Source organism: Lepisma saccharinum, chromosome 29, assembly GCF_977018435.1.
Source record: "Lepisma saccharinum chromosome 29, izLepSacc3.1, whole genome shotgun sequence".
Taxonomy (NCBI): domain Eukaryota; kingdom Metazoa; phylum Arthropoda; class Insecta; order Zygentoma; family Lepismatidae; genus Lepisma; species Lepisma saccharinum.
In genome coordinates, this window is record NC_139257.1 from 33,978,218 (window position 1) to 34,249,876 (window position 271,659).

General features: G+C 38.3%; 3 protein-coding genes across 3 annotated transcripts; 2 read left to right on the plus strand and 1 right to left on the minus strand.

The window, feature by feature from the left end:
* Positions 1 to 7,021: 7,021 nt before the first annotated feature.
* On the plus strand, positions 7,022 to 7,597 carry LOC145981460 (histone-lysine N-methyltransferase SETMAR-like). The gene has a single exon (XM_083114690.1). It carries the CDS (start codon positions 7,022 to 7,024, stop codon positions 7,595 to 7,597), a length of 576 nt encoding a protein of 191 aa, XP_082970816.1.
* A 43,085-nt stretch (positions 7,598 to 50,682) lies between these two features.
* LOC145981334 (solute carrier family 23 member 2-like) lies at positions 50,683 to 141,926 on the plus strand. Its single transcript, XM_083114548.1, has 14 exons — positions 50,683 to 50,921; positions 97,742 to 97,894; positions 107,529 to 107,686; positions 109,713 to 109,918; positions 110,919 to 111,045; positions 116,345 to 116,465; positions 117,571 to 117,712; positions 117,862 to 117,975; positions 121,441 to 121,580; positions 126,919 to 127,066; positions 128,231 to 128,310; positions 134,306 to 134,447; positions 136,493 to 136,610; positions 140,871 to 141,926. The coding sequence occupies exons 1-14, from the start codon at positions 50,880 to 50,882 to the stop codon at positions 140,956 to 140,958; spliced, it is 1,779 nt and encodes a 592-aa protein (XP_082970674.1). The 5' UTR covers positions 50,683 to 50,879; the 3' UTR covers positions 140,959 to 141,926.
* Positions 141,927 to 145,026: 3,100 nt separating this feature from the next.
* On the minus strand, positions 145,027 to 238,298 carry LOC145981580 (solute carrier family 23 member 1-like). The gene is made up of 14 exons (XM_083114930.1): positions 238,219 to 238,298; positions 201,667 to 201,819; positions 187,935 to 188,092; positions 186,663 to 186,868; positions 184,110 to 184,236; positions 181,542 to 181,653; positions 179,292 to 179,433; positions 177,746 to 177,859; positions 171,118 to 171,257; positions 162,062 to 162,209; positions 158,654 to 158,733; positions 155,412 to 155,553; positions 149,769 to 149,880; positions 145,027 to 145,469 (listed from the first exon to the last, which is right to left on the minus strand). The coding sequence occupies exons 1-14, from the start codon at positions 238,255 to 238,257 to the stop codon at positions 145,400 to 145,402; spliced, it is 1,743 nt and encodes a 580-aa protein (XP_082971056.1). The 5' UTR covers positions 238,258 to 238,298; the 3' UTR covers positions 145,027 to 145,399.
* Positions 238,299 to 271,659: the final 33,361 nt, after the last annotated feature.

A 271,659-nucleotide genomic window follows, 5' to 3' on the forward strand; every position in this document is an offset into this window, starting at 1 on the left:
GGCCAGTGTATTGTTTTACACAAATAACAAAATAATATTGCACGTTTATTTGTCTTTTGATGCTACGAAGAACAGAAAAAAATTTAAACAAATTTAAACATACATTTTCAAAAAAAAAAACATGCAAATAACCACAAACTATGAAACATCATGTATCAAAATGTGTTTTAAACAAGTCTGAAAAACATGTTTAAAACACTTTGTTTTAAACGTTTTAAACATTTGTAAAAAAAAACAAAGCCATGTGTTTTAAACTTTTCAAACAAGTTGTTCTCGAACACATTCAACACTATGCGGCGCTTTCCTGAATGCAGAGTTCCCCTAGACTTGCGAGCTGACATGTTTACTACGGAGCTACTGGACCGCGAATGAGCAGTCAAGTCGCCCCATCCCGTGGATGCCCCTCCCCTCCGCATGTTCATTGGACGAGGCGCACATCCTTCAATATGCGCCAAGAACGCGTTCGCGTTCTCTTACTCCAGAGAATCCGGGAAAGGAATATAGTACATCCTGGACTGCATTTTGACTAACCAGGCTCTGCCGACTGGCCCTATGATCAGTATAATTTTGTGTGTGGCTTCCTGTGTTTTGTCGCTATATGTGCTGAGTGCCTCTTTACAGACTCAGCTTTTAACCGGTCAGAAAATTTTAAGATTTTAGTTACAGCACGGCATTACAGTTATGCTATTTTAGTTATGGTACGGTGATGGACCCCGTATAGCGTGACGGGTGCAAAATAGCCTCAGTGCTGACGCACTCAGAATTTTAAATCCACAATCAAATGAAATCAATATTTTGAAAAAACTTTCAATTGATTGATTTGGTGTTTTAAGTCCACTTTATGCACAGTAAGGCTAATAGGGACTGGGCCTACAGTTTAAAGTGAGATTCGAACCACTATGTGCCTCCACCGGGTATTGAACCCGGGACACCTTGATTACAAGGCGACGACGCTACCACTGCGCCATCGGAAAGGCCCAGAAAAAAATTAATTGTTGCAATTCTAAAGTATTAATATCGGTAAGAGTATCGGAATTGTTTGAAAATGGTATCGGCTGAGCCCTAATTATTATTATTGTAAATTGACAATATTCATTTATTACTAATAGGGCGCGAAAATTTCCACATTGCCTCGCAACTTTTCTTTTCCGACTATTTAATTTTTTGGTCGATCGGCAGCTTGAGCGACCGCCCCGCTCCCCGTAGATATCGACTATTGTAAATTTAGAAAATTATTTTTACCTTCTATTTAGATTGTACATGTACCTTTATTTAATGGCCTTGTTGGTACAATGGCCATTTATTTAATGGCCTCAGTTAGAACCCACGTGCCAGACTTGATTTGAACCCCGAACCCTCGCGTTGGCGTTAATTTCTCCGATAACGCAAGTGCCAGATGAACTTTGAGTTTCTTGTTACTGGTATGAACGTAAGTGGTTGTGTCTCATCAGCAGGAAAAAGGTTATTTTAATTGAAATATCTGTTCGTTCGACAAGTTGCTTCAATCTTGATTGGTTACAAACAGTATATTTTAATTGGTTGAGGGTTAAGACTTACTAAGTGGTTAATGGGTAGCACATGGTCATCGCGTCGAATCCCATTGCCGCTGTTTCATGGCTTTCGAGACCGGAGTCCGCGACTGTTTCTTACATGTTGCTTCCGAGTTGTCCTCACGATGCTGTATCAAAACCCAAATTTTTCGAGCTCTTACCAGGAATCGAACCCAATTTTCCCAACTGCACGGTAGCTCCTGTGTGAGAGATTTAATTGATTGAGTTGGTGTTTTAAGTCCACTTTATGCACACTAAGGCTAATCGGGACTGGGACTTCAGTTTAAAATGGAATCCGAAGCTCTATGTGCCCCTACCGGGTATTGAACCCGGCGGCACACCTTGATTACAAGACAATGACGCTACCATTACACCATCGGGGAGGCCTCTCTGTGAGAGAATATGTATGGGCTCTTTGTCTCGTATGCATACAATTTGGCAACTTGCTGTATATAATTGTTATTTATAAAATCTCAAAGTAACGCACATATAGGCTACTGGGGGAGGAGGGACAAGGGAAGTTTGTCTTCTATTGGCAGACAAGGCATAGCGCGTGGACAAAAAGTGGCAAAAAGTTTGGGGGTAACTGCTACCTTGGCCGCATAATCGACGCCACTGACAAGGAACTATTATTATTATTATTATTATGTAGTTGAACTACGATAGTCCTGTTGTTCAGGATTCCCGCGGGGACACGGGTTTGATTCCGTGGTGGGTGATGTAAGATCGGAACTTTTACGGCCTAAAGCGGCTCTGCGGTTCATCCAGTCTAGAATAAATGGTAAAATGGCCGAGATCGAGAGTGTGTGAGGCCTACCTATGCACCCCCTTCTCCGAATATGTAATCTTCATGGTACAGTGCAATAGGGCAAGGGGGACTTTACCGTTTACTATTCTGTAGAGTACAACATCTAACATACAAAATAATATAATTTATATATTTCATGTAGACTTTAAGAATGGACTCTTGTAAGTGATCCTGGTACGTTTTTGTTCGAATCCTACATTAAACTATAATTAGGGACGTGAAGTTTTCGTTTTAACGACAACACCGAAAAGTTTAGGAAAGCAAAGTAAAGTGTTTAAAATGTATTTGAGTGGGTAAAGGAGGCAAGTTTTCTTTGTTTCGGGTTCGCGAAATAACGCGAATTTCGCCATTTTGCAGAATAACACCGAATTTTGCACTTTAACGCGAAAAACGCCGCGAAATATGCAATTTAAACTGGGGATAACACTTAATTTGCTCGAAAATAACTACCTGAAGCGCTATGAGATCTATCATTTCTAGTCTAGTTGATGAGAGTTCGATTCAAAAGAGATTGTCATGCTTCATTTATTGCAGTTTGGCGCAGAAATGACTGACAGTGGTTTGGCCTCGTCCTGAAATACAATTCGCTGCGGGGATCTTTCCAAAAGGGAAGTTTCGTAGGAGCGGAAACATTTTCAGATAGAAAAACCTGAGTAGGTTAGCGGTGTGGGTGTACAGTATATGTGTATTTTGAGGTCGGAGGGGGGAATTTGGCTTCGTTAGGGAAATTTCAGTCAGTCAGAATCACTGAAGCTGCATGGTTTGTGCTTCGTCTTGAATTTCCATTTCCGTCTGTGGTGTACTTCGAAGCATCCGAAAGCCAGCAGTAAATACGTTAGTTGCTTTCTGAAAGACTTTATGCTTCAGATAGTGAAACAAAGTGGCAACTTTCTGTCGTTGAAGGCTTCGAGAAGCCTAAAAAAAGGAAAGAAGGCAAGGAGTACATCACACTTCGAACTGTGGAAGACTTTGTTAAAGCAATTATTTCACTTCCATGCACTGGAGTGAATAGAAAAAGAAAAATGCTATCTTTCATTAGAAGTGCGTTTTGCGTAGGAAGTGTTGTGAGTGAATACTCTGATATGTGGAAAATCATCAATGTTATTGTAAACTGAAAAGAGAATTTAAGACAACATTTTTTGAAAATTTTATTCTTGGAGAGTGACAAGCAATAAATTTGGTCATTTCTCACAAAAGTAAGCCTTAAATTTAGTTATTTTTGTCATTAAAACTAAAGTTTTCCTAAATTTTCCAGAACTAAAGCAATGTGAAAATTTTATGCACAGAAGAAACAGCAAAAACGCGTGTAAAATAACATCGATTTTAAATTAATAACACCGAATTTTGCCCTAAACCGCGAAAAGTAACACTGAAATTTAGGGAAAAATAAAACTAAAACTTCACGTTACTAACTATTAGTCCAGTCCCCGTTAACGTGCATGAATAGGGATAGACAAGAAAATAACGGTAAAATCACTTATTATCGCCTGATTTTATGCATTGGTAATTTTCTTATCTTACATCTCTATTCTTCCACTTTCGGCTAATCGCGACAATGACGAAGAACTGGTGATTACATGAAACTGATGAAGGGACAGTGACAGGACAGGACTCGAACCATTAATCTGAAGTAGTGAGATGATGTGCCGGTCACCGATTGATTGGTTCATCGATTTGTTGTTTAAAGTCCACTTTATGCACAGTAAGGCTAATCGGAACTGGACCTACAGTTTAAAGTGGGATCAGTGTTGCCACATGAAGAGAAATTTCCCTTTTGCAGGGAAATTCGGACCCAAATTTTAGCCAAAAGGGAAAAGGGAATTTCGATGAAAAATGCCACAATTTCAGGGCAATTTTAAGACATCTGACTACATTATTACAGTTAATGGTAAGTTCCAGTTTCATATTCACATTTTCATTGTTTCTGTTCTTTTTTCTGATCCCTTGAATATAGCTTGTATATATTTATATTTCTGTTAAGTACATCTCTTTTCTGCACCTTCGGATAATAGTAACGATGAAGATTAACGATTAAATGGATTCCTTACCAGGATCCAAACCTGGGACATCTGATCAGGAAGCGATGAAAGTGACATGCATGTAAAAAATTTAACATTTTTTTATTCACATGGACATGAACCAACGGAAATACTAGTACTACTGCTTCCAGCACCACTAATAATAATAATAATAATAATTACAACTACTGCTACTACTACTAATAATTCTTCTTATTATTATTATATGATTTGCTTAGGTGAAGGGAAAAATTGGTCCAAAAAGGGAAATTTTACTCCTTGGAAAGGGAAATTGTACCCTCATATTGTGGCAACACTGAGTGGGATCCGAACCACATGTGCCTCTACCGGGTATCTAACCCGTGACCCCTTGATTACAAGGCGACGACGCTACCACTGCGCCATCGGGGAAGTCCTGGGTCGGCGGCGGCGCACTCTGCTACCCTTTCTTCCAAAGGGTTGTTTCGTCAGAGCACTCCACATTGTGTTTGGAAGTTATCAAACAAGGGTTATCGCCAGCTACTCAGGGTCACGTGACATCTTCATTCTCTTCTCTCTCATTCGTACTTTGGATGCGCAACTGTCCGCTTTGCTTCCTGTTCCTGTTCTTGATTAAAAGTGAAGGCAGTGAAGATTAGCGACGATACTCTCATAGTAACTCACAAAAGGCTGTAGTTGAGTTCATAGACAGGCTAATCGGTACTGGACCTACAGTCAGGGTTGTTGGAGGTCAATCCTTAAACTGATTAGGAAAACGTTTCCTGGAACGTATTTAAATTAATCCGAAAAAAAGTTCCTGTACCGTATTTACATTTATCGTGAAAGGAGGTTCCTGGACCGGATTGAAATGTATCCGAAAAAAAAGGATCTTTACGGTCCAGAACCCAGTTCCTGGACCTTTAACAACCCTACCTACAGGGTGGGAAATAACCTTTTGCTAGGGGTCCACAGTAAAATGTAACAACAATTAAGAAATTACGGTAATACCAAATGTTTACTATGACAATTGTGGTTACAAAAACAAAATTAAAAGTTAGTATGCCCGCCGTTTGCTTCTCTCACAGCACGAAGACGATCAGGGTAGGAGCTCAGAAGATTCGCAAACAGTCCGTATTCCATTCCATGTCACGGAGGACTTGTTCCAGATGTGCAAGGAGTGTTGCCCGGGAATAGCGGTCCGGTCCGCGTTCCCCTATCATCAAGGACTCAACTGCGTCCTTCAGAATAGCCCCAAAGTGCTCCGCTGCATTCAGGCCCGGTGATGCACCCGGCCATTGCTGCTGAAGTAGTCAATGCCACTTCGCCGAAGAAGGTCTTGGGTAGCATTTGCCTTGAAGCAAGGTGCTTTGTCGTGAACTAACTTTTAATTTTGTTTTTGTAACCACAATTGTCGTAGTAAACATTTGGTATTACCATAATTTCTTAATTGTTGTTACTTTTTCCTGCAGACCCCTAGCAAAAGGTTGTTTCCCACCCTGTACAGTTGGGACCGAACCACTATGTGCCTCCACTGGTTACGAATCCAGGATCCCTTGATTCAGTGGCGGATCCAGATGATACAGTTGGGAGGGGTGAATTCAGCCGTGTACCTCACTTCACCGAGAATCAATTCTAACATACATTTGCACTGTTTTATGTAAACATTATATAATACTGTAAACAGGAAAAAAGGTGGACTTCAATCAGGCTTTTAAAAAATTGTCGAGTCTGTTATACTTGGTGATAAATGACAGAACATTTGAGTCTTCAAAAATATTAGGCAGTTGGGTGGTGCGATCACCTCTTCCGCCCCCCTCCCCGTCGATCCACGCCTGAGACTCTCGACTCACGATTGAGATCGGGCAAAAACTAATGTCGACCTCTGTTAATGGGGTAATTAGCCTCCACTGCTAATTACCCATTTTACAACTTTTTATTGTGCGCTCGGAAGAGTTTAACGTTTACGGTTGTTGAGTCTTCAAAACGTCGGAAATGGCTCATTTGTCAAATTAGCAGTTTCACTAAGAACACGTAATTTTAACCGGTTTCCGTATATTGCAATTATATGTTAGGTCTACTACCATATTAACATCAGTACACGTTATAAACTCCATGTGATATATGAATTTCAGCGGTAGATATTGTCTGTACATAATTGATCCCCCGAGTGAATGAGGAAGAATTATTGTCTGGTAATAAAGATACTCCGGGTTCGAAAAACACTGGGCTTAAATTCCCAATTAAGTTTGAGGTCCTATCCCGATTGGGCTGCCTGAGCATAAAGTTAGGCACAACTTCACAGATGAGGAACTTGTCTTGTCTCAAGTTGCAAACTCCTGTCTCCTCGTCTTGTTTCAAGTCTAGAAATGATATACAACCTTTGTCAGAAAAGTTCCAGGACTGATTCTTTTATTCCTTACCCGTAATATTCAAACACAAGAAATGGGTGTTATTCGTCACCTGATATGTCACCTGATAGAAATGGCTTTGGACGTGTTTGCATGTAAACACACTAGGTGGCAGGGCTGTGCTTAGCAGCCCACTGTTTGGCTTGTTTGCGCATTTAGTTGGAAGTTACACAAGTGTCGTGATGGACGTGCATTCCGAGCAGAGAGTTAACATTAAGTTTTGTGTTAAGGTGGGAAACCCCTAGTGAAACATGGAATATGATACAGCAAGCATTTGGTGACAAGGCATTATCGAGTAGCCGTATCTTTGAATGGCACAAAAGGTTTCGGAAAGGCAGAGATTCTGTGCAAGATGATCCAAAGACAATGTTGATCCCATTTTTTCATGCTAAAGGTTTGGTGCACCATGAATATCTGCCTGAAGGACAAACGATAAACAAAAACCTTTATATTGACGTCCTGAAACATTTGCGTCAAGCAATTCTGCGGCGCCGTTCTGATTTGTGTGCATCTGGGCAGTGTTCTTATGGCACGACAATGCAAGGCCACATACTGCTATATCTGGAATATCTGGTCAAGCATCGTATCTCTGCTTTACCACATCCCCCATATTTACCCGACCAGTTACCGTGTGATTATTTTTTGCCTTCTCCCCGTGTGCAAACACCGCTGGAAGGGAAGGGCCATGAAGATATTGGTAGCAATCCAATCGGTTTTGTGACAGATGTGCTGAGAAGCATCCTAGATGAAGCTTTCCCTGCTTGCTTCCATGGTGTCCAGAAACGGTGGCAGCTGTGTATAGATAGCCGAGAGGACTATTTTGACAAAACCTAGGACCATTAGTTTCTAAGTTGAATAAATTCTTTTTTACGAGCTCAGTCCTAGAACTTTTCTGACAAAGGTTGTACACCAAAAATTAGAAGTGTTATACAAATTAACTAAAAACACAAGTTTTTGTACATAAAGGAACACGTATCTGTATCAGATAGTCCTTCCCTTAGCCCTACGCCTGTCTCCGTGGTGGAGTGGTTAGCACTGCGCACTTCGATGCCAGGAGTCCCGGGTTAGAATCCCGGCATCGGTGTACCTTGTGAGTGTTCCTTCAACAATTTCATCATATCATCACTCATCCTCATCCTCGCGATTAACCATAAGTGGCAGATGTGCGAAGTTAAATGTACCAAGTCAATCAATCGACCTTAAAACTGCGTAGAAAATTATGCGAAAAAACGCGGGCTCGACCAGGTCTGTGGCATACAGTGCCATTGCTCTTCCGCATGAGTGAAACAAAAAAAAAATCAGGCGAAACCAGGACTGGCTCGGTAGCTCAGTTTGTAGATCAATGGCACGGTGTGCAGGAGACCAGGGGCTCGAGTCCTGGTCGAACCTGCATATCTCATTGGAATTTCTACTTAGTACATCCCCAATGTGCTTGAATAAGTAGCATAGTAAATCAAATTTTGACTTAGCTGGAATGTTTACTTTCTAATTTATCGACGTCTAAATCAACAGGAGACTTTCAGGACACCCTGTCTCGATTTTGTTTTGATTTTACAGACGTTTCTCTCGTTGTCGATCTTGCCTCGACAAGTCTCGATTTTTAATTCCCGAATGAAACCGAGACTCTACTGTTCGGCCACGGAAGACGGGCCTAGCTCGAGTGAACGAATCCAAACACGAAAGGGAAGAAGTTGCATGAAATTACACTGTAAATTTCAGATCAGTATTTCTCTTGTATGAGTTTAGTTGTTATCGCTCGATATACTTTATATATATATATATATATATATATATATATATATATATATATATATATTATGACTGCCATAGCTAATCTAACAAGCCCTCTAGTAGTGGAAGAAAGGAAATTTCAGCGTTTCACTTATACCCATCACCCCTATGTTGCCAGTGGACTGATCTATTGAGCGCATGCGCACTTCCGTCGTTGGTCGCGACTAACGCGTAGATAAGCGAAGTAGGCCTACATAATACTACATTCATTCATTCATTATTTATTGGATTTAGCTGTTATACCAGATCTGCACCAAGTATCCTAAAAAAATAAGTCATACACTGTACAAAAAAAAGGTAAAGTGCTCCACTGTGGTTAGCACCACGCCATGAAGGCGTATAGGGGGTGTGGGGGTAACCCCCCACACTTTCTTGATCCGGTCGTGAGTGGGGGTGATGTGATCAGCATCACGCCCCTGACCGCCTTTACCCCCCAGGTACCCATGTTATTCGACGCTGGGCCGCTACCAACATGCAACATAATATTGTTAACACTGTTAAGCCTTGCTTCCATGTTAATAAAACATTAAAATACTGTGTATTGGTCAGTATTTTAATGTTTTAATAATATTGTTACATCAAATTACAGATTTTGAATATACACTGCTCGCCATTAAAATTGCAACACCCAGAAAGAAATGAGATAGAAACACGAAACTTGGCAAATATGTAGTTCACAATAAGATAAGAAAATGATTACAGTTAGAGCTCGGTGGTGTGACATGTGACACGTAGAACATGGTTGCATAACCCCAAGGAGCTAGTAGCGTGTACAGCCTCCACGGGCGGCAATAACTGCTGCAACACGGCGAGGCATGGACAGAATGAGTCAAGTCTATCGATGTCTGCTTGCGTTATGGCGTCCCAAGCGGCTTCCACACGGTGCCAGAGGTCTTCAACATTACGTGCCGGAAACCTGAGTTGGGCCAGCCGGCGACCCACCATGGACCAGACATGTTCAATTGGCGACATATCCGGCGAACGTGCTGGCCAAGGAAGCAGGGGCACGTGGTTAGCTTCCAGAAATGCGAGGGCATTCCTTGCAACATGGGGGCGAGCGTTATCCTGTTGAAAAGTGGCATTATGCAGTGCATGGATTAATGGGACAGCAACAGGGGTGAGAACCTGTGTGATGTACCGTTGGCTGTTCAATGTCCCTTGAATGCGTACGAGACGCGAACGAACACCTATGGCGATGGCACCCCATACCATGATACCCAATGAAGGCCCTGTGTGATGATGTATGATGCAGGCGTCATAAAGCCTAGTGCCACAGTGCCGCCACACGCGTGTACGTCCATCATGTGGTTGTATACAGAAGCGGGATTCATCAGAGAACACTACAGCATTCCACTCCGCCATCCATGCACGACGGTGTTGGCACCATCTCAGACGCAAACGCCTATGCTCTAGCATCAGAGGAATCCGCAACAGTGGGCGCCGGGGAAAAAATCCCCGGTTCGCCAAACGACGAAGCACGGTTCGTGGGGACACTGGACGTTGTAAAACATCCCGTACTTCATGCGCAATCCGCGTTGACGTGGCCGTTCTGTCTGTAAGGGCCATGCATATCAGACGTCTGTCCTCTCGTTCCGTCGTCCGACGCGGACGTTGTGAACCTCTACGTCGGTCTACAGTGCCTTCCTGGACCCACTGGTTCCATACACGAATCACTGTGGATGCATTCCGTCCTACACGGTAGGATAATCCGCATTCACGGTATGCAACAATTCGGCCGCGATCGAACTGGGAAACCTGCTGGAATCGCTGCCGTATTCGACGACGTGGCATTGCTAACCGATTTTAACACACTACACTCACGACCATGCACTTTCACTGCTCTTCTGCACCTATAGCCTGACAAGTTAAGTCCCGATATGCGCAGATCGCTGCGGAGCACTTCCTATGACGTCATCCTCCCCACCACTCTTCTACTCACTGGTCTGGCGTTGAGAGTACCAGTGGTGCCAACTCAGCAAAATTAATCTAAAACAAATATGACAAACAATTTTCACTGTTTAGCGTGACGGTGCATGCAGGCTCCTATTATATCAGTGGTTCATTTTATTTAATCCGGCCTTTGAAAATGCGTGCGGTGCGCCGATCGTAAACTGTAGTATTACGCACGTGCGTTAAGGTTTATAACGAAGAGAAACTACAGGGCGAATGACTTCATTTTCTGAATGCGACATCGAGCAGTGGCCTGTTTTTTTGTTGTTTTTTTAAACCGACCGAGTGGGGTGGTGGTTCGTTTGTTTATCGTACAACAATCACTACGAGAAGGCAATCTGATAACACGCTTGCCTGTGTTCTTTTCTAAAGCATTGAAATGTTCTTGCTCTTTACTCTTGGCTGCAAGATTCTTACTTTGAAAGAGATGGACTTATGGACGAGCGTGTAGATGAAGTGAAGCCGATTCAGACACGGACACAGATTCATCGGTAGACACAGACTCGGATGAGTGGGAGAGTGAAACTGAAGAATGAGAACTGGAAAACATTTAGAAGGTGAGCTCAGTTCTATCGTTTATATATTTTTCATTTTTCTATCGTTTTATTTCATACATTTCTTATGCTGGTAAGAAATATCCCTAATACGTATAACTTAATTCATTTAAGGTTTAAAGGGAAAATATCAAAATGTATTTAGAATTTAGCGCAATCAATAGGTAGGGTAGGTGCCTTTCACATTCAAATTTCGTTGAAAATTCTCAGAGGATTCAGCTCCCTCCAGTTTGCAACACTGCGAATTAAAGTCGCTGCAGACAATGGAGTGGGGAAATGTGATGTGAGGTGCGCAAACAATGGATTGCAGCGTCTTGTTTTTAAACTTGTCAAGTTATATCTGACCTGCTACAGGTACCACTTACCAGATGGCGTAGCACATGACGCATGACGGCCTTGAACACCTAATCATTTCCTTCTGCACCTCTCCTCTACACACTGTGCACATTTCGTCCGATTCCGATTACTCCTTCTGGGTGTTGCATTTTTAATGGCGAGCAGTTTATATACAAGTAGTTTCTATATGTCTACCTTAATATCATGAAAAAATCTAATCGGGAGACATATTATATATATATTTTTTATTAGATTCTTGAATAAGATGTCCCTTTGATTGGCATAGAGTGGACATTGAAATATAACATGATGAGCATCTTCCTGATCTAGATTGCACTTGCACACAGGTGAATTACTAAATTAATTTTATATAAATTGTGATTTAATCTTATGTGACCTGATCTCAATCTTAGTATTACATTTAAAAACTTTCTGGGATGTATAAAACCACGGAGACTTACTGTTTACATTTAGTAAATTTTTGTATGAATGACCCATATATCATAACATAAATTTTTGTTTAACCCATATCTCCTAATCTTGTTGAATTTTGATTTTAACTCTTGGTAACAAATCTGTGTATGATAATAATATATTCGTCCTGTGATCCATTATTCTTGCTTCTTTAGCATTTTTATCTGCCAGTTCAGTATAATGGAACCCTGAATGGGCTGGTATATATGCAAATTGAATTATCCTTCCCTCTGTTTCAAATTTCCTTGCAATTTGTTTCTCCATGGTGGTTTTTGAAACAATACTCCATTCTTGCTTTTCGGTATCTCGTTGCATGGCAACCATGATTTCATTGCATCCGAAATTCGGAACGTGAAATACTGCATTTAGATGAAATAAATATGTCTTTGAACAATATGAATCAGCAAAGGAATATTTGTTCAGAGTCTACCAAGTGTATAGTGACGACAATCACCTCACAAGAAGCGGTAATGTTCCAATAGCATTTTAGTTAAATCTCAGGCCAATGGTGGAGAGTGTTGGGAAATTCACCAGTTTTATATAATATTAATATTTTTTCTAGCTAATATTATTATTAATAGGCCCTCACACCAAAGCAAGAACTTTATTTCGCGCGCTGAGTCAGTGTCGGCGCCAAAGGGGGCAAGTGGGCGAACGACCTCACCCCGCCCCCTCCCCCCAGTCAGCTGCCAGAAAACAAGGAATAGATCTTATAACCAGTGTTGCCACAATGTGAGGACACAATTTCCCTTTCCAAGGGGTAAAATTTCCCTTTTTGGACCAATTTTTCCCTTCACCTAAGCAAATCATATAATAATAATAAGAAGAATTATTAGTAGTAGTAGCAGTAGTTGTAATTATTATTATTATTATTAGTGGTGGTGGAAGCAGTAGTACTAGTATTTCCGTTGGTTCACGTCCATGTGAATAAAAAAATGTTAAATTTTTCACATACATGTCACTTTCATCGCTTCCTGATCAGATGTCCCAGGTTTGGATCCTGGTAAGGAATCCATTTAATCGTTAATCCTCATCGTTACTATTATCCGAAGGTGCAGAAAAGAGATGTACTTAACAGAAATATAAATATATACAAGCTATATTCAAGGGATCAGAAAAAAGAACAGAAAAATGAAAATATGAATATGAAACTAAACTTAATATAAACTGTAATAATGTAGTCACATGTCTTAAAAATTCCCTGAAATTGTGGTATTCTTAATCGAAATTCCCTTTTCCCTTCTGGCTAAAATTTTGGTCCGAATTTCCCTGCAAAAGGGAAATTTCCCTTCATGTGGCAACACTGCTTATAGCACAAATATCCATTTTTTCTATAGTTTTTAGCAGTGGCGGAGATTTGGGGGGGCGAGTGTGTCAAATCCCCCCTCACGTTTTGCCACTTTTGCCCCCCGCACTATGCTAAACCTTATGTACAGTCAACGGCAAAGATAATGGTAGGCAAATTGTCCACCGCTATTTTCATTACATTTTATTGTACGTACATCTTGTGTTGTTTTAAAGAATGAAACTATGTTGGTTCGAAGCAGGCATTGTTCTTTGCTTATTGAAGTCATTATTTCAATTCATTGTCATATCGTGTAATTCAGACCAAATGAAAATGGTAGTGGACAATTTGCCTACTGTTTCTTTCGCCGTTGGGTGTACAAGGGAAATTAGACTGCCCTTGTGTCCCTAGTTATGGCACCTTGCCCCCCCAGTTTCGGTACCCAATCTCCGCCACTGTTTTTAGGAGTATATTAAATGCGTGTCTCAGTAAAATATTGCACCCCCGGTTTCGTCGCTTATTTTTTCACTTCCTTGAATGTTTCTGCGCGAGGGCCCACACACTTCCAGGTACGCCCCTGATTAACTCCCCCACCCTCTGCCCTAGGATACAAGAGCCCCTGAGATCCGATCAAGATCACAGATTCTGCCATAGAAAGGAGTATTCAAATAAGGAAATAATTACGAATAATTAATCTCACTGTTTAGTATTTCAAAGTTTTTCTTGATAGCCTGGGGCATTCGGGTCACTTTTGCACGAGTATAAAATCTAAAAGAAAAACAACAACAAAGTCGTGTGTTATCTTCATTGGCAGTTTTATTGTTCCTGAGAATATGACGACGGGGAAATTCACCGTACGGATTCAAGATGGAGGTTATTCCTCCCAATGTTTGCCTTTGTTTTCAAAGAACGTCGCGCACTTGGCTGCCTTCCTTGAGATAGGGAACCAGTCGAAGCCTGTCAGGAGATTTTGGTTCCATAAGCCAACATTCGGCACCGAGCATGAGCGTCGCCTTGAAATTTTGTAGGGGGTCGGGGGCAGGCCATCGATAAAACTCGAACAATAGAAATAATAATAATAATGGTTATGATTTTTATCGTACAATAGTAACCATTATAAACTAAAAAATAAGGCAATTTTATTTCAAATTTATCATCATCATCATCTTTATGATATCCTTGGAGAGATTTTACTACTCAATCCGCCAGATGAGCGAAGATCAAACACAACTGTCTCCTTTTTGTTGTAGTTGTTTTTTTTACATTTCATATAATTGATTGATTGATTGATTTGGTGTTTTAAGTCAACTTTATGCACAGTAAGGCTAATCGGGACTGGACCTACAGTTTTAAGTAGAATCCGAACTACCATGTGCCTCCCCCGGGTATCGAACCCGGGACCCCTTGATTACAAGGCGAAGACGCTACCACTGCTCTATAGGGAAGGCCAATATTTCATATAATTAGTGCATTGAAATGCATAGTTATGATATTTTGTTATTAACTTTTACACGCCTCATTCAAGAGAAAGTTTTAAAAGTTATGGACAATTTTAGTTAGTGTTTACGTTGTGTGACTTCTCCAAGGGGAAAAAAAACTTATTTTTTGGAATTTTGAAACAAATGAAGCCAGTTTTTCTTTGGTTTAAATCAAGGGCGCCCACAGAGGGGCACTTGTCTGCCCCCCTGAGACATCTAGGAAGACTTCATTTAATTCGTATAGTGAATTAATTTTAGCGTGAAAACATGGACAAGGTGAGCCACGAAAGACAGCAGATTAAGTTGTTTCTGATATTTGCATCGTGGAAATGTACAAAAAGACAAATAATTGTTCATCAACAAATTGATATACCCTATCCCAGCTAACTGTAGAGCAGGGCCGCGGATATCGGCAGAGGAGGAGGAGGAAAATCGAGTTGTGAAAGCGCAGTGTTGCCAACCGTACGGTCCAGACCTTAGTCCGTACGGTAAATGCACGGCTTGTCAAAATTTGCCCTTGCAGTTTTATCCCTAATATTTCCCTAAGAAATTCTTAAACCAATCGTACGGTCCTGGAGACAAAAATACGGTCCGTTTGCCATGTGCGTTCGGTATTATCCTTTCCAAAGTTTGCAACGCTGCATAGCGAAGGAGGAAATCGGGTAACTCCCGTCGCCATTACACAATCTCGTTTCTCTCACTGTTCATTGGTGGAGCCGTCTCGCGTCAATACTTGCGCAGGGACTTGTTCTCGTTCGCCTGGTCTACAGTTAGCTGGTACGGAGTTTAGATGTTTATGGAAAGGAAGAAAGTCGAATCCAGTTTCTATTTACAAAGTGGACTCAAGTCTTGAGCACAGATAAACGTATTATAGGTCAGTGTCCACTATGTAAACATGTCCACTATGAACTTACAACAACGCCAAGGTATTTTCAATCCAGTTTCGGTTTTATATTTGTAAAACAACAAAAACAATAATAATAATAAAGATAAAACATGAGATTTATAACTGAAGGACAATGTATGAAATAATACCCTGCCTCCCTGTGCTCAAAGTGGAAATTCCTAGCTGCTGCTCAGTTTGAGAGAAGGTATGTGGATGCGTGTATGGATCAACAGGTATAAAATGCAGAGGGTGATGATTGCGCAGTTTTGATTGACTTTTTTTACATTTCTTTATGGTCCTTTTTAGTGTTGTTTCAAATAATTCTATTAGAACATATTTTTAAAGCAGTTGCTTTTATGCTGTGTAATTTTAATTGTGTATCATAACTTCGTCTTGTCAGCATGGCGTTTCTCTGCTACGCGATACACCCAGCTTCTCCTCGAAGTTGATTATCACAAGTGTCCCTGCATAAAGCGGCTCTGGGTGTCACCCAACCTCCAATAATAAGTACTGTGGGGAAATAGGTGGATGGAGGATGGTGCTGATCACATCACCTCCATCATGGCTACTTCATCTGTGCCTCCAGGGAACAGTACAATATTTTTGTATCTTCTAATGTCTTATGCAAAATAAAGTACACAGTAAAATGTCACGGTACGTCAAGAGGAATTAATGTTATTTAGATAAAGGTCTATATATAGGTTGCCATCAATAGGTTGCTTCCATGGATAGACCTTCGACGTATTTCCCCAACAGGGTTAGCGCATGCGCGAAAACAGTTGAATTATCTTCCTTTCCTTTCCGCCAGTTGTGTTCAGGAGAAGGAACACGTTGGAGCCATGCCATCGCGAGCTAAAAATTCAGGTAAGTTTTCTGTTTTCTGACTCAATGTTATAACTCTACACTTGCTCTCTGTAAATGTTTCGCGAGTAATACATCATTTATCAACTTCACACATCAGTGAAGTTAAAGAGCGCTTTTTGTACTACTAAATCCGATATAGGATGTTTCGTTTTAGGCATTGCTTCTGTGCCTTCTAAAGAATCCAAAATGGCGAGGTTGCCATCATTGAACCACTTCGTGTTGCGATGAATGGACCGGTTTGTCCAACGCCTATGCTCATTTACTTGCTAGAGCGTGTGAAGACTTCGAAGATGGCTCACCACCTGGGACAGTGTTTGTCTTTAATCCCGAGAGTAGCTATATCATGAAAGATATTTTCTGCGAGTGGTTGCGCAATTTTATAAAAAGTGTAAATCCAAACGATGAACTCTTTTGTGATGGACATTCTACACACACATCGAAATGGCCAGAGCTAATGGAGTCATTACGTTGGCTCTGTCCAGCCACACAAGTGCAAAGCTCCAGCCACTTGATGTTGCTTTTTTCAAACCTCTATCGACGTACTTCACCATGGAAATAGAAAAGTACCTTAGGGTGCATCCTGATCGAGTTGGGAGTTACAGTTCGCCGATTTATTTGGAAACGCATATGCCAAAGCTGCAAAAATGACTACTGCTTTCGGTGATTTCTAAGCATCGGGACTATGGCCGGTCAACAGGGATGTGTTCCAAGATCACCATTTTGCACCATCTACTACTGTCTTTGAATCCCAGGCTACAACAGAGCACAGTGGAGACGTTACTCCAGAAGAATTTCCAGCAACCAAAATAAGAGTCAACAGCCTCAAACTGGCACCAGATATTGTTCAAGATATGAATGCTGATTTGACTTTTTCAGATTTTTCGTAAGTTTTGTTTTACCTAATTATGTATTTCATTGTGTCTTGTTATCATGTAATAAAACCTAATTCTTTGATACAGTTTTCCTTCTTTTGACAAATGGTCCATTGACGGAAACTCGGTGTCCATTCATGGAGCCCTGTTGCCATCAATGGACTATTTATTACAATTAGATTTTCATTTTTAGAACAATAACAAAAGAATACATCAACATTGTAAATGTGCATGGCTGTTTAGAAAGTGGTATACAAAATACTTCCATATACAGAGTTCAATTTAGGCCAAACCTACTATCGGAAAAACTTAAATATTTTTATGTGGTCCATTGACAGCAACCTTCCCCTATATATATATATATATATATATATATATATATATATATATATATATATATATTCAGTATGACGTTTTAGGGACCTGTATACTTTAGAGGAATAAACTTAGTTATAAGTTTCTTACGTACGCACCAAGTCTAGTACTTGACCTGTTTATGACTCGGAAGTACGTCACAAATACTTGCACTAGGTTACGTGAATGTCAACTTGTAGATTTACAGTGTATCGTGAAGCAAGGTTTTGTTTCTGAAAACTTAACCCAATGCTACTGTGCAAATTCGGGTTACGCAACATAAGAAACGTGTGTAAAGACTAGACGTAATATATTGGACTGATTTTTAACGTTTAAGAAAAGGGTTTCTGAATTTACATAACGCTATTTGCCCTTGCGCACGATGGGTACTATCTCCGACAGCTAGAAAATGAGCTAGGAATGTTTAACTATTCGAAAAGAAAGTCAGGGTAAGATTTCGTTGTACAGAGTGTTCCAAAAGTCACGAGACCTCCTTTTTATATCTATATTGCAGTTCTTCATTGTAAGACTTACCCGTTGAAATAATTTAATTCCCGACATCTCTAACTTGAACAGTTTAATATTCAAATCTATGAAATGGAGGCACATAGTGGTTCGGATCCCACTTTAAACTGTAGGTCCAGTCCCGATTAGCCTGACTGTGCATAAAGTGGACTTTAAAACACTAAATCAACCAAATCAAATCAAATCAAATCTATCAAAACTGAGATATCGAAGTAAACGATACCTCAAAATTTGGCAAAATTATCCAACTGATTGATTTTGTGTTTTAAGTCCAATTTATGCAGAGTAAGGCTAATCGGGACTGGACCTACAGTTTAAAGTGAGATCCGAACTACTATGTGCCTCCACCGGGTATCGAACCGGGACCCCTTGATTACAAGGCGACGACGCTACCACTCCGCCATCGGGGAGGCCTCAATTAGCCAATTAAAGAATACCATTTCAGAGGCATATAATTTAAACTGGAAATACAGAAAGGCTTCAAAAAACTGTTCACAGGCTCGTTTATATAGCATTATTGCTGACAACAATTTTTTACAAAAAACGTAAGTCTGAAATATGCCCTGCAATTTCGGTTTTACACATACTTATAAATTTAGTTGGATCTGGCAACCCTTAGAACACATTTTGTGAATGTCGATACCGGGTGTAATAGAAATTAAGTAGGGTTGCCAGGATTGTTTCTGAAGTTCAATAACGGTTTGTATTTACGATTTAACGATTTTTTATTGCAAGTAGCAAGAACACTGAGGCAACATGGCGACATATGTGAACAACAGCAGTCCATCATCGTCCAACGCTGGTTTAAAGTAAGCTCATTTTATTCGTTGGAAGCGAATACGCCACAAAAAAGACACGCGTGGAAGGGCAGGCTTTTATTGTATCTGCCTGAAGAGATAAGAGATAAGCCGTACAAGAACAAAGAGTTCAAGGCCAATAACAAAATTTCACTTTCACTTTTCTTATCATTCTTCAGAATGAAATGCCTCAAATGTAAAAAAAAATATCATAGTGTGTAGCCAAGACTAAATATGACAGATTTTTTAAAATTAATCTCTATAGCAAATCTAAAAAAAATACTTTTATACTTCATTCTCTCATTGAAAAATCTTTTATACTACAGTCCAGCAGAACTAACTTGAGAGAAATGGCCGCTCTGTGAGTGATGGAACTGCGCTCGAATTGGCTAGAGCGGGGGATTTCCCGCTGTAACGGACCAACGGAAACTCGACAAACTCTAGAGTAGAGTTTGTCGAGTTTCCGTTGGTCCGTTACAGCGGGAAATCCCCCGCTCTAGCCAATTCGAGCGCAGTTCCATCACTCACAGAGCGGCCATTTCTCTCAAGTTAATTCTGCCGGACTGTAGCATAGACCGTTGTAGTTTCTTCTTAATCAACCAAATCCTATTCTCCCCACGCTACCACATGCGTTGAGTGATTGACTCACAATCTCGCCACGGAGGGTCCAGGTTCGAATCCTGGCCTGGAGAATCCTGGAACTTCTATGCAAAATTGAAAATCGACCATTTTGCCACCAAGGCGGGTACAAATATATGAATATAATTACTAATTTGAAAATATTTGTTGTTGTTGCCGATTGCTGGATTTTTTTCCTTCAAAGGAATTCTATTTCTTTTCCTCAAGTAGGGTGGTATAGCAACGTTCACCCTTCCAACAACAATCGCATTTGATAATATTAGTTCACATATTGTTGCATTGTAACAAATAATGTCATATATGTATACTGCACAGTCAGGGGTACCTCAAGGATCCAACCTAGGACCATTGTTTTTCATTCTTTTCATAAATGCTTTACCGTTACATGTTAAACATTCATATTGTTTAATATATGCTGATGATGTAAAGTTATATAAACAAATTAACGAGCCCCAGGATGTTATGAAACTACAAACAGATTTAAACAGCTTACGTGCGTGGACTGTTAAAAGTAACCTTGTACTCAATATCAAGAAATGCTGTTTTATGATAATATCAAATAGAGAACATACCACACATTAATGAGTACTTCATTAATCAGGAAAAACTGAAACAAGTGAAAAGTATTAGAGATCTGGGAGTAATAATTGATTGTAAACTAGGCTTTCATGAACATGCGTACATCTTATATAATAAATAGTGCGTATAGATCTTTGGGTTTACTAATAAGAAACTGTCTCAATTTTAGCATGTACTACTTCTATCAAGCTTCTTTATAGTGCCTTAGTTAGAAGCAAATTAGAATATGCATCTATTGTTTGGTCGCCAATTTACAAAACCAACATAAAACAATAGAACAAGTGCAAAGAAAGTTTTTGAGATATCTATATTACAAGAGGTTCAACATGTCTGCATACGCAAACAGAGTTTCGTATGGCTTTTTACAGCACGAATTCTCATGTGTGACACTCAGCAACAGAGGAGAATTAGGACAACAGATATTTCTTTATAAAATAAAAACTGGGTTGTTTGGTAATAGAGAGTTTCTTCACTAAATATGTTTCAATGCTAGCAAATGTAATTTAAGAAAAAAAAATATTGCTATATAATATCCCTAAAACTGAAAAGTATAAACAATCACCATTAATTAGAATGAGTAGTATGTATAATAGAATAACATCCACAAATCCAAATATTGATTTTAATCTTAACATTTTGGAATATAAAAATGCTATAAAAGCCACACTTAACAGAGGTAGTCACAAATGGTTGATTATTTATTGTATCTATATGTATCCCTATATCCACATATAAATGTGTGTGTATACATAATGTAAATATATGTATGAGATATCCTTTCTCTGTACAAGGCAAATAAATAAATAAATTGGAAGCCTTGTGATTTAGTAGTTGGAAAGAGATGGATCAGAGATCGCTTCAATTGCGTTCGGCCTACATCGTTTATATTTCCGTGTCCCAAAATGCCGAACGCTGGTCGCAGAACCAAACAAGCTTGAATCTGGGAAACTCCTTGTTGCCAAACTTACTGTATTTGCATAGTTTTCTCCCTCGCGCAGTTGTAAATGCGAGGGTCGCTGAAGAGCCCTTTTATGGCCGGCCTCTGTGGCGGAGTGGTTAGCACTGCGCGTTACAGCGCCAGGGTTCTATACCCTATATTATATAGAACACCATTTTGGGAGGGTGTTCTATATAATGTCAGACTGCTCAGACCAGCTATCTGTCACAGTAGTCTGTCCTCTGGAGCAAGCGATCGAAAACAAGTCCACTGCGCAAGTGCTGACTCGAGAGACCTCGACCAATGAACACGCGTGAGGGAAAGGAATTCCAGGAGGGGAAAACGCGAGTGCAGTTACCAGTCGTTTGCAGCAGCGCGCACTGGTCTCATCCGCTCACTCGCTTTCTCCCCTACTCTACCGTCATGCGCGGCGTTGCTCCAGACTCCTGGGACGTAGCGTAACATAACTGTGAGGCTACTACAGAACAATTAATTGCTGCTCAAAATTAAAATATCCCTCCCATAATGACGTCCCAAAAATCTTCAAGGCCATGACCTCGCCTATAAATATTAGCTCAATATCTTACTAGACAGATCGATCATATATAACATGACCTGTATGGTATATACTCACTGGACTGCTCCGAATAATCTACAATGCTGTTTAAAGGCCTAGTTGGTCAACACGGCAGAAGATAAGCATTTAATCAAAAGCGCCTACATAGTCTATAAATAGAAAAATATAGTCCACTGAGAACTCTCCAGCTTATACATTCGTCACGTTTTGGAGGAATGAGTACGATTCAGTGGCGAATCCAGGTTGTGGCGGAGGGGACAGTGTTTTCGCCAGATTGCGTAAAAATGTTAGAATAAATAATTAGCAAGGAGGAAGACGGTCGGAGCGTGGTGCTGATCACATTATATCCACAAATGGCCATGTGATCGTGTGGGACCCTACATCCACGTTCCCCTTATGTCCTCGCGACATGTGGCAGTTTTACAACTTACAATTTGTGGGAGAATAAGGGATATTGTTACTGAGACATAATTCGAAGTTTTGTGAATAGCGCCGACTAAGCCGTAATGTGCAATTTACGGAGTCCAGAGGCGTATATTCGGGGCTACCTAGGCTATCTGCGAAGCCCAGACTCAGTGAATAAAATACAGAAAAAATATCTCTCAGAAAATGTGCATAAAATTGTTCATTTCAATAAGAAGATGAACCTGATTTCTTAGAAGTTGGAAACATTGCCCGCTTTCTTTGAATTCGCGAGACGGCTGGCCCAGCTGGCGGGCAACTCCACGGGGGTGACGGGTAAGCTTGACGGGCTCCGATCAATGTTGCAAACCAATTTTTCCCACCATGTAATTTCCCCAGGATCGGGGAATTGTGGAGTCAAACTGTTACAGGAGAGAGAACAGGGTTGCATATGGCGGGGAAAAAACCCTCTGAACTTCCTCAACAGTCTGGGTCAATGTTGCAAACCAATTTTTCCCAGTATGTAATCTTCCCAGGAATGGGGAATTTTGAAGCCAAATTACCGCGGCCAAAGGGGAAAGTGTCATGTGGCAGGGACAAGAACATCATTGCACGCTTGCAGAGGAGTTGAAAAAGAGGTTGTTGACCTTCAAACAACTAGAGATACAGTGGGGAATAGAAAATTGTTGGCTGAACGGGAATGGTTTACCGAAATGACAAGGACCAGTTCTAGTCTAGATCGCGTCGAGTGGTCTTGGTGCGTGGAATTTATTTAGAGGCAGCGTGTGAATACAGTAGTGAGTGGATTGTATTTTTGTGAATGATATGTGCTGTGTGTTGTGTAGTGAACTGAAATGAGGGACATAATTAACAAGCTGTCTCTTCGGCTTACGAATGACGATAAGCTCCAAATCGTTGTGGATTTTTCTTGTATGTCCACTTTATGATCAGATAAGCTAATGGGGATCGGACCTACAGTTAAAGTGGTATCTAAACCACCATACATCGAACCCGGGACCCCTTAGTTTCAAGACAACGACGTTATTACTGCGCCAACAAGGAGTACCCGAACTTAAAATCGTGAAAATAGGTAGGTTGAAATTTTATTTTTATTCTCGTATATAGGCCTACATAATATTTCATAATATGGGCCTCTCATTTATGCAAATAAGAATGAAATTCTTGAAATCCTTTCCTTAGTGACAGTGTATATTTCCATGTTTTATTTATGAGGTATAAATTTTTAATCCCAGAGTCGCGTCACTTCAACCCGCCACCCCAAATGAGTTAAAAAAAAGCAAAAACACCCCCAACAGCAAATGTTTGTCCATTCGAACACTATGATATGATGCGATAGCCCAGGTTCTTAACCCAGTATACGCCACTGACGGAGTCATTAGTCATCTGTTCAAATACAGCCACGGAGGTCTTAGACTTCAGATCTAATTTTAGACAAGTAACTAATTTTAGCACTGGAACTTCTCTACATTAAGCTAATTTTAATCCACACATATTTCCTTTTGATCCGCAAGACCTGTGCTATTTTTACTATTGATAAGATGTTTGCTCTGATCATCATATTAAATAGCTGATAGTCTATGATCATTCGTGTCAAATTAAATATCAGTGATAAAGCAATAAAATATAGAGAGGGTAGAAAATCATCTTGGCGCCTCATTTGGGACAAAATGTTATTCGTCAGCTGGATATTTTTTTATGGCGACATCGCATGTTAATTTATCCATTGTGATGTCCAGATACCCAATATCTGAATATCGGTCATCCTGATATACGTGTCACATAATTATTACGATATCAAGATCACTGGCGGATGGCAGCTAGTATGATGGGTAGTGCAAACGTGATCAAGAAATCGAAAAATATTCGCTAGCATATGTCACAGAAATCTAATGAAAGAGGTAATATTAATGGAACTTTGTTTACTAAAATTGCAGACAAAAAATCAGAGTTCCTAAGATTGGTTTATTTTACTTGGCATTTGTACTACTTTTGGCTAATCGCGAAGATAAGGATGAGTGAACACTCACAAAGAACACCGATGCCCAGGCCGAGATTCGAACCCGCAATCCCTGGCGTCGTAGCATGCTGTGCGGAGGTCGGCTAGAGTTTCTAGGAAATAAATGCGATTATTAAAATTTCGACGCCTGTCACCTTTACCATTTTTTTGATATTTTTAAATAGAATTGATGTTTAAATCTGGCGTGGGACAGCCAAGTTGTATAACTTTTAATTTAATATCGCATAGTACCTTGGAAAACGGTGTATGTAATAATGCTCTAATCTGACTCATCTTTACTAACTACCCTTCCCTTCACACACCATCGGACACTTTCACTTCACTAAAAAGAAAAACACTGAACAATTAGAGAGACAGAGTCGATTACGGTATTCTCGCCTTGCTTTGTTTATAATTTGCAACCCCAGCACGGCAGACGGTACATCAACGATCGGTGTTACTAACAACTGAAATATGATTATCTGCTAAATGAACTGTAGATCTACAATTTTTAGAATTCAATGCAAGAAATTGAATTATATCTCCAAGTGAAATTCTTATACTGATAGATTTTCCGTGTGATTTTTTACAAATATTAAAGTAAAAAATCCCCTGGTGATGCGAATTCCCTTTAATATTTAGGCAATTCTTTTGTACAGAAAATGTCTTCAATGTTGTCAACGTCAGGTGCAACACATGAGTGTCTGTGTGCGTGAGAGCAAGGGATATATCTTTTCTTAAGGAAGAAGTCGATAACAAAAAAGTCTGGATGGCTCTTTAGACGCATCTATCTAAATGGATATATAAATTTGGGGAAGATATTGCTTTCGCAGGAAAGTATCTTTCTCGCAAATTACTTCTCCAACGAGTATTACAAATCGGTCAGGATTAGTCACTTCTCTGTGAAGTTTGCAACTATGTCAACACAATGCGAAAGCTCTCGCGTCGTGCCAACCGAAAAGGAGCACGGCTGGTTGTCTTATGGCTACCACTGGGCTAGCACCTCCTCGCTCGTTTCCTGTGGAGACTTTTTCATGCCTCCGCGCATGCCTCTGCGCACAGGCCAGACTATGCTGGCCCAGAGCAAGTGAGAGAATTGAGGCGGCCGTAAGGTCGAACGCTTACGAGATTCGAATCTCCTCGTTCTTAAATGTATTAATTTAACTATATTTTGGCAAAGCAAGTACTTTTTCTTTTTCTGAGGGTAGAGCCATGCCACGGCGGCTCTCCTCTTAGAGCCGCCGCTGATCAAAATTATTATTTCACCATTCTTAACACAAACCAACAAAATGTGCAACAACCGGGGATCGAAGCCTGGACTCTTTACTTTCTACATTGTAAAAATAAATCAGTAAGGTGTCAATTTCCGTTGCCATCCAACTATCGTAAAATATGACCAGAACCGTTTACAAAGTATAAACAGCTGTTGCAGTTTCTGTGATTAGTTAATTTTAATTATTATGTATATTTTAAATATTTATATCTGTCTTATCTCTGTGACGGAGTGGTCAGCACAGCGCGCTACGACATTAGGCGTCCCGGCATTGGCTGATTTAGCGGAAGGCACAGGGGCATGTGCCCCCCCAAAAGCCGTGACTAAGTTTTATGAGAAGGAATGACATTGGTAAATACACACGATCAAAAAAAAAAAAAAGTTCGCGCAACATAAAATCCATCCAAACTGCCAGAGAATACAAAGATACAGTTGTAACGGTCGGATTGACCATTACTGGTTTTGGTATATTGTAATAATTAATTGCTGGCCAGCTACAAGGTGTAGGGTTAAGTAATATGTTTCCATGAGTGTACTTTTATGTTATTATTGCATGTAAGTTTATATGCTTATTGGATTGTGCTTTGCTGGATGTTAGATTCCCCTGTTTTTTACCTCCCCGGTTGGGGGAGCTAGCTGTCTTACAAAGGACCGTTGGCAGTGGAATTTTCCAACGCTACGGGGTCCACGTCCACGGACGTTTACCCCGACTATAAAAAGAGCCAGTGGGCTTTAGCAAAAAAACAGTGTTTCGCCATTGATCGACGAAAGAGGAACGTCTCCTCAAGTTTAGTCCACTTATGGTGGCTAAACTGGATATAATAATGTAGCATCTGGTTATGCCAGCCCCTGTTGCTGTCCCAAGTCCCCTTTTAGAAAAAGTTTTGATTATGTGGATATTTCCGTATTTGATTAATTGATGCCCAAAAGAAGGAGTGAAAGCGTAAGGAAACGCATTTGTAACGGAATATCATTTAAGCTGAGGATAGGCCCACCGAGATAGTTATGCTAACTCTGTGGTAAAGGAAGTGCCGATGGTTATGCCATAGGTGCGCATATATATTATTAGAGGTTTGGTAATTTGATCTATGCAAGACACTCACGGAAACGCTATGTAAAATATGTATATATATAACTACGTATAATAAACCAATATATCCTACTAGAATGTTATGATTTAAAGAACTACGGTACTGTCCATTTAACCAGTTGTATATTCACTTGCTGTATATGTGTAAACGAACCAGGGACATAAAAATATAAATTGTTATGTGAAACCCCCCCTTTTTGTAATTCCGGCGCAAATATAATCTGCTCGCTTGGCACCCAGAGTGAGGTGAAAGGAGAGATTGAGGGATTAAGACAGGAAGTAATCCAGAGGGCCGGATAGAAACGAGGGCTAGGGGGGCCGACGCTTTCACACAGTTTAACAGAAATAGGTAACCGCTACTGATCTATTTGACATAGGGTACCATACGTCCCGTTTTGATGGGGACAGTCCCGTTTTGATCGGGACAGTCCCGTTTCAGAGGCGTGACCCGGCCCATATTATTAAAAAGTTACTTTTCGTCCCGTTTTGTAAAAGTATAGGAGTTATCTTGAAAACCAAGTCTAAATTTGTCAGACATTTCATGCTAAAAAAAATATATGTTTTGTGTGTGTTCAGTTATTTGTAGGGTAGTGAATAAGCATACAGTTCCTTTACGGAATTGCAAAAATAATTAAATTTTCTGCGTCTTGACACAAACTCAAAAGAACAATGTAGAGTTGTGTGTTTGATATGTGGGGTAAGGTTTTCGGGGAGATTTATAAACGATTAATGAAGAATAAAGCTGCTCTCAAGAAGATTGGTTCTTTGGCTAAATACTTCTGGCATTATTCAACTTGAGCATAAAGGTTGATCAGAAAGGATGGTTGGTTGATTGATTGATTGATTTGGTTTATTTTACATAGCTTTTCTGCCACTTTTGGCTAATTGCGAAGATGGGAATGAGTGATGATATGATAAAATTGATGAATTGACACTCAAAAACACCCATTCCTAGACCGGGATTCGAACCCGGACCCCTGGCGTCTTAGCACGATGTGCTAACCACTTCGCCACCGATTTCAACTAGATAGGACGAGGGATGCTATGTAAAGCCCATATCACACGGAACTGGATTTCTAGTAGGAATGCCCTAGTTGGCGCTGAACTCACTTTCTAGGTAGACATCATGGCCGCCTGGCTGACTGGTTTGGAGGAATAGGACATGTTCTAATTGCTACTTGCTTTCCTCGACTGGATTCTGTGGAACAGCCAATCAGAGCAAAGTTTCGCCATGTGAAGATAATCTGTGAGTTTGCAAGGGAGCGCTTTTGTCTGTGGTTTCCGAGTGTTACTCCAGCAATGTATAACGTATACAGCATGAAGGCGCGTTGAGTTACACCATCTATGCTGAGTGCACGGTGTTTACATTTGAAACAACTAAAATATTCTTCCATACGTGTAAAGTAAACGTTGTAATGTATGTATTTAAGCGGTGCCATTGTTTTGTACCTAATAACATTTTATACGAAACTTTATTTCTATCGGTTGAATAGTTATGGGCTTTTAAAAATGTGAAGTGATACATTGTTCACATCTCACGCGGCTGCCATTACAACTTCACTCGTGACCTTTAGATGGGAACAAAAGTCTATCGACAAGTACGCTGATAAGTATCGTGTGAGGCGAAAACTAGCAAATGGGTAGCAAGTCCAGCGCCAACTAGGACATACCTACTGGATATCCAGTTCCGTGTGATGCGGGCTTAAGTCATACAAAGATTATAATGATTAATACATTTTGACAATGGGAGATCATATTTCACTTATTGTTTATGATTATCATTTATATGATCCATCCTTTAATAAATAATAACAATAATTTTATGATTAGGACTAACCGACTTTTCAGGGAAGGAAAGGTCGGGGGGTGGGAGTATCTGATCTCCTTGGGATGTCCCGTTTTGGGATAAAAATATTATAAAAATATTATGGTCACCCCAATTTGACATTGCAGTCAGTATGCCACCTCTCAAAACCAAATGTGGGACATCTTGATTACAGGTCCATACGAATAACGTTAATAAATACCAGCAAGAGCAATTTCTTCGATACCAGTTATGTGCCTCCCCTCTTGCATAAATAAGAAAGCCTTACATAAATCGAGTTTCATAACTTTTCCCTGTAGTTTGCACTACGGTAGATTTCTAGACATAAAAATTTTAACAAGATTCCAACAACACCATTGATATGCAAGAAAAATTGAATAGATGAAATAATATTATTTTAAATTTTTTTCTATGTAAGGTAGAAATTTTCGGACTTCGCTAAACATAGAATCTGAGTCTACCTCGGACATTATTTGTTACAGAGAGAGTCTCTTGCATCACTATAGGCACTGTACTGGTTACGTATACCCTGTCCCAGCTAACTGTGGAGCAAAGCCGCGCATAGCGTCAGAGAAAAGAGGGTAATCTATTGGTCAGAGCGAAGCAGAAGACACAGATGGAAAGGCTGGTAACTTCAGTCGCTTTCCTCTTACGTGTTCATTGGTGGAGTCGTCTCACGTCACTACTTGCGCAGAGACTTGTTTTGGTTTGCCTGCTCCAGTTAGCTGGGACAGAGTATAGTTCATTTCTGAAAGTATTTTGTGCATTGTTACAATTGTATTATTGCTCAAAAACAATTGTTTGGCGCTCGACAAACAAATAGGAACCCCTTGAGTAGTGAATGATTTCTTCAATTTCCCGAATCATTAATGTTTCATATTAATTTCCAGAGAGGGGAATTTTAAATGTTATTAAGCAATCTTTGTTCCATAATGACAAGTGGTACGAAACCAACTGTTTGTCACCCCCTTTACCCAGAGACTGTCAGAAAAGGGAGGTAAAATAAACCAAATCAATCCATTAATATTTTACATTTTGACGGCATGTTTAGGCCTACTTCTAATTCTACACTCTTTATCGGGAATCTGTGGAGCAAGGGTAGAGAAGGGGAGCAAAACTGTGCGGCTGGTAGCTGCAGCCGCGTGTTCCCTTCCATGCACTCACGTCCCCTCTCACGCGGTCATTGGATCGATCCCTCGTGAGTCAATACTTGCTCAGAAAGTTGTTTTTGTTCTATTGCTCCAGTGATGCCCGAGACGGACAAGTGCGGAACAGCCGAGAATGGAAAAGTGTATTATGCTCTTCCCAAGTGTTAGTGACTTTGTTTTTCCAGAAGAGGAATAATAACAGCATTAAGAGGAACTTTGGCCGGAGACTGCAAAGGCGGTGTGGGCCAGAAAAGGAAGAACGGAACCATGGAGATATGAAAGGGGAGGAGAGTAGGTGGAACGGTAGGTTCTGGAGCCATCCTTTGGCCTACTTTTTATTTTACGACGTTTTACGCACTAAACTAACCTACAATGAGAGAAAAATGGACAGAAAAAGCTCTGGCATCACTTTTTAAGCTATTTTTTACCTCCTGCAAATCTTGCTCTTATGCTAACTCGTCCTTTGACCTACTTTTGAAATGACTTACGACATTTTCCTATAAGGAGGCTGCCTCCTCTTACTGTAAGGTCCCCCTCAGTGTAATCAACTACAACCTGCTAATAGGCTTCTGCTCTCAGCGTAATCCGTTTTTTACGCACTAAACTAACCTACAATGAGAGAAAAATGGAGAGAAGAAGCTCTGGTATCACTTTTTAAGCTATTTTTTTACCTCCTGCTCTTATGCTAACATCGCCCTTTGACCTACTTTTGAAATGACTTACGACATTTTCCTATAAGGCTGCTGTCTCCTCTTACTGTAAGCTCCCTCAGTGTAATCTACCACGACCTTGCTCTCAGCGTAATCTGCAACGATGTTTTTTGTTTTTTAAAACTCTCAGGTGTGATCTTCTACAATGTGTGTGTGATAATCAAAATTTATTTTTGTTAAGGAAATCCCTGGCCCCCAAAAAAAGAAAAAATATCCCGCCAGGGGTGCGTGGTGCCCAACACAGTTCTAATGGCCACGGCTAACAAAGCCATGCCTCTGTAGAGTTTCATGGGTTCTTTTTTTTTTTTTTAAACACCCCCATGACTCCCTACAGAGGACCTCCGTGTGTAATGTGTGTGTTTTATGATTGAAGAGAAGAAAAAATTTTGGTTAAGAATGGAATGTGTAAGAACTAAAAAAGTTTCCGTAGGGTGCAGCATCTGAAAGAAAAAAAAATATCCTCAAAATAGTGTACATAATATGATAGAAAAATATAAAAAAAAGTGTGAATGCAAAAATTAGTGTGAATGATTGTTTTTTTTAAAAAAAAATGATAGAAAAATATAAAAAAAGTGTGAATGCAAAAATTAGTGTGAATGATTGTTTTTTTTTAAAAAAAAAGTGGTGCAAGAAATAATACGTACTTTTTTGATGCAGAAATCTAATGGTGCGAGCAGATTTCTTCCTCGTCATGGTATCCCCATTCTCGGGTGTGGATGTTGCAGTCCAGTAGCCTCAATTTGGTGTCGTGGGGATCAAGCGCCACTTTGTTGATCGTGGATGTACGCAACTGGTCGATGGTGCTCGTGATCCGATGTTCGGTCATGCGTTTGATTTCTTTGTTGAACAAGCACGACTTGTAATCTTCTACGGTTAGTTTGTTTGTGCTCGAACGCCCCACCCCCTTTGCCTTCTTTATTTCGGTCTCATCCTGAACTTTGATGGCGTACATTTTCGCTCGAAGACCAGCAAACTCTGTGATGATGCGGCCGTTGACTTCATCCTTCATCTTCCCGATCGTCATTTTCTGGCTGTCGTCGAAGAGAGCGTGATCTTTCGGATAATTGGAGAAATCGAAATGCTGGCTCATGCTTCTGAGATCTTCGTATAGATCATCGGTGTGGATGTTGTACACGAAGCTGTCCGTGTCGGTGTACGCCACCTCGATCCCCTCTCCATAGCGTGGTTTCATGATGTCGTAGTGAAACTTGTACATGGCCAGCTTCGACAACTCGAGGATCGCGACTCCCACGGCGATTGGTTTGTCGAATGTTATGTGGCGGAGAGCACGTTCGATCAATACCAACGTGTCGCTCAGTATCGTGAAGTTCTTGTACGTGGGCTGAGCGACGAGCTTGTTTATTTTCTTCGGGTCGGAGACCAAGTTGATATTTCTTCTTTTCCTAACATCTTCCATGCTCTTGCCGTAGATGCTGTTGTTCATCAATTTGTATAGGTCTTTGTCTGCTGAAGAAGAAGCTGATGCTCGACGTTGAGTGTTGCCGTCGATATAGGGTGCTAGCCACCTGGTCTGTCTAAACTTCAATCCCGAGTGCACGCGCTTCAAAACCAATCCATGCTGGAGGTAGAATTGTAGGAGACGATAATGCACCACGTAATTCTCTTTGCTCTTGAAGGTGAGCATCAGCTTCTTCTCCGGAGCCGATTCCATCACAGGTGCCATCGCAAATCCATGGTGTTCTCGATGAAGCGATGCAGGATATTCCAAATCTACTTTCAGGAAACATCCATTTTCATGATCTTCGCTCCATTCCAAACAATCTTGAAGTTCCTGCTCGCTCATCCATTCGTATTCTCCGATGGGCAGAGTCTCGGACATGGCATAACCATACAGGTTGTTCATGTCCCAGTATGCCAAGAAGTTTGTCGGTTTCCCTGCATCGAAATCGGCAACATATGGATTGTTGGCCTTGACGTATCGAAGGGGACACTGGACGATTCCACCACGTTTTGCCTCTTCGACAAACAAAAGTTGATTGACGTCTTTGATGAGTTCTATCTTCACCTTCGTGGATTTTAACATCGCCTGCCAAGAATAACCCGGTGTGGTGTAGCTGAAAGCGGGGTCCAAACCATATGCTGCCATTCCTCTCGAGCGATGGAGATGAAAACGGTCGCTCAATAGCGTAACATCCAGTTTCAAATACAGATCGTGATAGTCGGCCATGGTTTGACAAGAGAATGTAGACCAGACGAGCTGAGCATGATGGTAGTCCTCTTCGGTGCAACAGGTGTCGCTAAGACGACTGTAGAATGCTTCTCTCGGTGGTAACGATGTTTCTGAGAATTTGGAAGCATCCGTCATGTATTCGTAGGGGTAAACACCCTTGCGTCTCAACAGTGCTAAATGTTGGTCGCCGAAACATTTCCTGGTGGCGACCAAATCATCGTCGGTGAGTTGAGACGCGAGTGTTGCCAAACTCGAAGACAGAAAGTTGTAGGAGTCCAAGAAGCGAATTTCTACGTGATTGCCATTTCCAACGTCCACCTTCTTGCTGAATGAAATGAATTTCTCGTTGGTGCGAGCTATGACGCTAATGGGTTGAGCGTCGCATCCCATCTCCTTTATGAAGATTTTGGCGTCGTAGCCCTCCAAATTGTGAATGAATACAGGAATAAAATTCGGTTTCTTGATTTGTAGATTACAGTTGTTACACAGGGGGGCCACATATTTTCCCGTGTGATGGTTATGGTGGCGAACTTTGACATTTTCGAGGGTGAAGTTACTTTCGCACACACCACACTGAGAGGCAAGGTCGTATGCTTCCTTCTCTTCCTGGGTAAGAGGCTCCATTGCTTTGTCTTCTCTTAGTAGAGGAGCGAATTGTATGGCCATCTGTTTCAAGGTTTGAACGAATTTTTGTGGAGCATCATTGCCACGATGTAAAATAACATTGCCTGTGTTGTTGACCATCAATCCAAAAGCGCAGGCTTCGTGATGTAGAATTTCGGTGGTGCTCGATACGCTGGGATTCGGTTCGCAGATGGCGAGTGGAAGTTGGAAACTTTCAAAGTCGGCGCATATCACCACGGGATGCCAGAGTAATGCCTTGTAGTTTGAAAATGTCATGTCTCGAGAAGGCATTTTGATAGCCGTAGCCGGATGATTACTACACATTTCATGATGATCTTGGAGTTCTTCATCAGCATTCTTTTTTCCTCGACCGTAGAATATACTCAGGCATCTGTCGCATACTCGAATTTTATGTTGATGTGTGGTAATTTGACTTCTTATTAATTTTGGAAGATTCTGAATTAGACAATAATGATAATTATCATCATCTTCGATCAGGAGTAATCTGATGACACGATTACTTTTAATGTTGCTATGTCTGAGAACGTAGATGGTGTTGTTTTTGTCTAATCCAAAGATGTGTACTGCTATACTTTCGTTTTTATCTGTCTTGTACTGTGTCTCAAATTTACTAATGTCTCGTAGATTTACAGGGTAATTAATGCCAGCCATAGGTTTTTCAAATTCTGAGAGATATTCTGGCTTGTTGTAGTGGTATAAACGATGTTTGTCATTATTGGCTGGGTGATGATCGGCAATGATGCACCACAAAAAGCATCTGTTATCCTCATTTTGAATGTTGATGATTGCTTTCTTACTGGCTATTTCCGGAGGCAAATTGATGTAGCTGGATCCCCCCATCGGGTTGTATCGTGCCACCTTCAAAGTTAAAGTGTGAGGCGAACCGCAAAGTGTCCAACCCGATCCACGTTTTTGGAAAGTCTCGTGCTTGTTCAACAAAGCGTCAAACATCTGGTTGCAAATGGCATCCACCTCATCGACGTCGGCGGCGTGGAGGCTCTTTACACCAGTGTAATGATGGAAAGTTTCTCGCTCTTTTTTTACGTTTTCGTAAATGACGGAAACGATGAGGTGGATTTTCAACGAGCATTGCAACAAAGCTTCGGTGATAGACGAAATTAACTTGTTTTTGACCGAGCGAAAAAAGTTGTTTAGATCAGATGTTTCTTCAGATCGGAAAGTCTCCTCGGTTAAAATATTTCGAATACTTTCGCCGGCACTCTTCTGCTTCTTTCGTGGCGCTTGATCGTCAACATCGAGCTCTCTCTTACTTGATCCTTCCCCATGAACATTCTTCCGATGTCTACTCAAGTTAGAAATAGATATATATTTCCCACATTGGTTGCATGCATGTTTCGCTTGCTTCTTCTCCATTTTTTGCTAAGAAAAAAAAAAGATGAAGTTACTAAAAATTGCACATTTTTTTTTTGTGGTGTTATTTATATTAGACCCCAAAAACCATAAATGATCTACCATAGATGAAGTTACTATTTGTGGTGTTGTTTATATTAGATACGATCTCAATTTTTTCTTAAATAACCAGCATGAATCTTTTTGGTTTCCGAAAACAAACCAACATGGAGACTGTACACCGCACGACGACAGATCTACCCTCCATGTTAACTAAACTCAATGGTCTACTGATTGTTCATCTCAACAGTATTTGGACGAAATTGGATGATGAAATCGGCAAGATTTTTTACGTCTTCAACAACAATTTACATTTCTACGAAATTCCGATCGACGGGAAACTTCGCATCACCGTGAATCCGGACAACGAAGGACGAAATATTAAAATTTCTACCGGCAAGAACATTTTTCGAATGAAGCACGACAAGGTGGTTTCTAACATGGCGTACGATGTTTCCGCAGGAGATTGTCTTTACGTGGAACTCCTCTCTTCGTAGAATTACGAATCGTCTATCCTATCATAAATAACCGTTAACCAAAAAATGCCTAACGACATTTTCGGCAACACCAAGCGTGTAGACCACGCAGAAGAGATTCTCATGTTGGATGTCCGAATTAAAAAGTTGAGAAGCGATTTGATCTCTTTGCAGGAGACCTTAAACAAAAGTTTAGAATCGGAGATCGCTACGCTCCAAACGCAATGTCTCGAACCCATTCTGAAAATCGATTCCGAACTGAAGACGCTCATAAAAAATTATGTCGACGTACCTTCTTACGACAACGTTCAAAATATACAGTTGAGCGTGGATTCGCTTCAAAATGATTTGGCCAAATTACAGCAATTTCAATCGAAAAATGAAGATTTGGAGAAATTGAAACTCGAAATCGAAGAACGAACTTCCGCAATAGAAAAGAATTTCTCTGAACTTGAAACCGTCGTGAAGGATATCGATGCGGAACGCTTGCACGTCGTCGTTTCCAAATTACAAGAAGAATTCACCGGCACGTTGGAAGAAATTAAATCCAAGTTACAGACTTTGGAAGATACCATGACGAACCTACCATCGTCAGACGAACTGCAGGTCATCGGTAAAAGCGTCGCGAACATAAAAATTCAATTGGAGGCTTATCAAGATTTCGAACACATTCAAACCACCATCGCTACGCTTCAGGCGTCTCTGGAGTTGATCAACGAAGAAATTAAAAATATTCACGCTGAAGCGAACGTGTTGACGAGCATTCAGGACACGTTGAGCACGGTTCAGCAGAAGATCCAATATTTAGAAAATTTGAACGTCGAATCCAATCTTGCTCATTTTCATCACGTACTGGACAACATACAGGGTGACTTGGAATCGTTACGGACGAGCGTGCCTTCGAGCGAAGATTTGGAAAAATTGAAAACGGCGGTGACGGCATTATCCGAATCGAGAGACATCAAAAGTTCGTTGAGCGATCTCGAGAGTAGGGTGGCCAATCTCCCAACCTCCAAAGAATTACACGCTTTGAAAAGGAACATATCACGTATGCTGAAACGACTGGAAACGGAAACGGCGAACGTGGAACAGATTCGAGACGAACTTGCTTCGCTGGTGTCGACGCTGCCCACTTCGCAGAGCGTCGCGGATCTTCACACGCAGTTTACCGAGATGCGAAGCATCGTGAACGATCTCACCGAGAAAAGCTCGAAATTGAATCAAGTCGAGAACCTTCAGAGTATTGTCGTCAACATCAGAGATCAAGTTGGAGTGCTGGAATCCACGCAGGAATCGACGCTGGCCTCTTTCGGTGCCAAGTTGCAAGAACTCAACGAAAACTACAAGCAGTTGAACGTGGAAGTGAAAATCAAACCGTCATTTTCTACAGTAACGGATACCATAGTCGAGCATTTGTTGCCCGTACAAAATACACTGGGACAGCTTCACAGCAACCTCGTTAGCGTCGATACTAAATTCGCTAAACTGCATTCTCTGCAAGCCATCGAAATCAACAGCGTTCCCAATCAACAGAGAATCTCCACGTTCGTCGAAGGTAACAAACTGTACATGTTGCATCCTTATCATCCGTACTACAAGTTTCTCCTCGATGGCACGATTCAGGTAAACGAATTTTCGTACTGGTCTCACGGCAGAAAAGCTAGCGTTCCCACCATGACCTTAATATCGAATCGTGGCGTCCAGAAAGCAGGAAACATTCCTCTGGCACGTTGGAACGAAACGCGCAACATATATGAAATACACGAAGACGAAGATCTTACCGTTTTCGACGTGAGTGCCGGCGATAAGCTGATCATTCAAAACACGAGCGAGGTGCCACCCTCTTTGAATCCCATCACGCTGGTGCTTCTCTTCAAACGTAATCTCTAAAAAAAATGTCTAGGCAAGCCATCGTCCAAGAATTGCATAAACCTGCACGCCGCAACTACGAACGTTTAGCGGTGGTGACCAAGGGCATCGATGACCTCTGGGAAAGCGACCTCGTGGAGATGAGCAGTGGCAAGTTAAAAAACGTACATAAATTGAACAAGGGCAACAAGTACCTCCTCACCGTCATAGACACATTTTCGAAATTCGCATGGGCTCTACCTTTGAAGGCGAAAACAGGAACGTGCGTCACGGAAGCATTCAAGACAATTTTTCGCGAAAGTGGCGGCAGACGACCACGGTTTCTGCACACGGACAACGGTAAAGAATTCTACAACGCCGTATTCCAAAAGTTTATTCAAAAACATGACATTCGACATTATTCGACTTTTAGTCACATCAAGGCCAGCATCGTGGAAAGATTTAATCGAACCTTGAAAACACACATGTGGAAACGATTCACGCTTCAGGGAAACTACAAGTGGGTCGACATCCTGCCGGAACTCGTCGACACCTATAATGATACGGTACACAGAACGATAGGCATGAAGCCAGCTGACGTTACCAAGTCTGACGAGCAGCGATTAATTTCTAGCGTTTACTGTCCAAAGTACACGCCCACGACAAAGAAAGCTAAATACAAAATTGGAGAGCAGGTGAGGGTCAGTAAATTGAAGCGAACGTTCGACAGGGGTTTCACACGAAACTGGAGCACGGAACTTTTTACCGTGGTTCGAGTTCTACCCGGGAACCGTCACACGTATATAATAAAGGACAGTGGCGGTGAAATTTTATTGGGGCGCTTCTACGAGGAGGAACTCTCGAAAACTAAATACCCCGACACGTACCTTATCGAAAAGGTTTTGCGTAAGAGAGGCGACAAACTTTTGGTGAAATGGCTGGGACTTCCGGACACGAGTTGGATCGATTCAAACGAAGTGATTCTATGAGTGCGTGGAATGTCGTGAAACGTCTACCTGATTCGGAAAGTCAAACGAAGAAAAGGAACGGCGAATTGCTCCCCGATAGCATACGCTGTCTGATCGTAGGACCTTCGGGGTGCGGAAAGACGACGCTGCTCATTGATAATTTTATCCTCGCACCCAATTGGTTAGACTGGGAAAACAGACACCTCTACGTATTTTCGAAAAGTCTCGAACAACCGAAATACCAGCAACTTATGAAACTGTACGAGGGACTGGGCATTGCAACTTTCGCATCTGAAATCATGCCACTGGACGATTGTCTCGAGAATTCCGTTGTGGTGTTCGACGACATGATCTTGGAAAATCAAAACGAGATTCGTAATTTTTTCACTCGAGGTCGTCACAAAGGAATGGATTGTTTCTACCTGGCACAAACTTTTTCCAAGGTTCCGAAACAACTGCTACGCGACAACGCTAATTTCATATGTTTGTTTCGACAAGACCACACCAATTTAAAACACGCACACGATGATTACGTAGGGGCTGACATGAATTACAATCTATTTTCGGAACGCTGCTCCCACTGTTGGAACAGTGACGATTTCGGATTCGTGACCATCGACATGACTCGAAAAGCAAACCATGGAAAATATAGGAATAAAATAAACGTTTATCTAGACGTCTCAAAGGCTAACAAGAGGAAAATTTCAGATTTGCAACAAGAAGAAAATCCCAAAAAAAAATCAAAAGGTCGTGAGAATCTAAAAAAATAAAATTTGAAAAACGTTCTTTTTTTTTTTCAAACGTCTGACAAGCATATATAAATAACCATTACAACAAAAAGTGAGTGTTAGAAAAAGTGGATAGTCTCAAGCAGGTGACAGCAAGAAAACTAGGAGAACCGAACGTATAGGCTGAGAATTCGACGTTTCAAAAACGTTTCAACGTATATAGAAAAATGTCAAAACGTCAATTTCAAGAAGAGGACAATCTCAAGCTTCGCGATTACCTCGTGAAACGCTTCAAAGGTTGGAAATCCGAGAATCGCGGATCCTACGAAGAGAAGAAACGTCAAGATAAACCTGTGATCGACGCCATCAGCGGTCTAGGTAAAGAAATTAAAAGCGTCACGGAACAAAATAAAAATTTGATCAACGAACTCGTACCGCTCGCAGCTAAAAGTTACGCCGTACCCACGCCCATTTCGAGCATTCCTTCGACTCCGTTCGAACTGAAGGACGTACCGGCACGACGTCGAGCCATAGGTAGCACGTCTTCGGATAAAATCGAGTTGGGACCTTTGGCACGAGACTACCTGAGCACGGGGAAGTTCGACAAGGACGAAGTGTTCGGATTGTATCCGAGCATGGAGAGCAACGAAGGCGGCGGTGTGGTTTGGAAGATTGGAAAATCGAAGGTGACCTTCGAAGGCAACGACATTAAAGTCAATTTAGGCGATAAGGATAGTTGGACCAGGTATCCGGGTACGGTGGGACTGTGGGAACTCGTTGCCAAAAAGCAGCCGAAAGATTACACCGACGAAGATTACCAAAGTTACAAGGAAATTTTGATCATGACGGATGCCTTGTACCAAAACAACGACGCCTCGCAGAATAGGGTGAAATCGAGCAGCGGCGAGAAGTACAGGAATCTCATCAAACCGATTTGGAACCAGGTCAAAACAGGCAGCGGCGTCAAACTCTACAACACCCTGCCCAAAGAATTCGTTTGGGTGGACGACGTGAGGAAGCTCATAGACAGATTGTTGGTTATTGCAGGAGAGGAGAATGCAGGCAATCGTAATTTCTACAACGAGAAGGTTGGCATCGTGGACATGATCAGCGCCAAACTTTCCAACTTCATCGTGAACGATGACAAGGGCATAGGTTACCTCATCAAAATCATCAACACGCTGCCTCCGAGATTCTGGAACGTGGCCGAAGGAAAGGGACTCGTGAACGACATCATCAACAAGTTACCTTTCGAGATGCATTTACCTGGCTACCAGTACTGCGGACCGGGTACCAAACTCGAGAAAAGATTGGAGAGAGGAGACAAGGGTGTGAATCCGTTGGACGCCGCATGCAAAGATCACGACATCGCTTACAACACCACGCGCACGGATCTGGATGCACGTCACGAAGCAGACAGAAAGTTAGAGCACGCAGCTTTCGAAAGATTCGTCAGCAGAGACGCATCGTTGGGAGAAAGAGTTGCAGCACTGGGCACCACCATCGCCATGAACACGAAACAAAAATTTGGGTGGGGTGTATAAATAACATACAGTAAAAAAAAAACATGGCTCGTATAACTAATTTGCCGCACGAACTGCTGTGTATTATATTTAAACACGCAGTAAACGGAGATGTTAATAAACTTTTAATCATAGCAAAAACGACGCCGGAATTTCGCATCCCTTGTGAAATGGCTGTCAAGGACCGTCTTCGGGAGATCAGTGGCATGAGTTGCGGTGATCTCGACACTCTTCTTTCGGCTGCAGGGGAAAAATTAAACAAGAGAATGGACGAACTGCACGAGGCGAGGCAGGGGAGAAGACGATACACGGATGATTGGCGTAAGTAGAAACAAGAGACGGAAGATATCATCACGCACATCATCGCGTTTTCCGAAGCACGGACTTTCTTCCTCTGTTAAAAAAAAAATCTTCGATACAAAAAAATCTCGTGAAAAAAGTATATATAAATAACACACATCGTGAAAAAAAAATAATCTTCGGTATATATAAATAACACACATTGTGAAAAAAAATTAAATTTCTCTAACACACACACTGAAAATTTTTCTCCTTCGATATGAGTGAAAAAAAATGAGTGATCTCCAAGCATTAAAACAAATGCTAAATTTGTCAGTCGAGTATGTAAAAATTCAGGAATTGGAAGTCGACAAACCTTACATGATAACTTCCGGTTCAATCGTTTCTACCCAGTATGGTCCCAAGGTGCGTCTGTTGCTCAACGGACAATACAGTCTATTTTTACCAGATCGATACGCTAACATGTTATCCGACGAGAAGCTATCTATTTTAATCGAGAACAAAACTCGAATCGTGTACAAGGGTACAAAGGAACTTCTTGGTAAGAAAACAAAGCACGTAATAGAATTTGTTTAATCACAGACACCCCAACCCCCGGAATATATATATATATAAATAACATACCATGAAAAAAATGACAACTTGTATAAGTCAACTTCCTCCCGAAGTGTTGCACAAAATATTTACGTTCACGTTCGACGGGGATGTAACTAAACTCATAGACTTGTGTAAAGTAACGCCAGAATTTCGTTCACCGTGCAAAATGATTTTCATGGATCACCTCCGAGAAATAAGCGGAATGAAAAAAATGTTCCGATCCCCAGAGACTCTCTTTCGAGCCGCAAACAAAAAAATTGACGATAGGTTAGACGAGCTGCACGAGTGGAGGCAGGGGAGAAGAAGATTTACCGAAGACTGGTACGCGTCGAACATTGAAACTGTCGATCTTGTAAACCACATGATAGCATTAGGCAAAGCAAAAACTTTTTTCTTTCCCAGAATACATATATATAAATAACACATCGCCACAGTTGTTTTGAGTGAGACGATATAAATAACACATACCTTGAAAAAAAAATTACACGAGACAAAAAAAAATCTCAGAACATTTATATATATAAATAACATACCGTGAAAAAAAAACAACATGAAGCCCAAGGGTGTCGTGTACCAGATACCATATTCGAATCTCAAAAATCTAGGTGCCCTGGATGGGTTACTCACCAAGAAACAACGCGAGAAGAAACGTTCTTGCTTGACGAAAGGACACGGAATGAAATTACTTCTCAGCACACCTCAATTGAGACGCTTGCAGCGTTCGCGGAAACAGCAAAAGATCGGAGGTTTCATATTCAGCATCCCGGCCATCCTGGCAGCATTGGGGGCCGTTGGAAGTTTGGCTGGGGGTAGCGCCGCCATCGCGAAAACCGTCATCGACTCGAAGAAGAACAAGGCGGAATTGGAAGAACAGAAACGTCACAATCTGGCCATGGAGAAGAAAGGGGGGAAGGGCGTGATGAAAAAGTTTAAAAAAAAGAAACAGCAGCACTCACCAACCGAGACATTGAATCTCTGATCGAACCATTACAAATCAAAAACTTCAGAGGAGTTTTCATGTCCGACTCGTTACCTTCAACCGTTAAAAGAAGAGAATGCGGCGTAGTCAACTTGGACGGTCAAGAAAATCCAGGCACGCATTGGATATGTTACCACAAAAACGACAATAACAAAGCATTCGTTTTCGATTCTTTCGGAGGCGTTCCACCTACAAATTTAATTCATTATCTGAAAACGAACAAAACCTCTATACACTACAACGACGAACGCATTCAAGATTTCGGAGACGTGAACTGCGGTCATCTCTGCCTCTCCATGCTCGCGTTTCTCTCTAAAATAAATAAGCCTACGATCGAAGATTTCCAGAAAGCATTGTGGAATCTAAAGCATCACGACGATGGGCGTGTTCCATCTCACGAGCGAATCTTCGATCTTGAAACTCACGCTGCACGACGACATCGTCTATCCTAAATCCGTAGCTCTGCGTGCATTCTACAGCATGTACCTCATACCTAACGTCACGCAGCACAACAACAAAATTAGCGTCGGAAGCGAACATATCGTCGTCACGCCAGGCCAATACAATCTTTCTACTTTGCAAGCTCAATTACCCAAAGGCACGTACCTTTCTCAAAATTCGGTCACGCACAGAGTGGAAATCGTATCCGCGACGGAGACCGTGGACCTGGGCACCATGGGTGAACTTTTAGGTTTCGAGAACGACACAAAACTCGAAGCTGGCATCAAGCACACGACAACCAACATTCCTAAATTCTTAGCCATAGAGACTCTGAACGTACACTGCAACGTGGCCGAAGGCATGATCACGAAATCCTCGGACGGATTACTAGGAAGTCACAAGCAGACGGGAATCATAGCCACGTTCAAACCAAGTTCCGAGTTCATGGAACCGATCATCTACACACCCTCTTCGCCGATCTATTTTCCAGTATGTCGCAACCGCATAGACGACATAGAGTTGGTGGTGACGAACGAGAAAGGCGACGTTGTGGATTTCGCAGGTGCAACGACCACGGCCGTCGTGGAGATCAACGTATAATAAATAACCATACATAGTGGAAAAAAAAATGGAGCAAATCGAAAGTTACGAATTGCAATCTTTTCCTCCCAACCGTCGCACGTTCGCCAATCTCAACGAATCGAACAGGGAGATCGAATATGACGTGGACGTCGGGGATGGGTTCGTTCATCCTCACAGAGCGGACCTCTACCTTCAATTCGACGTGGTGAAGAAGGAAAGCGGAGACGCGTTTCCGCCCAATGCAAATTTAATACTCGTGGACAACTTCGTGCCTCACCTGTTCTCGCAGGTGGAGGTGAGGAAACACAACACCGTCATCGACAGAATAGATTATCCAGGCATCACGTCGACGGCAGTGGGAACGTTGAAATTATCCAAAACGGACGCAGCATACTATCAAGCGGGGGGGTTCGAAGCGGGGACCAAAATATCGACGAGAAATCACACGGTGCTCTTTCCCATGCGTCTGCTGCCTGGATTCTTCTCGGACTACAAGGAGATCATGTGGAAGGGAGGACTGAGGATCACGTTTCGAAGAGCGGCCAACGACAACGACGCACTGATGCGATACAGTAACTTGAATGCAGACGGCACCACGCCACTGCCCAACACTTTACCCGAAGCGGCGAAATGCGTCATCCGGAGCATGGAGTTGAGAATGCCGGTGGTGGAATACGAAACGAACTACGCCCTCAAGTACAAAGCGGAGATATTGAAAAGTCCGCAGGTGCCGATTCACTTTCACGGTTACCAGTGCGTGCAGAAGTTAGCGTCGGGGAGTCACATGGAATTCGACGTCACGACTCAGTTCAACAACATACAGTTCGACATGCCAGATTTCGTCGTAGTGCTCTTTCAGACCGGGAGGGACAAGAATCAGGAGAAAGATTCCAGCAAATTCGACGACTGCAAGATCAAGAACGTTTATCTCAAGAATGGCAGGAACGAAGTGTTCCCGCGCGAGAATTACAACCTCGACATGACAAAAGACGATTACCTCAAACTTTACGAAGCTTACACGGCTTACAAGAGAGTAACAGAGGGAAGCGTGGACATGTACTACGCGCCCAGCGAATTCAAAGCACGCAGGCCGATGTTCGTCATCAATGCCACAAAAAGAAAGCAGGTGGTGGTCAACGATCGCACCAACATCAAGATCGTGTGCGAGTTCCACGACGCGCTGCCTGCCGATACTCTATGCAGCGTCATCCTCATTGCAGAGAAGTCCTTCGCGTACGACGTGAAGAACGAGAGGGTGACGGAACAGTTTTAAATATATCGCCAACAAGCAATAATAGTTTTTTCTACAACCCCTACAATTACAAAATTTTTAATCTAAAACACCCAAAGCACTCCAATAGGGTTGCAGAGTTTTTTAGGATCAAATCGAATTTCTTGAAAAAAAAAATTGAGGAGGAGGGCCGGCGCTTGCTTGTACTCTCTCCCAAGCTCTCTCTCTCTCTCCTATTTGTTCACTGAACATGTGTGTGTGCCCTTCACGCGGCACAGTCGATTTCAAATACCGCTACAATACCATTTTTTTTTTTTTGCATCATGAGGAGGAAAATATCGTAGCAGGGGGGAGGGGGGGCAAAAACATCGTAGGAGAGAGAGGTGTCCCCCGGGTTTAGGTCGTGGCAGTGGGGGGGGGGAGGGCACACACATTGTAGAAGATCACACATGAGAGTTTAAAAAAAAAAACACATCGTGGCAGATTACGCTGAGAGTACAAGGTCGTGGTAGATTACACTGAGGAACCTTACAGTAAGAGGAGACGACAGCCTTATAGGAAAATGTCTTAAGTTATTTCAAAAAATGTAGGTCAAAGGACGAGTTAGCATAAGAGCAAAAAAATTTTGCAGGAGGTAAAAAATAGCTTAAAAACAAAAAATGATGCCAGAGCTTCTCTTCTGTCCATTTTTTTTCTCTCATTGTAGGTTAGTTTAGTCCGTAAAAAACGGATTACACTGAGAGCAGAAGCCTAAATATTAGCAGGTCGTAGTAGATTACACTAAGCAGGTCGTAGTAGATTACACTAAGGGACCTTACAGTAAGAGGAGACAGCCTCCTTATAGGAAAATGTCGTAAGTCATTTCAAAAGTAGGTCAAAAGGCGAGGTAGCATAAGAGCAAGATTTGCAGGAGGTAAAAAAAAAGCTTAAAAAGTGATGCCAGAGCTTTTTCTGTCCATTTTTCTCTCATTGTAGGTTAGTTTAGTGCGTAAAACGTCGTAAAATAAAAAGTAGGTCAAAGGGTACGTCCAGAACGTTGCGTTCCACCTACTCTCTAAGTAGGTCAAAATAAGTAGGTCAAAGCACGTAGAGGCTCTCGTGTAGTTTAGCACGTAATAAATGAATAGGTTAAGTTATATCACGTAAGATCGTGATATACCTACCAAGGGCGAGGTGGGAAAAAAATAATGCATTGAAAATTGTACTAAAAACATCGCTAAACGCTAAAACGTCGACAAAAAATTGTCAAAATATGTCAAAAAGTGATATTCAATTGATAAAAAAAGAGGATACCTACAAAGGGCTGCGTTGAAACAACTAATAAGTACTACTGAGGAGTAAGCCTAGCGCGAAGTTCCTGAAGCCGGGTCACGTGACAGAACCGCAGAAGTCAGACCAAAACATTCGAAGACGCCGTAAGAAAGCATGTAATTTTGTGTACTTTTGAATAAGATTTAGGAAGCAATGGTGCTTTCTCAACACACGGCTGTACTAACAGAAGCGACAGGAAACCTGAAGGAATAATATTCCATATGCAAATTACGCTAGTTATAGTTTGTTTTGTAGTATTTAAGTGTAAAGTAGACCTCGAGTTTTCGTTTGTGGTTGGAACCTACTTCCATGCTCCTTCCAGCCCGCGTGCGCTTGCAGCAGCCGATGCGATGTTCTTCTGTCTGTTGAAGTCATTGGTTGAAGTAGATGCGGCCATCTTACGCAGACAAACCTAACCACCGCCCACTGGCTTCAAAACGAAGCAAGGAGTGATACGAGACCATGGGCGGAGTTTGAGCTTTTGCTTTGGGGGGGTAGACTCTGGGAGAAACATATGATGTACCTGAGGGTTATTGAATATCCCCTAGTTTATAAGGGGTCCTGAGGCCTTCCCCCCGGAAATTTTTTTAAAAAATTATGCCTTTTAGACTTGAAAATGTTAAATTTCCTCTCTTAAGTAAACAAATATTAATTAGTATATTGGTTGTCAGTTATAAAAGAAGCAAAACAGTACGATTATTGCATTTTGCATTTCATTAATTTTTTATTGATATAATACTCGTATTACTTTAAAAAAGTTACGGTACAATAGTAAGCTTCAGAAATTTTAGAAAAATTAAATTGAAAAGTTCTTTTGATGTATCAACAATAACTGTTGACTCAACACAAACTCATTCTACGTTTTTCTTTCTTCAAACTGTACACATCAATCAAATCGTCTAAGTTAATTTGTTTAACAACATCTGATTCAGAGTATGATCATTAAAGTGTTCAATCTCTCTTGACCCATTGTGCAACGCAACCGGTTGTGGATTCGCCTCATAGCAGAAAATGTCCTCTCACAAGTGGCACTATTTGATGGCAGGGTAAGAGCAATTTTAAGAAGAATGCTAAAATTTGTGTGTGCTTCTGTATGTTTGCTCAAAACTGTGTCCACTATCTTTGGATCAACATTCTTCAAAGGCGCACTTACCAAATTCAAACCTGAACTTCCCATTCCATTTCTTAAAATGGTCATTTCTGCCTTCAGCATTGTTGTGTCAATACCAGGAATGGAGTAAATCTCAATGAAACGTGCAACTCCTTCTTCATCCAGACGAATAAATCTTTCACTGGCTTCAGCAACTACCAAAGTTTCACCACTAAATCTTCTTTTCAGTTCGACAATCAAAATATCTAGCAATAAATAAAAAAAAATCACACTTGTATTTTTTTTCTTCCAGTTTTCTTCACTTTGAAATGTAGAAAGTTTTTCAGCAAATGTATTTTCTCTGGTCCTATGGCCAACTGAAGAACAAACCAGATAAGCATCTAATTTGTTTCATATCAGTCTAGGCCGTTTTGGATTTGTACCTTCTTTCATCTCACCTCCACCTGCAAAAATGTTGTGACCTAATTCTTTTTCAACACCTTTTATGCCATTCCATTTTCTGTCCCAAGTGTTTTCGTTTCGCTGGGACTCAAGCTCCTTAATCACTCCGTTGGCTACGCTGGAACTTTGAGCTATTGAGATATCAGCTTTCTGAAGGGACTGGGTTAAAACATTTATGAGGGGGGCATAATCAGAAAATACTGATAAACATACAATGAAATCCAACGATTTTATAGCTAAAAGCAGGTTTTGGGCTTCAGGCTTTTTAGAACGTCAAGATTTGCGGTATGGCTTCATAACAAAAATGTAGTAACTGAACTTAATCATGTGTTATTTTTTAGTCATTTTTAAGTTGGGAGGGGTCAGACCCTTCTGGCCCCTCCAGAACTCCGCCTATGTACGAGACTGCAGGAACCTCAACAGAACAGAACAGATTCCCGAGACATAATTGTAGCCACAACGTGGAGGCGTCGACATGAATACGCTTGCGCTCCCGAAGAAACGGCTCGCATAAGTTGTTTTTTTTTTGTTTTTTTTTGTTTATTTAATGTTAAATGTTAAATTATACGGTAAATTCTAACAGCGTACTGTTGAACAATAACTGAGAACACGCCGAAAAATCACACAGCACTTTCATTTTTAAAACCTAAAATAATATGTCAAGCGTCGACACAGCGAAGCGATTAAAACCAACCAAAGTTCAAGCAGTAAATTAGCCGGATGATGCTTTCGATAACCTCTAGAGCAGACCCTTCTGGATGGAACCGTTTCTTGTGCCCGATTTCACATAAGTATATTACACACGCCTCTTTCACAACAACAGTATTTTTTGTACGCCAGCCGACAGCCATCTACTTTTTCACACATCATAAGAAATCTGTGTCGTCCTTCAATCTAATGGAAAATTACTCATTTATGTTCACCGATAAGAAATGCCAGGGACAAATTGCATAACGCATTTATGTTGGAAGATCACGCATAGAGGTTACTGGGGATATGCCTGAAACAGGACAAAAACTGATATTATTATGATTAGAATATGTACATTATTGTGCAATAAATGTAATTTGTAATGTTTTGAAAGTGTTTATAACCATTTATCGAGAGGTTTGGATACTGCACTGTAAACACTTCACTGGTGATATAACGGTTTGCCTTTCAACTAAAAAATACCGCGACAATTTTTGAAAACATAAACAGCTATTGTATAGTTAACTATAATTAATGTAATTTACAAAATATGGTGAATACAGCTGTATGGTATGTATATCTCTATGCATTATAAAATATTCCAATTTATAGTTGAAAGATTTTTCTTATTTGACTCAGTACTGTACTATATAACGTTGATGTTATGTATGTCTGTATATACTAGGGAGAGTCGGGCCTCCCAATGACGTAGTGGTAATGGTATGTCCTTGTAATGAAGGGGTCCAGGGTTCAATGCCCGGTGGAGTCACATAGTGGTGATCCCGCTTCAAACTGGGTCTTGCTTCTATTAACAATTTTGTGTATAAAGTCGACTTAGAAACGAACCCGGCCACCTCAGTTCGTAGTCAGATGGGTGGAAAGAGTTTCCCAGTGGTTCATAAATGGCTGCACGTGCATCCAAAAGGTTCATCTTCTTGAGGTCTACAGGTACTAACTAATCATTACCAGTGCGTAGTTGGGGATCGGTTAGTTCATCGAACTCTCCAGCCTAACTAAAGCCCCTATCACACGGAACTGGATTTCTAGTAGGAATGCCCTAGTTGACGATGAACTGACTTTCTAGGTAGAAATTATGGCCGCCTGGCTGACTGCTTGACTGGTTTTGAGGAATAGGACATGTTCTAATTGCTACTAACTTCTTCGACTAGATTCTGTGGAACAGCCAATCAGAGCAAAGTTTGGCCATGTGAAGATAATCTGTGAGTTTGCAAAGTAGCCTTTTTTGTCTGTGGTTTCGCAGTGCATACAGCACGAAAGGCATGTTCACAATTGAAAAAGCTAAAATATTCTTCCATACGTGTATAGTAAACGTTGTAAAGTATGTATTTTATCAGCGCCATTCTTCTCTACCTAAAACCATTTAGTACGAAGCGATATTCCTCTCGGTTGAATAGTTATCGTATATTAAAAATGTGAAGTGATACGTTGTTTACATCTCGCGCGGCCGCCATTATGGGAACGAAAGACTATCGACAAGTACTTTATAACAAGTACCGTGTGAGGCGAAAACTAGCAAATGGGTAGCCAGTCCAGCGTCAACTAGAGCGTTCCTACTAGAAATCCAGTTCCGTGTGATAGGGGCTTAAAGCCTATTTCTGGGGGAGCAAGAAAAGGTTTTATAAGCTCTTTCCTTGACTCATCTCACCCAACAGGTTAATAGGTGTCGGGGCTTGCCCGAGTTGATATTTTCCTGGAGATGAGGCCTGCTCGAAAAAGTTTATATATATATATATAAGCTACAGGTACCGTATCATGATATGACTCGAATCCGGGACCCCGGGCGCCATAGTCCGATAGTCTAATTATTTCATAAAAAGCGCCCGAGTATGAAAGAAGCTGGAAAGAGCTTCTTTCAAGCAAATGCCACCTGCGATCTTCAGCGGATGTAAAAAACCGCTGATACGAATTCTTCCGGAATCGCAGGGAACATACTGCAAACACAGCTTTACGCTGAAAGCACCGTTATTGAGAGACGCGGTCTCTCAACGGCCGAACTTCGAATTGCGTTTAAATAGCTCGGGAGAATATTTCTTACCCCCTGACGGTATCTGAAATCTATCGCGTGCACAGTTAGTGCCTCGGAATTATACAAGTTGTTGAACTAAGAAAGTTATGGCGTGAATAGTTGTTACCGAACGTTACAAAAGGAGTTACAGCGAGGAGTAGTACAATATCGGAAAGGAGTTTTATTTCAGGAGAGTTTCATCAACGAACCAGCGAGTCGATCGTCACTTCCAGATCTACAGGTAACGAACGTTCCTCTATCCTTGTCTTTCATTTTCTCACACCCTTGCCAGACCAGTCAATTGTAGTGTTTAAAGTTAATCGTGAGTGTAGTTCTTATTTCACGGGGCTAGCCCCCTTGCTTGGTTAAGTATAGACGTAGCTTTTCAGAGCTATACCCCCTCTTACGATACACCTCTCGCAGCCAAATAACTTCGAATATCAGGCTTCACATAGCCTATCTCCGATCCCTTAATATAAACGATCGGGAGATTGTACGGTACTAACTCAGACTTGAAAATATTTGTAGACCAGCAAAGGTTCTCTGCTAAAATGCAACAAACTTGTGCAATAGTACATGCAGAAATTTAGTAGATAAAACACAAATTCAAATTAGGTTTTTCAATTGGATCTCGTATGTATGAGACTGGAACTTCTCCCCTAATGGAGAATATCACACCGTGACTGTCTTTATACGAGTTTCTCAATTTTTTGTTGCAGCCTTATCGTTGAGATAGAAAATGGCCAATCTGTATTCCGTCATAGTGAGAGTTCTGAAACGTAGGTTTAGTCAAACGACGTCGTTGTGGATATCAAGAAAAACCTTGGCGTCATATCATCTCAAATGAATCGGGGAAGATATATAACATCAAGGACACCTACCTAAAGCCTAGAAGCGAGCGAGTAAAAACTGCCACAGATAAGGCTAAATGCAATATTTTCATACGGAAAATAATTTACAGTGGTTACGAGACAATTAAACTCCCCACACTCTTCCCGTTTCGGGGTAAGCCCTCTGTAAACAGTTGATAAAGAAAATGTTGAGAAGATTTCGGTGGCAACTGCTCTTTCTTCTAGGCACATTCCTTGCAGTGCCGGTGTCTTTTGTAGGATCTTGTGGTAGCTTCGATACTTTTGCCGTATTAGCTGCGTTGTGATGTGAATTCTCTCTACGCAGGCTAGGCTGATTGTGCGTATCAAGGACTCAGCATTGCGTGTGCCCACGACCCTTCTCTTATAATTACTTAGGGTCGGAAATGTCATCGACAGAGCAAGAAGTCATAGAAATGCAGAAGGAGGTAAGTAGGCTTGTTATTACTATGGAAATGATTTCTAGTTCCATACCTTCCTTTTCTTTTTTTACGCCCTAGACGTATGCAAGGACGTATTTAGACGAGGGTACAGGGGGTCTAGGACCCCCGAACGACTTACCAGGAGTTAACATTAAATAATGAAAATGTACTTGTTTAACATTTGTTGTACAGTCAACGACAAAGATAATGGTAGGCAAATTTTCGAAACAGGCATTGCCCTCTGCTTATTGACGTCTTTATTTCAATTCATTATCATCATATTGTGCAATACAGACTGAATGACAATCGTGATGGACAATTCGCCTACTGTTTGGATATTTATTTCCTCTAAACTTATTGTAAAGCAAGAATTATATTGGGATTATAAGGACAGTACCAAAGAAGATTTATGTACACTACTACTTATAATAATAAGCATAAAATATTAATCAGGAACTTCACTTTCCGTCAACTGGAGCTACCATCCTTTTTCATTAAATAAATATTTAATTCTTGGCTATTTGACACCAATTTCCTTGCCAGAACACTTGCTTCGATACAAGTTTTGACGATGTTAACTACACGTAAGATAGAAAATGAATATGTGCTGTTGTATCTCTATTCTCATACCATCTTTTAACCTATTCATGTAATAATAACAATGCAATATTAATTAATTTTGATATTTTAATGAAGGTGTAATTTAATTTTAATTCATACATTATTATTTCTGAGACACTTAGTTCGGGCCCTCGCCCCTCCCAAATATATTTTTAGATACGTTCCTGGACGTATGCTAGACATTTGCGTTTCCTCTACATAGCACCCCTCTACTGAAGTTCTATAGGATCTAAAACGACTAAATTAACCATAAATTTTAGAACATAAGAATCCGTTCTCTAGTTTTAACTGCGCCAATGGAAAGGTGTTCCAAAAGGGATATTGTCGTGACTGGGGACGGCCGACTGGTGGAGTGGTTAGCACATCGCGCTACGACCCCCAGGGGTCCCGGGTTCGAGTCCTGGCCTAGGCGTTATCTGTGACTATCCCTTCATCAATTTCATCATCTCATCCTCGCAATTAGTCAATATTTTTTGCAGTTTTCTTTTGAATTTTAAAAAGGGCAGTTGCCTTAAAGACAAAGGGAGAGCATTGTGAAACTTAACCGATATGTATTAAAAGGTTTTTTGTGTCTTGTTGTAATTACATCTAAACAATTCCTATTTCTGGTTTGATAGGTATGCGAACACCCTATAACTCCTCATAAATGTGAATGTTTTCTTTTATATAAAGCAGGCATTGGAATACAAAGATAGCAGGAGCTGTCATAATACTTAGTCTAACGAAACTTAACTTACAGTGATCACGGGAAGACCACACATAAATCTTACACATATCTTTTGCAATTTTAATAACCTTTTATCGAAGGTTGATGACCCCAAAGTAGGGTACTATAGCATAAGTGACTGAGTATCTGTGCATAATAAACAGTTCTTAGAACATCAAAGTTTACACACAATCTTAACCTACGCATTAATAAACCCCTTTGCTAACTCTGGATTCAACTCTACTGATATGATCCTCCCATTCCAAATGATTATCTATTAAAAATCCCAAAAAGGTGACAGAATTCTTTTCATGCTCTGTATTATGATTGTTACTATTATATGTAAGTTCCAAGTTTTGGATCTTATCAGTGTTTATGCAAAGCAAGTTAGCAGTACACCAGTCCTCAACAATATCAGAAGTAGATTTTAATGAGGACCTTTAAAGATAATTACAATCTGAGTTAAAACAGATATTGATATCATCAGCAAATAGGTAACTACTAACCAAGGGTGTTGAAATGTTATATGGCAAATCATTTATGTAAATAATAAAAACAATAGGGCCCAGAATAGATCCTTGAGGTACTCCATGTTTAACAGGGAAATTTGACTCCTTTTCTTCAAAAACTACTCTCTGAGATTTCCCACTTAGATATGATTGCAAAAGTGACAGAGCTCCAGCCCCAAAACCATAAAATCTTAACTTTTTTAGCAGAAGATATATATATATATATATATATATACAGTAGCGAAAGCTTTGGACAGTTTCACATTAACAGCTTTTTTACTGACTTGACTTACTTGACTTCATTCCTTTTGCTCTATCAGGAGCATAGGGCTTCAGTGAAATACCTCCATTTGGCTCTGCGACGTGCCAACTCCTTGACCTCTCACCATGTTTTTCTTTTGCTGCTTGTTCTACTGTTCTCTTCCATGTCTTCTTCGGACGTCCTATTTTCCGGGTTCTTTGGGGGTTCCAGTCTAAGGCTGCTTTCTCTATTGCTCCAGTTGGTTTTCGTAAAGTGTGTCCTCACCAACTTAATTTTCTTCTTTTTATTTGGGTTGCAATTGGCTGTTGTTTAGTTTCTCTCCATAGTTCTTCATTTGATATTATTTCTGGCCATTTTATATTGAGGATACGCCTGAGACAGCGATTAATAAAAGGTTTGTATCCTTTTCATGTTAGCTTGTGTGGTTTTCCATGTTTCGCAAGCATACAGTAAAACTGATTTTACATTTGTATTGAAAATCCTTATTTTTGTGTTTCTAGAAACATTGCAGGTTTTCCAAATGGGATACAGTTGTATAAATGCCACATTGGCTTTCTTGATTCTATTTTGTATGTCTTCATCTGAACCTCCTTCTTTTGTTATGACACTTCCTAAGTATGTAAATGACTCTACTTGTTTAACCAGCTCATGACAAACATTCAATTTTTCTTTTCCTCTTGCATTGACTCTCATTTCTTTAGTCTTGTTCGCATTAATAGTGATTCCTGCTATCTTTGCTTCCTTCTGTAGTCTTTTTAGTTTCTCCTTCATGTCGCTAAGTCTGTGAGCTAATAAGCAGATTCATCCGCAAAATCTTAATCTTCTAGTCTATCTTTGAGTTCCCATTGTATTCCTCTTTTCCTGCAACCCATTGCTGTATCTAGTACTAGCAGAAATATTGTCGGAGATAGAATGCAGCCCTGTCTCACTTTATTTGTAACATCTATGTATTCTGTAAGCTGTCCTTCATGTAGGATTTTGCACCTGAAATCTTCGTACATATCTTTCATTAGGTTTAATATCTTCGTTGGAATACCATAGTCTGCTAGTGTCTGCCACATGACTCTTCTATTTAGTGAGTCAAAAGTCTTTTCAAAATCGATGAATGTAAGATACAAGGTGGATTGCCATTCACTGTTTTGTTCCAGAATTATTCTTAAGAGTATTTATTAAATCGACACAATTACATTGTCTGCGGAAACTAGCTTGTTCTTTCCTCAGTCTTGATTCTACAACATCTTTCACTCTATTTAAGATTATTCTTGATAGTATCTTGCTTGGTATACTTAGCAAAGTAATTACCCTCCAGTTTTTGCAGTTAGTTGTATCTCCCTTTTTTGGTAGCTTTACATTAAACCTTCTCTCCATTCTAATGGAACTTTTTCTTCATTCCATATTTTCTCTAACATCGGTTGTAATAGATCAATGGAAGTTTCCACATTAGCTTTAATTAGTTTCGGATTTATGTTATCCATTCCAGGAGCCTTGCCATTCTTAATTTGTTTTATTGCTAGTCTAACTTCTGCTCTAGTTGGGGGCCCTAATTTAATTTTGGTAACTTTTCTATTTCCTTCTGTTCTTGTTCGGTTACAAGTTTCTTCTTCTCTTTTCCCATCTCTAATCAATATGTCTGAAAAATATTATTTCATCTTTCCATTTGTTGTTCTTGGGTTAGCAATAGATTTCCATTTCTATCTCTCACCGGTTTACTATTCCTGAATGCTTTTCTGGATAATTTTTCAGTTATATCATATAACTGTTTTAAGTCACGTCTCTTTTCTGCCTCTTCTGCATTTTGTGCTAAGTCCTCTACCCATTTCCTCTTATCTCTCCTCACACATCTCTTCACCTTTTTATCTATTTCCGAGTACTCTGTTTGGGCTGCTGCTTTCTGTAATCTTGTTCTACTTTGTTTTTTTTTGTTTGTTTGTTTTGCTTGTTTCCTATTTGTTATACTTCCCAAGTGTCATCAGACATCCAGTCTTTTTGTAGTTGATTTCTAATTCCAAGTACCTTCTGTCCAGTTTCAAAGTAGATTCTCTCACATTTTCCCAATTTGTTTCAATATCTGGTTCATACTGTGTACTTTCCGAGAGATCTTGGAATCTATTATTTATTTCTAATTTATATTGCTTTTGTTTTTCTTTCTCTGTCAATCTTTGAACATTAGTTTTCTTTTTTTCTTCCTTCAAACTTCTTGGATTTTGACATTATTTTTATCTTAAATTTGGCTACCACAAGATGATGGTCACTGGCTACATCTACTCCTCTTTTATTTCTTACATCCAATAGCGATCTCCTAAACTTCCTGCTTATTGTTATATGGTTTATTTGGTTTACTGTAATACTATCTGATGAAACGCAAGTTACTTTGTGACAGTTTTTATGAGGGAAGATTGTTCTTCCAATGACCAATTCGTGCACATAGGTTTACCAATCTTTCTCCATTATCGTTTATCTCTCCCAAACCATGTTTCTCCATTATATGTTCCAATCCTTTATTTTCCGAGTCTACCTTGGCATTCATGTCACCCATGAGGATCAAAATATCTCTCTTCTTCACAATTTTTATTGCGTCATTTAGTTGTTGGTAAAATTCATCTTTCCTCTCAAATTCTGTCGTCTCTGTGGGAGCATAGCATTGTATTGTAGTTATATTTCTAAAGCGAGTTCTAAGCCTAGCTGTAATAATTTTGTCGGAGATAGGTTTCCATTCTATTAGGCTCTTCTTTGCCAGTCTGTTTAGGAGTATCCCTATGCCATTCCTGTGTTCTGCATTGTCTCCTATTTGTCCTGAGTACAAAATTGTATTTCCTTCTTGTGTTGTTATTTCACCAAAGTCTACCCATCTCACCTCACTCAACCCAAGAATTTCTAGTTTGTATTTTTTCATTTCTCTTTCCACTTGTTTTAGTTTTGAACTTTCTTTCAAAGTTCTGATATTCCAACATCCTATATTCGTTTTCCTTTTAACATCAAAGGTTGTCGTCAAAGCATCCGTCCGGTTTCGTTTCACTTTAGTTTCTTTAATAAAGCAATTTAAGATGTGTAGGTTATTGGCCTACTGCACCTGAGCTTGGTGGTGGGGCTGTCACCTGAAGTTTTCTGTCAGGGTTGTCTCCCTTAGTCTTTGAAGATCCCTCTTCACCACAAGGCAGTGGTTCTCTTTTTATTCAACCCCAATAGGGAGGGTTGCCTCTTTCGCCTTCTCCGCCGCACAGGGACGTCGTTAGGGGTGCACGCGGGTGCACTGGCCCCGACAAAAGTCCACGTGGCCCCGGGAAACTGTTCTGTATTTGCTGGAAATTTTACTTTGATGACAAATATTGCAAAATAATTCTTCAGTAAATTTTGCAAGCAGTTTGAAACACTTCTTCAATTTTCAGTAGCACGAACCCAAGCAACTCATTTCTTTCTTATTTCCCTCTTTCTTGCTTGTTGAACACAAACAGACGTATGCAGTTATTGGTTTTGTGGTCCACCCCGGTCAGGGAAATCTGACACCTATTAAAAATGCAATTTTTCTCCCTGCTGCACACCAGATCCAGGATCCCCCCAAAACCCACACTTTCTCTTCGTTTGGCCCTGCACTGGCACCATGGGCACCGAAAGGACGACACAAACAGGAAGATTTAGTTGCGGGTGGCTATAACTTTCTGGGTTCATTATTTTATGGTTCAGAAAAGATATCCCCATGCGTTTCAAATTCCAAGAACATAATTCTATTGCTTGTCCCTTTTTCGGCACGGGAATGAATGACATAGCGGTTCTTCTTACATGCACTCAACCCTCCTGCTAATGACCTGCCCTGCAAAGGAGGGGAAAGGCCACTTTCTGAAAATTCGGAGAAACATCGAAGCGGTCGGTTCATCTGTTGATTTGGTGAACAATTGATATCTGTCAGATAGTTTGAAGTAGGGTTTGTGGTCTGATCGGTGGTTAACTTCTGTAAACGCGAGAAGATAGAATCACGAAGTGTTTGTGATCTCGTTTTCCTACATCGCGAGTGAAATGTCGAATGATAAGCTGCCAGATTGTCTTCCTCTGGAAACAATGGATCAGGATCGACTGATCGACCAAATGTCCAACATATTGGCATTCTAAAAGAGTTTGACTACCACACAAGATACTGGGTTCGACTTCCAGGGTGGCTGATCTCATGTCACGAGCCGGAAATAAAATGCTGTGTAATCAAAAACGCCAGCAGTCCCCGGGTGACGAGAGGTCGCCGCGAGAGTCTTGATCGAGGGAGCGAAGCGCGAAGTGTGTTGCGAGTGACAGTGTTAAGTCGGTCCATTTAAAAGGTTTGGGCGAACCCACTGGGGACACCTTCGATGGACCGATGGAGCGCCACGTCGTGACTCAGCCGAGGAACCGCGGAGGAAATCAGGTACAGTGGTGACACTTTGGGTTTTATCATTGTCAGTGTTACGTTTAGGCCGTTCGCCGGCTTAAACTGCTTGGCTGCGAGAGGATGTGTGTATGAAGAATGGAATAAATTACGCTCATTGCTCCTTACCAATATTTAATAGAATCGCACAAGTGAGGGGGGGGGGGAGAGATTACGCACGAGCCAGCAAGATATCTAAACACTGACAATGATAAAACCCAAAGTGTCACCACTGTACCTGATTTCCTCCGCGGTTCCTCGGCTGAGTCACGACGTGGCGCTCCATCGGTCCATCGAAGGTGTCCCCAGTGGGTTCGCCCAAACCTTTTAAATGGACCGACTTAACACTGTCACTCGCAACACACTTCGCGCTTCGCTCCCTCGATCAAGACTCTCGCGGCGACCTCTCGTCACCCGGGGACTGCTGGCGTTTTTGATTACACAGCATTTTATTTCCGGCTCGTGACACTCATGTATAATGAAGAATGAACCACATTTCAATTAAGGAAGAAAACTAGGCATGTAGGAATTTTATTTACAGCCGTCTGCATGCTCTATAAGTATTATGTTACAAAATTTGTATATATTTCTGACTTTCTGTGATTTTTCTTCATTTAGCCTCCACCTGCAAATGCGGGGCAAGATTGGCTAGACATACAAATTTAATTAATCCCTAGTCATACAGCGAATAATAGTTATATAATATAATCATGAGTTATGGAGAAGCAAATTACTTATCAACCATTTTCTGTTTCTATTTGTTGTGCTATGGTTAACAATGTGCACTACGATTCCAGGGGTCCTGGGTTCGAATCCCGAACTGCGTGTGTGTCTTCTTTATGATGGTCCTCTCATCAATTTCACATCACTCATTTTCATCTTCATCTTCACGATTAGCCAAAAAGTGTAAGAAAAGCGAAGTAAAATAAACCAAATCAATCATTTATATACTTCTATATTACGCCGCTTTTCTACCTCTCGGGTTAAATGCGACGATGAGGATGAATGAAGAGCCCAAGGAATGCCGAACCTTGGACCTCTAGTTTCGTAGCGTGTTATACTCAGTGGAATTCTTAGGAAGAAAAACTGTAAAAGTAGGGTGAAAAGAAGCAAAATTGTACGATGCATAAAAAGCCATGTTTGGGTCTTCTAAAACCTTACAATTATCAAGTTCGTGTTTTAAGTCCACTTTATGCACAGTAAGGCTAATCGGGGATCCGAACCACTATGTGCCTCCACCGGGTATCGAACCCGGGACCCCTTGATTACAAGGTGGCGACGGTACCACTGCGTCATCGAGGAGGCCCAGAAAAACTTACAATTTGTCAGTAAAATTAATATTGAGGGACAAGGCCTGCGTAGAGTTCTTTCATTCGGTTGCTCGTGGTCATCACATCGAGTCCCATAGTTTCGAGAGAAGAATTTGCTTCCATATCGCTTTCAAGTATTTCCCAAATTGTCCTCACGATGTTGGAACAGCACAGACATTTTGGAACTAACACAAGCAGGCACGTACCCAGGGAAGGGACTCGGGGGCTGCAGTCCTTTCCCGAAATCCTACAAATATCTGATTTTATTTATGTATAGTAGTAATTAAATTTACTTCATTAACAGGATTAAACATCTTGTATATGGTTAGTTGCAATATACCAAGAAATTCATCTTCAGCCCCCAACCTTTTCGCCTTTAGATGGTGGCTGGCGATAAGGGATAACCCCCTTCCCAAATCAAATTCTGGCTACAGGCCGGACCACCAGGGATCGAACCTTGAACCTTTCAATTGATTGATTAATTGAACTGGTGTTTTAAGTCTACTTTATGCACAGTAAGGCTAATCGGGACTGGATCTACAGTTTAAAGTGAGATCCGAACTACTATGTGCCTCCATAGAAAATTGAACCCGGGACCCCTTGTTGAACCTGCCGAACCAAAGACGAGAGCGTAATCTTTTGAGCGTGTGGGAAATTTGTTTTATCCAGTGCCATCATATATTCAGTTTTCCACACACAAATAAGATTAATTTTAAGAAATTAGACGTGTGCATATAATTAATTTCTTATCGTCATCATTTCCCAAGTGAACAATCAGATGCCATAGAAGACTCGGGTCCGCCCTTTAGAATAGTGCTTAACGCGGTCGCCTTGAACTAAGACATACCACATTCGATTCCAGTATGAACTGTATACATGAGAAATCTAGATTGAACTCATTACGCACACATTTCATATTTGCACATACTTGTAAACCTGGTTCCAGCATTTTATATCTAAAACCATGGAAAAGGGTTTTATCTACTTCTCAATTTTCTTCGAGCAAATTTACAAACCTAAAGACTAAATAACATTGTTCTTGGTGTAACAGCCATTAAGTTAATGAGTTTATTCTGAATTTAGTTTCCCGAATAATGTCTGTGGATTTCGCGAGAGTATATCCGTAGACTGTGGGAGCTACAGAAGAAAATGATGTTCCTTTCCAATTTATTGATTAATTGAGTTGTTGTTTTAAGTCCACTTTATGCACGGTAAGGCTAATCGGGACTGGTTCTACAGTGTAAAGTGGGATCCGAACCACTACGAGCATCCACCGGGTATCGAACCCGGTACCCTTTGATTACCAGGCGACGATGCTACCATGCGCCACCGAGGAGGCTCTTGCTCCTTTCCTTTCCAAGACTAAATATATAATGTATGTATACAGTATAGGCCTATATGGTGTATAAATAGTTTGTTAATTTATAATAGTTTGATAGAAAATATCTTACGTTTGGGCCCCCCCAAACTTATCAACCTAGCTACGTCCGCCGCACCAGCCGTTGAGGTCTTCGCCGTAACCCTGGCAAGGGGCCTTTACAAGGTGCTACCATCCGGAGCCAGATGGACCAAGGTTTTTTTAAAGAGGTATTACTCCTCTTGTGTCTAGCACTAATATACAATTTTTCAAGAATAAGACAGCAGCCTTAACAGTACCAAGCCCAGTTCTGTAGCCAAATTGAGAGTTACTAAACAACTTATTTTGTTCAAAATAATCAACAATCTGATTATTTAGGACAATCTCAAAAACTTTTGAGACGACTGGAAGCAATGAAATAAGTCTGTAACTATCAGGAAAAGACTTATTACCCGTTTTAAATATGGGTATCACTTTTTTACTAACTTGAAATCTTCAGGGAAAATACACCCAATAATACATGAATTTATAATATGAGTTAAAGGTTCCTTTATAAAATTTAGTCCATATTTCAATATGATGGAGCTTAAGTTATAAATATCCTCACATCTACTACTACTCATTTTGGTATGATTTTACAATATCGGACAATTCCCCGATTTCTTTCATATTTCGCATACTCACTAATTTAGACCTCTTAATCACGTATCTGCAGTTAAAATTTGGCGCTCAGGTGTGGAACTTGCAAAATAACGTGTAGAAGGTTGCAATTTAAAATACAAAAAACAAAAAAAAAACGCATAATTTCGTTAATAATTCGAATAATACGGGGACATTTGCTCACTAATTTAGGACACTTGATCACGATTCTGTGGTTGAAATTTGTCGCTCAAGTGCTACGAAACTGACATTTATTTAAGGTGCCTGGTCGAAATTAGCATTAAACCTCTCTAACGATGCACAGGTAGCCCCACGAACCATTCTCGAATAGCCCCACAAACCATGCACGGCAAGGTTATGTTAGGCAAACATAGTTAAAATTTGGGGTTGTAGTACAGCGCGCATCACACGGAACCGGATTTCCAGTAGGTATGCCCTAGTTGGCGTTGGACTGGCTACCAATTTGCTAGTTTTCGCCTCACACGAAACTTATCAGATTACTTGTCGATAGACTTTTGTTCCCTTACGAGGGAAGTTGTAATGGCGGCCGCGTGAGATGTAAACAATGTATCACTTCACATTTTTAAAAGCGGATAACTATTCAACCGAGAGGAATAACGTCTCGTATAAAACGTTATTAGGTACAAAACAATGGCGCTGCTTAAATACATACTTTACGACGTTTACTGTACACGTATGGAAGAATATTTTAGTTGTTTCAAATGTAAACACAGTGCACTCAGCATAGATGGTGTTCCACAGAATCCAGTCGAGGAAAGCAAGTAGCAATTAGAACATGTCCTATTCCTCCAAAGCAGTCAAGCAGTCAGCCATGATTGCTACCTAGAAAGTGAGTTCAACGCCAACTAGGGCATTCCTACTAGAAATCCAGTTCCGTGTGATAGGGGCTTTATATCAGGAATATATATTTCGTTCTTTAAGTATTCGAAAAGCAAAATCTTGCGATAAATAATGAGCAATTGTGCATTGTCGGTTGCGGTCACGGACCCCCTTAATTTGCAAGTTTTACACGTGAGCGCCAAATTTTAACTGCAGATTCGTGATTAGGAGCCTTAAATTATTAAGTATGCGAAATATGAACGAAATCGGGGAATTATCCAGTATTGTAAAATAGCTCCCTCATTTTAATTATTACTCTTTCAATGTCTTTTACTTCAACAAGATGGAAATTAAAAGTAATGGTAGGTTTTGTTAATCCATTTAAATAATAACTTGAGTCATTTTTACTTGGGCAAGATGAAACTTTGATCAGAATTTCTTCAACTTTATTAAAGCCCCTATCACACGGAACTGGATTTCTAGTAGGAATGCCCTAGTTGGTACTGAACTAACTTTCTAGGTGGCAATTATGGCCGCCTGGCTGACTGCTTGACTGGTTTGGAAGAATAGGACATGTTCTAATGGACATTTCCACTCAATTTTTTTTACAACAATTTTAAAAACTACACCCTGGAAAAATGACCCCTGCAAGTTCTCGCGTTTCTCTGCGTTCAGTTTAAGGCAGAAACGAGACTTCCAAAGTTGCGAGGCTAGCGTTGCGCTGAAAACACGCCGCCGCCATGTTACTACGTCACTCCTTAGGGAGAGCTCGTTTGTCGTCTGCTTCGAGCGTCCAGTTCCGGATGGGTAGCCCACGGTGAACGAACACGTGCAGCAGTTTTACAATCTGTACCGATTTAAAAACTGGAAGAAGGAGCGATAGGAGAAAGGAAAGCTATGCATTGTAATGATCATTCTTCTATGAAATATCCGTGCTGCTCACGTGCAAGGTAAATGGAAGGGTTCAGTTGCGTGTGTGTTCTCAGGCCATGCGAAAAATATTGCTTATAAAATTGGTTGCTGACCAGACACTCAAAAATATTTTTTAAACTTATATATATATATATATATCGATATTTACCGTAACCTATGTAGTGCAAAATAGGAATTTTCACATTCTTCACTTTATTTATAAAGCCTATTTAACTTTCTTTTCCATAAAGCAATTTCAGTTTGTGTTCCATTTCTGTTGCGCAAATTATGATCAACTATTCTTGTGCAGATAAAATACACTGAGAAGATTACATTAGTTGCACAGTACATATCTATACTTAGTTTATGTATAATTATTACAAGGAAGTAATATGTATAACCATGGACGTATTTAAGGGGGATTCAACGGGTCCAACCCCCCTCTTTTTTGGTTCACTAAAATTACCAGTTTCCTTGTCCTATCCGCTTGTTCATAAAAAATTCCGGAATTATTTCATTCTCTTAAATTAGAGACGTATAGGACGGGATACGGATAGGAAGGAAATTTCGTAATTCCACACACCAGATGGGACTGCAGACCAATATCTGCAATTTCCTGATAGTTTCGGAATTTCTGCGATAAGAAACTGCACTGAGACTGTGTAACGTTCTACTCGCTTTAGTTCACTGGATATTTACAAGCTACCATAAAATTAAACAAATGAGAGAGGCCGTAGATTAAGTAAGCGTTTGTCAGTAGAACGTACAAATTACTGGGTTGGAGGCTTTTGCCACGTTTTTCGCGACGCCTCAAATAATACTGGAAGTTGATTGGTACTGGGCCAATAATCGTCACAATAAAGTTTACTGTATGAATAGTTACTTCACATCTAATATAATTTCAGAAAGAAACAGCTTTTCCAAAAATGCGTCACACAATAACAAATCCATTCTTACAATCTACTCCCCTCTACCATCACTAAATACATACTACCTGCAGAAATACTGGACACTTTTTTGAATGTTATAATCAATTTCAAGTTTTTGGCAAATATCAATAAATATTCATAGTTGCATTTATTTTTGATAACATATCTTTTATTGTGCGTATACTTGTCTACAATTGTATCAAACAATTACGCAAACAATTATGGATTTGCGAAGCTACGCAAGTCGGCAATTCAACAAATCGCACTGTATATGTGTATATCCCACTCAACAATTCAAAATTTAAATATTCGTGAATTTATACGTTAACAATTTATTTGGTTTATGGTATCTTACATATATGTATAAATATCACAGAAAGTATGAGATACCAATGTATCTAAAGAACATTTCTTTGGTTTTATTCAACAGACTCGTTCATACCATCACTAACACCTCAATTAAGCTGGAGTGTAACTAACCCTTCACTTTGACTACAATGCACAATCGAAAGTTACTTCTCTCGTTTTGACCAGCAAAACTACTTCAATATTATACTATATCAATTATACTTATCGTGTCGATTACGATTTTAACAAACTCGCGTAATTTTCAAAATTCCGTAATCAACCGTTGCATGTCTTCAATTTACAGTTACAATGATAATATCATTTTATAAGTTGCTCGTAAAAAAAGGGGAAGCAAATTGGTAAGCTAGGTAAAATATTGGGAGTCGCACTACAAGACTGTCCCGATTTTTCCAGATTTACATTTTTTGCAACCAATAACGTGTTTTTGCATTCGTATCAAAAGCACGAGATGCATGTCATGGATTTAACACGTGCCGTTTCTAATCATAAAGTACATATCCTAATATCCGGTGGTCACTCGTAACCTCCTTACGTAACACAATGCAAAAATTATCGGCAAATTACAAACCATCAAATTGTTCCGATTACTTCTTTGCTGTCACGTAATCCAACACTATAAAGTACGACTGCAAAATCAAATTACGCGTACTTGTGCTATTTCGGCATTCGACGCAATTTTCAAAGGGGTCAAAATGGGTACTTGTCAAAAACACACACGTTGCACTATAAAGTTCACTACTCATACCTGTATAGAAATGTGACGTGTACTAGGCACGAGGCTTCCAATTTTCCACGTATCAGCAAAAATGGTCAAATGGCTTCCTTCGTGAAATGAAGTCCCAAATTACGTCTTCCCATCGTAATTTATCCTGGCTTCTATCCGGAGGAGCTCTTCCCAATTCTCCTTTGCTATCTTCACCAAGTGTCATCTAAGTGCTTTCTTCACCAAGCACATCCTCCATGCTTTCTTCTCCAAGCATCGTCTACTTCGGGCAGGCGAAGAAACCATTCCTGTTGATGCAGGCAACCTTCGCAGTTTTCGTGGGGGGGGGGGGGGTATTGAAGAAACATAGCACTTCACTGCGTGTACTCCTGTAATCAAAGTCTGCAGGGGCAGTTCATTCCGCAATGTTCCCAGTCTCGTAGTGCACATGTTGACTCGTTGCGTGATGGAAGGTCGAGTGAGTTTACGAGCTGCCGTAACCCACTGGGAAATCGTCCATCAGGTGACACTGTTACGTCATACCTACTCTAAGTAGCCCTAGTGCTGCCATCTCGTATCATTTCAACGAACTACGTGGTCCATATACACAAACTTGGGAGCAATCAGGCGACAAGCGCCAGCGACAAACTTGTAAACGTAATTTACGTAATAATAAATGCGGAAATACGTTACAAATCACCCGCAACTGGCAAAAAAAAAAAAATAATAGAGCCTATCCCTGAGCAACAATGATAAACATTCCTTTAAACCAGGCATGATACTAGTAAAGTTTTTTCCGACATCCACATAATTATACGATTATAAAACCCTTAAATATAAACCTTTTTCCTAGGAATTACCATATCACCGCATACAAGTAAAAGATTACAAAGAGCATAAATATATATCATCAGGTAGTTGAAAAATATTATTGATTAATTGATTACAGTAAGACAATGAAAAGTTTTGCAATAAATATTAATACCATCATTTTATCAACCTATTAAGATTAAGGAAAAATCATCAATTTCCAATTCAAGAAATCTAAATAATTCACTAATATATGAAACAATGCCTTCATGAAAAAATAGGCTCTTGCATATTGATATTAAGAATCGAAGAGCTTCAGTTGACATAGTAGCCTGATAAGGAACGTGAAGTAAGTAAAGATGTGCAGATCCAATTCCATATGAAGCCAGATGGGACGGCAATTCTTAATGGACGAATTTTTTCTCGAAAATGACATGAAACAAAAAAATAACGGAAAATTAGAATAAGGAAGAGAAGAAGTTATAGGATAGAATGAGAAAAATTTAATTTCAGTCATGATAAGAAAGGAAAAGGAATGAGCAACTTTACATCAAGCACAATAAGTTTTTCTAAGGTAGCAAGAAGGCATCTCTAATTGAAAAAGTTAATTTCTTTCCATACAAAAAAATATATATATATATAAGCATGACGTACTGCCTGAAGGCATAGTCAAGAGGAATTTAGTAATTATGAATTGAAAAATTTTGAAAACCTGAATATAAGTTAAATAAATAAATGCTGTAACATTTTCAAATAACATAGTAAATAAACATGTGTACACCATCAAAATACATGGGAAATACCTGAATCAATCAAAATAAGATACACGTTATTCAATATATATACTACCAAAACCTCAACAGAGCCTTAATTTGTAAAATTCATTGGCAATGTTGATTAGATTGTAAATATAATAACAATCATGAAAAACATTATAGAGAGATTCAATATAAGTTTTCAATATTTATTAAAACCAACAATAAGGAATAATACTATCTCATGATTATGGTTGTGTATGCATTCTGGAATTTTTCTTCCAGCAGTATTGGACCAAGTGTCCTGGCAAGGAAAATGAAGCATTAACCTGGGAGGAAACTATTTAGTTATCTTTAAGAGGATATTCATGAAGTGGCGTTTTTGCAAATTTTAAGGGAATAAATGAATAATGAAAACGCCCCCTAAAATTACAAATGCACAATCAAAAAATGAAATTTATATAAAATAGGATTGATGTTGGGGATCTTAAAGAATGATGGCCAAAAATAATAGCAAAAACCATTTCCAAAATCAAATTAAAAAATTCACGTCTTAACGTTACAAAATTCCCAAAAGGTACAAAAAGGGAGGAAAAAAGGGGGGTATTGAATGAGGAAAAAAAAATCTAGCTCACCAATCCTAATATTCTTTATACAAATGTCGTTTTAGAACCGTCAAGGTCAAAAGCAGAAATAATTGATGTCAAATTCAAATGTATAATGGGAAAAAAAATCTCAAAATTCCAAAGATCAAAATTAATTCTGGCAAAAAAATTATCAAAACAAAAAAAAAAATTGACTGCCCCTTCCCCCTCCAAAAAAAATTCCACTGTGCATGTTACATGTAGGCAGCTCAAGTAAAAGAACCTTGCTCTGGTACCATGAATTTTGTAACGTTCTACTCGCTTTAGTTCACTGGATATTTACAAGCTACCATAAAATTAAACAAATGAGAGAGGCCGTAGATTAAGTAAGCGTTTGTCAGTAGAACGTACAAATTACTGGGTTGGAGGCTTTTGCCACGTTTTTCGCGACGCCTCAAATAATACTGGAAGTTGATTGGTACTGGGCCAATAATCGTCACAATAAAGTTTACTGTATGAATAGTTACTTCACATCTAATATAATTTCAGAAAGAAACAGCTTTTCCAAAAATGCGTCACACAATAACAAATCCATTCTTACAATCTACTCCCCTCTACCATCACTAAATACATACTACCTGCAGAAATACTGGACACTTTTTTGAATGTTATAATCAATTTCAAGTTTTTGGCAAATATCAATAAATATTCATAGTTGCATTTATTTTTGATAACATATCTTTTATTGTGCGTATACTTGTCTACAATTGTATCAAACAATTACGCAAACAATTATGGATTTGCGAAGCTACGCAAGTCGGCAATTCAACAAATCGCACTGTATATGTGTATATCCCACTCAACAATTCAAAATTTAAATATTCGTGAATTTATACGTTAACAATTTATTTGGTTTATGGTATCTTACATATATGTATAAATATCACAGAAAGTATGAGATACCAATGTATCTAAAGAACATTTCTTTGGTTTTATTCAACAGACTCGTTCATACCATCACTAACACCTCAATTAAGCTGGAGTGTAACTAACCCTTCACTTTGACTACAATGCACAATCGAAAGTTACTTCTCTCGTTTTGACCAGCAAAACTACTTCAATATTATACTATATCAATTATACTTATCGTGTCGATTACGATTTTAACAAACTCGCGTAATTTTCAAAATTCCGTAATCAACCGTTGCATGTCTTCAATTTACAGTTACAATGATAATATCATTTTATAAGTTGCTCGTAAAAAAAGGGGAAGCAAATTGGTAAGCTAGGTAAAATATTGGGAGTCGCACTACAAGACTGTCCCGATTTTTCCAGATTTACATTTTTTGCAACCAATAACGTGTTTTTGCATTCGTATCAAAAGCACGAGATGCATGTCATGGATTTAACACGTGCCGTTTCTAATCATAAAGTACATATCCTAATATCCGGTGGTCACTCGTAACCTCCTTACGTAACACAATGCAAAAATTATCGGCAAATTACAAACCATCAAATTGTTCCGATTACTTCTTTGCTGTCACGTAATCCAACACTATAAAGTACGACTGCAAAATCAAATTACGCGTACTTGTGCTATTTCGGCATTCGACGCAATTTTCAAAGGGGTCAAAATGGGTACTTGTCAAAAACACACACGTTGCACTATAAAGTTCACTACTCATACCTGTATAGAAATGTGACGTGTACTAGGCACGAGGCTTCCAATTTTCCACGTATCAGCAAAAATGGTCAAATGGCTTCCTTCGTGAAATGAAGTCCCAAATTACGTCTTCCCATCGTAATTTATCCTGGCTTCTATCCGGAGGAGCTCTTCCCAATTCTCCTTTGCTATCTTCACCAAGTGTCATCTAAGTGCTTTCTTCACCAAGCACATCCTCCATGCTTTCTTCTCCAAGCATCGTCTACTTCGGGCAGGCGAAGAAACCATTCCTGTTGATGCAGGCAACCTTCGCAGTTTTCGTGGGGGGGGGGGTATTGAAGAAACATAGCACTTCACTGCGTGTACTCCTGTAATCAAAGTCTGCAGGGGCAGTTCATTCCGCAATGTTCCCAGTCTCGTAGTGCACATGTTGACTCGTTGCGTGATGGAAGGTCGAGTGAGTTTACGAGCTGCCGTAACCCACTGGGAAATCGTCCATCAGGTGACACTGTTACGTCATACCTACTCTAAGTAGCCCTAGTGCTGCCATCTCGTATCATTTCAACGAACTACGTGGTCCATATACACAAACTTGGGAGCAATCAGGCGACAAGCGCCAGCGACAAACTTGTAAACGTAATTTACGTAATAATAAATGCGGAAATACGTTACAACTGTCAAATCAGTTATTTTTCCCCCCTCGAATCATATTAAAGAAATTTGGTTCTTAAAAACGTAGTGACACAAGATGAACAGAAAAGTATCAATACTTCGTGACTACAAACACACAACTTTGTCGGGTCCAACATCCCCTCCCCCCCTCCCCATGCTCCCCAACAAGCTTCCGGCCAGCAGTGAGTGTCCTGGATTTTCACTTACGAAATAAAGCAACCCTAATCATACCAAAAGTTGATCCATCCCTCCCCCCCGTGAACTATATATACGCCCATGTGTATAACAATATCCCATACTGAAATAGTACGATATAATTATTTTGAATTTTGTACTGCGAAAAAAGCCGCCTCATCTCGTTACCCCAAACGCATTAATTGGTTGGTTCACAACTTCACCACTAAGGATCCTATCGAGACGAGACATGGCAGCCTTGGTCTCGTTCTCGTTGAGAATTGTAAATGTCTGTCTCGTGTTTATTTGTAAATGTCTCATTGACAGTCTCGTCTCAATTCATAAACATCCGTCTCGGTTTGGGAGGGCAATTCTCGTTCTCGTCTCAAGTCTAGAAAAATATAGAATTAACAACGTATGCAAAGGCTTATCAATATAAATACAAAAAGAACTTTCTTAATATTTTTTTTTGACTCCTCGTTTCGACGGTACAGCCCTCGAAAACTAAATATTATCCTGCTTAAATATGCAAACCAAACTGCAGATTCAGAATTACCAGGAATGAACTGGCGTTGTAATTATTATACACAAAATTCATGATTTATCTGAGGAAGTCGCATGTTCCAGGTTTGACTCTCGACCTGGGCATGACTGTTTCCTTGTGAGTGACATTTCATTGAACTGGAAATTGTTACATGGGAGGATGTTTGCTCGAGACTTTGGGGACAGCTAGGGGGATGCTTATATTGTTAATGTTAGTGTTGCTCACGAGACGAGACATTTTCTGTCTCGTCTCATAAAAGGAGATGGGACAAGTAAATGTTTTCGAAATGAGATGGGACAGAAGAAAAAGGCCGTCTCTTATCATGGCAGGTTGGGTGATACTTAGATTGTGCAGTTGGTGGTAGTGTGTATGTGTGGGGGGTGTACTCCTGCACCCCGACTTCGAATACTGCTTGTAGTTATTCATCTTCATTGCAGCGATTAACCAAAAGAGGGAAGAAATGTGATGTTAGAGATGATACATAATAAATTAACCATGCGTTCTCATCGTTGCGGTTAAACAAAGTGAACGGAAAAGCGACGTAAAAGTAGGCTAAATACAAAAATTTGCAATATATATATTAACTGAAGAAAACTGTCATTTACTGCAGGAAATTTAAAAACTCACCGTACCTTTTTATACCGTATCACCTCTTATATTGCAGAAATTGACGTGTAAACCAGTGTGTTCTAAAAGTGTTATCTTAAAAATTGTGAAGAAAATATTATGACGAAAATAATTGTAATTCCAGAAAAGGCATTCCTATAACATTAAGTTCTTGCCAGTCAGAACTAACCTGTATTTGGAATGAACAAGGCTGTTCACGTGTTCAGCCATTGACTGTTACAAGGTTTGCTTTGTCACCCTAATGGGAAAACCCTCTACCGAGTGGCTGAAATATAGTAAATACTACTATACTGCTAGGGCATAATTCATCTCCAAGAAATGGAGCACAGATTTTTGCGCTGGAAGTTGTAAGATACTTGTTTTACGCAGTAACAAGTGAATATGCTGTCGCTTCCGCGGCTCATGCTAAGTTGACGGGACGAGCAGAAGCTCCGCCTGCTTGCATTTCTAAGTGATGACGTCAGAGGACCTCCTGTCTGTGGAGAGGACGTTTTCAAATCCGTGACGTAGTAGGTGAATTTCAGCGGTGTTTGAAGGCGTGTTTCTCGAGAACCGAAACAAATATCGCCGAGATATTTTGCACATCTCATGTTTGTGTCATTATCTGTAAAATGAATGGATTTAAAACGTTTTTCATGTGAAAGTGGAAATGTCCATTGCTACTTGCTTTCCTCGACTGGATTCTGTGGAACAGCCAATCAGACCAAAGTTTCGCCATGTGAAGATAATCTGTGAGCGTGCAAAGGAACGTTTTTGTCTGTGGTTTCCGAGTGTTACTCCAGCAATGTATAACGTATACAGCATGAAAGGCGCTTTGAGGTATACCATCTATGCTGAGTGCACTGTGTTTACATTTGAAACAACTAAAATATTCTACCATACCTGTACAGTAAATGTATTTAAGCAGCGCCATTGTTTTGTACCTAATAACGTTTTATACGAGACGTTATTCCTCTCGGTTGAATAGTTATCCGCTTTTAAAAATGTGAAGTGATACATTGTTTACATCTCACGCGGCCGCCATTACAACTTCCCTCGTATTGGAACAAAAGTCTATCGACAAGTACATTGATAAGTATCGTGTGAGGCAGTAGCGAAGCGTAGTGTTACGAAGGAAGCAAGCAATGTTTCAGTACAACAAAACATGTAGTACAATGGCACGCCAAGAGGGGGATTAAAGGTTTATAGCCTCATTGGCCCGGTCGCTGGATTTGTCAAAATATCATAATAAAGTGACGGTTCTAAAAATAAACCATATGATCCTCAAACGTCACATTTACTTTCGAAATTCCAGGTAACGTTATTCGTATGGTAGTAAACGTCTTACATATGCGAACTTTCCGCATACGACTAAAGGGGTACGTAATTTCTTATTTATTTATTAGTACTTTTATTTGTTCATAATTTTTTAATGTGGACAAACGGTGACCAAACGGATTTAGGTAAAATAACTCATTTATTTAATTTACACTGCGTGATTGTAATTTAGGATTTGTGGGCACCCTAAAAATCGCATTCGGAGTCAAACATTAAAATAAAAAGTTAAACACAAACTTTAAAAATTTCATTTCAAACCAAAGAAACACATGCATAGACGATGTACAGTGGGATCCATGAGTATTACCGTGCAAATTGTCCATCACCATGTTCCTGCACTTTATTTGATCCAATAAGAGCTTCAAGAATTAAAAGAAAACTCAAAACAAGCTGTTGACAACTTCTGCACCTTATACATAAAAATCCATCGGTTAAGAACACATAGGATGTAAGAGAAAAATTAATGAAAATAGTCATGGACAATTTGCACGGTAATACTCATGGATCCCACTGTACTCACCACAATAAATTCCAAACTCCTTTGCATATATAGGGAATTTCCCGCTATCGAACAATTCAACAAATCTTAGGGCCTCAAGGTTCTCAAAACGTGAAGACACTCCCACGCTCTTTCCACAACTGGAAAGCATCCACGCAAGATCACTTTGGAAATCTCTGAAACGACCGAAAGTGATACCAACCTATTTCCTTCATTTTATCCCTCATGGGAAGGAAAAATGTATTAGTTTGGAGATAGAAATTAAGCGGTGAAATCAGAATAATTACAGCAGAAAGAGTATATACATAATATTTAAGTAATAAAGTGTCATACAGAGGCGTGCCCAGGGCCGGAGGAGGGTTGGTGGGAGACATACCCCCCCCCCCTCCTTTGGCCCAGTATTCCTAAGAAAAGGAAAGTCAAAGGCAGGAAAAGGTGACAAAATGAGGAGACTACTACAAAAAATCCTGGGAGCACCACTTGTGTCATAATAATAAAACTTAAAACATGTTCTTGTGTTCATCATGTGTACAATGTATACGATTTAATTGTGCTGTGTAAATATCAGTAGAGAGTTCTTTTTAGATAGCTTTACTTTCACCCCAAGTTTTATTCAAAAGCAGTCAATTTATTGAATGTGGTTGTAAAATTTGTGAAACAGCTCACTTGAATTAGGTGTAAATAACTTGGCAGTTGCAAACACTGGTGCGGTCAACACTTTTGACGTAATTTGAGCTGGACCGAGCTGGACACAGGGTGCAGACCAAGGTCCGTCGAATCTTCCCTCCCTCCCTGGGGAAACTCTTCACGGGGTTGCAGACATTTGACTTCCTGAAACACAAACCCCCGCCCTTTACCATCTCGCCCGAACTCCCAATATCCATTTTTTTACGCGTTTTACAATTCGCGAAATCTAAAATAAATTGTAATATAAAATGATATATATATGGAATTTAGAACAATGATAATAACTTATTTTAGTTATTTTATGACTAAGAATTATTTTTATATTCGCGATCTTGTTTACGTGTTCATGAAGACACAAATTCTTTACTCGTAGTTTTTGGTGGCAATATATCCATCCTTCTGCTTTCGGTTGAGCTCGGCTATTTTCGGGAATAACGCAAGCTCAGCAAGCAGAGCTTTTGGTATAAGCGTTGTGGACGGGTTCCACTCGAATTTCACGCTTCGCCATGTGACTCCTTCGGGTGCGTTATTTTCCCGCAGAGCAGCCGCAAGCATTGAGGCTGGTGCTTGCTACAGAACTGCTGAGGGAGTTTGCGGCCGTAATTTTTCGCCAAATCGAGTACGATGGAAACGAAATAAGGCTAAAACATTAAGTACATTAAATGATATTCGAATAATGCAAGCAGTGCTTGCATTGCTTGTACTATATCTTCGCCTCTGGTGTGAGGTGAAAACTAGTAAATTGGTAGCCAGTCCAGCGCCAACTAGGGCATATCTACTGGATTTCCAGTTCCGTGTGATGCGAGCTTAATAAAATAATTGTTGAGTTCAGACGTGCATAGTTGGTTATTAAAATCTTTTCTATTCACATGTATGGAATTACTTTTTTACAGTATCCCACATAGCTTTTTACCTATTACTAGAGTTATTTATAAAATTATCATTAACCTTAATCCAAGTTTCCCTAACTAATCTATATAATTTCTTTTTACGATTTATATACAGATTCTTCATGCCATTTGAACCAGTAGTAATATAATAGTCATAATAACGTTCACGTTCTCCTTTGAGTTTCTCAATTTCTTTACTTCTAACCCTTGTAGGTTTCGGTTTAGTAGGTTTGTCTACAATATACTTTAGAGGAAATGCCCTTTCAGCTGAATTAGACATTGCAGACATTAAAAATTTCACTTTGTTATTTATATTATTTACAGAACGATGCATAATTTTCCAGTTGCTAAGTGATAATTCATCATGAATTTTAAAATGTTTTCCTCTCTCATTAGTCCCACCCTTACCTTGCAGATTTTGGTATCAATTTTAGATGTGACTTTAAAAAAGTTAACCTGAGACTTTAGCAAAACTGCCCAATGATCAGATACAACAGTTTTAACAATTGAGCTTTAAATTATTCCATCCATTACAGTAACTATGTTATCAAGGCAACTATCACCTCCAAATTTGGGCCTAGTAATTTCAGTTGTAGTTATAGCTAGATTAAAGGAGGAAAATAGATTATTTAACATAACGCCATCTAGATTCTTTACTAACCTAAAGTCAATATTGAAATCTCCACATAAAATAATGTTAGCATTAAATTACACAAATGTTCTAAGAGATTTTGCGTTCTATCAATAAATAATTTTAAATCTTTACACGTAACATTTGGCTTATATACCACAACTAAAATTGTGTTTATGTCTACAACAAAAGATGCCATAACCTTAAATACCATTTCAATGGACATGCTGTTTACGCTGTCAACATGCCTATGAGAAAAGGTTTTCTTCATGAAAATAGCACATCCTCCATGTTTTCTAGTGGGTCTACAATAATTACTACTTAAGTTGTAGCCCTTAAAACCATAAAGATCAATTTCACTGGAACGTAGCCAGTGCTCAATTATACATAAGAAATCAGGATTCAATGTAGAACAGTAAGAAATGTAGTAAATCTAGAAGCAGCAAAAACACTATGCTATGGCATAATTCACTCTGTATTACGGTACGGCATCATTTTCTGGGGGAACATGAACAAAAGCATTACATTATTCAGACTACAAAAAAGAGCTGTTAGAATTCTAGTAGTTGTATTTGTGGTATAACCAGGACGAGAAAGGAAGAGCTCCCCTCAAGCAGGTTTGGCTATACTTAAAACAAGCTCAACATGCCCATATGAGCTTTTTGCTCTAGTGTGGAACCCTGCCTAATCCAAGATTTTTGTAAAAAAGCCATCATGGATTCCATGAGAAAGGAAGAGCCTCTCAGATTGATTTGCTCATACTTACAAAAGTTGCATTAGCCAAATTTTTGTTCATAAACTTGTCAAAAATTGATATTTTTTGGCCATACCAGAAATTAAGCTAAACCCATACCTACCCATACATATTTACTTCAGGTTTAAGTTCAATTGGATACCAGGTTCAATCTAATATTAAAACAATGTAATTCTTCTAGAATTGCTCTGTGAAAAAACCCTCGGGAAATTCTTGTAAAAAACAAATTTCCGTGAAAAATATGCCCCCTCGGAATTTTCTGTGAAAAAACCCTCGGGAAATTCTTGTAAAAAACAAATTTCACGGGAATTTCCTGGCTGATGCAATTTCTGAGTATTGAAGCTTTGCGTGCAAACAAAATTGCATCAGCCGGGAAATTCCCGTGAAATTAGGGTATATAAAGAGATTTTGCATTACATCAGCCAATATTGTGAGAGTGGCTGAGGAGAACAGATGTGTTTTTACAGTGCTCCTCATACTTACAGGCCTGTTTGATTTAATATTCATATTAAATACAATATTTTGCCTGATATTTGTTACATCTAGCTTATTTGTTGTAATCTACTCTTATTTAGGGTCAGGCCTATATCTGTTACAGCTTGTTATACAAAAATCAATACATAACACTCAGTGCTGGGTCATTGCCATTCAAGATATGCATGTTCGTGCAGGCATTTGTGCTAGGTCAGTGTGAATCAATATTTATTCTCTTTTTCCACTTGTGGGCTATTGGCCTTACAACCTGTCATAAGATAAGCATAAAGATTAGATTTAAAAACCCAGGAAATTTTATATAAATACCAAAGCGAGAAATATTAACACACATACATACACACACACACACACACACAGTACAGTGCTGAACCCAATTGATATTTTTTATTCAGTATAAAGTTTTGAATTGAAACCCAGGAAATATATATAATAAACCAACAACAAAAATGCCAAGTCAAAAATATTGTAATCAATGCAATAAGAATATATTTAGCTCTAATTGGGCCAGACACCAAAAGATTTGTAATCCGGACAAATACAGAACTCCCACAAAAATTTGCCCCAAATGCAATAGAAAATATAGCATGGAATATTTCACATATAAACATAGAGATACTTGCTCTGCACAGTCCCTACAAGCATCTACATCTGGTCTGAAAAGAAAGCATGAAGCACCTCTTAATGCTAGACCTGCAAAGCAGCCACGCTATGAACCCATCCATAGCAGTTTTAATGCCCAACTTAGAGATTACTGGTTTGTATCAGAGCCAAGATGTGGTATTAACAATTTTTTGAACAGTATAAATTCTGATCTGCAGGCAATTCTAAATGCACAAAATGGCTCTTATAAGCTCTCCCTCAAATTGTATACACAATATAAGAAGCCAAATGGCACAAAATTTACACAGCCCCACATAACAGAAACTGTACCGGTATATTCAAATGCAAATTTGGACACAATAATAAACAGATTGATAGATCAATTGAATATTAAACACTCTGAATTTGCGGCAAAAGAGTCTGGATGGAGCCTATGCGGCTCTCCTCACAAGTTATATGTTAATATTTCTGAATTCAGCCCATTACAAGGTTCTACTTATTTACCATTACCTGATAATATTAAAAACAAACAAGCCGTGGTTAATATAAAAAATAATGATGAGAAATGCTTTTTGTGGTGTATTTTAGCTGCTTTGTATCCAGTTTCAAGGCATCCTGAGAGAATAACTTATTATAAACAACATGAACATGATTTTGATGAGGCAATGGAGGGTTTAGAATATCCAATGTCTGTTCAGAATATTGATAAATTTGAAAAAAGGGCCAGGAATATCAATAATAAACAATTATCTATTAATGTATTTACTTGTTCCACTGGCAATTGCCCGATAGCACCTCTCAGAATCAGTACATTTGATGATGATTCTGATATTCCAATTGATTTGCTCTTAATTGAAGAGGATGGTACAAATCATTATACTCTGATACATAATCTTCAAGCTTTGGTGAGAACACAACTAGACAAATCCAATACAATATTCAAGTTGTGCAGAAGATGTTTAACTGTATTTGATGGCAGGAAAATGGTAAATGGGGTTCCTGAAGAGAATACAGAAATTGCAAAAAATAAGTTAATTGAGCATCTGAAATACTGTAAAAATCATAAACCTGTTCATATGGTGATGCCTAATCCAAGTGAGAATTGCAAATTCAAAAAGTTTGAGGCCTTGTTGGAACACCCAGCATATATTGTCTGTGATTTTGAATCAAACCTCAAATCTCTTGCATTTTGTAGCCCAGATCCTGAAGAATCTTCTATTACACCATACCAGCTACATGAACCTTCCAGCTTTTGTTATGTGGTTGTACAGGATGGTGTTGTTACTAAAGAATATTCATACATGGGGCCAGATGCCATCAAAATATTTGCACATAGAATAGAAAATGAGTGCCGTGACATAGCATCTAACATCTTATTAAAATCAAAACCCATGTTGCCTTTAACAGAGAAACAGATTGAAGATTTCAACAATGCAGAAAAATGCCCGGTATGTGATTCTGAATTTTCAGATACAAATATCAAGGTGAAACACCATTCTCATACAGATGGTAAATTCAAAATGGCACTGTGTAATAGCTGTAATATTAAGATCAAGAGACCAAGATTTATCCCCATATTTTGCCATGGAGCATCCAATTATGATTTCCATCATCTAATCAGGTACGAGGGGTTTGAGAAGCAGAATTTAAATATTTTAGCAGAAAATGATGAAAAATATATATCTATTAGCAAAACAATTAAAGTTAATGGTGTTCCTATTCACATGAGATTTCTTGATTCTTACAGAATTTTATCTGCTAGCCTGGATACACTGGCCACTCAATTATCTGATGATCAATTCAAAATCACACGTGCATTGTTTCCAAATCAGGATCTGAAATTAATTAGGCGGAAGGGTGTATATCCTTATGATTATGCTACAAATTTTTCTAAATTTGATGAGTGTTCCCTGCCTCCACAAGAAGAGTTTTACAGCAAAATCAGAGGATCTGGAATCACAGATGAAGATTATCACCATGCCCAATTGATGTTTAACAATTCAAAATGCCGGACATTTGGTGATTATCACATGGCATATTTGAAACTTGATGTGACCATCTTAGCAGATATAATGCAGACATTCAGAAAATCTTCTATGCAAAATTATGGACTGGACCCAGTGTATTTTTACAGTGCCCCGGGCCTAGCATGGGATGCAATGTTTTTAAACACTAAAAAGCAATTGGATCTTATCCAAGATCAAGATATGTACCTGTTTATGGAGAAAGGTATAAGAGGGGGGATGGTGCAATGTTCTCAGAGATATGCCAGAGCAAATAACAAATATATGCATGATTATAATCCAGAATTACCATCAAATTATATAGCGTATGTAGATGCCAACAGCCTCTATGGTCATGCCATGATGCAAAAACTGCCATATGCAGGGCTTGAGTGGGTTAAAAATTTTAATATTGAGGATCTTCAGGGTTTAGATGACCGTGAACATGGCCTCTACTTAGAGGTTGATATGACAATTCCAAAAAAATTCCACAAAAAATTTTCTGATCTGCCCCCAATTCCCGAGGTTCAGTGCTCACCTGGCTCTAAACAGAAGAAGCTCATGATGACACTGGAGTCAAAACAGGGCTATGTCATACATTACAAGTACCTCCAGTTCCTGATGAAACATGGTGTCCAAGTGACCAAAGTTGGAAAAGTTTTGAGGTTCAGGCACTCAGAATGGTTGAAACCATACATTGATACAAACACGGAGCTTCGAACATCTGCAAAGAGCCAATTTGATAAGGGCTTGTTTAAATTGATGGTTAATTCTGTATATGGCAAAACAATTGAAAATGTCAGAAAACATACCGATGTTAAAATAATTACTGACCCCAGTCTGAGCAAAAAATTGGTTGCAAAGCCTAATTTCAATTACAGAAGAATTTATGGTGAAGATATGGCACTTTTCAACATGAAAAAAACAAAGATTAAGTTTGATAAGCCTATTTATGTAGGGGCTGCAATATTGGAATTGTCCAAATTACATATGTTAATATTGTATTATGATGTGTTCAAACCTTTTTATGGTGATAGAGTAAAACTGATATACATGGACACGGATAGTTTTGTTCTTGATATTCAAACAGAAGATGTTTATCAAGATATGTCCCAGCCTGAATTGTTTAAATATTTTGATACCAGTGAATTGCCAGGCCATTTGAATATTCAACCCCACAACAAAAAAGTGCCTGGCAAGTTAAAAGATGAGACACTTGGTGATGTTATTGTGGAATTTGCTGGGTTAAGTGCCAAGGTGTATAGTTTTAAAACATGTAATGCTGTTGTCAAAAAAGCCAAGGGTATTGGCAAAGTAGCTGTGGAAAAAGAGCTCCAATTTGAAGATTATAAAAATTGCCTCAAATCCCAGAATTTAATCAGAACATCAGAATCCAGAATTCAGAGTGAAGATCACTTATTGACTTCAAATGTTGTAAAAAAAGTGGCTCTGGACCCACATGATGATAAGAGATGCATTTTATCATGCGGCATACATACTTTACCATGGGGTCATTGTGATTTGAAAAATGGCAATCAATGCCCAAGTACAGAGCATGATTTGAAATAAATAAACATGCCTATGAACTTATTTGGGTTTAAAAAACAAGGTATTATGGACCTGCCAACACCACAACCCTCTTCTGATATGCTGTCTAAACTGAGTGGCTTGTTAATTATTCATCTGAACAGCATACTTACAGATATTGATGATGAAACAGGCAAAATATTGTACATATTTAACAATAATTTAAATCATTACCAATTACCTGTAGGTGGGCAATTGCAATTTATTACAACCCCTGAGGGTGATGTTAAAATTTCAGTAGGGAGAAATATTTACAGAATTAAGCACTCAAACATGGTTTCTGGCACTGTATATACTGTTTCTGCTGGTGACTGCTTATATATTGAGGTCCCTGGATCCTATGATAAGCTTATACCCTTTTTTATAGAATTAAGAATCAGGTATTCAATAATAAATAACTACTAAAACAAAAATGCCTAATGATATTTTTGGCCATACAAGACATGAAGATCACAGTGATGAGATTCTGATGCTTGATGTCAGAGTCAAGAAATTAAGAAGTGATTTACAAGCTTTACAAACCACACTCAATGCCAGTCTTCAATTAGAAATTACAAATTTACAATCACAATGCATGGACCCTCTTCTTAAAATTGATTCTGAACTCAAATTATTGCTTCAGAAATATACTGACCTGGCTACATTGGATAATTTTCAAAGTTTAGAAGAAGCTGTAGCAGCTCTTCAAGCCAAATTTAAGACCCAGGCTAACAACTCTGAGCAATTGAAACAACAATTGGAAGAACAGATAAATAATGTCCAGGCACAGCTCCAAACAATTGTCAAAAGCATAAAATCACAAGAAGATTTTGATCTAGTGATTTCCACTCTAAAAGAACAGATTCAGTCACTCCAAATACCTAATCTGGACCCTCTGAACAATGCCATAGCTGAGGTTAAAGAAAAAATTGAGACACTTGAAAATTTTATGAACAATTTGCCATCTTCCGATGCTTTGAATGCAATAACTCGGAGTGTAGCAAATATTAAGCTGCAACTTGAAACATATGAAGATTTTGGAAAAATTCAAAGTTCCATAACCCATCTTGAAGGTACAATAGCAGCAGTGCAAAGTGATTTGGCAAATGTACTAGAATCCAGATTGCCTGGGATTGTAGATACCCTTCTCAGTGTCCAGCAACAAATCACAAAGCTTGAAAACCTCAACACTGAATCTGAACTGTCTCATTTTCATCACTTGATAGATGATATTCAAACAAAACTTGAAATTTTACAACAATCCACACCCTCTCAGGCAGATATAGCCCTGCTCCAAAATGCTATGCAAAATGTGGCTGATGCTTCTGAATTACACAATGTGAAATTGGCACTTGAATCTTTGCAAAATACAGTATCAAATCTTCCTACATCACAGGAACTTAAAAATATTAAGAGGGCAGTGAATAGGATATTGAAATCAGAAGATATCAAGAATATCCAGGCAGAGATCAAACATCTCACTCAGACAGTGGCCACTCTACCAACTAATCAACATATTAATGAACTGCATGCCCTGTTTGAGGATATCAGAAGACAGGTCCATGATCTTACAACTCAAAATTCAAAATTGGCAGTTGTTGAAAATTTGCAACAAATTGTAGCCAATATCAAGCAGCAGCTAGGGACCATGGAATCCAATCAAGCAAATGCTCTGTCTGTTTTTGCCACCCAGCTACAAGAAATTGTGCAACAATACAAAAAACTTGCTGTGGACATAAGAATCAAGCCTGGGCACGATGAGATTGTTAGGACCATCAATGAGCACCTTGAATCTGTAACAAGTAGATTGCTTACAGCAGAAAAAGAAATAACAGGCATAATCGAGAATCCAAAACATTCAGTAATTCTTGAATTGTACAGCATCCCCAACAAAGAATATGATTCTCCATTTACACCAGGAGGCAAAATATATATGCTGTCCCCTGCACAATTTTATTACCAGTTTTTTGTTGGGGGCACATTGAGACCAATCAAGATCAAATATTGGCTTCAGCCACAGGCACACCACTACCCCACCTTATCAATAACAAATGCTAACAACAAAGTGAAAATCACCAGTGTAGAATTGGAGGATTTTACAGATCCCAATACATTGGAAACAGCCTATACTGAAGATGATGGCACTCTGGAATTTAAAATACAGATAGGGGACAAATTATATTTAGAAAATCCTGTAGTCTCAGCTGCTGAACACCCTATAGTTGCAATATTCTTGTTTACATATTATGTCTAGACAAATTATTGTTGATGAATTACACAGACAGGCCCGACATAATTTTAAGAGACTCCCAGTAGTCACAAAGGGCATAGATGATTTATGGCAGAGCGACTTGATTGAAATGGCAAGTGGACAGTTGAAAAACTTAGACAAAATCAACAAGGGCTACAAGTATCTACTCACTGTAATAGACACATTTTCAAAATTTGCCTGGGCTATGCCACTCAAATCCAAGACTGGAAAATGTGTTACAGAAGCCCTCAGGACAATCATCAATCAGAGTGGAAGATCCCCGCGCTATTTGCAAACAGATAATGGCAAAGAATTTTATAATTCAGTGTTTCAACAATTTATTAAAAGCCAGGCAATAAAACATTATTCGAGTTACAGTGATCTCAAAGCCTCAATTGTAGAGAGATTCAACAGAACCTTAAAAAATCTTATGTATAAACAATTCACACTTCAAGGTAATTATAAATGGATTAATATTCTTCCAGAACTTCTACATAAATATAACAACTCGGTCCATTCCACAATCAACATGAAACCCTCTGAAGTAACTTCATCTGATGAGCAAAAATTGATCAGCACTGTATATTATCCTAGATACCAGCCAACAACAAGAAAGGCCAGATACAAGATTGGGGATCAAGTAAGAATAAGCAAATATAAGCACTTATTCAAGAGAGGCTTTACAAGAAACTGGAGTACTGAATTATTTACAGTGGTTCAAGTTAAACCCGGGACCCTTAACACATATATAATAAAGGATCACCGAGGAGAAATTCTCAAAGGCAGGTTCTATGAACAAGAGCTCAGCAAAACTAAACAGCCTGACACATATCTCATAGAAAAAATTATCCGCAGAAAAGGCAACAAGTTACTTGTCAAATGGCTGGGACTCCCAGAACACAGCTGGATCGATGCAAACTAAATAATAATATGAGCACCTGGGATGTTATAAAAAGGCTCCCAGAACCTGAACAACAGAATAAGAGAAATGGCAACTTGTTACCTGATAATATTAGGTGTCTTATTGTTGGGCCATCTGCTTGTGGTAAAACTACACTAATGGTTGATAATTTTTTATTGGCACCCAACTGGTTAGACTGGAAAAACAGGCACTTGTATATCTTCTCTAAGAGCTTGGAACAATTAAAATATCAGCAGCTGATGAAGCTATATGATGGATTGGATATTGCCACTTTTGAACCAGATGTTAAGCCACTTGATGAATGTCTCGATAATTCTGTTGTTGTGTTTGATGACATTATATTGGATAATCAAAACAAGGTTAGAAACTTTTTTACACAGGGCCGGCACAAAAACATTGATTGCTTCTACCTGGCACAGACTTTTTCAAAAATACCCAAGCAACTGATCCGTGACAACAGCAATTTTATATGTGTGTTTCATCAAGACCATACCAACCTCAAACACATACATGATGAATATGTAGGTGGGGACCTGAGCTACAATGATTTTTCCAAGTTTTGCAGCAAGTGCTGGAACCAGGACAGTTATGGCTTTGTCACAATTGATATGACAAGAACACCCAGTAGTGGCAAATATAGAAATAAAATCAACAATTTTCTAGACGTAGAGACGTATATAAATAAACATGAAAAGGCCAATTATTGATGATCTTAAATTAAGAGATTATCTTGTAAAAAGATTTAAGGGATGGAAATCAGAGAACCGAGGAATTTATGAAAAACACAAACAAACAGAACAGCCTGTAATTGATGCTATTAATAATTTAGGTAAGAATATCAAAACTGTTACAGAGCAAAATCAAAATTTGCTCACAGAGCTTGTACCTGTAGCTGCTAGGAACATATTAGATTATCCATTCACCCCACTTTCCAGTATTCATACACCTAGTCCTATTGCTCCTAGAAGAATTGAGGCTAGTCAGGATCCTATTGAATTGGGTCTTCTTGCTCAAAAATATTTAACCACACCTAAAGACAATAAAGATGAGGTTTTTGGCTTATATGCTGACACAGAGCTTGATGGCAGCATTATTCATAGAATTGGCAATTTCAGAGTAACATTTATGGGAGATGATATAATTGTATATTCAGAATCTCGACTTGGAGAAAAAGGTGCTTTTGTTAAGTACACCGGCACACCTGGATTGTGGGAATTGATGACTAGGAAAAGGCCTGGCAGCTATACAGATCAAGATTATGAGGATTACAAAGAAATATTAATAAAATCAGATGCTCTATACCAGAACAATGATCCCACACAAAAAAGAGTCAAGTCGAGCAGTGGGGCAAAATACAACAATTTAATCAAGCCCATATGGTCACAGATCAAGACTGGCAGTGGAATCAAACAATACAACACCCTGCCCAAAGAATTTGTCTGGGTTGATGATGTCAGGAAACTTGTAGATAGGTTATTGGTGATAGCTGGGGAGGAAAATGCTGGGAACCACAATTTTTACAATGAAAAGGTTGGAATTATGGACATGATAAGCACCAAATTGTCTAATTTTATAGTGAATGACACTAAGGGGATTGGATATCTCATAAAAATAATTAATACTCTACCACCTAAATTTTGGAATATTTCTGAGGGTCGGGGCCTTGTTAATGACATTATAAACAAGCTGCCATTTGAACTGCATATTCCAGGCTATCAATATTGTGGTCCAGGCACAAAACTGGATCATAGATTAAACAGAGCGGATCCTGGTGTTAATCCTTTAGATGCTGCTTGTAGAGACCATGACATAGCATACAACACACATTCTGATCTTGACAAGAGACATGTTGCAGACAAGAAATTAGAAGAGGCTGCATTTGGCAGATTTGTAAGCAAAGATGCATCTTTGAGTGAAAAAATAGCAGCATTGGGAACCACCATAGCCATGAGCACCAAACAAAAACTGGGGTGGGGGTTGTAAATATGTATATAATAAACCTACAATGAAGGCCAAGGGTGTTATGTATCAAGTACCCTATGCAGGTCTCAAATCTCTTAAAACTATTGACAGTCTCTTAACCAAAAAGCAGCGCAAGAAAAAAAATTCTTGTATTGCAAAGGGGCATGGTATGAAATTGTTGCTTAGTACCCCCCAATTAAAAAAATTACAGCAATCAAGAAAAAAATCACATGTGGGGGGATTTATATTTACCATCCCTGCCATCTTAGCTGCTCTCGGGGCTGTGGGGAGCTTGGCCGGGGGATCAGCCGCCATAGCAAAAACAGTAATAGATGCCAAGAAAAATAGGGCAGAATTAGATGAGCAGAGGCGCCATAACCTGGCCATGGAGAAACAAGGCAAAGGTGTTAAGAGAGCCATGAATAAGTTTAAAAAAAACAAGAGCCGCTTACAAACCAAGATATTGAAGCTTTAATCAAGCCACTGGGCATCAAACATTTTAGAGGTGTGTACATGTCTGATTCTTTGCCAGAACAACCACTCAACAAAGAGTGTGGCATTGTTAATTTGGATGAGTACAAAAATCAAGGCACTCACTGGATCTGCTATCTTAAATATTTAAAAAATGAGGCATTTGTGTTTGATTCATTTGGAGGTGTTCCACCTGAAAATTTAGTAAAATATCTAAATTCAGCTAATCTTTATTACAATAATGCCCGTGTTCAAAATTTTAAAGATGTTAATTGTGGACATTTGTGTTTATCTGTTCTTAGATATATGTCTCAAATAAATAAACCATCAATTGAAGATTTTCAAAAGGCCTTGTGGTATCTGAAACATCATGGGGGTATTTCATCTCACCAGCCAAAATTCAATATTGAAACTCAAATTGCATGATGACATAGTGTATCCCAAAACAATAGCTCTCAGAGCATTTTATGGCATGTACCTAATCCCTAATATTACACACCACAACAACACAATTGCAGTAGGGGATGAAAAAATTGTCATCACTCCAGGGCAATATAATCTGTCCACTCTAAATGCTCAATTACCCAGAGGTGTAGTGTTAAGTCAAAATTCTGTCACTCACAGAGTAGAAATTGTATCTGCCACAGAAACAGTGAATCTGGCTACTATAGGAGAGCTGTTGGGCTTTGAGAACAACACAAAACTTGAAGCAGGCATCAAACACACTGCTATGAATATACCTAAATTCTTAGCCATAGAAACTCTGAATATCCACTGTAATGTGGCCGAGGGTATGATCACCAAATCAAATGGCATAGGCACTCACAAACAAACAGGCATCATTGCAACATTCAAACCTAATTCTGAATTCATGGAGCCCATCATCTACAATCCATCCCCAACATTATATTTTCCTGTGTGTCATAATAGAATAGATTACATTGAATTGATGGTCACTAATGAAAAAGAAGAATTAGTTGATTTTGCTGGAGCCTCAACAACTGCAATCATAGAGATTAATATTTAAATAAAAATACATACAATGGAAAATATTGAGAGTTATGAGCTACAATCATTCCCTCCAAACAGGAGGACATTTGCAAATTTAAATCAACCCAACACAGAAATTGAGGTTGATCTTGATGTAGGGGATGGCTTTATACACCCCCACAGAGCAGATCTATACATCAAATTTGATGTTGTAAAGCTCGATGGAACAAATTATCCGGCAAATACAAATATAAGACTTGTAGACAATTTTGTGCCGCATCTGTTCTCTGAAATTGAGATCAGAAAGCACGGTGTTGTTATAAACAGAGTGGATTATCCCGGCATTACCTCCACAGCTTTGGCCACACTGAAATTATCCAAAACCGAGGCTTCATACTACAAAATAGGCGGATTTGAAGCTGGTGATAAGATATTATCTAAGAACCACACTGTGCTGTTCCCTATGCGCCTGTTGCCAGGATTCTTCTCAGATTACAAAGAAATTATGTGGAAGGGTGGGTTAAGAATCACATTTAGAAGAGCTGCAAATGATAACAATGCTTTGATGAGGTACAGTACAATAAACCCCACAGGAGAAGCTCTGCCTAATACCCTACCAGATGCAGGCAAATGCATTATTCAGACCATGGAGCTAAGAATCCCTGTTGTTGAGTATGAAGCCAGTTATGGTCTTAAATACAAAGCTGATATAATAAAAAATCCACAAATTCCTCTACAATTTTATACATATCAATGTGTACAGAAGCCCGCATCTGGTACATATTATGAATTTGATGCTACAAATTCATTCTCCAGTATTCAATATGACATGCCTGATTTTGTGGTAGTACTGTTTCAGACTGGGAGACACAATAATCAGGAAAAAAATTCAAGTAAATTTGATAACTGCAACATCAAGAACATATATCTTAAAAATGGCAGAAATGAGGTCTTTCCTAGAGAAAATTACAATTTAGACATGTCCAAGGATGACTTCCTCAAATTATATGAGGCATTTACATCCTTCAAAAGGGTCACAACTGGCAATACTGACATGTACTACACACCAGATGAATTCAAAGCACAGAGACCCATGTTTGTAATCAATGCTTCAAAAAGAAAACAGGTTGTGGTGAATGACAGAACAAATATTAAAATTATCTGTGAATTCCATGAAGCATTACCTAATGACACCATATGTAGTGTTATTCTCATAGGAGAAAAATCATATGTTTATGATGTAAGAAATGAGAGAGTCACGGAGCAATTCTAGAAGATATTTGCTCTATTATCCTGTTGTACAACACACAAACCTCAACTGTATATCAGCTAGCAGTGAATATCTTATGTGTAGGCAGTTGTATGTATTTCAATCTTATACAGGACTCGAACCCAAAGCCCCTGATTACAAGGCCACAATATTAACACGTCTCCAAATAGAATATGCCCACATTTTACTGGGTTCTGAAGACCTTGATACAGACAAAATTGGATTTTGTTTCTGTCATAATATTCTCCAAGTCTTGCCTAGGCACATATTATCAGAACAGAATTGCTTTCAACATGAAGAGGGGCAGTTCATTGCCACTGGGTCAGAAAATGTGTATCTTTGTCTCAATCTTTGTTACATTTTCCTTGTTACATTTTCCCCTGTTGCACGGAAAGATTAATGGCCCCTTCAGTGAATCGCACAGAAAAATCCATTAATGTTCCGTTCTAGCGTGTAGATTTTATCTTTTGCGTGCCGGCAAGAGCAAAACATTAGTCTTTTGATAGATTAATATCAATTCATGCATTTCCGAGCTATAATTACTTACCCCAAGCAATGGAATTGATCAGAACTATGGACAATATGCCAAAACAATTATAACAGCAGTTAGTGGCTGAGCTGGTGATCCCCAAATATAAAATAATTTTGCTCTGTTGTATAACACTTTTTACCAGGTTTTCAGATCTGGGAGTTGTATATCAACTAGCAGTAATTATTCTCAAAATCTCACATATGGAGATATTATTTTGCCACACATATTTCAATCTATCAGGACTCGAACCCAGAACCCCTTGTTTACAAGACATTTTGCCATCAGGGGAGGCTTCACATTTTACCAGGATTCAAACCCGAGTTTTTTGATTACAAGGCAATGCACCACACTCTACTGGCTCTCAGAACCCAATAAATATCAATTCAAGATTCCTGGGATTTTGACAGATAAGCAATAAAATAATAAAAGAACTTGGCTTAGTTTTAAGTATGAGCAAATCAATCTGAGAGGCTCTTCCTTTCTCATGGAATCCATGATGGCTTTTTTACAAAAATCTTGGATTAGGCAGGGTTCCACACTAGAGCAAAAAGCTCATATGGGCATGTTGAGCTTGTTTTAAGTATAGCCAAACCTGCTTGAGGGGAGCTCTTCCTTTCTCGTCCTGGTTATACCACAAATACAACTACTAATTCTGGCAAATGCTCCAACAGATGCACCATGCAAACCATTATTTCAAGAATTACAGATATTGCCAGTTCCATGCATATACCTGTATGAAATCCTAACAGGCATGAAAATTTGTCAAAATACACACACAGCAAATAAGGACTACCACACCTACAACACCAGGGGAAAGAATGACTTACATATGGAATTACACAATACCACATTCTACCAAAAAGGGGTAAAATATAATGCTGTACACTTATTTAACATGCTTCCAAATGCATTCAAAAACATAAAGTCATTTCCAGTATATAAGTTACATCTAAAAAGATTCCTAAAGGAACAGTGCAAGAGTACATTGACACCATAAATGGCAGGAATAACAACAATAATGTAACATAGTAGAACTGCCCTATCATTAGTTTTTGTTTTTCCTTTGCTGTTAGATTCCATTTATCTAGATGTAAGTATAGGTTACTATTTAATGCTCAATTTATGTTTGTGTGTGTGTGTGTGTGTGTACATATATATACGAGTATATCATAATCTCATAGCAGATGAAGCGAACATTGAATATAGAAAACAAATTTTTTGCCAATTTGTCTCAAGAAAATAACATTGAGCATGCATTTATTCTCTTTTATTTATACGATATCTTGTATCTCATACTATTTATTGTATTTTATATTATTATGCCTATAATTTTATAGATGTATTCTAAATGTACATGTACAATGTGACAATTCTAAACTTTTGTAAAGTTGAATGGATGCTAATAAATCAATCAATCAAAAGTCTTCAACAATAGTATATTTATTTGAGAAGCCTTGGATATTCCAGAGATGAGTTACAATTTCATTAGGCTTATATTGATTATTAAAGCTACTACTAACAGCTTCCACAAGCCTGATTTTTGAATTTCTTGGATGATCTTCAAGTTTATTAGACATAGGCCTATATTGATTGTTAAAACTAGTGAGACTACTAATAACCACTTCTACTGGCTTGACTTCTGAATTCTTTGGATGATCTTTCGGAGTATTAGACATAGGCCTACCTAATGATCTAAAAAAGTATCAGTATTGAAACTTAGCCCCTATCTTAAATCTGCCTTTGCCAACCATGAAGAAAATACTACTTCTGGCTGTTCAGAGCTTCCCCAATAATATATTGGCCATAGATAGCAGCTTCTAATCAAGAATCACTCTGGGTTCTACTCAATGATGTGCTAATTTGAGTCTAACTCTTAACTGTGTACTGAGTTTTGCATGGATCTGAAATTATTCCACTTCCTGGACCGGAATCCAGAACCTTCAACAAGATCACTAACACAAGATAGTGAGTAGAACAGTGTGTGCTCGACCAGTTGGGTTAGCTGCTCGATAACTAAAAACAAGTCTGGTGGCTTGAATCTATTAGAGTATAAATGTATGCATGTTAGAGGGTTTTTCAACGGCATCCAGTATTCTGGAATCCCTTTTCATTAAGTAACACGAAGGGGTTTCTTAGGTTCGTGTATTGGGATATGAATTTGCAAGTTGTGATTAGGACCAAAACCACATGTTGAACAAAGAACATATTTAACTGACAGCTGGATGTAAGCTTGAAAGATAACTGACATTACATTATAACTTGACACAGGAAGACAACAGTAGATATACGCATACGTCTATTGTTTCTCTTCTTTCACAGAAGGTCAACCCACCAACCTTGTACAGTGGAATGCATGAGTATTACCATGCAAATTGTCCATCTCCATGTTCATGCACTTTATTTGACCAAATAAGAGCTTCAAGAATTAAAAGAAAACTCAAAACTGTTGACAACTTCTGCAGCAGCATACATAAAAATCCATCGCTTAAAAACACATAGGATGTAAGAGAAAAAATCATGAAAGTAGTCATGGACAATTTGCACGGTAATACTCATGGATTCCACTGTACTAATACCAGGGCCATATCTTAATGCATATTAGAAACTTGAGAATGGTTTCCATTTATGATAATTAAAAAAACAACATTTAATGCAATACTTTTGTGCATCTGTATGCAAATTACTTAGTAAGCACTGATTTATTTACTCACAGCCACATTTTTCACTACATTGCAATAAAATTTTCCATAAATACCTAATTCTAATGTATGGTCATTTCAATGCTAAATTTTTCTTTGCACTACACCCCCTTCCCCTCCCCCATCCAAAAAACGTCTTTACTAGGGTACGGGACTTTGTCTAATAGAACTGGAAAAAAAGTATGTAATTATCAGTGGCGGATGAGCATTTCGGATGGGAACGTCAAGTTAGAAGGAAGGGTAGGCCCTTTTTTTTTTAGCTTAAGAGTTTACTTATGGAATTAGCCGACATATGTATTGTCTATTTAAAAATCACAATCTCATTGTGTTTATTACATTAAGTCAGCCGGGTTCCGATAAAACATGATCCATGCTTGTTTTATGTAGAAAATAAGATGCCTCAGTGTGCAATAAATGCTTGGAGCACTGGTGTTTTATACCATTTTTAATTAGATTGCTCAAGTCAGAAACACCGCACACCATTCGGAGTATTTTGCTCCACACGTAACACATGTGTAGTAAAACAGTATTTTATAATCAAGGAAACCTTTCGGCATGACGCAAGTAATTAAAAAACCTACCTCAATCACAAGTGTCTTTAGAACAACAGTAGACTTCATTGTTGTGGATGATACAACTATTGAATGATTTGGTTTATTTTACTTCGCTTTCTATCACTTTTGGCTAATCGCAAATATGAATATGAGTGATGATATTGATGAAGTTGATGAAGAGACACTCACAAAGAACAAACATGCGTAGGCTCGGGATTCGAACCGGAAACCTCTCGTGGTGTGCAAGACACACTGACACGAAGGGGGTTGGATGATCCAACAATCGTACACTCTACTGACGTAACAGTGCCTGTTAGTAGTAATTCAGAGTTTCAGACCACTGTTTATTGTATCTTGAGAATGCTGATAAACATTTTAAAATAATTTTGTCAAGAGATCATACAATGTTAAGAGTTTTGAAACGAATACTAAACATTTCCACTGGCACAATATTAGGCAGTTAGATACTAACGAAAAAATATTTTTTAAAATAAATAGTTTTTCGGGTTAGGTGGTAGAGCAGCCACAGGCTGAACTTCTACCATGAGGACTTTATCAACTTGTTTGACAAAAACTGTTTTGTTCTTTTAGTTTTTAATGCACTTCACTGTTCTTGCGATAATTACACGATGCAGTGGTCATTAAAGAAAGATACGTCAGTCAATATTGCTTATTGTAGCATCACACAGCATGAGCAGAGGCACGCGCGCGAAAAACTTCTGTTGTCTGCATCGGAAGTACAGCGCCTTGAATCGGAAGGCAGGAAAGGTCACATGGCCCCTAGAACCAATCAGGTCTCCATACGCCCGCGTATGGCGAGAGCATTTCACCCATGCTGTAGAGATCCAAGCCACAAGCTTTCCCTCCTTCTCTCTGCCTCCAGGCAGGCATGGTCCTGTACGCCAAACCTAGCCGACGTCCGGCATTCAAAGACATTAGAGAAATGCTACAAGGAGAGCTGTTAGTGGAGCGTTGTAGACGGATCGCGAAAAATAGCTTTTATAATGCCATTATGCTCAAACATGTATATAATTAGTCACGTTTTACTTTATATTTACAGCATTTACACATTTTTAAAATTTTAAATCAGGGAACGCCGGGCGTATGGGCGTATTAGGATGCTACGCTACTGGTAATTATGTCATAAAAACTGCAAAATATGTCATGAAGAATTAAAAATATGTAAAAAAAATGCAGAAATATTCCCAGTAATGCCAAAAAGGGATGTCAGTATCTTCCGGGAAACATCGACTGGGGGAGGGAGGGCTATTAAATGAAGTCCGAATCCCTTTAACCAAAGAATATAGTGGGAAAATACTAAAAATATTGTAAGGTTCACTGCAATTATCCTAAGTTTAATTTACTATTATATCAAATTTACACCTGTGTGGAAACTAAAGCATAATTGGCAGCTCTCTATAGCATTGTTTCTCAACCTACAGGGCACGACCAACTTCTGGGGCCAGGTTGGGCATTCGGTGGGTCGCGAAGTCGGCCTCGAAAATTTATTTACTGTGTCTTAAAAAACTAGTTATTTAAGGGGAGGAGTTAAAGTTACACATTTATTTCAATATCGCCTGCATGGGCACTGCCACAAAAAAAAAAAAAGACATGGTTGTATCCAAAAAGGGCATGAATTTCTCTCCATGTTGCAAGTGGAAGCATTTTTTTATGTTATTTATTAAGCCGGACACGATGTTTGAAAAATATGATGTATAAGAATTTTCTCAATCCCATGTATTCCTTATGGGGATTCAACTTCAACATCAAGTAACGGCTACTCAAATGGAAGTTTCGACTTTTCCGCTGGGGAAATGCATCTTCAAACTTCCTTCTTCCTGTTGATATCTTTTTCTATTCCATCTAAAGTTTGATATTCCAAAGAGATCAAATCAAATAATACTCCCCATAAGCCTCCTACAGCCATCCTGGCAGTGTTGCAAAACCTGATGTGCACAAAAGAGCTAAATTCCACATTAAATGGAGATAAAACTGACTATCATGGAGCTAGATTTACAAAGGCTGGATGAAGTGCCTCCTAGGGTAATGTTACTTGTCAAAGGGATGGGGTGCTGCTATTACCGTTAACTCTAAATTGATGACAATTTGTTCTTAGTTTTCACCATCTAGATCTGGCAGCATCATCCATCTCAATAATCCACCGATGGTGGTATGAAATCGAAAATAAAGGATTCCCGGATAACAATATTATGTCAATTTCATGTCAACACGGCGCTATAAAAAAGTAGCTGAGGATATAAGAGGCGGTGGGGTGACGCACGCAATATAACAATATCACGTCACGTGCAAAATGTCTAATCATGGCAAAAGTTGGTCTATGTAGGCCGGAACCAGTGATGGTAACATAGTGGGGCACAGAGGCAGGCACCCCAGGTCACAGCCAAAGGAGTGCAGGAAAGAGTAGGGTGACCTCTTTTATCCAGACATGTCCTCCTTCTTAGGTGTCTGTCCAGCATCCGGGCGGATTTTTTAGAAATCGGTAAACGCCCTCCTTTTTTGGAAAGAGTATAGCATTGACCATAGCAAATGTGCTGCACACAGAATGCTTCATTTGGGGCACGTTAAATATTTGAGCAATGCTCACCTACCATCTGGGAGCTCAATACGATCACTTTCCCGACTGAGTCATTAGTAGGCACTAAAAATCTCTGAAATAGGCAGTCAAATAGGCACCCAAATGATGAAAATAGGCACTTAAAAAGCACCATAAACTAAGAAAAAACATGAAATAGGCCCTTAAAAGGCACCCTAAAATTAAAAAAGACATTAAAATAGGCAATGGATGTGAACTTATTTAAATTTTCTTCTTACAATGCACAGTTACACTGTATTAGCACTTCAGTTTATACATAAAAGTGTGCTAGCGATTAACATACTATATTACTCTTTTGATCGAAATTCACATTTGCGGGGAATCGTCTGTTAAAGTAATTCTCACAAAAAGATCTTGTGCTAACGACTGCGAATTTGAACAAATGATGAATAAACAATTTGCACCATTGTAACAAAAAAATATTTAAAACAATGTTCTAATTCAGACCATGAAATCTGGCGAATTCCAACTTTCAGTCAGTACAACATCAACAAAGCCTTACGTCTTTCAATATAGGGAAAGCCAAATGCACGTAAGAAAAAGCTTAAGTATGCAAATATTGCAGAATATCCATTTTTTTGCACGATTGAGCAAATAGGCACTAACCATCAAAATAGGAATTTATAGGCACTATAAAAATGTGTTTTCGGAATAGAAACTCCATGAAACGAACTTTAAAGTTTAAACATGAAAGCCTATGGTTTACTACAAAGGAATAAAAGAGGTAAATAGGCAAATTTCCTCATCCCAGTCATTAGTATTAAGCGCTGAGACTGCTGGAACTCATGTAGTCTGTGCAGTTCCTTTTCGGTTGATTGATTTGGTTTTTTTACTTCGCTCTTTTGCCACCTTTGGCTAATCGCGAAGATGAGTATGAGCGATGATATGATGATTTTGATGAAGTACACACATGCCCAGACCGGGATTCGAAACCGAGGCCTCTGGCGTTGTGGCGCAGTGTGCTAACCACTCCAACACAGAGGTCTACCAGTTCCTTTTCGAGTTATACATATGCGATACAGAAATGCGTAGTGAGAATTTTGATTATTAAGTAATATTTACTTTCATGAAATAACGAAGCCAAAGAAAATATCCAGTTTTAAAGGATGGAAGAAACGAATATGGGGTAAGTGGTTGCCACTTTGCCCTGCTGTTGAAAGAGTGCTAGAAATGTTCGTGGCATTGAAATCATATTTCTCTACCCAATCCAAACTACATAAAATTTTAATTTGGCTTTTCGAAATAAGTTAAGCAAATCTTACTTGTTACATTTGCATTCACTTGTGGAGATATTTCAGTCTAATATCCAAAAATTAGAAAAGGAGTAAAATTCTGTGCTTCAAATTATAGATATTCTTTGTAATTTGTTAAAAAAAAAACAGATTAGGAGATTGCTTTCTTTGCTTAAAGGTAAGATGAAGTTCTTGAAAAAGATCTTCTGAAAAGCATCTGTGAGCAAAATGTTGGTAAGATTTTTGTATATTGATTCAATTATGAGTAATGACAAATGTATAGCCATTTAAGTTATGTCCTCCTTTTTCGCCATGCTGTCCTCTTTTTTTAATGTATGTGTCTGGTCACCCTATGAAAGAGCCAGATCTGGCTCCAAGGGAGCTAAGTTGGGAACAATGCTACAGGGAAAAGAGTCCCGTTGAAACTGTCCTGCATGCCCTTAAATGTTAAATTATAGTAAATTAGTCTTTTAAATTACATATTTTCTTTTTCTAGAATGAAGTATATGCGTAATTTGTTTAAGCAAAAGTAAAATAGGGCTTCTTAAAGTACTGGATGTTAGCAAAAATATGATTATAAACTGGTGCATCACACAAACACAACTTTTTTAGGCAGATTTCGATGTTTCGGCCATGTCTAAATGCTGCAATAATGCAGGCATCTTCGAATATCCTACCCCCCCCCCCCCCTACTACAGAATCTTGTAGTCTGTGGAGGAACAAATACATCAGTCCTAAATTCTTTGACATAGCTCTTCAGTCCCGCCGAAATAGATTCCTTTGCAGGAGGCATTCTATTCCCTCTCACTGCTACACTCTGATATGTACCTGGATCAAATGACAAGTGATCTTGAAACTCCCGTACTTGATTGCTGATAGAGATGGGGCTGTAATGTACCAAATGTTATTTTTGCTTTTAACTGATTATTGTGAGAAGTGAAAAACAGGTAAAGAAATTAGAACAATTGAAACTTCTTTGCTTTCCATGGCTGCACAACAATGAGAGAAAACATTTTTCCTCAATAATGTTTGCATGGCTATAAATTGTCGGCGGGAAAAAGAAAAGGGGAGGGGGTATTATTGTTCTGTACTTGTTTGTAAGAAAAGACTGTCTGCTTTTAATTTCTTCGTTCCCAATTTCCTTATCCTGCCATCGATAATATGAACTATCCATTGTGCTAAAAGTACAAAGAATAAATTGTAAAATAACCGATTATATGCATGACAATTTGACACGTACCAAGTTTTCATTAAGGCACACAAATACTTCACGCGTCGTATTATTTTACTATTAATATTAACTTAATAATACTCAGCGGTGAACAATGAGACTCGGTGAAGTACACAGACTCCTCTCAGGTACAGGGATAGTGTTGGGCAAAGACAATATTCACAGCACAGAGAAATAAACCACATTACTGTCGTATGTATAAACTGAAAAGTTTTATTCTTTATTTCTTGCAATTATAATGCAACTATACTTGAAACGAAGGCGAGGATTTCGCTTTGTTGATGAATTGACTCAATTAAAACGCATAAAACTCAATGCGTGGCTATCGGCAAGCCTATGATCACATAGACCTAGCTTGCGCCCCGAACTACCACACCAAGAGATATGCAATGATAACCGAGCCAATAATTGCTCTTTAGCCTTTTATTTCCAAATTAATCTTTAGGCTAACTTTATTATTTGACGTAGAATGGTTGCAGTATTGTGCATATCATCAATGCATGGCCATCGGCGTACCTATGTTCACATAGGCCTAGCTTGCGCCCCGAACTACCATACCAAGATGTATGCACAACACCGAGGAGTTCTTTTTAGTTTTAAAAGCTTCGACGATCCGTGGCGAAAGTGTGTTATTTCTTACGCGATATCCTCGCTTTTATACTGTTTCGAGAACACAGATTCAAGTACAGATGAATCACTCACTATTTACAAAAGGTTACTATCAACAAAACTGACATCTATACATCTTTAGAAATACAAATTCGTATAGAGCACTCTTGCAAACAAAGATACATTAAACTACTCATAACACAGCATAAAATACAACAAACATTAAACAAAATATATACATTACTAATAAGGAGCAATATTACATAGAATAACAAGGAAATTACGCTTTCTTTAACAAAATAAAAATATTACTACTTGTTGCGTCACATAAAATATGGATCATATCAAATTACGAAATTATACAGAAATGTCTTATTACAAGCAAATTGAAGAAATATGTTGTAAAAATGCAAAATTGATAAAATATGTCAAAATATGCCTTATCAAGCTCGTCTATTCCGACTGATTTTCATCAGATATGTAAAGATCTCACCCCAATATTCGATGAGATGCCAAATAAAAAATAACATAAAGTCTTTGGCAGTAATCATTACATCTCATTTGAATATTTTGGATAAATCCCTGCCTATGGGTGCAAATGTTCCTCAATGAAACCTGCGTTCAAACTATTGTGCTATTTTTCTTTCCAGTCTCTGCTGACCAATCATGAGCCTCTTCCTACTATCATAAATGGCAAGAAGAAACCAGTAGAACTCACCAAGGACGATGACAATCTTCTGGAGCTCCACTACGGACTTGAGGATATACCACCATGGTACACAAGCATTCTTTTGGGACTTCAGGTATACGAAAATATATATTATACTTTCAAGGAGTGAAGCCAAGAAAAAGTTTTGGGAGGGGTTTCTAGTAGAGCCTCTCATTCAAGGTCATCAATTTATCATCATTATTACAATAACAGTTGCAACAAATTTTGTTATTTTTATTCTTTTTACAAATATTTGACATGGCAGCAGTACATTTATACCTTTCAACATTAAAATTTAGTCTAATATTCAATATTATTGGTTGTACTATATATATATTCCCTCTGTTGGGAACGAATTTAGAATTGTACACCTAGGGAAGGAAAATGTAAAGAGGTCAAATTCCCTTGCTTTGCAATGTATATTGCAGTTAACCAAAAGTTGCAGAAAAACTATATTAAATAACAAAGAGAACAATATTATTATTATTACACTGAGGAACAAATTAAAACTTTTTGTTTTGCCGCTGGATGAAAATAGGTGATCTTTAATAAATCGTTTGCGCTGATTTCAAAAATCATAACAAAAATGCTGTATCACGTACCATTTCTGGCGGAAACCATTTTGAAAAATTTTCACCACATATTGAAAGAAGGGTAAAATATAGAAGTTTGCTCCAAACCTTAATGTGGTAGTGTGATTTTTAGTAATACATTGGGTTCATAGAAAACCAAATATGATTGTAAATGATGTAGTTACGACATGCACTAAAATTTGCAGTTGCAGTAAAATAGTAAATAATAAAGTAAACAGTAAAAGTAACGCACCATCAAAACGTATTTTTCTGTATGATTCCCGCTTATAGCAGGCGTGTTGAACATCTGAGACTGTGTTCCAGCATTAATCCGCTAGTGAACTGGGAGACCATCTGCCTTTATAATGTTTTTCCATTTTTGCGATTTGTTGGTGAAAGAGCTCGCCCTTCTCGTCACTCACTGCACCCAGATTAGAGGGGGAAAAGTCTAAATTGGAACACAGAAAGTGTATCTTGAGAGACATATTGCATCCCATTTCTTTGTATGTTGCCAACATAGGTTATACAAGTTCAGAATAATTGTGAGCCCTATGGTTGCCAAGGAAATTGCGACACACACCCTTGAACGCACACCATGCTGCTTTCTCACATTCACTTAACAGTTCTTCAAAATTGGGATCGTTCATTACCTCCCGGATTTGTGGGCCAACAAAAATTCCTTAACTTATTTTAGCATCACTTACACCAGGAAATTTGCTTCGTAAGTACTCAAACCCTTTTCCTTCTTTGTTCATGGCCTTCACAAAGTTCTTTATTAACCCCAACTTGATGTGCAGTGGGGGGGAGTAACACATTGTTGGCGTCGAGAAGAGGTTTGTGAGAGACACTTTTTTTCTCCAGGTGTGTAACACACTCTGGGAGGCCGGTTTAGTTTTGTAATGCATGTCCTTTGCTCGGTTGTCCCATGGACAGAGGAAACAACAGAATTTCGTGAAACGTGATTGCATCCCCTTCAGATCAGCACAGATTTTTCACTGGTGTATATCGTAGCTAACTCTTGTGAGAATGAAAGCAATGGTTTCATATGTGTCCTTCATTTCACTTGCATGAGCAACTGGCACTGAAGGTTTCTCATTTCCATTATGCAGAAGGACCGTCTTCAAGCTAGTTTTTCACGCATTGATGAACAACATTCATTAGTCTGATTTATAGTTTTCTCTCAACTTCTGCATTAATCCAGTGACATTGTTGCAGTATACCAGGGACTCATTCATAGAAAGAAGAAAATTTTAGTTGACATTTTCTGAATGTAAGACTTGTCCCTGGTTCCAGCAGGTTCCACCCTTGCAGTCTTGAACCCAGCAATTCCGCTTCTTTCTTTGTAAGGTTCAAATCACATACTAAATCATTTAATTCTGGCTGGGTGATAAGATGCGGTGTCGCCATTGACTCTTGAAAGTCAGGATCATGTCCAAGAGAAAATATCTGTTCATCTGAGAAAGTTTGTTTCCTCTTCCAAACACCATTCCAATGGTGGCTTTGGACCAGGTAATGTCTCATCATGTTGCACTGGTCTTATTGCAGAAGGTAAATTTGGATACTGTAGGATATATTTGGACTTGCTTGAAAATCCCGTAACATTAGTTAAACAAAAGTATCAATCAGTAATGTGATCTCGAGGTTCGCGCCATACCATGAGAACAGCAAAGGACATGGATAGATGTGTATCATGTAACCACTCTCGTAAATATCGCGAGCATCTACTGCAACAGACATGAGGAGCCCACCCTTTATCTTCGTCTCCGATTTTGCGCATCCGAAATATAGCTCGTAACCTTTCTTCACTATTGGTGTAATTGAGTTTCGTTGGAATTTTGTCGTGAACTCACCACTCAGATAGCAAAACAGATTGGGTGAATTTACACAGTTACGAAGCATCACTGCACTATTTTCAAATACCACACAAAACAATCGCAATGAAGCACACAACCTACACTTCCAGCAAACAGAACTCAACTGATAAAGACACAGTACAATGCATCACCTTGCCTCTTTAACAAGGACTTTTCTCTACTCTTATTTTATCGGGTAACAAAATAAACAACAATATTTGCCATTTTTGTTGTTGTTACAATGCTTTCTTCATATTATGCAGGAAAAACAGCCACACGTGTTGTTCTCTTGATGAATCCTTGTATATCATATGGCAGAAAAAAAGCTTTGTTACATTTATTTCAATTTCGTGTTATTTCAAAAACTGGACGTGGTGGAGAAAAAAGAACATCATTTTCGTGTTCAGCAAGTCAAAAAACATAGAAATTGGATGTTTTCCGGTCGCGGCAAATTTCATTGTTCCTCAGTGTTATTATTATTATTATTATCTCAATAGGGTTACAGTTAAGCCATACAACATTTCATTTAGATCCAGAGGCGTGGCATACATGTAGCCAGTGTTACCGCAGGTAACAGCAAAATGTAAAGAATTAAAAAGTTGTTTCAATATAATGACAACATTGTTAAATACATTAATGAACACCGTTGCCGTCAAGTAGATATTGCGTAGGACATTTTTTATGCAGCCGATAGAAGCGAAGAGGGAGGCCGTTCCGCTACCCTGAAGAGGCAACAAGGGAGAAGAGGGCGCCAATGCAAGGAAAGAGCTGGGAAGGGCTTTATGGGGTTATTCATATGCCTGTTAAGGGGCCCTATTGCCGTTCAGACCTACCGGGGCAGCCAGTGTTGTCACATCGAATTGGCAGAAAAGAGCTAAATCCCTCCTAAAATTGGAATACAATTTCTGTGAAGCAACTAGAGGTAGACTGCAAAGCCAAGGCTGGATTTAACTACAACTGAGACCAGTTAGGTAATAGACGAAAATATAGTTCCTTGGTGTGATTCGTGATTTGGACAAACCTTGCTCCAAAATACTAAGTTTGCAACAGTAGTACGTACAGCTGAGCGCTTCCCTTCCACAAAGGAGCGGAGTTCTGTCGTCTGCTCAGTGCTCACCACACAAACGTCAAACTGACCTGAGAAAAGTGTGGATCTTCTTCTTCCCCTTCGCACTTCATTGCAAAGAAACAGAGACAGATGAAGAATTGACAAGGGTCTACCACTATTCATTGGATTTTCGTGGTAACTGTCTCATGTGTAGACCTCGGAATTTAGGTTTTTAATCTATTTTTTCCTTTTCAGGTATGTAAGAAATAATAAGTTATGTCAGCGTTTCGTTAAAAAATGCATGCAACGACTGATGAAGTTTTATAGTGGCTAAAAAAAACTATTTTGTTTGTTAGAACCTATTTTAGATTTATGAACCTAAATCAAGCCCTTTTCTATGTTTTTATATATTTTCAAAGGTTTTACAGGTTTTTTATGTCACACACAGACATTTACTTTGTTTGGTCACGAAAATATTCAATGACGAACATGTATGAAACGTACTTACTCTCTGTCGATTTCCCTTCCTTCAAGTCCATGGTGATTTTTCAAAGCTCTAAACAAAGCAAAATGTCTGGTGTGATCTGAGTGGTTTTGCTCACTTACGCGTCACTTCGATGCTTTGTGGCATTCACGCCTTGCAAACTGGACCTTCCTGATAGCGCAGTGGTAGCGTCGTTGCCTTGTAATCAAGGGGCCCCGGTTCGAAACCCGGTGGAGGCACCTTAAACTGTAGGTCCAGCCCCGATTAGCCTTTCTGTGCATAAAGTGGACTTAAAACACCAAATCAACAACAACAAGCCTTGCAAACTAACATTTCAGCATTGAAGTTTGCACCACTGACTATGTTTTTGTTGAAAGATTATTATCAGCATAAAAGATGATCCTCACAGACAGAATTGCGGAGTTTGACTGTGGAGAACATGAAAAAAGATTGTTGCCTAACTATACGGCGAAGAATGGATTTTAATAGCAGATTTCCAAGTTCTACCATCGCTGCAGGGTTAGGCAACACACATAACGTTATGGAAGTGCGTATTTCAGAATATAGGTGTCCCATTTTCATTGCCGGTGACTATACCTAATCAGCATTTTTCAGGAATTTTGAACTATTTTAAGTTTTTTTTACCTACTTCAGGATTCGAGCCTTACTATAGATTTTTAGGACCTATTTTAGGATTTTTAGAACCTATTTAATGGTTTTTAGAGCCTAGTTTAGGATTTTTAGAGCCTATTTTACGAACCTAAAAGCACACTTTTTAGAACCTAAAAATCCAAGGTCTACTCATGAGTGGTAGTTCTTTCTAGGAGTATTTGTGGCTAAATCACTGTGCTGATTGCAAAACAAGAATGAAATGAACAAATATCTAGCTCGAAGACATGTGTTCTTTACCGGGGGGGGGGGGGGGAGGGGGGCTGATAACGTCTAGCAGGCATAATTGTCGTACTGATAGCCGGTAACACTTTTGAAAAGTCACTCCACGCCACTGTTTAGAACAATATTTATACAAATAATGACTTGATGCCCTATGTTGTAAAAAAAAAATATTTATATACAAATGCTACATCTAAGGAAGATGAGATGAATTTACATGAGCATGTAGAGTGTTACATATTAGTAGGGGCATGCATATTTCGTTTTTGACGAAAAAACGAAATTTGAAAAAACACATTGTAGTGTTAATTTTTCATGTTTTTGAAAGGTGTGAGATGCATTTTGTGACCATGTTTTGTCACGAAATAATGCGAAATGAACTTCAAAAAGCGAAATTAACTCTTAAACACGAAATTTACCATTTATATACCGACGCGACACTTTCTGAAGTCTGAAGTATCCTGTGAGTTATGCAATTCCCGGAAAATTGATTAATTCTGCTGTTAATATTGGAGAAGCAACAATGGTCTCCTTTACACAGAAATAAACTTAATACTCTTATAACTACATAAATGTGCTATTAGAAGTGAGATGTTAATTCTGTGGAATAAGTGTAGTTTTTAAATCAAATTTAGGATTATATTCACAATTTTAAAACCAAAATGTCTTTTTATATACCACTTTTCATCCAATTTTTCACCACTATAACACCAATATTTCATTTTATTTACCGCTTTTGAACCCGAAATTGACTCAGTTTTTGTACCGAAATTTTGCTTTTTTATTTACCAAAAATATGTGCCTCTACATATTAGCAATGAAACAAGGAAAGTTTGAGTGTTATTTTAAAGAAAAGAAAGTGTATGGATTATATATGTTTATTCAAATTTTATAAGTTAGCAATTTCAACATCTCATTTTATATTTGACTAACTTTTTATAGATTTCCTGAGAAATAATAAAAGGTATCTGTGTAAGGTGAAAAAAATATGTTCTAGGGCGATACCAAAGGTGGGCCATGCCCCTCCCAAAATAAGGCTGAATGACCTGTTGACCCATCCTATCCAAAATGTTAATTGACAACTTTCATGGTAATAAAATGAAACTGTAAAGATAAATGATAATAATGTGATGGGAAAGCATACAAGGATCTCTGGTTTTAGAGCCCACTCCACTAACCCCCTGTATATTTTTTACTCCAATGTTTATACTTCCCTTATAGATCCTTGTTCGGACATGTAATATTTTAGTGTTACATCATACAGACCAATATCACTCCTGTCACCTCTGTCTATAATAATCTGTGAAAAAATCATTAAGAACAGATTATTCAGATTTACATCTCCGCATATCAGTACTGCCCAACACGGGTTTCTTCCAGGTAGCTCTTGCTTGACTAATCTTTCAGTTCTCCTTTCACATGCCACTAGGGCTATTTCCAAAAATTCCCAGCTAGATGTGATATACTTGGATATGTCAAAAGCCTTTGACAAAATAAACCATGCTCTTCTTATTCACAAATTAAAAACTAGATTTAACATACATGGCAAATTTCTCTCCTTAATCCAGGATTATCTACACTCACGGATACAGCGTGTCGCCCTTTCAGGCGCCTCTTCTGATTTTCTTCCTGTCCTGTCTGGGGTGCCACAAGGGAGCATCTAGGGCCCTCTCTTGTTCATCCTATACATGGACGATCTCCCTCAAAGATTTTCCTCACTTCCTGTCAATATACTCATGTTTGCTGACGACTGTAAACTTTTCAAAGAAATCTCAACCACGCAAGATGCTGTGATTCTCCAGAATGCTCTTTCCGAAATAGTCACATGGTGTAAGCAGTGGAATCTACAACTTAACCCGCAGAAATGTTCCTCCCTCACAGTCTCTTTAAAAAAGAACAAAATACATTCTCATTATGTTCTTGAAAGCAATTATATTACCACAGTTGCGACCCAAAAAGATCTTGGTGTTATCATAGATGAAAAACTGAACTTTAAGGAACACATTGCAGCTACAACTGAAAGTGCAATGCGCCTCTTAGGCAGATTCACTGAAATTGATACTCCAACTTCTCTTAGCCTGTTTTTCAAGTCATTCATTTCTCAGATTCTCGAATACTGCTCTCCAGTCTGGGCCATGGCTTACAATACAAATCTTTCTAGCATGGATTCCGTCCTCAGCTTCTTTACCGCCATTGTTCGTCATAGAATTCCTTCTCTGCGGCATCTTCAGAAACCTGACATCCTGATTACTTTGAACATCCAGTTACTGCAGACCCGACGCGATATGGCCAATATGAAATGTTTCTATAAAATCATCAATGGAAAATTAAGATCTGAATTTCTACTTACAGAATTCAACTTCAGAGTTCCCTCTCGATCGACCCGAAACATTGAATTGTTCCACAACTCTACCGCTAGGCTTTCACTTATACAGCGCTGTTTGATCCACAGCCTGCCACAATTCTATAATAAACTACCTACAAACATCGACATTTTTGCCCCTGAAGGTATTTTCCAATCTTCTCTAAGAATGAATATGTAAATCTTTTGTTTGTTTCCTTGTTTATGTCTTATCTGTTTATATGTATCCCTTTTTGTTTTTACCTAAAACCATCTTGACTTGTTCTTGTTGATTTATTAGAATTTTCAGTGTAAAATGGCCTTACAAGTGCTGTATCTGAAATTTGAGTAAATAAATAAATATCAAAATGTATGGCCCACCCAAATCTTGGAAAGTCATCCAGTTCCCCCAACCATGCCAGATATTGCACCCCTCCTGAATAGGTGTAAAGGAAAATGGCGAAATCTTAATTTGAAGAAAAATATTGATACTTAAGAAAAACGTCATCTGATGTTTCTTTATTGCAGTGGCCCAACACTTAAGCAAGTTTTGTATTGGGCACATTCATTGTTCACGTTTTATTGCTCAAGTTGCTGAATCATAAACATTCTGAATGATACTAAAGTGCTTCCCACCTTTTTGATCAAGTAGAAATTAGGCATAGGACAGAGGGTGTTTGGTTTTGTGGAGCGGTTGAACAATGCTCATAGTAATGGTGAAACCAAAACAACCAGAACAATGGGTTCGGCATTCCTTGGTGTCGAATCAGGAGTTGTTGCCATTGATGGACATAGATTGGTGAAATTGCTTTAAACCAATCGCAGTATTGTGGTTGCAATGGCTTTGGTGATGAAAGAAGATGTGTACAGTCCAGCTCCAGACTCAGAGAAGTAACACTTGCGACAGTTCCAGCGGTTGACAAAAGTCCAGTTTGCAAGCGCAGAAGAGTAATACTCATGAAGTGAAAACTCCTTCGATTGTCAATAGTTTGCTCCCGTCGTCCTGAAATGTAACACGTAGCATAAATCATGAAAGTACACATACAAGTAATTTCTTTAGAGTGGTTATTGGATGTGATTTCTACCACCATAATTCCCCACCACCCTCTCCGAGATATGAAGATCTGAAGAAGAAGAACCGTGTAAGGAGAAAAGTTGACTTGTGGACCATCCTTGACGATTAAGTTTGATGTGTAAGTGAATAAGAGGTTTTGTTTCTAAATGTAAGGGTATAAAATATGTAGTACCTCTTTATTTGTTGTTTCTGTATCGTGTGAGCTAATTTCTTAAGTCTATTGTTTATTAGCTAAAGCCCGCATCACACGGAACTGGATGCCCTAGTTGGCGCTGGACTGGCTACCAATTTGCTAGTTTTCGCCTCACACGATACTTATCAGCGTACTTGTCGATAGACTTTTGTTCCCATACGAGGGAAGTTGTAATGGCGGCCGCGTGAGATGTAAACAATGTATCACTTAACATTTTTAAAAGCCGATAACTATTCAACTGAGAGGAATAACGTTTCGTATAAAATGTTATTAGGTACAAAACAATGGCGCTGCTTAAATACATACTTTACAACGTTCACTGTACATGTATGGAAGAATATTTTAGTTGTTTCAAATGCAAACACCGTGCACTCAGCATAGATGGTGTATCTCAACGTGCCTTTCATAATGTATACGTTATACATTGCTGGAGTAACACTCGGAAACCACAGACAAAAGCGCTCCTTCACACACTCACAGATTATCTTCACATGGCGAAACTTTGCTCTGATTGGCTGTTCCACAGAATCCAGTCGCGGAAAGCAAGTAGCAATTAGAACATGTCCTATTCCTCCAAACCAGTCAAGCAGTCAGCCAGGCAGCCATGATTGCTACCTAGAAAGTTAGTTCATCGTCAACTAGGGCATTCCTACTAGAAATCCAGTTCCGTGTGATAGGGGCTTAACTTAAGACTTGGGAATGACTGGTCTGTCTGGTACTTTAAACCCAGAGCTCGTAAACCGAATCAGGTCAGATAATTTAATACACTAGTAAATAGTTATATCTAAATTTGAAATAACTTCGTAAAACCAAAAACGATTGCAAGGGGGGGAGAATGTATTTTGTTATGCGGGCATGTGTGGCTTAGCATTTTCTTGCAAAATGGGCCTCCTTGATCTTGCACATTTTCTTCTTCGATTCCGAGCAAAGTTTTTCAGAACAGGGACAAGTTAACCAGCAAATGTACACATGGTGTTCTAAACTGAAATCCGACTCAAAGATGGTGCAGCAATTAGAGTAATTGCTTGTAAAATGTAGCTTTATGATATTAAATAGTGTGAAGATGTCATAAAAAAATGTTTATCGCAGATTTTATTGATGGCACTTTGATGAAACCTCTTCAAGAAGAGCCGAGATATTGAAACTTTATTAAGTACTATTTATTCGTTTTGTGTTATTTTTTAAAAAAGGAATTAGTCAGTCAATTCACATACTTTCTGGTTCTTCTGTTACTGAACAGCATTTCTATACTGTTATTTGTTCCCCTGCAGCATTACTTGACGTTCGTTGTTGGAATGGTGTCCGTCCCGCTGGTGATGTGTCCGAAGCTCTGCATGCTGGAAGATGACCCTGCACGAGGGTACATCGTGTCCACCCTTATCATGGTGTCTGGTTTGGTCACTTTGCTACAGACATTCTTTGGTGTTAGGTGAGTGCCTGTTCCATCTCTAGAGTGAAGAGCATGTGAGAAGGCTGGTGACAGCTGGCTGCATAGGAATTAGTGTTACAAAATAGAAGACAATGGGAAAACACAGATATTGTGTACAAAGATTCAAGATGGATAGAATACAATGTTTATTTAATTCAAATCTTGATCGAAGTACCGTGCCATTCAACTTGCGACTTGCTCCTTACTGAAGCTCGCTATTTTGTAATTATAAATTGAACAGAAATAATGGAAGAAAATTGAAAGCATTTAGGGTGAAGAGGAAGGAAGAAGAAAGCAGTTAATGTAACTGTTTACTGAAACAAGGAATCTCCTGCTCTTCCTTATGAAACACAAACCTTGTCTTTAATTTCATGACACTACTTCCTAGAATCTTAGCTTACTAAACAACACTATAACTCCAATTCATGACAGAAAATAAACTGAATAAATGTGATTGAGTGAAGTCAAGTGCCATTCCCTTCCTCTGCACTTCCTCACATCACCTGCATTCTTATTGGTTACTTACTCTCTCCTTACATTAGTTCAATCATAATTATATTAGCAATACTAAAGAATAACAAAAAATAATTTGTACTAATTTTGTGATGAAATTTAACAAAGTATTAATTAATGTAAAAATTCAACAATTCTTAGTGACTCTCTAAGAGATGACCTTAAGTAAAATAAAAAGTAGCAACCATTGTCCTCTAATTGTAGGACTGAAAACTCTGCTGCACCTAAGCAAGGGCAGCTGATTTCAAATTATTCTCTCCTTTCAACAAACAGCTATGATATTCCAAATTCTGTAAAATTACATCAACTTAGAATTTCTTCTAGAGATTCACGTGAATATTTGTGTGGTTTGCTTTTACTGTTGTCTAGATTATAAAATTGTTTAATAGGCTTCCGTAGTGATGAAACTATTGATGCAACATTTCACTGCTCTCCTAACAACTCGAACTGCCTGAAAACTTAGTACAAGTAAGGACATAGTTGCATTGTATTAACATATACTGAAAAAATATAAATATGCTGACCAAGGCAGTAATTTATTTTATTAAAAACATAAACTAAACGTAACATATACTGTACTTTGGAAACCATAGTGATATCAATGTCGATGAAATGTGTGGATGTTGCCTGTCTCAGATGCTAGCAACAAAAGAAGAGCATCCACCAAAAGGAGGAGATATATGAACCTTAAGTTCTAATCAAGAATCTTTGCAGAAAAAAGATTCAGTTGAAAAGCAATGGCAAATCCACAAAATGTTCTGCAACTGGGCCAGGATGTTTTTTTTTATTTTTTTACAGAACAATGATAGATACTGTGCTCTACTATATATTCTCAGGAAGTAACCAATTTCAGAGTAATTTAATATATATATTCTCAGGAAGTAAACAATTTCAGTGTAATTTAATATATATATATTCTCAGGAAGTAACCAATTTCAGTGTAATTTACTATATATTCTCAGGAAGTAACCAATTTCAGTGTAATTTTCTGCTTCTCCAACCAAAAGATGTACAATAAAGTCTCGCTTATCCGACATAAACGAGCCGGCAGAACGTGGGATAAGCGAAAATGTCGGATAATAGGGAGATGTTAAGAAAACGCCTATTAAACATCAAACTAATGTTATAATTTTACACATTATGAACCTAATACAGTAATCATGTTTTACAACAATACAGAAAAAATTAACTGGAGAAATGAACTTACAGTTACAAAATTGTCTAAAGTTAAACACAGTACGTACGTACAGTACTTCAAAAGTTCAGTCCCATGATGATTGCAATTCTTGTTGCCGATTGATGATTTTTTTTCGGTGGTATGTCGGATAAACGAGACACTACTGCATTTACTTAATGCAAATTATTTAATGCTCATCATGTAGGATGTTTACAAATTTTCTTCTTAACTTTCCCCCGATGACAGACTTATGACTAAAATTAATATATGTTGGAGAAAACATAATGTCTGTTAGCCCTATACTCTGAAATCTAATGCCTTTCTTGTTTGTTTCAGGTTACCCATTGTCCAAGGCAGCTCCTTTGGGTACCTAGCACCTGCGCTCGCCCTGCTCAACCTCCCCAAGTGGCACTGCCCTCCCGAGGACGTCATCGCCTCCATGTCTCACGAGAACAGGACCCAGCTATGGCAGGATCGCATCAACGAAATATCTGGAGCAATTGCTTTGGCATCACTCTTCCAAGTTGTCGTCGGGTATCTAGGTTAGCCACTTCATATTAAAGTCAACTGTGAGTGATGTTGCTATCAAGTTCAAAATGTGTACTCTGTAAATTACCAAATGCTCCTGCACGCGGACATCTTTTAGTTTAGAACGATCAGTGCTTTCGTCTTTTGTGTGAGCGGTCCCTCCCTCCCTCTAAATAATTGATTTTTGACTCAGCATCCTGAGAACAATTGAGGAGCTCTTAAAAGATGTAGGGGGCTTTGGTTTCGACAGCCAGATAACACACGAGGTGGGACTCATTGTGCTGATCGCACATCACTCAATAAAAGGACACCTTCAATGCCATTGACCCCATGGTTCTGCTACTTTAGTAGTGGTTGGTTACTTTAGTTGGCTAAACTAGGTTATTAACTCTTACTTTTCATTTTTCCGTGCACCTAGCACCCTAGCACCAAAATGTCCACACCAAAATGTCCGGCACCAAAATGTCCGGCACCAAAATGTCTGGCACCAAAATGTCCGGCTCCCAATTGGACCATATGTGTTTGAAGAAGATTGACATTCAGTAACAGTAAATTCTGAGCGTTACATTATCATATTGAAAGATTTTGTCTTGTATATCACCTCACTCAGTCCTAATAATAATAATAGTAACAACAATAATAATAATAAAAGTTTACATGTAGGGAAAAGATATGAAATCTTACTCTGCCTCCCTCTGAGAAAAATACTGTGGGTACCATTGCATTGAATCCATCTGATGGAAATGCAGGAGCTTATGTAGTGTGATGGCTCCGTGGCACACATCAAGCATCTGTGAGATAAGCTCACAAATATTCTGGCAAGTATTATTGCAGGAGCTATTAAACCTGTAGGTGACTACTTGCTCTTTTTGGAGGCATAATACAACCACTAAGAGTGCAGTTACACTGTTTATAATCATGGGGTACACTTGTGTACACATAGCATGTGTGTTATGCTTGACTATCAAGTACCTTATATTTCAGCCAAGTTAATATTTAATTTTTGCATTTCAGGTTTGGTGGGTGTCGTACTGCAGTATATCACCCCGTTGACAATTGCTCCAACAGTAACATTAATTGGTCTAGGCCTGTTTGAAGAAGCAGCGAAACAAGCAGCTGGGAATTGGTGGGTTGCCGTAGGGTAAGGAGAAGAAAAACTTTTTTATATTTGCGTATATATAGCAGTGGCGTAGTATGGACATTTCGGGTGGGAACGCCAAGTCCGAAGGAAGGGTCGGCCATGAATATGAATATGAGTGATGATATTAATGGAGGGACACTGACAAAGAACACCCGTGCTCACGCCGGGATTCGAACCAGGGACCTCTGTCGTCTTGGCGCACTGTGCAAGGCACTCTGGAACGGAGGTGGGTGGATGATCCAAATATCGAACACTCTACTGACGTAACAGTGCCGATTAGTAATTCAGACCATTGTTTATTGCATCTTGGAATGTTGATAAACCTTTTAAAATAATTTTGTCCAGAGACAATTCGATGTTAAGAGTTTTCAAATGAATGGTAAACATTTCCATTGACACAATATTAAGCAGTTAGATAATAACGAAAAAATAATAACAATAAAAAAAAGAATAGTTTTGCGGGTTAAGTGGTAGAGCAGCCACAGGCTGAACTTCTACCACGAGGAATTCACCAACTTATTTGACAAAAACTGTGTTGATCTTCTAGTTTCTAATGCACATCGCTGTTCATGCGATAAATTATACAATGCAGTGGTCATTAAGAAGCAGTATATTTGAGATTGGTAAAGTTACGTCAGTCAATATTGCGTATTGTAGCATCACATAGCACGAGTTGCATGAGCGCGAAGAACCAAGTAGGAATTCTACCGCTGTCGTCTGCTTCAGAAGATAGGAAGGGTCACATGAACCAATCACGGTAGACCTCTGCTGCTCCGTACGCTGGCGTATGAGAGAGCATTTACGCGTGTGCTGTAGACATCGAAGTTTTTCCTCCAGAAAGGCAGCAAGGAATATGAGTCTTTTACGCCGAACCTGCTCGGCGTCTGGCCAGGAAAGGCATTGAAAAGAGATGCTAGAACGAGTGTTGTTAGTGGAGCTTTGCAAGCGGATCACGAAAAATAGCTATTATAATGCCATGAAGATCAAACATATATGGAATTAGTCAAGTTTTACTTTATATTCACAGCATTTACGCATGTTTGCAATTTTGAATCTGGGAACGCCGGGCGTACGGGCGTACTATAACGCTACGCCACTGATATATAGGAGTATACAGTTTGCTGTATAGGATGGACAATGAACTTGTGGCCATGGAGAGTCCTGCAACTGCAACAGCCAATCGACATTCTTTGTAATGATGCTCCTTCTAGCGAAGGCATGACTGTCAGGAATTCTGGTATCATTCTTGGCCTGTGTGACGATTAGTCATCATTAGAGCCCAGATTTCAGGCAAAATACCTTTTCGTTTCCGACACTGGTAGACAAAAATTGAACACAAAAGTACACCGATCGGAAGGTTCTTAACATTCTGAACAATACTTTACGTTGCCTTTTTTGCCTATTTCACCTTATGCTGCCTTTTCAAACATTTTTGCCTCTTTTGTCATTCCGACAAGGCAGTATGTTGCCTTTTTTGCCTATTTCACCTTATGCTGCCTTTTTCAAACATTTTTCGCTTTTTTTTGCCTCTTTTGTCATTCCGACAAGGCATTTTTTAAAATTATATTTCTCTTCTTCTATTTGATTTCATTTTCCAATAACCCTTGTTATTCAAATTATTATTTGTAAATACATTTTTTAAGTTTTAAGAAGAATTTAAGTCCTTCTCTTCAATTTTCACTGCCTCTTTCTGAAACTTGGCTGCCTTTTTTTTGACATACACTGCCTTTTTTTCAATTTTTTGTTGCCTTTTTGCCCGCCATTTTTAATACTTTTCAGTGCCTGAACATCCGGGCTCTAGTCATCATATATGGTGAGCTGTCTAGTAGTTTGTATAAGTTTGCTGCAGTATGGTGAAGAACGACACCAGGAAAAGGGGAGAGATAGGGGGGCAGTCATATTTAGTATATCACTCTAAGGGCTGTTTTTTTCATGTACGGTTAAAGTCTAGGCTGCAGAAGTTGCTGCAATTTTGAAAATTTTCATGTATAGTTAGCTCCCCAACTGAAGGTTGAGTGGCACTTAACTTAATCCATGATTTACGTTGTATTTGATGGCCAGCAAGGTGGCTGTCTCATCGAAAGATAAATCCCCAACAGACAATTTCTCAGTTTGATTCAACAGGAAGTAATTCTATAAAAAGTTACATTTGTGTAAAAATCAATGCTTTACTTGGCAGAGTTCAACTGATGTGTACAGTGACAGGTTATACAAAGGACTTTTATTTGTGAACTCATGCTGGAGACATTTGTCCTATTTTAAAGCAAGCCCTGCAAGTGATAAGTTGGTGTAGTGGCTATAGCTGGTTTACCGATGGGCTATATGCAGTAGCTTGGAATATGTGTTCCATTTTACATCACGAGTTCCAGTCCTGCCGCTGACTTTTAAAAAAAAATTTTACTGTGTATTCCAAATGGTAGTTGGCTAATCAAAAGTTGACCAGACATTGAAAAACCAGCTCTCAATATCATGCAAAAAATACATATTTGAGCTAAAAGAGAATTTATTAATCAAGTTTTTATTATTACCTGGGTGGTAGGAAGTAGACCGATTGACTAGGTGAATTCTCCCTCTGGTGCCGTCACTAAAAGATACTAACGCAAGTTCCTATTTCTGTTTGTAAGTAAGTATATAAATATGTTTATTTAGTACGGTGGGCAGAGTGAAGATGAAATGGCTAATGTGCAAGGGTACAGTAACCCCTAAGGTCATAAATCCAACTTGTACTCAGTATATCATCCCATAAATTTGTCTGACAAGTGACAAAAGCTAGAGTTGAAAGGATTAACACAAGAGTACATAAGAGTACTGTCTGGCTGCCTTAGCCGAGACCATGCACGGCGTGTGCCAACCGGATGTGTTCAGTGCTTAAATAGGGGTGACGGTCAGTGGCGTAGCATGGGCATTTCGGGTGGGAACGCCAAGTCCAAAGGAAGGGTCGGCCCTTTTTTGCTTAATAATTTACTTATGGAATTAGTCGCCACAGGTATTGTTTATTTGCCTGAAGTCAGCTGGGTTTTCAATAAAACATCATCCATGCATGTTTTAGCTAGAAAATTAGATGCCTCACTATGCCACAAATGTTTTGAACTCTGGTGATTTATACTTTTCGGTATGACGCAAGTTATTAGAAAACCTACCTGAATCACAAGCGCCTCTGAACAACAGTAGGCGTCATTGTTATGGATGATCCAACTACTGATTGATTTGGTTTATTTTACCACAGTTGGTTTATCGCAAATATGAATATGAGTGATGATATTTATGAAGTTGATGAAGGGACACTCATAAAGAACACCCGTGCTAATGACCGGATTCGAACCAGGGACCTCTGTTGTCTTGGTGCGCTGTGCAAAAAACATTGACACGGAGGTGGGTGGATGATCCAACTATCGTACACTCTACTGACGTAACAGTGCCGATTAGTAATTCAGACCACTGTTTATTGCATCTTGGAATGGTGATAAACATTTTAAAATAATTTTGTCACAGACCATTCGATGTTAAGAGTTTTCAAATGAATGCTAAACATTTCCATTGACACAATATTAAGCAGTTAGATACTAACGAAATAATAATAATAATAATAAAAGAATAGTTTTGCAGGTTAAGTGGTAGAGCAGGCACACGCTGAACTTCTATCACGAGGACTTCACCAACTTATTTGACAAAAACTGTGTTGATCTTTTACTTTTCAATACACATAGCTGTCCGTGCGATAAATTATACAATGCAATGGTCATTAAGAAATGGTATATTTGAGTTTGGTAAAGTTACATCAGTCAATATTGCGTATTGTAGCATCACATAGCATGAGTGGCACGAGTGCGAAGAACCAAGTAGGAATTCTACCGGTCATCTGCTTCAGAAGGCAGGAAAGGTCACATGAACCAATCACGTAGCCCTCTGCTCCATATGCTGGCGTAAGAGAGAGCATTTGCGCGCGTGCTGTAGAGATCCAAGCCGGTCCAAGCTTTCCCTCCAGAAAGACAGCAAGGAATATAGAGTTCTTTACGCCGAACCTGCCCAGCGTCCAGGCAGGAAAGGCATTGAAAAAACTGCTGGAACGAGTGTTGTTAGTGGAGAGTTGCAAGCGGGGCGCGAAAAATAGCTATTATAATGCCATGAAGGTCAAACATATATGAAATTAGTCAAGATTTACTTTATATTTACAGCATTTACGTATTTTTGAAATTTTAAATCAGGGAACGCCGGGCGTATGGGCGTACTGTAACGCTACACCACTGGTGACGGTACTTTGAGCAGGAAGTGGTTTCCTTGAAAATCGGCTGCTGTGGAAACAACAATGAAGTTTCAGTGCAGTAACATCGCCGCCAAAATACATAGAGAGATGTTTACGAATTATGTAAGGGTTCAGAATGAAATTAAAACCATACATATGCTCTATTAGCAAACAGAACATATCAGGACAGCATTCAAAACACTTGTAAACCGTAGCTTCATTTCAGATAATTCAATTAATTGATCTCCTTAGTAAATATTTTAATTAGTACAAATGTACACATCACTAATCAGGATAGTATTCACTAATAATAGTATTAATGTGTTATAAATATAAATGTAGTAACTGAATGGTTTATGACATTTTCTACTATAACAAGGGTGTTTTGTAGAATGTGCAACAGGGGGCCAAAACGTCCCAATTTTTTTCATTCAACTTCGAAACGGTTTCTTGCGAATTGTAAGAGCCATCACAAATCACAAACACAACACAGCAAGCGGTAATAAACACAAGAAGCGAAATACCACAGGGTAGTTTTGGGGAGTGCATCTCCCTGCTCCCCCTCTCACATTTGGAATGGTCCTTTCCAGGTAGTTTCGTCTTCCTTGGCCGGACTGTAAATGGTCACCCCTGAAGATGCCTAAGATTAGCAAAAAAGCTTCTCTGTACTAAGAAGGTGCATACCTTTTTAACATGTCTGGTTTGATCCTTCGTGGAGGTACATTACACAGTGGTTTGGATCCCCTTATAAGTGTAGATTCGTTTTCAATTAGCCTATTATGGACTTAAACAAGGTTTGACATAAAAGTTATATGTGCCATGCCCTGTGCATTCTATGGTACTTGAATAGACTTCTCACATCTTATTTCAGTCCTCAATTTGGAACTTAAAATCTATATTTTTCTTTACATCCTCGTGTGACATGAACCATAAAATGGCAGCCAAAAATTGACAGCAACATATTACTGGATAAATTTTGATAACTGTTGGAAAGTGGAAAATATTTTTATTCTACCAACAATATAGTGTGTAATGGCTTCTGTGTGTTTCTTCCAGAACGATAAGCCTTATGACAATATTTTCACTTCATATGAGAAATATTGAGATACCTCTTCCATCATTCAGCAAAGGCGAAAAGAAGGAACCTATGAAGTTTCCAGTCTTCCAAATTTTTCCAGTAAGTTTTAATATTAAATATAGTGGGTTTGGAATGTATGCAAACTTAATTTGGTGTTTTCAACATGAAAAAAAATATTTTATTTAATGAAAACAGTTTGGTTGAACCCTCAGGTAATCATTGGGGCCTGGATTTTTATGTCATTACAGTTCATATCTTGCCTTTGTACATAGCCAAGTAAAAATGGCAAATGTCAGTGTCACGAGGGATCCACTTGAATTTTATTTTACAAATTTTAAGGTATATGTGGTATTTGTGCCATTTCTATACTTTTCATTTAGTAATGCAGATATATTTGTGGGACAAATATTCACTGTATGATTTCTCTAAAAAATATATAATTTTTATCTGATTGTAGTAGGTCCACCCTTTTCACTTAATCTTGTTTTAAGCCATCAAAATAACACTGCAAAAATTGAGACTCCATGTTCATCCATATTTTATTCTTCACTACTGCCACATTTTGCTGATTCTGTAGCAGAAGCAATTTCAGGTAGTACAGCTGACAGAATTTCTGAGAAATACACTAGGACCCCAAAAAGAATAGAAAACTATGGTAATATTTTTATTTGTGCAGTACAGTCAACGAATTTAGTAATACTATAATTCATACAACACAATTTTGATGCACTGATTTTAAAGTTTTGTAAAATTAATTAATTAGAAACGTTTTCATTTTCACCAAGACCAATAACACAAAGTAATAGAAAATTCTACTTAAAAATAATTGAATAATGTTGGTTCAAGTGCACATTGGACAAAAATATTGTATAAAGAAGTGAAGCGAGTGTACATATTTTGCAGCTACATAAAAATCCAGGCCTCAGTAAATGCAGAGTAGCTTTTAATAAACTAGGTAGGTTAGGATTGCCAAATTATTCAGCCCAAACATATGCTCCTGGTTTCGTCAGAATTAATAAAACATATCTGTGTTATGAACAATTCTTTATTTTAAAAGACAATGTTTGGCCCCCAGAAAGTATATTTTTTAGTTCAAACTATTCTTTTCTTCTGCACATAGATCACAGTCAGCTGTTCAATCTAAATGTAGAAAACTGGCATAAAATTTATTATATTTGTTGGCTGATATTTTATCTTTTTCCAGGTGCTTCTCAGTATTGTATTGATGTGGGTTTTTTGCACCATCCTGACTTCTGCAGATGTGTTTGGTCCTGCCAACTTAGCCCGGACAGATCTGAAGATGAGAATTCTGCATGATTCACCATGGTTTCGATTTCCATATCCATGTAAGTAAAATAAAGCATTTCTCCTCCACTGCTCCGATCATAAACTATTTTTTAAGATGAAAATAAATTGTTGTACATTAAAACTTCATTAAAAAAAGTGAGTTTCACAGGGTTGTGTGTGAAAATTCAACACAATTTTCTTGTTTTAGGTCAATGGGGGCTTCCCAGTACCAGTGCCGCAGCCGTTTTTGGGATAATGGCTGGTGTTATTGCAGGAGCTATTGAATCTGTGGGCGACTACTATGCATGTGCCAAATTTTGTGGTAAGTGTGTTATGTTGTTGGGCGATATATTGAAAAAATATCATTCAGGCAATATCAACTAGACGATATATCAGCAAGATATTGTCATGATACTTTGGTGATATATATAGTATCATGATATATCGTCATGATATTTTGGCAATATATATCGTGTCGGCAATAGTAAAATCACGATATTTGGTGATACACGATATTGCATATATCGCAATACGGAAAAATATATCGTATTGTCTGTGATGATATTTTCTTGACGATATATCGCGATATCAAATTTCTGATATCATCCATCCCTAGTGTCTAAGACAGTGAACACAACAGAAAAATAATAAGTGGAGAGGCAGGGAGGGGTGTGGAAATAATAGGGGACCAGTCATATTTAATATACAGTAAAACTTCTCCTAACGGACAACTCTAAATTATGGACATTTTCAAATTCCCGAGCAGAAATACATGGGGTTTAATGGCAATATTACTTCTTAATAATGGACCTGGACACTGAAAAGTACCTCCCCAATGCAAATAAAACTTCTTAATAATGGACAGCCTGAAAGAAAATGGTCGCAGTTCCTGGAATTCGACAGAATGGCTAGTATTTTGAACTAGCGCACATTGTTTCATGTTACACTGAACGTATTTCTTTTTAAAAGTGCAGACAGTGGACATTATTCTTTGTGGTTATCTTGAGAAGTGGCTGTCACTTCTGCTACGATGTCGCAGAAACGCAAACGACTGACTTTAAAGCAAAAATTTGAAGTCATCAATTTCTACGAGAGAGAGAAACTTAGTGTTCGAGACATGGCCGTGCGGTTTACTGTTGGAAAAACATATATCAGTGACATTTTAAATTATGTTTGTAGAGTATGTACTGAAATATGCTTATCCTATTGTGTAACATTCTACACATTTTTCTGAATAATGGACATTTATATTTTCCCCAGGCCTGTCCGTTATTGAGAAGTTTTACTGTACTTCAAAATACACATTTTTACTAAAACAGGATGTATTTATCTAGTTTTCCTTGTATACCATGGAAAAGGGAGCTGATCGCCCAAGGGGCATCTGTTTCCTGCCATTTAGGCACCATCGCTGTGTACGATTTTCATTTCAGTTGCATCTTTCTAATTTAGTGAATGTCCCTGGACCCTTACTACATAATACAAGGGTTGGATAAAAAATAATGGCAACACTGGTATAATTGGTACTTGACTGTATTGGCAGAGGAGCATGTGTTATATTCCTTCAATGTAATCGCCCCCCCATCTCTACGACCTTCTGCCACACGTATGGAAGGCGTCGTACACCGTCAGAGCGTCCATCTTTGTCGATGTCCCGCAGTGACCGCCCTATAGCACGTATGATGGCTTCGCGCATGTCGTAGTGCTTCACGCCCAATGGTTCCTTCATTTTGGCAAAAAGGTCGTAATCACACGGTCTCATATACCGGTGAATACTGCGGATGTTCCAGTACCTCCCACTACCAGTTATGCAGGAGCACCGTTACAGTGTTCGCAGTTTGACACCTTGCATTGTCAAGCATGATGATGGGACACCGTGCCAGAACTTGCCATCGCTTCCTTCTTAATGTGAGACGAAGGTGGTGTTACAAGAAGGTGCAGTAGTAGGCTGCGTTGACCGTCTGCCTGAGAGACATTGTTCTTCTTGCCTAAACATATTGTTAGGGCGCTTGCACTCTCGTCCTCTGCTTCAGAGCACTGCTGTTTTTGACTGAATAACATACGATCGCTCCCACTCACTCTACTTCCTTGTCTGACATTCCTTTATCAGCCACGAAACATTTGTGGCGCTGTGACTCACCCCTTTCATGGGACAGCAGTGTTGCCATTACTTTTTATCCAACCCTTGTAGAAACACTGCATATTGAGGTACACATAATGTGATGTACCCATCCTCCTTTTTTGGACTGCAATAGTTCCAGTCAAAAATGGAAACACTGATGAACTCACCAGTTACATATTACAGTCCAGCACAAAACAACCTCTAGAAATTCTAAAAAATCTTGTTCAGTTTTTTTTTATATACAATCATTCTGCGAGACTACTATTCTCCGTTCCCTGTAAGAATTTTGCATTTGGCTTCTGAGAAATCCTATTGGTTGTTTGAGTGGCAGCTGTGTAAGAATTTCTCATGTAGAAATATAGTTAACAGGGTTCTTTTATTATGAAATGTGCAGCTATGAGTAAAATAACATGTGGAAAAGGAATTATTTTTAAGAATTCCTATAGTGGATAGAGAATAACTACTTCAGTGCCATAACATTATGTTACCAAAATTAAGAAATTTGTAAATTCACAGATTTATGTGCAGAATAGAATTAATTATATCCAAATCTCAACCAAAGAATGAACTTAACAACAAGAAAAGTAATTACGTGCATTAGACACAGATTAATAGAATTTACATTGGGGTCATGCACTTTTACTCTATGTAGTGATTGCTGAAATCTTTAAGTAGAATTTAACTCATCAGAGACAGTTATATTTCAATTCCTGCCTTCCCATAGTACACTCACATAATCTGCCTACAGAACCTCCCCTGGCAGTGTTACCACAATATGAGGGCACAATTTCCCTTTCCAAGGGGCAAATTTCCCTTTTTGGACCAATTTTTCCCTTCACCTAAGCAAATTATATAATAATAATAATAATAATTAGTAGTAGTAGTAGTAGTAGTAGCAGCATTATTATTAGTGGTGGTGGAAGCAGTAGTAGTACGTAGTTAAGTATTCCATTGAATTCGTTATTTGAATAAGAAATATTTTTAGAAAATTCACATTTCAGTGTCATCACTTCCTGACCAGATGTCTCAGGTTTGAATCCTGGTCAGGAATCCATTTAATAGTTAATCCTCATTGTTACTATTTATCCAAAGATGTATAAAAGCAACGTACAATAAACTTAAAGGAGCAGAAACAAGTAGGAAGAGCAAAATAAATAACATAAAAATGTGGATATGAAATTCGAAATTAACATAAACGTAATAATGTAGTCAGATTACCTTAAAATTTCCCTGCAATTGTGGTACTTTTAATCGAAATTCCCTTTTCCCTTTTGGCTAAAATTTCGGTTCGAATTTCCCTGCAAAAGGGAAATTTCCCTTCATGTATCAACACTGTCTCCTGGGCCTCCCTAATGGCATAATAAAGATGCTGTCACCTTTTAACCAGGGGGTTCCCGGTTTAATCTGCTGCGGAAGTACATTGGGTAGTTCTTTGTAACCCACTTTAAACTTTATGCACAGCCTCAATTAGCCTACCTGAGCATAAAGTGGACTTAAATCAAAGCCACGTTGTGATCATTCTGATTACTATTAAAGTTAATAAAGAGACTTTAAGTTGCCATGTAACATCATCTCTCTCTGTATGGAAATGTAACGATATCTGCTTAATCAAAAATAATAATCAATACAACTATGTTGTGTAACAATAATATTTTTTCCCCCGAATAGGAGCTCCACCACCGCCGATACATGCAGTCAATCGAGGAATTGGAACCGAAGGCATTGGGTGTCTTCTGGCTGGACTTTTTGGGACTGGAAATGGAACCACAAGTTTCAGTCAAAATATTGGGGCAATTGGAGTAACTAAGGTAAGTGAAAAGTCAACCATACTTGATATGTGATGAGTGTAGGCCGGATTTTAAAGGGGAAAATATTGCCAAAAAAAAAGGGCAATGAAACTATAGTTTCTTTGCACTCCACTAAAAATATTATTCTAAATGAAAGTGCAATATATACCATATATCATAGTAAAAAGCCTGGAATATGAGCAACTTCAAAAGAATTTCATTTCAACAACAACACAACTAAACACCTGGCTAAACAACAACAAGCTTTCCCTGAATGTTAATAAAACAGTTCTAATAAATTTTAATCCAGTAAAACAAATAAAAAAACTTAAATGTAATTATTAACAATGATGTCGTCAAAGAATGTAATGCAATAAAATTATTAGGAGTATGGATAGACACAAACCTGTCTTGGGACAGGCAAATTACTAATTTAACTCAAAAGTTAAGCATGATGAGAATTTTGAGAAATGTTTTAACTTTGAATGATTTAAGGACAGTATATTTTGGACAGATTCAACCTGTACTTACATATGGTATCTCTTTCTGGGGCAGTTCACCCAAAATGCAGAAAATTTTTATTTGGCAAAAATGCATATTAAAATTTATGAAGAATGTATCCCTCTCAAACCCAACAAAACAAATTTTCAATGAATTTCAAATATTACCTCTTCCATGTTTGTACATATTAGAAACATTGTACTTTATTCATACAAATTCTAAAATCGTCTCAAAAAATCTGGACATAAACAAGTACAGCACTCGTATGCATAACTCCCTCCACCTTTCTACTGTCCGCACATCCAAAACACATAGTGGTCTAGGATTTCAAGGTGTAAAACTCTATATCAAGCTGCCAGAGTAATTCAAGAATCATAATCCAACCAAATTTAAAATAACAGTAAAAAAAGCTTGCTTATGAAGTATTTGTTTTATAGCACAGAGGAGTACTTAGATCATATTTTTCATTAATAGACATAACCTTTGATTTTTCTTCTATGTTTATGTTATTTTATTTTTATGTTCACTAATAGCCATAACCTTTGATTTTTCTTCTATTTTTATGTTATTCTATACTCTTTTATACTTTTTAATATGCATAAGTATGTGTTAATTCCTTTGTACTCGAAATTATACATGTAATTGACCTATTTGTACTTATATGATCAAGTGGATGGAAATAAATCATATCATATACAAAAAGGGATACATTATTTTTTTATTAATGTATCACTTTTTATGTATGAATGGTATATATTGCGCTTTCATTTAAAATAATATTTTTAGTGGAGTGCAAAAATAAACTAGTGTCTTTTTTCATTTCCCTTTTTTTAAGGTAAAATACAGCGAATAATCTTACCATCCATTTTGATGAAATCTTCCATGCAACAGCTTATCACATTCCATAGCTTGCTTCACTGACGCTCAATACTGTCGTCACTGTCACACAGTTAAGTTAAAACTTCACAATAAAAGTCTATATTTAGCAGATAAGTACACTTTCAACCCAACAGGTGTTCCGCTTGCAATGCATTTGTTGCTGGGTAAGCCCAGATTGCATTGTTTCAACAATCACTGCAACTCTCAAGGAGGGAAGGCAAGGTAGAAGGTGCTTGTTCTTTCTTTCCTGTAAGCTCCACCAAATGGACAATTGTTGAATGTTTTGTTCAGAGAAAATACAGTCTTACAAAATATTTTATATCTTGTCAATAAAGGGACCAAGGAAGATGTTTTTTAAAAAGGGAATGTAGGCTGAAAAAATAGTCAATAAAGGGACCACAAAGGAAAATGTTTTAAAAAAGGGAATGTGGGCTGAAAAAGGGAAAAAAAGAGAAGTCAAAACCATGTAATCTTGTTAGTGGAAGATAATTATCATTCCATGATCAATGTTGAAAAATAATAATAAAAGGACTTCCCTTTAAAATCTGGTGTCTAGTGATGAGCAGAGGTGTATATGAGAGGATGAAGCATAGTAGTATGATAATGTTGAGAAGAGAAACTTAAAAATAACCCAAAATACAATAGCAAGCATAATGAAACTCCTTAGTCAATAAAAGGACAATGGGGCTGTTTATTGCCAAACTTTTCCGGTGGCAACGCCAATCCTGTTGTATCCCTAAATAATTTTGTTCATCATTTTGTTGCCGTAAGCTTTACATTGGAATGTGATGGGATGGCTATTAAAACGTTATTTAATAAAAAGGTAAGAATTTCTCATATAAATCGATAATATAAATGGGTGTAGTAAAGCTTTAAGATTATGTAGCCAGTCATAAGTTTCCGAAAATTACATTCTCTTGAACCTAAGGATTAATATATTAAAGCACAAAGGAATGGTTGCGAAAACGAGCTAAATATAGTATGTTTATGCACAAAGAGCACTAAACTTGATGTCATATGGGTCGTCTCTAGCTGCCATGAGTCGATAATACAAAAATTTAGAGTTTTACACTATGCTTTGCTTTTTTCTGGTTGCAAGCATGTGTAATTCAACAGCGGGAGTAGGAATCGAAGTAACTCCCAAAATTATAAAGAAAAACTGTATTAAGTGCGTAAACGCATGATATATATTATTATACACTATGACTGGCATTATGCCCTATCCAATAATTTAATATTAACGTATGTTTTCATTGTATTAAGCAGATATTCCCCCCCTCGTATTTTCATCCTTCTTTTTCTCGGTAACAAAAACTTTAAAATTAAAATTCCTGTAAATAAGATAGCCCTAGAGGTTGCGAGACATGAAACAGAAGAAAACATAGTTTTTGTAATAACTATGATGATAAATATGCGTATATAAAACAAAGGACCATATTTATTAGATACGTGGAAAAGTATGATATCACGTGAAAAAAAAAGTCTGTTATTAAAAACAACTATAAAAATAAAACTACAGTCGCATGGAATTATTATGCATTATTCTTTACCGAATTCACAACAATAGATCACTTAAATTGTGAAAATTGCAAGTGAGGTAAACAAGTGCTGTGCAAATTTGAAGGCTTTTTTGAGTTCCGATATCTTTTCTGTTGTTGACGATCGTCTTTTACATACTTTTATGATACTTTTACAGCACTCATTATTCAGTTATCATGTTCAGACATCATTTCTGAGGTTAAGATGATACTAAACTTGCAATTTAATGTAATAGCAGCACGTTCAGCACAAATTCCTCATGTGTTTAAATGGGAGAACAATTGCCCATCAAAAGTGTGGGGACACAACAGGAGTGCTGCCACCTACAATAGTTTGCTTTGGCCAGGCCTATTGGAAGGCTTGAATTATTGTTAAAAAATATTGTTTTTTTTATTTTTAAAATGGTTAGCCTCGAAACTGTTCAAATTATGTTTAGACGTACATATGTAACTCCTAGTTGCTTAGTAGTAAATTAATGCATCAATAATTCATAAATTACAAGAAAACAAAATCAAAATTTTTTGTTTTAGACATTTCTTGCGCATTTTTTAGTATGTTTTAGATAACTGCTAACAGAACATTGAGCTGAAATGTTTTTCTGTATTGAAGAATTAAATTGGGTCAAAAATTAATTGTTCATTATTTAGAAAATAGAATGTAAACAGGTAATACAGTATTAAAGTAAGTTTAAAATAGAATAGAAAGTTATGAAAGTTGGCTTGCTTATTTGCAAGTTTCCTATTGATCATACAATACATAAATTAATCATTCTGTTGTATTCAAAGTCTCAATTTGACTTTATTTGTTCTTTGATATTGTTTATTCAGTGGCAAAACTCCAATACCCAGGGAAAGCATGTTCTACTCCTGTCTAAATGATGAGTGGTCAGCTGCTATTGAGCATTTTTGTCAATGTAGTCAGTGTGAAAACAAAGATAAACTGCCACATGTGTTATTTATTTTATCATCTTCCCTTCTTTCCTAATTATAAAAGAGCATCCAACTCACAAACTATGAATAAATGGCATATTAAGCTAAAAATAAGGATTATTCCTTATTAATGATCTTAGGAATGTTACTTGATACATCAACATTTCTGTTGTCATGATTAGCACCTCCTTGATGACATAGTGGTAACATCATTGCCTTGTAATTAAGGGGTACTGGGTTCGGTACCCGCTGAAGGCACAAGTGGTTCGGATCCCACTTTAAACTATAGGTCCAGTTCTGATTAGCCTTCCTATGCATAAAGTGGACTTAGAACCAAAAGTCAGTAGTTGTCATGATTCTATTTGCCATATAGAAACAAAAACTTTGCATATAATAAAAGCAATGAGTAAATTGCATAGTAGCTGAAATTATTTATGAGAGTTTTAACATTCATTTAATGCAAGGACGTACCCAAAAGAAACCGGAATTTGCCAAAAAAATTGCCAGAATATGCCAAAAAGGATGAGTTTTATTAACTTTGAGTTACAAATACCTTAGTCTCCTTCAAAGTATTGTCCATTTGATGTGATGCGCTTATCCAAATGGCATTCTCATTGCTTGAAACATTTTTGGAAGTCCTCAACTGGGATATTATTCAAGGCCTCAAGCTCTTGCTCCAGAACTTCAGCCACATCGGCAAAGCGTTTGCCTTTGAGCTCGTTCTTCATGCGGGGGAATTAAAAAAAAATCACAAGGTGCAAGGTCCGGTGAATATGGAGGGTGAGGAACAACGGGGATTTGGTTTTTCGCCAAAAACTGTTGGATGCACAGCAGTGTAGGCTGGGGCATAGTCATGGTGGAGCAACCATTCGCTACGCTTCCACATTTCTGGATGTTTTTGCCGCACATTTTTACGCAATCACTGTTAAAATTTGCTGGCACAAACTCCCAAGACAAAAATGCCACCTCAGCAATTTCTTCAATAGTACGATGACGATCTTCGTAAACAGCATTTTGCACTTTTCCAATGTTTTCGTCATTTCTTGCTGTGGCAGGTCGTCCAGATTGCGGTTGGTCTTTCACTGACATTTCCCCCTTTTTGAAACGTGCAAACCACTTGTACACTTGCGTTTTACCTAGGATGTCTTCTTTAAATACTTCTTTAAACATCACTACAGTCTCAGCTGCAGTTTTCCCTAATAGGAAACAAAATTTCACACACACTCTCTCTTCCTTATTTGTTTGCAGCAAACATTTGTCAACACAAAGAACGAGCGGCACAAGGCAACTGCACTCAGCACACTGGCACGTCATAGTGTCTCCTCACTACATCTCGCGGTGGAAGTTGGAAGTACGTCAGGCTTTCCCGCCAGATATGCTTTCCGGTTTCTTTTTCAAATTTTAGTTACCCCCCCCCCCCCTTTCCTCTTCCTCGTGTCTTCCTGTTGAAATACTCGACAAAATAAACCTTTTGTCACATCAGTATGTTTACCAGCATTTTCGTGTTGCAGGTAGGAAGCCGAAGAGTTGTGCAGTATGCTGGCCTCATCATGATTGTGCTCGGTCTGTTCAGTAAAGTAGGCGCCTTCTTCATCATCATCCCAGGGCCAGTCATTGGAGGTGTTTTCTGTGTCACCTTCGGTATGGTGGCAGCCGTCGGTAAGTGTGAAGTGTTTGTCTGCAGATAATGTTGGTTTGACCTTAAATGTTACTGAAATTCAAGAGTTTGACAGAGCATTTGATACTAAATTCTGTTTTGAAATAATTGGCAGAGTAGTTTTTTTCCATCTTTTGTTCATATTAAACTACATATGTTTGCTTTATGTTATGATTTGTTGCATTTTCCTGTATTTGATTTCAATGAATACTCTTTTATGACTGAGGACACAGTCAGAGGTTCTTTGCCATAATTAGAAGCAAATGTTCACAGTCCAATTTAATACACAAGACAAGTGTATATATGCTCTATATTCAGTGTATATTTTACAAATATGTTCACTCATGCTCCCTACTTGCACGAAATTGACGAGATATTTTGCACTATTATCGTGTTTATATTAAAGATGGTACTTAGACTTTGCTGGCTCTCCAAGTTAGAATGCAAATTAGGCTCCTGCGTAGCAAATGGTTACTGCTCTTGCCTTTGGTGCAAGAGGTCCCAGGTTCAATTCCCGATGGAAGCCCTCAAAATTTCGGCATTGATCCAACATTATGAGGACAATTGTGGAGCTTCTTGAAAAGAAGAAGGAGAAGACTTTGATCTCGAAAGCCAGAAAACAGGCGATAGGACTTGATGCGCTGATCACGCTCCACCCAATGGAAAAACTGCTATGACAGCCCTTGGCCCTTAGGGCTATAGAGCATGCAGTTTAATTTATTAGAATGCAAATTGTGAAATTTTGCTTAAAACCATTTACAAAAACTCAGTTTGAGCTTTCAACACTGCTTATATTGAACTCCTATGGATTCGGATAATATTAGTCTACTGTATCTTAAGTTCAATACAACTGAAATGCCTTACTTTAAGTTGAATTGAGGTTAGTAACAAGGGGGGAAGTAAAAGACCTAGGGCGGAAATTTGTTTGATTGACACATAATCTATAAATAAAACAAATACAGCACAGTAACAAACATCAAATTAGTTCTTCGTACACTCGAAATGTACCTTAAAAAAGTCTTATCTGTGGCTGCTTAAGGCATACTGTTTTTATGAACATTTATTCTAGATCCTTCTCACCAATAATGTTCGCTTTATTTGTATACTTTTTATATGATTTTTTTGTAATGGATATACCAAATTCAGCAAAACTATTTCCTCCTCAGGGATATCAACATTGGATTTTGTGTCACTGAATTCATTCCGGAACATGTACATCATTGGATTTTCTATATTTTTTGCTCTGGTAAGTACCACAAAAGTTTCACACCGGGACTCTACTTTTGAACATTTCCACAGGATGAACTAATTGTGTCTACAAAAGTCAGTTTGATGAATTGTTAGCGATAGTGTAATTACAATTAATTCCAGAATCACAAATAACTTATAGCTCACACAGAATTTATATTTTCTTATACTTTTAAACCTGCATAGCTGCCATTTAACCTGGGATTTGAATGTGGTATTCTATTGCTATGACCCAATATCAGCAATTTTGAATTAAACTGTACTTCACGGCAGCATCCGACATACATGAGGTGGCTGATCTATTCATTGCCATAGCTGGCAACTCTGTCCCTAACAGATCTTGAGGGTGAACTCTGTACTGGGAGTTAGGGGAAGGGGGGGGGGGTGAAATCCAGATTTTCCTGAAAATAATCATTTGAATTGATTTAATATTTATTATTTTACGTTATTTTTCTGTCACTTTTGACTAATAGCAATGATGAGGATGAGTGATGATATTAAGAAGTTGATGAAAAGTCACTCAAAAAGAACACCCATGTAGGGCTGTGCGATATTATGATATATTGATATAGAGTTGATATTTTTAAAATATCAAAGCGTTGATATAGTAAAAATATCTAAGTCAATATCGATATCTATTCGATATTGATGCCTCCCCGATGGTGCAGTGGTAGCGTCGTTGCCTTGTAATCAAGGAGTCCCGGCTTCGATACCTGGTGGAGGCAGATAGTGGTTTGGAGCCCACTTTAAACTGTAGGTCCAGTCCCGATTAGCCATACTGTGCATAAAGTGGACTTAAAACACCAACTGAAACAAACAAACAAACTCGATATTGATATTATCGACGCATGGTGGTGTTGCATTTCTTACGTGCAAGTTAAGTCAAATATAAGGATGTTAACATAACATGTAAAGCACTCAGCATGCAGGGACAGAACTTGGAAGGTGAATGATGAGAGATTGCCTCTGATTAACATGGAAAGCAAATACGTGCAACAACCAATAAAAAGCGTAAGGTTCCTACTTTATAGAACTTGCTGGTTAGCCTTGTGTGTCCAAGATACAATACGATAGAATACTTGCTAAAGACTTGGTCTCAAGTTGTAAATGATTGTCTCGTTCTTCGTCTCACCTCCATATGCACAGCACAAAATATTTTGTATTAACATTTTTCTGTTTGATGTATAGTTTCGATGCTACAAGCAGGGACAAAATTTCAAAATGAAAGATATAGATGTGTCTGTATTGTCACAATCCTCGATATCGATATTTTCAGTATTGCCGATATAATTGATATTCGATATATCAACTCGATATTGCACAGCCCTCCACCCACACTCAAGATGGGGAAAATTAATATGAATTTGCTTTATCGTGCTGATATTAACCTGAAAATAAGCTGCAGCCTCAAAATTTGATGGGAGAAATAAAAGAAAAGACAATAATCAAAGACTGAGGGGCAGGGGTGCCTACGTGCCTGCATCATGGGAATTTTTTGGGGGGGACAAAATTTTATACCAATTCTATGTATCTTCACACAAAAATGGGGGGGATCGTATAGTTTGATTGACTTGTTATTGATTTTTAGTTTTGGTTATTATGTATAGTTTTTCTATCTACCTGTGGATGATCACGGCGATAGGGTTGAAATGAAATACCACCTCTTATGTCTTTTGAATCAGTTTGGATGAAGAGGGAGGATGGTATTCACAGTAATACAAGGTTAATCGAGCAGACAAATGTGCAGAATAAGGTTGATTAACAATGGCAGTGAGCCTAAAGTACATATCTAAAGTAAACATATATTACTCAAATATGTCTGTATTATAGTGACGCAACCACAGGGGAGGCAGGGGGTCATTTCCCCCCTCCCCCAACCTTCGACAGAAGTCAATTCTAGGGTAGTAAGGGGGACAACCATTGATGCCCAAGGGCACCTGCAGGGGAGTACAGAGGAGCAATTACCCCTTTGATTTCAAATTTTATGCAAATAAAAATACATTTTGTAAAATTTTCTTGCTTGCTTAGCTTGCATTCTGCTTCTTTTCTGTAATGTAATGTATTTAAATAATATGTGTTGTATATTTGTATTGAATAAGCTTTCAATATGTACACAATTTAGTGTTAGCTTGTTGAATATGTATTTTCTATTTTATGTCGCATGTGTGTAAAGCATATGTTGTGCATGAAAGTTACACATGTATCTTCAGAATGCATTTATCATTCATTTCTGCCATTCAAAAATACAGTTTGTGTGCTTGTTTTCCATTATTAGCTAATGTGAAATTAACGGTTTTGAAAAATGTTTCATATCGTTTGTTCCAAACAAATGCTTTAGCACATACTTCTATCCCCCTCTTTGCGTAATTTATGAGGATAATAACATCTTTGTTACTACTACTACTACTACTACTACTGGTAGTAGCAGTAATAATAATAATAAAGCCATTATTAATGTTATTATTATTAGTACGTTTATCCTGGTACTTGCCCACCCCCTTCCGGACAAAATTCGTGGTTGCACCTCTGGTGGTATATTTTTCCACATATTTTGTTTGACAAAAATAACTTGAGTAATTAATTCGGCATAAACTGGGAAGGGGAGGGGAATGTTCTACCTTTTTGGGGGGAGTGCATCATGGGCCTGGGCACCCCTGGTGAGGGAAGATAAATTACCAGTTGAAATTCTATTCTATGTATGGGCAATTCCATTGTGGCGGGTGTGAAATTCATATAAATTTACATTCATTGTATTATAATTATTCTAAATCTGCATAGTTTTCACTTTAATTTCATGTATAGTAAGTGTATAGTTTGAATATAAATAAAATTAACCTTGTTTGTCCACTTTCACATGGAATGGCTCATATCCAGTATTTGGAGAACAATAGGTAACTACAGAATTTCCCTTCAACACATTTCTTTTCAGACACAGTATCAATCATTATTAACTTCAGTAGTTACAAGTACGTAAATATTTTTCTTTACATATAGTATGCCAAGACAATGTTGTTAGTATTGGGTGATTCCCTCGTAGAAGCTCTAAACTTTTGTCTATAAAACTGCCACTTACTTAAAGTTTGTCTTGAAATTTTGTATGCACATACCTTCAACAATGTAAAACAGAAACTAACCCTCGCAATAGATTTGGACTCCAGCGACCTTCATTTGTTTTATTCCGTGACAATGCATCTTGGTAGTGTTGGCTCGAATGTATTGGTATTACAATGTGCACAATCGAAGAGTGTGTGTTCCTTGTTCATAAATACTGGCAAACTGGTTCATTTAAAATGCCAAAGGGTATTTCAGACTGAATTTCGTGTAAGACGTGTACCTTCAAAGTGTTGTATCCAGAAATCGGTAAGAAAGTTAGAGACAACGGGAAGCATTTGTCACACAGCATTCAGGAGGCCGGAAAATGTCTGAAGAGATAAATCAGGATGTAAAGGAGCGATTACTGGCATTACCATCAAAATCATTGCGAAGACTTTCCCAAGAAACTAATCTCCCATATTCCACGTGTCAAAAAGCTGCAAAAAAATCAGAACTATCGAACAATCGCAGCCCTGAAAGAAGCTATACATCAAGAGATTGAAAGTCATTCCCGACGCCACTTTAAGAAAAGAATTCCAGAATTTGGAGAGACGTGTACAAGAGTGAAAGGGGACCATTTCAGCATTGGATATGAGCAGATCCTGTTTTACATTGTTCAAGGTTCTCACTTATGACATTTATTGTTTAAATGCAAATAAAATGCTATTGGTTGAGACCTACCATCGTAGTGCATATATTTGAACTTGTATGGGTACGTTACACACCAACCTACGTATAACGCTGTATAGAAGACACCAATTTTTCATAAAATGTTAAAAAAAGGCATCAAAATGCATTTTCATCACACTGCCTGTTCGTCAATGTGTCCTCCCCTTGATTTGATGACAGCTTTACATATGAGTGGCATTCTTGCTGTGAGTTTTTCTAATGTCTCTGTTTTCATACCTTCCCAGGCTTCCAGTAGACACTGCCACAGCTCCTCCACAGAGATTGGGGTTCTTGCTTTTGCCTTCCTGTCAAGATCCTCCCACAATAGCTCAATTGGTGACAAATCAGGTGATTGTAAAGGCCAAATCATTGACTGCAATGTTCCTTCTGCTTCCTTTCCTGCGACATATTGCTTACACAATTTTGATGTGTGTTTAGGATCATTATCCTGTTGTAGAACAAATCCTCGACCAATTAATTTTTCCCGAATGGTACACCATTGCGTGAAAGAATACGATGATACTGTTTCTGTTCCAGTGTTCCTTGCACTCTCACTAAATCACCAACCATATTGTTACCAAAACATCCCCATACCATGACACTTCCTCCTCCATGTTTCACTGTTGGAATAATACAAGCTTCCAAAACTCTTTCTCCAGGGCGGGGACGAATGTATTGGCGGCGGTTAGAACCAAATTTTTCATATTTTGATTCGGTGCCCACCCAGCGTTGAATGACATGGGTACCTGTGGGAAACCCTGGGGGGTAAAGGTGGTCAGGGGCGTGATGCTGATCACATCACCCCCACTCATGAGCGGATCAAGAAAGTGTGGGGCGTTACCCCCACACCCCTTATACACCTTCATGGTGTGATGCTAAGCACAGGGGAGCACTTTACCTTTTACCTTTTACCGTTCAAAGTACTTGCTTTCATTGTTCGATGATCCAGTTAGCATGATCTTTGGCCCACTCCAGCCTTTTATGCTTGCGTACGGCTTTCAACAATGGTTTACAAACTGCTACTTGACCAAATAATCCAACTGCATGGAGACGACATTTCACTGTTGTAACAGACACTGGTTGCTCTCTTGTTTCATTTATTTCTGCGCATATGTCCACTGCCGAACACCTTCTGTCACGCTTACTGAGGATCACAATGTGGTTGTTCTCGACGATAGACGTCTTCCTTCGACGCCCACAGCTTGGCTGATCCTCATGACTGCCAGTTTCCTCTCTTCGTATAACTGCTCTATGGACACTGCATTAGGAAATGTTTAATTGTTTTGCTATTTGTCCGTTTGACCATCCAATTTCCTTATATGCACATGCCTTGGCCCTAATTTCTTGGCTTATATTAGCCTTTTTCCCCATAGTGCTGGTAAATGCAAACTTGTTCCCGCCTTTACGTCCAATTGGACACTAATACTTTACAAGTTTACAAATAGCACGACAATAGCAGGTACTGTAGGTTAAAATTACACACAATCACTTCTGGTGAGTCAGTAGGCTGATACAACCACTCACAATCAGTAATATCATTGCAACCTTGAAGATTAACATAGCGAGAATGTATTAAAAGACAGTGAGAACTCGTTAAGAGCATACTGATAACAGAGGAAAACGTTTATAGAAGAGGACTGTACACTGATATTACATAAACATCATTCGATAAATAGATCAAAATTTCCAAGACATATCAAAACAGCTTTAAAAGCATTCTATAAATATCAATAGTGAAATTCCAGCACAGTAGTGTCACCTGTTGTCACATTTTAAACTTTACTTTCAGTGAATTACAAATTTTTACAGGTGAGTCTAAACTTTCTGCCGCTAGTGTATGTGCATACAAATTTTCAATACAAACTTTAAGTAAATGGCAGTTTTATAGACAAAAGTTTGGGGCCTCTAGCGAGAGAATCACCCTATACCTAACACATTTGCATGATTTAAAAATGAGAAATAAGCACCATTTATAAACAGCATACGCTATGATGAAATGTTGTAAAAGCCAAGGTTGCAATATAAGCTGCACCTAACTTTACACAGTGGAAATTTGGATAAAAAGTGCAGGTTATTTTTGGTTTTGAATTAGTGGTAGGCCTATCTGAATTGATTATAGGTGTCGTAAATATATCAACCTTTAGTACTCCATATAAGCACAGTTAGTTTTGATGCATGTTAGACCATCAGCACTAGTCCATATTATCACTGTTAATATCCTTACCTTCAAGGTGCTGCCAAGGTGGATGACAGAAAATCCAGACGTTATAAAAACAGGAAGCGAGTTCGTGGACCAACTAATCACAGTCCTACTCAGCACCAGCATGTTCGTGGCTGGTTTCATTGGATTTATCTTGGACAACACAGTTCCAGGTAATCTCACTGTGTCCTTATTTGCTTTGCATTTTCTTACCAGATTCTGTTTAGCAAAGGTAATAGTAGGCAAATTGTCCATCATTATTTTTTTATTCTACATCCTGTGTTGTTTAAATTAATTAAATTCTGTTGATTCAAAATAGATGTTGACCTCTACTTATTTATTTCAATTAATTGCCACCTCAGTGTTGAAAATAGTGATGAACTATTCTTTTGCTGTTAGGTGTACAGTGAGATGTTGAAGTATTATGAAGCAAATTATCCATCACCATGTTCACACACTTTGTTTTACGCAATGAGAGCTTCAAGAATTAAAACAAAATGATACACAAGATGATGACAACTTCTGCACCAGCGCACACAAAAATCTAGTGCTTCAAAACACGTAGGATGTTAGAGAAAAATCAATGAAAATAGTCACTGATAATTTGCTGATCAATACTTGTGCATCCCACTGTACACTAGTTGAATAATAGTCTTGTTAGAAATTCATTTAGTAAAAATCTATTCTTCCCGGTGGTGTAGTGGAAACGTCATAGTCTTGTAAACAAGGAGCCCTGGTTCAATACCCAGTGAACTCACATAGTAGTTCGGATCCCACTTTAAGCTGTAGCTCCAGTCCCAATTAGCCTATCTGTGCATAAAGTGGACTTAAAACAATAACTTGATCCAATCCAAAGTAATGATCTAGACCAGCAGTTCTTATAACCTGTGGTACATGTATGACCCCTCTTACAGACAAAATGCCTTCCCAGGTAGTCGATGAAGACAAAATATTGCAAACTTTTATACTTGTGATGAAGGTTTGTGGATAACAGATTGTGAATTTTTAAATAAACTGATTTAAAAAGATATATTTGCTGAAGATGAAAATGAAGCAATATTTTTTATTGTTAAATTAATGTCAGAGATTGTAATACAAAACATCTTAATCTACAGTTAATCAGGCAAATTACCTTCTAAATTTTCATGTTTGCTCACAAGGAAATTTTCTGGAAATATCCCAAAGGGTTCTATTGAAACTGATGCCTTTCATAATGACATATTTGTGTGGAGAATGATTTTCTGCCCTCCTTTATCATAAAAATTGGTATAGAAATAATTTGCTAAATGTTTGACCAGAATACAAGTTCCAGCTACTAAGCCTAACATAACAAGACTTGGAAGTGAAATGAAAGCACCAGGCTCCTCGGTAAAGTGGTATTTATTATTACAATAAAATACCAGTATGATATAAATTGTATTGCGTAATTGTAAAAATATTTGATGTGCTTTAGAATTTCAAATATTAAGTTAAGGCCCGAGATCAAGAACAACAACAAAAGCTCTATAAAGGTGGTGATTGGTAAATGAAAGATTAAGAACCACTGATCTAGGCGATTATTGCTGCACTGTTAAAATAACGTAAGGTTATTTTAGTTTCTTGTTCATGCCTTGTAATCAAGGGGTCCTGAGTTCGATAGCCGGTGGAGGTCCATAGTGGTTCGGATCCCACTTTATACTGTAGGTCCAGTCCCGATTAGCCTTACTGTGCATAAGGTGGACTTAAAACACCAAATCAATAAAACAATGATGGATGCAGTAAACGTGGATAGAGCATTACCTACGTAAAGTTTTGTGTTTCTGCTTTGCAAAATTGGAGAGTTTTTCCAATTAATTTCACCCTTAGTGAATGAAGGCAGTGAACCTTCAAAATTAATTGGAAAAAACACTCTGTGCAACGCAGAAACACAAAACTTCACGTAGGTAATAGTTTCTTGATCTCTAAAATCCTCTCTTTGCTGCATGCATCACACACAAGTATATATTAAACAACCTCGATTTTGTTTCCGATTTTAAGAAGCAGATGTGTGACTTTGTCTGCATGTGAATTACATTTTAGAGAATATCATTCATATATTTATTCCAAAGTAACAAAAAATGAAAATGTGCCACATGTATCCACACAAGCCTTGCATTATCTCTGTATGTCTGAACTTAAATTTAAGGCACAAGCCAAAGTTATGTCTGAGCATATTTAACTTTGATTCCACTCTTCGCAGGCACTGACCAAGAGAGAGGTTTAACCAAATGGCGTCAAACAGCCAAGAAGGACTCGAATGAAAAAGATGATGTTCAAACTTGTTACGATTTACCGGTTGGCATGAACTTCATCAACAGGTAAGTGGAACGAGGTAAAGATCTTGTGATGTTTTGAGCAAGATTAATTTAATATCTAATAGGGATGGGACAGATTATTTGGCACTCTTTCAGTATCCGCCGATATATAAGCATATCTGTAAAATTACCGAGCCAATATATCTATAAATATCTCATAATTTAGTGCAAAATTCTGCCATTTTGTTATAATTTTTATGGATAAGTAAATGTCTAAATATGCAACTTCTTTTGCACTGCAGTCACCTGGAAACAAACATTTATTAAGGAGGTCAATGATTCATTCAGGTTCATCAAGGACCATTTGGAATTTTTTATCGGATCAGTAGAATATCGGTATCGGTAAATTTTATATCGGTACTTTATGGGTGTCAGCAAAAATGTCATGTCAGCCCATCCCTAATATCTATGCAAAATTTAGCTGTAAAGAATATAAGGGTTAAAAGTGCATAATGCTACATCCATATTCCTCATGTAACATACATTCAGGAATGTAGTCCAGGGGGTCTGGATCCCCCACTGAAAGAGTTTCAAAGTTCTAAATTTAAATAAGCATACGTATCTGTACGGTGGTGGTTGTTGTGTGATGTGAAGTTACTTTTTACAACCAAACTTACGTAAATAAGGAGAAAATAGTACTCACTGTATCCGCAAAACTGTTTTTTTCTTCTTTGTTCTATTAATTTCAGGGGCCACTGCCACCATCCTCGTTGGAACTTGCACTGTTGTTAACTGTATTTCTGCATCCATGTCGTCTGCTATTTCCCAGTGTTAACTATTGTAGTAGGGGAATTCAAGTGTGGTGTGCCTGTCTGCTATCGATGTTTAGCTCATGTGGGAAGTGCATTATGGCATGTGTTTCCTTAATTTTTGTGTATACGAGTGTGTGGGCGGTGTGCTTGACTTGTACCTTTGAATTTTATGGCTATTGTATTTGATGTGTTTAGCAAGACCAGTAGTGGGTTGGGCTTTTTTTGCATCTGTTAAGTGTTGTTGGATTCTTTCATCGACAGATCTGATGGACCTGCCGATGTAATGTGCCTTGCACTCACACTCCGCATCGTATAAACCTGGGTTATCAAGGGGGGAGAGTAGGTACCATTTGTGTTTGAATAGTATATATACTACCGCATCTCTCTTCTCCCAATTATGAAAACTTATGTAAATATAGGATTCAACTGTTATAAACCTCTTCTGTATTTAATGCATACTAATAATAATAATATGCAAAAAAGTAATAATCAGGGACTTTATTTTTTTGTTAGCTGGAACTAACAGCATTTTTATTCTGTAAATCTTCCATTTAATCAGACCAATTGCTTCAATTTCAAATTTTACATATTTCAATTAGAAATAAGCTGGAATGCATGCTGCTATATCTCAATTTTACACCATATTTTTACCTATTCATAAAATGGTAATTATTAACATAAAATGGTAATGGTATTTATTATTACTAATAAAATGTATTATTATTAATAGTAGTAGTATTACATAGGAGGTGTGGCTAGAAAAAAAAAACGGATTGATGTTGCTGTCGACAAACTGCAAGTGCGACAAGGTCAAGCGGTGCATGAGTGCACAACGTGATATCCTGCCTATCAACTGTGTGATTGCCCAGGATGCGCGGTGCTCAGTTTCGCTGTAGCTTGTGGATGAAGTGAACCTTACATCTGTGCTCCGTCAGAAAAAATGTTAAGTGTGAAAGTGGAACAGCTTTCAATGTGAAGTTTCTTATGATACTCGGAAAATCCACCACAGAAACTTACGGTTTGTTGAAGGAAGTGTACGGAGATGAGTGTTTATCATGCACGCAAGTGTTTGAGTAGATTCAAAGGTTTAAAGAGAGATGAGAAGTCATCGCGGACGATTTTCATCCTGGACGGCCTTGCACATCAAAAACCAAATCAAACATTGCAAATGTCGGTGAATTGATTCGACATCCGTCGGATTGTGTACGTTAATTGGGTACCCGAAGGTCAAACTGTAAACCAACATTGTTACATTACAGTGCTGATGACCCTTCGTGAGTGAGTAAGAAAACGTTGACCTGCTTTGTGGAAAAGCAAGTCATGGATTCTTCATCAGGACAATGTTCCTGCCCACACGGCATTGTCTCAGTGAAGGCTTCTTTGGCCGAGAATGGGATCCCAGTGTTAGAACATCCACCCTATTTGGCGGATCTTGCTCCGTGCGACTTTTTTTATTCCCAAGCACTGAAAGGAACCAGATTTACGACCGTAGAATCTGTGAAAACAAAAGCGACTGAAGTCATGAACATGGTTTTAGAAAGTGATTTCCAGCACTGCTACCAGCAATGGAAGATTCGTATGGAGTGGTGGATCGATAGTGCAGGGGAGTGCTTTAAGGGGATGATGTTCATATTGTACAAAATAACCAATAAAATATATTGTAGCTAGAGTCCGGTTATTTTCTAGCCACACCTCGTATAAGACATTTGGTTAGTTTGTTAATACTTCCCGAAATACAAGGAATATTCAGAAAATAAGTTCCATTTGCACATATAGCTGCTGCAGCACTGTGGTCACAATTGTATGCATGCATGCCATGTTCCTTGAAAAGGCACGGATGCCATTTGCAGACATTCGGACAGCATCAATACATCGTGCTGTATAATTCCATGCAGGTAAAACAGCAAGAACGAAAAGTTAGGTGAAACCAGGGTTGGCTTGATACCTCAGTTACACAGTATGCCAGAGACCCAGATTCGACTTCTGCTCAAGCCTGCATTTTTCACTAAAATTTCTACTTGTATGTTGTAATGTTTAGGAAAGCCAAGAAGGCTCTTTAATGAATGATATGGAAATGTTCATAGTGATGTGCAAAGCAGCTTACTGTATGTGGTACGTAAACCTTTGGTTAGAAATAATGTAATCATGCCCTACATCCCAAGTGATTTTCAATTTAAAATTCTTCCTTGCTGATTTGTGATTACACAATGGGGTACAAAAACAGGTGCCCCACTAAGGTGGTAACCATGTTGAAAAGTAGTACAATATGTACACAAGTGACATAAGTGGCTTGTAAATATATAGTTTTGTTTTGGAACTTACTTTCCAGATAACACTCATATATTTTTAAATGTGTGTCTGATTATACAGGTGATCAAAAAGGATACAACCTTATGGGAAATGATTTATTGTGCAATATTTACAATCAGTGCTGGAAGTGGTCGCCATTGTGAGATTCACACAAGTGAATACAATGAATCAAGTTTTTAAAGTTTGCTGTGAAATTTCATTAACAGTGTTTTGAATATTTACTTGCAATTCAGGAATAGATCTGGCCATAACCCCCTCAGAGATTACTTGTCCATGAAAACAATGTACCAAATATGCCATTACGTTGTTGGCAGTAGCACTGTCTTGTTGAAACTACATATGCTGTAACCTGTCTGCATGTATAGTGTCAACAAACTCGTCCACCTTCTGTATGTATCTGTCAATGTTCACTGTGCCATAAAAGAATGTTATGAAGATGTGACTGCATGACATTAACCTCTTGTTTACCAAATATCTCGATCGAGATATTTCGACATGTTCGTAGATTTTACGTCATAATGTTGCTATTATACGCTGGAATTGCAATTTTCTTCTTTTATATTATTGTTAACACATATTCTGCACTGTCAAGACTCTTGCACGTCTTGTTCTTCCATAAAAAGGGAGGGGGGAAATGGTGGGAAGATGGCAGCTTCCTTTGAAATTGAGTCAGTGGTGCATAGACATGTTTGGGGGGTACAAGTTGTGTTCTATTGCTCGTATGATAATAGTGCATTTATTTTCTTGTTCCAGACATGCCAGCGATCATTTCCATGCGTATCTTGACAATGTCCTGTACTTTGTTGTCCAGGGACGGAGGGGGGAAGGGGAATTTTTCATCCCCTGCATCCATATATACACTCAATGTACATAAATTTTATATAGTCCGATTCTATGGTTCAATCCGCATATAACGATATATCATTCGTCTGTCTAGGGCAATTAGCCTCTGATCTAGACATCTAAATGAAACTCTGCATTTTGCTTAAAATTGGCCCATTACCAGGAGCTTACCTGGCAAAATGGGCTTGGTAATCAAAAGGTTAACATGGCTGAAGCATGTCAAAGAGATAACAAAACAAAAGTCTACAGCAACAATTTTGCCTAAGGTTTTTTTGATCACCCTGTATTATGAACTATTGATCTCTTGTATTTCTTAATCGTTCCTACGAGCCCTGACCAATTGTTCACATCATTCCAGGTGGAAATGGAGCAAGCATATTCCTTTTTTGCCGCCATATGAAGGGTTAAATCTGAGAGTTCTGTTCAAGAAGGAAGACGTCAGATAGATCCAAGGATAGAATCCAGTGACAGTGTAGGTACATTTGACTTTGAGAAGGCATGGTCGAAAGTGTGACAGGAACTGCCAGTTGTGACTTTGGTCTACTTCATCGTGGATGTTGTACATAATTGTATAATGTGTCCATTATTGAGCATTTGTCTTTATCCTCTATTTTTTTAAATAAATATATTCTATATTGATTTGCAAGCTGAAGTCGACACATCTCATAAATAAATCTGATGCATTTTTCTGTACATTGGATAAGCTAATTTTGATTAGCCAATTGGAATGTACATTTAATGAATTCAAAATAAGAAAAACTCTACCAGATGTGGAAACCACAGGAATATATAATATAAGTTGTTCATGTTCAAAGGATTATGTGGGACAAACAGCAAGGAAAATGGCAATAAGATGGCACAAACACGATTTGGACATTATAAATCTAAACCCAAGAACTGGTTTGTCAGCTCACATCATTGAAGAGAAGCATTTGATTAAAAAGAGAAAGGTTTTAAAAAGATTGACGGAAAACATAGAGTTGAATGTCTGTGAAGCTTCGTTCATTGCAGAAGAACACTGGAATAAATGAAATAATGAAATTGGTAACATAAATCCAGTATGGAGTCTTCTTTTTTACAAATGGATTAAGCCACCATCTTTAAAATTTAATGTAACAGAAAACATGAAGAGACTTTGTGAAAACAACGATGACTTTGAATTACCTGATGATACTTGGGATTCATAATTTTTCAATATTTTAAATAAAAAATAATGTGGTCAATTTTTTTTTCTGAAATAAAAATAAAACACTGTTTCTTTTCACAGTTAAGTTGCTATATTACAACAATGTAACATTGACAACATCCATTATATAAGGGATTCTTTTGTTTAAAAAATTGCTAACCATTGTTATAACTGTATCTTTAGTCAAACTAAAAATAAATGTCTGATGAAGTGTGTTTTCCTGAAACGTCACAACGAAACTGTTTTCTTATGCTTGTAATAACCGTAAACTACAGGAATATAATTCTACAATGCATGCAATGCGTACATACAAGAAAAACTCAGTGCTTAATCCATAACAACCATAATTGATCTTCATCCTTGTGATTTTCCCAAGGCGAGAGTGAGCAAATTAATTTTTGTATTGTGCAGTTAAATTTTTGTATTTTCATTAACAAAAGTTACAGTATCTAGGATAGATATGGTAGTTCGGATTTTTCCTCTGGCAATGCTTATGAGTGTTCATTGGTTGGAGGTTGTGTGGAATTTTTGCTGTCCAGGGTGCCAAATGGGGTGGACTCATTTGTTGTCAAATTTAGTGTCAGTTTCTGCTGGATGTCTGTGATGATATTCTCTGGCAAGGAGGCCTGTTGGGTCAGAGATGTGTTGTGGTGAAGAGCCTGGTCTTGGCAACTCTAATACTTGCTTAAGCACTCTATTTGTTCTTGTACAATGCAGGGAAGTTAGCATTGGCATGTGGCCTTGTACACACCAGTGGATGCAAGTTTGGTAGGCTCTTCCAATCTAGATTTTGGTTTGTGTGCTATACTGATGTTGTGGGGTGGTATGGGAATGCAATCCATGTGGGTTTGGATCATCTCTGCATTCTGAGTGTCAGAAATGGACTTTGGCTTTCATGCACAGCTGTCACTCTGTGTATCCCTTGTTCAGTGCTATCTCCACGATTACTGTTATTTCATCTTAGATGTCCTCCTCCATGGAATTGTATGTGAATGCTCCCATACGAAAGTCAAGCCACACTCCAGCTTTCTGTTTTGGGGAGGGGGTGGATGGGCTGGTTTCCTGTATGCAGGAAATTAGTTTTCTCAGGATATCAGGCAGGTGATTTCCGGATAGACTTTCGAAAGCTAATATCACATTCTCCTTCAGGGATTGAAATGCCGTCTCTACAACATCTGTACTCCGAGGCTGGGTCCAGTTCTAGTCCCGTGTCCCTGTTGAGGTTTTCCTTTTCACCGTGGATGGTTATTGCTTCTTTGATGAGTCTGTCCCAGTAATTGGATGATTTATTGATGATCTTGGTGTTTGTGAAGTCTATTCTATGGCCCTTTTGAATGGAATGTTCTGCTAACCCTGATTTTTCTGGATGAAGATTTTTGATGAAGCTGGCATGTTCTTTGCATCCTTGTTCAATTGTCTGCCCAATGTAGGCTTTACCACAGGTACAGACAATATGGTAGGTAAACCCCGGGTGTCTTCTGTCCTAGGTCGTCTTTGGGGTTTCAAAGTCTGGTTCTGACTTTCTGTGGTGGTTTGTGGATCGTCTTAATTTTGTGCTTTGCAAGAATGCGGCTGATGACTGCGGAGAGATTTCCAGATGATGGCTATCTTCTTCTTTTGTTGGTTGTCCTTATTGTGTATTACTCGCTCTAGAGTCTTGTTCATGATGCCTTCCGTGTATCCATTCTGTCTGAAAGCTGTGCGCAGGTGTGTCTGATGGAGATAGCCCAGTGAAACAATGTAGAGAGTACTGTTGACCGCTGGGCTGGGTGGTGAAAACTGTTGGTGTTAAGGTATAGTCAGTGAGTAGGTTTCCTGTATACACTGTGTCCTAAGGTCCCGTTCGGTTTGCGGAAGGCTACCATTGGTCTCCATAGTGAGTCTGATGTTTGGGTGCTAGACATGCTTCCATACGGCGAAGCAGCACTACAGACGTTTCTGGACCCTCTTAACAACCAGCACCCGAACATCAGATTTACCATGGAGACAGAAACCAATGGTAGCCTTCCGTTCCTGGACATCCTCATCACACGCAAACTGAACGGGACCTTAGGACACAGCATATACAGGAAACCTACTCACACTGACCTATACCTTAACACCCTGAGTTTTCACCATTCAGCCCAGCGGTCAACCATACTCTCTACGTTGTTTCTTCGGGTCATCTCCATCAGCGACACAGAGCACCTTCAAGATGAAATAAGACACCTGTGCACAGCTTTCAGACAGAATGGATACACGGAAGGCATCATCAACAAGACACTAGAGCGAGTAATGCACAATAACGACTACAAACAAAAGAAGAAATAGCCATCATCTGGAAACTTCTCCGCAGTCATCAGCCGCATTCTTGCAAAGCACAAAATTAAGACGATCCACAAACCACCACAGAAAGTCAGAACCAGACTTCGAAACCGTAAAGATGACCTAGGACAGAAGACACCTGGGGTTTACCTACCATATTGTTTGTACCTGTGGTAAAGCCTACATCGGGCAAATGGGGAGGACAATGGAACATGCAGCTTTTGTTGTAAGAACGGCCCACGAGGCCGAAACACGCCCTCTCAATAAAGACAATATTATTATTATTATTATTATTATTATTATTATTATTATTATTATTATTATTATTATTATCAAAAATCTTCATCCAGAAAAAATCAGGGTTAGCAGAACATTCCATTCAAGAGGGCCATATAATAGACTTCACAAACACCAAGATCATCAATAAGTCATCCAATTACTGGGACAGAATCATCAAAGGAGCAATAAACCATCCACGGAGAAAAGGAAAACCTCAACAGGGACACGGGACTTGAACTTTACTCAACCTAGCGATAGTGGACTGGGAGTGTGGACATGGCACCTGATTGACCTGTCACCTACACTGTAACCCCCCTGCTTCTCACACACGTATAACCATACCCTCACTATTCTCTGCACTTCAATCCCTGAAGATGAGTGTGACGTTAGCTCTCAGAAGCCTGGCTGATATCCTGGGAAAACTTCATCATTCACTGCCAGGAAAGCTTCAAAGATTACTTCAATAGATAATGTCGTCAGTAACATTGAGACATTTGGCCCTTTCAGTATGCCAAATTTCAAGTGAATCAAAAAATGCAAGGTCGAGGACCTTGATGATTTGACATGGAATTACCCTTTTGGCTAATTGCGAAGATGAGGATGAGAGATGATATGATGAAGGGACACTCACACATAACACCCAGGGCTCCTGGCATCGTAGCATGCTGTGCTAACCACTCTGCCATGGAGGTGAGTTAACATTCAGACAAGTAGTTAGAAGTAATATACACTTTTGTATTCAAAATTGCATTGTGTATTATTTATTTACAGTAAAAAACTTTTCTCCAAAAATGTATAAAGAGATGTAGGGTAGAAGAAAAAAGGAACATACATGCAAAATTGAATCCTCAAGATTGTAATAGTTTCCTGAAAAAAATCAATGAACCACTTGAATATTTCAGCAAAATAGTATGAAATTTTAGTGAAATTCATTGAAGATTCCAGAAAGATGCTAAAAGATTTATCATTCAGCAGAGTTACCTGAAGATTTCTATTTGGCAAGAGTAGCTTTTTTCACAGATGCTTAATACTGCTTCAGTTCAATTGGCATGAATGCCTAGAGACCTCATATATCTGGAAACCATTGTGGGCACATCAGTCACAATGGAACCACTTGATCATTTTCTCCAAAGAACTCCCCATCCTTCAAACGTAGGTGATATTGGAATGTATTTTGACCATCTCCATCTGCAATAAATGTTAAATCAATAATAAAGAACTGCATTTGAGGGAAAATTTTATGGAAGAAGAGTGTGCAGCAATGCACCATTGATTTCTTATGTCTAGAAGATTTATCTGAAGGACGGTTGAGTGATTGTCTATTTTGTTATTTACTGAACGTGGCAATCAGAATGTAATATAGGTTAGAAATATGAATTGGAGTTATCCAGACTTAATATCTACAACAACTTAATTCTTGACTAAACTACCTAATGAAATAGCTTTTATTATCCAAAGGATATAACTTACTGAAACTAAAACTAATTTTCATAATGTAACGGCCAAGGCATGCCAGAGTGACTTTTTCATTAGGTGACACATAGTCAACGCATTGAGTCACATTGCCTATGCTTTCTGCTTTCGAGGTGGCTTCTATACAAGTAGCACACCAAAGAAGAGGTCCATAAACAATTGACTGTGCAGGAACCATAAGTTACTAAAAAGTTATGTTAAAACTGTGAATCTAGCAGGAATCAAACCTGGATCTATACTTTTTATTCCATTGCCAGTGCCCCTTAACTATACACAATGTTTCCGTAACCATGTTACAAACTTTCCGGGATGATGGAAGGAGACAAAAGCATCAATATGAGATAATCAACCCCTTTCCGGAAAAGCCTTGTTGAGAAGTTACAAACCAAAACCATAGTGACGAGAAGAGTATACCAGCATTGTGGGCTCACATAAAAAGTGTTGTGTACGAGACACCTGTGGATAATGAACTCCTGGCAAGAATCCTTGCTTCCAGGGATGTTAGAGTGTATGCAACAAAGCTTCTTGCAATGTTGCCATGCCTGCATCGATACTGGAGGATGCAAATATGAACAACTGCTATAAATGCATTAATCTTGGCTCGTTATATATGATGTTGTAATGGTAGAAGACAGTAATTTATTTATCAAAGCTGCAACTTTTTTTTTTCATAACCATCCCAAATCTTGGTTAAACTTTGGGTAAAAATTTATTATGCATCGGACACCTGTAACTCCTTCGTTTCGTCAATTTTTGACATTCGTACTTACCTATCTGCTTCGTGGAACATTCTTTAAGGTGTATTCACGTTTTTTTTCATGAAAGTTATGTCAATTATTCACATTACGAGTACTTTTCCATTTGCGTTGTCTTGCTTGCGTATCACACATTATGGTGCATAAACCTTCCTAAATAATCGCACGCCGTGCTAGTCTTTTGTTCATTATGCAGTGTTTCAACCTTCGGAACCCAAGAAATACCCGTGAACGAAGCTGATGTAATTATTTTAACTATGTTTACCTAACCTAACCTAACCTTACGGAAATGGTTTGTGGGGCTAACGCCAATGGTTTGAGGGGCTAACTTCAATGGTTCATGGGGCTAACATCGATGGTTTGTGGGGCTAACGAGGTATTAGCATAATTTCCAATCCGGCCACGAAATTAAGTATTTTTGGTGAATTAGGTTGAAACACTGCATTCACACTCCAAATCGACAAAACACTGTCACATTGCATGATCAACCAGTAGGCTATCGCCATATTGCATGTTCTGTGTTAGAGAACTGAGAAAACGAAGAAAGAAATAGCCATTACATGAATTTCCGCTATCATACATTCCCACATCACACAAAACACCTTCTAGATGTTAGACAATGCTACAGGAACTTATTACCATAAGTAGTTTCTTCTGTGAAAATGAAGAAATCTGTCCGATGGATAGTAAACTAGTACCAAACTTTGGTTTTGTTGAGACTATTTTATGCTCAGATGGGCTAATCGGGACTGGACCTACAGGTAAAGTGGGACCAGAGCCACTGCGGTAGTTTCGCATCCTAAAAAAAGGGACTGCATGGAACCTTCTACCTCCCAACAAAGGTTTTGATTTATAACTCTTGACTGGGGCATTTTCGAATTGAGATTTCTTATCTCTTATGTCCATAAACAAACAACGTATCTGCTAGTTTCTCAAGGTCACATTCCCTTTCCTTTTGTTGGATTCCCCTACAAGTTTGTGGTTTGCATACCTTTCATGTCAGAATGGTTTTGGAAGCCTTGAAACTTCTGAATGAGGCATTTCTGGACAGGGGTTGCTTATCTCATATTGATGCTTTTGTCCCCTACCATCATCCCTGAGAGTTTGTAACATGATCACGGAAAAACCACCAATACAGTAATTCACATTAGGGATGGCCAAAGGCCTCCCCCATGGCGCAGTGGTAGCGTCATAGCCTTGTAATCAAGGGGTCCCGGGTTCGATGCCCGGTGGAGGCACAAGTGGTTCGGATCCCACTTTAAACTGTAGGTCCAGTCCCGATTAGCCTTACTGTGCATAAAGTGGACTTAAAACAGCAACTCAAACCAAGGGATGGCCAAATCTGGATAAAATTTTATCTAGATATTTGATAAATTTCTGTCTGGATATCCAATATTCGGATTGTCTGAAAGTTCCGGATAATCTGAATGTGTGCAATATCCAGAGAGCAGGCGCGGTTGGCCCTATAGCGCACAGGATCAGTGAACCCCCAGTAATATACGATAATCACCTCGAGAATGAACAATAAACAATGTCTTTACATTTTCACATTATTTCGCTAAAAACTCTACACAATAAGTCATGTATTTGTGCCCGTAATACGGTGAACTCTTTTGCTGAGAAGAAGAAACCGCGATTCGGCCGCCCTGATACAGACCCTCAGTTGAACCCCCACAGGACAGCTCTTGCCATTGTGAAAGCTTCGTGCGGGAGCAGAAGCTCGAGGAGGGTATAGGACAAAATACATGGGAGATGAGATTTGCAGAACCTATGTTCAACCCAACGGTCATGCGCAGTTCGTTCTCTCGCAGAAGGCGCGGGACAAGGCTCCGATCTCGCTGCTTTCTCCCTTCCAGTGTTGCCCTGTGGGGTTCAAGTTTGAAGCGCACGCATTACATATTCAATCTTCTCTTGTATCATTTTTGCACCGAAGTTCTTGGAATAAATGCAAGATTGTGGCAGAGATGGATGAGTGGAAACAAATAAAAGCTGGAATTAGATGCGATGAATTAAAATAAAGGAGATACATTACCAAAATAGCTCGTGCATGCATTCAGAGGTTTTTCCTTAAAGGTGGAAACACTTCGGGTTCGCGAGAGAGAAAGAATGGCGCGAAGACGTGACTCGCTGTCGCTCGGTGTCAATCGTCTCAAGTTTGTTAGTTTTTGAAGTGCTTGGATACTTGTTGGAAAGTATTAAGTGATGCTGCGAGTGAAGCGAGGGATGGACTTTACCTAGGTTATGTCACATGATGCAGTGTAGGCGTTGCTGTCCGCGCAGGTAAGAAATGACCGATAGAAATGCACGTAATTAACGTAAACGAACTTCCTTGTCCACTGAAAAAAAGCATGTGCTGGTCGACCAGCCCCAAATTCGAACAAAGCTATCTTGTATCAATGAAAGGGTCTCAGGTTCGATTTCTAGTATGTGCATGCCATTAGTTGCCATTTCCCTTCAACAAATGTAGGACCAGTTCTGATTAGTCAGCATGGACGTCCGGAAGGGGAAAAGGGGGCCGCTCACCATGGAAATTGAATGTAAACCAAAAATTATATATTACACGCATATAATTTAATTTCAGTCACAGTAATTTTTGGTAATTATTATAAAAGCGTTGCAGTAACTTCAGACTGAAGGAGTGTTTTTTGCTCCTCCTGAGGAAAAAATATATTACTTGCCCCTACTTGAGGACGTCCATTCCAACAAAACTCAACTTTTTTCATAAAGGCACAATTTATTGTAGTTTCAGCCCTAAATTTATTCGCACGCCCCTAATACAAAACCTTATACTCCCATATAAAAAAAATTCTGGACAAATCTTTTAAGCCCGCCCCCCATCCTTTTGTTAGGCGAAGGAAGTTTATTTTGCGGAAACTGAATATATGTCACATGACTTCAGTGAACCCCCGGGTAAATAATGCACGAGCCGCGCCTGCCAGAGAGCATTATGTTTGTCCATTTTACGGGCTATCCACAATATTTTATTCATCATTTTCATATTTCACTGCATGTATTTTCACAAATCCTTCATCAAATCTATTCTATCCGGATATTCGGATTATCCAGATTATTTGTTGCATCCGAAATGGATATCCATTATCCGGATTTTGTGGCCATTTCTAATTCACATCCAACTATGTTTTACGACAGTTTAAGGTGAGTAACAAACTCATCTGAAGGAAGCCCACACATTTATAGTCAGAGATCTTATAAGCTTACAAAATAACTTTCATGACCATAGAAAAGTGATGCATCTAACCTTTTTAATAAGGGGGTGATGTATGGCAGATCATAGCATGCCTCTGTCCTCCTGCTGTCTTCAGTCTTGTATTGGCCCTTCCACTTCACAAGACCACGTTCCTCAGGTGTTCCTGGAAAAACAATGCATTATAAGGATAAATGCGCTAGAAATAATTATCTATTACGATTGTGAGATACTTAATAATTTGCAAAATGTTGTTGTTAATGGTTCTAAATTAGCATGCAATGTCTATTGCTTTTAACTACTTATTCTAGCACTATGTTTAGATACAGCAGCTTGTGTGGAAAATGACCCAAAAAGCTGGTACCTGAGGAAGATGACAACATAGATGGCAGTGTGATCATTATCACTTATGATTTTCTTATGAAAGTAATGCAGCTTCGTTAGCTTTTAGAATATTGTGTAGATTTGTGTCTTCAAAGGCCATAAGTGAATTTATGGAAACAGTTATATTTGTGGAGTGATTTGCAGTCACAAATTGGCATTAATTTGGAAAGAAAAGTAAAATAAATAAATAAATAGCATGCGTAACACCAGAAGAAACTTTGCAATGTGATTCTGGACATCAAGTGTTGAATTGTGTTTATATAACAGTTGGGCTGAAAAGTTCATAGGCTGACTCATAGATGGCGTTACTAGAATTAAATCCATGTGATTTTTACTTAGTACTAACCTTCAAAAGATACGTGTATAAATTTCACAGCTGCCGGATAATTAGTTCGTGAGATATAGCATTGTGAGTGAAGCAGCTTTTGTTATTGTGAAAAAATGGATAAAAAAGAATTTCGTGTGTTAATAAAGCATTGCTTTTTGGCGAAAAAAAATACTGTTGAAGCCAAGGCTTGGCTTGATAAACATTATTCGGACTCTGCACCAGGAAAATCAACCGTTGAGAAGTGGTTTGCTAAATTTAAACGAGGCGAAATGAGCATCGAAGATGATGCATGCAGTGGACGCCCCAAAGAGGCTGTTACCGACGAAAACATCAAAAAAGTCCACAAAATAATTTTAAATGATCGTAAAGTGAAGTTGATCGAGATAGCTGAGACTTTAAAAATATCAAAGGAACGTGTTGGACATATTGTGCATGAATATTTGAACATGCGAAAGCTCTGTGCAAAATGGGTGCCGCGCGTGCTCACAATCGATCAAAAGCAACAACGTTTTGATGATTCGGAGCAATGTTTAGCGATATTCAACCGTAATAAACACGAATTTTTCCGTCGATATATTACAATGGATGAAACATGGCTCCATAACTACACTCCAGAGTCCAATCGACAGTCAGCCGAGTGGACTGCACGTGATGAACCGAATCCAAAGCGTGGAAAGACGCAACAGTCGGCTGGCAAGGTTGTGGCATCAGTATTCTGGGATGCGCATGGTATTATATTCATCGATTACCTCAAAAAGGGCCAGACCATCAACAGGGATTATTACATAGCGTTGTTGGAGCATTTAAAGGATGAAATCACGAAAAAACGGCCCCATTTGAAGAAGAAAAAAGTGCTGTTTCATCAAGACAATGCACCGTGTCACAAATCAATGAAAACGATGGCAAAATTATATGAATTAGACTACGAATTGCTTCCCCATCCACCATATTCTCCAGATCTGGCCCCCAGTGACTTTTTCCTGTTTGCAGACCTTAAAAGAATGCTCGCTGGAAAGAAATTTAGCACTGATGAAGAGGTAATCGCCGAAACTGAGGCCTATTTTGAGGCTAAAGAGAAATCGTACTATAAAAATGGCATCGAAAAATTGTATGACCGCTATAATCGTTGTATCGCCCTCAAAGGCAACTATATTGAATAATAAAATCGAATTTTGTCAAAAAAATATTTTTTACTATGTTAGCCTTCGAACTTTTCAGCCCAACTGTTATGTAGAGTTTATTTTTCTATGTTATTACAATATAAATAGTATCCAGAGAGATATTTCATACCACACGTGTTGCTTGGAAGCGAGAAGCCGGTAATCAAATCAATACAGCATCTCGAACCGTAGGGACACAAACTCAGACTGAACAGTTTTCTTAGGAAGATTTTAGACAAAAGCAGCATGCGACAAATGGCATGGGGATTTAACACCAAAGTGACACGGGTCCTTCGGTCCAAAGTAGCTTTCAGACCGAAGGAACATGTGACACATGTCGCTTGGGAACAAGCCAATCAAGAGCAATGTTTCACACTGTAGCGGCATGACAGCGTTTTGTTGGTAAAATTATCAAGTGTTGCTTGTTGCTTCTGTGGGAAATCTCCTTAAAGCAAGACACTCATTGCGCATATGCGAACAACAAACTGCGGCAACATGTTGCAACGTATTAAGGAAATGGCCCAGTTTCAAAGACAAGCAATCGACAAAGAAACATGTGCAGCTTATTGTGTCACTTTGGTTTGTGTTGCCTAGATCTGTTGTTCGCACAATTATCAGTAAAAGCTTGCTGATTACCAACCAAAGGCACCATGTTGCTTGTCACTTCGTTGTGAACTCCCCCTGTGGCACATCACTTCATTCTGAGTACCCTTCCTTTAAGGAGCTTTCCGACCAAACAAGCAGCACGCGAATACGACACATGAACGTGTGTTAAACGTTTCACTTGCTGAACAGTTTGCTGGACCCTCATGTGCAATGAATAATATTTTATAATCTGAAAGTGTGTGTCACTAGTCACATCAGTGTGAACATCCCATGTCGCTTGTCCCATTGGTCTTACACTGATCAGTTATCATCATCGCTGCGATAAATTTCAAGTGGAAGAAAAGCGACAGTAAGTATCAAAAATACAAATGCTTCAGTGTGTATTTCTTTTAAAAATTGTGTATAATAATAATAATAATAATAATAATAATAAACCCTTTCGTGTAATTCATACACAAAAATTCAGAGTTACCAAGAACATTCCATGCGTATATTTTCTCCCGTATATTAATGAAAGTCACGATACCAGGACATGGTCGACTGTTTATAATGTCGGTTAATATCTTCACGGCCACTGTACCAAATATGATAGCAATTATCATATTCATAGAAATGCTCCAAGTAAAAGATCAGACGTTTCAATGAAAATTCCATTTACTTCCATTATAAGCGGATGAATTCCACATGCATGTGTTGACACCAGTGCCTCTAGCGGACATCATAATGCAGAGGTACTGCCAGAGTGCAGAACCATGCCGTGTTCCACACTATCTATTCAAGGTTCGGTAGTTTAGAGATAGCATCTAATCTCTCATCTTCAGGTGAAACAATTTTTTTTTGCTGGTGGTGGTGATCGAACCTATGACAGACCTGTTATTTTACTGTAAATCTGATGCACTAACCAACTTACCAAATACTAAATTTAAATATGAAAATATACTTGTTTAGTATTTGTTGTATAATCAAGGGTTATTTATTTCTGCTGATCTTATTGGAACACAAGGATTATATTGGTATCATGCAGCTTTGAATGACAGTACCAAAGAAGATTTATGCATGCTACTACTTGTAATATGCATAAAATATTAACCAGAAACTTTACTTTTCATCAACTGAATCTAAGATCCTTGTAGATCTTTCGGAGACAATACAAATGAGCTCATATTCTTGCATAACTGAGTATCTTGATGAGTAATTAATACTATGTATTAGGGTGGATCAAATGAAAACGGAACATGGGCCACAGAATGAAATACAACAAGGCTTATTTCACAGCACTTGTCCCACTGTTTCACCAAGCGGTGAATACCCTGCTCATATTGACCAAGATCGGAACCAGTTGCGAACATTGTCCAACCCTTCAATGCCTTTTTCAACGGACCAAAGATATGGAAGTCGCATGGTGATAGATCAGGGCTATACGGTGAGTGTTCCAACACTGTCCACCTAAACATCACCAACGTGTTCTTTGATTGATTGAATGAATTGGTGTTTTAAGTCCACTTTATGCACAGTAAGGCTAATCGGGACTGGACCTACAGTTTAAAGTGGGATCCGAACCACTATGTGCCTCCACCGGGTATCGAACCCGGGACCCCTTGATTACAAGGCGACGACGCTACCACTGCGCCATCAGGGAGGCCGACGTGTTCTTTGTAACAGCTGACGTATGTGGCTGCACGTTGTCATACAGCAAAACCACTCCAGAGAACAACAGGCCGGGCCATTTTCCTTGATTGCTGCTTGGACAATACTGCTGCCCGACCACCTATGCATATCACGTGCTACTATCTAGGGCAAGTCCATTATGCAGTAGGGGTTTCCTTCCTTACCTCCTGATCTACCTCTACACAAGGTTGTTGCCACACACATACATAAATATAACCCAATACATCCACTGTTTCGTTTTCATTGGATCCACCCTCATATAAGGTATATTAAACATTAACCAGAAATTTGCAATAAAATCTCCAGTAACATGCCAAGATGAAACATCAAATGCTTGTTTACTTGAGACCCCTATATTAATGGAAGAAGCTCCGTAGTATAGCAAAATGGCACCATGCATAAAATTGGAGATGAAGTTATTTGTTTCCTGCATGCTAAGGGTATTGCAAATGTAATTATCCAACATCATCCTCACTCTCCAGACTTAGCCCCTATCAATCATTGAGTCATCACACCTCTTAAGGAAGCCCTTTCTGAGAAAACACTTCACATTTGATGAAGTTCAGCAGCTGACAGACTTTGGTTAATACAGCAACCAAAGGCCATCGACTCGCTGGCGGCACATTGCCAGAAACATCATCAATGAAGCAACTATGTTCGACTGTGAGTAGTGCAAAATTCTGGTTATATACAGTGGAACGCCAATTTTATGTTCCAGGATTTTAAATATTTTCAGCATGATCCCCTGAAAAACAAAGATGAGGTTCCACTGTATTGAACTAACTTGCAAAGTTTTATTGAGTAAATTATGTTAAAAAAGACTGACATGTTTCAATTCTCAGTGAAAAAAGCTAAAATATTTTGTTCATTTACCATTCTTAAAAACAAAAATACTCGCTAATATGGAACTGAAGATAACTAACTATTTCTGATAATAATTAGAGGCACATATTTTTGGTAAAAAAAAAAGTAAAATTTCGATACAAAAACAGTCAATTTTAGGTTCAAAATTGACTGTAAATAAAATAAAATTTTGCTGTTATGGCGGTAAAAAAGGGGTATTTATAATTAAATTTTGGATTTAAAAATGTGAATATAATTCTAAATTTGATTTAAAAACTGCTCTTACTAGACAAAATAAACATATCCCTTCTAATAGTACATTTATGTCATCACCAGAATTATAAGTTTATTCCTGTACAAAGGTGTCTATTTTTGCTTCTCAAATATTTACAGTAGAATCAATCAATTTTCCATAAATTACATAACTCGCAGGATAATTCTGACTTCAGAAAGTGTCACGTCGGTAAATAAACTCTAAATTTCGTCTTTAAGAGTCTATATCGCATTTTGCAATTCATTTCGCATTATTTCGTGACAAAATAGGGTGGGGTAATGCACCCCACACCTTTCAGAAACAAAAAATTAACATTACAATGTGTTATTTCACATTTCATGTTTTGGTCAAAAAATAAATATGCATGCCTCTACTGATAATGATTTAGAACTCTCAGAATACACATAGCATCTTTATAAATACAAGTGACTAACCAGGTACAGTGTTATCAAGCACAAATCCTAGGAGGCCTCCCACAAACATATTGGTTGATAGCAAGACGGTGAAGAGTTGATCTGCAAATTGGCTTCCTGTCTTAATGGCATCAGGATTAGCTGATAGCCACCTTGGTAGCACCTACAGATCAAAAACATCACGTTAATGACAAGTAAGGAAAAACGTATTCAATATTACAAGATTTGGAGCTTTATTAGCAATCTAAATTCTATTATCTCAACACATAAGTAAATGAAAAGGCAGGTTCATCACCAATTTTGTGTGATTTCTTGGATCATAGTGGGAACCAAACACACTAGAAATGGATGACAATCAAAAATGTGCAGGTGTATTTGTGGGATCTGATGTGGTCAAGTGGTTAGAGCTTTAGCCTACAGGCAATCCCTGGTGGGTGCTAGCAAACGTTTGCTTTTGACCCATCATGAGGCAATTGGAGAACTACATAAAAAGATGTAGTAGCTGGCTCCATTCTTCAAAGCTGGTAGACATCATCCACTGGAGTCTCTTATATATCCAAACAACTTTCAAGGTGTACTGACCTCACAAAATGCCATGCTGCCACCACCGGTTGTGTTCTATTGGACCACCGACATTGTGGATCGTCCTACATTGGTTTCCATAGTAGCAGTGGACTATTGGGCCAAGTTTTACCTTGTATTTTTCTTATTTTATGTAGTTTTTCCGCAATTTTTGGCAAATAGCAACAATGAGTATGAAATTAATGAAGAGACACCATTCCATGCTGGGGCTCAAATCTCAAAGTTTAAGTGGCAAGTTCGTGAGTACACTACTCAACAGAGGTAGCATGTATAGGTGTATCAATAAACAGTTCACTGTTCACAGTGAAAGAAAATTACACGAAAATTCACGTCAATGCTCTAGAACAGGCATGTCAAACCCGCGGAAAGCGGGCCACGTTTACAAAACAAGCAAAAAACCAAACTTTATTGTGGTTTGTGATCTAGTTGTGTGTTTTCTGAGGTTTCCTAATGACGGAGTGAATCCAAACCATCACTTGTGCTCCAAATGCTAAAATAGATTACATAATGAAGAATACGAACCACCTACTACTGTTGCAACTGAAGATGTCAGTGACACACCCCTTGTCTCTGAAAATGAAGAGTTGCAACAGCTAAACACAACAGCATCAGCAGTTGGAGTGTCACCTGTTAGAAAGCCTGGTTACCTGCAAGGCAATCCACAATCATATGTAAGAAGAAAACGAAAAGAGTTTGTAACAGCAGTAGATGTGTCAACTGGAAGGAGCCTGTCCAGAATTTTTCAAGCTGACTCGACCTTCCCTTTGGCAGAACATAATGTTATTCCACAAAGTGAGTGTTGTGAAAATTATGGTTAAAAAATATAAATACAGATGCTGAGTCATGCACAACTTACAACCAAAAGGTTCAAGTTATGTCTATTGTTCCCAGATCTGTTACTAAACAGCAGATATTAGAACACATCCCAAATTCTACCAAACACATGATTGATAAAATCACGAAGACTGGTGGTGAAGAATGGAATTTTTGGCATACCAGACCCCTACTGTGGACATCCCATTTGGACAAGGACTTACAGACAGCAGTGCCATTTTACACAGACGATTAATGGGACTGTACAAGGCAGAGTGCTAATAAAAAGGATGCTATTACTGTGCTAGAAAATGGTCAAATAATTCCCAAAATAAAATGCTATATGACAAGGAGTATTAGTGAAACATGATCTCCAAAGTATAAAGACTGGAATGTTTGTAGCCTGTGTGTATGAAGGTGAATGGTGAGTGGCAGAAGTTACATAGGTCAGCAATGAGTTACAGGAAGTTACTGTTAACTTCATGTTGCTTCGTGGCCCATCCAGTGGGTACTGCTTTCCTGACAAGAACCAGCAAGCTTATCACACATGTTCTATCCAGTTGCATGATATTCTAAAGACAACTGATCCTTCTGTCCCTGTTGGTGCATCAGCAAAAGTTCATTCCATACTAGATGCTGACACTAAATCTATTCAGCAACTGTTCAGTGCTTATAATGGACTAGGATAATAGGTGCACTGTGTTTGTTATATTAGAACTGTTTTTTTTTAATTGCTGCTCTCTTTGTTTGTATTAGAACTGTTTTTTTAATTGCTTCAGCAAACAGCATCTTATATGCATCCAATATATTGCATAAAACAATTTATAAGTGTATTATTAATGTGACATTTCCTTAGTTCCAAATCTGTGCGAAATAGATTTTTTAAAAAAAAAATCATTAAAAATTCGAGAAGCAAAATGGCCTGCTCCCATTTTCAGAATATGTAGTAAGTACCTTTAGATATACAACTACAGTAATATTTTTAGAATTTTTGAGATTTGTGTTTTTGAGAGAATCATTTTTTTAAAAAAAATGGTTTATTTTTTAATTGCTGTTCCAATGTTGGTTTTGGAGATATTATTTGTTTATAATATCTAGAAACACAAATACTTAAAAAAAAGATTCATCCATTTATCTCTATTTGTTGAGAATATATTGCAATTTAAAAAAAATTGACAGATCCAAACTGGCTGCCGCATGGTCAAATTTCAACAGCTATATCTCGAGTGAAAATTAATTTTTTTTAAAAAAATACATATTTCTTGTATTCTCTCACAGTTTCACATATTAAAATTTCAGGAAAATCAGATAATAATTTTTCCAGTTTCATTTTCACTGCCTGCCTGGAAATGGATTGGGTGAAATATATTTATCAAAAGGTCCCTATTTTTTTACTATTAACATATTAATTTATTATATCAATACACTGTCGTTATAACTTCTAACAAACATATTCCAAGGTAGCATGAACAGTGTGTGTATCTTTCGACATTATGTATACATAAAAAAAAACAAAAAAAACTGGATACCAGGTACCCAGGTTTGTCTTAAGTGTAATTTGTTTTTCGATGTGTCGGTTATGTGCAAATGATTCAATAATTGGAAATAAATATGTTCATGCATCCAAGAGATGCAAGAAAATGCCTAAACTTGGCAATTCGTTGAAAAGAATAAGAGATACGAAGTCACAAAAACAGTGACAGAGAAAAATAGTGGGGATGTAGTGGGAGGTTTAATATTTTCTGGAGAAAGTAAGTCAGTTTTATGCACTCAAAATCGTACAAAAAATCCATTTTAGAAATTCTGACCACCAGTTTCGAATATTGCCTTTTTCATAAAATTGAATTGAAAATGTTTCTTAAACTTACCAAAGAAAACAAAATAGACAGTCCGAGAATATAAAGATTCCTTGATGAACTCAAAGAAACAAACTGAAGTGTGGAAAGTCCTAAAAACAAAACAAAAAAGTAAAAACAAATAAATAATAAACAAAGTAAAATAAATTATTTGATTTTTAAAATAAAAACCTAATTCTGTTTCAATAATGATATCACTGTTCTACACACATTTTTTTACAGAAATGAAAGTAGCCAATCTTTACTAATCTGAGGATGCTGAACACTGAAATGACATTAAAAAGTTTGATTGGTTCTCGTTTTGGCGTAACAAAGGGGGATGGAGGAGAGTGACCCAGATCAACTCTAGTATATATGACAACACTGCTGATGGCCTGGCACATCGGATTCCATTATATCACGCCATCCTTTGCTGTTTCAGATCCCCTCAACATTGGCCAGTTTGCACTCCTATGCAGTGTTTCCAGAGTATTGTTAGATTTTGTATATACAGTGACGTGGCAACACTGGTGGCTATTTGGCATGTAGCATCCCAACAACAGCACTCCATTCCAACATGTCATGCATTCAGGGAAGTATTTTACCAGCTTTGGCTGCTAGCGAACCCCACAAGATAACTAACTCTCTAGCCTTCTTAAACCCAAGGTTTATGGTTGCAGCAACACAAACCTTCCAACTGTGCCCATCCTGGGCAAAATCAATCCCCTCTTTTCCATCCTTAACGATTTCCTTTAGGACCATCTCAATGTTATCCCTCCATCTTAGTCTTGGCCTTCCTACAGGTCTCTTACCATCAGGTTTCCCAACAAGATTCCTGTAAACCACAAGATAACACAGGCCGAATTAAATGACCTAATCAGGGACTTAGAACTTCCCAAAAATAAAGCTGAATTGTTGGCCTTACGGCTGCAACAATGGAATCATCTGGCAGATGATGTGAAGGTACTACTTCCTACAAAGAATATCTTCCATTTTTCGAAACAAAAGGAACCTGACTGTGTGAAATGACAAAGGCTTCTTTGCATTGATGAATATATCACATAAGACCGAGGACTGAATACTTTGTATTTATTCCTCCAAGTTCTCTCAAAGCAGTTTTGCTGCACAATGGTAATGTTCTATCTTCAATTCCTGATGTGCATATAGTTGACATTAAGAAAACTTATGAAAACATGAAAGAAATTCTTCGGTGATGGTGAGTGAACTGCATGGACATCAGCACTGGAGTTTTCTGGCGAACAGGAGAGCAAAAAAATATAAACAACTCTTGGAGAATCTTGAGACGTCTTATGAGAAGACTGGATGGGAATTCAACATTCACTGTATTACTTAATTACTTTTAATTTCTTAGTGCTTTGCTGTTAGTTCTTTTTACTGTTCAAGGGATCTATTTCAGTAAAGAAAGCGTACTTTTTACACAGCAGAAAAACATTCTTGTCGAGGATTCAGTGACCATTTATTACAAGGCCTCCCGCAGGATTTTTTGTGGGGGGGGGGTTAAAATGGAGGAAACAGTGTTACGCTTTTCCCCAGTTAAGAGAATGATCATAAAGCATCACCAGCAGTACGTTAATTTGTACAGACGCTTAATCTGTCTTTTACGGCACCTATCATCTATGTTCTCATGGTATACTTTCATAATTATACCTTGGCCTCCTTTTGTGGGCACTCTTAATATATTTATCAAGTTATGCCCACATTGCACATTGATTAAGCTATGCAACATGGATTATGCTTATCTTGAAAATAAGAGCCAATGCATTGCTTATGGGTAACATGAATTATGCTGTAACTTCAAATTAAGAGCCAATCTTAGAAAATGAAATGCATATTTGTGTTCAGGTCAATTTCAGTAAGAAACAGCTGCTTTTATTTCCGCAATAGAAAAAGTGAAAATTTGTAAAACAGTGTAGTCAGTTCACAATAGTTCACCTAAAATTTTATAGTAAGTACTCTGTAACTGCCTTCATAACTTCCATTCAGTTATTATTATTATTTTTTTTTTTTTTTTTTTGCCGTTATCTGTATTAACCACAGTAGTGATAAATACAGAGAAACTAGTATTCAAAAAAATCTTTATTTTTTCTGGGCTTTGAAGACAATGCTAAACCTTATAGTAGTCAGTTTCATTTCAGTTAGAACCAGAAAACTTTTTTATTTTGCATTTTTCGTCCTTTTTTGGCTTTCAGGTCATTTTTCAGTATTTTTTTCTGTTTTTATTGCATTTTTTATCATTTTTCATGTTTCCTATTTCTCTCTCAGTTGATTAATGAATTTTAAATGCATTTGCTACCATAACTACATATTTGAATTCCTAAACATGGTCTTTTTGGCAAGTATGCCATTAATTGTAGATACGGTCAATACAAAAGCACAATATTAATTTTCAATAAATTCTTGGCAATGGATTTTGTAGAATTAATTGTGATAAATTTACTTTTCTTCAAGCAAACTTAAATTACTTTAGGTGAAGCCTACTTGAGAGTTTTCCTTGTTGGCCACTACTATTGCTTTAATTCTGTTATTTTTCAAGTAAAATTAGCCACTACATAACATTTATATAATCTGACGCACATGAAGCAAAAATGTATTTTCAGATTCTAACTGTATCGTGCAAGGCCTAGTTAGAAAGGAGGTGAATGAGTTGCACAGAAAAACCTTGCGGAGTATTTTATGCAACCTTGAAGTAAAAACATAGAAAACTACAGTAGCAATTAACTGCTTTTTTTCCTTTGCTTTGATAGTTTAAACCACCAAACAGATTTTGTCAAATTATTCAATTACTCTTTTGTAATTTGCGAAAAATCAAGCTTTCATTTTAAGGGTGGTGAAAATTGTTTTTAAGTCATTTTTTGAAAATTGTAGTCATTTTATAATAATTTTAAGGTCATTCTATGGGCCATATCTTTAGATTTCTTTTTGGGTCATCAACTTCCGAGCGCTAATAATAAGTCTTGAAAATGGAGTACAAAATGATATGTACACAAAGCTGAAGAGATTTAGTGAAGGAATATGAGAAAATTAGGGATGGGACAGATTAATCGGCACTCTATCGGTATCGGCCGATATAGGCATATCGGTGTATCGGTAAAATTGCCGATTATTTTACCGATCCAATATATCTATAAATATATAATAATTTAGTGCAAAATTATACCATTTTGTTATATTTTTTATGAATAATCCCCATGTCATGCTTCTTAAAAAAGTAAATGTAAAAATATGCAACATCTTTTGCACTGCAGTCACCTCGAAACACGCATGCATTAAGGAGGTCAATGAACCATTCAGGTCTTCAAGGAACAATTGGAATTTTATATCGGATCGGTAGAATATCGGCATCGGAAAATTTTGTTTCGGTACTTTATTGGTACCGGCCAAAATTTCATATCGTCCCATCCCTAGAGAAATTGTTCATACCGACTGCAGTCACCATTCCGAAAGTAACACAGAAAACTCCTCCAAAAATAGGTGCTGGAAGGGTCACAAATAGAGCACCAAACTTGCTGAAGGTTCCAAGAATCATCATTATTATGGCAGCTGCTTGGATAACACGTCTGCAGCCTACCTGCAAAAAAAAGGACATTCTCATGTTTTTTTAATTATAATTTTTTGGGTGTGTCAGTACTATATGGGGTCCAGCCCCTTATCATAACAAAATTAAAGTATATCTGAAAAATAAAATTTCCTTACCTTGGTTAAAAGCTGAGGCTAAAACGGGCACTCAGCACAAATAAGGACAAAACACAGGTAAAAAGGTAAAGTGCTCCCCTGTGTCATTCGACGCTGGGTGGGCACCGGAGCCGCTTCCAACTTTAGAAAAGTTCCCAGATTCAAACCAGCTGGGGATCGAACCTGGGACCTTTAGCATGGTAGTCAGATGCGTTACCAACTGAGCCACCTGGGGGAAACCCTGGGGGGTAAAGGCGGTCAGGGGCATGGTGCTGATCACATCACCTCCACTCACGACCGGATCAAGAAAGTGTGGGGCGTTACCCCCACACCCCCTATACGCCTTCATGGCATGGTGCTAAGCACAGGGGAACACTTTACTTTACTTTTACCTATTGTAGTAGATTTCTACATGAAAATAGTTCAATTTTTACTGTAAAAACTGGTAATGGTCAGTATATTAAACTGAACTATAGTTTGTCAAAAGTTTTAAATTTCTTGCTTGTCCTTTCTAAGTTCAATGCACTACTACAAAAATGATTTTTCCAGAAAAACAGTAAATTTTCCTGACATTTCCATGACTTTTCCAGACTGATAAGAAACGCTGAACCAATATTTTCAAAACCTGATTGTTAAATTTTCAAGTTCTGTGCCACTGAAAATTTTGAAATGTGTTAGCATTAGTTGGATGGGTTAAAGTTACAGTGGTGTAGGTCACTTTTAAAAAAAGAGACTTAGACACAGAAACCAGTTCGAGAAACAGAAACGTGTTAACAGAAAACGTGAAGGAAGTCAGAGATTCATTCAACTGTCAACAGATGACAGTTTAAGGTCTAGTGATGAAGGAAACAGCTGTTGTGTTGATCAGCAAAGTGCTGTGAGTCAGACTTATTTTTATTTTTAAGAAAGTGACATACACCACTGTAACTTTAACCCGTCCAGTTCAAGAGGGGATCATATCAGCCCCAAAATTTCCAAACATCCTCTCAAGGACTAAAATATTCATTTCATCATTTACACAACTAGTTTTAAGAAAATTACAGAAAAATTACAAAATATTTCTACTTAAATCTCCATGCTTTAAAAATAACATTGTTCACTCTGTTGTTTTCAGGCAAACATCTGCTGTACAAGATCACACCAGGATATATGAAGGACAGTTCACTCCATGACTTGAAATTCTACAATTAGTTTCTTGTACTCCAATCAAGCAATAAGCCAGTCACGTTCATCAATGTTGGTTTTTAGGAACGCACAGTTTTCATCTCATGCAAGGCTCATAACTGTATAATGCTACAGAAAATTAATTTGTAACAAACTCTTTGAAGTGAAGCTTCCTTCTCATTGTGTGGACATTGCAAATTCTTCCTTACAATTAATGTGCCATTTTCTCAATAATAGTGTACCATTTAAATGTCACCTTACACAGCTGCGAGAAGAATCTTTTTCCATTACAGTTGTCCAATGGAAATAGATTTTAGTGACTGTTATGCAGGAAAGTTACTTGAAAAACGTTTGCAGAATATGACAATTGATGATGGTATAATTGACTATTTAATGTTGTTGAATTTCTTGAATACAATGTCTCTCATTTCCTATTATTGTTGTCTTCCTGTTTACACATAGTGTTTTATTAGCTGGCATAGTCGAAAATCTGTTTAAAAAATCATTCACATATAAAGTTGTTATAAGAGACTAATTTATGTCAATAAGAAATTAATGCAAATGTTACCCTTCCATAGTGTAACATTTTTTAGTTTTGTTATTTTAAAATGTAACTTGGAATCCATAGAACTAGAGTTTCAACATTTTAGAAGGCCCTGTTGAATATGAACTCACAATGTTGCCTTTGAGCAGTAAATAAAATATTGTTAATGTTTCCAATGTTGAATGCATAATTTTTTGTGTGCATATATAATAAAAGGAAATAAGTGAAGCTGTTTTCCAAATTGTCAGTTATAAAATGTGTAGATCTGTTAATTTTCAATTAAAAACTTTTCTCCATGTGGTTAATATCCTTCAATAGCACCCATAATGTCATCTCGGTCTTGTTTGTGCTTGCGTGGTGGATGCTTGCTTAGACTGTTTGACCGATGTCACTTGTCACTTCAAAGTGACTCCCCCCCCCCAAACTGGCATGTGTTCCTTTGGTCTGAATGTTCTCTATACTTTACAAGATTGTTAGCTACTTCATCGAAATTAAGATTAAAATAGCCTGTAATACGCAGAGAACAAATTACAAGTACTGTTGTTGGAAAAAGGCTGGCTTTTTCATAGAAGGTTCCTTTCATAATCATGAATGGGCCTCTGGAGTGGAATAAAGTAATGCTGTTGCCTTGTAATAAGAAGGGTTCTCATGTTCAATCCTCAGTGGAGGCAGAGTGCTTCGGATCTCATTTCAAACTGTAGGTCCAGTTCAGATTTCTTTAATAGATTTTTTCCCCTTTTGCGGCCAGTCTTGTTTGCTTCTGCATCAGTTTTAGTGCCAGTGTTTTTCAACCGCCGGGCTGCAAAAGGTCCGTTGCACCCAGGGGTTGACGACTAATCTAAATCTAATTTTATATTTCACAGCAAGTCTATACATAATTTAACTATGATTATGCCATAGTTGATATACAGTATTAATATTAATTAACAGTGCACATTAATTTCCATATAAACTTTAAAGGTCAGAAATGTATTTATGAGTGAAATTTTTGGGTTCAGGGCATCGACTTTGTAAGAAATAAATTTACTGGGCTGTGGTCTCACAAAGGTTGAGAACCACTGCAACAAGCAGCCAAAATACATCACTAGTTGCTCCGTGACCAGGTGTAGCTGCCATTTAACCAAATTATACATGATGTACTGCAAAGCCAGAATACAAATATATTTTACTGAACATAAAATTTAATGTAAAGAGATTTGATACTAGATTTTCAAAAGGTAGAGCAGTATTTTCTTTTTTGCTTGATGTACGTGTTCATATAACAAATTCAAACATTGAAAATCATATCATACTATTAGGTTCTATTAAAAACACATACAAAACTACTCTAGTTATGTGAATATGTTTATACTACGTAGATATATTTAATAAGCCTACCAAAATGTGAAGATAACACTTGGAAAGAACAGCCCATTCAAAAAAGCCAGCTTTCTTGAAAACACTGTTTATGTCTAGCTACGAATTTCATATTGTATATTGTATTTTATATTTAGAAATGAGTGTATTTTTAAGTAGGGAGATAAACGAAAACCATGGAACAAGAGAGATGCAGCCAACTAATATATTTTCATCAGGCGCGGAGCGTCCATGTAAGCCATGTAAGCCGGGCTTACAGTTTAATACATCCAGTAAAATGTATGTAATTATGTGGCAAAATTCGTAAACAAGTTAAAAGTTCAACTTGGGTCGACACCAGTGTTCAAGATCCTGTTTGTTAGATTGCTACACTTCAGCACCAGATAGCACATGGGATCTCCCGCCTTCTGCCTGTGGGAAGCTGTAAGCCTTCTGAATTTTGCCTTACAAGTTGCTGACCGCGAGCGAGCAGTGCCTACCCTCCTTCTCTCTGCCTACCCTATCTGCGTGGAGAAGAGCGGGCCAGAACCCTAGGTCTGTAAACCTTCGGTCAGAGGCTTACAGCAGTGTTGCAAACCTCATGTTTAGAAAAAGTGTTGTTCAGGGACGTCCGCAGTATTTCTTTCCACCTGGGAGGATTAAGCAAAGTATTTTTTCCAGGGGGTGGGGGTAAACTAGGCATTTTCCTCCTTAATAGAGTTGCCTCCTCAAAAGATACTAATTCAATTTGAAGTTTAACATTTTTCTGCAATGCCCTTACAATAATTAACATAATTTGCTGTGACTGAAATGAAATTATATGTGTGAAATATATAATTTTATGGTTGACATTCATTTTCCAGGAGGGGCCTCCCCTCCTTACCATTACCGAACATCGATGGTGTCGTTTATACTCTGAAATTATGCTACATGCTACTATATTGTTCTAGGCTCTATATATTATTAATATTAATTTATAAAGAAAACTAGAATTTATTATTTTCCTAAGACTAGTTTCAAGTTCAATTTATGCATCTATTTTAGAGTTTTAAAATTGCATTATTAATTAGCTACATACTATAGTTAAGTAAAATATGCAATTTCTTCCGTATAATATAAATTAGAATGGTTCAACCAACGGGATGGGTTCGACGTTAACGTGAAAAGATTGAGAAAATTCAACCCCTACGAACAGCGGCCCTCTTGTTTTATTATATCTCCAACTGTCCAACGACTTCTTAAACTTGTGCGAGATTTAGCACCATTATGCTTGGGTGGCATCACTGGCTAACCGTGAATACGGTCCAGCGAGACACCGATTGCCCCGCAAGAGGAGGGAGCCACAGCGTTGTCGGGTTTTAGCCAGGAAACAGTGGAAACTGGCCAGATGTGCATTCTGTAGTAAGGCGATCTTTATATTGCTGGCGTTTTAGCAACTCTCATTGTTCAAGACCACACTTGACAAAGACCAATAAGCACACCCCCCTGAAGGAAAGATCAGAAAGCTAGCAACCACCGCACCACCTCCCCTACTCACTTTAAGAACTGTATGCAGTGCACTCAGTCAAAGATTAGCAGACGACTTTCCAAGTCTCTATCGTAACTGCAGCATCTGGCAACTATGTATGAAGAGGAGGTTGCAAAGGAAATTTGAGACGGTGGTGTTTCAAGGAGGTTTTTTTTTACAGGAAAAGGGAATTTTGAAGCAAAGAAACTAACAGGAATGGGAAAAAGAGAAACACCTAAAATGAGCAAAAAACGAGAAAATGATAAAATATAACAATATATACATTAATGTGCTTAATGCTTGTCTTTGCTTGTAGGATTAGTATATACATAGGAAATATTAAGATCTCTGTTTTAATTTGAACTCTGCTTGTAATAATTGAGCTAAATAGTGCAAAAAGTTGTTTTTTTAAGTTAAATGTGTGATGAAAACTTAAGATTGAACCAATTTTACAAATTATCATATCAAATGTGAACGAAATATCATTCATTAATTACATAGTCCGTAATTTAAACACTCCGAAAATGCACGGAAAGCTTATTTATGGTCTGTCTCTCTTTTACACTCCCCTTAGAAATCACTTACATCTCCTTTGATAGAAATTTCTGGATAAACTTCTACAATTAGTGAGCATTTTTTTTTTTTTTTTTTTTTTTTTTTTTTTTTTTTTTTTTTTTTTTTTTTTTTGCGAATTCCATCTATTCAAAAGTGGGCGGTGTGGTGCAGTTGTCCCTGTACTGTGGTGTGATACGAAGTGCATTATGGAAGAAAGCGAGTGTGATTGTGTGGTGGAGAACTTGTTGAAGACGCCGTTTTCCAGCAAGTATTTTGCTGCAAAGAAGAAACTTGTGGATGTACAATAGGTAGGTCCACTCCTTCTCTAGCAGGCATGGTAACGGAAACAAAAAATAAAGTGCGCCGGTTTTGTGACTCATGGTACGAAGCTGATACTTGGTTATGTGGTTGTAAAAAGTATTCAGCACTTTTCTGTTGGCCCTGCCTTCTCTTTTCAACATAAAAAACTGCTTGGACAACAAAAGGTGTCGGCGACGCTAATAATTATCATTTATTAAAGAAAAGACATGAGATCTCCGTAGCACACGTAAATTCAAAGATTGCGTTGTTGAAATTTGGAACTACGCGAATTGAAGATTGTTTAAACCTTGCCTTCAAATTAAACCGAGAGAAACACAACGAAAAAGTCAAAGCAAAAAGATACATCTTTGGTTGTTTAATCGACACGGCTTGTTTTTTGGCGGAACAAGAGCTCCCTTTCAGAGGTCATTTGGAGGGTTCAGAATCAAACAATAGGGGTAATTACGGAGAAATGCTTCATTATAGGGCAAGCTATGATGAAAAACTACGTCATCATTTGGAATCATCTACAGTTTTTTAGCTGGCACTTCTCACGATATCCAAAATGAGTTGATTGATGCAATTGCAACTTTGATGATGAACAAAATAAAAAGTGAAGTGAAAGAAGCATTATTTGTGTCTGTCATCGAAGATGAAACAGTAGACGCCTCTCAGAAATCTCAACTTTCATCGGTGCTACGTTATGTAACTTCAAATGGTAACGTAGAGGAGCGGTTCATAGGTTTTAAGGATGTCAGTGGGGATCGCACGGCTGCTGTCCTGGCAGACCATGTTTTTGGTGTAATAAATTACTTCCAGTGTGGCGAGAAATTAGTCGCTCAAACCTATGATGCAGCAGCTATCATGGCTGGAGAACACAATGGTTTGCAAAAGTTGATAAGAGACAGGTATAAGACAGCGCTGTTTGTCCATTGCTATGCTCACAAGTTAAACTTAGTTCTCAAACAATCTGTGGAGGGCATCAAAGAATCTAAAGTATTTTTTGAAACTTTGTCGGCTTTTGCAGCATTCTTTTCTAAATCTTCAAAGAGGAAAGCAGCGCTGGACAAAATGGTAAGCAGACGTCTGCCATCAGTTGCTCCTACTCGATGGCTCTATGCAGAGAGATTGGTTGAAGTTGTTTCCCAGTTGAAAACAGATCTAATTAATTTCTTTGAATCAGTGATACAGAACCAAGAGGAGTGGGATGGAGAAACGCGTCTCTCTTCTCGTGCATATTTTGCAACTCTCCATGATTTTGATTTCAATTTTATGTTAATTGTATTTTCGGCCATTCTTCCACCAGCTAAAATACTTTTCGAAATTTTGCAAACCAGAGTGAATGACATCGGCTACTGTACTCGAAAGGTACAAGTATCAAAGTTTCTTGAGTACTAAGAGGGAAGACTTTGAAAAAGTGTGGTCCGAAAGCGACAGTGCCAGGTTGGGAGAAGAACACTTAAAGGTGCCAAGCAAAAGACAGAGAATTGTTCTCATCAGTAATGAGAGGAAAGCTTCTTATCGAAGACTTCACTATGAAATTATTGACACAATGAAAGTCCAATTAGCCAACAGATTCTCCGATATCCAGAAACTAGAATTGCTCCCCTTGCTAGATTTAGATAATTTTCAAAATTATTCTCTGAAATTTCCAATAAATGCTTACGAATCATTATTGAAATCATATGGACGATATTTTGATCCTCTAATTTTGAAAACAGAACTTACTGCTATTTATTCGTCGCAGGAGTTTTTGAAACCTTCAGTGTTAGACCTCCATAAATATTTAATTTCAACAAACCTGTGCAATGCTCTTCCGGAAACAACAAAGCTTTCTGCCTTAATTTTAACCATACCTGCAACTAGTGCATCTGTTGAAAGAACATTCTCTGCCTTGAAGAGAATACACACCTACCTGCGCAGCACACAGACCCAGGAGAGACTTACTAAGCTATCGCTGATGGCAATAGAGAGAACACTCTTGAAGGATTTAAAGAAGAGCCCTACCTTCGATGATGCTGTGATTGACATCTTTGCCGAAAAAATCTCCGCCTGGATTTGAACTACAAGTTGTAATGGAACAGTAGCATGTAAGAGGTATGTTTATTTTAAAATTCATTTAGATAAGAGGTTCTGAATCGAACTATTTTGTTCTATATTTTATCTAACTTTGTGTATTTTTTATTGTTAGGTTACTCATAGTGATAGGAATACTGACGTAATTATTAGTTCTCCTCTCAATGTATTCGATACCTGGTGGAGGCACATAGTGGTTCGGATCCCACTTTAAACTGTAGGTCCAATCCCGATTAGCCTTAATGTACATAAAGTTGACTTAAAACACCAAATCAGCCAACCATTCCTCTCAATGTAGAACAACACAGCCTAGCAATGAAAACACCACGCTCATGGATATTTCCAGAACTTTTAATCTGGTGTAGTGTCACTTTGTTTTCAAGGGGTGTAAGGTTAAATTTAGTGCAAAAATTAGGCTTTTCTGAACAATTCTAGGGAACTGAAAAAATTGGAAAAGGGGGGGGATCAATATGCCAGCCCCAAAATAAGCACAACGGGAAATAGTCTTCATCATGCTAGGCTTACACTGTTGGAAAGCTCACGCTCCGCCACTGATTTTCATTGATTTGAGACACTTTTGTGAAAAAAGCAGAGACAAAAAACTATTCTTTTTCTGACCACTTCCAGCTCTAGTGTTGTGTGTCGTCCATGTCTGTGACTGTCCCTTTATCTATTTCATCTTATTACCACTCATCCTCATCTTCACAATTATCCAAAAGTGGCAAAAACGTGAAGTAAAATAAATCAAACCAAATCAAATCTTAATCTATGAAAATATAGCCTAGTCAGATATGAGTATAACTAAATATCTAGCAAAATATGAAAAATCTGACTTTCATCTGTCATCTTGAAATGTGGTGACTGATTTTTCTCAAATGCAATGCAAGACCAGTCCTCCAAGGAATCTCACAACTGTAATAATTGCAAATAAATTTATAGAAGTTACATTTTGAAAAAAAATGTCCAATAAAAACCTTGTGACTTGTACTACATGAATTATTTGGAGTGTTGTAAGATCTACCAAGCCTTTTTTCCAACTTTCGTCAATCTGTTTACAACCGTTGACCCTCAAGTATTTAAAGCAATAATTTACAAAATTTTTGGAAAAAAAATTTTTTTTGGAAAAAAAAAAGGACTTTCTGACTGTGTTTTCCAGAGAATGGCTGGACCCTATTGGGCCAACCCTGGCTGGTAGTGTCCCACACATTCTTGATTCAAGAGCTTCTTCTGCTGAAAATGAAGGATTATTTGAAACTGTGTTATGTTGATGAAAATGTGGTGGTTATAACATGGAATATTGAATATTTTTTAATCACTACTCACTTTTGTGACTCCAATAGCTCCAATATTTTCACTGAAGCTTGTTGTTCCGTTTCCTGTTCCCCAAAGACCAGCTAAAACACATCCCAGACCTTCTGTGCCTACACCTCTATTTATAGCATGAACTGGAGGTGGAGGAGCACCTAAATCGAAGAATATTTAAATATAATTTTATTTTCATTAACCAATCTTTAGAAAATTAGAGGCTGTAACCATAATTTGATTCCAAATCATACATACAATATCAGTATACTCATTTCGCAACATGAAAGCCTGCAATAGCTGACTTGGTAACCAAGCACATTATGCATCTTACTTTCAATTCTCGCCACCAAAGGTACTGGGTTCGAGCCATTGGTGATTCTCCCTTCATTATTTTCATCTCATCATCACTCGCCCTCATTGTCACAATTACCCGAAGTGACAATAAAGTAACACTATATAATAAAAATACAAATCAAAGTCTTCAACAAAACAAGCTTCTTTTCTCTGAAAGAACTCTCATATTGGGAGATTAATAGTAATTCCACAAAAGATACTCAAAAGAGAAGGAAATCAGATGGTAATTAATATAAAGGACTAATATGCACTAATATAAAAATATGTGTGTATATATATAATGTTCATATACACACTGAAGTACATACATCAGTATTACTTATAAATAATGTATTCTTACAGTACATGGTATTTTAGAGCACTTGCAAATTATGCAAATAATTTGTTGTAATACTTAAAAAAACATGTCATGGTAATTAGCTATGTGAAAAAGCTAATGTTAAGTACTGTGTACAATATAACTAGGAAACGGATTTCTAGGTCCATACCTATTGTTTTTTTCTACATCCTAGACCATAGGCGCCGACTCCATGGGGCTTGGGGGGCTCGAGCCCCCCCCCCCCCCCCAATGTTAACGATTTGGGGGCAGAGACCCCAAATAATTTTGCTTAAGAGGATCTAATGTATTATTTTGCTTCTCTTGTAAAGTTTACTCTGAATTGTGCCACATGAACTTAACTTTAAATACACATTTCAAATGTTATAGACCATCAACTTGGGGGCTGAGACTGCTAAACCATCAACTTTGAGGGGCTATGACCAGAGACAGCAAAACATGACTTATTACTATATACTAAGTATATAATTATGAGTATTGTTAACATTTTTACTAAAAAGAGTTTCAAAAGACAATGTGCATGAACTCGGGGAGTGGATGGGAGTTCGGGCTAGAAATGGCTCTCACATGACATTCAGAATGAGATCGTTGATATATTAGGGAGACCTGTTTTGCGCTTTGTGGTAGCAGATATTAAAAATTGGGAATATTTTGCTATTATGGTTGACGAAACTTGTGATATATACATCTGTGAACAATTGACATTCTGCATTCGAACTGTGAATGAAAATTTTGATATTTTTGAGGAATTCATTGGCTTTTACGAGATTCAGAACACTGAGGCCAAAAATTAAAAAAGGGAGGGAGTGAGTCATTCATTAATTTATTTCAGTGATCAGAGCCCCACCCAATAATTTTGACACACGCTATTTAGAGATCTTTGCATTTCATGTACACAGCACACCTCTACTTAAATTCTATATGACCTAAAAATTACTAAATGTACTATAAATTCCTATAAATGACTGAAAGCCCTATTTTGACATGAAAAATGCCTTTTAAACCGTTTGCTTAACTTTAAAAATAACTCAAGAACCAGCCTTAATTTCCACCACAAAGGTTTGAAACAATTGAACAAATCCGAGAGGCAAAAGAAGCACTGCAACAGCAAGGGGTGTCAGCTTCCTCTCTGGGCAAATTTCTGTCATCTTCCATCTTGCATCACGAGATTGGACAAATGTGGAGGAAACTGACTGGATGAGGCATTCTCCCAGGCAATTAAAGGGACCGTAGGTATAGCATACCAAACAAAAATGTTTTGGGATGGAATCCTAGCTACAAAACCATTCAGTTAAAACAGGGTCGGCATTATTCCCAGCCTCCAACAGTATAAAAGTGTGGAATAAAATTCCAAGAATACCTACGTCTGATTGGCTGTTTTGAGTGCCTGCTGTGACGAGTAGCTTAGTTTAGTTTAGTTTAGTTTATTTGCGTCCAAGGACTACCGGTGTGTACAAATTACAGTACATGGTAATATAGGACATGTCAATACTTACATTACAATACAATATTACATTAATAGATTTTACAAATACAAAATATATAGCCAAAAATTGTAAAAAAATGGGTCTTACTCTGCTATTATATCAAAATCACAAAAAATATAACATGAGAAGATATACTAATTACCCACTTTCATTTGACATTTAATTTACAAGAATAATATGTGATTATACTACATTATGTACATTTGTCTTATGTAAAAGTCGCTTCCATGTATTCAGCTATAGAATAAAAAACATGCTTCAGAAGCATTGATTTTATCTTGCGCTTGAATATCATCAATTTTGGTTCTTTCCTCACATCTTGTGTTAGTTTATTGTAGAGATCTATGGAAGAATTTAAGGGACCTTTCTTACATAAGTTAAGGCGGCAGTGTTTTATGTGAAGTTTGTCTTTATTTCTTGTGTTTAGGAAATGTATTTCCTCATTTGTGGCAAAGTTGGAAATATTTTGCTTAACATAAATTAAGCATTCATAAATATATATGCAGGGGAGTGTTAACACATTAAGTTTACGGAAAAGAGTTCTACATGAATAAGTTTTCTTTACTCCAGCTATGATTCTTATAGCTCTTTTTTGAAGCATAAAAAGGACATTGGAGTGGCCCTTGTTACCCCAAACCATAATCCCGTATCTTAGTAAAGCATCAAAGTTTGCCATATAAAGGCACTTTACAGTTTGGGTGCTTGAGATGTCTACCATTTCTCGAAGGGCATAGCACACACTACTTAATTTTGATTGTAGCGTGTTTGTGTTCTGTGTAGCTAAGGTGTTCATCCAGAATGATACCCAGTAATTTTGAATTTTTTTTAGGCTCTAGTTGTGTATTCCCAGATATTAGATTGAGGCTTATTTGGTTTCTGGTTTGGATTGTAGAAAATGTAATGTAATTTGTTTTTTTGCTGTTGAGGAGTAGATTATTATTTAAAAACCAGTCATCTAATTTGTTTAATACGTTATTAGCCTTAGATTGTAGAGCATCTTTGGAAGTGTCTGTTACTATAATATTTGTATCATCAGCATATAGTATTGCATTTGCCTCAGGTATAACCTTTGGTAAATCATTTATGTACATAAGAAACAAAAGAGGGCCAAGAATACTTCCCTGAGGCACCCCACATGTTACACTTTTCATGGTGGAGTGTTGATGTGTTACGTATCCTTTTGCTGTGGTGTGAGCGATTTCTACAATTTGCTTTCTATTGGTAAGATAAGATTGAAACCACTTTTGTGGTAGTCCACGAATACCAAGTTTTTGAAGTTTCCACAGCAATATCTCGTGATTTACAGAATCGAAAGCTTTTGATAGATCACAAAAGACTCCTACCGTGTGATTACAATTATTCAGAGATTGTGTGACACATTCTACTAAGTCTGCTAACGCTGTTTTTGTGCTTCGTTCGGACCTAAAACCATGCTGCGACAAGCTTAAGATTGAGTGTTTACTACAGAAATTTTCTACTCTCATCATTATTGCATGTTCAATAATTTTTTAGAAGACTGAGAGTTGCGAAATGGGCCTGTAATTTGATAAATCCTTTGGGTCATTTTTCTTCAGTAATGGTTTAACAATAGCTATCTTTAGCCTGTCTGGGAAAATACCCTGTTCAATGGAATTGTTTATTATATGTAGTAATGGTTGACATAGGGAACTATAACATTTCTTAATTAGGAAGTCTCGTATTTCATCAATGCCGGAAGATCGTTTGTTTTTTATACGCCTGAAGATTATCTTTAATTCCTGTTCAGTAATGGGGGAAATGACAGACAGCCTGCAAGTAACCAATCATGTCGCCTATTTCCTCCATTGACACAACAGTTAGGTGAAAGGGGAGGGTTTGCGCTGTAAACTACAACTGACATAGTATAGAGAAGACCACTGCGAACTTGCCTGCGGTTTGAGTTTTGAGGTTGAGTTTTACGAGCACACTTTATGCACAGATAGACTAATTGGGAGTTGACCTACAGTTTAAAGTGGGATCCGAATCATTATGTGTCTCCAACGGATATCGATCCTATGACCTATTCATTACAAGGCAAAGGCTTTACCATTATGCCTCGAGGAGAACCAAACCTTCCTTGGGAATCAGGAGCAGTTGCATTTTTGAAGTTAGCACCAATATCTTCCTGCGGCGTAGAGAGAAGGTTCTCCATACACACTTCTGGGTTGTAATGATCACATTCAAAGTTAATAAGATTGTTACAACCCAGAAGTGTCTGTGACTGTACAAGCACCCTCGCGGACCACTGGAAGAGCTTCACCACAGAGAACATTGATAAGCATATGGTGCTGCAGTGATTCAAAATATGATAAAAGTTTTTACATTGGACAAATTGTTTATTTTTTTAAAATCAAAGACTAGTATTCAACACACAAAAAATAGTAACTTTTGTATACAAATTGCATCTAAAACCAGTTATTTAATAAAATTATTATTAATTAATAATTGTGCCTATTAATTTATAATAAGCACATAAAATGTAGTTTATAGAGTCCTAAATCCCTCTTTTTTAGCACCTAAAAATCAATTCCCTAGTTATAGCAATGTAGGAATGGCCAATATATATTCATGTATATTGTAACTTCTCTTATACAGCAGAAAAATATGTGATCTATACAGAATTTGTATAAAATAGTCTTACTTACGTGCATAGGTGTGCGCACGGGTGGGGGCAAGGGGGGCAATTGGTCCCCCTAATCATGCACGTTCGCAGATTTTTCCCTGGAGGAACAGGCAAGGTATTTTTCAATAGGGCATATTTCCCCGATAATTGTGTTGCCCCACAAAAAAACACCACTTGAATTTGAAACTATCGCATTAATGTAAATTACTGCAACTGAAATCAAATTATATGCTTGAAATATATTCTTTTTGGGTTGACATTCGATTTCTAAGGGGAAGGTGTGGCCATCCTTGCCCCCTTCCAGAGGTCCATGTTCCTACATTATTATACTTTCACCTAGAAATTTAGTGTTGAGGAATCTTATTGCCGTTATTAAACAATATTGTACTCTTAAAGAAAAAGTATTTTCAAGCCAATTAAAGTTCAAAGCAACTATGGGGGAAGGGGGTGTAGTGGCACAACCACAGGTGGGCAATGAACATGGCCCTTCCCCACCCTTGGATGGAAATCAATTCTAGGGGGGCAAGGGGGCAAACATTGAGGTAAAAGAAAGCAAGACTAGTAGAATCTAAGAGTAGCAGGACAAAAGGATACTCAAGATGGAATTAGTTTTCGCGTCTATCTTGCATTATTTCTTCCAGATGGCCAAGAGCACCTTCAGGGGGTCACAGAGGGGCAATTACCCCCCTCGATATAAAATTTAATACGAATTTTCTTGCTCGCTTCGCTCGCAATATATGCTTTTCTTACAGTCTTGTCAAGTTCAGAGCCGTAGCTAGGGGACAGCAGAAGTTGGCCCTGCATGCCGAACAATCTAAACAAAAAATGTAAAAGAGAATGCCATGGTGCCCCATGATATTTGTTGTGCCATATTAAATCAATATTGTTTGCAGATTTTGCAAAAATTTTGTTCAAATCTAAAGATTTTCTTGCTCACTCCGCTCGCAATTTTATTGTTTTCTGTAATACATTGTAAATCACCAGAGAGAGAAGTTATAACTACTAAGTACTTCAGACTTTTGCTGCTAAACAGTTTTGTCTTAAATGCGTCAACACAATTGTTTGGAGGAGCAGAGCACATTTCAGAGACAATTGATTTATTTATTCGTTATGTGTGTGTGTGTGTGTGTGTGTGTGTACATACATACACATATATGTATACCCATCAATGCAGTGAAACTAAAAACAATGAAATTAAGTGAGGTTTTTCTTTCCTGACTGAACTTTTATCAATGTTTTTGCCCCCCCACCCCCCACCCCTAATCAGAGGGTCTGCGCACGCCTATGCTTATGTGAGTGAGTATAGAATTTCGAAACTACGTTTCGGGGTTCGACTTTCCCCTTCCTCAGGTCCTTTTCCCTCTAGGCACAAATCATGTTATGCTGTGTCAAGAATGTTAAAAGGATTAGGTTAAAAAATCCTGCTTTAAGGTGTTGTTCAATGTTGTTCTGCAAGCAGCAGAAGGGAATGTGTTTAGTCAATTTAACAGGACCTCGGGAAAAGAGGTCTTATGGAGAATGGGGAATGCCTTAAAGCAGGATTTTTAACTGGGGTTTTAAAGGAATGGTGACCTGTTTTTAACAAGTGTTTTTTAACCAAACCTTTTAACCTAATTAACACAGCATAAAATGATTTGTGCCTAGAGGAAAAAGGACCTGAGGAAGGGGGCAGTTGAACCCCAAAACGTAGTTTCGAAATTCTATACTCACTCACGTAAGTAAGACTAGTTTATACAAATTCTGTATAGATCATATTATACAGTGAGAAACTCGCACAATACATAAATATTTTAGAAAAATATCTACATTTCAATGTTTTGTACTCACCACTGAGCCTAGCGCATGCATAGTAGTCTCCTAAAGATTCAACAAAACCAGCTATGATTCCTGCAACCATGCCAAACACAGCAGATGCACTGACTGTTGGTGTCCCCCATTGTCCTGAAAAATACATACGGGTGTACCTAAAATGTACATTATTTTGCACTTGTATACGTCATGCAATTCTTTAGCTGATCATCCAAAAATTATATCTAGAATTTGTAAAATTTGTGACAAGCAATCGATCAATTGTGAATTCAGGAGCAGCCAACTTTGAGATAAAATGATTTACACTCTTGCACATTACATGAAGTTAGAAATTATAAATACATTATAACACGAGAGAATATTTATGATATTGTGGGCTCATATTGAAAACAGGGCAATTTAACTGTACTGATTCTACCTCAACCTAGAGGAAATTGCCACTAAGTTTCAACACAAGGAGGCAAATTTTTAGTGAAATTTGATTTACAATTCTTTGCAAAACACTGAACAATCCTCAAAATACGTAATTTCCATGATTTGTGAGCAAACATGTTCAGATAATGGCATGGACGTCCGCAGGATTTTTTCCTGGGAGGGAAACATTGCTTAAATTTGAATTTATGGTGTTCATGCAATAATTAACACATATTATTGTGGCTAAAATGAAAATATATGTGTGAAATACATAATTTTTGGTTGACTTTCATTTTCCAGGGGGGGGCCACGGCCCCCCCTTGCCCCCCCTTCCGGACGCTAATGGATAATGGGAAGATGGTTGTTCTCAGTCATCAATGTGCTTCAAAAATTTCTCTCCACTAGAGGAAACAATTATAATAATAAAAATACATAGAGGCATGCATAATTCATTTTTCACAAAATCACGAAATGTGAAATAATACATTGTAATGTTAATTTTTCATGTTTCTGAAAGGTGTGAGGTGCATTTTCATACCCTGTTTTGTCACGAAATGATGCGAAATGAACTGCAAAATGAGAAATAGACTCGAACGCGAAATTTAGAGTCTATTTACAGATGGGACACTTTCTGAAGTTTGAATTATCCTGCAAGTTATGCAATTCACGAAAAATTGATTAATTCTGCTATAAATATTTGAGAAGCAAAAATGGACCCTTTTATACAGGACTAAACTTAATACTCTGGTAACTACATAAATGTGCTATTAGAAAATGTTTATTTTGTGTAATAAGTGCAGTTTTTAAATCAAACTTAGGTTTATATTCACAATTTTAAAACCAAAATGTCATTTTATGTACTGCTTTTGCTCAGATTTTTCACCCCTATAACACCGAAATATATTTCATTTACTGCTTTTGAAACCAAAATGAACTGTTTATGTGCCGAAATTTTGCTTTTTTATTTACTAAAAATATGTGCCTCTAATAATACAGTAATACAAATTTATATTTCCCACGAAAAATGTTATTTCCTTGCTACTACATGCATTTCTTGTTTACACCTAGATCTAGGTATGAGTAGCAGCCCTCCAAAAGTAAAAAAAGTTAATTCACGTACTGCAGTTAACACATTTCAGTTTTCTTTTACCTGGATATGGAAATCGAAACCAAGGGGAATCTTGCAGAATCCGAAGCTTGAGATCAGTTCGGGCCAGATTCTTCTCTGGGAGTGCATTGATAGCTGTTAGTATAGCACAGATTGCCCACATAAGGAGGATGGTCAGCAACATCTGTAATTGTAGGACTTGTAAAGTTTATTTCTTGGGAAATTAGTAAGTTTATAATTTGCACAACAGGACCTTTTCCTTACAATGTAGAACAGAAATTGAAGAGTAGAAGATGAATTTATTGCTCAATGTAACAACATTACTAGTTTTGAAGTAAATATGGAACTAGTGTTTACACTCTTTGAACGTTAATAACAGGAACACAAACAAGAGCAAGTGAGAACTTTTTTGGTACCACATACATTTAGTTATATATCTTAAAAATGGCCTTTATTGGGACCAATACCTTGTCTGCAATGCTAAGCACAGGTAGTCTCAATCGCATGTCTAATATCATCCAGTGTCTGTGGCATAATGTGGCGTACACATTATTCTTCACAGTTGCCCACAGGTAGAAATCTAATAGTGTTAAATTTGGAGATCTGGGTGGATATTCAACACTTCAAATGGAAATTTGCTTACCTCTGCCATTTTGTGTACACTAATGCCTACTGCCTGTGCGTGAAATAAGAACAGAATGTGCTCACACACAATCAATGTACACATTTCTGCTTCAAATACATCTAGGAAATCGTAGCATAGCATGCTATGATAAAGTTGAAAGTGAAAAAAGAAAACAACAAATGATGTATGAGAGAACTTGATGCTCACTTGCAACACAAAGCATTATGAAATACAGTCATTCAAAAGTCCCTTAAAACCCCCTATAAAATGTAAGGGGGTTATGCTGGGTACAAATCTCTCCCCAGACAGCAGTATGATCTTAATGCGTTCCTCACCCAATTATTGGTAGCATTCTGGCACTGTTTTCTCACACCTGGAAAATGAGGCATTTGTTAAAATCATGTAGCCATGACTTTTTACTGGTTAAAGATATGTCGAAAAACCTTCACCATTGCATTTCTTGTGAAATTCTACCCTGATTACATATATAACATCATCCCCTTCCCATTTAAAAATTCTGAGTTAAATTCAATATGGTAAACGTCCACTTGGAACACACCAATGTGGTTCCCCTATGACTAACCTGTTTCTATCATGACCCATTTGTACCCAGCCTAACACCTTTACATTTTATAAGGAATGTTAAAGAACTTTTGAATCACCCTGTAAAGCTAGACCAATTGAGGGAGGTTTAATGAATTTTCCCCTCATATTCTGTGCCATATATTTGGTGCATACAACTATAAAAATGTAAAAATTTAAAGGGCTCCCCTGTGCTTTGTACCACACCATGAAGGCGTATAGGTGGTGTGGAGTTAGGGCCCCACACTTTCTTGATCACGGCCAAAACAACTATTGATAGGAGAAAGGAAGTCGCAAAGAGGAAAATAAATTCAACAAAAACAAATTATAAAATCAAACAGTGAGAAGCTCTATCATCTAATAGAAAAAAAAAGAGTTGAATTTCTGAGTTTTAACCTTGCACCTGATTTTCATCATTTTGTTTGCCATAGACCATCCATTGCTTTCAAGATTTTGTAGTGAATTAACTCAATGTGAAAAGGTAGGTATAGTAGCTTTTATCTACAGTATTTTAAACTTTCAAAACTACATAATATTTGGATAAATCTTGTTTCATTTGCAAAAGAATGTTAAGGTTGTGCAGCATTTCTCGTTTACAGTGTTTCTTAAATTTACTATTGTTCTATCCAGGGGTGCCCACAGGGGGTTTCATGATGAGCCTGTGTCATGGAAATTTTTGGGGGACAAAATTTTATACCAATTCGATATATCTTCACACAAAAATGGGGGGGGGGGTCATTTCGTTTGATTGACTTGTTATTGGTTTTTAGTTTTGGTTATTATGCATGGTGTTTCTACCTACCTGTGGGTGATCGTGGCAATAGGGTTGAAATGAAACAATGGAAGTGAGCATTTCATGTTAGCAAACATAACAGCCTAAAATACCTAAACTAAACATATATTGCTTAAATATGTTTCTATTATATTGTTCCGCAAATCTTGTCTGACCAAAATAATTTTGAGTAAATGATTCGGCGAATGTTCTACCTTTTTGGGGTTGCATCGTAGGCCTTGGGGGGGATGGGCACCCCTGGTTCTAACATAACTGGGTAATCACAATAAAAACAAAACAGTTAACATCTTACCGGAAACAATTCAAAAATTGGTAATCTAGTAGAGCTTTCTCTTCCACACTTAGGCATCGGAACCTCGACTTTTCTCAAGTACTGTGACAGGACAGTTAAGAGTACAATTGTGCTGCAGAGGATTAATAAGTGATGACATATATACACATTAAAAAAGTACCATAATGATTAGAATAAGATACATCATCCTTTATTTACTAGTTAGTGAAAGTTATTCTCAAAGTACAATTCATATCCAATAACTTTAGTATAATAAACCTGTCAAAGGTGACGGGACAATTATCTAAAAAATTACAAATTTTAATAATCAAAAGTAAAACCCTGAATAAAAGTGTTTTTCATTACGTCATTATAATCATGACAGACTAAATGAATGTAATGAAAGAGCTTAATAAACTCCTATCTGGAATATTATGTACTTATTTTTCCATGTTTTGTAGTCATTTTGGTTCCATAGTTACATTACTAATACATTGTTTTTTGAATAAACCATTTTCTATGTTCTATCCAAAAACAGATTATAATTGCATTATTCATGCTAAATATCGTTCTGAAACCATGCAATAAATATCCGCTAAGACTCCAAAGTATGTGTTACATGTTAACAGACGTAATGAGAAATTAGGGATGGGACCGATTAATTGGTACTCTATTGGTATCGGCCGATATAGGCATATCAGTGTATCGGTAAAATTACCGATTATTTTACCGATCCGATATATTGATAAATATCTGATAATTTAGTGCAAAATTCTGCTATTATGTTGTAATTTTTATGGATACTCTCCATGCCCTACTTTCTAAAAAAAAGTAAATGTCTAAATATGCAATTTCTTTTGCACTGCACTCACCTTGAAACACACATTCATTAAGAAGGTCAATGAACCTTTCAGGTTCTTCAAGGACCATTTGGAATTTTATATCGGATCGGTAGAATATCTGTTATCAGTAAATTTTATATCGGTACTTTATCGGTATCGGCCAAAATTTCATATCGGCCCATCCCTATGAGAAATTAAACCATGTAAAAAACGCCTGTGCACCAAGATAAATTAAGAATTAAGCAAGCGGAACTTGAGGCGTTACATCTGTATTTGCAAACATTACTTATTTCCTCTGTCTTAGCAAATTAATTGAAGTATGAAGTAGGTGTGATTGATTGATTTGCTTTATTTTACTTTGCTTTCGTGACACTTTTGGCTAATTTGCGAAGATGGGGATGAGTGATGATATGATGAATGGACCCTCACAAACATCCAGGGTTCCCACGTAAACTCGAACTGCATTTTCCCTGAGTTTTCCAGAGTACCCAATACCCAGTACATTACTATTCTATGTATTTTACAATGGCCTATGGTGCATCTGTTTTATCAGTAATATTACAGATCTAAAATAAACAATGTTAAATTGTATTAAGTTAGTAGTTTACACTATTTATGTGAGTGAGTATGAAGCCTTTTTTTTTTTTTTTACCACCAACGTTTCAGGGTCCAACTGCCCCCTTTATCAGGTTCGTAAATATTTTCCTAAGCACTGAACAATGTTCCAAAAATAAAAAAATTAAAAAAAGGCTTCATACTCATTCACATAAGTAGTGTAAACTAACTTAATACAAATCTGATATATATTTATAAACAATCTGTAGTGCAATATTCTGCCATCTTGTTATTTATTTTATGAATAAGAACATGTAATTAATATCATGGTTTTGCAAAGTAAATGTCTAAATAGGTAGTTCCTTTTCAAAGGCAAAATCCATCATAATCACCCGGTTATATACATTACTTAAGGAGGTGAACCATGAACCATTCATCGAACATTCAAGGAAGACTTGCAATTTTATATCAGATCAGTAGGCCTATTAGTGAATTTTGTGTAGTACTTTATCAGTATCAGCCAATAACAAAACAAATTAAAGAATATAATGATATCTTTATAAACTTAATTAAGGAGTAACGTTTTTTGGGTGGGAATTTTTACTTTTTTAAAGCACACAAAATAACAAAATAAATTCCAAAAATGTCGCAAGCTTTGAGAGGTGGATCATCACGTGTTGTTCAAAGTAATTGCTAATTGACCTACAGAAGTGATAGAACACTTTGTCTTTAGCTATCATAATGGAATGGGACGGTTACAAAAATCATGTAGCTGTTTAGCTGACTGTAAGATAGAGAAGTCAGCTGAAATTTTCAAGATTCTCTAGAAGCTTCAAACCTCCCAAGTGATTCAAGTATTGTACTGTCCAGCATTTCAGTGACACTAGACTTTATTCTTAACATTTATTTAATCACCCCTGCTTAGGCATAGTTGTAAATTAAGAAAATAGATATTTTTATTCAATAAAAACCTCCTGCCCCAAGGCCAGTTACGGTGAAAACTGATGTTCATCCATGCCCAGGCCAGGATTCAAACCCGGGACCCCTGGTGTCATACTGCGATTTACTAACCAGTTCGTCACAGAGGTCGGCGAAGTTTGTCAATAAAATTAAATATGATATAGAACTAAACAGATTCAAAAACTTTCTACAAATTAAATTTTAAAATGTACACCAAATTACAAATGCTTACGTGATAGCAATCCACCAATTGCCTTCTGCTAAATGAGCTGCTACATCGAACATGCTGAGTCCAACCATTGTGATTGTCGGCACAATTGTCAAAGGTGTGATGTGGTCAAGAATTACCCCTATCAGACCTGGAAAAATTATAGAATGACAAAATTTGTAATGCTTGCAAAATCTCAATATTCTTATTTTTAACATACATCCAAGAGTATATATGATATTTTTGCAATGCTTAAATCATTATGTGGATGAAATCTCAATCAAAAATAGCTAATTACTATGTAACCAGAACAGAGGCAGGACCGGTGACGGACCGTGCACCCAAGAAAATTTAGATTTTTTTCTTTAATCTACAGATTTCGATGTTTCCAAAGCCTGAAATGTATTTCAAGATTCGGAAACCACAAATAGAAAAGAATAGAATGGTCATTACTTAAGCAGACATGCTTCTTACAACCAATCCCTTCACGTCGATGTATAACAACTCAATGTGTTTAACCAGCGTATATGCAATTCTTCATATCCCGAAATACTTTCACCAATTTTGGTACTGGTTCCAAATGTTTCGCAAGTCTTATAGTAGTATTAGGAAGTGCTTTGGAAAACTGGAAACGATTATGGGAGTTATTTAAAGCCCGCATCACACGGAACTGGATTTCCAGTAGGTGGTATGCTCTAGTTGGCGCTGGACTGGCTACCAATTTGCTAGTTTTCGCCTCACACGATTATATCAGCGTACTTGTCGATAGACCTTTGTTCCTATACGAGGGAAGTTGTAATGGCGGCCGCGTGAGATGTAAATAATGTATCACTTCACATTTTTAAAAGCCGATAACTATTCAACCGAGAGGAATAATGTTTCGTATAAAACGTTATTAGGTACAAAACAATGGCGCTGCTTAAATACATACTTTACAACGTTTTCTGTACACGTATGGAAGAATATTTTAGTTGTTTCAAATGTAAACACCGTGCACTCAGCATAGATGGTGTAACTCAACGCGCCTTTCATGCTGTATACGTTATACATTGCTGGAGCAACACTCGAAACCACAGACAAAAGCGCTCCTTTGCACACTCACAGATTATCTTCACATGGCGAAACTTTGCTCTGATTGGCTGTTCCACAGAATCCAGTCGAGGAAAGCAAGTAGCAATTAGAACATGTCCTATTCCTCCAAACCAGTCAAGCAGTCAGCCCGGCGGCCATGATTGCTACCTAGAAAGTTAGTTCAGCGCCAACTAGGACATTCCTACTAGAAATCCAGTTCCGTGTGATAGGGGCTTTAGTTTGGAGAAACTAATTAGCACAGTTAAAAGCTTCACTGGAGAAATTATGATTTGAAAATTAGCTTCCGCGAGCAACTGTGCTAGAGTTACTTTTTTGCAATAGAAGTAACGTAACCAACAGTAACTTTTAAGCCCCTAGCACACCGAACTGGATTTCTAGTAGGAACGCTCTAGTTGACGCTGGACTGGCTACCCATTTGCTAGTTTTCGCCTCACACGGTACTTGTTATACCGTACTTGTCGATAGTCTTTCGTTCCCATAATGGCGGCCGCGCGAGATGTAAACAACGTATCACTTCACATTTTTAAAATACGATAACTATTCAACCGAGAGGAATATCGCTTCGTATTAAATGGTTTTAGGTAAAGAAGAACGGCGCTGATAAAATACATACTTTACAACGTTTACTATACACGTATGGAAGAATATCTTAGCTTTTTCAATTGTTAACATGCCTTTCGTGCTGTATGCACTCGGAAACCACAGACAAAAACGGCTACTTTGCAAACTCACAGATTATCTTCACATGGCCAAACTTTGCTCTGATTGGCTGTTCCACAGAATCTAGTCGAAGAAGTTAGTAGCAATTAGAACATGTCCTATTCCTCAAAACCAGTCAAGCAGTCAGCCAGGCGGCCATAATTTCTACCTAGAAAGTCAGTTCATCGCCAACTAGGACATTCCAACTAGAAATCCAGTTCCGTGTGATAGGGGCTTTACAGTAACTTTACGACTCTTGTTAACTTGAAAATGTGTAACGTGGGGTAAGAACTACATTTGACAACTCTTGTTTCCAACTATGCCTCTTCTCAAGGATTATCGTAAAATTACTATAGGCAAGGAAGTTAGGCTTCCCTGCATGCTAAATTTGGATCATCCACTCTTTATTCCCATTCGTTATTTCTAATTGAGCGCGAAGACTTCCGTGTTTTTGGTGGGCTGCTGCATTCATCTGGAACGCTGTAGTCAGGTTAAGATAAAAGTCATCCACGAGGGAGTAGAATGAGGCCGTGTCCGAAAGGTGCAAGAGCATACTTGAAGCGAGCATCCTCCTAGTATGGTCTTGGAGTGCGGTCTTCAAGTCGTGGACTGGAAGTGAAAGTCTTTCGAATTGCACTTCGACTGCAGCGCCAAATACGATCAGTAGATAAAACTGAGTACTCGTTGTTTTACCCACGTTTTAAACACATCTTTTTCACCATAGAAATCACATAGCATTTTCAAATGAAAGCTGGAGGTGAACAATGTAAACAAACAGAACCTTACCTAGGTACCCCAGCACCACTTGGAAGAGGGACGAAACAATAATGGCGCCTTGGATTTCGCGCATGCGCAGTTGCCAAGTCTCCGTTCTATTCTCAGGAGGCATGGCGGCTATATCGTCAACTTCTGGACACTTCCACTGGGGCAGATTCAATATAACAAGCGTGGGCACTAGGAAGGCGAATGTGCTCCCTTGTACTATGGGTAATCTGAAATATAGGAAAGCAAGAGTCAGTTTCCGCAAGCAGTTATCTTCCTCCATAAGCTTCGTTGTTGTCACGATATGAGCACAGATAAACGTATTATAGGCAGATACTGAACTGAGGCAGCAAACCTTCTGCACTATTAATTACCGTCTGGAAGAAGTTATAGTATCGTCCGTCTGGAGACGCTGCTTTCACTTCTGGATCAAAGTATTTACAAGAGATGGAGCTGTTAAATTTAAACCACTATAATACGTTTATCTGTGATACGAGATTAAACAATAAAATTTCTAAGAAGGAATAATAGTTTTTATCTTCCTAATGTACACAGTATATACGATACACTACATTTTTCGTCTTACATGTCTAAGGATAATAAAAAGGAAAGTGCTAAGCGTGCATTAGTGTCCTTACAAACAAACAGGCGAATTGGGGGGGGGGGGGGCATGTCCCTTCAGAATAAGTCAAGGGGGCACAGAACCGTTCTGCCCACCCCCTTCTAATATTCACTCCCAGTTAGGAGCTTTTACTTTAAATGGATAGAGATAAGTTCGTTCTCTAATCATATCAATGATGCTACATACAAAATAGGATGATAGAATACTATAGCGCAGGAGGTAAGAAATGCCAACTATGAATAAAGAAAGGAGATCATTCTCAAAAAAGCTTGTAAGTTCAAAGAAATATATTATTTAATTCTAGAGAGCTAAAATTCAAATTGTTAATGAAGTAATAAGATTAGTATCAAAAGAAAAAGACTTCAAGAATTGTGTAAAATTTATTAACAAGGTATGTATTTTGCAGACATTTAAACTTTTCCAATGCCTACATCTCAAAATTATAATTTTGCACTTACGCCGTTCTTGCACCCAAGTCATCAATTGGAATCGCCCAAGGGGTCCCGGGTTCAAATCCCGACCCGAACATGGGTGTTCTTTGTGAGTACCCTTCATCAATTTTACCATATCATCACTCATCCTCATCTTCGCGAATAGTCAAAAAGTGGCAGAAGAGCGAAGTAATCAACCAATACAATGAATCAATTGGAATCGTAAGCTTTCTAGAGACTCACCTGATCCCAACACTGGACTGGAGCATTGTTATGATTCCAGACACAAACATGAAGGTGGACACCAGATATCCACGAGCTGGGTCGTCCTCCAGCATACACATGGCAGGGGTGAGGATGAACGGCACTGCAACAATGCCACTTACCATTGTCAAGTAGTGCTAGAAGAATAAGGATAAAACGAGGCTATTATATTGTTGAACATTGTAATACTTGGATTACTCATGTTTAGATTTAACAATAAATAAATGCCTGTTGCATTTTTAAACATCTACTCGAAGCAGAAACGTCTCGTGAACGCATGCGGTGCATGCTGCGCATGCGTCAATTGTGGGAAAAAGGACAGCTTGCTCTGCGACGACATTCTTGAGCGTTTCTACATTCTGTCTTCATATAGGAGAAGTATTTATTTTACACGAGAGCGCTGAACTAAGCTTATATTAAATTTCTTGGATCTGAAGTGACGCATGCGTCAATTGTGGGAAAATAATTATTACTTTCTTTCACCGCATGCGTTCACGAGACGCCTCTGACTCGAAGCAACATACATATTTTTAAAAAATTTCTTACGTACATATCTGTTGTTGCGTCATCCGCGTCCTCATAGTTGCACAAATGTCCCGCGCGCGGCACTCGGTGTCGCCCTATCAAAACCAACGTTATTTACATGAATTATTGATGCAAATCGATGTTGAATTACACTAACACCTACTGGAAATCAGGCGAAATATACAGGGTGTCCCAGAAGTCTTTCCTTGATTACAAACTTTATTCATATCCGCTACATGCAATGTAGAGCTGTGAAAGTGGTGCCAAAATGTTGGGAAACTAACTAAGTTTTTTTATTGCAGGTTTGAGTAACGTGGCTGTAGTGTAGCAGTGTCAGTACCCAGAAAACCGGAAATGTTCGCAAATCAGAAAAAGCTCAGCATGTCCTCTGGTATCACGAGACCCGGTCACCAATAACAGTGCAGAGGAACTTTGAAATGTACAGAATTCTTTCGTCTACAATATCTGCCATCAATAAGTTGGTATTTAAAAAATGGAATTTATCTTCATTCCCAAATCCTGTCAAGTCCAAGAAACATTGTATGGAAAGATGCCACCCGATGTCAAGAGCATTAATTCCGGATTCCTTGGCACTGACACTGCTACACTACAGCCACATTACTGAAACCTGCAACAAATAAGCTTGGTTAGTTTTCCAACATTTTGGCACCACTTTCACATCTCTACGTTGCATATAGCGGATATGAATAAAGTTTGTAATCAGAGAAAGACTTCTGGGACACCCGGTATATGAACGCAAACAGGTCCATTTTTGACATTCTTATTAGCTACTAAAGGAAATAAACTAAAAAATTAGAGAAAGTTCTCATAGAATTATAAGCTTATACTCTTGAAGCAAATGTGCCAAAATATTATTCTAAAAATAATTAGAACTTTGCCACATAATGAAGGAACTAAAAAATGAACTCACCATTCACAAAATTTTCAACGTATTTTTCAAAAATTTTCAACGTATTTCTCAAAACGATTTGATATCGTACAACTTATATGGGCTTAGAAAGGAGCAATTTGTTCCAAATTTCTCAGTCAAGATCTTACTAACTCGCAGAAAAAGCAATCTTACAAAATATTTTTAAAATGTTCAAATCTCAATTTGTTTCTCGTATTCTTACGAGGTATACGAGGGTCACTATTTATATTTTGAGCCTAACAATGAAAAAAACAGGAATTTGGCATTGAAAACTGCTTTATTGTTTTTCGAAGTATTCTGCTTTATGGTCAATACACTTTTGCATTCGTTCGAACCATTTGTCAAAGCAGTTTTTCCAATCTTCTTGAGACACCTCCATAATATGGTTTTTGAACGCATCAACGGCGTCTTCCGCCGACGAAAATCGTTGTTCACGCAATTTATTCTTGACATTCGGGAACAAGAAGAAGTCATTGGGTGCCAAATCAGGACTGTACGGCGGATGACCCAGCAATTCGATTTTTTGACTGTTCGTAAAGTCGGTTGTTAGACGAGATGTGTGACAGCTGGCATTGTCTTGATGAAGAATGATCCGACGGCGTTTGTTTGTTTTCCGTATTTGACCGAAGACCTATGGCAAACAAATTGTTGTGTACCATTCAGAGTTGACCGTTCTACGTTCCTCTAAAGGCACAGTTGCCACATGACCAGTTTTCCCGAAAAAAACAGGCGACCATTTGTTTCGATGTGCTTCGAGCGCGAACAACTTTTGTTGGATTGGGTTCATCTTGAAACACCCATACAGTCGACTGCTGTTTACGTTCCGGCTCATATGCATATATCCATGATTCGTCACCTGTTGCAATCTTATATACGTCTTTTGAAACACCACGATTGTATTTATTGAGCATTTGTTTGCACCAATTGACGCGAGCGTCTTTTTGAGTTTTTGTCAAATTTTGTGGGATCCAACGAGAACATACCTTTCTCACAGCTAAATGATCATGTAATATTTTATATATGCTGGTGGAACTAATGCCTACGGTTGCCTCATTCTCACAGTATGTCACATGACGATCTTGCAGTATTAGGTTTTGCACAGCATCAATGTTTTCTTGAACAACAACTGATTTTGGACGACCTTCGCGAATCTCGTCGGTGAGCGAATGGCGGCCACGATTAAATTCGTTATACCAGCGTTTCACAGTGGCAAAGGATGGGGCTTCATCACCAAATGTGGAAGTAAGTTGATCGATGCACTCTTGTCTTGATAATCCACGTCGAAAATCGTAAAAATTCATCGCACGAAAATGTTCACGAGTTAATTCCATTTTATTGTTGTCGCGCAATCTTCAAGGCAACATAAACAACACAAATGAAGCTATCGACAAAACATTTGAAGTACGTTATGGTCAATAATGCCAGACGATTCCGTGCAAACGTCAAATCGTGCCTAACTTCAATCAGTGTTGCCAGGGCTCAAAATATAAATAGTGACCCTCGTACGTAAGCAAAGACATACTGACTCAAATAAAAGAAACCGAATGTTGTCACTTTTCAATATCGTTATTTTCACAACTGATGTTTCTGCATACAAATAACTTGTATTCCGAACAACGTACTGTAATTCTATTCTTCTTATTTCCTATTTCCACTAAATTCATGGGCGTGCTATGATTTAAGCAGTGCCGGATCTACAAATCTTGGGCCCCCCCGCAAAATATTACCAAAGGCCCCCTCTACCTACCTTCACACACATTATATATATAATGTATGTGTGTGTGTAATTCTTGATCTCATGTTGACAAACTCACATACAAGGGCCTACAGGGTGATTCAAAAGTACGTTAACACCCCCTATAAAAAGTAAAGGAGTTAGGCTGGGTACAATTGATAGAAACAGGTTAGGCTTAGGGGGAACCACGTTGGTGTGTTGCAAGCGGACGTCCACCATATTAGTGGCCGCCATATTGAATTCAACTCATTTTTTTAAAAAATGGGAAGGGGGTGATGGGCATGGGTGCATAAGAGATTTGGAGGGTAAAGCTAAGTAAAGCATAAATACTGATTTCTTTCTGTTTGCGGGAAGAGAGGCAATTTTTCTTTCCTTAAGGTGGAACCTAATACACTTGAATTAACCTTTGAAAAATAGTAATTGCAATAACTGTATTTGACAACAAAACATATATATCAGGGTACATTGAACTTTATTAGCTGGACAAAAAATTCACTGCACTATTGTAATTATACAACATAATACTTTACATGTAACTTTTGACTGAGAATTTTTTTTATCATATTCTGTTTATAATACTTATTCTTACAATCCTTTATAGGAGTTTAATATCTTCACACATATTTACATAAAAAAGGAAGGCCCAAGATAAAAGTTTCATCTGGGCGAGCGATTTTTGACATTTCCGAAGGGAAACAAAGGAGCCTATTTTGCAATGGACTGGCTCATTCAAGAGCATGAAGACTGCAGTATTCCCATGCTTCTTCCTCTATTCTCGCAAATATTCATTCATAATATGCCATGCGTTTTCCTTAATTCATTGTCAGTTTGAAAAAGGAAATACTGAAATAGTAAACGCACAAGCACAAGAAAGACACTCAAACTGAGTGATAGTCCCACATTATTGATTCTGCCCATTTCAGAGCTGAATCCTGTGTAATTTCCCACCAGTTGTGTGTAAAGTTTCTGTGTGCAAAAGTTATGTAATATGTTGAAATATATGCATTGGGCCCTTATGAGGGGGTCAATCGAGAACTGGATGGGCCCGGGCCCCTCTGCCCTTCCCTCCCTGTTTCGACACCGGTGGTGATGTGATATACATATATGACACTATTTTCTCATGAAATTGTAGCCTGATTTGATCTAAGATCGGAATTTTTCCTGCTATTGTCCCCCCCAAAAGCTGATTCGGGTCCACCCAGCATCAAATCAAATAGTACCCGTTTGGAGGGTAGGGTGTAAATGCAGCCGGAGCGTGGTGCTGATCACATCACCTCCAAGATGTCCGTCATCGAAAATATGTTGGGCCCCTGCCCCCACATATCCTAAATGTGCCTTCCAGGCACGGTGCTACATGCACAGGAAACTTTAACTTTACCTGTGATATTGTATTCGTTTTTGTACCTCTGAGTAGCTACGTTTATTTTTTATATGCTCATATACGAACCCTCTACTATGTCAATGGCTGAGGGCCCCCCTGAAGGCTTGTATCCGCCCCCCACCCCCCCGCACTACGGGGTTTTGTGGGTTATATATCCGGCACTGAATCAGTATTGCCACAAGCCACAATATGAGGGCACAATTTCCCTTTGCAAGGGGCAAAATTTCCCTTTTTGGATCAATTTTTCCCTTCACCTACGCAAATTATATAATAATAACAATAAGTAGTAGTAGTAGTAGTAGCACCATTATTAGTGGTGGTGGTGGAAGCAGTAATAGTACGTAGTTAAGTATTCCATTGAATTCGTTATTCGTTTGATAAAAAAATATTTTTTAAAATTTCACATTTTAGTTTCATCACTTCCTGACCAGATGTCCCAGGTTTGAATCCTAGTCAGGAATCCATTTAATTGTTAATCCTCATCGTTACTATTTATCCAAAGATGCATAAAAGCAACGTACAATAAACTTAAAGGAGCAGAAACAAGTTGGAATAGCAAAGTAAACAAATAACATCAAAATGTGGATATGAAATTCGAAATTAACATAAACTGTAATAATGTAGTCAGATGACCTTAAAATTTCCCTCCAATTGTGGTATTTTTAATCGAAATTCCCTTTTCCCTTTTGGCTAAAATTTCGGTCCGAATTTCCCTGCAAAAGGGAAATTTCCCTTCATGTGGCAACACTGCACTGGATTTAAGGTAGGAAACGTTCCCGCGCGCGGTACTGAGTAACCAACTGAAAGAACGACAGAAAGAAGCCCCGAAAACACCTCTATGTTTTCGTGGGAATAGTGTAGATAGGTTACCTAGTGCTTTCCTGGCCATTATTGCACTGGTAAGAAAAATAATTCAAAATTTTAAAAAAGACGGCAGTCAGTGCCGCCGCGCGGGTTACGGAGCGTTAAATAAAACATTCCTTCTTATACATTCATGTAGCTTCATTGTAAAAACACATAATACGACAGTGGTTAGTGCGCTACAATGCCAGGGGTCCCGGGTTCGAATCCCGGCCTGGGCATTCTTTGTGATTCACCCTTCATCATATCATCACTCCTCCTCATCTTCGCGATTAGCCAAAAGTGCAAAAAAGCTAAGCGAAATAAAGCAAATCAATCTATGATATCCTTCTTGTTCATTTCTTTCTGTGCTTTCCCTCTCCTTTTTTGTTTTATTCTATTTTACTCATTCTTTCTCGATCTGCTTTGTTTCTTTCTTCCTTCGCTCCCTTTCGCTGCCTACCTTCCATATTTCTCTTATCTTCCCTTTCTTCCCTCCATACGTAATTTCTTTATCTTTTTCTGGTTTCTTTCTTTATGCCTCGCTTTTTTATTTCCCTCCCATCTATTCTGTTCTCTGTACTTTTACAGTACTTAAAAGAATTGCTGCATTGTGAGACGACTCTTTGGCATGCATAATTAAACAACAAAACAACACAGAATCGCTCACCGTGACACACCTGTCACTCTAATTAAACCATTACATGAATTATAAAACGGTCAGGATAAGTGCCTACAGTCGGAGTTAATAAGTATAAACCTATAGTGAAACCACGAGCAAAACAACCTGCGCAGACCCGCGACTCCTGTACACCGTACTCCCGCGAGTAGGGGAGGGAGAGAGTGGACCATGCTTCCTTATGTCCCGAGGTGGAGGGAGGAAGGGAAAGCTGCGCGGTGACTTTTCGTCCAAAGGTTTTTTTCCCCTGTGGTCGATGTATAGGAGGATTTGTTTTCAAGCACATGAAATGACGTGACATAGTACTACGGTGATTCAGAATATATTAAAACACAGATAAATAAACAGTACATTCACTCTATCGTTCATTCATACACACATTCCATGGCATATTGGGACAATATTACAATTACAAATGTTAAACTAATTAATACGTACTTTGTCGATATTCATATGGTTTCTTGGCTACATTGCCTTTTACAATTTACTGTTTAGGGTTTTAAGTGTAATGCGATTAATTGTTCTTTGTGCGAACCCGTTTATCGTTTCTGGAGGTACAAATATATTTCAATGAACTATTGTTTGACTGTTAACATATACTTTGATCTATAACGTTGATTTTGTTCGCCGGAATAAGGATGTCTAGTTATGCCATAGCACTGAGTTAAGTTATGCAATGATTTACGCAGATTCGCGGTAGATTGGTGTCATCTCTCTCACACACACACATGGTTGGATCTTACTTTCGCTGCATTCCCTCTGACCTGGGTAGGGTGAAAGTGGTCCTACAGTTTTAGAAGGCGTCCACACTCCGGTGTTGTACTTCGCAATTATCCTGGTTGGCGAAAGTGTGGATCACTCGGCAGTTCCATATGGCATCATCGGATCCTGGCTTCATTCGTTCACTTCGTTGGCACGTCCATGACGGTACTCGTACACTGTCGACTTCATACAGAAACTAGCGCAGTTGTAGGTCAGTCCTTCGCTGTCACTCGTACGTAGAGATACATGGCTTGGGCGTTGAGACAAACATACATAATGAGCCATTCGCGGTTTCACATGGACACACATGGATATCAAACTTTGGTATTGGCTGTTATGCACTTCTGTATTAACTTTGCTATCAATTGTTATTAACTTCTACTAACTTAGGACATTGTTCCGGACGATTGACACAGGCGGACGTGTCTGGTGTTATTCTCACATAACTACACTTATGTACACGGATGCGTTGACGGCGAGAGGGAAACGACCCCCTGGGTCTACTTTGCTCTACTCCATGGCTTTAAACAATCACTCGAGTCAAAAGACAAATTCAGATCTCGGGTCTGATCGCGATTCGGAGCTAGGTCGCGCGTAGCTCACACTCCGGTGTCGATTCTTGGCAAAACTGTGTTCTAGCTATCCCGAAACATCTCTTTTATCCCAGATTTGAACGTGGTGACGCTCTAGCCTCTGTGTTTAGGTGCCTATTTATTGTTTTTGGTGCTTTGACCGTTGTCCTCCTATCCTGGTCTATGCTAAGGCCGTTCTTTGACCTCTGCTAGCAGCCCCTCGCGCCGAGATTAGTCTAACTCCTCTGCTACAGGGTTTGTCCGGAAAGTAATAGGACTGAGTCGATTTAAAAAAAATTATTGAGCCAATCGTTACAATTCTTTAAAAACTTTCAAAGTAGTCTCCTTCTGCGTCGATACAGCGCTGCCAGCGCGATTTCCAATCATTGAAGGCGTCACGGAAGGCATTCTCCGGAATAGCCTTTAGAGCCGCGGTGCAAGATGCTTGGATCCCCTCTGTCGTCTCAAAAGATTGCCTCTTTGTCTCGGGATCATACTCAAAGATCCATGACTCGTCACCTGTGATAACGTTATCCAAAAATTGGGGGTCACTTTCACACATGTTCAAATTTTCTTGGCACACTTCCACTCGCCGCAACTTGGTCGTCAGTAAGCACTTTTGGGACCATCTTCGCGCACACCTTGCGCACGTTCAAATGCTCCGTCACAATGTCACGAACCACAGATTTAGGTAAATTTAACATCTGGGCAATTAAGCGAATACTCAGTAGACGGTCTGAGTTCAAAACTTCGCGCACACGAGTCACATTGTCGGTGTTTGTCGAAGTCGAAGGTCTTCCAGCACGGTCTTCATCGGCGACCTCTTCCCGGCCCTCCGAAAAGGCCTTGTGCCACCGAAACACACCACTTCTTGCTAAAGTATCATCTGGGTAAGCCTGCTTGATCATATCAAACGTCTCTGTCGCAGATTTACCGAGTTTCACACAGAATTTAATCGCGTACCTCTGCTCTAACGAACGCTGCATTTTCGGCTTGCACCACTCACAGAAACACGTCGCGCGAAAAAGCCTGTCCTGACTCTCCGGGTGCTCGGAGACAACTGACTAGCCGCTTGTAGGTTAGGTAGGAACCTCCTCTACCGAATACAGTCAGTGCGCGCGCGCTCCGAAGTACAGTCGCGGCGAAAAAAAATCAGTCCTATTACTTTCCGGACAAACCCTGTATTGTGTCTCGCACGTCCAGTGAGGGCTCTATCAATGGGATGCCATCTTCCATTGTATCCAGCGATGGATCTTTAATAATTTATTACTCCCGTAGTTCGGTTCTGATTATGCTGAAATTCTGGAATCTGTACTTTCATGATGTGGTCTTCCGCTGGTTAAAATCTCATCCAATTTGGTCCAGTGGTTTAGAAGTTCCTCTTTTCCTGCTATTCTCCATATGAATGCATGTAAAATCAGGATTCGGGTTAAAAACGGTGGTTGAGCAAGCTCGCATTAGCTAAAGCAGTTGCTAGACATCTTTATTCGCGACGGATATTAATATTACCTATTGTAATTAATTCTTAATAACTGGCAATTAGATCAATTACCTTTTACTCAAGATTTGACCGTTATAGCATATTCTGACAATTTGTGTGGCACCACACTACCCTTATCATCAGCCGTTCCTGCAGGAGCACAGAATCCATTGCATGCCATGGCACGTAGCCAGGGGGAGGGCTACGAGGGCTGAAGCCACTCCAGAAATCCTATTAATATCTAATGTAAATAGTGTATATAATTAATTTTACATCCTTAGCCGGATTAAACATTACATAAAAAAATTATAATAGAGGAATCAGGTTATATTTTTATATTCTACCATTTAATCCAAAGCATAAATGGATCCACAGCTCTCAAAATGTATATAGATATAGTTTTCTTTGTGAGAAGTCACACAATATAAACTTTATGAGTAAAATTTGGCCCTAACTTGTCCTTGGCCTATTTCTAACGGAATGTGTAAAAGTTAATAACAAAATACAATAACTATGAATCTCAGTACACTAACTGTACAAAATGTAAGAAAAATAATGGACAACACTTGTCTGGTCCACTCATAACGTGGATCGAGTAGCAACGTCTCCCCATTTATATAATAATAATAACAACAATAAATTTGGATTAAAATTGGTTTATTTTTAATAACTTATAATAGTTATTATTGTGAAATGACAATTATAATTAGTGGTAATAATTATTATTGTTATTATTATTTCTACTAATCAAGTTTTATCAGTGGCCTGCCCTCCCCCTACAAGTATTTCTGGCGACGCCTGTGCTGATAAGGGATGAGGTCCCCCGAAATATAATCCTGGCTACGGGCCTGCATGGCTAGCTTATTTCCCAACCTTGATTGATTGATTTGGTGTTTTTAAGTCCACTTTATGCACAGTAAGGCTAATCGGGACTGGACCTACAGTTTAAAGTGGGAATCCTGTAGGTAATATCAAGTTCTATGAGGATGGACCTACTTCCATAAAGAGGAGGATCCTGATGGTAATATCAAGTTCTATGAGGTTGGACCTACTTCCATAAACAGAAGAAGATACTACATAACTACACTTAGAAAGAGACCGACTGGAATGGAATGAATTCAAATTGTCAGAGATTCCCACCGACACCTCCAGGCTGAAGAAAGAACGAAATACCGAATATGGAACACCTAATTATACTGGATAGTTCATTATCCCAGTACCCATATAACCTATTATTATATTCCTACATAAATGTATAATGTATATATATATATATATATATATATATATATATATATATATATATATATATATATGCTTATGTTTATCATCTAATTGTATTTTATATATACTCTTTCTTTTATTATATTATATATACTCAACAAACTTATAAAGAACCAACATGAAAGTTCATACGTCTTGGTTTTCATAAAGGTACCAAGACTCAAGTTTCACTTCTCATCTTATTCTATTCTCAATCATATTTCAAGAGGAGACAACAGTGGAATCCTTCTAACCGACTCCCAAAGTAATATCCTTTCTTACCAGGACACGAACGTTAAAATCGCACTCAGTTTTTTTTTATATATTTTTTTTTTTAAGAAAGAAGATCTAAGCAAAGAAGAAAGAAGACACTGAGTGAGAGGGTGAATAAAGAGCGAGTGGTGAGTGGAGGCGGAGGATCCCACCTTTGTGTCCCTTCCTGTAGTTTAAAGTGGGATCCGAATCACTTGTGCCTCCACCGGGTATCGAACCCCCAACCTCAACTGCATCGAAAGTGCATGAACATTCCTGAAGAGAGCTATGACCATTCGTCTCAACCCACCAGACCTTCCGATAGCTCACGGAGGTCGTCATACATGAATGGGAGCGTATTCCTCAGGATACACTGGGTGCGAGGCATGCCACGTCACGGAGAGAGGTGTATTCGTGCTCGGGGAGGCCCATTGGTTCCTGACGACCAGGAACCAGTGCAACCGCGATGGCTGTTAGGACTGCTGACACTCATATACATCTCGGTTGTCCTGGTGCGTTTTGTAACAGTGCTACTGTGTACTTTTTCCTAATGGCGTACAAATGACGCCATTATTTTCCACTTGTAGGATGTGACTTTTCAAGTTTGACCCTCACCGTTGCTTAAAAGCTTTCTGAACGTTTCCATGGGACTAACCATTATTCAAATCACCAGCAAACATTCCCACCATAAAATAACAACGCCAGGAGTCCATGGCTGACCATTCTGTTCACCATTGTGAGATGTGGAAGTGACTTCCTCCAGTAACCATAAAGCCATCACCCACAAGGCGTCAACGGTTTTGTACTAGTGACACTGTCGACAGGAAGCGAAGCAATTGTTCTTCACCCGGGCTTCAACAATGACAGATTGACGAAGATAAGGCAACAATGGCAAAAGTGCGTGATTGTAAATGAAGAATAACCAAAAAGGACAAAACCATTGGAGGGAGTGTTCTGAAAATTTGACCTGCTTTACCGGAACAATTGTTCTTTATTGTATCCATTTATTAAACACCCCAATTAGATATAATGGAAATAAAACACCAACTTAAAATTTTGCAGTAATTCCTATATATTTTTATAAAATTTCTCTTTTACCTAAAATTGGACCTCGAGAGTTTAATAGCCTCCAGGATAACTCTAAAGAGGAGGGAACATGCACCATTTAAATCCTGCAATAGGAATAGAGGAACCTTTTGCACCATATCGTACAGGGTGCCCGAAAAGTCAAGCAACTGATTCTTTGAACGTGTGTAACTTTTAAAGGAAAAGCGATAGATATATGAAACTTACAGTGGCAGTGGCGATGATTGGATTCCAAAACTGGGGAGCAAGGACAGTTTACTTTCACTTGGTAGATAAGGTTTAGCATAGTTCGGGGGCAAAAATGGCAAAAAGTGGGGGGGACTGCACCCACGCCCCCAAAATCGCCGCCACTGTACACTGGATATTAACTGTGCCTATGTGGATATTTTTGAAACATTAAACAAGAAAATCATGCTCTACATGAATGTTCAGTTTGCGGAAAAAGTAGCTACGAAGTTGTAATAAAGTTTTGTATGAAGTAAAAACAAACATAGATAACAAATAGATGTGGAGTCGCTTGTAAAAATTATCGCTATCTATCGATAGTCTGTGTGGGCATTTATCGAATTCATGAAAGAATGATAATTTTTTACGCCTTTGATGCATTATAGACGATGGCATATTGAGGAAAAATTATGTTTTTTAAAATTACAAGGTGTGCTGGCAACATTGGTCGTGTCAGAGGACAGTACAAGTGTGTCCGGTATCTGGCTATTCGCGATTAAAATTACCACCTGAGCGCTAGTGTCGCTTCCAATATGGCCGCTCTATGTAGAATAAATCTATGGTTTACATGCAGCAGTAGTACTGGTAGTACGAAACAGCAGCATGTTGTCATGGCGGTATGGTAAAAATGTTTAAAGTACACGATATTTTTAAATATTGCGAATGCGATGTGAATTCCAGGAACTCTAACGAAGGTGAAGCTGTAATGAGAACGAAGCATTTAATTATGATAGGCAAAAATAACAGGGAAAACGCAGACGAAACTAACGTATACGCACTGGTTCTTCAAAGCAGTGCTGCATCCTCTGCACCTCATGTTGTAACTGGGGTTCTCGGAAATTATTTGAAAATAAAGAAATTGAAATTGACCTATACTTGAAAAGCTGACAGGAGAAAATTGCGAACATATCGTTGCAGTTCTTTCTCGGTAATATTCACGATTTCATGACCAGGCTATCCTCACTGAAAAAGGACATCGTACTGAATGAAAGAGCAACATTATCATGTACATTTTAATTTTCTGGTTACATTTGACATTAATTCATTCTCAAACTATTTTCATCTCTCGACCTGCACCTGGTCCAAATTTCACACATACATAATACATGGATGCATTGGGTAAGACGCTTCATGATTTTTCGAAAAAGAAAAAGTTTTATTTATAAAGTACAATTTAAAATTTTACTTTCATGGCAATATATATTTATCTCTCGAAAAATAGAAAGAGTAGACTCATGCATTCTTCGTAATTTCCTTGCCGAATTACGCTGTTATTCCCCATGCCAGAATCTTCTGTCAATCAATTACGTTTTCCCTGATTTATTTACAAATTTCATTTTGTTGATTCCACGAGGTGGAAACACATGAAAACTTTTCATTTGTTCTGACCCATAAAACGATTTAGAGCACAAAAAAACCTGAACAGTAGACCTTACTCTTTCGCATATTCCCCATGCTTTACACGACTTCAACACAACGTATCCTACTTAGACTAGTTCCTGAAAGTCCCACCAGACGGCATATCGGTTAATTTTAATCGCGAATAGTCAATCAATGCCCAGATGAAAGAAAGGAGTTGAAAAGGGTAGGTTAGTTTTTGAAGAAGTGAGAGAGAAAGGGATACACAATAAAGAAACGTGACACACACACACAGAGCGAGAGAGAGAGAGAGAAACAAAGAAACGGAAGGGACAAAGACAAGAAAGAGAAAAGTAAAGAAAGGACAGAGATGAGAGAAAGAACAACAATATAGAAGTGATAAAGAGTGAGAGAAAACAAATAAAAAGTGACACGGAAGACAGGAAAGAGAAGTAAGTTTGCAGAAATGCTAAAACTGAGATAAGAAGAAAAGATACAAGAGAATGGAGCCTCAAAAATGGATGAAGGTAAGAATAAGCATTGAAATTTTCCTTATTACAGGGGGGAGGGTCATTCCCCCTCCCCGTGGGCGCCAATGGCCTTATCATCAATTTGCCTCACCTGAAACCCTAGGAAGATGCACAATACCCATGGTGGTTTGTCCTCTACACTGTAATGCACAATATCTTCGGATGATTTCGACCTTGGTGCAGGCACAGATGAATCCTTAACAACAGTTGTCCCGTTATGTATTACATCATGAAGCTCGATTCCCTAGATAGGAAGAGAAAGTTACATAATTTAATTCATGTCACGCAAGTATTGTTGTTAGAGCAGAGTGTATAGCTAATGTACCTACAGATAGAGGTATACTAACTTGTTAATGGGTTAGATCATTGAAGCTCAAGATACTCGTACAGTGAAATGCATAAGTATTACCATACAAATTGTCTATCACCATGTTTATTCTTTTTGTTGTGTGCATTGAAAGCATTAGGAATAGAAACAAAACGCCAAAGAAGCTACTGACAACAACATAACCCAAATATGTAATACAGCAAAACCTCGTTAATCCGGACTAATGGGGGGGATATGTTGACCGGTTTAACGAAAGTCCGGATTAACTCAAATAACCTAAAAGAACAATAGAAAGTGCATTAAAACTCCGTTTATAGCAACAAAACACGTTTATTATGGTGTATTTAAAGAGCATAGGCCTAAATACACTATACAGTACAGTACAAAGTCTGCGGAAAACAGAATTTCATCAGCGGTTGCCACATTTAAAACCTTGCATTCTGCTTTTTTTTGCCTTTTGCCTGTCCGGATTAAGCGAAGTCCGGCTTATCGGGGTCCGAATTAACGAGGTTTTACTGTAATACAGTCATTGAAAACATGTAGGATGCAAGAGAAAAAATTAATGAAATTGATGTGGGGTAATTTGCCGAGCAATACTTGTGCATTCCACTGTATAATCAGCCGCAAAGATAACATTAGGTACAGTCAACAGCAATAAAAGTGAGGCACTTATCTCCCGAAATACTAATTTCCCTGCAAGGCGTGTTGCCTAACTCTGGTAGTCCTCCGCATATTGGTGCTATTTGTTTCAGTTCCCCGACCTCCGTGGAAAAGTGGTTAGCACGTCGTCAGAGGTCCTGGATTCGAATCCCGGCCTGGGCATGTGTACTCTTTGTGAGTGCACTTTCGTCAATTTCATCACATCATCACTCATTCTTATCTTCACGAGGTTCGGGTTCGAATCCATGCCTGCGCATGGGCCATACTCGTGAGTGTCCCTTCATCAATTTCATCATATCATCACTCATCCTTATCTTCGGGATTAGTCAAAAGTGGTAGAAAAGCGAAGAAAACGTAGGTATTTCTTGTCAGGATTTGAGCAAACGAAGCTATTATTTTTTTTTGTATTTTTCTTATTATTAAATCAAGTTTTGTTGGATTTGCTTATTTTTGTACTATTAGCAGGTGAGTATTCCTTAATCCGAGAGTAATGTTTCCATAAATTATATTTTGTTTGCTATTATACATTAAACTTTCTAGTGTATATTTTCCAGCCCAAGTTGGTTTGTTAGAAGAGACATCTTGTGAGTAGCTTGAAGCTGCAGGAACACTGACTTGTACAATAATAAATATAATTTCGTCCTTCCTCGAAGTTTGAACTTCTGAATTTTTTGTTCCAGTACATACTCTATATAATAATGTATATCTATTCTCAGAAACAAAGATATGTTCTTTCATGCGTAAAATCGCAGATTAATTAATTGACCTTGAAAGAAAATCTACACCTGAAAATGAACCTTCACTCGCACCCTTTGCACATCTTTCCTTGTTCCTTTGTACTGTACGAGCAGCAACAAACGAGTTTCAAGGTCAAGAAAGCGTTTAAGTCTTCAACTAACATTCAGCATGCAGAGCTACAAAGAAACATGAGGAAAACAAAGCAACAAAGATGAGGTAAGGAATTAATTCTTGCATCCTGTTAAATTACGTAACAATGCCCAATAATTTGTATGTGCGAACGCCACATCACGAAGACAGATTAATTCAGAATGCCTTGAGGTACTTCAGTCAAGATTGTCTGCACAGTTGCCAACTCAGGAAGGTGTTAATAGATAGTTGATGAAGAGGTCATGTACAGTGGGATCCATGAGTATTACCGTGCAAATTGTCCATGACTATTTTCATTCATTTTTCTCTTGCATTCTATGTGTTTTTAAGCGATGGATTTTTATGTATGCTGGTGCAGAAGTTGTGAACAGCTTGTTTTGAATGTTCTTTTAATTCTTGAAGCTCTTATTGGGTCAAATAAAGTGCACGAACATGGTGATGGACAATTTGCGCGGTAATACTCATGGATCCCACTGTACAAAAGGTGCTAAAAGAATTGTAGTACGGACCTCACGAAGGTAAAGGTTGGCAGATTCACACATTCTCAATCTCTGACATAGTAGAACTGATTTATTTATTTAGAAAATTCCAGATACAGCACAGGTGGCCATTTTACACTGAAATTGTCAACAATGAAAACGCAATAATAATAATAATAATAAGCAAAAAATATATTAAAAAATAATAATTAAAAGTAGGGATGTGTCGAAGCCGATTACAGATGTATGAAAATCGGCCGAAATTGACACATCGGCATAGGTATAAGAATCGGCAAAAATCCGATATTTAAACCGGTACAGATTATACTAGAGTTTTTACCTTCTAATAAGTTTTATATTCTAGTTTTGTAAGATTTATTGAAAATTTGGTTATGATTCGTCATTATTGTAGAGTTTGTGTAATAAAATTATTGCAAACTCATTCAGAGGATCAACCTAACTATAAATCGGAAATAAAACAATACATTGCTGAACCAGGATCTGCTGTTGTACTGGAAATTCAAAAATGAATATTCAAACCTGAAGCAAGTCCTGAGAAAATACTTGGGCATACCTGCTGCATCAGTATTCAGTGATTGAGTGTTCAGTGTTGCTGAACAGATTTGCGATAAGAGAAGAAGTAGGTTACTTCCAGAAGTGCTTCCAAATCTCGTGTTTCTGAAGTTGAATCTGGCATAACAGGAATTCATTTTGCATTTCAAAGAACTGCTTGTGTACTAATGTTTAACCTCTTGAGAATCCATGTTCTTCTTAAAGGGTCACATAACATTTTGTAGATGCAAATGTACATTCGCATCTCTTGAGAATATATATGTATATACATATGATATGCAATAGAAATGTACAGTGTCTCTCAAAAGTTTTAGGACAACGACATTTTAAACTAGGCAACCCAATTTACACAAGCCATTGGTGGGTTGCGTGCAGAGTTAGGCTCAATTTCAGGGTTGCCACATGCACAATAGATATTTATAAAATACGCGAAAGAAATATAAACAAGTATTATTGTATAAAATTATTAAAAATATCACTATTATATCGCAAATGACAAAATTCTTTCTGAAAGAAAAAAATAGGTTTTATAGTATTTCATCGCTGATGAGTCTACAGTAAGGAAAAGAGGTGAGAGGAAACGAAAGGTTACAAAGGAGAGGAGAAAGAGAAAACGAAAGGAGAAGAGGAAAAGTAGAGGAGAGAAGAAAGATAGGATAGACGAGGAGAGGAGATGTAGTGAGGATAATGGAAAAAGATTCGAGGAGAGATGAGGAAAAAAGAACAAAGAAGAGAAAAGAGGAGGAAAACGAGAGGAGAGGAAAGGAGGAGACGAGAAGAGGGAAGTGGAGAGTAGAATAAAGGAGAGAAAAAGATAAGAACGAAAAAAGAGAGTGCAGTGGAGTCGGAAATCTAAGATAGGAAAGGAGATAAGAGGAGTGGAGAAGAGTGGGGATAAGATGCAAGAAAAGTAGGGAAGGGGATATGAGATAAAAGCAGAACAGAAAGAGGGGAGAGAAGAAGGAGAAGGAACTGGAGAGAAGAGGTAGTTGCAGAAAATATCGTCTGAGCGTCAAGAATGGAAACATTCAATAACATTTTGAAATTTATTGGAGAATATATTAGATCGGTGCGAGATGTCTTTTGGCTGAGTTCAGAGCAAATTAAAATCTTCCATGTAAGATCTTTGATTTTTCCTGCGATTACACCACTAAAAAAATGAACGTAATTTTTAATATTTATAAGAATTCTTCAATTTTTCTCCACTTCTCGGTTCGTTGAAATTTTGTAATTCAATATTTCCCCTTCCCCATCGTTAATTCCAAACTGAATCATTCCGTTTCAAACGGCGTGGACAATGAACACAATGGGATATGTCTAAAACTTACGAAAATTTTCTGTCACCGGAAGGGTTTGAACCTACGACCATCAGATTGACAATCCTGAACGGTAGCCACTACCGTACAAGCTTTCGCTCCTTAAACCAGGTAGAAGATCCGCTACACCACGCCCTTACCTTCGAATGAAACAACATTTTTTTTTAAGTATTCTGCCCCTCCAATATTGTAAATGTCGTTTGGTATACGTGTAGTTGAACTTTTACTTTAATTTTGATTTGATTTCTTGTAGTATAACCGATATCTTAGAGAAATAATTTTCGAAGTGATTAAAAACGAGAATATTGGTAGTTGTGAAAATGCGAGTTATTTCTTCTTACTTATTATTGTGATTAGACATTACTAATGGAAAATAACTAGAGGCTTGAACATTACAGGACGACGTTCTTTTCCTGTGATACTGTAACAGACAAGACGCTTGTTTACTGATGCAAGTCTTGTGTCCAGAACAGTCTTATGGAATGTATTTGCTGTTGCGTTAGATAACACGAAATAATTACACCGTGTGCGAACTACCAAATCTGTGCAAAGTTATACGTAAACAGGCGGAAAATTTTATTCATAAAATCATGTCACATTTGACAGCATTAGTCAAGAGAGACTCGTGGGACACTGTGTTAAGGTGCTGGACTAAATCCTTCTAATTTTTCTTCCTCGAAGAACAACAATTTCTAAGGAAGAGCAACAGTGATGATCTTTCTTATTTCTTTTAAATGCTTACACTTTCCTTTAATTGGGTTAAAAATAAATAAGAATATTGGTTAAAAATAAATAAGAATATTGCTTGCATTTCATTGACGTAGACCAGAGAGAGAGACAGACAGACAGATATTACAAAATAGTTCAAATAGTGCGAGCGCCATTAAAAAGTCATGATAATTCTATGTTGCGTACTTAGAATTATTCATACAATAAAGAACATGTCTAATTGTGAGTTAACAAAAAAACAATAATAAAGAGACATTTTCGCATCACGATTACAGTTCGAAAAAGTCGGGACAGGGATTGAAAGTAACGCACTGTCCTGACTAAATCGGTGAATCGGACGTCTGGTAGCCTTGCATCAATGATTATAAAACTAAAACCACCCAATATTGCAGCTTGAAGACTTTTGCGCAAGAAACAGATTCATTTATGCAAGAGCAAAATTGAAATTTTTACACATTTCAAAAATCGACGATGTTAATTTCGTATTTATTTATTTATAGGTTCACATTTAAATATTTTAGGGTTCGAGGGAGGAGCATGGCCCACATGGCCCCTCCCCTGGGTACTGACCTTACGTAGACAGTGGAGAGAAATTTTGGAGAACCTTTCTATTAAATTTAGTATTTACATTCACCTTATGCTCAGATAGGTTAAACCGTTTATTGACAATCGTGAACTTTTCGTTTAATAGATAATATTTGGTTTTAGACGACGGGAGAACATTGGTCGAATTTCCTTTCTTGCTCTTTTGAGAGAATATATACTTCTACAATAGCAATCGCGTTCGGAAACCGTGAAAAAAATGACTTGGTTTTCAAAGGCAGACAAGCTTGGTAGTCTAGCTTGCTCGCGATCAAAGTGACTCACTCACGCTATTCAAGGCCGCTTCTTATCGCAAAACACTGTGCTTCGATGCACAGTGTCTGCACCCAGCACGTTACAAGTGACCAGAGTCGAATTTTAAAGAGAATCTGAAGAATGGTAGATTTCATCAGAGGCGGCTAGGTAGGCACCAGCTCAACATGCAATAGTTTAAGTGATAATTCCTGATAAACAAAAAACCGTATTGAATAATTATTGGGATATTAATACGTGTATCCGCTCCTTTTTAACAATGTAAGCTCGAAGACAATCTGTATTCCATTTATTTATATTGGCAACTTGGTCAACCGGAGGTTATTTTATCGCCTTCGATAATCGAATTGTCTGATCGATTATTTTTTGTTTACCCAGGAACATACCTCATATGTGATTTCCGAGACCGGGTTACGCTACTCACTCGTAGCTCGCCAATTTTTTCACGATGGTGGGTTGCTACCGGTCCCATACACAGGCCGAAAACCTAGAGAGTGAGCATATGCGGACTCGAATCCATGCCGTCCTGCAGTCGGAGTCCAAAGCACAGCTCCTTAGACCGCACGGTCACGGAGGAGGACTTTTCTTATTTTACCTTTGGTTAATGGCGACGATGAGGATGAATTATGAATAGAAAAATAAAGAAGGTCACGCACAAAGTAGAGGACGATCTTCAACCTCTTAGGTGACGAGTTCAAGCCCTAAATATGAGGATTTCAACCTTAGACGACCTCAATTTCAAAATTATAAACAAAATGCCTACTTACACTAAACTTCTCATCAAGGCCAAAATAGTGTGTAACTGTGAAACTACCCCTGAATACAAATTGACATTTTTTTTTCCATGTGAGTAAGAATTAAATGTGTGGCATACAGAGATAGATGATACCTTTTGAGAAACAATTAACTGTACCCTGTCCCAGCATCTCTGGAGCAAAGCCGCGCATAGCGGAAGAGAAGTGGAGAGAGGGGAGAGGGGATCGAGTGGACAGAGCGAATCAGTGCACGCTGCTGGGAAGGCTGGTAACTGCAGTGGTTTTCCTCCCTCCACGCAATCCCATTCCTCTCACGTGTTCATCGCTGCTCAGATACTTGTTTTCGTTCACCTGCTCCAGAGATAAGTGGGACAGAGTGTAGTTCGCATACATGTAGCAAGTAAAAACACTTATCCCAGAATGAAAATTCCACATAGTTTTAAACGGATCACACCTAATTCCCTTGCCAAAATCTAGTGGTCGAAAATTAATTTCAAGACATTTCATATCTATTCACCATATTCCAAGTCATAAGGAACTATTTCGTAGATGTTCATGAAATCGTTATAAAATTACAAATAAAATATATTCACAAGCTTAGATATACTAATACCAAGAAAGAAATTCAGAGTTAAATTTCAAATGCATTTGTATAAAGTAATTCTAGAAGTACAGAGCTATATCTGAGTATTTAACTTCTTTTTTGCAGATAACGTTTACAATATTGAGACGACAGAATAATTAGGAACTGTAGCTCCAAGAAAACAAAGGTCGTAGTGTATTGGTTAGAGTTCTTGAAAGCATTGCGGTCTCACGTTCGATCCTCCATACTAGATGTTCCTTAAAAAAGAATCCCTTCCATTAAACAAGAGCATGGTAACATTATTTGTAATAGCAGTATATAGTGGCTACATTGTTCTGCATATGGAATTTATAAAAAAAAAAAAATAATAAATGAATTGACACACGTTCAACGGGATATTTTTATATATAAGATCGTGAGTTATGACACTCTAACGATAATTGTGTACTGCTTCAAAGACATTGACAAATATTAATGAAATAACTATTTATATGTGTGGGAATTCAGGACATGCTAATTTTACCCCTTTTCCCACTTGAGTTCAATGCAAGGATACCTCCGCAAATATCGAATGAAAAGTTCTCACCATGTGCAATTCTCCATTAAATGTTTTCGCCGAGTCGTACTACTTTCGTTTTCTTTGTTACAAACAATACTTGTTTGCACGTTACATGCAGGAGAGTTACATCTACATTTCACATTGGTCAGCTCCTTCTACCTGGCTTAAGGAGCGAAAGCTTGTACGGTAGTGGCTACCGTTCAGGATTGTCAATCTGATGGTCGTAGGTTCAAACCCTTCCGGTGACAGAAAATTTTCGTAAGTTTTAGACATATCCCATTGTGTTCATTGTCCACGCCGTTTGAAACGGAATGATTCAGTTTGGAATTAACGATGGGGAAGGGGAAATATTGAATTACAAAATTTCAACGAACCGAGAAGTGGAGAAAAATTGAAGAAATCTTAAAAATTACGTTCATTTTTTTAGTGGTGTAATCGCAGGAAAAATCAAATATCTTACAAGGAAGATTTTGATTTGCTCTGAACTCAGCCAAAAGACATCTCGCACCGATCTAATATATTCTCCAATAAATTTCAAAATGTTATTGAATGTTTCCATTCTTGACGCTCAGACGATATTTTCTGCAACTACCTCTTCTCTCCAGTTCCTTCTCCTTCTTCTCTCCCCTCTTTCTGTTCTGCTTTTATCTCATATCCCCTTCCCTACTTTTCTTGCATCTTATCCCCACTCTTCTCCCCTCCTCTTATCTCCTTTCCTGTCTTAGATTTCCGACTCCACTGCACTCTCTTTTTTCGTTCTTCTCTTTTTCTCTCCTTTATTCTACTCTCCACTTCCCTCTTCTCGTCTCCTCCTCTCCTCTCCTCTCGTTTTCCTCCTATTTTCTCTTCTTTGTTCTTTTTTCCTCATCTCTCCTCGAATCTTTTTCCATTATCCTCACTACATCTCCTCTCCTCGTCTATCCTATCTTTCTTCTCTCCTCTACTTTTCCTCTTCTCCTTTCGTTTTCTCTTTCTCCTCTCCTTTGTAACCTTTCGTTTCCTCTCACCTCTTTTCCTTACTGTAGACTCATCAGCGATGAAATACTATAAAACCTATTTTTTTCTTTCAGAAAGAATTTTGTCATTTGCGATATAATAGTGATATTTTTAATAATTTTATACAATAATACTTGTTTATATTTCTTTCGCGTATTTTATAAATATCTATTGTGCATGTGGCAACCCTGAAATTGAGCCTAACTCTGCACGCAACCCACCAACGGCTTGTGTAAATTGGGTTGCCTAGTTTAAAATGTCGTTGTCCTAAAACTTTTGAGAGACACTGTACATAGCAAATTTATTTTTGTCATGCTGAAAATAACATCCCATTTCTGTTTAATAATCTTATGTATCGGAATCGGTTAAATATCGGCATCGGTATCGGTTCCAAAAATTATCGGTGAGTACATCGGCATCGGTAAATTTTCAGCTTCGTCACATCCCTAATTATTAATTAAAAGTAACAAAATAACACAAATCAAATTGACCAAAAAAATATGCAAAAGATGGCACTATTTGATATTATTTACAAACATTTCTTCTAATAGAAGACCGAAAGGCAAATTCGGAGGAAAATATATCGATTCTTAATGGGAGGTCATTGTATTGTGTGGCAAGTCTGTAAAAGAGGGGTCTTTTTAGAATTTGTAGTCTAGGTTTCTTTGTATCAATAATCTGGATAAGAACCACACTCACGCTGCGCTTACTCCTCCCCAGGAGGGATATGTCCCCACACATAAACATTTTATCCCGGCAAAAGAAAATTATATTTACCCCTGAAAGAAAATGCGTTTAACTATGTAACAAACAGCTGAAAAATCATTCGTGATCATAAATTGTCCAGTCACCAAAGATATCCCTGCCCAAAACTATGCAGCCTTGTGGATTTCTGCAACTGACCAGCCTCACCGAACCGAGACAACAGCAGGCTGTTTTCCACTTTAGTTTTAATGGCATAGTGCAGATATTTTACATAATAAATTAATAATAATAACAGCAATAATAAATTGTCTTTATTAAGTGGGCGAGGTTCAGCACCTAGTTCGATAGCTTTCATTTTCGCGTATGAGTTTGTGTTTTCTTAGAATGTAAATGTAATAATTGTTTCTAAATTATGCATAAATGTTAACATAAAATTTAATTCATTAAGTTAGAACCTATGTTCTAAGGCAGTGTATGCTCCCTCAGCATATCGCATGCTGAACATAATACTTAATTCAGTAAACAAAAGACAGAATTTTGTAATATTACCATGTTTGACTTTATTCGTATAATATAATCCCAATATTTACTTTCCTTTAAACTTTTTAATGTTTAATTAAACTCCATTTACATAAACATGCTTCCTAAATGCATAAAAATTATAAAACAATGTGATACTTGGGTAATACATTACAACAGTCTGGATCTGGAAACTTACTTGAGAAAATTCACTTGGTACAGTTATAACACCATTAAGCCTTGTTTCCATGATATGGAAAACTCAATATGCTGACCAAGCCAGAAATTCATTTTATTATAAACAAACTAAACGTAACGTTTCAACCTTCTAGCAAGGTCTTCTTCAGACTCTGCACCAAGTACAAATGTAACAAGGTACAAAACAGGACGATATATACTGTATACACAAACATTCTCCCCTCCAGACTATTAGAAAGTTGTTCTGGAACATTCTAGAAGGTGGCTTTCCCTTGTCAACTGTACTTGAACCTGAAAGTGGTGTGGTTGGACTCTTTATCTCACGCTCTATTTCCTTCATTCTTCTTCCTTCTTCTCTCCTCTTTTTCTCTTGTCCTTTCCACTCTTTCTAATACCTTCTTCCATTCTTTGTTTAACTTCAGTCCCCCATTCCAGTTCATTGTGTCTTCTTCACCTTTCTTCTCTATTTCCTTGGCCTCCTTCCATTTTCTCACTAGTATTCTCTTCTCCCTTCCTATCTGCTTAGCCTCATCCCACTCTATGTCATGTCTTGTTTCTCTCGTGTGTTTAAATATTGAATTTATCTCTCTCTTAAGTCGTACATCATCCATAAGTTGTTTCAACCTGTCTTTCAGCCTCTTTTTCGTTTCTCCTATGTATACACTCTGACATTCTTTACATTTCACTTCAGGGCCTCCCCGATGGCGCAGTGGTAGCGTCGCCGACTTGTGATCAAGAGGTCCCGGGTTCGATACCCGGTGGAGGCACAAGTGGTTCGGATCCCACTTTAAACTGTAGGTCCAGTCCCGATTAGCCTTACTGTGCATAAAGTGGACTTAAAACAACAATTCAATCAATCAATTTACATTTCACTTCGTAGATAATCCCTTCCTCTTCTCTGTTTTCCTTTTTCTTGTTTGCATTCTTTTTTTGGTACAGTTGTTGGATCAAAAGGACGGATGGTACTGTTTTCCAGAGACGAAGCGTTGTAGGTCTGGTTCAAACGTAGTCACTCGAAGCCAAAGATCAGCCTCTATATTAGCTCTGTTTCTGTGCTTCGTTTTGATTTGTATGAGAGCAGAAATGGTACTCTTACAGAGGTATGTTGTCATGAAAGGCATTAAACGCAGTATTGCCTTTCTAGAAATGGCAGGGTATAGGGGACGTCCATGAATCAGAAATCGATCAGAGACGTGGAGTTGTGATGAAGGGTCTTCAAAGAAGAGTCACAACATACTTCGGCTAGTTGAACTTCCTCAAGGGAGTGCAGTTCATGGTCAGTTTCCAAGAAGGGATTTCTGATCAACGAGATTTCCTCAACCAGAGGCGGAAAATATTGTCTGATTGTTTCACCATTACATCACTTACATTGTTATTGCGGACCCCTTGGATTATTGTCGCCCCCCACCCTTACAGGGGTTCGCGGACCACAGTTTGGGAATGGCTGTTCTAAGGTACTAAGAACTTCAAGGCAATAGTTTTGTTTACAGACTGGTATCCAAATTTGCATACCCCAAAAAACCTACTCCCGAAATGAAACCACAAATACGCCACTGAGTGGGTATCCCCAGGCCCAAAAGCAAAAAGCTTAATTGGCACAGTGCCTCCAGTACCCATTGTTTAGAAGCTGGGTGAGCTCCAGAGCAAGGACATTGTCTGAGAAATTGCGTGGGAGTCAAGCACCTTACTGACTAAACCACCTCGGATCATTAATATTACTATTATATCAAGTGCTCGAAGTGCAGGGGGTGATATCCCCCGTGTAGGAAAATTTATGCAAAGCGTTCCCCCACCTGTCCCATTGTACCTATATTAAAACATACGAACATCCTCCCCCCTTACCCAAAGACTCGAGCAAACACACCCTCTGCTGAACCCTTCTACTCGATACGAAAGACAGCCAATGATCTCCAACACTATTTTATTTACAGATTTCAGAAAATTTTTATACAGTGACGTACACTCACCGGCAATAAGAAACGGGAAACATAGGTACTAAAATACTTGTCGTAGACTTAGGCAACAAACATAATGCCTTGCAGGGAAGCATTTCACGACATATGTGTCCCAATTTTTATTACCGGTGAGTGTACATAGTGAGTGATTTCATATTTCTTCCAACTTTCACCCACTTCAATCTGGACAAATTATTTTAGTTAGGAAGTTCATATTATTTGACCTCTCCCACAAAAAATCTACCGGGTGATCCGTTTGAGATGTCAGAAAAGTAAACCTTTATACACAAAAGGTGAATGTACGTATCTCCGAGCAGCTTGTTGTAATATAAGTAGAAAGGATGTAAGTTTTCAATGAGTGGAGGTTTACAGACTTCAGCCACATGGCGGCGCTAATGTGCATGGTCACAAAGGTGGTGATCACGTCACAACATCGCACACAGTATGTCGTATGTCTTATGCCGCCACGCAGCTGAAGTCAGTAAACCTCCACTCATTCGAAACTTACATCCTTTCTGCATATATTACAACAAGCTGCTCGGAGATACGTGCATTAACCTCTTGTGTATAAAGGTTTACTTTTCTGACATCTTAAACGGATCACCCGATAGATTTTAGAATTTGGGAAATTGTCTCACAGAACCTTTCAATCTTTTGATTAAGTCGGTGACGTAACCACACATATCCAACCCCCCCCCTGCCCCCTTCTCATATGAAATGTCAAACTTTTCGAAATTTCGGCGCTAAATTTGCCCTTTCGCCACCCCCTAAATTCAAAGTTACATCCCACAGATCGAAAATTATGTACCAGACCCTGGGTTAAGCGGTTAAATATGAAAACCTCCAACCTGGTTTCTGCATGTGTGTGTGTGGGGGGGGGGGTCGAATCCCGACTTGGCATGAGTGTCTCTTGTGAGTGTCCCTCATCAATTTCGTCTAATCATCACTCATCGTCTCGATTAGCCGAAAAGTGACGCTAACAAACAAAAATACAAACATTGGTTCATTAGCAGCACTAGCATTGCCTAAATTAAGAGATATCTTAATTTACTGGATTTATATTTAAGGCCACATACATTAACTAATGTGGAAATTTCAGCAAATGCGTCCTTCCGCCGCCCATGCGAACAAACATATCCTGCCAGCAGAAGGGGAAATCTACAGAAAGACACAAATGCTTTTAATGTGATTCATAAAGGAAAGAAGGACGGAAATCTCACAAACATGAGTCACATGCTATTTTCCAGTTCCTTGTGACAGGGGTCGAAGGCACACCTATATTTGCTCAAGTCTGTGCATCTCGACGGGCAATCCTATCAGGATTATTGTAGCGTGATAAACAATCTTTTACACTTAGGTATCCCTATCACAGAGTTGGATTTAGTGTTATGGCAACTCTGTTTCCCAGTAAACATTATTTCTAGAGTTGTGAATCTTGGAACCATCTCAATGTTTATTAATCTAATATAATACAACTGTTCTCAATGCTCTATTGATGCCCTCAAACTGTTCTCAACATGTCTTATTAATTAAATAAATAAATATTAATTGCATTCCTTACAATTCTTCTTGATGAACTTTAATACCTTAAAACCAAAAATCCAATATGCTGACCAAGACAGAATTTATTTTATTTTAAAACATAAACTAAACGTTACGTTTCAACCTTCTAAGACTGTACCAAGTACAACAAATAGTCTTTTGTACTGGGTACAGAGTCTGAGGAAGACCTTGCTAGAAGGTTGAAACGTAACGTTCAGTTTATGTTTTAAAATCAAATAAATTCTGCCTTTGTCAGCATATTGGATTTTTGGTTATCATGGAACCAAGTCTTAATGGTGTTATCATTTAATATCTTGACAATGTTTGTCAACATAAATATATGCAGCTAAATATATTTTAATTATAAATATGATTTATATTGGGTAAATTATACTCGGGTACATGTAATTAGACGGATGGTAGATTTCGCGCTGTTGCCCACACTGGTTGCTAACATTTGTCTGTACTAAAACTGAATTTTTCTTGGAGGTTTTGTTCTTCTGGTAATGTCCACAGTAACACTTCATTCGTTTCTCTAGGATACCATAATAAATTATACTACCTTCCTTAGCAATAAGGATAATTTAAACCACACAATATGATGTGTGTGTGGGTGTGTCCTTTATTTAAAGGTTCTTTATACATTAATTGCAAGCGAACGATCTTTTACTGGGCATTAAATTGGTTTACTCTAAGTAAGAGTAATCCAGTCTTCGCTCTAATTTCCTAATATATTTAACAATATGGAGCTATGTTGTATTTTGTATCCGGTCTTTGCAATATACGTGATATAAAAATGGAATGAACATTTGGATGAAGATGTTCCATTGGAGGAAGGGTTGGCGCTTGTACTAGGCTGCAGGGTGAACGCTGTCATATCGTGTTCTAGAGCTAGCGATCCTTGCTTGTTTGCTTGTGTTACGTGACACCAGGACACTTCTGCCAGAGGTCGTGGCCGATGGTACAGTCTCAAACAGACCCGTATCCAGGGGAGGGGGTATGGGGGCCATGCCCCCCTCCCCCCGAGCCATGAAATTTTCTAATGTGAACCTATAAAAAGCTACGAAAATAACATCGACTTGTAAAAATTTCGATTTTGTCCTTGCATAAGTGAATGTGTTTGTTGTGTAGAGAGACAGTCTGCGATATTGGGTACTTTTAGTTTTATAACCACTGATGCAGTTGGCCCCACCCCCACTATTTCCACTTTTGCTCCTGCACTATGGCCTCTTAAATGCTAAGCCTTGTCTACCCAGACCCGGTGGAGACACATAGTGGTTCGGACCCTACTTTAAACTGTAGGTCCAGTCCCAATTAGTCTATATGTGCATAAAAACTCAAACCTGTCTACTAAGAGAAAGTAAATTGTCCTTGCCCCCAGTTTTGGCACCCAATCGCTGCTACTGGCTACCAGGTGAAAATGTTTCTCTCTCTCTCTTTTTAGGGGGGGAGAGGGCTATCGTAGCAGCAGGCTATAGGTTAAATCACATTTGGAATTCTTTATTGTAATAACAATTTATAATGCGTATAATTTAATTTATAAATATATAATTTACTAAACAGAATTATCATGGCTGTTCAATGGTTCTCGAATAAGAAAATTAAGGAAATTTGAAAACATTTTTAATTTGCGAAACTCAGAACTATTCGAATACTTCTGACCAGCTACGACGATTGGGTGTCAAAACTGGGGAAGCGGAGGGGGGTAAGGACAGTTATTTTCTCTTGGTAGACGGTACGATGCCAGTGGTCCTGGGTTCGAATCCTGGCCTGGGCATGGATGTTTGTGAGTGTCAATTCATATCATATCATCACTCATCCCCGTCTTCGCAAATTAGCCAAAAGTGACACAAGAAGCGAAGTAAAATAAAGCAAATCAATCTCTTGGTAGACAACCATTAAGAGCTGGGTGCGGGCCTGGTCTCAAATTAATAATCTCACGCTGTGCCCGCTTGGTGCAGTCTAGGACACCCTGCTTGGAGCATGTTCTAAGAACGGCCAATTCCACGTTCATTGTCGTATGAAGTAATCGCAATAACATTCCAAACGTGCAACGCACTGTCAACACACGGGTCCTCAAGAATGTAAACAACGTAAAAGGCATGCAGAACAATGAACCGCTGTGGAAACAACATTTGAAAAGAAGTTATGAGTAACGCGGTCTTGGAATTCGGAGGAAACAGGGAATATGTGTCTTCTAAATACTAAAACTTCGTTAATCCAGACACCGATGAGCCGGACTTCGCTTAATCCGGACAGGCAAAAGGCAAAATAATAATAATAATAATAATAATAATAATAATAATAAATAAAAGCAGATTCGTCATATTTCTCCACAGTATTGCTTTACATTTTACTGTACTTATAGTGTATTTAGGTCTATGTCCTTTAAATACACCATAATAAACTTGTTTTGTTGCTATAAACGGAGTTTTAATGCACTTTCTACTGTTCTTTTAGGTTATTTCAGTTAATCCGGACTTTCGTTAAATCGGTGAACTTATCCCCCTCCCAATTAGTCCGGATTAATGAGGTTTTACTGTAATACACAAAATACTTTTCAAGGGAATGAAATATTGGAAACGGCCATTTTCACTGGAAATAGATTTCCATTATATCATAGTATACTTTACGCACAGATAGGCTAATTGGGACTGGACCTACAGTTTAAAGTGAGATCCGAACCACTATGTGTCTCCACCGGGTATCGAACCCGGGACCCCTTGATTACAAGGCGACGACGTTACCAGTACGCCATCGTGGAGGGCCTTTATTCACTTTGAGTCACCCCCTGTAAAGAGGGCAACTCTCGGAGGGTGGTAAACTGTGCAGAGAACCAAATCCTCCTTGAAAATGTAAAATTATACAAGAGAACTACAAACTATGTTGGCCCCCTCGAAAATTCAGTCTCGGACGCCTATGAGCAGTTACGTGTTCGTGTGAATTTTAGGCTAAGAAACGTCTGTTTATTTATTTTATTTTTGTTATTTAACGTCGCTTTTCTTCCCATTTTGGCTAATCGCGAGGCTACACGCCGTTCCTCAAGGCCAGTAAGCAGCACAGTAGGAGTTGGAGAGCGAGGGAAGGCGTCTCCTTTTCACAGAACCACCGTCCGTTTCTTCTGGCATGATTGCACTCTAGTTACAAATAAGACGACGAGAGGTTTCCCACTGCATGAACGCGGCCGACGAAGCCTCCTTTCCGCCCCCTCTCACAACGCTACGGTACCGTAGTCCACACGTGTATACGAGAGCGCTCTTGCACAATTACAGGGTGTAGACCAGGTAATTGATGCGCTCCAAGATCTATATCTAAACCAAAATCTGGCCCTAGATATGTATACGTGTTATGGAGACAGCACACGGCCATATTACTCGGCTCAAATAAACCACAACGCTACGAACGTACACACATTCGGCACATGCATTATAATAGAAATTCTAACGTTGCTTGCCTTAAGGCTCGATTAGACCCTTGGCAGCCGAAAGGGCGATTTGGTTTCAAATTTTCCTCTTCATTCGAAAAACCGCGGTGATATTACAAAATAACAAGTTGGATCTTAACCCAATGCAGCGTAGTCACTTACACAAAACGCAAAGCTCCTTGTGTGTTTCCATACCGTATTAAAAATGTACAAATCACGCGCAAAAATAAAATTAAAGACCTAGGAGTGACCTTCGACACCAAGCTCAAATTTAATAAGCATATTAAAACTGTTACTAACGACGCTTTCAGAAATCCGGTCAAGCCACGACTTCACGATAATAGAACCAGTGAAAATACTTTACTATTCCCTCGTACAGTCAAAACTAGAATATGCGTCAGTAATCTGGAATCCCACTCAAATAGACTTCATTCATAAACTAGAACGTATTCAGTCAAAGTTTCTTAGATATCTCAAATTCAAAGCCTGTGGAGAATATCCAACACTCGATTCATACGATAATCTAGCCTCAGAGACCAACTTCAGCAAACTATCACTCCGACGACAAGTAAAAGACCTGCTCTTTCTGTATAAAGTAATTAACGGTATAATAGACGATTCCAACGTATTATCAGCCGTATCATTTAATGTTCCCAGTTCCAAAACACGGCCCAAGCACAAAATCTTCCATTGCCAGAGAGCGAAAACTTCAATTCTTTCTACCTCTCCGGTGTGGAGAGCGTGCCACTCTTTCAACACAATTTCATGTGTAAATAACACAATTGATATTTTTGCAATGAATTTATACAATTTTAAAAATACTATTACTGGAACACTGAATCTATTGTAGTAATATTATGTAATTAGAGCACTATAATTGGGCTCATCCTGTTGAGCTCTATCAATAAATAAATAAATAAATAAAATATGAGAAATTGCATACGCTTAGAATCCCTTCTAGAGCATTGACGTGAATTTTCGAGTAATTTTCTTTCGCTGTTATATAGATATTTTCAAAAGTTTCGCTATTACGTAAGTTTATTAAACTTTTGATATCTAGATAGCAGGGAAAGCAAACTACACGAAAATTCACGTCAATGCTCTAGAAGCAATTCTAAGCTGATGTAATTTTTCATATTTTGGAATATCACAGAGGTTTTTCGAATGGAGAAGAAAATTTGGAAAAAAATCGCCCTTACGGCTGCCAAAGGTTCTGTGGAACCTTAAACAGGACAGCTACATAAGACATAATCACAAGTATTGGAAATGGAATGCCGTTTCGTAGTCCTGCACAATCATTGCGCTCCGACACTGACCTTCTATACACGGAAAGCAGGTTCTCAATTTCGCAACTTTCTATTTGTCGGCCTCCAATTTGCGAAGTCACGACACGGCGGTCTTCATTATGCAGTTCTCAAGAAACATTAAGGAAAAACAATTCTAAGCATTTTCACTAAAGGGTTTGCATCAGTGGCGTATCTAAGCCTTGATAGGAATGGCTATAGCATAGGGGCCGCAAGTCCAGGGGTGGGCCGCACAGAAGTGATAAAGCCAAAGGAAATCTTTATTTATTTGAAAAATCCTGAATACAGATAAAATCCATTTTATATCAGGAAAAAATAACTTAACAAATGAGAAGCACGGGCACCAAACACACACATATAAAACATGAATAAAACAATAACAACTAGGACACAATAAATATTAATTACTCTTCAGCTGTTTGATGCACCCGTTCTGAAAACCTGCTTGGATAGATGCAAGCCTTTTAATGAATTGTACTTGGTTTTTAGCCTATACAGAAGTGATCTTTGTTCTAGGGATAGCTTTGACACTTTTGTGCAAAAGAAGCTGTTGCATTTGCTGTTGGTACGTGGGATCCGTATGTAAGAAATGACAAGAGTTCATTAGTAAATAGTTGTCCGTTCATAATTCTGTAAAGAAATGTTATATCTGAAACTTCACAGTGAAGAGAAAGATCGTGAATTTGTAGAGTTGATATAATTTCGTGTTTGGTAAGGTTTGCAAGCGCTGGACATCTATATTTGACTATTCTGAGAAAAAAATTACTACTTTGTCTGTTCCCTTTATATTGCTATATTATATATTGTGATAATATCAAAATAAAACACGAATTGATTCTGAGTCTCTCATTCATCAGTTTTATGCCATGAAAGCAAGAAGGAAACCGTTTAAGTCGATCATTCGCTTGTTAAATCTAAGTTTGTTGTTTTATAAGTTTAATGATTTGTTTTTAATCAGATGTGTCTCTATTTTAAAGGCCGGCCCGCGTGGCGGAGTGGTTAGCACATCGCGACGACGCCAGGGGTCCCGGGTTCGAATCCCGGCCTGGCATGGATGTTTGTGAGTGTCTGTTCATTAATTCATCATGTCATCACTCATCCCCATTTTTAGAAATTAGCCAAAAGTGGCACAAAAAGCAAAGTAAAATAAAGCAAATCAATATATTTTAAAGTTTGCAAATGTTATGAAGCATCATGATAACACAACTAATAATAATAATAATAATGTCTGCAGGGGCCCGACACAAAGGAAAGCCTGAGGGCCCAAATTTTATAAACGCCCCCTGTTTGAAAATGTTTATTCTTTAGTGGCACCAAGGAGTTGCTATCACTTTTCTAACTTAAAAAGTATAAAGGGACTTCTCGTGTAAGGGCGGGCTTTGGTGTTGGACACGTATGAAAATGCAAAAGTTCACTATTTTGTGTGTTATACGGATATTTTCTTCCGAGAAATGTTTTTTTTTAAATGTTTCATGCAATGGCTAGATTACCGCTAGTATTTATCTTGAGAAAATCAATTCTATTTTTATGATGATATGATCAATATTATTTAAGTTCAGTAAAACAACGAGATACTTTTCGACTCAAGAAACCTGAATGCAATTAACCAATGCGTTTCTAGTGTATGCATCAAAACGAATGTTTCAATAGATACAGTAAACAAAATAGGAGAATTCATTGATAGTAACACATTTAACGAAAGTGCACTAGCTTTCAACCTGTAAGCAGTAGCGGTAATTGGGTGCCAAAATGTGGGGGACAAGGACAGTTTCCTTTTCCTTGGTAGACAAGAAATAAACACAATGAAAGCGAAAAAACAAAATACCATCCACTGCTTCTGGTAATGATGGAATATCCACAAAAATTGAGGGGTCTAGTGAGAGAGGGAGCTATGCCACTAATCTTGAAAATTTTATTTTTTGCCGTTTTCAGTCTTCTCCTACCATCTGTCATCTATCATGCGAACTACAACCATGTGGCATTGCTCCTGCTAGTTCTGCAGCAGATTTTCTGAGTTCTTGAATACGTCCTCATCAGCATTTTGAGTGAGAGAAGGAGCTATGCCACTTACTGATGGTGTCTGCAGTAGGAGTGGCAGAGGTTGTGTTGCAGTAACCGGTGCTAGATTTGATATCAGCCCTGAAGTTAAAAGATCTCATGGCAATAATGCCTTATATTCCTCCAGTTCTTCAAGGTGTTTACCAAAAACTAAAATCCACAGAAACAATTGACAGTGAAGATCCTCCAGAAGACATATGAAGCTGTCTTTATGTAGATCATATGTAACCCTGTGAACATGATTTACACTTAGGCAAAAGTATTTAAGCCTTGTTCAAAGTATTTGATGTGCTAGATTGATTTTTCACATGGGTATACTACAACAATATACCACACATGTTCATAATAAATGGTATTTATATTGAAATTCATATTTTTCCTTTTGAATAATTTACCTAACAATATGTTCAGAAAAAAAAGTTACCCTTTGTTATACAAATTATGACTCAACGCAATGCTTTAGAAAACTCAATTTATTTCAATTTCTTGTCAAAGTGGCATAGCTCCCTCTCTCACTAGACCCCTCAATTATTGAACTATTACTGCTACATATCTTACGTCCCCATGGCACACGTAAAATGTTCATGTTTCACTAGACAATACCCAGCCAGCTTAAAAACACCACGTGTTGTACCGATACCAAAGCAAACTCGCAAACACGTTAATGACATACACCTGCTTCCGAAATGACAATCAGGTTTCCGACTTGCACACAGCCGTTATTTAAAATCACCGTATTTTCACTCCGAGCAACAGACAAGAGAACGGCAGTAGCGTTGGTATTACTGGATTTTACTAAAGTAGGGTTGCCAGACGTCCGGTTTTTCCCGGACATGTCCTACATTTTAGCCTTATGTCCGGCGTCCGGAAGGAATTTGAAAAATATCATAAATGACCTACATTTTGAGCGTCACATAATACTAATTAGGAAAATACGTGTTTCAGTTGAACAAAGAAAATCATGCAAGTTATAAAAGTCATGGACTACACTTCCAAACTCAATAGTGAAATTTATTTTCATTCAGTCACTGCACAAAAAGAAAATACAAGTTTGTCCTGCTATAACAGAAACTGAAGCAATTTATGAATAAGTTTTGGGGCCACGTTGTGATGATGTCATTGTTCGATGCATGAGCGAAATTTCTTTCCTCGGGGTTTTTACTGATGGAACAAGGTGTTTCCCGTTGTTATTCAATACTTTGATTGTAAAGCAGGGGGTATAGAGAACAAAGTAATTGAACTAAAAACTACCCCAGATGAAACTTCTGGAACCTTTCAAGTTACGGTAATTGCTGAGTCATGATGCAAATATTAAGAGTACTTTCATTACAAGCATCAGAACGGACTCATGAGGGAAATAATTCTTTTATAAAGTATGTAAAACGTTTGGTCTTGGTTCAATATATTTTCAAAGAGTTTGACTGTTCCAGAGTCTCAGAAATATATTTTGACAACCTGAAATTTTTAGAAGTGAATTGTTTAGTTTTGATTACAAGTTTGAGAATTTTGCATTTAAGAATTCATTAAGAAATCATATTTTTAAAAACTGAAAAGTGCCAATTTCAAATTACTTTCCAACTCGTTCTAGAAATGTGTATTATTTGTTGCGAGTGTTTTGCGTCCTACATTTTGACTTAAAGTCCTACATTTTGGGACATTATGTCCTACATTTCCCTTATAGTGATCTGGTTATACCGTTTTTCCTTTGGTTTTACTAGTGCAATTTTTATTCTGCCGTCTAACAACGTCAATAACACAAAAGGAGACTATCAGTGAATTTTTTGTATTTAAGTATCTAAGTATTCATACACCACAAAATACAGTATTAATATTTATTAAAGGCCCAGGCACCTGACGTCTGTGGTTTACAAACGATTCCGGAATACACAGATTAGTCAGCTTCCGGTGTGAATTTGTTGAGATATATTAGACCAAACTTAGTGGTTACTTCACTGAGCACTTACGTCTTCGATGTAACTACTTAGGTATTCAATTCACTTGGCGATAAACACGCTGAAAAACACTAACGTTGAACACTTAGGGGGAGTTGGGGGGAAAGCACAAATCTTGATGATACCGAGTTCGACGTCTTCAATCTTCTAATCCTCCTGTCGTTGGTTCATAATAAACATGTAGCCTCTCTTCTTTAGTAACCTTTTCTCAGGTTCTGGTAAAGATACTGCACAGGCCGATAGTTCACTCACAGTTTGTTCTTTAGACACTATCTCTCTTTCCGGCAGAGATTATGGCCGATAGTTCAATTACAGTTTTTCACAGCCCGCGAAACCAATAACCAACGTAACACGGATCCTAACCGTATCAATGCTTGACTCGGACTGTCTTCTCCGCAACGCACATCAACCGTTCCCCAGAAAAGACGTTAACTTCTCTTGCCGCCCTTTTTTCCCCAGCGAGGGCGGGTCAACTTTTATAAGGGGTGCGTCAAGATCGGTTACATGGTAACCGTACACTAAAGCCTTTGACACTGTCCATCATGAAATGATCTTAAGCAAATTAAAGTACTACGATTTTTCAGCTCACCCACTCTGGTGGTTTAGATCGTATCTGAACAACAGACAGCAGAGAGTATTCATAAACCCTGCCACACCTCCTCCCTCTCATACCCTGCCACTGGAAACTAGTGTCCCACAGGGATACAGTTACTCACAGTGTTGTTCCTACAGGGCAAACGTATCGACAGAATCAGATTTGCTAAAGCGCATTTACTTAAGGATCAGGAGTTTTGGGACAACCTGATCTTGTCCGATTAAACCAAAATAAACCTGCACGAATCAGATAGTGTGTGACCAGAGTGTGGTGGAGGAAGTCAAATACGCAGGACAATGTTGCTAACACACCTCCATCGGTAAAACATGGTGGAGGATCCATTATCATGTGGGCCTGTATGTCGACTAAAGGAGTTGGGAAATGCAAGTCATTGATGGAATCATGTCTGCAACAATATCCTGAAGAATAACGTGAAAAAAAAAGTGCCCAGCAAATGGGGTTGCCACGTGTGTTCACATTTCAGCAGGATAACGACAGCAAACATACTGCTCAACTCAACAAGGACTGGTTGATTTTGAATGCACCATACCAGTTGAAAACACTAGTTCAAAGTTCACATCTGTCCAATGGAGCATTTAGGGACATTTTTGAAGAAACGTTTCCATAAACATGAGTCAGTGGTGTACCGGCCGCCCCCACAACCTCCGCAATGCAGGGGGGCCAGAGGTGTAGGGGGCCCGCAATGTTCTCTCTCTCTGCTCCTGAAATTGTACATAATCGAAAGGATTCAACACATAGTGTCGCTTATTTAAAAAATGGATTTGCGAATCAGAAATCTGGTTCCCATTAACCAGTGGCGTATACAGTGTCCAACATCTGGGCTATCTCACTATGTCACGTGGTCCTAGGCTATGAATAGAAATAAGTTTACCAACTCCTAAAAAATCAGGTTGCCAACTCACAAGAAATCAGGTTGCCAACTCACAAGAAATCAGGTTGCCAACTCACAAGAAATCGGGTTGCCAACTCACAAGAAATCAGGTTGCCAACTCACAAGAAATCGGGTTGCCAACTCACAAGAAATCGGGTTGCCAACTCACAAGAAATCAGGTTGCCAACTCACAAGAAATCAGGTTCCAAACTCCAGAATCACCATCATCGTCTCACTGATATGAATAATTTTATTTACAATTTCTGATCGATTTTTCCCCTGTATTTTATTCTCCAGACTTCAGGCTTCGCAGATCGCCCAGCTAGCCTAGAATATACGCTCCTGCCATTAACATATCATATGATGACGTCTGCAATAATAAGCAGTGGCGTATTGTCTCAGCTAGAGGGGCCGGGCAACTTGACATAAGGGTGTCATCCGAGATGCAGAATTAACTTACTTCCTCACAGATGGCAATCGATAGGAGAATTCTCTCATCTCATACCTTTATAGCTATGCAGTTTGTCGTAAACTTAGTGTATAGATCCACCAACTTATTTGAAACCCTGGCCAGAAACAAGTGGCGCTAGTGTCGAATGTTTTGGAGGGGAGCTCGGGAACTCTGGGGCAAGGGAAGGGATGGCAGAAACACGTGTTTTCCTCCTGTGTTGCCAAATCTAGAAGTGGGCGTGTGCCGTGAAAGGTTTGCAAGTAAACAAATATGCAGGCCGAATATTAAGTTTCGTTTTTAGACGTGGTAATTCAAATAACATAGCATAAGAGAGAGGAGTTAAAGTTAAAAACGCCTGCAGAAGGATATCGCAGAAGGATATCAACAATTTAAACACATAAGATTAATATTCTAAATTATGTAAACTATAAAAAAAAAATTATGTAAAAAAAAAGAAAAAAAGAATGAATCCAAGTTTCATCAATGTAAACAACAGGCCTCCCTTCGTTGCGGAATCTGTTGATCGCACGAAGATATCTTGCTCTCCAAACCACAATGTTGCTTCGTTCAACCAGAGCTAAGCGAGAGTTTCTACATTTCTTAAATTTAAAGCCTATAATGAATTTCCACCATATTTAATTAACTCAGCTGGTATTAAATCAATGCCAGGTACTTTGTTATTCTTTAGCCTTTTAATAGCATCTTTAACTTCAGTTAAGTTAGGTTCTGGAACTAAAGGTTCTGCTGTGTGGACTTCATTTACTTCTGATTTATCTCCTACATGGACATTTAAAAGGTCATTAAAGTAGTTCTTCCATCTATTTAGAATATCGCTTGGGTCAGCTAGAAAATCACCGTCTTTATCTTTTATCAAGTTTACTTTAGGTTGCCACCCCTTTCTAAATTCATTTACACCTTTATATAAATCTCTGATATTTTTATTTTTGCTGTTTGTTCCAATTTCGTTAATTTTGCTTTTCAAGTAATCTCTTTTTTTACTTCTAAACGTGCGGTTAACTTCTCGCTTTATTCTATTATAATTGTTTAGATTTGTATCATCAGAGTTATTTAACCACCTAAGTCTAGCCTGATTTCTTATTTCTATTAGATTATGACATTCATTATCAAACCATGGCTTACTTTTTCTCGGTTTATGGTATCCTATACTTTCTTTAGCTGCTGATTCTATTGCATTACGTATGTGCTCCCAATTTTTATTTACGTCTGTTTCATTTATATTTTCATCATCATTTAAATCCTGCAAAACATCAAATCTATTTGACAGTTTAATTTGGTAATCTTTCTTAATTCTTTCATCAGTAATCTTTCCTGTATCAAATTTTATAACTTTTAGATTTTGTTGTTTATGATTTATCACTGAGAGTCTTTCTCTTAATTTAGCAAACAACATATAAAATATTATCTAACATTCTTTTAACAAGACTAACCCCATATGCTAATGAAATTATAGGTGATTATCAATGTGTATTTAAACGTAACAGATCAACTACAGATCAAATTTTTCACATCAGACAGACACTTGAAAAAAAGTGGGAATATAATCAAAATGTCATTGATTTCAAAAAAGCATATGATTCGGTCAAAAGAGATAAATTATATAATATATTAGCCGAGTTTGGAATACCTAAGAAGCTTGTTAGTATGATAAAAATATGCACCAGTGAAACAGAAAGTAAAATTCGTGTGGGTATTAATATGTCTGACAAATTTACAATTCATGATGGGTTAAAACAAAGAGATGCATTATCTCCATTACTCTTTAATTTTGCCTTAGAATATGCTGTTAGGAAGGTAAAAGAAACTAAAGAAGGACTAAAATTAAATGGTGTGACTCAGTAGTTAGCATATGCAGATGATGTAGACTTACTGGGGGATGATGTGAATACAATTAAGAATAATGCTAAAATATTTTTCAAAACTGCTAAAGAGATAGGTTTGGAAGTTAACAAAGAGAAAACTAAATATATGCTTACAGGCCGAAACCAAGTGTTAGGTAATAATGAAAATCTAATTATTGATAACAACTCGTTTGAACCAGTTTCCAAATTCAAATATTTAGGAGTAATATTAACAAATGAAAATTATATTAAAGAGGAAATAAAAAGTAGGCTTAATTCAGGAAATGCATGTTACTTCTCTCTTCATAAACTTTTGTCTTCTCGTTTAATGTCTAAGAAACTAAAAGTTAAAATATACAAAACGGTAATTTTGCCTGTAGTATTATATGGATGTGAAACTTGGTCCCTTACATTGACAGAGGAACATAAATTGAGAGTATTTGAAAATAAGATCCTTAGGAAAATCTTTGGACCTAAAAGGGATGAGGAGACAGGTGAGTGGAGAAGGTTACATAATTTAGAAGTACATAATTTGTATTCATGTCCAGATATTATTAGAATAATTAAATCAAGAAGACTTAGGTGGGCAGGCCATGTGGCACGAATGGGAGAGGAAAGAGGAGTTTACAGGATTCTTGTTGGGAAACCTGATGGTAAGAGACCTTTAGGAAGGCCAAGACGAAGATGGAGGGACAACGTTGAGATGGACCTAAGGGAAATCGGTAGGGATGGAAAAGAGTATATAGAACTTGCTCAAGATAGGGAAAGATGGAAGGCCTGTGTTGCTGCAGCCATGAACCTTCGGGTTTAAGAAGGCTAGGGAGTTAGTTAGTTAGAGTTGTTTCATAATTTTCCGTAATGTTTCTCGCCCCCCTGATAATTAATTTCTTTCTTAGCAATAACTAAAAGTTTCAATATTGTAGGAACTTCTCTTTTCACTACGTACATTTCATGGACAATTTCTGGTCAGGGGTTTGTAAATCTTTTTTCTCTCTTTTCAGTTTTTTAAGCAATGACTCCGACCGTCCCGTTAGATATACTGCTCTCTTTAGGGGTTGATCGCGAGGATAATTCCACCCGTCTCTTTTCTCTTCTTCACACTTCTCGATGATTCGTAGTAGCAAATTTCGCTCACTGCTGTGCACAACTTTGGACACTTTTCACTTACTCAAAAACACGTCTACGCACATCAACAAGACTCCTCGAATTCTTGAAGAGAGTAAAATTAGCAACACTGTGTCAGCGGAAGTGGGAAGGTCCTTGCCTGACCAGCGCCAGAGCAAACACCGGGGGTGAGAGAAGGGGGTGGGGGAGGCCGGTTAGTTCGCATATTTTCCGAGGTTTCAGAAAGCTTGGTGGATCTATAGTGTAGTACAGAAGGTCGTTCGGGATCTCTGAGGACAATGTTGGAAGGGTGGTAAGTCCATGAAAACCCATGTCGCCACCAACGATCATGCTCAATTGGAAAACCAGCATTCCGCGCTATAGCCCGACAACGTAATTTCCATTGCAACAGACTTTTCCGAAGAGTTATAATGTCCAACTTTTCCCACTCCTCAGAGGCGAAGATATAGTACAAGCAATGCAAGCACTGCTTGCATAATTCGAATATAATTTAATGTACTTAATGTTCTAACCGTATTTAGTTTCCATCGCACTCGATTTCGCGAAAAAATGCGGCCGCAAACTCCCCCAGCAGCTCTGTAGCAAGCACCAGCCTCAATGCTTGCAGCTGTTCTGCGGGAAAATAAGGCCTCCGAAGGAGTCACATGGCGAAGCGTGAAATTCTGGTGGAACCCGTCCACAAAGCTTCTACAAAAAGCTGTGCTTTCCGAGCTTGCGTGATTCCCGAAAATAGCCGAGTTCAACCGAAAGCAGAAGGATTCATCTATGGGTACGTTGCCAGCAAAAACTAGTAACGAATATTTGTCTTCATGAACACGTAAACAAGATCGCAAATATAATAATAATTGTTAGTCATAAAATAACTAAAAGAAGTTATTATACCTGTTCTAAATTCCATATATATCATATTATATTACAAATTATTTTAGATTTCGCGAAATGTAAAACGCGTAAAAAAAGTTGACATTGGGAGTTGGGGCAGTGGAATTTCTGCACCCCCGTGAAGAGTTTTCTCAGGGAGGGAGGGAAGATTGGACGGACCTTGGTCCTGCACCCTGCTTCCTGGTCGGTCCAGCTCAAATTACGCCAGAAGTGTTGACCGCTACCAGTGTTTGCAACTGCCAAATTATTTACGCAGTAATTCAAGTGAGCTCTTTCACAAATTTTACAATCAATAAATTGACTGCTTTTGAATAAAACTTGGGGTGAAAATAAAGCTATCTGAGAAAGAACTATCTACTGATATTTGTACATGGCATAGAAGTAAATCGTATACATTCTGCATATTATGAGCACAAGAATATGTTTTAATGATTGATTGATTGATTTGTTGTTTTAAGTCCACTTTATGCACAGTAAGGCTAATCGGGACTGGACCTACAGTTTAAAATGGGATCTGAAACACTTGTGCCTCCACCGGGTATCGAACCCGGAACCCCTTGATTACAAGGCGACGACACTACCACTGCGCCATCGGGGAGGCCCGAATATGTTTTAAGTTCTATTATTATGACGCAAGTGGTGTTCCCAGGGTCTTTTTACGGACCCCATTTTGTCATCTTTTCCTTCCTTTGACGTTTTTTCTTAGATATACTGGGCCAAAAGGGGGTTATGTCTACCATCCACCCCCCCCCCCTTCGCCCCGGGCACGCCATTGAATGACACTTTATTACTTAAATATTAATGTACATACTCGTTCTGCTGAAATGATTCTGATTCCTCCGCGTAATTTTTATCTCCAAACTGATATATCTTTCCTTTGTGACGGATAAAATTAAGGAAATAGGTTGGTATCACTTTCTGTTGTTTCAGAGATTTTCAAAGTGATCTTGTGTGGATGCTTGCATTTGCAGTTGTGGAAAGCGCGTGGGATAGTGTGAGTGTTTGTTGCTTCGTGTTTTGAGCTGTGAATTTATCGGAATGAACGCGTATTTAGGAACGGTTGATGTGAAGTGCGGGTGTATTATTGAGCTCAGTATTGCCTATTCTCGGGATTGTTTCCGCAATAAGAGTGTAAAGGACATCTTGAAGTACATTGTAAACAACGAATTACAACAAGTGATGCCCGAACTCCACAAACTGTGTCTGCTAGTACTGACTATACCCGCCACGACAGCGTCAGTTGAAAGATCGTTTTCAACGCTGAAACGTATCAAGACATTCGCCAGGAACAGCATGGGTCAGGTTGTCAGCCCTTGCTCATTTGTCCATTGAGAAGGAACTATTAAAGGAACTCAAAATGGATGAAACTAAATTTTACGATTGTGTGCTTAAACATTTTCTAGAGAAGAAAAGAAGAATGGAGTATGAATATCGTCACTAAGGGTGGCATCCAATGGACCAAGAGTTTGAAATTTATTGTGGTGAGTACATCGTCTATGCATGTGTTTCTTTGCTTTGAAATGAATTTTTTATTGTTTGTGTTTAACTTTTTATTTAGTGTTTAAGTTACTCCAATGCGGTTTTTAGGGTGCCCAAAAATACTAAATTACATCATGCAGCGTAAAATAAACAAATGATTCCCATTTTTTTTTTATCTAAATCGGTTTGGTCACCGTTTGACCATATTAAATAATAATGAACAAATAAAGGTACTAATAAGTAAGTAAGAAATTCCGTCTCCCTTTAGTCGTATGCGGAAAGTTCGCATATGCAAAACGTTTAATATCATATGAATAACGTTACCTGGATTTTTTAAAAAAAGTAAATGTGACGTTTGCGGATCATATGGTTTATTTTTAGTACAGTCACTTTATTACGATATTTTGACAAATCCAGCGACTGGGTAAATGAGGCTATAAACCTTGAACCTTTCCCCTCGGCATGTCGTTGTACTACATGTTTTGTTGTACTGAAACATTGCTTGCCTCCTTCGTAAGACTACGCTTCGCTGCTGCCACTCCTCCTGACAGGCTTTCCAGAGGCCATTGAGAGTGCGTGGACGTCTCTTTCCTAAGGCCCGTTTTAGGAGACCAAATGCACAGAAGCCCATGGGTGACCCATCTGGCGCCTTGACCGGAATGTCGCTGTAAGGAATTGCACGGATGCCAGTTTCCACCTCCATTCGCTGTAAGAACAGAGGAGTCGAACGGGAGGTATGGCTGGATGCTTTATCTTGGTGCACCCAGTCCTGGTTTTTGGCCCCCCCATACAGTGCCGGGATATCTATGTTATAAATGGGTGTTAAAACCTCATCCTGATAGTACGTGGAGTTCACCTTCACATTATTAGCTACACGGCGAATTGCTAGCTTGCCATTATAGCAGTATCCAGCGATGATCATGAAACCCCGTGGAAAACTTTCCTGCCATTCTCGATACAATGTTTGATAATTGTTTTTGTCGCGAGGGCGGCAGTAAATCGCGCGGGGTTTGTGACAGTCACCAAAGTAGACATATGCTTCGTCTAATGTCACCACATTTTTCCATCTCTCCCCTGCAAGATAGGTCTCATAGAGCTTTCTAGCGTTCGTGCGACGTTCCGCAATGTGACGAGGCAACAGCTTGTGAACTCGCCGCTTATGCCGCATTTTTAGTTGCAGGTCCTTCTCGATTATGGTGTTCACTGTTGACACAGACATTCCCAACTTACGTGCGATACTCCTTTGGGGGGCAGGGTTACCACCTGACACAAGGGCCTTCACTTTTCTCACTATGTCCGGTGTACGACTCGTAGCTGCTCGTCGATTTGCCTGTTTCTTCCCCTGTGGAATTAGGCCCAGTCGGCCTTTGCCTTTTTTGTTCAATACCGCACCGATCCCGTTCTTCGATATCACAAAACCACGCTTCTTGCACATTCCTTTGATTGCCGAATAGCTATATTTAGCATCGTAAAGGGCTGTTATGTAGCCCTCCCAGTATGGTTCAATTTTCTTCGGCATCGTTGTAGGTAAATGGCACAACACTCTGCACACGCGTTCTCGGTACTGACGTTACTCAGCATGCACCGTTTGGACGGACTGACGTTGATAACAGGGCCGCCAGCGGCTTTCAAAATCGTCACCAGAGATCCCGAACAACCTTCTGTACAGTTATGAATCCAGTAGAGAGATTCAGTTGCTCAACCAGTCGATGCCTTATTGCTACACAATACGTAAACAAACAAACTTCATAATTCATGACCCTTTTTTTTTTTACCAGTAATATTAGTTTTACACAAGATATTTAAAATGTAACTTCCCCCCAAATATTTTCAAAGCCTCAACATGAAATTGAAATAAGATCTGAGATAAATTTCCCACATTGTCCACGCCTGTTACGTTTTACTTCAAAGGGGCCCAAAACCTCAGGAGGTGGAGCCCAGGGACAATTATCCCTTTGCATTATGTCCAGTAGCCCCTACTTCGCCACGCAGGGTATACAGCGGATACAGTGCTCGAAGTGAAAATTCCTAGCGGCGAATTTCCTTGTTCAAGTTAGGAGAAGAGGATGCTTATGCAAATTATCCACGTGGGGGGATGCTTCATGAATTTTTTCTTAGCTGGGGGAATAGCATCCCCCATGTTCCTTATACTCTCCCCGCCACCTCACACACACTCTTCGAGCACTGATGATCTATTAACAAAATGGTTCCTGTTTCAGGAAAAGTCTTTAATAAATGTCAATGGTCTATCGAAAAGAAATGGCATGGTTAAAATTCTGAATTATAATATTGAGCTCCACTAACACCAATATGAAATAGTGTCCGTGCGGCAACAACCTCTCTTTTTGTGAGGAAGGGGAGGGGGGGGTCCAGTCTTTCCAATCAGCATTTCAATGGGTGACAAATTTTCAGTGAATAGGTAAAGTCCTATCGCCGCTTTATTATCTATCTCTCAAGACTGGAGTCCGCTGCTATTTCTTCGTAGCAGATTGAAATTTACCTTTTGATGATACAATTTGCCCTGCAGTTACGGCTCGATCAATCTTTAATTTTCACGGACGCATTGAGTGTACTTCAAGCGTTATCACGAACAGGTCGAGCAGCATATAAGTTGACGGTATTTCCCTATCTTATTCTCCGAATCATGCTTCAACAACCAAGTCTGTCAGCGACCTTTACATATATTCGCGCCCACAGTGACCTCAATAAATATCAAGATCGCGTCGATGTAATGGCTAAACAAGCAAGAACGAAAGAAAATGTTACCCTGATGCGCCTGCCGTACACTGACCTCCTCCCACGGGTCAAAATCAAAGTAGAACAACAATGGGATGATTTGTGCACCCAGCAACTACGCAATACCCATACATATAAATGGCAGGCACAAGTCAGCAACAAACGTCCTTGGTTTCAACACATTAACCTACCCCGTGCAGTTTTAGTGTTTACCATGAGATTGCGTACAGGTCACGTTGTCATACATCCCAGTTCATATACCGTGCCTGCAACTTCCTGTCAGTGTGAGAACCTATACAATCAACCATACATTTGTTTTCACAATGCCGACTTCGACAACAACATCGCAATATATATCCTATTGAGAAACTGATATATATCCTGATTCGATGACAAAAAATGCGAAGGCAGAGGGGGGGGGGGAGGCTAGCTAACCATTGTGCGTCCGTCCCACTCTGGCATCTTCTCGACATTTTTTCACTAAGGGATCCCCAATATTTTACTTGCAGGGGGGTGCCCAGAGAACTGCGCTACGCCACTGACATGAGTGTAAGTCAAAGAAGATCTGAAGAGGCCCGCATCTTAGAGTATGGGAGGAAATCAGCCGAGACATCTGCAAGACCTTGGTTCCTTCTATGCACAGGAGATGCCAAGGGTTATGGTTCTGGCAATTAAATTGTCTCATTTTGTAACATTTTTATGTTAGCTTTTCTGTTTTCATTGCAACTGTACGAACATCAAAATAGCATTATTGTGTTAAAATATAATGTTCTTTCGTTATTGATAAAGTTTGTGGGAACAAACTGTTGTAAATAAATCACCATGTGTGTTATAACTACACGTGAGGAAAATACCTATGTACTAAGGCTTTTATTGTAATATTTGCTTTCGTTTACTTCTCACACTTCAACTGCACGAACAACATTGTGAGTAACTATATATCCTAGTCTCCTACATACCAATTTTACAGCCGACATACCTACTGTAATAAAACACAATACAGTTTATTTTTACGCCGATGACACTCAACTGCAAATCCTCTTTCCACGAAAATCATATGGTAGTACAACCATAGCATTGCTCAGTGATGATTTAACCAGCAAGAATAGCTCTGCTGTAAAAAATAAACCCACAAAAGTGAACTTTCTCTATTATTGGTTCCCGAAATTGTCTCTCTGATAAATTCTAGCGAGATATGCATCAAACTAAACACATCTATAATCCCCAACAGGTTTAAAAATCTAGGAGTTAATTTCGAACATAGGCGTGCGCACGGGGGAGCAAGGCGGACAATTGCCCACCCTAATCCCGGACGTTCGCAGATTTTTTCACAAAGAGAGAAGCAAGGTTTCTACCATGGGGCATATTACCCCTATAATAGTGTTGCTCCCTCAAAAAAAACACCACTTGAATTTGAAATTATCTCATTCCTGCATCCCCATTACATAAAAATTAATGTATATTACTATGACTGAAATCAAATTATACGTGTGAAATATATACTCTTAGGTTGACATTAGTTTTCGAAGGGGGAGGTGTGCCCCCCCCCCTCCAGACGTTCAATGCCCCTGTATTATTATACTTTCACCTAGAAATTTAGTGTAGAGGAATCTTATTGCTGTTATTAAACGGTATTAGCTATACTCTTAAAGAGAATGAAGTATTTTCAAGCCGCTGAAAGTTCAAAGCAACTACAGGGAAAGGAGGTGTAGTGGCGCCACCCTCCCCCCAACCTTGGACGGAAATCAATTCTAGGGGAGCAAACATTTAAGTAAAAGAAAGCAAGACTAGCAGAATCTAAGAGTAGCAGGACAAAAGGTACTCAAGATGGAATTAGTTTTCAAATCTTTCTTGCATTATATCTTCCAGACGGCCAGAAGCACCTGCAGAGAGGGAATTGTCCCCTCGACTTCAAATATTATACAAATAATTCTTACAGAGTTGCCAAGTTCAGAGCCGTAGCTAGGGGGCGGCGGGAGTTGTCCCTGGGCGCCGAACAATCGGAATGAGAAAAATTCTAAAAGAGAATGCTAGGGCATCCCATGAATTTTTTTTTGCGCCCTATTACATCAATACTGTTGTCAATTTTTAAAAATTTGGATCGAAAAACGTTCTTGCTCGCTTCGCTAGCAATTTGTTTTCTGTATTGCATTGTAAATTACCACAGAGAAGTAAGAACAACTAAGTACTTCAGGCAGTTGCTCCTATAACAGTTTGGTTTGTAGGAAAAGGAGCGCGCACATTCAGAGACCATTTATATAAATTTTGCTGTTGGTTTGTTATGGGGCGGATGAATTGATTATGTAATGTTTTTCAATAATAAAAAAAGGTAAAGTGTTCCCCTGTGCATAGCACCACGCCATGAAGGCGTATAGGGGGTGTGGGGGTAACGCCCGACACTTTCTTGATCCGGTCGTGAGTGGGGGTGATGTGATCAGCATCACGCCCCTGACCGCCTTTACCCCCCAGGGTTTCCCCCAGGTACCCATGTTATTCGACGCTGGGTAGGCGCCGGGGCCGCTTCCACCGTTAGAAAAGTTCCCGGATTTGAACCGGCCGGGGATCGAACCCGGGACCTTTAGCATGGTAGTCAGACGCGTTACCGACTGATCCACCGCGGCCTTCAATAATAATATATATATATATATATATATATATATATATATGTATACACATATACCTATCAACTCAATAAAACTAAAACAGTGAGATAAAATTAGGTTTTTCTTTCCCGACTGAACTTTAAAGGCTCGTGCCCCACTTAATCAGAGGGTCTGCGCACGCCTATGTTTTCGAATAACACCTTAACTGGGTCAGAAACAAAGTTAAAAAGCTTACGCTGTGCTAAGATCGTTCTACAGTTTCAACGAATGCCTAGAAACATTTTTTTAAATGAGACTCGTACAATCACTGGTCTATATACTAGACTACTGTGATGTAATATACGGACCAAATCTATCTGTCCCAAAGAAACAAGCTTCATGAAGTCCAAAATGCATTTCTCAGTTTCGTGTACGACTAAGATAATGTGATCTTATCAACCCCCAACTCTAAACGCAAACAACATGGCCAGACGTGGGAAACTCCATCTGTGTTGTTTTATTCATAGTCTTTTACAAACAAAAACACCTGAAAAACGTTTCCAGACATTTAAATTCAGAAGAGAAATACATGATTATAAAACAAGGGAAAAATCAAAACTTGAGCTTCCAAAGCACACACTACTGCCTTTCGAAAACTTTTGGGGTTCACGAGCAGGGCCTCCCCGATGACGCAGTGTTAGCGTCGTTGCCTTCTAATGAAGGGGTCCCGGGTTCGATACCCGGTGGAGGCACATAGTGGTTCGGATCTCACTTTAAACTGTAGGTCCAGTCCCGATTAGCCTATCTGTGCATAAAGTGGACTTAAAACACCAAATCAATCAATCAAACGGATTCACGAGCGTGGAATGAACATCCTTCTTCCATAACGTTCCTCAGAGGGTCCAAGAATCGATTCCCAGTGGAAGCACATTACATTAAGTGCCTCTGATTCCAATATAAGTTGGGTAGGTATCGACTTGATTAGGCTCTGTGCATATAATGGATTTTAATACAAATCTGTGTATTGCAAAAATCTAAAAGAACGGTAAACTGTTAATACCAATACTATGACCGTACGATTCCACTAAATAATGGCATCGGAAACGAAAATAATTAGTGTATTTTATTTGACATAAAAGATTCGTGCCTAAATGTGGTTTTGTAGTACATGATGGAACAGAATGCAACATCTTACACGTGACTTATCTTTCGGTCTGACTGTAAAACGGCATTGGTAAATTTATACCGTAGTAATTAAAGTATTAAGTAAAATCCTTTTAGCCGACATTAGTTAGTCCCGAGAATTTGAAACCGAAATCTGTAGTTTCACCCCCCCCCCCCCCCCCCCCGTATTCAGGCTGGCACCGTCACTGCGACAAATACATTATCCAGTTCTGTATTATTCAAGGTAACGAAAAATAACGCAGTACCTTTATATTTGCTCCTGTAATTTCTTTAACGCGTTACTAATGCAACTACAGGAAACATACTGAAAATCCGCACCGAATAAGCATTATTATATTAACACTGTGCCTTTTGTGAGAATGACAGTACGATACCCCTCAGGCAAGAGATTGACAGCTGTGATCTGTTAAAAGAGATTTGAAGCAAATGTTACAGAGAACGAACCTCAACTTCAGAGTGAAGTGATAAATGCAACTGACCTCACTTTGCAAGTCCAGAGCAGGGTTGTCCGTTGCCATAGCTACGCGGTAAGCACTATCAAAGCAACTTTCCCTTCTGCTTCCAAACAACTGAGACAACGGGTCGAGTGAAAGTTACGTCCGGCCGCGTTTATGTGCGCGGCGCTAGTGTCGCGGTCATTTCGTCATTTTTTTTCTGTTTGTAATATTCCACTCACCTTGCAATTAAAAGAGCACTGCCCATGGGCGGAGTTTGAGCTTTTGCTTTTGGGGGGGCAGACTCTGGGAGAAGCATATTATGTACCTGAGGCATAGGCGCCGACTCCATGGGGCTTGGGGGGCTCGAGCCCCCCCAATGTTAACGATGTGGGGGCAGAACCCCCCAAATAATTTTGCTTATGACATTTTGCATTCGAACTGCAAATAAAAATTTTAATATTTTTGAGGAATTCTTGGGCTTTTACGAGATTCCGAACACTGAGGCCAAAACTTAAAAAAGGGAGGGAGTGAGTCATTCATTATTTTTTTTCAGTGATCAGAGCCCCCCCAATAATTTTGACAAGTCGGCGCCACTGGGGTTATTGAATAGCCCTTCCCCGGAAATAAAAACTACAACAACTTAAAAACACTGAGTTTTAGGCTCTTTAGATTTGAAAATGTTAAATTTCCTCGCTTAAGTAAACAAGTATTAATTAGTATATTAGTTGCCAGTTTTAAAAGAAGCAAAACAGTACGATTATTGCATCTTGCATTTCATTATTTTTTTATTGATACAATACTCGTATTACTTTAAAAAAGTTACGGTACAATAGTAAGCTTCAGAAATTTTAGAAAAATTAAATTGAAAAGTTTTTTGATGCCTCAGCAGTAACTGTTGACTCAACACAAAGTCATTTTATGTTTTTCTTTCTTCAAACTGTACACGTCAATCAAATCGTCTAAGACGCTATTGCGGCGCAATTACCGCACATGACATCATGCCAAACGTCAAGATTTGCGTATGGCTTCATAACAAAAATGTAGTAACTGAACTTAATCATGTGTTATTTTTTTTAGTCTTTTTTAAATTGGGCCGCCTATGGCACTGTCTCCACGTGACGTTGTGGTGGCGTTACACTGTAGTGACTATACTTCTTCGGCGCGTATTTGTAAACTTTGTAATGAACATAGAGGTCAGGAACTACGGGGGAGAAGAGGCAACTAATATTGTTAATGACAAATAGCACCTATAATAATAATAATAATAATAATAATAATAATATAATATACGTAATTCAAATAATAACCTGTGGCGGAACAGCTCCTGAGGATTACCTACCTAATTACTGCCGGACTCATTCCCACCTGCCGCTCATCCAACCAGTTACGGGGTGACGTGTGGTCAGCACGACGAACCCTCAGTCGTTGTTACAAGTTTCCATGACCGGGTTACCCTATAGCTGAAGTCCTGAACGTAGTGCCAGTTCGGCATCTTTGACACAACCCCAGAGGAAGCTGACCGGAACCGCATCTGGTTTCGAGCCACCGCCTGTTTTTCTGTAAAGCGATGTTGTCACTTTTGCCTGCAGTGTTTAGTCATCAATTCATTCACTGCCAGGTTACACTCTCAAGGTCTTTATATTGTATTAAAAAAGTAGCACAATACGATAACACATCCTAGCAAAGGTAACGCAACAGCAATTTCGCGTTCAAAAATCTCTAAAGAAACTGAATTAGCAACATCTCATTTACTCCACCTGGACTTGACGGGAGCTGTCATTTCTTGGACGAACGCTATTGGTGGGAAAGGTTTCAAGGGACGATTTATTCGACTCCACGTGGACCTGACATGTGGTTGTTAGTAGTGTTGCTCACGGGACGGGACATGTCCCGTCTCGTCTCGTGTCTCGTCTCGTTTTCGAGACGAGACACGAGACGGGACAAGCCTTTTGAAATTCGAGACGGGACGAGACGGAATGCCTTTCTCGTCTCGTTTTCGAGACGAGACACGAGACGGGACGGGACGGCTTTTGAAAAGTCTCGTCTCGTCTCGAATGTCTCGAAAAAATAAAAGCAAAATATTTAATCAATTGCAAATACTTGTTTGCTTGGAAAAAGGTATTTCAATTAGAAACGTTGATAAGCGCGTGTTAAGTCAAAAGAAGACTATTCTAGAGAGAGGAATGAATGAATGAATACCTAAATTTATTTTCAATACTCTTTCGAAACACAGGGTTACTCCCCATTTTTATTTTTCAATTCATTCCAGGTTAATAATTTTATGTTACGATAGTACTCCAGATACTAATATAATTCTGAATAACATCAAGTAAAAGGGCAGGTAGAGAAGGTGGAAGGAGGGGCCAAAACATCGTGGAGTGTCCGAGTCCGAGATTTATCTTGTAAACATAGTCTCAGCTCTATAGGTTGGAAAGATAAACGGACCGACGGATAGGGTTTATTATTATTATTTAATTTTTACATCAAAGGGTGTACAGAAGTGAATGTTATTAGGAAGTAGGAAAAGCATTGTGGGAAACATGGCAGTGCAAATTGATAAGGAGTTGTTGGGAAAGTTATTAAGGAGTCCAAGATATTAGCAAGACTAAGAGAAAGAGATAATTAGGGACAAATAATCTTGCATTATCCCACTCCGAACAGCTGAGAGCTAAAGAGGAGGAGAAAATACGGGTATTATGGAAAGAAGTAATTTGGTGATTTTAGTGTTTACAGGGAACCATGACAAGATTTTACCACGTGATTATTTGCACGCGTTGCGAAATTTTTAGAATGTTATGGAAATTTCGGAAATGTTTTTGTTGAGAAAATTCTTGTTGTTTCCTTCAGGCATTCTACAGGTGGTTGGATTCGATTTTTTTACGTCAGTTTGAAGATTATTTCCAATGCTTTTTTTTATTTCTTTATTTCTTATTTAAGGAGAATACTATTCCTTGAATTGTAATAACGAAATACTGAGCCTGATATAGAATAGATTTCAAATGAAGGAAGTGCACTAAGTTCTGTATAATCGTCGCAGAAGGAAACGTTGTTTTATGGGGACTCCTCGATGGTACAGTGGTAGCGTCGTCACCTTGTAATCAAGGGGTCCCGGGTTCGATACCCGGTGAAGGAACATAGTGATTTGAATCCCACTTTAAAGTGTGGGTCCAGTCCAGATTAGTCTTTCTGTAAATCAGATGAAGGAATGTTGTAGCTGTTCATTTTATTCTGTGAATTTAGCCTTCAAGTTTATGAGCAAAATACATGTAGTATCTACTGTCTACATTTTCAATCGTTACTAAACAAATTTCACAAAGTAGTTTTATCAAACTTCAGAGGAAAGCTGACACCAATGTTAGGTTGGCGGGAGCCTGTTTACGGCCAGGGTGTATTCCGAGACTATTTTTCGCCGTTCCTCACTGACAGAGGTTTCGCTTTGAACAATGGACACCGTTGCTTCAGGGGGTAAACACCAAACATAGGGGCGAGGTTGACCTGCAGTAGCGGGTACGTGCCATAAATCCAGGTCTAAAGTAGGAATGAAGGTTGATGCAAGGGAGGGGCAATCAAAATTCTGTAATTTGCTTTGCTTGCTGACAGGAAGTTTTGCAGGAAAAGCTGAAAAGGAAAACGGCAGACTTTGAATGAAAGAGGGACAGTGAACACAAGTGCTTTGTATTATTCGCCGACACACAAGCTTCCATTTCGAAGGTGAGGCTATCAGCAGCGAAGTTATTAGAGGGTTGGAAGCAGTGACGACGCCAGAGATGGCAGGTGACGCCCCATGTCAGACACTTCGCCACCCCGGGCCCTCCAACTGAAGTTAATTAAATATCGAATAATAAGAGAGTTCATTTATAAGAGTACGACGATTTTCACCTTTTCAAAGTGGTGTATTCCGCATGATATCACTTTCCTGCTTATAATACCAACTTGATTAACAAATATTAATTTGTTTAATGTATATATATAGCTATGTGTATGTGACCTTCGTTCAAGATTCGAGCGCCGACCTGGGTAGGGGAGACCGGGGCACATTGTCACAAGGGGCACTTTGTCACAGTAGCAATTCTGAGAAAAGCCTAAACGTCAGCGAGCTGGTGCTGCTTTCTATTTTACCTACTAGATATCACTTCCAACTGTACTCGTTTAGAGGTGTGCGGGAAACACGTGGCTGAGTCAGTTGAGCTTTGTCTGTTTTCAGTGCTTCAGTGTAAATTTTTTGAGTCCTGGAATTGTCCTACTATGTGTTCATGAAAGCGTGAGCGGTAAGTATTTTCGTGTGTGTTATGTAGGTTAGAAATAGAGCTTCATAATGTGGTACTCTGAATGCGCTTAATCTTATTGTTTGGTACAGTTATTTTCAAAAAAGACGAACTACGACGCGTGGGGCAAGTTGTCACAAATAAGACGGGGCATGTTGTCACTGTATCAATACGTAAAGCTGCAAAAGAATTTCATGTCCACTACAGAACATTGGCGAGATTTTGTGCACGTGTTACAGATAGTGAACTACAGTCCGGGCAATGCTCATTCACATTGGGTTACTCAACATGTAACAGAGTATTTGCGGAACATGAGGAAGACTTACTAGTATCATACCTAAAACAAGCGTCGGACATATATGTATAGGAATATTTTTGCAATTTATTAACTCTAAAATCACAAGAAAGTTGAATGCCACTGGCAAATTTCGTGTGTTGGAAGTGTAGGCCCTATCTTTTGCAAATGTTCTTACTGAAACAGTTTTCTGTAACCTTTAAGTTTGTAGTTTTGATTCATTAGCTACTCTGTAAGCTAGTGTTGTTTTCATGAAAGTTCTGGTTTACCTACAAAGATTGATGTAACAATATATGTATCTTTTGGGATGAAGAAAATATACAGGCCCACCTACTTTATTTCCTGTTTAACTAGCATAATTTACCTTTTAATTTAATTAGCTTTTAAGTCTCTTTTACATGCTAAGTATTTAGTGCTAGTAACATAGCCAGGCTTTTTCTAGGAGTTGCATTAATAATATATACCTATTTAATGAAACTGCCACTAGAATAGCATGTGACAACTTGCCCCAGATATTGTGACGACTTGCCCCGCATATGGGGTAAATTGTCACAACTGTAGTGATCACAAAGAAGAGTTAATAAGTCCAGTTCAGGATGAGTTACATTGTACAGAGGAACATATGTTGTGCACAAGATAACTAAGTATTTGCATGTAAAAAATTAAAATTTTCGGCCTTACGTGAGAGCCACAAAAAAATAAAATGTGAAAATTGTGACAAAGTGCCCCGGTCTCCCCTATAGGTGATTTCTCATTCTTTTATGTCCCGTAATAGCCGAGATTAACCTAAGTTTTAACCAGTCTTACGAACTGGGAAAAAGTGTTGAATGTGGATGGTTTTAAAATATCACGAATATTTTCAGGACCACAAGACATCATCTGTAGTACGGGAAAATTATTCTAATCGTGGTCGTTAGTGACAACGCTAATTATTAAAAGACATTCAAAGTTGATTCAAGATTTGGTTGGTTGGTTGATTTGATGTTTTAAGTCCACTTTATGCACAGAAAAGCCAATCGGGATTGGACTTATAGTTTAAAGTGCCTCCACTGGGTATCGAACCCAGGACCAAAGGTGATCGAAGAAAACCCGACACTACATGTCAGTTGTTGTGGATTCATCGCCGTTTCTTACTATTCACGGACTTGAATTTCGAGATGATGAGTCTGAGGAAACCGTAACAAAGGGAATTTCTTCGATACTCTTGAAGTTAATGAGGGGATATTATTTGGAAATGTATTGAACTTGAACCTTAAAATGCAAATTACACTTAAAATTCGATTCAAAACATATCGCGGGCAGGTAAAAGAATGCTTATTAGGATTTGCCACTCTTCAATCATTGGATGCAGGTTCGCTCTTTCTCGTACATATCAAAATCGAAGAACTTCTTCCCACGAACCCCATAGGTGCCTGTAATTGTGTAGCACAGACATACGTTGGAGTGGTAGAGTAAGAGTAAGTAATGCCAGGGTCAGAATATTTCTTGAATTATGAGATAACTGTAACCTTTGTCTGATTTTTTTATCCTGTGATAACATTTCCCTGAAAGGTGAAACACAAATTTTGCCCAAAACTCTTCAGCATTACGAAGATGGTTGTCCTTAAAATCTTTGAAAAGGCTTGCTCGAAACAGCATGCTGGATGCAAACTACCTCATTTGGCTGTTCTTGCCATTGAGAAGAAATGTCAAGTCCTTGACGTACCAAAGGTGGGCAATGTGTTCTCCAATGTACATAGAGCAGAATTCTCCTACAGGAGAAGTGCCTCACATTGTTTCTAATACTTAAGAAGATCCATTTCTTTCAACGTCACGTTTATTTTGCAAGAAAATGAAACTCTTCGAAGCATTTTATCGTCATTTATATTATTATCTTATAACTAAAATATTTATATCAGTAGTTTCATCTCAAGAAAGACGATGAATTATAAAATTATGAATATCTTCCAATACTGAAATAGGCCACTAGAGACAACGCAACTTACCAATAAAAAAGAATTAATGTCTTTATTAAAACGAATCATGTGGAGATAAACTCGTAATCAAGAAGTAAATTTAGGCAGTAAACGTCCACTCTAAATAAAAGACAAATACAAAACACCATACATGAATATAATAATAATAATAATAATTATTATTATTATTATTATTCTTATAAGTATTATTGTATATGTATATATATGTGTAGTGTTTTCGGGCATTTTAATGTGACTGCCCCCTTACAATATTTTGTTGCCAGCCTTCCGCCCCCCCCCCCCCAGTCACATTTCCCTGGCGCCGTCACTGGTTGGAAGTAAATTTATTAGGACGAGGAAAGTAACATTAGCTGTTGACAGTGTTGCACCAAAGGACGTGATGTGTGCTACTGTTTGTATAAATTATAGGAAATTTAAGCAAAAAATTATAATTGTTGAGACTTGAGAGTTGTTTCCTTCATTTGATCGTAGGAAGAGGTTTTCTGAGACAGAGTGGGATTATTTTACACATACATGAGAAAGGGTGGTTGTTTAAAGATAGAGACGTATTTTGCACATTTTTTAAAAGTTCAGATAAAACGAGAATTTAGCCTTACTCTTATGAAAAGAAATAACGCAGTACAGGGAAAGAATAACTCTTCACATTTCTCACACCTGGTGGGATGCAACCCACATACACAAGAGTATTGCAGGAAGTCTATGAACGAGGATGAAGAGGGATATGTGAAATTTGACTTAGCTGCGGGTGAATTAGTGGGTTCTAATATCCTTAAGGTTGATATTGGGTTTCAAGTCCACTTGATTCACAAATAGGCTAAATCGCGAACCGACCTACAGTTTAAAGTGCGATCCGATCCACTTTGTGCCTCCATTGGGTATCGAACGCGAGGACCCTTGATTACAAGACCTCGACGTTATTACTACGTAATCGGGGAGGCACCCAATTTACACAAATATGTTGATTCCAATAACACGTTATATGTATAATCTGATAATGATGCACTTTTGGTGCATCTACACATATTTTTTTCAACTATAGCATGTCTAAAAGAATCATTGAAGTTGGGATTTTTATAACTTCAGGAGGCACGGCTCTGTAAATGTGCGATATAAAATATATGCAGGTTTGCCTTCCATACGTGGTGGTTTTGTCACGTTTCTTCGCTTCGTAAAACATACACTTTTGCAGGAAAGGCTTCTTGCATCCTCCTGGGGTCTTGCTCTAGCTAAACAAAAATATATATTTCTTTAGCATAATCGAGGGTTACTTTTTTATGCCGAACAAGGATTTTATTGCGATCATACGGCTTTGAATGACAGTATCAATGAAGATTTATGTACACTACTACTTATAATAATGAGAATAAAATATTAATCAGGAATTTTATTTTTCGTCAAGTGGACTTAACATCCTTTTTTGTTATTTAGCAAATATTCAATTCATCGCCTTTTTTGACATTAAACTTCTTGCCAGGACAGTTGTTTTTATGCAAATTTAGGGGATCTTAACTACACGTAAGCTAGATATTAGCTAATATTCGTGCTGATATATTTCTATTCTTCTACAATCTTTGTAACATTTCATGTAATAACAATAATAGAATTGATTAATTTACATATTCAAGTGAATTGACCTATGAATTATATTAATGTATTAATTTAAACATTTGCTTAATTGTTGTCGTTAATGTTATTATTATCATTTTTTCTGAAACACTTGGCTCGGAGACCCTCCCCCGACATATATTTCTAGATGCGTGCCTGCCGAAGGATAAATTAGAGCAAACGGTGGTGGTATCTGACTTGGCTAAAGAGAAAACAAAGAAGTATGTGCGTCATAAGCTGAGCATAAGAAACAGCACAATATCACAAAGAAACACTTTTTGAAACTTATGTCATAGAAGATGTTTAACAATATTAAAAACAATAAATGCTTTCTATTTGTAATATACTAAGTATTGAAATTTTAAATAGTCTTTTGTGTTCGTATTACACATTTAAAAACTTTTTTGTTGCTCCCGAGCGCCAAGCTTAGAATTTAAAGAAGAAATGTACATTTTCATAGTGCACGGAAGTTCGGCATTCAGAAAGAAAGAAAGTCTAGTGGAAAACATTTCAAAACTTCCAAAAGGTATAGCAGTAATGAAAAGAGCACTCTTGTATGGAAGCCAGAAAAACCACAAGGTAGATTTCATAAGATACCTAGCAATCAGTAACCAACAAACTGCATTTTTAATATTAATGTCCTCATGATTAACGAACCTTATTTATTCTCACCACGCAATGGGTAAAATATTTGAGCTTTATCCCACTTTCCGGAAAAATATTTCGTGTTTCTGCTACTTTTGACTTTTGTTGGCATGATATCCCGGATCACTTTTACGAGACGAGACGGGACAAAACGAGACGGGACGAGACGAGACGGGACAGAACCCTTCGAGACGGGACACGAGACGGGACAAACGAATATTTTCGAGACGAGACACGAGACGAGACAGCATTTTCACGAGACGGGACGGGACAGACCAAAGTCTCGTCTCGTCTCGTCTCGTGGGCAACACTAGTTGTTAGGGGTAAAACTTGATCTTTCGGAACTTTCTTTGAAGTAAAGTGAGGTTGGAATCAGGACGACAAGTATACTCATTCGTAGTTCCCCAATTTCCTCACGATGGTGGTTGGTCCCATACACAGGCCGAAATCTCAGGAGAAAAGTTGTTAGCTTCCCCCAGGAGACTTGAACCTGAGAGCCGGAGCCCAAAGCATGTAATTTCGACGTAAATAACCCTCGGTTATGCAACAAATTCAGAACATGCAGCCCATTTTCATTATTTAATTTCAGTACATGGTAAGTCTTTCGGAAGGCGGGTCCGAACCCCCCAGGACCTCCCATCCCCTAAATAAATCCTTGATTTTGGACCAACAAGGGAATTGGAAATGACCCATATATAGCCGCATAGCCATACACAGAGCACGCGGTTTCAAACCCAAGACCTCTGGCACTTTTACAGCATCACAATACTTGATTTTAAAAGAAATACTGTGAATTCTATTTTCAGGAAATTATTTACAAGTAAATATTGTAATAATTTTTGAAGGTGTTTTACCCCAAACCCCCCTCAAATATTCCATTTATGAATACAGTACTGATTCCATTCAATATAACAATAATGTGAAATAATATCACTGTAATGTAACTGAAATATTACAAAACCTTACGGAAATGTATCTGTAATGTTCCCCTGACATGTTTCTGCAATGTTACATTGACACGTTTCTGTAATGTTGCACTGACATGTTTCTGTAACATTACGAATGTTATGTTAGATTTGCGGACATTTTTACATTGCTGAAACATACCTGAAACATCACTGTAATGTTTCGCAATGTTGCTGCAATGTTACAATGTTTCACGAGTTACGTATCCGTAACATATCTGAAAGCATGTTGTGCTGTATGGAAATATGTGTCAATTCGCATACAAAAGTGCATAAACTTTGATGCGTCAAAATACATACAGAAATACATCAAAGGGCACTTCTTATGATATGCTGTACCGTTTAATGCACTAAAAATGCATCAATTCAGATGATGAGACACGATAATTTCAAACGTTTAACTGTGTTAACTGATGCACCAATTATGCATCTACCTTGAATTGAAGCATTTCAAGACAGATTTCTGAGCTCGGAATAGAAGAGAATTCGGCACCCTTGCGCTTAGAGATGTACCTACGAGAATTCATCAACGCTCGTGGAATGAATTCAATTTGGAGCCCCCTACAGCCCCCTTCCTGCTTGCCGCAAATGTTCTTCTTCTTCTCGTTTACATCCTCAGTTAATAAACACGCGTAAAGAGGAATCTTCGGACCATGGCAAAATCCAAAGCAAAATATTTAATTTTGTCTCAAGTGCACTGAGAAAAAAAGTCTGGTTGGCTGCAACAAATCCTAGTTACAGCAACCAAATCCCTTGCTTGTTATACGCGAGCAAAACGTTGAGGTTCCCTGTACAAAATTATTTGATTGACTTAATTTTGTTCATCCAAACAAATCTCTTGTATGGAGTTCGAATCGGGTGTAGTTCTCTGAACAAGATAATTGGTACCATCAAACAAATCAATTTGTTGGCAGTAAAGGATCTTTTGTTAGAATTAATTATTATTATTAAAAATATTAAAAAGCATGGAATCCTGGGGGACAAGGAGGAATTTACCCCCCACCAAAAATTTTGTCCTACAAAAATCCGGTTGATAAAGGAATTAGTTTGCTACTTTATAAATACCTGACATATGTGTATATAAAATACGGAATGAATTAATGTATATATAAATATATACACACATATTTAATATCGTATATTTTGTTATATATTTATATATAATATACATAATATACAGTGCTAATGTCTATGTATATACATACAGTCATTTTATATTACACACACTATATACTATATATATGTCTGTGTGTATATATATGTATATTTACTATATTATATTATTTATTATATATATATAATAAAGTATATAAGTAGCAAACTAATTTCTTTACCATCTGAATCCTTGAAGGATTGTAGGACAGAATTGTTGGCAAGGGAAAATCCTCCCCTGTCTTCCAGGATTTCACACACTACTTTCTAATATATACTGCGATATACTATATAAATATAATATACATATCATAATAATTCACACACATTCATGTAAATGGAGTTCTTCCTCCCAGAGCTGCTATACAACTCTTTTTCGCTTTCAAAGACAAATTGTCCTTCGACCAAAAGTTCCAAATGTACATTTGTTATTCTTTATTTCTATGTTATCTACAGTTCTACACGTATACCGACTGTGTAGTAAGTTGGATTGTTGTTGTTTAAATTGATTGATTGATTTAGTTTATTTTTCATCTCTTTTCTGCCACTTTTGGCCAATCGCGAAGATGAGGTTGAGTGATGATATGATGAAATTGATGAAGAAACAAAGAACACCCACGCCCAGGTCGAGATTCGAACGAGGGTCCCCTGACGTGTAGCGCGCTGTGATAACAACCGGCTGTTATTGTTTTAAGTCCACTTTGTGCACAAATAGACTAATCGGAACTGGACCTGCTGTTTAAAATATCCTAAGCACTGTGCAATGCGCCTCCACCGGATGTCTAACTCAGGATCCTTTTATTACAAGGTAAGACGTTACAACTACGCAATTCAATGTGCTAAATCTAGACACTGTTTATTCGGGCGTTAATCACGAGCAAGCTAAACGCCTTCAGAGAATCCAGAACGCCTGTGTCCGTTTTGTTTTCGACACAAAATATTCCGAACACTTAACGAGTGGCTGAATTTAAGTGATAAACGGATTTATCAAACCTTGTCCTACTGTACAAAGCCCTAGAAATAAAAGATCCAGAATACTTCTCCAGGCGGTTTCAATATCTTTCCGACTTTCACTCGCGCAACACCAGATCACGTGAAAAATCTCTGTTAGCCACCCCAATCCACAGATCTAACTTCTACGCCAATTCGTTTACCGTTACCTTTGCAGGACACTGGAACAGACTGCCCCCCGAAATCCAAGCCTCCTCCTCAGTTGTAACATTCAAAAGACAATTAAAATTATACATGCTCAACAATTGGACCTAGATTAAATTCCCAGAAAGGAAAGCGTTATACATTTAGCTCACGAAATCTGCATTCTATGTAGGTATTTGCGTGTTAATATGTGTGTGTGTGTGTGTGTCCATATAGAACCTGTAGTGCTTTTATTTTTAATTTTAGTTTTCAGTTATATTTTTCATTGTGTTAGTAAAATTATTAGCAATGTAATTAATGGTTAATTCACGGCTTGACTGCTCGTATTCAAACTGTATTGCTTTCATTTTATTTTCATTCTAATTTCATTACTTTATTTTTCTTCTATTACTTTATTTTTCATTTATCTTTTTTTATTATTTTTAATTGTATACAATTAACTGTAAAGAAAACAATTAACACCTGTAATTAATGGTTAAGTGGAAGAGAAGGCATTAGTGCCTTAACTTCGCCATGTAAACAAAGTCGTTAATAAATAAATAAATAGATTGAGTACAATTATTTCTTATAGAAATATTGTAAAAATGATGCATGTAATTTAAATACAAAAATCACTAAGAAAAGGTATAATTTATATTATTAATTACCCGTAATATATATAGTATCTTTCATGTCTCGAAATGCAACTATATCCCATCATAATCACTTGATCAAAACGTCAGTCTATCTCCGTCGCGATTAGCACAGCGCGCTACGACGCCAGAAGTCCTGAGTTCGAACCAAGCCTGACATGGGTGTCCTTTATGAGTGTTCCTTCATCAATTTCATAATATCACCACTCATCCTCAACGTCGCGATGAGCCAAAAGTGGCAGAAAAGCGACGGTAAACAACAAAAATTAAATCAAATCAACATATCGAACATGTATTTCCCGATTTTGGCAGTTTCCGGTATCCCAAACATCCAAATAAATTATACATTACATTCACATACATGCAGTTACGAGGGTTCATTTTAGGTCTGATTTGTGGTAAGATAAACTAATCGTGAGTAGACCTTCAAAGTGAAGCATTGTACACGGTACCTCCACCAGGAAACGAACCCAGGGCCCTTTGCATGGACGTATATACAGTTCTCGTAAGGGGGAGGGGTACAACATTTGGTATGATCAGGGTTGCTGTATTTCATAAATGAAAACCCGGGACAATGCTGACCGGAAGCTTGTTAGGGAGAGAGGGGGGGGAGCTGGCCCCGACAAAGTTGTATATATGTACAACATAATTATTACAATGGTAACACTGTTAAGTTTCGTCTGAGGAAGACCCTGTTAGAAGGTGGAAACATTACGTTTTTATCTATATTTTTATATTATAAAAGTTTGCCTTGGCCAGCACATTAATGTTTTATAATTATAACGTACATTTGTAGAAACCCAATATCATATTCTTTATACTTCTTAACATAAAAACGGAAATCCACTTCGAAGTAGGCTATATCATTAATTTTGCAATACCTTTTCGGTGCCATAATGAACTAAGCTGCTATCTCACAATATCGAAACTTTATTTGAGAACTGGGGACTCAACAGTGCGGGCACCCAAGCACTGACTGTTTACAGTAAGTAGCTTACAATGCAATGGAAGAGAACCCCAACTGAGATTCAGTGCTGCCACCAGGCGGCGGCGCCATCGTGGTCAAATATCTTTGCAGCATCTTCTTGTAACTCGATAACTCTTGTATTATCGAGAGGGAGCGGTTCAATGTACAGTTAGCTTGTTTTGTAAAATGAGCATTTTAATTTTATGCATTTAAATATAAATAAAGGTCAGAAAGTATAGTCTTAATCATTCTTCTTTCCCACCCGATTCCAGGACATTTGAGCATCCCGAAGAAACTATTCGGGACACCAGGACAAATTATATCTTTCCGGGATTGCCCCCGAAAATCCGGGGTGTAGGCTATAGCAGGCCTAGGTATGATCAGGTCATCAAAATCCAATCTGCCACCACATGAAAGACGATAACTTTATTAAATGAGGTCTATCTGCAATCTTCTAACTTCTCCATATAGTAAAATGAGTAGAAATTGCTTTTAGAAAAGCTATTCCCAGCTTCTCTTTAAAAAATAATTACAATATTAGAATTATTATTTTAGTGTTCCTATGTACACAACAGTGCAGGGTCAATTGGTCGAAAATCTCCAATTCAATTCGAAGCCATGATTTCAACTTCTTTAAGGTTGAAAACATCCTCTCGGGTGATGCAGTTGAAACTGGTAGTGTAGTCAAGATCATGAACATATTGTGCATATTTGGGAAAAGAGCTTGTCACAATTTTCTACTGCCTATAATGCAGACCCTGGACGTGTCTTTTCAAATACTTCTTGCCACATCTTTTGTCACATTTGTCATTCAGATTTAAGAATGTAAAAATTATCAACCAGGCTATCCAATATTTTGACACACTGTTCCAATGAGCCATTTTTGGAAGACGTTGTTACAATTTTGCAATGTGTTGACTGTTTTCAGAGAAACGTGAGTTCAATTTTATTACAAAATGGTTAAAAAATGAACGATAATGGTTGTTTACTTTGTAATATTGTTTTGTGATGTCAGCTGGTGCATTGTTCGGTATTGTTCTATCATGAACTGGGATCGAACTCGCTTAGGGGATTTCCAGATGTATCTAATTTTACATAAATCATTGAATACAATCAATATTAATTTTAACACCTTCAAGATTAAGGTCAGCACTGGGTGAATTAGGATAAATGGTCTCGATTCAGGCAAATGGTAGTAGCTTTCCCTCCAAGATTTTGGTCCTCTCGCCTTTCAAGCTCAAATCCTCGTCTCTCCCATGCTCTTCATACTTTTATTATCCTTCCCCATGCAATTACCTTTCAGGTTTCATTTACCTCGAGAGCGCTCGAACATTTCCACTGACAGGAATGTCTTACTCCTCATTCTTTGGCCATCTCCTATTTGACGGCTAGGTGTTCTAGGTCTCTTTATTTCTTCATCATAGTCTCTTCAGTAGTTTCTCCGCCCTCCCCCGCCCCAACTTAAAGAAGACTAAAAAAATAACACATGATTAAGTTCAGTTACTACATTTTTGTTATGAAGCCATACCCCAAATCTTGACGTTTGGCATGATGGCATGTGCGGTAATTGCGCCGCAATAGCTGGTCTTAGACGATTTGATTGATGTGCACAGTTTGAAGAAAGAAAAACGTAAAATGACTTTGTGTTGAGTCAACAGTTACTGCTGAGGCATCAAAAGAACTTTTCAATTTAATTTTTCTAAAATTTCTGAAGCTTACTATTGTACCGTAACTTTTTTAAAACTGACAACCAATATAATAATTAATATTTGTTTACTTATGCGAGGAAATTTAACATTTTCAAATCTAAAAGGCCTAAAACTCAGTGTTTTTAAGTTGTTGTTGTTTTTTTTAAATTTCCGGGGGAAGACCTCCGGACCCCTTACAAAGTAGGGGATATTCAATAACCCTCAGGTACATCATATGCTTCTCCCAGAGTCTGGCACCCCCCAAAGCAAGAGCTCAAACTCAGCTCATGCTTTTGAGGTGCCCAAAATAAAATTACACTGCATGAAAACAATTTGGTTAGAACAAGTGGAGATATTTCAAACTCCCCACAGGTTACATACACACTGAAGGAACTGAAGAGCTTGTTGAAATGTTTCTCTTGTACTGGTAAATTGTAAAGTCTGTAAATGTTTCTACAATTAGTGAAAACAATTCCACAAGTCACGCTACTTAGTATTGATACTTTTCTGTCCATCTTGTGTCAAACAACTTGAGAATACTACGGTGTTTCCCTGTCTTTCTTGCACTGCGTTTTTTTAACACCAAATTCCTTTCAAATGACTCGAGGGAAAAAAAATATAACTGATTTGACAGTTCCAATGTAGTTTCTTATCGCATAAATTTCACACGAATGGGCAGCAGCTGTGCTGGCCAATGCACAAAATTTGTTTTGGACACTTCTCTGAAATTATAGATCTCACCCCCTTAAATCTACCACACATTACATCAGCACCGTCATATCCTTGAGGAACCATTTTTTTTTCAAAATCCACACCCCATCCAGAGAGAGCATAAGTAATAGCTGAAGCTAATGTTCATATTGTCAAAAAATGAGAACTTGAGGAGGAAAGCTAATTCTTCAATAACGGGAACTTATAATGAAATGGTAATATTAGTGCTACGAGTTCACAAACAACTGTTTCGGGCAAATATTACATGTAACATTATAGAATTTCAGAAACGTCATGAGTTTTCTGAGTATTTTTCAGAGAAATTCCGAAACTATCAGGAACTTGCAGACATTTGGTCTGCAATTCCATCTGGTGTGTGAATGTGAAACTAATTTCTTTCCCATCCGGGTCCCGTCCTATACATCTCTAATTTAGAAGAGTAAAATAAGTCCAAAGAAATGTTTATAAACAAGCGGATAGAACAGGTAATCTGGTAATTTTACTGAACCCAAAAGGGGGGAGTGGACCCGCTGAACCCCCACTTAAATACGTCAATGGCCCTTTGATTATAATGTGATACTGTTAGTAGCATTTTGTGAAATGAAAGTCGTTCTATGTTTATTAACAATGATTACAGAAATAAATTGATAAGCTTGAAAATTCATTTTCACAGATAAAATATCAAACACGGAAATACTATTGAAGTAAAATACCTTCTTTTGCGTCATCAGTTAACCAGTTAACATTATTGCCTTGTAACCAGCAAACAGTTGAGTGTTGTAATATCATTATAGTAATTATTATTATTATTATTGAATTTTTGTGTGAAACGGAATCATATGTAGTCCAGTCGCTTGCCTAAGCTCAAATGTCATTGCACGCCCCTGATTATGATATTCATGGTTTTGCAAGAATGTTCGTTTCTTTTAGTTACAGACAGGAAGAATCGGGAGCGAAAACGCACCAAGTGCCATCTATTGGCAAGAAAGTGAAACCTGCCTTTCGGATATGCAGAAACCTGCGACATCTATTGGAGAACACGAGAACTTTCAGCAGGTATATAGTTGCACTCAACTGCTACACGTCTTGGGTGTAATGCAGGGGCTTAAGACTGTATATCATGGAAAGGCCTTTTCCGAATTCGCCTTCCTTCTGCCGATAGAGCGCGCAGAGCGTTTACAGCACCAGATGTTTTGTCCAGGCCCGCTTCGCGAGGCCCCTCAAGAACACGCCTCCTCCGGTACACGGGCAGTTAGTGATTGACAGGTCGTAAAACCCTTGTCATTTCTTTCCGCAGACATGTCCTAGGTTTTGCTGTTCGGGTCGATTGGCATCTTCATTGTCAAAAGCTGATCTTACCATTTCATGTCAAAATTCCAGATGAACGATAATATAGAGTCCTGCAGCAACAATATGTGGCTTGTAACATACATAATTTACATAATTGTGGAAGCTTCTCTTCAACGAATAGTATTTGACCTCTGGGGCGAGGTAGTTTGCACAGCGCGCTACGACAGCAGGGGTCCGGGTTCGAATCCCGATTATGACATGGATGCTTATGTTCTGAATGTGATTGTTAAAAAATATGAAACTGAGTAAATACTGATATATGAGAAAAGCAGATAAAATATGACATCGGACTGCCACGTAGTAAACCCAGGTTCAATTCTCAGTGTGAATGATTTCAAGCGGAAAATTTTCCAACATTATCCTTGCATAAAACCGACTCTGTGAATGTATTTGATCTATTTTTATAAAACTTTCACTGATACGCAATATATGCACTAATTTAATCAAACTTGCATATCTTAATTAATATTTGGTCTAAAGCAAAATATGGTCATTTGATACCATGTGGTCCAAAAAGATAATAATTGAGAAAATGGTCAACTTTTTCTATTTATATATATTTTTGTTGTTGTAACCCCTATGCAAGGGTAGTATTTTTCTAAACTTGACTTCGTTTAAAAATTGCGGCCATGTTTGACTTATGATTTGCAGCATTTTTAGCCTTTGTAGACAGTTGCGGTAATTATGATAACTCATCTAAGAAAAATTAAAGCTTGGGTAAAAAACATTGTTTTCGGTACATTTCAAGCTACGTACATTGTTTCGTGTATTTTTTCAACATATTGATTTGGATCAAAATTCAAAGTTTAGGATATTTTTTAGAGTATTTCGGCTGAATTACTGTTATAGCTCTTTGTTCGTTTCTTGATTCTCTTTTTCAAAATTTTGAGCCCAGATGTCTCCGATGGGGGAGCTAAAAAAATTGATATTTACAGCGTAAAGATTACTCTATGACAGGTACCCGTGAACCAAAATTTCCAGATTGATATTTCATGGATAACAAACCTACAACAGGGGAGGGATTGGTTAAAAACAGGCATTTTACATTGTTATTTACAAAGAAATGTTTGCTTTTTAATAATCAAGTAATTATAATTATTGTATTTATTAATTTCATCATGCGAATGGCGTAATAAGTCCGTTAGTAGTGTTACGAATTAAATTTTCCTTTCCTTTATCCCATTAGTTATGAAGAACTTCATCCCGGATCGACAAATGTCACAAGGTCTTTCAAACTAAAAAAATAGACTGCTTTATGCCAAATTTAAGTCAGATTACGTGTCAGTAAGCAGTTTTTTTTACCTGTTTAGACTGCTACTTCAACTGCGACATTTGTCCGAACAGGAAGTTTACCGATTCTGGCCTATGTTAACTTATTCTTTATAGAATTACAACAAAATGGGTTGCTTTGATATTTATCGTAATTTTGAAAAATCCAATTATATATAAAAATATGTTTTGTTACTATAATTAACTACTTGTATTTGAAAGATATTGGTAAAGCGACCCACCTGCATTATGCAATGTGTTTTGAAGGCGTATTGGTGGGTGGGTGGTGGTGGCTCTTTACATATTCACAGTCTCGCTTATTTATAGAGGCGATGCAAATCGTCTCTATGCTCCCACGTAGTTATATAGTAGAGTCCCTTGTACGTAGATTCACCTCATGCAGTGGGAGAGCCCACTTTCCTCACCCTCTCCTCCGGGAATCGAACGGCAGTCAAACTCTCCTATCGACTGTCTTTATCCTCCCAAAAATAATTTCCGAAATATATTATGACCGATTTTGAATCAGGTGCAACACAAACTACATTGGAGATATTGAATCGGTAGAGAAAACCCGATTTGCAGGTTGTAAACTTATATTGGCTCCCGAGCGTTCGTGTATATAAATACAACCTCCCCCCATTTTTTTATAATTCTCTAGGCATTGAATTAATAATGAAGGTTAGTATATTGAATCTTTCACCAGAAATTCATTATAAAATTTTAAAATTAATTCTTAATGATTTATTGATTTGTTGTTTTAAGTCTACTTTATGCACAGTAAGGCTAATCGGGACTGTGCCAGGCATGGAACCCGGGATCCCTTGATTACAAGGCGACGACGCTACCACTGCGCCTTCGAGGAAGCTCAATTCTTGATGGGGATGTATTTCAAATTATTAATATTACAAAAGCCTCCCCGCTATTTATTCCATCCTGTTTAATGATTACGAAAGATTGTTGTTTCAATTTAGCATGTAGAAGGATTCGAACAGGTGTACCAGCCAGATTAAATCGGCGTTATCTTCCAACGTTTCGAGCACATACATAGCAACAGCATCTCATCCCTGAGATGAGACCAATGTATACGATGGAAGCTAACGCTGATTTGACCTCCCCTGCTCGATTGACGTCGCCAGGAAAGCTACAACTCCTATGTAGAAGGGTGGAAATGCAAACGAGTTGGATGAGATAATTGAGGAAATTAATTAATGATAAGTGGATGAGATGGAGGCCAAAAATATGTACATAAGAAGATAAAATTCCTACTGGCAAGAGCTAAATAGAATAAGATGTTAGATGGAAAATACAAAAATTGATTTAGTAGTAGCTAATAATTAGAGGTTATTGTAAGCGTAAAAAAATGATGAATGAAAAAATATGTTTTGATATGTTTAATAAGTTATGATTAGGGTACAGATTTATAGGCAATTTATTCTTTCTATCTCTCTCTCTCTCTCTCTCTCTCTCTCTCTCTCTCTCTCTATCTATATATATATATATATATATATATATATATATATATATATATATATATATATTATAGATCATTACATATGTTTTGTCACTGCTGTCTGCCTACTAACTGTTCATACTGTGCTTCAAAAGCTGCTTACTTTTAGGGATACTTCATATCGAAGCAACACGCGACAAGCAGCACGTGTCTCTTGGTAACTGGCTCTCAGTAATGAACGCAATCAACCATTCAGCTTGTGTCGTCTGTTGCTTGTGTGTCCCTCGGACTGAGTTCTTTTTCATACCGTGCATCGTGTCGCCCTGGCTTGTTCGCGCATGCCCAGTGAATATTTTGCTTTAGACGGCGTGAAATATCCTTGTCGCTTCATTGAACGCAGTTTGTGTGACATGTTATCCTACAGCTGTGTGAAACGTGACAGGAACTGTTAATTTAAAGGAATGACATTTCTCTCTGTACATTGCATGAAATGAAACTGTGTATTTTCAGAATATCTGCATGTAATATTTCAGATTGTTGAAATTACTAAAGGACAGGGGTTCGAGGCTGAGAGCTTGAATATAAATTCCTCGTAAGTTGGGGTAGTTGAAGTGTTTCTTAAATCGGGTTGAATTGCCCGCACGCCCCTAAGTCCTAGCCTGGCTACCTTAGTGATATTAGACGAACGTTGATTGGATTGTTCTCTAGACGAACGAGTATCTTTTTATCTTCGTATATTAAAAACAGTAACTACTATATTCAAGGTCTGGTGTTCAAATTTCCTGCAGATCGGTAGTATTCTGGTGGGAAATAAATATTTACAGTCTAACTTATAAACAGTGGGTGGATTTTCTTTACACCTACCATGAGATGGGTTGATGCCCCGACTACTGGAGAGGGATAGAGGAGTTTCTAGGAACGCAAACCCTTTCTGAAAATAAAATGGTCGCTACGCTGCGCCGCTGTTATTGTTGTTACTTTTATGACAGTTTTGCCATTCGCCGGCTTTACTGATCTTCAAATTTAACAAGTATTATTTATATATTTTATTCAATTTCTGTTATTTAGCGTAATTTTTTAGCCAACTTCGGCTAATCGCGATGATGATGAAGTGACGCCACCAAGGTCTAATATATTATTGTTGTTGTTGTTTCATTTACTGATTTTTAATTGTTTCATAATTTCACATTTTGTAATGTGTAAATATTATAAACCATTGCATAAGAAGAAAGTATCGAAAGACATGCATAAAATGTCGGTGCTTAGTAGTGCGGAGGAAAGGGAGGCACCAAACGACAATCCTGCCCAGGGACTGATCTATGGGGCTGGCGTCTCGTTTCAACTCTTAGAACCTCGGAAAACTGAATTCGCCTGAATATGTGAAATGACGGCACACAGGTTCACAGTTGACACTTACGATTTATCTTTATGATTGTAATTTCGATTATGATAATCTGTAAATAATGAAGTAGATAAATAACGTTCAGGTATGTTTGAAGTAGTCGAGACCGAGAGTATGAAATACTAATTAAAAAAATGAAACCTGCAGAAATGAGGTAACGGCGAGAAAGAAGAAAGATCATCCGTGTTAGATGTAGTGAAACAGCAGTATATAAAAAATATATAAAAATTACAGACAAATAAGAAATACAAAGAAAAAATACATATAAGAATGGTAATCTAACCGATGGATACGGGCTATAGATACGGGGAACACACACTCACACATACAGTGCTGTGCAAATTAATGAGGACAAAGAGAGAAAAATCACCCTTCCACAGTCCTCCACCTTTTATGGGAGATAATCGAATAAATACGTAACATACACTTATACTAGTAGTATCAGCTAACTGTTTGATGCGTACTTGATACTGTTTACAACAATTGCAACAATTGCAAGGTTTGAAGCATTTTTGTTGTTTCATTATTGTCGTTGTGGTGCAATGCCAATTGTTAACCAACAGACTTTTGTGAGTGCTTGGCTGTAGTAGAATAAACACGCTTTTGTTGTGCTCCGTGTTCCTACGTGTTTTCAGTATGGATATAACACCCAGAAAACGTTCTAGAATTATTACATTGAGTAATGTTGCGAGTGTTGTATGATCGACCGGCTGAGGACGAAAGCCTTTAGTTCATTGAACTTCGCAGAAAATACAACAAACCAACACATATTCTAACTGAATATGTTACGAAATCATACACAAGGCATTTTAAAACGAGTTACTACAACTCTGTAAAATTATTAACTGGATATTCTTCCAGTGGCAAATTATATTGTTGTCCTTGTTTGATCCTGAGAAGGGAGTCTGGAATAGTTCGGGTTTTGTCACATTAACAACTTCTACTAATCTAGCGAACGTCATGAAAAAAACTCAAGCCATCTGTGAGCCATTATTGCATTGAGGGCGTTGAATTACAAGAATAGTCAACTCTATGAAAAAACAACTTAATCTAATAATAAAGAGATGAAACAGGTTCCGACAAAGTATTATTTTTTCTCTGATCACTCAAAAATTTATATTATCAATTTTTTCTTTGTTGTGCATCAACAATTTTATTTTTAATGTTTTCTTTATATTATATCACATTTGCTTTAACATTATTATTGTCAAATAATTTTAACGTGCCTCATGTTTGTCACTTCTGACAATTTGTAATACAGTATATGAATCGTATATTTATTTGGTTCATTTCAATAAGGGTTGAATTTTACTTCATCTACTGTATTATATAATTACATCCATGCGGGGGGGGGGGGGGGGCAAGCGCAGGTGACCTGTTCCCTTGCCTGATTTATCACCGCACGCCACTGTTTGGTACTGTCCTTATAAGCCCCCTAATTCCAATCTTTCTTCCAATAAGTTCAAAGAGTGGGCCTCCTCGATGGCGCAGTGGTATCGTCGTTGCCTTGTAATTAAGGGATCCCAGGTTAGATACCCGGTGGATGCAAGTTGTGGTTCGAATCTCACTTTAAACTGTAAGTCCAGTCCCGATTAGCCTTTCTGTGCAAAATCAACAAATCAATCAATAAGTTCAAAGGAAATTATAACCATCGATTATGTAATAAATGCTACACAAATATATTTTCATTATTTAATTCTTGCACTTGGTAAGTCTTTCTTGGGGAGGGGTCTGGACCCCTCCCCAAATAAGTCCTTGAGTTTCCTCGATGAAATTAGTAGTAATTATCTCGCCTTGTATTCAAGGGATCTCACGTTCGATCCCCGGTAGAACTACACAGTGGTCTGGATCCCACTGTATCCTGTAGCCCCAGTCCCGATTACCCTAATCGAGCATGTAATTGACTTAAAACAAACTTTAATTTTGCTATAATGTATGTAAGATTCAAATGGGACAGTCTCTGTACTAATGTATTTATTCTTTTGGAAAATATAAATAAGACAAATGAAACACAATGAAAAAACAGCCGGGTGAAGGGAATCAACTTTGGATTTTCCGAAATGGTCGGAGCACGGTCAAAAGCCGCCCCCAAGGGAAAAGACAATGCCAAGGGTAGAAGAAGAAGTAAGCGAAGCCACGCCCACTATTGTAAAACCTGGTCAGAGTCATCTATCGGCAGACGGCTGAACTTGTAGGACTTGAACATAACCCCGCCAGCCGATGGCCAGCCCCGCTATGGCTCGAATAAAGCCATTCTCAAAGCTGTTTGAAAATGCATATCAATGTTTGCAAATGCCGTATTGTCACAATGGGCCTCTCAATTTGAAAAAACAAAAAATCAGTTTACTCAGGAAGGATGCAAGAAAGGCTTGCAAGGTTAATTTTTTACAGTAACTTAGAATCGGGCTCTATACGCCGATCCAAAAACTGAGATATTTGACAGCTAATATCTTTTAAAATATGGAAGTGATAAAAAAATTTCAATTTTCACTGTTAAGATTCATCCTTTCTAATCAATTCACCACAAAGCTCATTCAAATGTCTCAAATAGTTTTCGAGTAAAAGTGTTCTGAATGAAGGTCTGTTTTTCCGCTGCCCATGATATGGCCTCTTAAATCCTCCTATAAGAATCTTTGTAATTTTTTCTCATTCAGTGGCGGAGATTACGGGGTGTGGGGTGGGGCAGTTGTCCCCTTTTTTCCCCACATCTTACGCCCTAACATACTAAACCTTGTCTACGACGAGAAAGTAAACTGTCCTTCCCCCCAGTTTTATTATCATTATTATTTAATAGTTCAGCACCGGATACATCTCCCAATTATGTTGAACCCAACTGTCCTCATTTCGTTCAACAATACAAAAAATGGAAAAACCATCGAGTTCGCTTGGGTTAAAACATATAGTAATATTACAGTCAATTTTCATGTTGAATGTGCAAAGAAAGAGGCATGCCTTGCAAATATTACTAACCTTCTGCCTAGAGTGAAAAATAAAATCTTGAACCTAACCTAACCTAATGTAACAGTTGGAGAATCATACAGATCAATTGCTCATTTCAAGCCACACAAACCATAGCTTTATCATGTCAGTAGTCATAGGCGCCGACTCCATGGGGCTTGGGGGCTTGAGCCCCCCCAATGTTAACGATGTGGGGGCAGAGCCCCCCAAATAATTTTGCTTAAGAGGATCTAATGTATTATTTTGCTTCTCTTGTAAAGTTTACTCTGAATTGTGCCACATGAACTTAACTTTAAATACACACTTGAAATGTTTTAGACCATCAACTTTGGGGGCTGAGACCGCTAAACTATCAACTTTGGGGAGGCTATGACCAGAGACAGAAAAACACATGACTTATTACTAGAGGCACATATTTTTGGTAAATAAAAAAGCAAAATTTCGGTATAAAAACTGAGTCAATTTCGGGTTCAAAAGCGGTAAATAAAATAAAATATCGGTATTATAGCGGTGAAAAATTGGATCAAAAGTGTTATATAAAAAGACATTTTGGTTTTAAAATTGTGAATATAATCCTGAAATTTGATTTAAAAACTACACTTATTCCACAGAATTAACATTTCACTTCTAATAGCCAATTTATGTAGTTATCCGAGTATTAAGTTTATTTCTGTGTAAAGGAGTCAATGTTTGTTTCTCCAATATTAACAGCAGAATTAATCAATTTTCCGGGAATTGCATAACTCTCAGGATAATTCAGACCTCAGAAGGTGCCGCGTCGGTGAATAAACCCTACATTTTGTGTTTAAGAGTTAATTTCGCTTTTTGCAGTTCATTTCGCATTATTTCGTGACAAAACATGGTCACAAAATGCATCTCACACCTTTCAAAAATATGAAAAATTAACACTACAATGTGTTTTTTTTTCAAATTTCGTTTTTTCGTCAAAAACGAAATATGCATGCCCCTACTTATTACTATATACCAAGTATGTATTACTTACATTATAATATTACCACACCTTAAAAGGTATTATGATCTTCGATTACAAAGAAATTTTTAATTAGTTGGTCCTTCAAGATTTTTTTTTTCAACTCTTGTCCCTAAAATACTTTGCTACGCATAAATGTTATACAAAAATTATACAATTGTTCTACAGTTAGAGTTTTACAAATTAAAATAAAACATTATAATATATGCAGTGTTATATAATTAAAAAGTGTAAGACTAACAAGGGAGGTTATCCAAGTGTCCAAAATGTTGGAAAACTAACCAAGTTTATTTGTTGAAGGTTTCAGTAATGTGGCTGTAGTGTAGCAGTGTCAGTGCCAAGGAATCCGGAATTAATGCTCTTGACATCGGGTGGCATCTTTCCATACAATGTTTCTTGGACTTGACAGAGAGTGTTGCCCACGGGACGAGACGGGATAGGCTTTTAAAAATTCGAGACGAGACGAGATTGATCATGTGTCTCGAGACAAACGAATATTTTCGAGACGAGACAGCATTTCACAGCATTTCCACGAGACGAGACAGGCCAAAGTCTCGTCTCGTGGGCAACACTATTGACAGGATTTGGGAATGAAGATCAATTCCATTTTTTAAATACCAACTTATTGATGTCAGATATTCTAAACGAAAGAATTCTGTACATTTGAAAGTTCCTCTGCAGTCTTATTGGTGACCGGGTCTCGTGATACCAGAGAACATGCTGAACTTTTTCCTGATTTGTGAACATTTCCGGTTTTCTGGGCACTGACACTGCTACAGTACAGCCACGTTACTCAAATCTGCAACGAAAAAACTTGGTTAGTTTTCCAATATTTTGGCACCACTTTCATATCTCTACATTCCATATAGCGGATATGAATAAAGTTTGTAATCAGGGAAAGACTTCTGAGTCATTCCATGCGAAATCAACACAGCCTTTGACCTGACCATCTCCGATTTTCATGAAATTTGGGGAGTTGAAACTATGCATGGAACTTAGTAACTATGAAAATTTTTAGTCTCGTGCGTCTTTTAATTGTTAAATTATTCAAGGTCAAAGTTCGCAAAAATTGCCCTTTTTGGGCCCGCTTAGCTATACTAAATGTGCTGTAACTCCGCCACTATTTCGCCTAGAAAGCTCAAATAAAGCTTATTGTACAGGGAATTGAACAAGCTTTCCATTGATATATAACAAGCCCACCTTTGGATTAAAATATAATTTTGTCACGTGACCTTGACTTTTGACCTTGAATATCTCAAAACATGTCATCACCAAAAATCGTGAAAAAAATATATTTGGTCCCTCATGCCATACTCTAAAACATATCAAAAAAATATTCTGGGACTGCAATGGGATCAGAAGACACAAAATAATATGTTTAACTATGTGACTGATAAAAGCTTCATTACATGAACTACGACGAGTCAAATGTCCCTTAACACCCCCTACAAAATGTAAAGGAGTTATCCTGGTCATGAAAGAAATATGTTAGGCACAGGGAGATCTCTAGCTGTGTGTGTCAAGCGCAGGTCCGGCATATTGTTGACCGCCATATTGAATTCAACGCAAAAATTTCAAAGGAAAGTGGGTGATGTGAAATATCAAATCAGGCTAGAATTTCACGAGAAATGAAGCAGCGAAGGTTTTTCCAACTTATTTTTAGGCAGCAAAACGTTATAGGCATATCTTTCACTTACGATATATACACATTATAGTGTTTTCAATATTCCTGTGAGCTCACTTGTTGACGTCTCTCACACTCACATAGAACATTTGGCAATGTAGCAGGTGCAACATCATCGCAATCAGCAACTATGCCTTCTCTCAGATGGTCAATATCAGGGACTTTTAGTGCATGCACCATTCTCTTCAAATGTTTCTGAAGGTAAAAGTCCTCCCAAGATGTTAGATCTGGGGAATGTGCAGGCCTTTTAATAGATCCCCATCTGTCCATCAATCTATCTAGAAATTTACCATGAAGACATTTCCAAAATGTTCACATAGTGTGGTCACACACTGTCCTGTTTCAAAACTCTGGAAAAGTGCCATACCCCGTAAGCAAGGATGAAAAACCTGTTCACTTAACATAACACATCCAAGAAGCCCTCACCATTTCAGGTTCTGTTGTTGAATATGACCAACCATTCCCGTTCTCTATACACTATAGCACATCATTAGCTTACCAGCAACTACCATTCGGCTGGGATCTGTCTACTGTAGATTATCAAATCACAGGTATTGCGTATAATTTTTATTAACTTTACCGGGAACATAAAAATTAGCATCGTCACTGAAGAATTTTTCATTCCAAAGGAAGTGTCACGTAATTGTTTGAGATACTTTTCTCAATATTCTCCACTATTCAAGTATTTGGTGAATGTTTCTGATTAAAATCATATGCAATGGTGCGTATACTTATTTCTGTCCCAAGATGTCAGCGTGATCTCGACGAGTTCCTAACCCGTTAGGAGCATTCTTAATACTTTGTTTTTAACACCTCGAAAAGGGGAAAATGATTACAATTATGCAGTAATTTTTTTTTCTGGTTAAATATACTTTGGAAAAACCTTCGCCGCTTCATTTCTCGTGAAATTCTAGCCTGATTTAATATTTCACATCACCCACTTTCCTTTGAAATTTTTGCGTTGAATTCAATATGGCGGTCAACAATATGCCGGACCTGAGCTTGACACACACAGCTAGAGATCTCCCTGTGCCTAACATATTTCTTTCATGACCAGGATAACTCCTTTACATTTTGTAGGGGGTGTTAAGGGACATTTGACTCGTCGTAGTTCATGTAATGAAGCTTTTATCAGTCACATAGTTAAACATATTATTTTGTGTCTTCTGATCCCATTGCAGTCCCAGAATATTTTTTTGATATGTTTTAGAGTATGGCATGAGGGACCAAATATATTTTTTTCACGATTTTTGGTGATGACATGTTTTGAGATATTCAAGGTCAAAAGTCAAGGTCACGTGACAAAATTATATTTTAATCCAAAGGTGGGCTTGTTATATATCAATGGAAAGCTTGTTCAATTCCCTGTACAATAAGCTTTATTTGAGCTTTCTAGGCGAAATAGTGGTGGAGTTACAGCACATTTAGTATAGCTAAGCGGGCCCAAAAAGGGCAATTTCTGCTAACTTTGACCTTGAATAATTTAACAAATACAAGACGCACGAGACTAAAAAGTTTCATAGTTACTAAGTTCCATGCATAGTTTCAATTCCCCAAATTTCATGAAAATCGGAGATGGTCAGGTTAAAAATTGCACATATCTGTGTTGATTTGGCATGGAATGACTCTTCTGGGACACCCGGTATATTGTTAAGTTATTGCATTCCGAAGCAATGCTTCGGTAGCTTACATTGTATGCACGCCACTGTTCTTCTCACACGTTAACAACTGATATAATTTTGTTTTACCTCTACAAGGCCCTTTGCTAAGCCATCACCTTTGTCCATGTTGTTTACACAGATTACCTTATCTCTACGTGTAAAAATAGTCTACGTGTACGAATGTAGACTATCGTAGCTTACGTGTAGATAGGGTGACCATAATATTTTGACCGAAAAACGGGACATCACAGTTTACCCCCATCCCTCCTTTCATGGAAAATGATACACCATCATTAACAATAAATGAAATATGATCTCCCATTGTCAAAAGGTATTAATTATTACAATCGCGGTATGACTTATATAGCGTTTCTGGTCCTTTCTGATCAACCTTTATGCTGAAGATGAGTAATGCCAGAAGTACAGGGTGTCCATAAATTATCTTTACAACTTTAGACTTGAATAACTTGAAAACTATACTAGATAATGACAAACTGTTTTCAACATTTGACAAGAAAACTCATAAAGTTTTTGTGTTTTCCAGGTGACGCAGATTTAACGAAAAATGTGGACATCACAGGAAAAAGCTGAGTGTGTAGCCTTGTTTATAGAGACGAAGTCTGATACCCAAGTGCCTGAAGCAGCTGCACTTTGTAAGCATACAGACGTAATCTCTTATACTAGACTTTGTGCACTGTTGCCAACTCTCTGGCTGCCGCACGCACTGATTTTGTCGGACTGCTTGCAAACGCCTGCCGCACCCTGCCCACATTGGCGTCTGACACCCGCTCCCTGTTTATGGAGAACACTACCCGTTTCCATGAATGACGTATGCCAAGCCCGAATGGTGGTTCCCTTCCATACTGTGTCCGAACGTTCCGTTGCACTTGGGTATCGGACCTCGTCTCTATAAACCAGGCTACACACTGAGCTTTTTCCTGTGGCGTCCACATTTTTCGTCAAATTTGCGTCACCTGGAAAATACAAAAACTTTATGAGTTTTCTTGTCACACGTTGAAAACCGTTTGTCATTATCTTGTATACTTTTCAAGTTATTCAAGTCTAAAGTTGTAAAGATAATTTATGGACACCCTGTATTTAGCAGAAGAACTAATCTTCTTGAGAGCAGCTTTATCAATCGTTTATAAATCTCCACGAAAACCTTATCCTACGTATCAGACACACAACTCTAGATTTTTCTTTTCAGTTTCTCTCCTCAAGACGCAGGAAGTTTAAATTCCTTTTGCAAATCCTTAAAGAAATTGCATGCTTATTCACTGCTCTACAAATAACGGAACACACACAAAACATATTTTTTTTTAGCATGAAATCTCTCTTTTCAGACTTGGTTTTCAAGATAACTCCTAGACTTTTATTAAACGGGTCAAATAGTGATTTTTTTTTAATAATATGGAAGGAACACTGACCTCTACTTAATAACTCACATAAGCTATTGTTGACGAGACTGTGGACATTGTTGAGGACCTACTGAACCGCGTGTTGTACGCGGAACCATGCGCGCGTATGGCAACTCTCGTGGGTGCGTGGGGCAGTGGAATAACCGCGAAAGGGATTAAGCTGGACGCTCACTGAACGGAACAGTTTCGCTTCTGGGTCTCAGTGATAAGATAACCTGCAGACTTCTAGCAGGAAAATCCGGGCTTCGGTGGCGCACGTTCCCCTGCAGTAAGCGTTACACCATTTCATTTCAATAGAAGCAAACGATAGAAGTTCTGTTGCCGGATTTTTTCGTGTCTCCCCGCGTCTCAGTGCGCGAAGTCCTTAAAGCGCGAAAAGGCAAAACCGCTAAACGTAATACAGGATAAAACGCGAAGGGTTTAATTGCGAAGTGGAATAATTGCGAAAGGTTTAATCGCGAAGTGGAATAAGCGCGAAAGGTTTAATCGCGAAGTGGAATAAGCGGGAAAGGTTTAATCGCAAAAGGAATAAGCGCGAAAGGTTTAATCGTGAAGTGGAATAAGCGCGAAAGGTTTAATCGCGAAGTGAAATAAGCGCGAAATGTTTAATCGCGAAGTGGAATAAGCGCGAAAGGTTTAATCGCGAAGTGGAATATCCGCTAAAGGTTTAATCGCAAAGTGGAATACGCACGAAAGGTTTAATCGTGAAGTGGAATAAGCGCGAAAGGTTTAATCTGGAAGTGGAATAAGCGAGAAAGTTTTAATCGCGAAGTGGAATAAGCGCAAAAGGTTTAATCGCGAAGTGGAATAAGCGCGAAAGGTTTAATCCCGAAGTGGAATAAGCGCGAAAGATTTAATCGCGAAGTGAAATAATCGCGAAAGGTTTAATCCCGAAGTGGAATAAACACGAAAGGTTTAATCGCGAAGTGGAAAAAGCACGAAAGGTTTAATCGCGAAGTGGAATAAGACCGAAAGGTTTAATCGCGAAGTGGAATAAGCGGGAAAGGTTTAATCGCGAAAGGTTTAATCGCGAAAGGTTTAATCGCGAAGTGGAATAAGCGCGAAAGGTTTAATCGCTAAGTGGAATAAGCGCAAAAGGTTTAATCGCGAAGTGGAATAAGCGCGAAAGATTTAATCCCGAAGTGGAATAAGCGCGAAAGATTTAATCGCGAAGTGGAATAATCGCGAAAGGTTTAATCCCGAAGTGGAATAAGCGCGATAGATTTAATCGCGAAGTGGAATAAGCACGAAAGGTTTAATCGCGAATTGGAATAAGCGCGAAAGGTTTAATCGCGAAGAGGAAAAAGCGCGAAAGGTTTAATCGCGAAATGGAATAAGCGTGAAAGGTTTAATCGCGAAGTGGAATAATCGCGAAGTGGAATAAGCGCGAAGTGGAATAAGCGCGAAAGGTTTAATCTCGAATTGGAAAAAGCGCGAAAGGTTTAATCGCGAAGAGGAAAAAGCGCGAAAGGTTTAATCGCGAAGTGGGATAAGCTCGAAGGGTTTAATAGCGAAGTGGAATAAGCGCGAAAGGTTTAATCGCGAAAAGGAAAAGCGCGAAAGGTTTAATCGCGAAGTGAAATAAGCGCGAATGGAATAGCAGCGAAGCCGTTTAAGCGCGAAACCAAAATTGAACTCCGGAATAAAGGAAAAATCGCGAAACAGATTAAGCGCGACGAATTAAAGCGAAGCGGTCTAAGCGCGAGCGAATAAGTTTGAACGGAATAACCGTGAATGAATAAGCGCGAAAGGAACAACCGCGAAAACTTCACTTGCATGCTTAACTCTGCCCTCACCGCTGTTATCTCCACCTGTTTCATAATCCCGCCGTCCCGCTAACCTAACCGCCTTTGAAGCCATCACATGCGGCATTAGGTAACGACCTTGAAATGAATCCTCTGTGGAGGACCTCTGGATGACGTATGTACTCATTGCGTAACGGAAATATTATAATCACCGTAAAATACATTGCCTGGAGACGAAAGACACCACTGCACTTACAAGAGGCATTCCGGTAACAACCAGATAGGATTGAATGCCTGCAGCAGTGGTTGTCATGGTGCGTTTGCAACCCAGAAGCAGAAACGTTCCCGCAGTCAGCCTCATTCCGCTCTGCTGCTCATCCAAAATAGCACACATGGAAAATTTTCAGAATCATTTGTAATATTGATTGATTGACAGAGTTGCTTTATTATACTTTTATTGAATTAGGCCTCCAGTTGGTTTCCAACTTCCCCCCCCCCCCCCCCCCCCGCTTTTCCTAACCGTAGCTATGGCTTTCATCACAATTCCTCTTTACCACGGGAAGTTCTGTCGAAAGAACGCACAAGTTTTGGAATTGATGAACGAACTATCCACGGGCCAAGATTCTCATAAAGAAGACGTTTTCTTTGTCAGATGATGATGATGGTTATGCTCTATAAACGAAAATATACTATTGCATGCTATAATTCACCTTTTTATGACGTAGCGCTATTTCTGGTGATTTTTTCGCTTTGCCTAGTGCTTTTCTGGTGATTTTTAAACTGAAATCAAGCGCGTTTCCACGCTGGCATCTGGCAACACTGATTTGAGTAACTGGTGTGAGTAAGGTAAGGCCAGCTACCCGAGAGCAGGGATGGCCAAACGGATCCGGATCCGATCCAGGTCCGGGTCCGAAAGTTTCGGATCTGGATCCGGATCCGAAAATCCGGATCCGAGAGTTTCGTATCCAATCCCATTATAATATTACCACAACCTAAAAGGTATTATGATCTTCGATTACAAAGAGATTTTTCATTTGTTGGTCCTACAATAATTTTTTTCAAGTGTTGTTCCTAAAATACTTTGCTACGCATCGGCTAACACACTCGTGCACAAAAATAATCTTACTTGTTTAACATAAAATGTCGGGAGGTGATTTTGTAAATGCATTGAAACGAATAATTATTTATTCGAAAGTATTGGAAATGGAAACACACATAAATGTGAGACATTCCATTCCAGGATCAAACCTTTAACACATATAACAAGATAGAAATGTTATACAAAAATTATACAATTTTTCCACAGTTACACTTTTACTAATTAAAATAAAACATTATAATATATGAAGTGTTGTATAATTACAAAGTGTAAGACTAACAAGGGAGGTTATCTAAGTGACATTTGAAGGGGGGTTGCCCCCTAAAACCGTTTTTTAGCTGAAACACAAAAACACGTATTTCTTCTTTGGGCCCCTCTATACACCTGCCACGTTTCATGG

What these genes read in the sequence shown, in the direction of transcription:
- LOC145981334 (XM_083114548.1), top strand. Translation starts at nt 50,880, where the DNA reads ATGTCATCGACAGAGCAAGAAGTCATAGAAATGCAGAAGGAG. An exon ending in CAGACATTCTTTGGTGTTAG is followed by an intron (nt 107,687 to 109,712) that starts GTGAGTGCCTGT and finishes TGTTTGTTTCAG; the next exon opens with GTTACCCATTGTCCAAGGCA. An exon ending in GGGCAATTGGAGTAACTAAG is followed by an intron (nt 121,581 to 126,918) that starts GTAAGTGAAAAG and finishes TTCGTGTTGCAG; the next exon opens with GTAGGAAGCCGAAGAGTTGT.
- LOC145981460 (XM_083114690.1), top strand. Translation starts at nt 7,022, where the DNA reads ATGATACAGCAAGCATTTGGTGACAAGGCATTATCGAGTAGCCGTATC.
- LOC145981580 (XM_083114930.1), bottom strand. Translation starts at nt 238,257, where the DNA reads ATGGCAACGGACAACCCTGCTCTGGACTTGCAAAGTGAG. An exon ending in CAGTCCAGTGTTGGGATCAG is followed by an intron (nt 186,869 to 187,934) that starts GTGAGTCTCTAG and finishes CCTATATTTCAG; the next exon opens with ATTACCCATAGTACAAGGGA. An exon ending in AGTGGTGCTGGGGTACCTAG is followed by an intron (nt 184,237 to 186,662) that starts GTAAGGTTCTGT and finishes TAATTTTTCCAG; the next exon opens with GTCTGATAGGGGTAATTCTT.